The sequence below is a fragment of the Pholcus phalangioides genome, unplaced genomic scaffold (assembly GCF_987345545.1).
Source record: "Pholcus phalangioides strain wild (caught in Gottingen) unplaced genomic scaffold, Ppha-v1.0 ptg000007l_1, whole genome shotgun sequence".
Classification (NCBI taxonomy): domain Eukaryota; kingdom Metazoa; phylum Arthropoda; class Arachnida; order Araneae; family Pholcidae; genus Pholcus; species Pholcus phalangioides.
Genome location: NW_028301600.1, coordinates 22,747,530 through 23,035,710, shown reverse-complemented (window position 1 = coordinate 23,035,710; position 288,181 = coordinate 22,747,530). Strand labels below are relative to the sequence as shown.

Here is a 288,181-nt window from a genome sequence, read left to right as displayed (position 1 = left end):
TGGTCATCCATATTAATCGATTCCTCCACATGCTTTCTTTCCTTAATACAATAATGTTAAGCATTAATTACTGAGTAGGCTTATGCATTATAGTAGGGGAACCATTATATATAAATCATCGAACACTAGTACCAACTCTCAGCTTTGAGTAGAGATTTTATATATAGGCCCTATATAAACAGCATAAATTTGTATTCAGCTCTATTTGCGGGAGTCCAAAGTTGAAAAATTACTTTGATGTAAGCCATTGTTTCCACTCACCTACTAACAGAAGAGTCGACCATTAATTATCGTATTCATAAGGAAGTGGAGGCACTCCAAGAACAGCTTTCAAGGTTCATTGTTTAGCGGAAGCAAGTAATAGTGCGCGTGTTAAATTAATTTTTATGGGCAACGGCGTCCTTGCTAATTTGGTACGTGATAGTCAAGAAGAAACATATTGTATACTTATAAATATATATGAGCGGTAAATCTGAACATCGTTAACGTGACAAATACATAATATCCTTAGAAGACTTGTCTTGAAGAAAGCTACAGCAATTTTCAATACGTTACAAATCATATCTATATCAACCATTTTTGTTCGACTTAAGCCTTGCCTGTGTGTGAACACAGTACTTGAAGGCAAGTACTGTGTTCACACACAAACACAACCAATCCATTCCTCTCTTATAGAGATGGAATTTTGCTATCGATTTAGTTCATCAGTTTCTGTATCAAGTACAATCAATTACTGAACCAGATTGTGGAACGGCAATAATAACGAACATCAATGACAGTTTCAGAAGTCAGTCAGTGCCGTCTTAACGCCCGGGGGGCCTCGAGAGAAGAGGGGCCTCGGAAAAACTAGAGGTAGTTGAATTTTTTTCAAGAATTGGCCAGGTAGGGCCTCAGAAAAATCACTTGGCCCGGGGGGGGGGGCATGATGCTCTTAAGACGGCCCTGAAGTCAGTGCAGTATAAAATTCTAGTATTCGAAATATTAATATAACAAACTGATTAAAAAAATATTTTTATATCTTAATTTGTAAGGTATTTTGTTGCCTTCGGTAAGACAAAGTTGATTAATCCATCAAAATTCGAGTGGGCAAGTGGAATTTTGCCATAGTGGAAAAAACCACGGTGAAAATCATGGAAAAAAAACCACCCCGTCAAAAATGGTTTTTCCATATTTTTACCAGTGAGGCAAAAATTAAAATAACTTCTACTTTCATGAAACAAGTTCTGAGAATCTTAAAGTGAGAATCAAGAAGGTGAAATATTTAAAACTATTTTTTTTACCTCTAGAATCCGCTATTTTCCTTTCAATTAGACGAATAGAAATAAACATGAATAAAAACCATTTGGCATTTTTGCCCCAAGCAAGTTGCTTGTAAATAAGTTCTTAATATAGCACGTCTTTTCTTAGTGAAACGCAACAACATCAATTGATATGAGTAGTATCGCAGAAGTGGGAGTGTAGAGAAAATCCCTTCTCATTTCATTAGTTTTGATAAGGGTCAGTAAAGTTAGTGCCACAAAAAGTTGCATTCCAAAGTATTAGATTGGTAATATGTAAATAGATCACCATAACTGACTACGCTCACGGTGTTTTCATTTTCAACCTTATATGTTAAAATTTTTGCCAATTTTTTGTTGTTGTTGTTGTTTGGCATCTCTTAAATGAATAGCAAACATTACAATAGCTTGCCATTTTAACATTAGATGTGATATAAGGACTATTTCCTTAAATGGCAAAATGGGAAAAATTTGGTCATATGCAAGGTAACAAAGCTATTACAGCCAGGATGAAAGCACGTAAAAGAGTAACACAATTATAAACCTTGTATCCCGATTTTTTTTTTTTTTTGTAGTATTATAATCTTTTCCTTACTGCTCAAGTTGATAATCGCAACAACTAAAATTTAAATTCGTCACTTCATATAACGATGAATTTCAATTTAATTTGTAACTGTTCAACAAACTTTGAATATGTTTACGCACTAAAAGACAACTGAGAATGAAAAGCAAAGTTTTTTTTTTTTTTTTGGCATGTAGTATTTTTTCGTTATTGTTGTTGAGCGAAATGAGCTTGTTAAAAACCATGCTTAAACAGTTTTGCTCGAAATACACACCACTTACACGAAAAGCTCCAGCAATTGATAATAGTCATATTATTGATTGACTTCAATAATATATTAATAGAAATATGGAAGCAAATAAATAATGGGAAAACTGTATCTCGATCAAAATTGTAGGATAGTTGGTTGATATTAATAGTTCTACTGATTGATAGTGACGTAACATCCATGATGTAACGCTGTTTCAATTCTTCTTTCATTTTTACCAATCTTTGCCTGATTTTTCCCCACTTTTTGCCACTGTTCAGGCAAAAATTCATTTTTGCAAAACAGTTAACTCAACGTTCATTTTTGCCGGCAAAAACTCAACCCTGATAAAAATTTATCAAGAATGCCTTAAAGTTACACTTTAAACTGGGGAACTAAATTAAAATTTAATCCAACTTTAATAAAGGGAACACCACTTTAACACAATTACTCTCAAATTGTTCTTTTTAGTTTTAGATTAGTTTTTTTCCTATTTTCATAAATATTATATTTGTTATTAATTCTAATGATGAACTTATCTCTTGTATGAAAATTGCATTAAAATATTGTTAATTAATCCGTTCCGTGCTAGTCAAATTCAAATTTCATTTAAAAAAATACCCGTTTAAATAAGTCATTATTACCGATTCGAATCGCAAATTAAAATTACGTTATTTACATTAATACTTTTTATACGTATCATTCTTATACGAAAAAAATTATATTTTCCCAAACGAAGAATATCATCAGAACTTTTCGTGGCGCGCAGAACGAAACTAAGAATTGCTCTGAAATGAACGGCCACACCTTTGCTGCTTGTCTCTCGACTGTCCTGCAACTTCTTGTGTGGTCCACATCCATTACAGTGAATGACACTGAAAATATTCCCATGTCATTGAATGATTGAATGAAATACCAGACGCATTTTAGAAATGTTCTCGATTTGACGTTAGTCAAAAAACCTGAAGTGAATATCACCATTTGAGAAGAGATGCGCGATTGAGATTAAGCAATCAATACGAGTAATTTTAGTCTTTCACTTGGTATATATCAATTGAATATAATTGCCTCCCTAATTCTTCAGAAAGACAAATAAAATTGAAGGGAGCAGATTTTTTCAGGCAATAGCTTATGTCAGTGATATCATAAACTCGAGCGGGGTGATTCGAATCGGTAATATAATGACTTCATTAAATGGGTATTAAAATGAAAGCTGAATTTGACTAACAGAAATTTATGTAATTACATTAATACAGTTTATTATCAGCTGAAAACACACACACGCAAAACTTTATTAAAACGGCATTCAGCGATTAGTTTATTAGAAACTAGCTTTTCTTGATAATTTTATAGACACAATGTTAATATGACCATCGTGTGGAGTCAAACACACAAGTCGATGCATCAACTACTATTACGTGAAGGCCTTGCACATCAAGACGAAATTCTACCTGCCCGTCCCAAACCATAAATCATATACCATCAATTTAGCATCTGTCATCAAGATGCTTATTCCAGAATTATTCGGCCTAATATTCAACAACGATGTATCGTTTCTGAATATTAAAGAATGCCATAATGCATCATTTCGGTAGGCGTTGATGAAGTCGACATTTTTCCACATCCCCACCTCAAAAACTTGCTCAAGTTCATACGATAACATTTGAACGGCATTGGTGGTGGTAGTGTAGTAGCTTTCTATCGTAACTGGTTCGAAACGGTGCGTCATCTTAACGCCAGAAGCAATCCGTTCCGTGTTAACAGGGTCCTAATTACAGATACGTAATTACAACTTGTCGCAAGATGGCCTGAATGTCGCCTCATACGTTGAAAGGTTTAAGGTTTCCCTTCACGAGTTTCTCTTTTCTCCATTGCCCGTTATTATTATCAGCGTAACACAGATTGAGGGGGATGTTAGAACACAGTAATCATCCCTCAGTCATTCTCAGAATATAGTGATATTTATTATTATTATTATTATTAAAAAAAAACGAATTAAAATAAAAGTGGTCACGGTGGGGTAAATTTCTAAGTCATTATTATTATCTCCTTTGTTATTTTCTTTTGATTCAGACGCATCACAGTACTTGCTACTACTGAAATTGTATTCTCAACTAGAAAAGTATACAGGGTTATTCCATAGATTGATTGCTCTTGCCGCATTTTACTGGCGAACCGTTGATCCTAGAGACATACTTCCAATTAGAAAAAGTATCCAAATAACGTGTAGATTTCAGATACGTCATTCGTGTTGCAAGGTACAGTTATAAAAAAAATAAAAATGTGAACTTTTACGGACACCATGTGCTCAAAAACCCAATTAGAAAATTGTTTCGTTGTCTCTCCTGAGGCAAACAAAAAAAAAAATTCCCACGTTTCTAAGTGCGATATTCGCTGAAATATTGGAATTCAAAAATTAGAGAAAAATTGAAAAAGAACAGCATAAATAAGGGAAAAGGAGCGTTGTGTCCGTTAGTTTTTGCTGTTCTTTCCCAATTTTTTTGCAATTTTTGGATTCAAATATTTCAGTGAACATTGCACTTATAAACGTGGATATTTTTTTTTAGTTGGCATCAGGACAGACCGGGCAACAATATTCTAATTGGGTTTTTGAGCACACGGGGACTGTATAAAAAGTTAACATTTCTATTTTGATAACTACACAACCCCTTGAATGCATGGATGACGTGTATCTGAGTTTTGCAACTTATATGGATACTTTTTCTAATTGGAAGTATGCCTCTAGAATCAACGATTCACCAGTAAAATGCGGCAAGCGGAATTAAGTAATCACTCTGTGTATCCAATACATCGAGAATGTGCTGCTGAAGATAAAAAAAAAAAAACAAAAAAAAAACCAGAATTTAGTTTTTGTGTGTGTGCGCGCATTCTTTTGTTTCATTTTTTAAACTTGCAGCGGAAATCTTCATAGCTATGATCATGGCACGCCCTTGAGAACGTTTATACCAAACAGCGGCTTTTTTTAAGTTTTGTTCAAACGGATGTCGGCGTGCACAATCCAAATTTTTACGTTAAATGTTCCTTTATTTTACTCTTTTTTTCTTTCCTTTACTTAGTAAGTTGGTCTTTTCTTAATTACGCAGACGCATTTCTTTCGTTTGACTCTACGGAAAATAAAAATCTTGATAAAATATCTCTCAGAGAAGATCTTCAACATTTCCCCCTTAACTATATCGTATTAATCCTTTATCATTTCGAACTATTATCTTCTAACATTTTTCGTGAATTGCGTGCTTCGTAATATTTATTTATGTAAAATATCGAATTATACAGATGATGCAGGCAGCTCTAAGCAACATAGATACGCATTACGCAGCCAAAAATGTACTGTGAATCCCATTGCGCAGAATTTACAAGCTTCAGGAGGTAATCTGGAGTTGTTTCTGTTCCAAATCGGAGGGGGGGAGGGGGGTTGTGGCAACATACTGCATAGCAGAAAAAAGGGAAATCAGCTGAGTATACTTAATGAATCTTTTTATCCATCGATGGACATTCATTTCTCTGATTGATTGTGTTATAGGGTGTCAATGTCAAGATACATTTAGGGGCCATTCAAGTATTACGTAAGCAAATTTTTAGCCATTTTTGACCCCCTCCCCCCCCCCCCCCCGTCAGCAAAATTTCGTCGGAAGCTTAGAATATTTCATACCTTCAAAAACGGGTGGTTGATGACGCAAGAAACTTTCAAATCCCCCTCCCCCCTTGTCAGCAAATCCGAAACCCCCTTCCCCTCCCCCTCGATGCTGACGTAATACTTGAATGACCCCTTATCTCAAACTATGAAAAATTGGTTAAGAGGACACAGGAGTGTTTATTACTTTCCTACAAGGCATACACAGTGACTTTTTGCAGACCAGGTGAAAATTTATCATGTGTATATACGCGGATGATGTCACTCTCCGCTATCCATGCGAAGGTTTTTAACAGCTGACTGATTTGTAGTCTAGTGGTCTAGGGCGATCACCGGGAAAGCGAGAGGACGTGGGTTCGATTCCCCGCAAAAGTACTTGAATTTTCTCTTTCCTAAACACATCTTCGCATCAGCCAACTGTTGGAAACCTTCGCATGTGTGTATAGTTTGTGATTTTCTTGCATGAATTTTTTTTTTAATTTCCAACACAGTTCCGTGCATATATTTTGTAAACAATTCATGTGCGCCACATTTTTCTCCTTAAAAAACATGGGTGTCTTGCACATGATTAAATTTTTAATTGCTTTTGTTGAATTATATAAATATGAAATATGCATAAACTTCAGAAGATGATGTACATGAAATATTCATAAACTTCAGATAGGACAACAGATAGATTACAAACATTCTGAATGAACCACGGTGTGGAACATCAGACAAAGAACCCCAAACAAGATCAGAAAAGCATCAGAGAGAGGAAAATGTGGTGGAAAATGACAGAGGAGAGACCTACATCCAGCAGTGAATTGAAAATGGTTGATGTTGCTGCTGAGAACGATGATTAAAATATTACGAGATCGTTGATTTTGTGAAACTTATACCACCAGTAGCTGAAATAAGAGAGCTAAATGCAAACACAGATAAAAACTATATCGCAGTTCCCGTTCTTCGAATTTACATGAAATATGCAAACGATGTCCAAACTCAATTAGTTGGTTCTAAAAGTCCATCTGATGAAGAAGAACGTCAGAATAAGAATGATGAATATTTGCAAAAAGAAATGGATACTCTAACGTAGACACTTTACGTTCTGTCTTGAAGAAGAATAAAAACAATGAATGCCATGCCTTGGTTAGACACGCATGATAGCCAGCCAGCACCCTGTCTAGTATCTCGTGCTATCCGCGTTCCTTAGAGTCCACTGGCTCAGGAAGTGCATTCTTAATGTGACAATCAAAAAAAAACCACAAAAAATAAAAACAAACAAGAAAGGAAAAGTGAAGGAAACTTGTAAGTTGATACACAGTAACTTTACCACCATGTTCACTAGCACTAGCATAACTCCAAGTTATTAATAAGGGATCTCTCACATTCTAGCAAACCTTTGAGAAAATTTCTCTCTAGAATGACTACGTAATCCCTAGTTTGGCTGTGACTCGGAACTCGCTGATTGACATCATGCGCTACTTATACGTGAATTAAGACCATCGAGAATTTCGCTATCTCGCGTTAGATCTCTATGACGCTTCCTTTTTTTTCTGATGGCAGTCACTTGATGGATGCGCTCAATTTTCGAATAGGAAAATACACCCCCCCCCCAGCCTATGTTATATAAAGTCATGTGTAAGGTTTTTTTTTATTAATTTTTCATTCTTTTTTCATCATGTTCTCCTAAAGTCATTCTTCCTCTTAGTTCGTCCTGGACTGGAGTATGCCGTAAGGTTTTTGAAGACCATACTTATAGAGGTACATAGCCTTGGTTGAGGAGGTGCAAAGAAGAGTGGCGCGTGCTCTTGTTGGCACACAAAACCTGAGCTATGAAGAGAGACTTTGTTTCTTGCATATGTTTCATTAGATAAACGCAGGTGTCGGGGACATATGATTGAAGTGTTTAAAATTTTCAACGGGATGGATAGGATGGTTCATGATTATTAATAGCACTGTTAATCCACTGCTTCGACAGGGGGACAGTAGTATCGTTTAGCAAGGGGCAACTCTAGGTTGTGGTGTCGCAGGGAGTTTTTCTGTATTAGGGTTGTTAATAAATGGAATATCTTACCTCCGGTAGGTCGTGAATTTTAACACAATTGACACGTTTTAAAAAGAGTACGATAAACATATTGGTTAAACTGGGAAGCTATCCACACTTAGATAAGGCAACCATGATTTTTTTATGGGCATTGCAGTATATATTAATAATTACAGTATTCGGGGTTTTTTTTTCGTTATATATGCTCTTATATTGGGGATTGATGTATATTAGTTATATTTGACATCAATATTTTTTACGGACATCTTTTTTCAGTGACCTTGCTGGGCAATTTGCCTTCTGTGACCTCTGTGTTTGTATTTGCATTTAGTCACTCTGGAGAGCCAAAAAACTCTCATTGCAAAGGAAACAGACATCCATGCTCCACTCCGATTATAACTTAATGTCAGTGCCGTCTTAAAGGGGCCTCAGTTGTAGAAGGAGCCTCGTAAAATGAAATCTGATTAAAATTTTCGAAAGTACTGCATTTCTAGCCAGGTAGAGGCCCTCAGAAAAATCACTTTGCCCGAGGAAGCCTATGACGCTCTTAAGACGGTCCTGCTTGACAGATGTGCTCTACAAAATTATATAAAGGGTGGGAAATCATATCTTTTTACACACTTTATCTTTTGTATCGTTGGTAGTGAAACATACTTTCAATTAGAAAAAGTATTAAAATAACGAGCCCATATTAGATGTCATTTCTTCTACTAGCAGCCGTATATGAACTGAAATACAAAATTTGAACTTTTATACGGTCTTTCTGTCCTGCAATTGCCGCTTACAAAGTTGTTGCTCTGTCTGTACAGAGCCCAACAAAAAAAAAAATAAAATCTGAGTGCCATATTTGCTGAGATATTATTGAAAGTGGACATCTCAGGATGTGGAAAAGTTTTAATAAACTGCAACTACTCCTAACCAGATCATGACCCGCCTCTCTGTCTCAATCAATAAATTGCAGCAGGTGGTCGTAGAAGACTTGGTCATGCTGGAAACTATGCATGTATGTGTTGTGAACCTAAGGCGAAATTTGTGTCTGTATAATGCTTGCTACGTGTAGTGCTGCCATCTACCGTCAATTTTTTTAAATATGAGTGAAGTGTAATGATTGAATAATTTTATCGTTGTTGAGGACTGTCTCTCTCTGTGGTGAGACTTATTAGCAAGGAGAGCGGTTTGCATTTGTTCCTCGAAGTTGGGAACCACAGAAAACCAAATTCAGCCGACCACCACTATGGCAACGGTGGGGTTTGAACCCTGCTCCCTTGCGAGTCAGTCACTATGACAGCTCGATCACCACATATGTTGCGAATTCTTTCTTGAATTTTTCCATTTAAAACATATATTGCTCTTTTCCTTATTTTCAGTGATTTCGAACTCATATATCTCAGTGAATATAGTACTTAAGAACGTGTATTTTTTTTAAGAAAGGTTTTTAAAAAAAGTAACCGTATAAAACTAAATGTCATTTATTAAAATTAAATTTTGTATCTCAGTACATATACAGCACCTAGTAAAATGAATGACATATTTAAAATGGGCACGTTATTTGGATACTTTTTCTAATTGAAAGCATGTTTCTATCACCCACGGTTTTAATAGATAATGGGTGTACAGTACAAGGATATATAACTTTACATTCGGTAGATATCTGGTATACCACACACACGGGTTAATCAGTTGGCAGATATGTGGGAGTTCGAATATAAACTATGTAAATTACACGCATTATCTCATAATTGATGCTGTTTTCTTGTAATATCTTCCTTTTCACGTATGGATTTAATCTAGTGCTTTATAATTTATTTGTCAAGTAATTTGCCTACCTATGTGACGTGATGATTCATACGTTTTTTTGAACCCGAAACTATGAACGAATGTGCATAATGACGTGGTAAGGTTCTGATTCTTCGAGCTATGTTATACACCTGTATCTCTGAGAGTTTATTTACGAAATAATTGTAAATGAAAGGTACTCGCCTTTATTTTCGAGAAGGTTAGTATTAACGGCCATTGAATATGAGATGATGGCAAAAACCCTTCTTTCCCCACCCATCTTGTTTGTTGCGGTTCAGTGATGGATCATGTGAAAGACCTGACCACGACCTCTAAAGGTTACTAAAAAAAGCAGTCGATATTCATAACACAAGCTCTTTTAGACTTTCTTTCAACCTTTGGTAGACATATTATATGAGATTTACGAGCTAGTTTCAGAGTTTTCTTTTCGCTTAAGTGACCGATGTGAAAACGTTGGCAGTACCCAAAACTATCTCAGTTTTTGCTTTCTTTGTTGAGTAGATTGTGGTCATTAGAATAATTTTGGTTTCAAAGGGGTCAACACAGCCGATAGTCAGCTTATCAGTCGCTCTTATCAACGATCACTTTAACGATATGAATCTTATCAACTTCAATCACGGCTATGAAAGAATCAGCTGTTGCTTTTCTTTTGCATCACAAAATCGATTCTTCTTCCTTAGATAGTAATTTGAATGTATTTAAACCTCCTACGCAATACATTGAAGAATTTGGTGTGGACGCGTGTATTCATTCACGTTGAATACGGTTTCAATGAAAGCGTGTATTTAAGAACTTGATAGACATTCTAAGTTATGATCAATCCTGTATGAATCTTATATAACCTATAATCTTCTTTTCATGCTAGAATGTCTTGATGTTTGTCCTTCATATAACATACTCAACACACATACACTCACTCGTGTCCTCATGCACCAGGAATCATGTTGAACGTGTTACGCTTCGATCGATTAGTAATGTTTTTTTCTTTGACATTTGGGTCAGTTACAAGGTGAAAGCGCGTCTTCAGAGCTTTTGTATGTAGATCACCTAATTATGTATTCATCGTGTTTACTTTTTTTTTTTCATTAAGATTTTCGGCGTTTATGTCATTAACAAAACATGTTCAATGTTAATTGAGATGTGTAAATGCTATAAATTTCACCGAAGGTCACCGGTGAAAACTATTTCAATTATTTAGACCACGGAAATTATAATTATTATTTTTAATTTTCCTTTCAGTCTCGCCCCCAGGAAATAAAAGTAATTTGTATACCAGTTTTTCTTTTAATTACCTCTGTATTTGGATAATTATTTTAAGCCTTTCTTTGAAGAGTTCCGTAATGTCTGACATTCCGCATTGCTCGAGGAATCAAGTCTGAATAAACAGAATTGTCAAACATTCATCAACTGAATCGTTAAGTCAATGGTGTCTTAACGGGTGTGCCATCAGAGCATGAGAACCTAGAGGCCCGAGTAAAACGGGAAGCCATAATAATGGAAGATTTTTATTCTAAATTTTTATTGTTTTTTTATCGTCAATATTTCATTTTATTTTGGAAATCGGCAATTCAATTCAGCGTTTTACCACCAAAAAAGCATTTCTTTACAGAAATAAGAACTTGAAAAAGGCCCAAAAATGTTTATGCCCTGAGCCAACAAGCTCGTTAAGAAGACCCTGCGTGAATCATAAATACCACAGGAAACCTTGACGAACACTAACCCTAAAAAGTGTTAACTGTTTTTTAAACCGTTTCTTATCTAAGAGGAAAGAGATCGCACCAAAAATCTTTCACTAAATTTATGGGGTTGGAGAAAAATCAAGGGCTGTTTAGCTATTTTGGCGTCGAAATTTTCAATTCACGAAAGCGACATTGTAAATTTACTGTACTTCATTTAAGGTGCTCGTAAAGGCTATTTTTAAGAGCTCTAATTCGAGTCAGTTTAGTTCTCTCCTGGACGTCATATAAATTTGTTTAGCTTCTTATTCAAGCGATTAGTTTTTTTATTTCTCCTTGTGATGCCTATCATACATTTTTCTCACGCTTCTTTGTGCTGCCTGCAGCCTTTGTATTGAATGAGTGTCCGTGTTTCGGCTCCGTAAGTCAGTACTACTATCAAACATTGCTTGAATGAATACCTTTCTTTCCAGGAATAATGACATAATGCTCTTCAGAATCACACGGTCTTTTACCAAAAGTGATTCATCCGATCTCGATCCTTCTATTTATCTCATCGGTGATGTTGTTGTCCACGATTATTTCTTATCCCAGATACACATAGCATTGTGCTTCTTCCATCTCAGAGTTTTTGAAAAAAATCTTTCCCGAAGAAAATGAGTAAAACATAATTCTAGTTTTTTGCAAATTCATTTTCAAACTCACTTGAAAACATGTCTTCACCACTTCTTATATTATTTCGTCTAGTTCATATGTATTATTTTAATAATAATGTCATCGGCAACATTGAGAATGGATGAAAAGTTCTCCATCTATTTTTTAAGCCTTCCTCATCCCAATATGATTTTTTGAAAGCAGTAAATTGCTTTGGTAAAATAGTATCACCCTGTAAGACTTTTTTCTAGGTCTAATCTTTGCTTTTCTTTTATCCAAACGAATGATTGCAGTTGCTTTCTAATAGATTTTCTTGATGATATCAATGTAAATCTCCCCTGTTAGTTCTAAAGCTTTACAACAGCAGGTGTGAAGAAAGTGTCAAAAGCTTTCTCAAAGTCGATAAAGGCCAAAAACACGATGGTAATTTGTATCCTTTGTGTCTCTCTATGAGTTTCTTCATTGTTTTTATGTGATCCATTATACCAAATCCACCTCGAAAAACTGTTTGTTCTTTTGATTGAGCTGCGTCCTATTTGGATTCACGTCTACATGTCAACAATTTGATGAAGATCTTATAAATTACCGATAGCAGACTGATTGGTCGATAATTCTTAATAAACATATTCTTTCCCGCCCTTTTGAAAACAAGAACCATCATTGCGTTATTCTAGACTTCTGGCACATTAGTGACAAAATTAGTATACAAATCAGCTAACACACTGGCAAATTCTTCTCCTACTTTGTTAACGATGTCAATTGTAGCCCCATCTTCACCTTGACATTTCCTTTTTTTCATATGTTTTATAGCCTTGAGAGCTTCTTCCAGCACAAATTCCGTTCTTTTCTTCCTGCTTTTCTTTCCTTTGTTCAGACCCTTTTTTCTTCATGTTTGTACAGAGAATTATAAAAATTCTCAAGCCGGATCAACACCAGCGGAATTGCGCAGAATGCTGCAGCGCAAAACCTTTTTTTGAGGTGTGGTTAGCACAGCGCGGAGATTTTAATGGACGGTTTTGCGTAGCCACACCCCAAAATCAGTTTTTGCGCTACTGAGTTTTGCGCAACTCCGCTCGTGAGGAACTGGCTTTTCTTAACTATACCAATAACTATATATTTCCATCATTTCTGATGGTTCCGTCTTCTCTCTCTAGTTCAAAAATGGTTTTTTTTTTCTTCCAGCATATAGCGTTCGTTTTGCTGTATCATCTCTTATCATCAAACTCTTAGCATCGTCCAGTGCTTTCTTTGCTATATCGTAATCGAACAATATGTATTGTGTAGGTCTATTTCCAAAAAAAAAAAACCCGGCCTTCTATTAATTTTGGCCAAAAAACGCTGGATTTGAAAATTTGCACTGGTTTGCTCTGAAACAATTTCTGTGGTGTTACAGATATACTACGTGATTGATGAAGATATTCAAAGAGGAAGAGGAAGAAAAAAATACTGGCAAAAAAAATACACATCTATATTCATAATAAATTTTCAGCTTTATAAGTTTCCGTGACTGATGGATGGAAACATGAAACAATTATCGCTTCCGAGATTGCTTCGTTGCGATTTTTAAGGTTTCTTCTTCTGTAGGACACGCATAAGATATATTAGTCTGGATCATGAATGGTCGTGAGTCGGATGCCACACGCGAAGTGATGTATAGAATGTCTTGATGTTGCAACACATTAAATAACCTCACGCTCAGAAAGAAGTCGTTTGTTTCCTGTCAGCTGTCGTGTCAGGTCTCGAAAGCAGTTTGTTACACGATAGGAAAAGAAAAATACATACACTGACGCATTTATACATTTGTTTTTTTGTTTCTTTTATTTTTTTGCTCGTCTTTTTGTACACACTTCATTTCTCGAATACACGAAACGAAATGGTCGAATCGGATTTAAAAATTCAACGAGATGTAGAAAAATGTTTAATAAAATAAATATTACATATACGTTAAGTATGTACTGTTGATTCCCAATCCATAAATTGATATAACAATTAGTAGGATGTGACCCTATCCTACTTTTGACGTCAACAGCGTGTAGCCGAAGAATTTCATTGAATGAAATGAAGCACTTAGTACTTACTAGCTAGGTATGCATATACAGGGTGATTATAAAAAAACTATCCCGACATATGGGCCCCTAACTATCATACCATTCACAGAAACTGAATGAAATTTTGGCATAAGGTATTTTGATGTATGCGCTCAAGAATGATATGGAAAACAACAGTGTCACTCTAACAGTTACGGTTACAGTGAGAAAACTTCGAAAATATCAAATGGCAACACCAAGTTTTTTGCATTGGAATGTGATCTCCATTGTGAAAAACCCTAAATAGCGTTCGAACGGCAACTGTAGCATGAAAATCACCGGCGGTAGATAGGCTAAAAGTGAGGACAACCAATAAGGACAGAGAAGCAGCATAAAATAAAGCATTTTATTGTGTTTCACAAATTTTCCACATGACCTTGTGGAGGACTAATCAGGCTGGGATCTCAGCCGAAGAAACGGTGTGACGAATGAAACGAACATTAATGCTCTGGTGCACGGCAAAGTCCTTTTTACTTTTCCCTTGCCTAGCTCCGGGGATTTTCGTGCCACAGGTGCCATCCCAACGCTATTTAGTGTTTTTCAGTATGGAGATCGCATTCCAATACAAAAAACTTGGTGTTGCCGTTTGATATTTTCGAAATTTTCTCACTGTAACCGTGTAACTGTTAGAGTGACACTGTTGTTTTCCATATCATTCTTGAGCGCATACCTCAAAATACCTTATGCCAAAATTTCATTCAGTTTCTGTGAATGGTATGATAGTTAGGGGCCCATATGTCGGGATAGTTTTTTTATAATCACCCCGTATGTAAGATAACATTAAAATGTATGAGCTATTACTGTAAATTAAGTTATTTATCCGATTTTAAAGAAAGGGAACGGTTGTGGACTCTCTTCAACCAAGGATCGCAATGCATCTGAAACTGGAGAGTTAGCGAAATTTTCACGTGCTGCTCTCCTTAAAGTGCACCGTAACTAGACAAATGACACCACTGAGAATGCCAGAAGTAAACGCAGCGAGCAACAAGTCGGCTGTGGAACATACTGAGAGCTGACCAACACAAATTAGGTTAGTTTTCTTGCATTAAAATTTTGTTGTCATTCTCAATGTTTTACCAAAAGATGTTCATTAATGAGATCTGGTCAGATAGATTTCAGTGTTTCTTCCACATTTGCCTCATCTGCATCAACAAATATAACGGATTTTGTCATTTTAACTATTTCTCACGTCTAATTCGTAAGCCCATTTTCAGGATTGAAATCAAGCTACAGACAAAATTTTACAGATTGCAATTTCTAAAATTAACTTTTCAAAATCGTGTTACAGCGGAATCGCGTAAAGTAAAACCACGTAACGTGAGGGATACCTGTATTAACTTATCGGCATATCAGGATGACCAGACTTAAGTGAAGAGAATCCGTAAGCTGAAACAAAACTGTTTGTTGTCGGTTAATACTCATCTTTCGAGATAGATGCGCTTATGTCAGAAATCGCTTGGAAAACACTTTGGATTTGGTTCAGCTGTTTTAACCATATTACATGGTAGACAGCACGTCATTGTGTAAGTAATATGCCAACTTTTTCACCAACTTATTTCTTTTCTTGATCATTGCTTCCGTTCGGTTTTTGACACTACCATGTGAGATGCGAAAAAAAAAAAACCTCTTGAATGATGAGTGGGGTGGGGTCAAGAATAGTTCGATTGCTTTATGTCATAATTCCGCGGTGCTCCAAATGTCATGCTTCAAGTAATTTTGTGCCTAAAATCTTTCCTCCCAACTCTTACAATCGAGGCTCTTGTCAAAGATCTCTTGGAACTCGGAAAAAAAAACTTCGAGCAAAAAAGAAACTATGAGTAGCATTAACAAGAACCGGAATGCCATCTGATTCTTTTCAATAAAGAAAGGAGTAGAATAATATGTATGTTTTCTCAATTTAATGTATTATTTCAAAGTTAAGGACTCGCGTGAAATTACTTCGTTGCACTTCCTCTTTCTTTTACTTATATATAGGCCTATATATTTTTTTTTTCGATTCTGTGCAGCTGATAAGTGCCTTCCCCCCGAACACCAAGAATAATAATAATAAGAAATCAAGGAAGAGAAATACTCTGTCTTTTTCTACTATTTATACTGAACTGAACGAACCGAGCATAACCAGGCTCCGGAGGGCGTAATCGGGCCGGAGAAAGTTCCAAACTTTCGCCGCCACGCAACGTCCTTCAAGGGATGGGCACCATTTTCCCACAGATATGTGAAATTATTATTTATACTATATGCATATTCCTATACTATATCATATATAAGGGAAAGAAAAATATCAGTTGTCTCCTTCTCTTATCAAACTTTGAACAAAATCTGACCTCCCTCCCTCCCCCCCCCTTCCCACTGGCAACTGATCTGACAGGTTGGGAGGTTGGAAAGGGAATGAAAAATGAAAAATATCTTATCAGGAGGAGAAAACTTACAAGGATATCCGTGCTAGGCATTGCTGAAATTTGAGATTTCATAAATTATTACTAACGATACATTCATACGAATGTTTATAAATGCTACATTGTTAGAAATCGATAATGAGTCTGTTTTCCTTAACTCTCACTCACTGAAAAGCAGTTCAAAATATTTCTTACTTCAATCTATTCCATCCAAATTTTCTCCCACAGTATGGCATCAAGTACAGGATGTACACAATTAAAGTTTCCCTGTTCTGAGCGGTCCATGGCCATAACTGTACCCCAGAAAGCTACGAGAAACTTAAAGAACATCTTAATGAAGGGATGGGAAACAAATTGAGAGCGAAAGGTTCACCACATTCACCACTAGAAGGTGTTTTCTGTTCGGATTATAGTGCAAATGCTAATGTTTTGCCAACACGTCATCAAACTGATCAAGTTTCATGGCAGGGCAGTGTTCGTCATTACGCGTCAACTTTCAATTTTACTCCTCCAAATTTCAAGAATAATTTTTGTAATATTTATTTCTCACTGACAAAAAAAAATACCCCTCTTATTATAAAAATACCCCTTAAATACAAATACAAATACAACGCCACAACAGGCAAAATGCCCACCGAAATGGCTGAGAAAAAGATGCCCATAACAAATATGGATATCATATGTTTCAAAAATACAGCAACCCAATTAAAAATGCAATTACAAACAATATATATAAATACATGATAAAATATTACACAATACCCATAAAGAATACTTATGGTTGCTTATTCTAAGTATGAATAGCTTCTCGATTTACCCCAGTAATCGAGTACTTAAATTTTTGGAGAGGAGTGAAATTATTTCTGAAAATTATATTTGCGGATAACACTGTGGGAGGGTATGCAAACATTTCCAGCTGAACCCTTTTCATTCTCTTAAGGGGTCAGGGGTCATTCAAGTATTACGTCAGCATCGGACGGGGGGGGGGAGTTCGGATTTGCTGACTTTTGATGACAAGATGGGGGGGGGGGGTATGAAGGTTGCTTACGTCATCAACCACCCTTTTTGAAGATATGAAATATTCTAAGCTGCTGACGAAATTTTGCTGACAAGGGGGGAAGGAGGTCAAAAATGGCTAAAAATTTGCTTACGTAATACTTGAATGGCCCCTAACTAAAAAGTATGGCGTAGAGTTAACAAGAACATACTTTCTGGTAAAATCTCTTACGAACACGGTGATTTTGCACCAAAAGCTATGCAGAGATTTTTGCTCTTTTAAAGAGGTTTCGTTGCTTTAATTAGACACACTGTATAGTGATAGACTTTCGATACTTTTTACCTAACACGAAGCAACAGCGTTTCTCCGATGCAAAAAAGAAGGTCAGATCTTGCAAGCTATACAATTAATAAATAGCCATATTATAGTATGAATTCATTTCTCCTGTGTCAGCCGAACAAGTTGTGAAAATGAAACTCACCAAAATTTGTTCCATGAGGGAAGGAAGATAAGAGTGGCCCTTTTTTTCCAACGGAGGGAAAATTCATGCTAAATCCATGGAGAAAAATTTCACGCCAAAAAAATGCGGCCCTAAAAGAGTCGGCTTCTTTACAGAAATGGCCCTTCTGAGAGATTTAACCGTATATGTAAGAATATAAAAATGATAATGCATTGTCTGATAGTATGTCTACCGAAACGGCAAACCACATTTATCAGTTTGTTACCACTTCATTTCTTCGAAACACCGTCAGAAATTCAAGCTGAACAAATAGCACAGAAGCAGTCAAAACTAACAGGTTATTGGCTTCATAAATAACTAAGGAGTGTGAAAATGACAGGTACAAGGAGTAAAGTTACTGTTGAACCGAATGAAATATCACCTATCCCATAGCGGTCTCGATCATATATCATAGTATGTGGGGGGGATACCATTCCGTAGCAGCACAGTTGACTTATCATTGAAATCTAAATGAATGAGACAGCCGTCTTTAGTGAAATAATAGGAATTGTTGAATACAGACAGAAAAACCGCTCTGACAATTATGGGCGTTTACTCGCATCTCTTCCTTTCTGTATTTATAAATCATCGCCAGTAATAACCCTTGAAAAATATACACTATAACAAGCTTTTCAACTTTTTTTTGGTTTCATGAGAGATTAATGTTCGTTCACAGATAAAGAGAGATTTCACGCTGTGAGATACATTTTTCTTTCTCGGATGGGAAACTACCTGTTAACGCGCATTATTAAGTGGATAAGGCCGGAATCACAGTATAAAAGTTTTAAAAAAGTTCTTTACAAAACTTGAAAAAATCAACCAATGAGCCTATTGGTTACATTAGAAAAAATGCAGATCGATCGGCTTGTTGGTTTCATTTTTCAAGTTTTATCAATGAGCTTTTACAAAACATTTGTAGTATAATGCCGCCCTAATATGAAAATATGTTCCGCGCGTGTTACGTAGCATTTTCTGTTACATTTCAAAAGATGCAAATTTGAAAAATTGATCTTTATATTATAAAAAATAATCTTTTTTATTCTTTTTATTAAAAATTCATCTTTTATATAATTAAATTCAATAGTAATATCGGAAATAATCGATAATGATGTTTATCGACGTTGATACGGCGTTAACTTCAGGATCGTATGTGGGAGATAGGAAACCGCAGGACGTAAAACTAGGTTAGTTTTGTCACGCTAAATATCTCTCTTTTACTAATTTCCGCACGTAAAAATCCTAGGCAATAACGTAGCTTGAGGTCAAGCGTACCTTACATAATTTATTGGGAGGAAGCGGGGCTTTGCGTTCCTTACACAACCCACACTAGAAGGTTTTAAAAAAGGTACTTTCAGCCTATTCTGTCAGTTTTGTATATATGTTACGGTAAATGTGATAAATTCGGTTATTATACATATAATAAAAGGTTATTGCGCATACTTATCAAGCATTTTTGTAAATTTCACAAATTTCCTTAAATTAATCACTTTAACCTGTGATTATGCATAATACCCAAGAGTCGCGTCGTTGGTAAACATGATAAATTTTTTTACTATACATGATAATTCATGCATGCATTTTATCATTATATCGTGTAGGACAATTTGTTATCCTTATATCGGGGTCCGACTATATTCGTCACATATACTAGACCCATTTGCAAGTTTTTTCATATTTATCAAATTCGCCAATTACACTTGGGTTATTATGCATAACAGATAAAGGTGATAAATTTCAAGTATTTATCGAATTTATCAACGACGCTTGTGTATATGCATTATGTCTGGTAAAAGTGATAATTTTTTTAGTATCTATCAGAATTACCAACGACGCTTGGGTATTATGCATATTTACTAGTAAAAGTAATAAATTTATCAAACTCACCAAGACGATTGGTTAGTATGCATGATAACCGTAACATTTATTAACCGTATCACATTTACCGTAACATACGTATAGCTAGTGAACTGTGAATTTGATCAAAACGAAACAAGTTTTAAAAAATAGCTAATTACGCACTAAAAAATAATATCTATAAGCAATCCTAAATAATTTAATTTTTCAGTAAAAATCAACGTTTTGCACCAACAATCACGAATGAAAATAGTATGAATAACCTATTGTTATATATAAAATAAATTCAACGATACCTCAATCAGTATGATAGCAAAAGCAAAGAACGCCCGCTGCATTCTTGTTCATATAACTGAAATGGAATGTCTATATACAGACTGATTAAATGGCGGAAAAATTATCTTCGAAACGTAAAATTTGAGGGTGTGTCTCCAAATACAGCGTATCTGTAACTTTTTTATTTTTATTTTATGTTTAAAGTTATAAATTCCGAACGTGAGAGATTGACGCGTTCAAACACTCCATGAATTGCATTTTTTTAAAACAAAAAAATTCTTTTAAACCATTAATGAAAAAAATGTACCACCAGTGCATTTTAATCATTATCTTGGCATCCATTCGATCATAGATACGAAAATTGATTCGTTGAGCTTGAGAAGTCAATCCTATACTCTCTTTCGTGTATCGATTTACCCTGGAAGTGATGTTGCTTGTAGCATAATAAGCTAAAAGCAGGTGATTGATCCCTCTAATTGTCGGGTCACGAGATTCACTGCCTTAAAAAAAAAAAAAAAAAACTTTATTTCTGGTTTTTTTATTTTTGTATTTTTCTTCCCTTGATCCACTGAATCCATCTTAATACTATATGCAAGGCCACCCTTTCAATCCACCCACTCGGTTCACTCTTTCACTCCATAACACATAATGTATCTGAAGACTAGTACCTTGGCCTTGGTGTGAAACCACACGGCCTATAGAATTTTCGAACCCTTTAACTGGGTGAAACTGCAAATGCCACCAAACACATGCATGCTCAATAAGGCAACCGTCTCAAATTCAAGGGCCGCCACAGTTTCGCTTTTTTTTTTTTTTTGTTCTTTCAGCGGCGTCTTAACCCGTTTGAAGATACGCTTTGCAGCCTATTAAAAAAAAGGCGGTAATGGCCCGAGCGGTGTTGGACTTAATTACAGAAAAGTCCCATCATGCTCTTCGTGATAGTGAGAGACATATATATTACGGTTTGTTTCTTTCTTTTTGTCAGTTCCGTTCTTTCAAGAGAGCGTGAAGGACGTTGTCTACCAAAGACACGGGTTCTCTGACCAACAGAAAACAGTGAGCATTGTTTGTCACAAAAGAAGCGATGACAAGTTTATCTATATCGTTATTGTCACGTACATCGGAATCCACCCATAAGCAGTCAGAAGCTCTACTTCTTCATTATTTTGTCACTATTCTCCAACTGAGAACATTCTCTCACTTGCAACAATTTCAAGCAGCACACGAATGCCCAATTAAAGTGAATATTCGGCAGCTATTTCCGTTAGGATCTCATTAAATGTGCTGAAGAAAAGTTGAAGGACATCCTTTAACAGCTGTTAATGAAGGCAAAAGTCAACTGTAAATAGGTTTAGTCTTAAACCATCGTTCCGCGTAAGTAAAAAGGAGTGGTGGGGTTAAAGAACCTTCATTTTGCACGAATGGGACACTTTATAATTTGCTAAAAAAATTCATTAAATGACTCGTGGAAGCAAGAATTCTCCAACAAATAGGACACCATAAGTACCTCCGTCATCTTATGATCTGTCCATAGAAATAGTAAAAGAAAGAGCACTTTTCTTTTCAATGGCAGGAAACATTGCAGCTGGAAACCAAGCAGATGAACGATATCACTCAGACGGGCAGAAAATCTGAGAAATTACTGGACATTATATCAACGAATATCGTATTTTTTATGATATTCTTTTTTTGTTCATGGGGCAGTTATCATTTTTCTAGGAATCAAATTTGTACTTATTGTCCATATTATTAGGTTATCGCATTAGTAATACAGTTCTGTTGCATGGCCAGAAAAAAAACCGCTATCTGATCTGCGAATAACGAACTTATAAGTCGCGAAATCAATACTTTGTAGTAAAGTTACTTATGTGAACGCAGCTATAGTAATCTTGTGTATACAAGTACTACAAGTTGTGTAGCTACCTTATTACGTTTTATGAGTTTCATTAGGGACATTGAGATACCTTATTCGCAGAAAACATCAGTGCCGAATACGTGTATTCCCTTGACGTTCCTAGATATAAAGCATAGTTTCCCAAACTTTTTGTTCCATCGCCCCGCCCCTTCTTTAAAAAAAATTCGTTTTCATCGCCCCAACTCAAGCTCACCTATAGGCTCCTATATTAAACCCATAGTTTCTACCGCCCCTCTCAACCATTTAGAGGAGGCCATATTGCCCATTTTGGGAAACACGGATGTAAAGCATGCTTCGTAAAATTCCTGTCTGAGAACACCAGCTTGTTGAACAACGGTGACTCGTTGAGCTTTCTTTCTTTCAAACCAAGTAAAACTCTTGTCTATTCACAGTGTTGTCATCTATTCTTCAAACTATGAGAGAAGTGCAATCATTGGACATATGTACCGTTGTAGGTCTGTTGCTCTCTGTTCACTCAGTTTTTAACGTGACTCGTTCAGCTGGACAATGACGTTCTGAGAGCAATACACGTCAGGCATTTGAAGAATTTACCACAACAATCTTTGTGATACATTCAACCGTTCAGGATCATGGATACGTGTCAAAACTGGGTAAATGGATACCCAACGAATTAACAACACTGTAGAAACAGAGCGTGAACATTTGCAGTGTCATAATTACCCGTTAGAGAAAAGAGCCATTTTGGAAGAAGGATAATTCCCACACCCACCTAATTAGCTCCCATAGATATATTCTACCGTATTTCGCAAATTGTAAACCATCTTGACATAAAACATAATTTCGAAAAATGGAGGACTTGTGGCGAACAGGACAAGTTTTCCCGTCAAAAACTACGGCTATTCAAAAACTTTTCTCTCTCTCTCTGACAGGTTTATCCATTTATTCCCATTTCAACATGCAAGCATAGTGACAGAAAGGCGTCCTCCAATCGGTAGACAATCATCATGATGGCCGAAAATTGCGTTTCAAACATGTTCTCGTCCGTTTCTTTCTCGCGAGAAAAAAATGACATTAATTATGGGATGACTCGATAAAAGCTCAATTCCTAATACATAGTGTCCAACAATCGACTGACGGTTTTCAAAATGGGATAGCAAATGACAGATATTAAAGTCATTCTTGTGGAATATAAATGAGCGAAGTAAGGAATTTCAGCTACGTCATTCATGTTGCTAGGGGTTGAATATATAGTTATTAAAATAAAAAAATTAAATTTTTATGCAGACAGCCTGTGCCCAAAAACCCAATTAGAATGTAGTTGCCCTATCTCTCCTGATGCCAACAAAAAAAAAAACTTTTCAAGCTTTTAAGTGCAATATTCGCAGAGATATTTGAATTCAAAGATCGGAGGAAAGTTGTGAAAGAAGCTTTTTCCGTTAGTTTTTGCTGTGTTCTTTCCCAACTTTCTTTCGATTTTCGAATTCAAATATCTCTACGAATATTGCACTTAGAAACGTGAAATTTTCTTGCTATCGTTATCTTACTGCCGTTTTCTTGCTATCCCATTTTGAAAACCGTCAGTCGATTGTGGGTCACTGTATGTGATACAGTAAAACCTCTCTTTTGTGGTCACCGGTGGAGCAAAAAAAATTCGTCCGTAAAAGAGGGGTGATCGTTAATCAGGGGTTTGAAATTCATACTTTTATTATAGAAGGGTAAATTATTATTTGGCCGTAAAAGAAGCGTGACGGCATCTGAGGGGGTGTTCGTTAAGAGGGAATTTACTGTATTAGTTTCTTGTATCACTAGAGTTTTCTAAAAAAACGTAGGAGAATAATAATGAACTGAATAATAATTCCCGTTTCAAGCAACGGTTTTGTAAGATTCGAAGAATATTTGGTAACACTATAAATACAGTAGTCTCTCACTAATGCGTCGGTGCAAAGGAACGAAGGAAAAAAAACGTATAAGTGAGACGAGCGTATAAATGAATATCATTATTCACTGACACCAGCGTTTCTCCACCTTTCTGAATCCAAGGACCAGTAAAATGCCTGAGATAATTCGAAGGGGATTTCTAACTTATAACATGAGTAGCATGACCGTGCGTCCCGTATTTTACGGGATATTTCTGTGCTTTTATCCGTTCCAATTTCATGCTCTTGTCCCGTTTTTTTCAAAGAAGCTTATTCGAATTTGTAATCTTTACTTAAAATGGTGAATGAAGATAACTTTCATAACGTATAAATTATACTATGATAATTATGCTAAAATTATAAATACTCATCTCTTAAGATCTTACTTATTTTGTCATGTTCTGCGTTTTTCCGTGAACTACATTTCAATTCACTTAGAATCCCAGTAGTCCTTCACTTTTTTTACTGATTCATAATTTTCAGCGATTTCAGCTACAGCTGATGATTATACCGACTTATGACACTGTTTTTGATGATAATTGACCCGTATTTTGCAGTATTTCAGATCACAGTTTCCCGTAATGAAAGTGGTCCCCAGTAATGATGAATGTTGTTGTTTCCATGAAATACATTTTAGTTTACTGCGATTTTTTGCAGTCCTTTCCCGACTCTTCAGCAATTTTAGCATATTTGTCATAAATTGCATTTTTTGGTTATAATTTACTTCATATTTAATATTGCTCTTTCCAGTATTTTCTTCGATTAAATATGGTTACCTGAAGTACGAAGGTCTAATTGTTTTACGGACACCGGTGGGACAAAAAAATTCGTCTGTAAAAGAAGGGTGACTGTTAATTAGGGGCTGGAAAAGCATACTTTTATTACACGCGGGGAAATTATTATTTGGCCGTGATAGAAGGGTAACAGCATCTGAGGAGTGTCCGTTAAGTGGGGTTTTACTGTATTACTAATATCATTTTGATTTTTTTTGTCACACCACGGTCATTTTTCTGCACACGAGGGCTAATTAGACCGGGACCTACAATTTATTGCCGATTCCGAAAGGCAGGCTTGTTTTTATACTCATCGAGAGGTTGGTGCGCTAACCCCTCAATGGAGGACTCCCTGCGGTAGCAATTTTTTCTGCGGTCACGTCGCCGTTTTTGTTGTACCCCTATGTCAGGAAAGTTTTCTGACAAGGACGAACCGGGTATGGAACTCGCGACACCTCTAAACATCCTTTGGTACTTTAGACGAGTATCTTATCTACCGCACCCCTTACTAATATCAAATATCAATAAAACATTTTTCATTTTGTTAGAATTAAAATTTTACAGTTGGCCCTCACAGGCAGACTTAATTATATTAATTCTGATAAAACATTTTTCATTTTGTTAGAACAAAAATAATTAAGTCTGCCTGCGGGACAACTGTACCATCGGCGCGGAGCACCTCTGGTCTGTTGACCATAGGTTGAGAAACGCTGACATACACTGTATTTTTGACTGGGAGTGCAGAAAATCGTCTTATAACTGAGAGAAACGTGCAAGTGAGAGAGTAACCACACTGTACCACAATTTGGAAAGATGCGTGTTTTCAAACTACCTAGGATACACATTTAGAAATTTATGACCAATAATTTATATGCGAATGTGATATTGATATAATTCATTTCATCAGAGATTCTCATCACGTAATGTTTTAAATAATTTACAATTCGAACAGTTTTCAATTCGTGCATTGAGTTATGGGTTAAACATGGAAACAAGTATCGATGTCATTGAAAGGGAAATAAATTCGTGCAGAGGCAATAATTTCTCGCTATCCTTAAGATGAATTATATACCCTCAAGTATTGATTCCTTTATTATACGTACAAGGAAGGAAAATGCATCTCTTAATGACCAGATAACGGAAAGAAAACCTATGAAAAAATTCTAAAAAAATTAATAATAATGAAAGTAATATCGAAGAAAATAATTTATGTAAATCGTGCAAAAAACACATTTTTTTCTCTCTCTCTCTCTTTGTAGTTCTTTGTTATCAATTCCATTAGAAAGCAAAGTGTTGGAAGAAGGCCAGTAAGGTGTTCTAATCCTTTTTTTTTTTATATTTTTCATTCTTATTTTTCTTTCAAGATTTTTCAATTTGTTGTGGATGATAGCCTCGAACTTGGAAATAGCCATGTTGGCGCCTCGATTTGATGGGCTGAGTTTCTCGTCTATACTACGTCCCTGTCACTATATATTTTTTTTTTCTCTCTCTCTCTCTCTCTCAAACAATTCTTAATATCTGTTTTCAGATTATTCGTGTAATGAAATGCCGTAACGTGTTTATATACAGTGGAGAAAGAAACAAAATAAGAATTAAAGACCTTCAAACTGAAGGTGAAAGAAACTCGACTACGAGTGCAGTATATTGTAAGCGCAATAAAAAGAACTTGCACCGTAAGCACTCGTAAAAAATTTTGCTATGCATTTTTATTGATGAAAGTAATGTTATTAATTATTATTGTTCTATAAAAAGAAATTTTAAGATTATTAAGGAGAACATTTATTTTCAGATTATTGCTTTTGGGTATCGATACAACAAAGCGTAATTTTTTTATGTGACAACGTGGTTTTCTGACGTGTTTATTATTATTATTATTATCATCTCATCTGCAGATATCGTTAACTAACTTTTCAGCAATCCAGCTGGTGTCGTGTGGATGAAATAAAAAGTCAAGATAAATAACTAAGCTTTACGCCTTAATGTTTGAGTTAGGTCGCTTTTCACTCGAGATAAGAACGAAAACAATATAAACAAAGATGAAGTGCAACACCGAGTGTTATCTCTCTTATCTCTACCTTACGTTATCGTAAGTAAGCGATCTAGCTGAAGCATCAAGCCCGTGAAACTTAGTCGGTCACTTTATCTTAACTATAATAGTTCTCTTCATATTTCCGAAGAGATATTATTTCATTTCTCAAAGTATGATATTTTAATTATTTTTTTTTAAATGATATCAAATCATTCAGATTAAATTATCAGTAGTATCTTCTTAGTTTCTTTCTTTCGTGATAAATGTTTTTATATTGGGTTGCTGTATTTTGGTTGTATTTGACATCCATATTTTTATGGATATCTTTTTCAGTCACTTCGTTGGGCAATTTGCCTGTTGCGGTCTTTGTGTTTGTATTTGTAAATGATAATAGTCTGGATGATGTCGGTTCATTCCTAATCAAGCCAAAAAAATTAGTTCTTTTGTAGTCATTTTTAGTTCACTATAAAATAAAATGTCTTTGATGACTAATTTTGAGAAGCATTAATGTCGTTACGCAACTACGGAAATTTTATTGCAGTGCAATCTTGCAAACCTCTCTCAAACTTATGAGGTGCTGAGATGAGAAAAAAGGTATTCAAACCAAAAAAAATCGTCAAATAATTCTAAAAAGTTTATCAAAAGGAAATGATGCCGCTTTTTTCATCATTAGCTATGGAATCCAATGCCTGGATCAGATTTCTGAAGGGAAATTAACTAACGGTCTTGCTAATGAGATTCATCTTATGTAAATTTTTCTCAAATGAATTCGCATACTTTTTGCAAAGAAGTCTATTACATCTGAGAATCACAATGATGTTGAAGTGAACATGTTAGAAAAGTAAAATTACGTACTTTTCCTGAAACTTAAGTCCGAAGCAGAAAAAAATATCAACAATGTTAATAATTTTCGTAAGAAAACATTCACCGTGGTACTAACAGTAAATTCTGACACATATAGAGAAAATGCACAACATTTTTATGTACAGGATGAAAAATATGACCACTAAGTCAACCAACGAATTATAGCAAAAACACGAAAAACAGGCAGTACACCCAAAAGAGAAAAGTCTCAATATGGAATATAAGGATGGACTCGTAAAATTATGGAAGACTAGCAACGGTTAGGCATGTTTTGAATGAAGGAGCTCCGAACGTGGATTGCCTTGCAATTACCCTCAAAGAGTTTTGGCTAGTCAATATATATAGTTCGAATTTGGAGGCCCTAGAATGTGCCTTACTTACACGCAAAAAAATCAGGTTCTGCACCAATGATAAAAAATCATTCTGCCAGGAATTTCATTCTTCAATGAGTATTTTCAGCAAGTCCTACGAAGTTATGGTGCTGGACGGCAAGCGTAGGTCTTTCTAAAGAACATTTGCATAACATTTTTCTATTTTTTCACCATTTTGTGAATTCAGTGTATTTATCCAGCACGAAATCATTAATTTTGGACATGTATCTAGATTTAAAAAAAATCATTATTCGCCAATATGAACATTATTGCCATTAACCTTGATGAAACATGAGAGAAAACGTCAAGATGATTTGAATGTGAATAGTAATATTTATAAAAACCATGAAAATGGCAGTGAAAAGATACCCTTTTCGCACAACTTGAAATGGAGAAAAAATGAAATTTCAGAGAAAAGAAAGCGTATCATAGTGTTTCTACCCACGAAGTTTCATAATTTGCGGAGAATAAAAAACTTATTAAATGTAGTTCATTTTCACGGATTAAAAGAAAAAGAATATGAGAAAAACGTTGTTTACGACTTTGCAGAGAAGATATCCGAGAATGTAAGGTTCCAAACTCGTGGGAAGATGAAATTACAGCCATTAGAGACGCATCAACAGACGGCAAAGTGCTATAATTATTCAAAGCTTTGTGCGTGACGACACGCGCTACACCCGCGCAGCGGAAGGAACTTATAGTGCGATATAATACTTACATACACACTCTATTATGCGCTACTTTTTCAAGTTCTTTTCCTATCTTCATTCTTAACCCTGTCGTGTCGAGGTGCTTTCATGTGGTCAAAGACACACCTGTTCACTCGTTTTATACTTTGCCCCTCTATTGACTTAAATGCTAGCACATACCACAGACTATACTAGTGGCGGTGTGAGTTCCATCACCTGCTGGAAGATGATGAGTGCAAAAAAAAGCACAAAAAAAATGAAATTCCCTTACACTTTTTTTTCTCCTACTAGATGTTGTGTAATGGATCAAAGTTGGTGAAAGAAAAGATTTCTCAATAGTGGTGCCTCGACTTATACTAGTTTGATTCGCTCCTGAAATTTGTAACTTTTGTTATGAAAAATCAGCATCTCGAAGCAAAATTATAATTTTAAAATAATGCAGATCACTGTATACGATAATGGTATTCGATATACGGGTGTTGCATGGGGTAATAAAACCCTCAACGATATTCAAGTAGAAGACGTGGAGGTCCTAAATCTTCTAAGAAATGTATGTGCAAGCAAAGCACCAGGACCAGATGATACTATCCCAGGGTCCTCAGGGAATGTGCTAATGAATTGTTGGGGGCTAGTCGCACAGATATACAGGAGTAGTGTTGCTGAGGGTATCGTTCCAAGAGATTGGAAACTTGCTTACGTTGTTCCGATATTTAAGAAGGGTAGTAGAGAAGCGGTATCAAATTATCGTCCAGTGAGTTTGACGAGCTCCCTCTCGAAAATTTTTGAAATTATCATCAAAAGGCAGTTTGTGAAGTGGATAGACGAGAATAATGTATTGTTGGATAATCAGCATGGGTTCAGGAAGGGGAAGTCATGTGTAACTAACCTCCTTTGCTTCTATGATCACGTGACTAAGGCTTTGGGTAAGAGCAAAAATGTCGACGTTGTTCACCTTGATTTCCAGAAGGCATTCGATCGGGTCCAACATGGCAAACTCTTGAAGCGTTTACACGAGATTGGAATTGGGGGCAACTTGCTGAATTGGATAGAATCGTGGTTAAGAGATAGGTCGCAACGAGTTAGGTGAACGGGGAATTCTCTGGTTGGACAGACGTCACAAGTGGAGTTCCTCGGGGAAGTGTCCTTGATCCCATACTTTTTTCACTTTTTATCGATAAACTCGATCAGGATATCGATGGGATTACTAGCAAATTCGCAGATGATGTGGAGCTAATGGGGGTAATCGGGAATGAAAGCGATAGGGAGTTGCTCCAGACCAACTTAAACAGGATTGCAGCATGAGCAAATGAATGGAGCATGACGTTTAGCGTTGATAAGTGCATGGTCGCTCATTTTGGTTCGAACAACCCACGGTTCTCTTACGAGTTGAATGGTGTCACTATCCCGGATGCAACTAGGGTCACCGATTTGGGAATTCTCATTGACGAGCGACTTAGGTTTTCTGAACATTGTTCAGCGGTGTTCAAAAAAGCGAATAGAATGCTTGTGTGGTCTCATTTTCAAGAAGGTCTCTTCGCGTTCTCCTAAAGTCATTCTTCCGCTTTTTCGAGGCTTAGTTCGTCCTGGACTGCAGTATGCTGTAAGGTTTTGGAGACCATACCTACAGAGGGACATAGACGTGGTTGAAGGGGTGCAGTTAAGAGCTACGCGTGTCCTTATTGGCACACAGGGCTTGAGTTATGAAGAGAGACTTCATTTTTTGAATATGTTTACATTAGATGAACGCAGGTGTCGAGGAGATATGATCGAAGTGTTCAAAATTTTCAATGGGATGGATAGGAGGGACCATGAACTTTTAGTACGCCGCCAATCGACTGCTTTTACAAGGGGACACCAGTATCGATTGGTGAGGGACAATGCAAGGTTATGGTGTCGCAGGGAATTTTTCTCTAATAGGGTTGTTAATAAATGGAATAGCTTACCCCCGGAGGTAGTAAATTGTAACACAATTGACACGTTTAAAAAGAAATACGATAAACATGCTGGGGTAAATCGAGAAGCTATCCATTCTTATAATAAGACAACTATAAGTATTCTTTATGGGCATTGTATAGTATTTTATCATGTGTATATATTGTTTATAATTTGTGTTAATTGCATTTTTAATTGGGTTGCTGTATTTTTGAAATACATGACATCCATATTTTTATGGGCATCTTTTTATCAGCCACCTCGTTGGGCATTTTGCCTGTTGTGGCGTTGTATTTGTATTTGTAATTCCCCCCCCCCCACACCCCCACAGAATTAATAATCATATAAAATATAAAAATACAGGGGGATTTATAAAGTACAGTTTCCAGATTTTGTAATACTGGGGTGTGAGTGTCGCAGTGGCGTGTTCGTCTACCGGCTTCTATCACGAAGAAAAACATAGATGATAAGTTTTTTCTTTACCGAATCTGAGGATAACCGAGATATGATGCCTCAATATCCTCTTGCCAGAAGTCCCCTCTATCTAGAAGTATGAGACAGATGTATATCATGACTTCCTTTAGAGCACCGGTTCTCAAACAGGGGCCCACAGAGTGGACGTTGGGGGAAAAAACCAATAAATTTAAAAAAAAAAAAAATTATTGAATAAGTATTTTTAAGTAATATAAATATAAATCATAAACTTAGATGAATAAATAAAAAATAACTCTTATGGGGCTCCGCCATAGAAATTATCTACCAAAAAAAAAGGGCTCCACGAGTCAGAAAAAGGTTGAGAGCCGCTGCTCTAGAGAGAAAGATTTTCCCCAACTCGAACGGTAGTAAATTAATGTATGGCGATATGACCAGAATTGGTGTGTGGTGAAGTAGTAGTAGTGGATTCTGTAAAACCAATAAGGCCGGTCGCCCACTGGAAGCTACCACGAGCGAAAACAAGTCGCGTGTATACGCAAGACCGCTATAGTAGTCCTGCGCATATACGCGACTTGTTTTCGCTCGTGGTAGCTTGCAGTAGACGATCGGCCTAACAGTGGAAGACGCAGACCAAAACTGCAATCTGTGAAGTAGATGCAATCATGGTGTCACTTTTGAGGGAAGTGACCTAGGTGATAGGGCGTGTCACGTGACTAGTTTGTTGCATGCCATGTCCATAAACAAAGTGACAATGTTTCCTGGAGTCTCCGACAGATTCCGCAGTTGCAGGGATGACGACTTTATTCTTCAATCTGATTGAAAATGCTGCACAATCGTTACGGTTTCCGTTTTTCTCAATTGAAGAACGCAAAATGCCTTTTCCACTGCGGATGCACCCATTTTGTGACATAAACATAATCACCTACACTTCCCTCAATAGCGGAACACAGAGTTTATTATCACATCTACCTCACAGGTTGCCGGTTTTGTCCGCGTCTTCAATGGTTACTGTTTTACAACCAGGGAACATCATGGGTCCCCGGACCAAGTGATTTTTCTGAAGCCTTATCTGGTAAATTCCAGAAAATTTCAACCAGATCGAATATTTGTAGGAGGGCCCTCTTCTCTTGCCATGCGTTAAGACAGCACTGTTTACAACATCTGGAAAAGGTGTACTTCTTTATGAACACCTTGCTTATTAAAATGATATAGTATAGTGGTTTTGCTTACGAGAAAATTACGGTGGATATGATTAAGAAACAGTTTTTGACATTCTTGAAGTTCTTGAGTTAACGTGGGTCAAATAGGCCGTTTCACGTGCATAAATTGAGTGTTTGCTCACCAGTTGAGACATTTTCTGCTATATCAATGTTTATTTTCACCCTCTCTCAACGTGGTTTGCGACACCATGCTCCATTGCAATTTTTGTTCCTCTTGATGCCTACTAACAACCCTCTGAGTTTGTCGGTCCATTAATAGAACACCCTGTACAATACCGTTATTTCAAAAATATAAGAAACTTGTGTTGCTTTTGAGAGCAATACTGCCAAACAAAAGGTTAAAAGATAAAGTATGTAAGAACGTGATTTAACACTGTGTATATAGACCATCGAATTCACACAGTCTTTACGACATAAGACCCACTGAATAGATGATGATGCAAGATCCACAAAATGCAACGCTGTTTTAATTACTTTGTTAAACAGTAAACACGTGCATCTCTGAACTTCACAAGAGTTATTCACCGAAAAAAAGCAAGATTTTGATTGATGCTTTTTCTGCTTCGAAGCAATACCATGTGCGATTGCAGAAGCATCGCTTCATATTTCAGAATAAATAAATCTTGACACTGTGAAGAAAAAGAATATCTCTCTCGCTCTCAACACCCGACACACACATCTGAAGCCATAAATTTTGGAGCGTATTCACGACCACTTATATCAAGATTGTTGCCATGTAAAAACCATATAATTCCTTCATAATACCAAGTGGGATGACTTGGGTACAGATTTTGAACATTTTTTGTATTATCTTCCTTATGAATTGTTTACTAAAAGTTGGACCACTATAGAAAGAAGTTTTTCAAATGTTCTGTACAAGGATAATTGTTTTGCAACTTATAATAACGAAGAAAAATGAATGCAAAGTCGTACCCGTCATCCCTTCAGGTGGGATGACTTGGGTACACCACTCTATTATTTTGATATTTTGCCTATCAAAGCGTATTTCCCCATCTCACACTGAAAATAATTCGGGGCAAATAAAAAAAATAGTATAAATACATAAATTTTGTTTTTATTACAAATATTTAGATTACTGGAAACTATTTTTTTTATGTGTGCAATGTAAATCTGCTTAGTCAAATATGCCCGTTTTTTGGAGGGTTTATCTTTCTCAATACAGAGAGAGAGTCGGATGAATATCAAATCTCATCTTTCAGCTCAGACTCCAATATTTACCATTTTTTCATGATATTTACACGATATTCATCATTAAAAATTTCAGTAATCTGACCTGGATATTTTTTCCCCTCATATTTGACTAAAAGAAAATTCCCAACTCTGATGACGGGTCTAGTTTGTCCTTCATCAAACAGTTCTGTAGTGAGCAACATGTCTCTATCTTTCATCTCTTGTGGTGTAGGAGCATCGATTTCAGAATCTTCTGGCATGAAAAAGCTGTCTTGAATTTCCGGTCTCTTATGGGATTTATTTAATATTTTTTTTAAAATTCTAATATGATTATATATAGTACAGTAGACTACTACTGGTTGAGATTCCTCCTATTCAAGTCATCAACTTTTTCCTGGAGGAACTAATATAAACTACTGTCCCCAAGTCAACCTGCAATTCTTAAACGTTTCAGTAATCATACAACCATTAGTTAACGAATTGATTAAGTTAGATAATTTATTATCCACAATTGAAAAATAAGTATACTTACCAAGGCAAACTTCAATCAAGGCTGTAACATGTAACCATAAGCTCTGTAAACAAAGATTTGCAATGGTTTCATGAAATCTTAAAATATAGGTTATGATAAAAGTAGGCGGGGAAAAAAGACAGGATAATTATGAGATTTGGGGACAATTTTTAATCATAAACGCTCACTCTTGCGGCTGAACCTGTAATCACCTCTCTATTTCATAGTGACTATGGCGTCATCTAAAATAAAAAAATTAGAGCATATACCCAAGTCACCCCGCTAGTCACCGAGTAATCCCACTTTACGGTAGTACTGTTAATAATGAGAACTTGATATCGTTGAATGTAACTAAAAATGTATACAGATCAATGATTCCGCATGCACCTTCAAGATAGTTATAGATATCGAAATCTTCATTATTAACGGAACGCTTGCTTATTTCTAAAAAAAAATCGATATAATTAATTTCAGAGTTCTCCCTTCCCTACCGTGGAAATTTAACACTGTCTAGTAATCAAATTACTAAAAACAATGGTGGTGCTTCGGACGTAATTAATCAAAGTTCATCATTACTCTCGCTTTTGATCATCTACACTCCATCCATCTCATATGTCGTACCGTAAGCCTCCGGGGTAAACAATTTTTTCACCTTGTGTGTATGCTTTTACTTCCTATTTTTCATCTTCTAGCATTACATTTGGCCTCTTTGAGCTCGTTGGTGTTGTCGTTCCAGAGAATATAGCCAAGTATAAAAGTTAGAAAGACTTTCCCATGGTTTGATGTTAAAAAATTCTCACTAGCCATTTGATAGCAAAATGAATAAGTAATCAATGCCAAAAAAACCACGGTCTTGTTCAGCTTTCTGCAGACAGATCAAAGGCACCAGAGATTCTCGACTTTGATAAAGGAACTAGCAAGCTGATGCGATCATGAACGTGATAATAAGCAGCTGACGCCACCTGAGTCAGGGGATCCTTGAGTAAAAAGCAAAAAAGCGCGAATGTTACACCTTTCTTAAGTTGGTTTAACAAAATAAAAAGTTTAAAATTTCCGAAGGTTTAATCCTTTCGTTGTCTTTTAGTACACGCTTCTGAAAATTTACTCAAAGAGCACGCCAAATAATATACGAGTATATACGCGTATATATGTACAGCAAGCAACACGATCCACGCATGAAGGTGATAAGGTGATAAGGTCGGCCTTTACCCTTTTCAGGAGGCTACAAGATCAATGATTTCATTGCTCTACACGCGTGACACTAATCAGCAGATTTTTATTATTTTTTTTTTGAAAAATACTTGCGTCACGTGCACAAAACTTTCCCCTCTTATATAATTAGTATGTATTCTCATTTTCTCTGTAAAAAAAATATTTTCCTGTTTTCGTTGAAATATTTTCGTGCAAACAGAGAGAAAAATGTCATAGCAGCTGAAGTGACACCATTCGTGTGGTTAAATGCGAGTACAGTATTTGAGTTTCCTTTAATGAAAAACGCATTTTATATGTGCAGGGTGGTTCAAATCTCATGGGCAAAACTTTTAGCAGTGATAGAACACATTTAAACAAGCAATTTTCATCATCTATTTATTTATTTATCACACAACCCAGTAGGCAAGATTGCACTTACACTGGTATGATTCAAATCCATAAACATAAAAGAATATAAATCAAAACACTTCATATAACGTGTAAAGTTAAAATCGTCCAAGGAAGAAACGAATCCATCATAAGGGGCAGAAACGAGGTCACGTGAAAGACTGTTCCACAGTCTGACTGAACGGCATCTAAAGCCATAAGAATAGCGCTCGCCTCTGGCCACTGGAATTTTCAGTTGAAGGCTGTGTCTGCGGATGTTAGGTCGTCTATCCAAGATTTCGAAAAAAGAGTTATCAGAAGGTAAATATACCATATTGTGAACCAGTTTATAGCATATTATTAGGTCAGCTGGAGCCCAAGTATCTCGAGTCTCTCTGGGTATGACCTTTCACCAACACCTGGAAGTCATTTAGTAAAAGCCCTTTGAGGACTCTCGATGAGTGATGTCTTTAATTTTGTATAGACATCACACCTGTGAGCAGTATTCAAGAACCGATCGGACATATGTGCAAAAAGCGAAAGTCAGGGTATGCATATCGCATTTACTGTACGCCGTGCGTATCATATATGCGATTCTATTGGCCCTCAGTTGCAAGAGAGGTATTCCCGTAACTATCGGACCACTTATTCTATTGGCCCTGCAGACCATATTACGATAATAATCAGTGAAGTCAAGAGAACCGGATATCGAAATACCCAGATCGGAGCATATGGTCAAGTGTTTCAAAACTTCATACACGTAACCCAAGTGGTTAACCACTAGACGGCACTGTTCTTAAACTCAGAAAGCCGGGTTTTGTCACTTATCGTCATTTCTATCGTGGAATGCAGAAAGAATGTCTAATTTCACGAATCAAAAAGAGGAGGACATGAATTTCACGTATGGTGGTATGAGAATGTACCCAGAGTGTTTCCCGGCAAGACGTGTGAGTGAAAAATCGAAAAAACTTTGTGGGGTTGAACAGGTGTCTCTATGAAACATGTCTCTTGTGGTGTCCTCACACTCCTGGCACGCCCTGTATATAACATACCGTTGACAAAGAAACCTTTTCCGCGCAGATACCGGGTAAACACCAGCACAATCGCTCAAAAGTTTTTCGATCTAGCACGCGTCTTGCCATAAAACCCTGTCGATACAGTATTTGCGCCGTCCACAGCACCATACATGAAATGTATATTCCTTCCCTGATTCGTAAAGTCAGCTATTCCTTCTGAAATTCACAATAGAAATGACAATTAAGGCTAAAAGCAGTGCTTTCTGTGTTCAAAGACAGTGCCGTCTAGTGGTTCACCACTTGCGTTACGACCAGGCGTTGTACGACAAAAATTGCTTGTTTGGATGTGTTCTATCACCCCTTAAAGTTTTGCCCACGAGTTCTTAATAGCCTTGTGTGTAGTGTAATTTAGATAACATGACACTGCTTAGCAAGTTGATGCCGAGGTTCGAAATAACAATATTTGTACGAGGTAAAGTTTAACTGGTCTGAAAAGAAAAAGTTATCCACATGGCTTTTGACAGTACCTGCAATAGCAAAAGATTTTCCACATAACAGAATTTTCGTGAGAACGAAACTCATGAAAATGGTTCAGTGTGTGTGTGTGTGTGTGTGTTTAATATGGGGATGCGATGAAACATCCCAATCTATCTGATGAAATTAGTTCGAAGTGACTAAAATAAATGGGCCTTCAAATTTGGTTCTTTTCATTGCGTTAGAAAGCATGATATACACCGGATATCGATCCATACAGTATTTTTCCGACTAGTTTGATAAAAGTTTTGTGAATCATATGCATTTTCTCTCTCAGGAATGTTTAGAATCTGATAAATTTCAAGTGATCAATTTTGGTTATTCTTCAATTTCCCCCTTTCAGAAGTTGGTTATTGGTCATCGTCATCATGAAACAGGTCATCCACTCCCATCCTCATATAGGCTGAAATTTCCGGATTCAAACTTCCCGAATCTGTCGAACTGTTGTTTCGCGTAAAGCATCATCACATAGACTTCTTAAATACCTCTGCAAATTTATAAACAGCATCCAAACACTTGACTTCTTAAAATATTTCTGCAAGTTTGAACAGCATTCATTATGGTTTTTGTAAACCGACTGCCTTGAATGCAAATTTTCACACCCTCTAAAAACATTCAAAATACAATAACTACGATGGGACTTTTCAAAAGAATCTCAATATACTTTCAACTTCGGCGTGTTACTACGAAGTGTTTATTTTAATATCTTAAAGACACAAAATAGTTAAAACTACACAAGTCTTCAAAAAACGCTCAGAAAACCAAATACAGTCAACCATTTCACTTAATACTGATCACTTGCACGGCGTTTACATAAAAAAAATTCCATTTTACTCTGAACAAAAATATCTTATATAATATAATGATATATATATGAAATATTCCATTGGCAGCAATCCAATAACCAACTACCACTGAATTATGAAACTGTCTTAATCCATCATTATTCTGGCATATTAGGTGGGGCAGTTTAAGCATTTACTATCTATATTCTTATACTATTTTCAAACCATTTTTTTCAAGAAAATTCGACAAATCATGAACCGGAACTAAAACGCAATTTAGTCATTGTACATTGTACTATACATGGAAACCTTTTTTCTCAAGTTTTATGCAGAGTTAAAACTCTGATGAATTTGAATCGTGCTTTTTATCAGCACCAAGTGATCGGAAATAATGTATTCTAACAACACATAGTAAACGTTTAAGTAGATTCCTGTCTGGAGAGATTCCTTGCCGTGTTTCTTGAAGACGCGATGTTAGTTAGAATGCAACTCGAGTCCTGTGGAAGTTTAGATGTATCTGTATATAACCATGATTGATTTAAAGCTAACTTCACCTCTTTTATTATTATTCCTCTTGCGGTTTTTTATTTTTATTTTTTGGTCTAAGCGCAATTTCGCATTATGATGCAAAAGCCGTCACTTGTCGCGAGCGAAGCAGTAAATTGGGTTTTACTCCTTGGAGTTGTTTCATTTTTTTGCTTCAGATATCATAAGATTGGAGGGGTGTGAGATGGCAACTAACTCAACACAACAAGAGTCAAGGCCAGCGGCTCTTACGCTCTTTTTCAAATAATATGTTTCTTCGTGTGTATCTTATGCCACACCTCTCGCGATATCATCATTAGAAATATCTAAACTATGTTCAACTGCTTGTAAGTGTATTTTACTTCGAATGCTTAATGACATCCAATCGATCAATTTTGTCTCTCTGCGAATAATATGTATATGATTTTTTTAAAATTTTCTATCAACACTGGAAAACATTGTACGGGAGGATGGGAATTCAACAAACGATAATCATGCCTCGTTGAAAAATATTCTTAGAGGTGACGTCCGTTTTCCGATTAGGCGTTTCTCTCGGAATGTCCACCGCATCTAGCATTAATGACGTAATCTCCAGTTTGCCGAAATATCACCTTTGATAGCATCAAACTATCTATTAGGCGTTGCCGAAATGCTCATTGTCGATCTCAAAATTATTTGAACATTCCGTCTATTCTCGTATCGTGATATTCATACAATACCGTAGTAGATATCTTTCAAATACTTAACTTATACATATTCTCAAATGAATGTATAATTAACATTTCAAATACTGCTAAAGCGGATTATTGCACAGGTCAACATGGTTGTGGTGTTTTCAAAGTGTCAGGGGATTTATAGTAACCTACAAACACTAAGTTAGAACTGATTTATTATTATAACTAATTTTTTATCTGTAACAGAAAAATCCCCCTTCGTGAGAATAACGTTTTCGCAAACCATATTCCAATATACTGATTATTTCAATTTTTAGGAATTTATAAACTATTTACGAATTTATGGAACACCCTATACATAGTTTCTACTATTATTCAGATTTATAATTAATTACCAAACGAAATGACAATGTAATACAAATAGCAAAATGTGTGGTATACCAGCAACTCCACATCATTAAATTTGTCATCAAGTTCTGAATTCGATTTGAGCAGCCGTTGATACTGATACAGAAGTGCTGAAATTATTAAGGGAATCGCTAACTGTTCATTCAACTGATTATTCCATCATCACTAACTGTTAACAGTTGTTACCACATACTGAGAAATTGAATTTTCTGGATGTTATGCTGAAACTGATATTTGGAAAGAAAAGTGATTTGTCTCCTCCGGGAATCGAACCCGGGTCCCCTTACAATACACCAGAGACACACTTTTCAATTTCTTATAACACGCATTAGTAGCGTGAAGCGGTGAGTGGAGTCGTAGCAGCATCCCTTAACTATGTGTTAGTTAAGAGAAGTTGTTACCATATTTAAATATTATGAAGAAAATTTGTTTTTTAGGGCCATTACTAAAAAATGGCAATTTACTTCATACGAATGTAAAAACAAAACAATAATTTTTCAGTTAATTTCAATTTATCACCAAAAACATTCAAACAAGTATTTTTCTCAAATTATCTCGTATACTTCACGTACATTTTCGAGCTTTTATCTATGACCACACACTTTCGTTGAAAGTTCAATGCTAAAGTAATTCGATTACTCGCGGTACATCCGTATACACACAATGCCCATAAAAAATATTTATGGTTGTCTTATTCTCTCTAAGTATGGATAGCTTCTCGATTTACCCCAATACGATCGTATTTATTTTTAAACGTGTTAATAGTGTTAGAATTCATGACCCCCGGAGGTAAGCAATTCCATTTATTCACAACCCTTTAGAGGAAAAACTCCCTGCGATAACACAACCTAAAATTGTCCTTTACCAATCGATACTGGTGTCCCCTTGTCGAAGCAGTTGATTGACGATGTATTAATAACTCGAGGTCCCCTTTTATCCATCCCGTTGAAAATTTTAAACAGTTCGATCACATATCCCCACCTGCGCTCTTCCAATGTAAACATATTCATTTATGTGTTAAGTTATATTTTTTTAAAACCTGGTAATTATTTTTTAATCACACTGTACATACTGTAATCATTTCGAATTTCAAAGACCAGTTTTAGCTCAGAAATCATCCGAAACACCACTTGGGATGTTTCACTACTTCATTAAACACCAACTCTGACCATATCGCTCTATTGAAATTCACTGCCATTAATGAGATGGGTTGGAAATGCAGGCGCTGTCTACCGGTGGTCACCTCAAGCTCGTTAGGGAAGATGTGTTTTCTATATCCTCCGTTGGGTTAGAACCTGAAACCGTGACAGCAACCTTCAGGCGGTTAACCAGCATCTTACCACCACGCCACTCGAGCACTGAGATGTTTCACTAGCCACACATCCGAAAATTTACTTCGTCTCTCGTACGTTGCCTCGTACACTTCGTCTCTATGCTTGAACATACACAGGGTGTCTCAGCACCAGGTTTACAAACTTCAGGGGGGAGGGGTAGAGTGCACCGAGACGACTCGGAATCACATGTAATGCGGGGTCGGAAATGCTTAGATGGCGTTATACGGGAGTGGTGGTTTTCTTACATTGGCCTGTTCGATTGCCGGATCGGATCTATCATGCCTTGCGGAGTGCCCAGACGGGAGGCACATCAAAACATTGGTGTATGACACCCCGGTTGACAGCACTGAGAAACTTGTCGACTGCATTGCAGGGAAGTTTTAGGCATGCCCGGAATCTTCCAGAATGTTCGAAATCCAATGCGTCTGTGATACCTGCATTACAGCTCGTGGATGACACTTTGAACATTTATTACTAAAACGCGTGTTCACTTACGTGGTGTCCTTTCACTTCTGGTGTACCCTACCTCATCAGGGAAGCATTTCCGTCCATGCATTGCTATGCGATTCCGAGTCGTGTAGGCGTACCCTACCCTAGAAGTTTGTAAACCTGGTGTTGAGACACCCTGTATAATGAATCTAACCCCAACACTTGATTTGTTTCAGTTTGATGTAATTCAATCGACATTCATTATACAGAGTGATTACTTAATTCCCTTGCCGTATTTTACTGACGAACCGTTGATCTTAGAGGCATACTTTCGATTTAAAAAGTATCCAAATCACGCCTAGTACTCGGATATGTCATTTATGTTGCAAGGGGTGTATAGTTATCAAAAAAATTAACTTTTTATACCGTCCCCGTCTGCCCAAAAACCCGATTAGAAAGTTGTTGCTCTGTTTTTTGTAAGGCCAACAAAAAAAAATATCCACGTTTCTAAGTTCAAAATTCGCAGAGATATTTGAATTTAAGAATTAGAGGAAAGCTGGGAAAGAATAACATAAATCAAGACAAAAAGCGTTGTCCGTTAGTTTTTTATGCTGTTTTTCTCAACTTTCCCCTCCGATTTTGAATTCAAATACCTCTGCAAATATTGCGCTTAGAAACGTGGACGTTTTTTTTTTTATTGGCCTCAGGAGAGACAGGGCAACAAGTTTCTAATTGGGTTTTTGAGGACAGGATGCCAGTGTAAAAAGTAAATTTTTTTTTATAACTATACAACCCCTTACAACATGAATGACGTATGTGTGAGTTCGACACGTTATTTGGATAATTTTTTCTAATTGGAAGTAGCCTCTAGGATCAACGGTCCACCAGTAAAATGCGGCACAAGGGGAATTAAGTAATCACCCTTTATAATGAATCTAATCCCAACACTTGATTCGATTCAGTTTGATGTAATTCAATCGCCATTCATTACTTACAATTTAAAGACTAATACTATGTAATATTTTTTAAGCTTGTTCTTGGAAACAACTAAATCCTTATGTAATTATGGGATTAGAGTAAGAGAAAACCCATGGCGTTTTCTTCAAAATCAAAGGCAAAATTGGCGGCTGATTTCGATACCCAAGTAGTAGCTCAATCACGTCGAAAAATAAAATATGACTTGGAATAGAAGAAAATGTTAATAACTTCTTTATACATGGCAGAATTATATCAATTCGAATTTGGTGAAGCAAAATCTAAGGGAATGATGTTCTGTAATCAAAGTTCAACTAATAGCGGAGATTTTTGGCTTTCAAATTGGGTGAACATTCTTTCATCTGAGTAATCTTATATATAAGATCAAAGTGGTATTTGTGGTAATGTCGGAATTTTCTCATTATTTTACCACTAGCGGAACTTTCTCTCTTGAATTTCTATACTAAAGCAGGAAATTACGTTATAAAATTTTGATAAAATATATCTTTTAGAAAACTTGAAAAAAAACAACAACTAATAAGCCCTACAAATACAAATACAAATACAAATACAACGCCACAACAGGCAAATTGCCCAACCAGGTGCTAACTTAAGAACATCATCGATCCCCGAACCATTTTTTGGAGGCCCTACCTACTGCTGCTACACCACACATGCACCCCGTCCACACACACCCCCACGCGGAACCCCCAACGAATCGGTACATGCGGGAATGTGCGTGTACGTGTAGTGAAACCTGACGTGAAGTTTTTTTTGTTTCTCTGTAATGCTTGTTATGTGTAGTGCTGCCATCTGCCACCAGTTTTTCAAACTGTGAGTGAAGTGTTATGATTGAATGATTTATCGTTGTGGGACTGTTGCTCTCTGTGGCGAGAGTTTTTAACGGGGAGATCGGCTCGCATTTGCGCCTTGAAGTTGGGAACCACAGAAAACCAACTTCAGCCGACCACAGATACGCTTATTGGTTGCATTTAATCAAGTTTTATAAAATGAATTTTTTTTTTTATGAAACAAGTATATAGTGTAATCGCGGCCTAAGAAACATTAAAAAAATTAGCACCATTGTGAAAGAACAAACATATTTAAGCATACCTCTGGAGCCACGGTAACCAAATATACATTTTTAAAAGTCACTATTCACTGTTGAAGCCAAGAAACAATTTTTGGTGTCCATTTTTTTATGACTGCGGACATTCGAAAAGTTCGGACAAAGTTCTAAATTAGCATATTATACTAATCGAGACCAGAGTCGCCCTTTGGGGTGTGTGACAGGTGCGGTCGCAAACGGCCCCGTGCTTTTTGAGGCTCCCCTCCCCTTTTTCACGGTAAATTATTGGAGGCTTTCACCAATTCTGAAATTATTTCTTGCATCAAAATTCAGAATTTTTCATAAATTCTGAAATAATCTCTTGCATTAATTCTTAATTTTCATCAATTATGGAATTATTTCATCCGTTCATTCTGAATTCTCATCAATTCTGTAATTCCCCCCCCCTTTTTTTCATTTTTCATTTTTATCAATTCTGAAATTATTTCTTTCATTAATTCTGAATTTTCATCAGTTCAGAATTTTCATTGGTGCTGGAATTATTTCTTTCAATTGTTTTTAATTCATCAAATCTGAAATTTTCATTAGTTTCCATATAATTTTTTCTCTCATTAGTTTAAAATTACCTTTTCGGTGCTGAAATTTCACTAATTTTTGTGTTAGTTTACATTCAATTATGCGTTTAAAACTTTTTGTATGGATATTTCGTAGAATTCCTGCGTGTTCTGTAATAACAGATGGCGATGCCCTTCCCCCCATAAAATATATTAAATTGGGGGCATGAGAGAGGAAGTGGTCCTAAATAATTTTGGTGCCCCGACATTGTTGAGACGCACCTGGCCTCACTATTATTTTCACAATGGACCCCACCCCGCGTCTGGTAATGGTGGTCCTGATCAAGACTTATTTCACGATATATGAAATTTTATGCAGTGGTAGTTCAAAATGCCATGTAAAAAACTTTGAGCAGAGCAAAAACGCGCGTCAAAATTTACCACATTTAACATAGGAAAGCATGACCGAAAGCGTGATTCGAGAAAGATATAAAGTAAGGATTATTACACAGTTTCAGTTATACATATATAGAAAAAATAAGCAGTTTTATTTTATTTTCATTTCTTCTTCAAAGCTATTGCATAAGAAATACAGCGATACATCGGCTAACGAAGATAATTACAGTGAAACTTCGGTTAACGAGCAATTCGCATAACGAGCAAAAATTTTGAACAAATTTTGACACGGTTAACGAGCGATGATTCGCATTACGAGCAAACATTTTGCGCTTTGTTCATTTATTTTCACGTTATCACAACTGCGCTGATGATTTTTTGCTTTCCCCACACGTTATGTAATTGCGGATACTATTCTTCCATAAAATCTCCGGTAAGCGTGCCTCACTCGGAAAATTAACACACGTGTGAGTGTGAATATTTTCGATACGAAACTAGATGTAGCCATGCGTACGTACGCTTGAAGTTTTTTTTTTTTTTTTTTTTTTTAAAGTCTGCTTTTGGAGAAAACTGTGGGCTGATTTGCATAATTGAACGTGACTTTGAAAGGCTAGCTCATGAACAGGAGCCACTACTTGTCGAAGAGATTGTGTCCTTGGAGAAGACCATGGACTGGAGGTGCATGAGGATGACATTCAAAAACTAGTGGTGGAAAAATGTCTAGGAGTTAACGGTAGATGAAGAGATGGATCTCTTTCACACGCACCAGCAAAAGTTTATGGACGGTATCTCATCTGAGGATGAGAGAAGTCCCTCACTTAAAATGAAATTAGAAAGATATGTAGAATGTGGGAATCTGCGCATAACTCTGCAGAAAAGAGCCACCCAAATAAAGCTGTAGCAGCTTGCGAGCAATGAATCTGTCCATCAAACGCTGCAATTCACCATTTCCCAGAAATCCTAAAAAAGGAGGCAAAAGCAAGTGCCATTGGATAAGGCTCTTTTTTGAAAGTCACGCAGAAAGAATAAGTTTGCAAACAACAGTGAGTATGTAAATTGTCCTAAACGATAGTCCTCCTCTCTGTCATCGTTTAGAGTAAGTTAATAGTCAATCATGTTATACACACATTAACACATTATCGTACTGTGTATGTTTATTTATGACGTATTATTATTATGTATATTTTATTGTATTACATATTATTTATTATCGTGTTTAATTATTGATTGAATGCCGTTTTTATTAGTCGTTTTTATGTGAATGAATAAATTGTGGAGCGAATTATCCGAGTTTCTATTATTTCCTATCGGGCAGTTTGATTCGAATAACGAGCTATTCGGATAACGAGCACGTTGGTGGAACGAATTGAGCTCGTTAACTGAAGTTACACTGTAGTTCCGAAATCACGTTCGTTAGCCGAAAATTTCGTATGCCGAAACGTGATTTCCCATGGGTTTCTATGGAAACTCGTTTGATTCATTCCAGGTCAGGTAATGACGAAAATTTGAAGATAAGTTTTTAAAACAGCAAAGAGCATTAAAAAAAGGACAAAAACTTACTGAAGGCTAAAATGAAAACCTTCGAAATTGCGTGAGTGAGAATTTACAGTAAAATGAGATCCTTGAGGATCTTTTTATCTTAGATTATGTACACACAACCAACACCAGCTTTAGTCTGCTAAAGCTGGTGTTGACACAACCCAGTCGAGTTCGTAGGTATCTCCATCCATTTGTAGAGCTCAGTTCTGTGAATGATACATACAGATGGGAAAGATAAGCTCCTAGAATGTCCAGACTGTTCAGTTTGATGCTAAGAGTCTTGCACTGAAAGAACGCGTGCTCTAAAAACAATCGTCTTTTTGAATGCATTTCCTATTGGCTGAATCTTTCATCAATCGAGTGTGTGACCAGAGGCGTACGCGGGGGCATAGGAGGCTCGTGCCCCTAAGCGGACTAAAAATTAAGGAAAAAAGTAACATTTCTCCGAAAAAATTCAAATATCGGAAGAAAATACCTTTCATATAGTATTTTAACCAATTTCTGTTAATGTAAATGCTTTTTGAAGGGTGGTAACTAAAAGTTTCTCGCAAAGAAAATTTTTGTGTCCTTTCCTAAGGTTGATCCTGCGTACGCCCCTGGGTGTGGCGGCACTACCCCAGTACCAGGGTCATGAAGCCACTGTGTGAATGTTTTGAAAATTCTTTTTTAAATAACATTAAAAACCCATTTAAGCTTTGTTAACGTATTTGTGCAATGCGTAAGAAACTGTAAAACTAAATACAGTCGACGCTCGATTTTACGAACTAATACGTCGTATTCTGGTTCCAAAAATATACTATTCCTTTAAATGTCTTTCCCATTTACAAAATTTCGATTTTACAAACTATTTTTCACGTCCGTACGGGTTCGTAAAAACAAGCGCCGTTTGTAGTCTCCTATTTAAGGGGAGTTGATACCTTTAACATGGTGTAAAACTATTTTCTAATAGAAATATCATTACAAATACTATTAACCATCGATTTATTTCAAAAATTTTTATGCACGTTTTCGATTGTATGTGCTATACTATGCTGGTATAAAGTTTGAAAATCTTGGATACTTGATTTTTTGTAAATTTTCAAAAAAATGCATTAAAAACAGCTTGTGCGCATGATAAAATACCATGACATCAATGTAATTGAATAAAAATTGATTCAAACTGTTCTGTTCATGAAATGAAGCAAAATGTTGAGATTTAACTGACTCAATCTTATTTAAAATAAAATTTTAATTTTCAAAATTTTTTTAATTCAAAATTTAATTTTAATAAGTCAATGAAATCTCAACTTTTTGCTTCATTTCATGAACTGAACAGTTTCCTTTATTTTGAATCAATTTTTATTCAATTACATTGATATCATTGTATTTTATCATGCGCACAAGCTGTTTTTAATGCATTCTTTGGAAATTTTACAAAAAAATAAATATCCGAAAGATATGTAAACTTTATACCAGAGCATAAGATATCACATACAATCAAAAACATGTATGAAAAATTTGAAATAAATCAATGGTTAAATAGTATTTTTAATGATATTTCTATTAGAGCAAAGTGTTTCACCATGTTAAAAGTGCAAACTCCCCTTGAAGTGTTATTTCACTTTACAGTAGAGCAAAAACATCATTTTTTCTTAAAGGGGCGTGATTCGCTCATCCCAGTTTCCCCTACGTGGAAAATTTCATCGAAGTTTTAAACCACATGTATAAAATAAACTTTTAACGAAAAGCATTAATCATACTGCATGTTTCCTTACGGTAAAGTTGATCGATTCTGACTGGCCATCCCATACTAAATGAGAGAACAGGGAGTCATTTCCGAATCAACTTAATACATTCAACATTTTTTAATCACTCCGGGTCTTTGTTCAGGAGGGTGTTTCTCTCTTTGATATCAACGACACATTGACGGAGATTAGTTAACGTTTATTTTCTCTCGAAGGCAAAACCTTGACCCAATTTCCAATCGTTTATCTCTTATATCGTTAATCTAAATCCTATTATATTCCAACATTAAATGGATTGAACTTATGAGAAGCTTTTATAAAAAAAAAATCTATTATTAAAAATAGTAATAAAACGCCGAATATTTAATTTGCAACCATTTATATAGCGGTTTGGCGACAGATACGAACAACGTTATTCCCCGACAAGTGTAATTTGGGGACATTTACGCAAAACCAAGCCCCTACTTAAATTTCTTCTTTCTTTATACCCCTACTTTCTTTTATTCCCTTTCTTACGTGGGTAGGAGTTGTATAGGAGCTGTACTCGCATCGCATTGTTAAAGTTGAAATATTTTTTTTATCAATCAAATGTCGAACATTTTGGGAATATTTCAGTCCAACTATTTTTTACCCGTAAATGTAATGGGGAAAAGTGGTAAATTAGTGATAGGGGCCATTCAAGTATCACGTAAGCAAATTTTTAGCCATTTTTGACCCCCTCCCCCCCCCCCCCTTGTCAGCAAAATTGCGTCATCAGCTCTGCCCCCCTGAATCCTAACTCATATTTTCATAAAGGGTGGTTGATGACGTAAGCATTATCCAAACCCCCCCCCCTTGTCATCAAAAGTCAGCAAATCGGAAACCCCCTTTTTCCCCCATCGATGATGATGATAATACTTGAACGGCCCCTTATGCGTGATCACCGATCACCTCGGTAAATTTGATGAGCTTCAATGTGTTTATCACTTTCATCCATAATTCCTAATTGAAGTCGGTCAATTTGATAAATATAAAAAAAATAATCACCTCCATTCTCTTCATTTAACCAGTTTATTAGTTCGTGATATGTCCACGAAACGTATTTTGCCACAAAAATTAAAATAAGTGTTGAAATATTTTCTTCACATACTTAATTATGTACAAACAAAACCATAATTACCGATCGAATTCATGACTTTTGGTAAATTCAAGTAATTCATCGACGATTTATCATGTTTGCCAATACGACCTTACGACCTGGGGATTATACAGAATCACCGATAAAAGTGATAAATTTTTGGTATGTGAACAAAATCTATCAAACTTACCAAATGCAATCGAGAGCCCATCGATCTTATTACCGAGGTATCTAAACATCATTTCTGAATCCACCAAGGATGCTGGTGAAATATTGCAAATCTGACTAAAAAATAAAGTTGAAATAATTGTATTGTGTTTTTTTTGTGAAAAGATTGAAATCGAGCTATTTTCTTTTCAGAAAGTTTAGATTTTTTACTTTTGCCCCTACTTTCTTTATTTTTCAATTCTTCATACTTCATGGAATGGAGAACATGACAAAAACCATGATTTTAATCACATACGTAAGTCATTTCATAAATAATGCACACAAATTTTTTTGTTTACTCTCTCTTACATGTTTATTTTTTTCATACTGTTTATTTACTGTCTTCAATACACAGTCTCCCTGCTTCGAAATGACAAAGTCCCAACGTCCAAAAATGGTGGACTCGTGTCCGGACTGTAGGGTGCATGAGGTAATACTTTCCAACCGTATTTCCGCATTTTTTCATTTACGGCATTGTCAATGTGCGGGCGAGCGTTGTCATGTAGAACTGAGTTCGGATTGTGTGAATTTTTCTCTTGTTCAAATCATGTGTCAGAATTCGAAATACTGACGCTGGTGAAATCCCTGTGGCTTACAATATTTTCTCGCATGTCGAATGACGATGTTCTTCTAGTACAGCTGTCACAAGTTTCGCACTTCGTTCATCTGTTGATGTTTCCGGCCGTCCTTGTCTTTGGGTTATCGTTTATGGTTACGTGACCTTCACGAAAACGATTAGCCCGACGAGAAATTGTACAACGGTCGACTGTTAATTCACCGTAAACTTCACTTGAAGCACTGTGGATATCTGTCGGGTTTTTGCCACGCAATGTTTCAATCTTATTGTACGATCTTTATTCATCAACAGTCACAGTACCTGAGACTGGTGCAGGCTCCATTTCTAACTCGCGTTACTAAAAATAAATTATGCTATCGATTAAACAAAAACACGTGCTTCTTTCTCAAGCCTTGAACTACAACTGATCTAATTTTCATGATCATTGCGTCATTCATTTCGCAGTGTTGCCAACCTGTACATTACCTATGAAATGATCTTCGTATGTTCATGAAAGACGATGTCGGACGATGGCACAATTTCATGTAGATACAGCATCACTGTAACTTTAAGCCATTTATGGTAGAGAAGAAAAGAATGAAGAGACAAGAAGAAAAACAGAAAAAGAAAGGCAAGAAGTGTCTATGTGTAGTGCAAGTGTCCCCAAATTCTCCGGTGTATAGACAGATCCGCACGGTGCACTTCCGCACATGAGGTTTGGGTATACTTGCGAATAACATAGACCCTTCTTGTCTTTCTTTTTCTGTTTTTCTTCCTGTCGACCCGAAGTCATAAGGGCGTCGTTCGTATACGCATGAAATTGTGCCACCGAAATCGTCTTTAATGCATATTTGTAATAGATATTATGGTTTTTATCATTTTTTTTTATTTCATGAAATATGAAGGATTGAATTTATTAGGCAAAAGCAAATTTATTTTATTTTTTTCTGAAAAAAAAAGTAGTTCGCTTTGAAACTTTTAGCAAAAATCAACACACATGTAATGTTATCCCAACTTTATATTTTGGTCAGATTTGCAATATTTCACCAGTACCCTCTATGAATTCATTACCTTACCAAAAATTATGCACTCGATCGGTAATGTTGGTTTTATTTGTACACAATTATGTGTATGAAGAAAATTTTTCACAGCACTTATTTTAATTCAGTTTTTATGGCGAAAAAAGATTCGTGGACGCACCACAAACTAATAAACTTGTTAAATGAAAGGAGCAAAGGTGAGGTAATTTTTTTCACATATTTACTGACTTCAATTATGAATTATAGATAATCACCGGTGAAAGTGAAAAATACATTAAAGTTCATCGAATTTACCGAGGCTATCGGTGATTATGAATATAATCACTGATTTATCATTTTTCCCGTAACGTTTATGGATAAAAAATAGTTTGGAGGGAAATATTCCAAAAAAATTCTAGTGATAAAAAAAATAGTTCAACTTTAAGAATATTATGTGAATACAGCCTCTGTCTCCCATACAACTCCTATCCACTTAAGCAGGCATCTTAAGCCTGTTGCTCACGAGCACCACGAAGCTCCCTGAAGCACCCACAGTGCTCGATACCCGTGTCCGATTTCGTTCTCGCAAGCACTTGATCAACGTCCCGATTAAACACTTAGTACAAATTGCACATACATTGACGGATTAAAATCCTCTTGATTTTATCCATTTAGTATGTCAAACTTGCCGAAAAGGTGCTCTTCTTTCGCTGATGGGCCTAGGCAGTGCTCGCGACTAGAAAAAGGTTGAAGATCTCTGCACTTAAGGAAGGGAATGAAAGAAAGTACGGGCAGAAAGAAAATAAAAAGAAGAAATTCAGGAGCTTGGTTGTGCGTAAATGTCCCCAAATTACACTTGCGCGGAAATGACGGTAGAATCTGTCTGTCACAAAAACACATTTCCCCATGTGCAGAATTTCACCGCGCGGATCTGTCCGTACACCTATATAGCCGACAAATTCAACAACTAGAATCCTTGGGCTGTTTTCTGATAATCGAGGAATAATTAAAATTATCGATAATTCGATAATTTTCTGTGATATCGAGGATCAATAATAATTACAGTGCTATAATAACAACAAATATGGGTTTTTTTTTTTGTAACTCAGTTTTTAGTAGAAAACACACATTGTAGTTATTTAAGGTCTCTATAAATAATTATTTTTTTCCCCTCTAACAACATGTAATTTAGGGGATTCAGAAGAAAAAAAAATGATCCAGTGATGTGAGCATGTTCTCTCGAAAATGATCATCAACATGTATATCCATCCACTTGGTGGGTGTTCTGTGGTTCGTCTTACATTAATAAATGAAGAGTAAACTCTTTATAAACTCCCCGATTTCCTGAAATATGAATAGCGTTATAAAAAGTCTCGCCTGTTTCTTTTTTTCCAAGATGGATGACTCAGGTTTATGCGGCATAAATATATTTACTTCATGCCTGAGGTATGTATTAATCCGCCCACTTGCTACTTGAAGATGATGAATACAGTCATATATAGCTCTACATTTCTCTCTTATAGTTGCCTTGTTTTTTTTTTATCGTCGGACGTGTTGCAACTTTTTATAACATTGATTTTTTTTTTATGTGTTATTCTTACATTAAATAACCTCATTGTTGTTTATACTGATCTTTTTTTTCATTTTTGGTGATTTCGAATTCCACACAAGACTTCATTTTTCATGCTTATGCTCTATCACAGTGCTTCCCAAAGTGTGGATCGAGACCACCCTCACAGGCGCATTTATGGTTTTTCCGCCTGTGGGCTACACGAATTCCGCTGCCCTTCTCCCATTCTCTGGTCTAATTTTCTTCACTATTCTTTCCTCGGATTCACCACCCTGTGCTATAACAATATAACTCGCTTGGCCGCCTCCCCACTCCTGCAAGTACACCTGTGTCTCTAAGTCACTCTTTTGGCCACTCCCACGATTACACACTCTCTAAGTCACTCTTTTAGTCATTCACGTGCTTGCAAACTCTTTTGGTCACTCCCGTGCTCACACACTCTATAAGTCACTCACATGCTTGCACACTGTTTTGGTCACTCACATGCTTGCACACTGTTTTGGTCACTCACATGCTTGCACACTGTTTTGGTCACTCACATGCTTGCACACGCTCTAGGTCACTCACATGCTTGCACACGCTCTAGGTCACTCTTTTGCTTGCTCAGTGACATGGTTCCTTACTTTATGGGTCACTCTTTGGATCATTTACACGTTTACACATGATCTAGGTCATTCTTTTGGTCATTCACATGTTTGCACACGCTCTAGGCCACTAACTGATCTGGTCCTTCGCTCTTAGGTCACTCTTTTGGTCATTCACATGCTTGCTCACACTCTCTAAGTCACTCCCTATTCTGCTCACTTACGTACTTGCAAACGCTCTAGGTCACTTTTTTTTGTCACTCACTGATCCAGTCCCTAGCTACCTGGATAGATACAGATTTATTGAGGGTTATACAAATTTTGCTGCCCACTCTACTAATTTTCTTAGCCATTCATTCCTCACAAATTTGCTGCCCCTCTGAACTTGCCACCCTGGGCTATAGCCCGCTAAGAAGCCCCCCCCCCTATAAATACGCCACTGGATCCCCCGGGGGGTCAGCGTAAATGAACTAGAGAGGTCGCAAGAGATTATCCTAAAGTAAAAACGCCCACAAATAAGAAATTTATTTCCATTTTTTTTGCAACGTAAATGAAAATATGTCAAAACAAAAAATGTTTACTCAACCGAGCAAAGAATCATTTGGAAATCAGACGATTCTTTCTGAATCACAATATACAGGCTATCGTGTAATTGCTAATACGGCCTTCATCTCATCAACTATCCGTCGTGCTGGTATGATTCCAATTTAAAAAATGCTCAAAAAGGTGTTTAAAAATTACCCTGTACCAGTTTTGAGAGTGAAAATACAGTGTGCCACAAAATAAAAAAAAATCTGAATTTTTATACGGTCCCCTTATCCTCTCACTTCCAATTACACTAGAACCTCTCGATAACGGACATCCATGGGACCAAAACTTTTGTCCGATAACGGGGCGTGTCCGCTATTAGGGACTTACGATATACAGTAGAACCTCGTTTATACGACTTTCACATTTATACGACGTTTGGCTTCGGTAGCAATTGGTTCCTATATGTTACTGTTTTATGCGCTGGTGCCCATACTGTGTATAAAAATGAGACACCGGTGGTTATGCATAATCATGAATCGTCTCGATAAATAAAGTTTCATTAAATTTCACTACATTTATCACTTTTAACGGCGATTATGCATAATTCCCAAATGAAGTTCGAAAGTCTAATGAATATAGAAAATTTATAACCTTTCTTCTCTCTATTAAAGCAATTAATTATTTTTTACCGTACATGATACGTGCGTGCACTACTCATATTTTGAAATGAAAATTAAATTCAATTAAAATAAGTGTGAAGAAGAAATAAACGTTTATAACAACATTATCAGTTAATATATTGACATTCGTCACGCGCATCAACATGGGCAAACAAAACCAATATTACCATTCGGAATCACCATCCTGGACCATAGTTATGTTCAGTTAATCAAGTAATTAATTGACAGATTTATCATATTTACCAATTCTAGATTGAGACTATACATAATCACCGTTGAATATGATAAATTCCTGATTTATGAAAGAAATTAGAGTTTTTGCCTGATTTTACTGTCCGCTATCGAGAGTGTCCGCAAACGGAGAGTGAAATACATTAAAGCACTATTCCACGAGACCGAGGATCAGAAAAGTGTCCGTTAAGCGAGGTTCCACTGGAAAAAGTTGTCGCCCTGTATCTCCTGAGGCCAACAGAAACAATTCCATGTTTCCAAGTGCAATATTAGCTAAGATATTTGAATTCAAAAAATCTGAGAAAAATTACGAAACAACAGCAAAAACTAATGGACAACGATCCTTTCCTTCATTTATGCTGTCTTTTCCCCAATTTTACTTCGATTTTCGAATTCGAATATCTCAACGAATATTGCACTTAAAAACCTGGAATTTTTTTCTGTTTTCCTCGGGAAAGACAGGGCAACAACCTTCTAATTTGAAGTTAAAGGGCGGGGGACGATATAAAAATTTAGATTTTTTTTTATTTTGTTACACTCTCAAAACTGGTACAGGGTAATATTTGAACGTTTTTTGAGCATTTTTCAAAGTGAAACTATACCTCTACGACGGACGGTTGATGAGATAAAAGCCGCATTAGCACTTACAGGACACCCTGTACATCGAAATCAAGGAACATACACCTCCTTACACTTCCAATTTCATAATAAAAAAGCTAAATATTAAAAAATAATTTCATTTCATTCATCACTAATTACGCCAATCGGAATCGAGTTAAAAAGGCGTTATAAAAAGTGCTTTTGAGACAGCGCATTTACTAACAAAAAATCGGGAATGTCCCGGAAAACCGGGACAGATGATCACCTCGAATAACATTGTTCTCAGATATTCACTGTCGTTACAATTTTAATTACACTTTTCCCAGAGAGAACTTGGCACATTCTTTATCTGGGATGGACGAGGTCAAATCCTTGAATTACGCCCAGAATCGTCCATAAACGTGGCGCATAGTATCCATAAGTGTAAGAATCCTGTTAAACGATGAATTTATAACGTGGCAAACCCAATTTTCTGTTAATATCCTTACAAGGTCGATGCTTTCATAAGTCGAAATGATTCTCTTTTAGCTAGCAATAATAAGGTCGAGTGTTGTTTCTAGTGTAATTGTCGAGAATAATCACCAAATATTGTTTTTTTTAAATGTTTGAATTTGAATATAATCTTATAGTTCCAATCGGAGTTTCTGCTGACGATCGCCGTTGCACAAAATCGTGATAATTATTTCATTTGATGAATGTCTATTAATCAATGTTACTAATGTATATGTTCCGGTGAATGTGAATAATTGGTTATTATGCATAATCGCTGATCATTTAAGTAAAAGTTTCATTAAGTAAAAGATCATTTAGGTAAGTTTGATCAATTTCCCTAAATTAATCCCTTTTACCGGAGATGGTGCATAGTACTCAAGCGTCATTGGTAAATTTAATAAGTACTAAAAAAATTATCACTTTCACCGACGATTATGCATAGTAACCCAAGCGTCTCGTCGTTGGTAAACATGATAAATCGTAGTATATGGCAATACATGTAATGCATACATGTATTGTATCGGGGTCCGACTATATTCATCATACATACTAGACTCATTTGGAATTTTTTTTCATATTATCAAACTCACCAATTGCATTAGGGTATTATACATAATCACAGATAAAGGCGATAAATTTCAATTATTTATCAAATTTACCAACGACACTTGGTTTCTATGCATAATCGCCAGTAAAAGTGATAAATTTGTCAAACTTAAAAAGGCGATTGATAAGTATGCATAATGACTGGTTATTATGTATAATAACCGTCCGGAGTATATCCAGCTTTTTTATGGTCAGATTCGTGTTCATTCAGCACACCGAATTACGTAGGAATTGATTGTTTTTATTCAAGACGCAGAAAAATGAAAAAGTTTCAAAATATGTTGTCTAGTGAAATTAAGGAACAGGAGACCATATACGGCCTTAAGTAAAATAAATGACATCTAAAATGGACACGTAATTTTAAGACTTTTTCTAACTGAAAGTGCTTCGCTCTAAAATCATTGGTTCAAAGTTAAAGAGGTCCCCATAAGAGCTTTACCTTCGTATAAGAGCACCTTGTATACTGGATTTATAGCTGTTTAGTGTGAGGCTAGATCCTTCGGAGAGTCGAAAAGAAAAGTGATTGCTTTTGATTAATAGTGAAATAGCTAAGGAGCACCATAGATTTTTATCAGTAACTACATGATTTGGCTGACTGCAACTGGAAAAAATGCTATTAATCTGGGGGCTTCTAGTCATTTACAAGGACTAATTGAAAATTAGTAGAAAAAAAAATTGAGTGTCTGTTCCGTGTTCGGAATCTTTTATTTGGGACCAAACTGTGGCTCGCGCTTGTCGATATTCTTTTTTTTTTTAAGTCTACATTCCTTCAATACTACATAAATAAAGAGCTACGTATATCAGAACAATTTTTCGACGGATAATTATCTTGAAATGATGAAAAATAGTGATAAATTCGTGAAGAAATCCCTGTTTTAGTAGGAACGCTCACCGGAACTCTAATAATATGAGGATTTTACCATCTATACTAAAAGGTATTATCGGATTAGAAAAAGGTAAAGTATGAAATAGGAACAGATGTACAGATTCCATAAAAACACCGATTGTTTGAAACATCCAGCACGCAACACTTATTTCTTGCTGTATATCCCTGAAGCAACTGTCATCACTTGAAGAACTAAAAATAAATAAATAGTCTCAACACTATTTATCTTAAAAAACAAGATTAAAAAATCTTTCATTATCCATTTATACATTTAAAATGAACCAAGAGAGTTCTATTTTACAGAATCAGAGGTCATTTTTGACAGCGCGTATAAGAGATCATCCATTATTACCTTCATAATGGCCAGTTAATGACGCCTTTCAACTTGGTTAGTTTAGAAATAGAATAATTAATAGGTTTCTCAAACCTCCTACCCTCTGTTTATAACGCAGTATGGATTCGATTTGAGCTAACAATGCAACTAACTAATCCAAGTGATGGGAGGAGTTCAAAATAAAGAGGAAATGGCCAAAATAAATAATACAACAAAAAATCGTTGATCGTTAGTCATTCTGACAAATCAGCCGCTACTATTTTTATCGGGTCTGTTGATTTTGATCGAAGCGGTAAACAGAACTGAGTATCTTATACGGCATTTCATATTTCTAATACAAATACAAGGCCACAACAGGCAAAATGCCCAACTAGATGGCTGAGAAAAAGATGCCCATAACAAATGTGGATGTCATATTTCTAAAACACAGCAACCCAATTAATAATGCAATTATAAAAACTAAGAACTATATATACATGATAAAATATTGTACAGTCGGACCTGCTTATAACGAAGTCAGAAAAAACAGCGAAACTATTCGTTATATGCGAACTTATATCCGTACCAGTTTTGAAAATGATGCGTTCAAGCGAAATGAAGCATAATTTACGCACACGATAAGCATTTTCCAATGTTCTAAGTATTCTTAAAATAAAGACCAAACTAATATATTTAGAATAAAATTTTTAAATTTAATTTAAATGTTACATAATTCACAATGAAAATATTTGTCAATCGCTTTTTGTGGTTGCTGTTGTTGTTTTCTTCAATTGATATGATTGTGTAAGATGAATGTTTTGCACAAAAACAATTTTTGCCTATTTATCATGGAAAATGTGATGTCTCTTCTTTTTAGCAAGGACCGGGTCACTGTTGCATATTTTCGCCTGACTTTTTCGGATCATTCACAAAGAAGTGCTTCCACATCAATATGAGCTATTTTTCTGAATCTCTTCTTGAACCATCCAAGAACTTTCTCTTCAATTCCTCTTTGTTCTAAATCGTTGATAACAAACCGTATTGAGGCATGAATTTTTTTCGATACTTCACTTTTTTTTTTTTTCAACTTTTGTCTATCAACTAGCTATATAGCTTGAATTTTCGAAGCAATGGTTAGTGTTTTGGACTTGGGCATCCTCAAAATTAACTCGTACACGATAACTCCATCACAACCAGAGTTCGAATCTAGCCAAAGATGCACAAAAGGTTTTTGTCCACTAACCCCCTCAAGCCGAAATTACAGTGTTATTTTACAGGAAAAAACGTAACCCCCTCCCCCTTGAAAGGGAAAAAAATTGAAAACCCCCCCTTGAGAAAATTCTGCGTACGCCTATGTCCTGAACCCATGCTGATTATCCCACAATACATTATTCTCGTCTATCTACTTCACCAATTGCTTTTGATAATAATTTCCAAAATTAACGAGAGGGAGCTCGTTAAACTCACTGGACGATAATCGGACAGTTTCTCTACTACCCTTCTTAAATATTGGAACAACATTCGCAAGCTTCCAATCCCTTGGGACGATACCCTCAGCAACACTACTCCTATAAATCTGGCCCCAACAATTCATTGACACATTCCCTGACGACCCTGGGATAGATATCATCCGGTCCTGGTGATTTGCTTGCACATACATTTTTGTAGAAGATTCAGGACCTCCACATCTTCCACTTGAATTTCGTTGAGGATTTTATAACTCCTGCAATACCCGTACATAGAATATCATTTTCTCTATTTAAATCCTACGTGAAAAAGTCATTGAAAACACTACACATGCTTACGTTGCTCTCTATCCTAGACCCTCCTATCTAGGGGGGGGGGGTCAACTGTCCCCTTACATCCATTATTGACGTATCTAAAAAATGATTTCTTTCAACTATCCCTTATCCCTTTCTTCAACGCCCTTCTTTTATCAGTAAACAATGACAGGTCACCTGTTTTTATACTCTCCAGTTTTATACTCTCCGAATGCTTTTTTCTTTTCAAGATAAACGTTATGCATGCTATCCGTAAGCCACAGGGGGCGCGATGTAGAAACATGCTTTTTTCGAACAAAGGGCAAAACAGAGGACAGGTTCGTACTAAATTCTCCCCATTGCCTTACCACCCCGACTAATTCCCCCCAACCGATCTTTGAAAACTTCCACTAAACGTTCTCACAAAACATCAAAGCCAGTTCTCCGAAAACAAGAAACCAGTCTTTTGTTATCAACCTTGCTCGAAGAAAATCTACAGAAAAAACTAACGACACGATGATAACTACACTGCTCAAAACAAGTAGGGGAGCAAGCAAAAAAGTGAAGAAAACCATGCGAGACAGCCACGTATTGGCATACAATAGATAGTACACCCGTATCAATGCGCAATACAGAAAAAAGACAAAAAAATTTGGAATTAAGCTTTAATTCTTTGAAAATATGGAAAAAACATGAAAAGATGATTTAAGGAAACAATTTGGTTACATGTAAACGATAAAAAAAAGTACTGTTTAGACATGATGCTTGAGTTTTAATAGGGCGTGTGGTCTCCTCGAACAGCTAAGACTGCTGCACACCTGTTTGCCATGGATGCGATGAGGTTATCGATCAGACTTTGGGGAATACTGTTCCACTCCTCAAGAAGTGCAATCTACAGGTCTCGGACAGTAACAGGCGGCCTTGGTCGCGCAGCAATGCGTCGTCCGAGAGCAGGATCAGGTCAAGATTCAGGTCAGGAGAGCACGCTGGCCATTCCATACGCTGTATTGTTTCAGCTTCAAGCATGTTCTCCACCAGACGAGCTCTATGCGATCGGGCATTATCATCCTGGAAAAAAAAGGCATCTCCAATGGCTCCAGCGTAAGGGATGACATGAGGTCGCAGTATCTCGTCTGCATACCTTCGGGCCGTCAAAGTGCCATTCCGAATGATATGCAGGTCCGTACGTCCGGCTATGCTGATTCCACCCAATACCATCCAACCAGCTCGTCTGTATTGTGACCTTTCACGAACGAATGCGGGGTTATTTCGAGTGCCCCTGTCCCTCCGTACCAGAACACGTCGGGTGTCACACTCCAGACTGAATAGGGACTCGTCTGTAAACAGCACTTGGCTCCATGTTCAGCAGCCCATCTTCTTCCGGCCGCCCGATGGCGTGGGGTCAACGGAATGCAGACCATTGGCCTACGTGCATAGAGCCCTCCCTCATGAAGCCGATTACGTACTGTTTGGCTAGACACCCTTCGTCCTGTTGCCAAGAGCAACCGTCTTTGCAGCTGCGTAGCATTCTCTGTTCTGTTTCGACGGGCTGTTAACCGTATATACCGGTCATCAGTTGCTGTAGTAGCGCGTGGCCGACCTTGCCCTGGTCGACGTCTAACATTTCCTGTTTCTTGGAATCGATTCCACAGCCTTGCAACAACACTTCTGGCGACTCCAACAGCGTCCGCGACACTACGTTGTGTTTGCCCGGATTCCAGTCTGCCTATAACACGCCATGCCATGGATTCCGGTAAATCACGTTGTTGAGACATCCTCAAGTCACCTTGTCTCAAAAAAAAATACTGCGCAATCGAATTTCACAGTTACGGCAGTAAAACAGACGTTTCTGCAACATCCCGATTTCTGCCCTTATCTCCTTTTTCTGGTTTTTGACGTCATGCACTTTGATTTGCATATGAAGTTTTCTTCTTCCGTTTCTTGCTAGGCTTTAAATTATGGATGATTCGACTTGCAAACTGTTTCCGGGTTATTAGGCCATGGTCTAGGAGATTTTCTTCCTGACGTTTCGCCCACATCTGTGGCAGGCATCATCTGAGGTTAATTCGACGTAAGTCTCCGCGGCAAGCGAGAAAGGCTTCGTACATCTACTGTCATCGACTTGTTCTCTATATGCATTTCTGAGACTTGATCGGCCGCAGAAGAACCGCATTGGTTGGCTTGTGTGGATGTGTTTTGCGCCGATTGGCTGCAAGTGGTGTCTGGCGACGATTGGCTGTCGAGGTCATTTTCTCTCTGGCATTCATCGGGGGCACATCTCAACTCTCTGCGGCGCTGAAGTACCGTGTGAAAAAGTATACATAGGAACAACAAAAAGAAGTACTGCTACAAGAATAAAGGAACACCAGAGGAGCTGCCGCCTGGGTAAAACGGAAAGTTCAGCCGTTGCAGAACATATGTGGGAAACCGGCCACAAAATTAAATTTGAAAAGACCGAGGTAATATCGTCGGAGGTGCACTACTATGCTCGTCTTCATAGAGAAGCCATTGAAATATTCAAGCACCACAACATGAATCGAAAGGAGGAGACGATGAAGGTGCATCCCACTTGGGTCCCGGTACTTCAGCGCCGCAGAGAGTTGAGATGTGCCCCCGATGAATGCCAGAGAGAAAATGACCTCGACAGCCAATCGTCGCCAGACACCACTTGCAGCCAATCGGCGCAAAACACATCCACACAAGCCAACCAATGCGGTTCTTCTGCGGCCGATCAAGTCTCAGAAATGCATATAGAGAACAAGTCGATGACAGTAGATGTACGAAGCCTTTCTCGCTTGCCGCGGAGACTTACGTCGAATTAACCTCAGATGATGCCTGCCACAGATGTGGGCGAAACGTCAGGAAGAAAATCTCCTAGACCATGGCCTAATAACCCGGAAACAGTTTGCAAGTCGTTTAACGCCGGCCATGAAAGCCTCAGACAATATGGATGATTCACTTATCGTTATACATCTTTGCGTAATTTTGTTAAAACCATGTGCTCCCCTAATTGTTTTGAGCAGTGTAGAAAAACTCACACTTAACTGCACATGTTTTTTTTTCTCTTAGGTTAGGCAGTTACTTGAATAACACAAGGATGACGTCAACGTCATCCTTGTGTAAGTCGCCATCTGGTGGCAGCGTCAGCAGTTGTGAGCTTGGCATGAGTCTTGTCCGGCCGTCCATGTACGGTCCCTTTCAGTGTACACGAGCTCCAAGGAAAGATTGAGAGATTCGGTGCTTCTGTAGTCTAGTGGTCTAGGGCCTTCACCCGGAAAGTGAAAGGAATTTTCTCTCTTTCCAAAATATATCTTCGCAACATCCAGTTGTTAAAACCTTCGTAGTTACTTGAATGCTTTCAATTTGTGCATTTTTCATTTTTGTGCATATTTTTCTTTTTTATGCATTTTTCTTACTGTATATGTTTTTCGTTTTTAGAGAACATTTCAGCAATTTTAGTGCATATTTCAGCGTTTTTTTAGATCATATTTTTTCCACTCATTGGAGCATATAATCAGCACCTGCTAGAGATAGAAGGACTCTGCATTGTTTGCCGTAAACGTCATTCAGACTACTTAGCAAGTTTTCCACATTTTGAAACACAAAATCCTATTTCGTTTCTTCTTATTTTGGCGTAGAATCTTCCTGATTGGCTCACAAATACCGCACAGTGATTGGGTGTGGGGCATAGAAATCGCCAATTCTGAGCCCGATCATTTATTTTCCTCACAACGATAATACTGGCAGGAGAAGGGAATTTTTTTCCCTGAATATTCTGAGGGAAAATGGACTACTTACTGACGTCACAAGCAGAGTGCAGAGATCTTCTATCTCTAGGAGGTACTGATATAATCCGGGTTTTGTAATAAGTCAATCCTTCGTAAAAAGTTCCGTCTTCTGGGGCGTAGGTTTTCAACTAGTGTTCCCTGAAAAATTTACGAGGTTCTGGAATAAACAAAAACTATGGAAATTTCATTTTTGCTGCAATAAAAATATCTACATTAGAGAAATATTCATTTGTGCTCGAGTTCCGTGGACCTTTCTCCAAGCTATACTTTTTTATTGAATTCGAGATGATTCAAGAAAGCTGCCACGAAGAGTCTCAACATGTCGTGTGGAATAGCACTAAGTTCACTGCTGATGGGAGTCTTCGTCAATCACCTGCAAACTATGTATACAGATTTTCGCCTTCAGGTAATACCAAGAAGTGGTCCAGAGATCAGAGATGTTAAATCTCAGGAGCGTAATGGTAAAAAAGATAAATCAAATCTTTAAATCATTCGTCGGAAAATAAGACGATTTAGAAATAGTCATGTTGGAATCAAACGATACAATCATCATATGACTTACACATACAGTCTTATAAAAAATTACGGGATGGAAACATTATACACCATTCCATATCAGCGGTTAGCATGCAGGGATAGCACTCGGGCGGCGATCTAAAGGTTCGTTGAAAAGGCAAAAAAACTGCGAAAAAACGTGGTCCCTGGGTATAAAAATAATTCGTGTGAGGATAGAGATTTTCTCTCAAGCTGCTTCTGTCACCATAGGTGTTTTCTTACAGTCAGACGGATACATTTAAGAATTCAAAAAACAACGAGTATTTTTCTTCTAATTTTGGCATAAGGGGCCGTTCAAGTATTACGTCATCATCGATGGGGGGGGGGGGCGGGGGTTTGCGATTTGCTGACTTTTGATGACAAGGGGGGAGGGGGGTTTGGATAATGCTTACGTCATCAACCACCCTTTATGAAAATATGAAATATTTTTAATAGCATCTTACTCGGTGCGCCAAAAACGAGAAAAACCTTTCGATAGTTTGTGGGCACTTCAAGTAACATAACCCCCCCCCCCATTGATAAGTGCCCTACAGAACCACTTTAGTGATCTCTAAATGTTTCGCGGATCCAAGTGATCTGGAAATGTGTCCGGGCAGCTCAAGTGCTCTGGAACTGTGCCACGCATCACTCAAGTGATCCGTAATTATATGCCGCGGATCATTTAAATAATCTGAGAATGTGCCGCGGGTAACTTGAGTAATGTAGAACCGCACTCGGGGCCACTTAAGTGCTCTAAAACTACGTCACATGTCACTCAAGGGATCTCTAAATGTGTCACGGATCGCTTAAGTGTTCTGGAACTGTGTCCTGGGTCATTTAAGTGATCTGAAAATGTGCCAAGGGCCGCTTAAATATTGTATCACGGGACACTTAAGCGATCTGTAGATGTGCTGCTTAGTTCATTTTTTACAAAATTAGGTTTGAGGAAGGCAAGCCGCATTAGATAACTCCCCTGGGGCCATATTTGTTCCGCGGGCCAAGGGCTTTTATGTGATTTATCATTGTATGGCTGAGAGAGTAGGTCGCAATGAATTTATTAAAGATAAATTTTTGAGTTCATAGCCTTCAAATAACATTGAAATTAATAGAAATCGATTATAATAATATATAGAGGTATTTTCTTCCGAAATTTCAATTAAAAAAAAATATTTTTTTTTTGCATTAAAAAAATAAATTTTTGATCGTGGGAGGGGGCACGAGCCCCCCACCCCCCGTGAACGTCTTTGATCCCACCAATGTGCGTTAGGATTCAGAGGGGCAGAGCTGATGACAAAATTTTGCTGACAAGGGGAGGGGGTCAGAGTTTTGCTGACTTTTGCTGACAAGGGGGGAGGGGGGTCAAAAATGGTTACAAATTTGTTTACGTAATACTTGAACGGCCCCTAACTTCGATTACACTACTTACTATGAAAAGTGAAACTCAATATTTTTCAAATAAAGACTTTCACAATGAAACAAACAGAAAAAAAATTCAAACAGTCCTACTTTTTTTGGGGGGGGCTGCCGTGTCATGATCATGAGAACGATAGTCAAATTTTCCCTGTAGAACCACCTGTGATAGACGCGAACAATGATCGCAGTAGCTCCAGCTCGATAAGACATTGTTTCGTTTTTTTACACAAAATTTACTATAGAGCGGCTCGCCGAAGATCACAGCCTAGGGACTCTGCCCCACGGTGTAGGCACAATGGAGGCCGTAGGTGCTAAGGAATTGATTCAGGAAACAAGATCTACTCCATGAAGCTCAAGCCAATCACCCCAGGTCTAAAAAACAGGGTGTTTCAAAAAGAATCGTTCGATTTAAAAAAATCATAACTATTCAGCTTTTAATTCATTTTGATCGAATAATGTATAGGTAGAAAGAGGGAAATCTCGAGTTTCACGCAGTTGCCGACAGGTAGCGCTAACGCTCTTCCTTCGGCCACCACTTCAGTGTCTGTCAAGATTGACTTTTCACACAGTTAGAAACCGATTCGGTTGACTTTATTTTCCACAGGACGGGGCACCACCACACTGGAGCTTGGACGTTCGAGAACTTTTTGAGCAATCGCATTCCTAAACGATGGATCTGCCGTACGGGACCTGACGATTCAAACATCACTGGCCTCCAAAGATTGTCGGACCTCCCAGTGTGCGATTTCTTCTTGTGGGGGTTTATAAAAGACTACATTTATTTGCCTCCCCTTCAAACTACATTAGCCGAACTGAAGATACACATAACTGCAAACATGCACGCCACTGAAGGCTGTATATTGTTCATTCGATCATATTTGTCTCACCACGGTCATTTTCTGCACACGAGGGCTAATTAGACCGGGACCTACAATTTATTGCCGATTCCGAATGGCAGGCTTGTTTTTCATACTCATCGAGGGTTTTTGGTGCGTTAACCCCTCGATGGGGGACTCTCTGCGGTAGCAATTTTTGCTGCAGTCAAGTCGCCGTTTTTTGTTGTACCCCTGTGACAAGAAAGTTTTCTGACAAGGACGAACCGGGTATCGAACTCGCGACACCTCTAAACATCCTTTGGTACTTTAGGCGAGTATCTTATTGACCGGGCTACCGCACCCCTGTATAGTGTTCATCAAGAAGACTTAATTTTCTGTAAGAAAAAAAGAACTTTTGTGTTAATGTTTTATTTTTCAGCCTAATGAATCGGCAGATTCATTCACAGGTTTTTTCCCAAAGCAGACAATATCTAAGCTGTTAGTGAAGCTTTACTTAGCTGCAAAATATTTTTGAAAATGCTGCATCTTCGAAGTTGCATCTGTGTTTTTGAAAATAAAGCAGTCTTTGACCTTTTTTTTGACTAGCGCACATATTTCTTTTTAGGGACCTCACTTACAAAATCCCTTCAACTTGGGAATTTAAAGTTCATCATATGCTCAGTGACTTATCTATGTAGATAAAGCTGGGTGAAGATACTTCCACTCGTCTTCGTATCCAGCAGGGTTAATGATATGGTCATCTAATCCAATTAAATGCAAATGATTCAGAAGTTAACAGTATTATTATGTAATATTTTTTTTAACTTGAGATCAGTGGTGTATATTGTAACAGTTTGAGTTTGTACATGTGGAGAGCAATTTCCAATACATGCCTCATAATTGCACGACTGTTTTACAACCATTTGTCCGATGCATAATTAAGGTGGTGAAAGGAAAGTACTGTACGCAACTGCCGAGATGTATTCACCAATTTCATAGTGACGCCTGATGTCAAGCAAGCTATGGATATGATAGTTGGAGCTTGGACGGATATCGCTCAAAAAGTCATTTGTAATGGGTAGAAAAAAGCACATTTAATCGCAGCAGAATTCTGTGAAACACAGAATAAAGCTGATGAAAGTGCAACCACCGATTTGCAGGCTTTGTGGGAACACATCGCAATAGGAACGTCTGTTCCGAAAGGACGCTGGACGATTTCTTTTCTGTGACGATGACGACTTCACTTCGGAACCGTTAACAGACAGCGATATCGTTCGTATGATACAAGAAAACAATGAACAATCGCTTGCGGACAGTAGTGACTAAGAAAAGCTTAAACTAGAGTATGCTTTGGTACCTACAGCATCTGAAGCCTTAGCTAGTTTGGAACTCTAATACGATATTTATCAGATCATTCCTGACCATTTGTTTGAGCATGCGTATACTTTAGAGGAATTTGTTTTTCTCGGCTTCCGATACTTGTGTAAAAAAAATATATAATAATTACAGATTACTTGTCTCTAAAATGTTAATTAAGTAATACTTATTCAAAAATCTTCAATACTTAATTGATTTGAGTTGCTTTATGTTATTTTTAAAATTCGACTTCATTCTTTTTATTATCTAGAACGTAAAGAAGAATTTGTTCCTTAGAATCAAATTCTGCTACAACGAATATTTTTCTGCGCAGAACAAAAAAATATTCTTCGGACTGTTTTCTTACATCAGTTGTTCCCAAACTGTGAATAGCGACCACCTGGGGGGTTTGGGTTAACAAAATAGAGAGTCTTAATGAAAGGGGGAACGTGCGCGCAAGTAAATTAAAGAAAAAGACCTGAATTTTTTTTCAAATTTTTAAAACTTTTGAAAACGCGTATTGCGAATGCAGAACTACTGAACACACTACTGATCGATATTAAGCCGTGTGCACAACAGCAGCGTTGCGCTGCGATACATAGCAATAGTGGGCTCAAAACAGAGCAACAGACCTGAATGGAGCAAGTTTGTTCAGTCGCCGACTGTCGAAATCGGAAGTTTGCCGTCGGAATCGACGCGCACAGGTATGTGCATCAGAAGAAAACGCCGTCTTAATAGAAGAATATCCATGCACGAATGAGCAAATTTCTTTATTGATTGCATTAACGCGCGTATGCAAAACGTATTGGCACAGGTAAAATAAGAAAAATTAGAAGAAAAGTTTCTTATATACGAGAGCCGAAACCATCGTTTAAGGGTACATAGTCCAGCCGATTTTCCAATTTGGAGGGAAGCACAGTAGAGGGCTGATCCAGCCCGGGGTACTCTAAATGAGATAATTAAAATTTCTGTTTTTTCACACTATACGGGGCACGTGAAAAATATTTGGCCTGAGCCCGCCAAAGATCTCAGCTTAGGGGGCCCTACTGCAAGATGCAGGGTTCATACAAAATTTTCAAAATGAAAAGTAAGGAGTTTTTAAGGACTTTCAAGCAGTTTTTAAGGAGTCATGGCAAACTTCATAACTTACAAGTTTTACAGCAAAAAAAGGGGCGGGGGCACATATGCAAATTTATTTTTAATTAGCAAACAAACTTTCCCTCTTCTCAAAAATATAGATGTAGAAGTGGTTCAAAAGTTACAAGTTTTGATTTGTTACCCAGCATCATAAGAATTCATAAAATAATCAATCCACATACATGCTTTCTGCCGTCACCAAAGTATTCTAAAACCTTCAAGTATTAGTCAAAAATATAACTCATAACCGCATCACATAAATTATAAAAATTCTAAGTGATATTCATTCCCCCTCCAATTATTCAAAATAAAAACCACAGCCGACAAAGATTTTTCTTACAAAATTATTTGTATTTGCAGCAACTCTAGGCTCACACACACACTTCCAGCACAACTTCCTAGATAGTAAATTGCCCATAGATGGTAATAGACCTGAGTTGTGCTTGGTTTGAAAGAAAGAAAGCCCCCCCTCCACCACTCCCCCCGGAAATCACTCACTCAAACAATATGGGAATGTGCCGCGGGCCGCTCAATTGAAGTAAGAATTTGCCACGAGCCACATTTAGGCCATGTGTTGAGCACATGTACGCTTTAAAATAAGGGGCTGTTCAAGTATTACGTCAGCAAATTTTCAGCAATTTTTGAGAGAATTTTTGTCAGAAAAAGTCAGGAAAACTCTCACCCTCCCCCTGTCAGCGCTCTGCCCCCTTCCTCCTAACGCTTATTGGTGGAATCTGAATCTGAATTGGGGGCTCCCCCCCCCCAGATGATCAAAAATTTATTTTTTTAATCAAAAAAAAAATTTTAAAAGAATTGTAAAAATATTTTTTACAATTTCGAAACAAAATATCTTTAAATGTTATTATAATCGATTTTTGTTAATTTCAATGCTATTTGAAGGCTAAGAACCCAAAATTGCTCAAGAAATTCATTGCGACCCTACCTCTCTAAGCCCTTGGTAACCCTTGACCCGCGGTAAACATTCGGTCTGTGCGGACCAAATGTGGCCCTGGCGTTATGATGTGGCCTGTCCCTAAATCTATTTTTGTAACAATGAACCAAGTGACACATTTACAGATCGCTTAAGTGACTCGTGGTGCAATTCCAGACCATTTAAGTGATCTGCGGCACATTAAGCGATCCCTTGAGTGACATGTGACAAAGTTTTAGAGCATTGGTCCTGCCACCAGTGCGGTTCTACATCACTCAAGTTATCCGCGGCACATTTCCAGATTACTTAAGTGATCTGCGGCATAATCACGGATCACTTATATGACGCGCGGCACAGCTCTAGAGCATTTGGATCCTCTAAGTATTTGAAGATCACTAGAGTGGCTCTGTAGGGGACTCAATAGGGAGAATGTTAGTTCAGGTGCCCACAAACTAGTGAAAAGTTTTACTCGTTTTTCGCGCACCGAGTAAGACACCATTAAGAATATTTCATATTTTTTATAAAGGGTGGTTGATGACGTAAGAATCATCCAACCCCCCCCCCCCGTCATCAAGTCAGCAAATCGAAAATCCCCCATCTATGCTGACGTAATACTTGAATGACCCCTAACATAAAGATACCCGAAAGTTATTTTCTGAAGGTTAAAAAAAGTGGGTTCAGCTATAGCGGCTGATCGGCTCGTCCCCCCCCCCCACTCCTGTAAAACGAGACGTGGCTCGGGCTGTCACTTTTAAAAGCCGGGTTTTACTAGCAGGTTTTCTATGCCGCGCGCAACGTGAATCACCCAGCGCGACACGCCGTCTATTCATCAATATGAAAAGCAGTACGACTGTTTTCCTACAGAGCGCAATACGGCTCACGACAGCGCTTTACGTCGGGCGTGATTGGCAGACTGCTTCTGGAGGAGTTAAGCGTCGTGTGCCGCGCGTTTCAGCGATCTTCCCTTCATTTTCGTGTTGTGTCTCTTCCCTTTAAACCGGAGCATGCAACCGATAGAGTGTATGACGCCAGGGTCATATACTATATAGCCGTCCTGAGCCGATGCGCCACGATTGGAAAACGCAAATGCGTAACGTCATTATGTAACTCATTTCTGCCGACACGAAATGATCCAGTTAGGTTCACGCGGCGCAAAAAGCCTACTCCTAGGAAAACCTAGCTTCAGGGATGAACGCTCGTTACGGGATTCCAGGAGAGATAACCCCATTGTCTCTCATAGAATCTCTTGTGTGTGGATAGAGCCTGTTCCTCTTTTTTTTTTGCCTTTTTATTTACGGCAACCAATCTGCGAAACAGATTCGCTTTCCCACTGGACTTCAGTTTTTAGCACTTTAAGGCGCGGCAGCGAAAAGCAGTGACATTTTGCGGTTTCTCGGAATTTTCGTAGTGAGATATTGGCTGTAAGCAAATGGGAAGGAGGGATAAAATAGGAATAGTAGGACAGAATTGCACTAAAAAAAAAAGACGATTGCGGCGAAAGTAGGAAAATAGTAGGAAAAATAGGAAAGCTGCGAGGTCTGCACTCAGTATACTGCGTAATATAGGAGGTTCGAAACATCGTTTCGCCGCATAAGTAAAAACTCGAAAAAACTTTCTCACCACTGGGCATGGGGGAATTTTCGGCTACTGGTTCAGCGGAGTGATGTCGTTCTACGGACCATCGATTTCCAACGCTGACCAGTTTGCGACATAGGCAGGAAAACACGTCAAAACTAGCGATTCGGTAAAAAAATCGTATTTTTAGAAGCAAAAGCGTATAATCGTATTAATTTACTAAATACGACAAAATCGTAACGGTTGGCAGTTATGCACAACCTTTGGATGTTGCTACTTTCCCAACTTTTCTCCGATTTTTGAATTCAGATAGCTTTGTGAATATTGCACTTAAAAATGTGGAAGTTTCTTTGTTGGCACCAAAAGATACAGGGCAACTTTCTTATTGGGTTTATGGACACAGGGTATCCGTATAAAAAAGAAAACTTTATTTCATTAACTATACAACCCCTTGAAGCATGAAGGACGTAGCTGAAACTCCTGACTTCGCACATTTACATTCGGCAAGAATGACTTTAATATCTGTCACCGTTTTCTTGCTATTCCCATTTTGAAAACCATCAGCCGATTGTTGGGGACACTGTATATTCAAGTAATGCAAGCATTTAAATCACACGAGTGCACAAACCACTGGCTGGCCCCATCGAGAATTTTAATCAGTCCACAAAATGATTTTGAAAAAGGTATTTCATTATTTCAAAATACACTTTAGGATGTGCGGTTAAAAATATAGAAATTATGTAATGCATTATTGATTTTGTTTTGATAGACTATAGCCAAGTAGCTGCACTCCCCAGGGGCTCTGCGGCCGCTTGAGGAAAATAAAAAACAGTAAATGTGAAAAAAATTATTAATATTTTTAAATAATAAAAAGAAATCAGTAACTTTGATGAATAAATAAAAAATGTTCCTACGGGGCTCTCCCATAGAAATATAAACCAGAAAGGGCTCCACGAGTAAAAAAAAGTTGAGAATCGCTGCTCTAGGGTATTATGAGAGTGGATGGTGACAAATATTATTGGGGACTTATGACCCATGGCCCTATAAAAGTTTTTGCCAATGGTAATTCATAGTATAAATACAGTGAGTCCTATTGGCTCTATAAAACACTTGATAATTTTCTGTCTCATCTTAATCTTGAAAAAATATTTTTTGAATGAATCGGGACTAAGCCAGAAATGTCTATAGGAAGCAAAGGGCTCTAAACTAGTGTTTCAGAAGGTACCAAACTGATACAGTAGTACAGTAAACTTAATCATGTTATTCCATGTACAAGTACATCAGTATTTTATAAACATGAGGGAGAGAGACTACACAGTTTCCCAAACGTTTTTTTGTATCGCCCCCTTCATCAGAAATTGTTTTCTCTCTCATCGCCCCTCAACTCAAGTGAACCCATAGGATCCTATGTTAAGTCCGTAGCATCTATCGCCCCCTTGGACCATTTAATCGCCCTCTGGGAGGGCGATATTGCCCACTTTGGGAAACACTGAATTACATGTTCCTCTCCCTTGGCTACTTGATTTTTACATATATATATATACATTTATATTTTAATATCGATACATTCTGAGAGAATGCACTTGAGATTAATGACAAAAGAATAGTAAAAAAATTATTTATGAGATAATTTTCTTCAGAGAGCTACTGACAATGTATAAATATAAAACTTCTATTATTTATTCTAATATTTTTCCATTTAATGGCCTCAAAACCCTATATGTTAGCGCTTTTAGGGCTCTACGGAGGTCATGGTCTTCATTGTTATATAGCAGGGGTGTACACAAACCTTTTCAGTCAATGGGCCAGATAGGCGGCAATACAGTACAGTGATATGGTTTTCTGCTCGCAGGCAAGAAACTGGTGTAGCTATTGGTTTGTGTGTATTGATAACTTTCTTCAGGAAAACCGTCAACGTGCCAGATGAAACCCCTTGGCGGGCCGGAGGTTGAGCACTAGGGTGGAACGAGAAATTTTTTTTTGCGAAATTGCCATTGTAATAGAATTTAAAATATGCCTTTATGTGAAGAAATTACATTCCTAATTTTTTTCCCCAAAATTCAAACTTCTTGAGGTTCCTCATCGCCCCTGAAGTTTTACTCACGTGTGGAATTCTGTAACATGTCACCGCAGAGGAGACCACTCCCCTGAACACACGATTCATTCAGTGACCTCAATGTTTTTCCCTTGTTTTCAGTATTCATTTAAAATCTTACCCCTTAACTGAGAGGGTGTATAGCAGTCAGAATGATGACCAGAAGCTTTTATTGCTGTGAAATTTTAGGAAATCCTAAAGAGTGGGATTCTCGGGTCTCGTCCACCTATGGTGATGTTAAGCTTAGTTATTTGCTGACTCAACGCAATATGAAGGCACAACAATCAAGGAACGATCCAGCTATTGCAGACATTCTTGAAATTATCGTGCCAAAGATAGAAAATATTTGGAAAACTACTTCGATTCCTACGGTTTCTCACCAATGGATACGCAAAATTTTCAAAGACTTTTACTGTAAATACAAGAATCTCCAGACAAATATGAAAGCGAGGAGAGATTCTCAAACTTTCAAGTTGAACTTGAAATCTTTTCAGTGCAGCTTGCAAATGTGATTTTGTGTGTGACAAGTTGTGTGACAAGTTGTAAATAATCTTGTCACAATCTAAGTGTGACAAGTTGAGAAAGGTCCCAAATTTAGAGCGAGATTTCTTGCAAGATCAAAGAAGTACACGCAAGATGGCCATTGGTCGAGTAGATGTCCTAACAGCAAAGAAATTTAAAAACAATGAACAAAGGAAAATGGTACCCCATTTGAAGTCATCTTAAGAAGAAGAAATGGCGGAAACTAATTCATCAACCACTGAAAACTCATCTATATCCAACGATTCTGAGGAGAGTGATCTATACGAGCCAAAACCACAGTTTACCAGTGAAGTTAACATTTCCATCTACCTGTACCTGAAGCTGGTCCATCAATTGGTGCCGAAGTTTGGTAGTGCCGAAATAGTACTTCATTTGCTTTTGAAGTTCTACCATCATCCTCTCAGATGAAAACTGAATTACCAAATGTTGCTCTTGCTTGTGATAGAACTGGTGTGTCTGATCGATTAGCTGCAATTATTGCGAATGCTGTGCTGGAAAATGTTGAGTTATTGACGAAAGAGAAGCCGAATATGACAATGGCCCAGATGAAAATAAGGCGTGAAAGAGCATCACAGAGAGTTCTTTTGCAAGATAAAATTCCTAGAACAAAATGTGCGAGGAATATATTTTGATCGTCAAAAAGACAAAGCCTTAGCTAATGTTAAAGAAGGTGATTCTTTCCATAGAAGAACCATATCTGAAGAACATAAATGTATATTGCAGGAACCCGAGTCAATTTATCTCAGTCACAAAACTCCAAGAGAGTAGTAGAGCAAGGGATATAAAGTCATCAATCCTAGACTTTTTGAAACAAAGGAATTCATGGCGATCGTATGCGACTGTTACCAATACTGTTTATAAAAATGGTGTTATCAAATTAATAGAGAAAGAAATAGGCCATCCCTTGCAATGTCTTATTTGTCTTTTTCACTTTAATGAGTAACCTCTAAGGCATCTTGTGAAGCATCTAGATCAATGATTCCCAATGTGGGCGATGGAATGTTCCAGGGGGGCAGTAGAAGCTACGGGTATAACATGGGATCCTATGGGTTAGATTGTGTTAGGGGGCGATGGGAGAAAAAACTTCTACGCCCACCCAGAGAATTTATTTCTCTCATTACTCTTAAATGAGAATCTCATTTACAAAAAACTGGGAATCAAGAGAATTCTGAAAATTAGAAATAAAGGATTATCAGAAGCAGAAAATCTGTACATATTCCATGTTCCGAAAATAAACTTTTCTGCTGAGCACTATTCGGAACTATGTGCATGGGATCAAGTGTGAGTGACTGAAGCACCTATTATAAAAAATCCAGAAATGGACCCACAAAAATGATCCAAACCTGCTTTTCCATCTATACTGAATTTTCCGTGTCACACACAAGCAGTTTAACGTTGGATACAACTCGTAACTGAAGCATCTCTTGCTGTATCAGCAACTATGACATCAGCAGTCGTGAAGGCTTCATTCAAGCCATAATACAATCAAGGAGTACTCTTCCATCATTTGAAAAAAAGCGGACTATTTTGCAAAAAGTGAAATGTAATAACACAGTGATAACAGGAAGCAATAGAGGCATTCTCCTGACACACCTATATCGTCAAACTGTCTTTTTTTTATTTTGGAACATGGTTATAGTTTTGTCTCACCCCCCCCCCCCTCAAAAAAAGGATATATTTTCATCTCTCTATCAATCACTATATTCGGAGAGCTTGAAAAATTCTCCTTTCAACTGCCATGACAGCTGCAAATAAGTAAATATGCTTGTCAGTTATAACTTATATATGAAACTCTTAACTTGTGAGTAGTTCTCTGGGTTTATATATATATACACTGCTCAAAACAATTAGGGGAGCAAGCAAAAAGTGAAGAAAACCGTGCGAGACAGCCACGTATTGGCATACAATGGATAGTACACGCGTATCAATGCGCAATACAGAAAAAAGACGTAAAAAAATTTGGAATTAAGCTTTAATTCTTTGAAAATATGGAAAAAAACATGAAAAGATGATTTAGGGCAACAATTTGGTTACATGTAAACGATAAAAAAAAGGACTGTTTAGACATGAAGTATGAGTTTTAATAGGGCGTGTGGCTCCTCGAACAGCTAAGACTGCTGCACACCTGTTTGCCATGGATGCGATGAGGTTATCGATCAGACTTTGGGGAATACTGTTCCAGTCCTCAAGAAGTGCAATCTGCAAGTCTCGGACAGTGTCGCGCAGCAATGCGTCGTCCGAGAGCAAGATCAGGTCAAGATTCAGGTCAGGAGAGCACGCTGGCCATTCCATACGCTGTATTGTTTCAGCTTCAAGCATGTTCTCCACCAGACGATCTCTATGCGGTCAGGCATTATCATCCTGGAAAACAAAGGAATCTCCAATGGCTCCAGCGTAAGGGATGACATGAGGACGCAGTATCTCATCTGCATACCTTCGGGCCGTCAAAGTGCCATTCCGAATGATATGCAGGTCCATACGTCCGCCTATGCTGATTCCACCCCATACCATCCAACCAGCTCGTCTGTATTGTGACCTTTCACGAACGAATGCGAGATTATTTCGAGTGCCCCTGTCCCTCCATACCAGAACACGTCGGGTGTCACACTCCAGACTGAATCGGGACTCGTCTGTAAACAGCACTTGGCTGTAATCATGTTGCTCCCAATCTCGATGTTCAGCAGCCCATCTTCTTCAGGCCGCACGGTGGTGTGGGGTCAACGGAATGCAGACCATTGGCCTACGTGCATAGAGCCCTCCCTCATGAAGCCGATTACGTGCTGTTTGGCTAGACACCCTTCGTCCTGTTGCCAAGAGCAACCGTCTTTGCAGCTGCGTAGCATTCTCTGTTCTGTTTCGACGGGCTGTTAACCATATATACCGGTCATCAGTTGCTGTAGTGGCGCGTGGCCGACCTTGCCCTGTTCGACGTCTAACATTTCCTGTTTCTTGGAATCGATTCCACAGCCTTGCAACAACACTTCTGGCGACTCCAACAGCGTCCGCGACACCACGTTGTGTTTGCCCGGATTCCAGTCTGCCTATAACACGCCATGCCATGGATTCCGGTAAATCACGTTGTTGAGACATCAAGTCACCTTGTCTCAAAAAAAAAATACTGCGCAATCGAATTTCACAGTTACGGCAGTAAAACAGACGTTTCTGCAACATCCCGATTTCTGCCCTTATCCCTTTTTTCTGGTTTTTGACGTCATGAACTTTGATTTGCATATGAAGTTTTCTTCTTCCGTTTCCTGCTAGGCTTTAAATTATGGATGATTCATTTTATGTTACTTATCGGTATACATCTTTGCGTAATTTTGTTAAAACCATGTGCTCCCCTAATTGTTTTGAGCAGTGTATATACACTGCTGGCCACCGTAAATGCAACACCCTGAAGGAAGCATGCAAATAATATGAAATTTACAACATGCATTAGCGGAGGTGAGATATGCAAATGATTAGAATTTCAGCGCAGACGCACATCACGCGCGCCTGTGGCGCCACTTCAAAGTGCTATTTAAGGCTTGGAGATTTCGACGATTTGAAGTACGGCAATTGTGTTTTTCTTGTGGTTTTTTCAAAAAAACGATCAATTATGCCTCGTAGAAAACAGTGATCATCTTTTGATCAAGTATCCGAGTTCGACAGAGGAAGGATAGTGGCCTACCGAGATTGTGGATTATCTTTCAGGGAAATCGGTAGTCGTGTTGGACGAAACCAAACAACTGTAATGCGGATATGTGATCGTTGGATGCAGGAGGGTACGACGGACCGACGTGTTCGATCGCATCCACCTCAGTGCACCACTTCACGTGATGACAGGCGTATTGTGCGTATGGCAGTGACGGATTGCTCAGCCACATCACGAACCATAGCACAGCACATTCAGTCTATACTGCATCATCCAGTGTCTGCGCGTACCATTCGACGCCGTTTACAGCAGAGTGGTCGGTCCGCAAGACGTCCATTGCTTCGTCTACCCTTGACGCAGAACCACAGACGTCTCCGCCGCCAATGGTGCGATGAAAGAAGGATGTGGACGGCACAATGGAATGAAATTGTCTTTACTGACGAGTCACGCTTCTGTCTGCAACACCACGATGGTCGGATTCGAGTCTGGAGACACCGTGGAGAGAGGATGCTGAACAGCTGCGTTATGCACCGCCACACTGGTCCTGCACCGGGTATTATGGTATGGGGCGGTATTGGATATCACTCTCGCACTCCTCCAGTACGCATTGCCGGTACTTTAAAAAGCCAGCGCTACATCTCCGAGGTGTTGGAGCCAGTCGTCCTTCCTTACCATCAGGGCTTGCCCATAGCCATATTTCAACAGGATAATGCGCGACCACACGTGGCACGCATTGTCCAAAGGTTCTTCGTCAATCGCCAGATTGAATTGCTTCCCTGGCCAGCTCGCTCTCCGGATCTTTCGCCGATAGAAAACATGTGGTCCATGGTTGCTCAACGATTGACCCAGATTACATCCCCAGCTGCCACACCAGATCAACTTTGGCAACGCGTGGAAGCTGCTTGGTCTGCTGTACCCCAAGAACACATCCAAAGTCTCTTTGAATCAATGCCGAGGCGTGTGGCAGCGGTGATCTCCAACAATGGCGGCTACTCTGGCTACTGATTTTGGCAGGAACCACACTTCACAGAGGTCTATAAATTTAATCATTTGATGCTTGGTCAACATGTTATCTACAAAATAAATATTGTTGCGATATCTCTTGTCTTTCTTGGTGTTGCAATTTGGGTGGCCAGCAGTGTATATATATTCAGTTTTGCCTCATGTACTGAATAACTTTTAAATTAAGTGTTTTTCTTTTTTAGCATCATACATTAGCTTTTTAAAAATCATCAATTTCGTTTATATTTAAAAAGATTTTTATAATGTGTACTTAGAAAAGTCTTTTTGTTCGACCTTTAGGGTCTGTGAGGAACCTCAAGATATCAAAATATTTTCCTAGATTTTGGTATAACTTCTTAAAACCTTGAAAGGCATCTTTTGGATACTAAGGCAACATCAATTTCCAAAAAAAGTGAAAAAACACCCTTTTTCGTTCCACCCTATTGAGCACCCCCTCCTATATGGCAATTATTATGGATCAGAATAGGATATGAATACAGGACAGAAAAGTAAAATTTAGGTGCAACTATATACAGTACCACTTTTTGTCTTTTGTTTGCTTATGATTTTTTAATAATGGCATGGGAGGGGTGAGTAAAAGAAGATGGACTGTAGAGGGAGGCAAAAACATAAATATGGCCCTGTAAACTATGTAGATGTTTTTGCCATTTCCCAAAGCCTTAGTCACAAATACAACGACACAACAGGCACAATGCCCAACGAGGTGGCTGAGAAAAAGATGCCCATAACAAATAGGTATGTCATATATTTCAAAAATACAGCAACCCAATTAAAAACAAAAGGTTTGGTCTCCAAAACCTTACAGCATACTCCAGTCCAGGATGAACTAAGAGTCGGAAAAGCGGAAGAATGACTTTAGGAGAACGAGAAGAGACCTTTTTGAAAATGAAACCAAGCATTCTATTCGCTTTTTTGTCCACTGCTGAACAATGTTCAGAAAACCGAAGCCGCTCGTCAATGAGAATTCCAAAATCGGTGACCCTAGTTGCATCTGGGATAGTGATACCATTCAACTCCTAAGAGAACCGTGGGTTTTTCGAACCAAAATGTGCGACCATGCATTTGTCAACGCTAAACGTCATGTTCCATTCATTTGCCCATGCTGCAATCCTGTTTAAGTTGGTCTGGTGCAACTCCCTATCACTTTGATTCCTGCTTACCCCCATTAGCTTCACATTATCTGCGAATTTGCTAGCAATCCCATCTATACCCTGATCTTACAATACCCATGCAATAGTCACATGATCTTACAATACCCATGCATTTCATGTCCACAATACACATGCCTATTCATGTTGTACAATGCTCACATCAAAATGAAGGGGCTAAGCAAGATTGTGCAGCTGGTTCCTAATTGTATATATTCTCACACACAAAATACTTATATTTCTTCATTTCCATTTGATTCACCAGAGTGAACTCAACCCAATAAAACTGTTGTTCGCTTCTAGAACAGAAATTGAATGGGTCAATCAACCTCATTTGCTTACCTACAAGGTGTTAAGTAAAACAACAGCGAACATTTTTTATTATACAAATGAGAACTTTTATGTATTCTATATATATAATATAGTGTGTGTAAGATGGCATGGGCTCTTTAATTACTTCTAATTATAATACTGCATTCATTCTTCTAAACAAAACCTGAGAACTTTTTCCTACTCCCAACCCCATCTCATCTGCTATCAACACAAAATTTGTTAATCATGATAGTACCCAATTGTCTAGAGAAATATATTGTCATAACTGTGTGTGAATATGTTTGTAATTTTTTTATTTTTGACTTATTAATAAAGTGTTCCAGGCTCGACTTGCCATAAAACTGGACTGGAAGAGATCTCAGCAACAGTACAAGTCCAGCAGCAGAGTTTTGCCATTAATTCATTCAGTACATAAAACAGTTTCCTCATCAATGCGCAGTGATATGAGACAGGAAATGAAGGAAGATGCTAAAATTTGTCATACTTCATTTAAAATTTCCAGACCATTTTTATATATTTCAGAACCTAAAAAAATAAAATTAGTAACTAAAAAATCCAATTTATTTTTTTTTAATGAACAGAAGTAGAGTTGAGAATTCTGAGGTGTTTGGTCAGAACATGACAACTCCAAAATCACATTTTTGAGATATAGCACTTTCATTGTCATTTAAAAATCAGAAATAAATCATACACGCAAATGAAAATATCATAAGTCAGAATGTTGTTTAGCCGTATGCACGTATTTGTGCATTTATCTCACTTCTAATTAGTTATAATTAGCAAGACCTACTACTACGTCAAAAGGACATTTTGACACATAAGGAGATATCATGTTCTGACCAAACGCCACAGAATTAGGGTTGAAAAAATAGTTGAATGTGCCCAATAGGGGCACCTTACAGAGAGTTTTTGAATTGTAATTGATAAAAAAAAATTAAGAATTGAAATACATTAGAACAAAATTACAAAAAAGCCAACAGCTTTATTCTTGACTTAGGAAAACCATGTTGTGTAACAAAACAAAAAGTATATACAGGTACATAACAGTTAGCAGCATAAACGTGATATCTAAAATTCAAGAGTTTTGAGTATATGTTGTCTCAACAGTACTGAGGCACAAAACATTACATCTAGCCATTGCATTCATACAGCAGCAAGCACTTATATAGCATTGTACAAAACATATAATACACATAAAACACACTACACAATACTAAAAAATAAAGTATAAAATATGACACTTTCAACTTCAAGATGAACGAGGGAATCATTTAGCAAATTGTATAAATTCAATATGCCAAAAAAGTTTAAACTTGAATGCCATATAATCTGAATCCATATATGTTTCCCACAGTAATGCAAGGATCATATAACGTAAGTACATTTAATGAAAAAGAACAAAAAATCTGTGTAGGAAAAACTCTTAAAAAATTCCACTGAAAAATGAAAATTGTAGAAATCAAATCTGGACAGATCAAATGTAATTAGTAATGATGAAGGTAAATTTGTACAATATTGTGCTTGATAGTTCTCAAACATATAAAATTATTTATCAAAATAGGCAAAAGAAAAAACTTATGATCAGTATTTTTTAAAAAAGACGTTCATGTCCTTCATCTGATTATGAAAAACAATATATTTTACCATTAAGAAGGGATCAGTTGAAATAGTCTTTTTCAATTCTAAAAGTCTAGAAAAGAATCTCAGCTTTGACATAGAAATTTTGATAATAAAGTGTTGTGTGATGCACATTACTACCATGCACAAATATTTGTCAATGTTCTCAGACATGTTCATGTTTGTCTAAGGAACTGGATAAATTACACATGAATTTATTGTAACAATTTTTTTTTGCAGTTATTATCAAAACTTTTTGTAGTTATTAAAATTAGTAATTTATTAGAAAATTGATATGATTTACAAACTGTTTGTTGAATGACAGGCAGTACATAGAAACTTATACTTGCATTGCTGAAGGGAATAATGCTTTCTGGCAGAAGAATTTTGATAGTTACGTAAAGAGAAAGGAGGAAAGTGTACCCAGAGAAAACTAACCAAAAACCAAACCCTGCATCAAAACAAACAAGAATTTTGTTGCTTATTGTTTTATAGTAATTGATGTATAAATACAGATTAAATATTCAGATGAACTTTTAACTAGTAAAATCATGAGTCATGTTTGAGAGAATAAATAAGGTATAAAAGGGTTATAATATGAACTCTTCTTTAGTTATATAATCAAGGTAAAAATTAAATAACAAATAACAACTATGAAATAAATACTTAAGTACTCACACAAAATATGCCTAATAAGTAATACAATTTACATTATTAAAACAAGACAAAAGATTTGAAACATAATAGAATAACTACATTAAGGAATGAAAGGTAACCATATAAAGCAAGATAGATAATATTTAAAAATGGACATAAACCTTCTTTGATGATCACCATTTATTAAAAATATTAATAATCAATAAAAAAAAAGTAAATGAATATTTGTGACAAATTATAAAACATATATACAATACATCAAGATTCGGGAACTAATAAATAAATTTAAGATTTGTTTCAGTATCTCAGAAATTAAGAAATTTGGATCAAATAATTTAAAGTGGCTGTATACCAGGTAATACAGCACCAGAAAATCCTTAAATATACATGAAAACATAGGTAGGAACACCTAGCATGTAATCAAGACATTCATCAATATAACTGGTGACTATTTATCAGCTACTAACTGTGAAAACCAAAAAAATAGCTTCTAATCATTGCCATACAAGATCATACATTTGCAAACTAGAGTTGGCAGCATTTAGGTAGTACACATTGAAATTCTATGAAGTTTGGAAATCTATTAACACAGACAAGTACAATGGTGTGTGTAAATGCCTGTCCCTGACACTAAAATCCACATATCAAAATAAAATTGGATAACAAGATGTGTGGATAATTTGATCAGATGAATGATAGTCATATTTCCACAAAAAGTAAGACAAAACATACATTTATAATGCAAAGAACCAACATGAAATAACAAGAGTTTTTCTATGGCATAAAGATAGTTCAACCCTTCATGTATCTACTCAACTTGAGGAATAATTAAACACTGTGTTTTTTTGGTCTCTTCCATGAATATTATATGCCACCATAAAAAGTTAGATGTCATATTTTGGCTAAAGGGGCATTTTGAATGACATTGTGACTTTGCCTATTAGTTCTATTAGTTCATAAGATTATTTACCAATATCCAAGGTATGTGTGATTTAACTAATCATCTATACTAACCATCCGAAACCAGAGAGTTTTAGTTTGCTAATACTTGCATGAAAATAATTTCATAGAATTCATGTTTTGCCCCTTTCCTATAGTCGAGATAAAATTTTGCAGCATCAGAATCACAACATAGTTAAACAGAAAATAAAATTTTTAAAGTTACTTTCCAGAAAAGGAAAAAAAAAATATTCTATCTTTTACACTCTATTTCTAATTAAATAGAATGTAATTATCTAAAGGCAATATATATTTAAAAAATATATATATATTTAAAAAAAATATATATATTTAAAAAATATATATATATTTTGGTGTTTCCCCCCCCCCCCAATGTGTATACACATAGGCTCATAATATGGAACTACTAAGTAAAATATTCATTTCAGTTTATTTTCACATGAATTGACAAGGACATCAATTCATTTCAGATCTCTAAAATATACATATTGCCAGTGCCGTCTTAAGGCATGGGCTCACCCGGGCATGGCCCGGGGCCTCAAGAGAAGAGGACCTCACAAAAAAGACATCTGGTGGAAATTTTCAAGAATTTGTCTGGTAGGGCCTCAGAAAAATCACTTTTTGCTGGGGGACCCATGATGCTCTTAAGACGGCCCTACATATTGCACCAGATTTTGAAAAAGTATTGATCTGTAAACAATGTTTTTGAATGCAAATGTGAAAATCAAACTATTCAATATTAATCAATACATGAAAATTTTTCATACAGCAATAAAAAAAACATGAGAAATAAATACAATGTGTGCATGCCAATTCCTTTTCTTGCCATGAAGTTCTCTCATGAAAAATATAAACTACACAAAATAATATAAAAAATTTCTGGACTTAACAACAAGTTACAAAAAAATCAAATTTTTATGTGAAAAATGCACAAAAAAAAATGAAAAATAATTTTTTCTAGTTTTTTCCCTTTTGCAAGAGAAACTTAACTCCACTATTTAGATATAATGCGAATACAGGGCAAAATAAATGATCTCTTAATAATTTAAAATCTTTCTTAATTTTTCAGGTAAGGTTTCATACTTTTCCATATTGGCCTTATCCATTACATTTTCTTTTTTTCTCCCTTGCCATAAAAAAAAAGAATTAAGGAAGTATTTCGAGTATTCATCTCTAAAAATTGCCTCAAAGGGCTCGAAAATTCCATATTAATTGATTCTAGGAAGCTTAAGGAACTTATCTAATTCATGTAGTCTTACAATGATCCTCGGGTTACTCACATCTCTGTAAAGTTAACTTTGCTTTTTGCTAATATTCTTCATCTCATGAAAATAAATTATTCATAGCAAATTATCAAAGACTGGCTTTTTTGTATTATAGAAGCAAAAAGTTGAAAGCATACAATTTTAGTTAAACATTGGGTTGCACACACACATTATTCATACTGCATACATATAATTCACTGAAATTATAAAATATCACTCTTAAATACATAATGTACAGAAGTTAACATCTGCAACCCTTACATGACATACTTGCTTAACAAATATTAGAAACTGGGATGGGGTTATAAGAAATTTTTTAAGAAAAAACAAGGATGTTTCTTTTATATTCATCGCTATATTTGTAATTTGAATAGATTAATAACTACCATACAATTTGAGACATAAAGTGGTCCCAATATACTGAAGTAAAAATTAGCTCAGAAAAAACTAAAACTATCAAGTTCCCCTGGTTTTTCTGGAAAACTTACTAACCTTTGTCATTTCATATAAACTAAAAGCACAATGGACAGCACAAATTTTCCTTTAATGTACTTATTTAGATGTATGTAAAATATTTATATCTATGATGTATATATAATAAAACATAATTTATAAGTTAAATATAGTACTCCGATAATGTACAAAGGTATAAAATATTCTAACAATATACAAATATTTCAATTTTAGGCACTTGATGAACTGGACGGTAATTTTTTTAAATTTACAGGTATATACATTGCAAATATAGTATATATATAAACTTGAATTGTACATTTCTTGAATCTTGCATGATAACATAACAAATTCCCACATAGGTCTGAATCACATTGACACATTAAGCTCCAATAGCAGAGTAAAATGAACTTGAAACAACAAATGTAATAAAACATATATTTTATGAGTAATAAATCTTAAAAATTACATAAATTTCACAGCTGTACAAACTCTTAGGTTCAAGACTCATTTCCTTGTGGCACTGGACAAAACACCTGGTGGTAATGTAGCAGATTTTTGAGACTGGAATTTTCCTGAGGAGCGCATTGATGCCCTATGAGACGATAAATGTAATTAGAGGACTAAAGTTTTCAACCTAAATATTATGTTACAAAACAGACATTATAGATAACACATTGGTTGAATCTGCAATAAATAATAACTTTATAATGTACATAACAGAATAAAGTAATCACATCTTCATTTTAAACGGAATTCAGTTCACACTCACACATCAATACCTTTTAAAGGTAAAATATATCATTGCTACGAAGTTTTTAACAGCTGGCTGATTCGAAGATATATTTTAGGAAAGAGTGAAAATTCTTTTTGCGCAGAGGAAGGGCAGTTCAATTTTCTCTTTTCTAAAATATATCTTTACATCAACCAGCTGTTAAAAACCTTTGTATGGATAGCGGAGAGCGGCATTATTAGAATGTCCAATTTACGTTTTTTTTTTTTTGGAGCTGGTTCCTTAATAGCTTTGACTGATGTTTTTCCAGAAATTGATGGACTTTCAAGTGATACTGCTTTTCCCTTTTTTCTTTTCAAAGACAAGGCAGGGTGTCTCTTGAAAAGAAGAGGGAGTCATTTCCCACCTGAACTTTTTGTTTTTTCAGGAAATGGGTGATGTGAATTATTTCTAATGGCAAGTTGAAATGCCATCCTTTGTCGTAAGTCCATAATAAGCTTTATTTATTTGTAAATAATACTCAGCAAATTGATCCTCTACATCAAGAGATAAAATAGGCCTTCATCCTAGTGGCACATCAAGTACCGTATATACTCGTGTATAAGCCAAGTTTTTTGTGGAAAAATTCATTCCTCAAGTGTGGGGGGGGGGGGGGGCGGCGGCTTATACACGGGTCAGTTTTTGACGAGAAAATATCGACCCCCGCAATCAGTAGTCATTTTTGTAACTATAGATGGCGCTAATGATTAGTAGCGATAGATGGTGTTGCAAATCATCAGAGTGATTTTTGTAGCTATACATGGCAGTTGTTTTAGTAGCGTTAGTACTTTCCAGGTTAAATCCACGTGGTAATTTTTTTCCCGGGCCGTACAAGTCGTGATCACCCACAGAAAAATCATTGATCTAGTGTTGTATGAGTAAGTATCAATGATCAAAAATGGAGAAAGCAAAAATATTTCCATATGATGCATCTTTCAAACTGAAAGTTATCAAATTCGCGGAAGAAAACAATAACTGTGCTGCAGCTCGGACATATAACGTCAAAGAGAAACAAGTGAGAGAATGGCGGAAAATGAAAGAGAAAGTTTCAACCATGCGAAAGACAAAAAAGACTCTTCGAGGAAAAGTATCGGTGTTCCCTGAACTTGAGAAGGAATTGAATGAATGGATGCTACACCTCAGACTGAAAGGTACAATCGTGGCAAGGACAGCCATTCGTCCGAAAGCATCGAAACTAGCTGAGAGTGTTAAATTCAAAGACACAAATCCAGAAAAGTTCTATGCATCCCCAGGTTGGTGCACTCGTTTCATGAACCGTTTCGACCTGTGCTTACGCCAGCGAACAAAGATCGCACAAAAACTCCCAGAAAAATTTTAAAGCAGAATTGAATCTTTCCAGAAGTTCATAACTGAACTGCGAAAAAGACATGCATTTGAACTGTCACAAATCGGTAATATGGACGAAACTCCAGTTACTTTCCATTTTTCAAGAAATAGAACTGTTGATGAACTCTGGGAAAAAAACCATCTTTGTTAGAACAACTGGGCACGAAAAAACACAATTTACGGTCGTGCTATCGTGCATGGCCGATGGAAAGAAATTGCCTCCAGTTGTGATTTTCAAAAGGAAGAAAATTCCTTCGAACATGAAGTTTCACCAAGAAAGATCGTGAAAGCCCAGGAAAAGAGCTGGATGGATGAAAAGGGCATTCTACAATGGATCCAGGAAATATGGAACAAAAGGACCGGAGCAGTGTTCGAGAAACCGGCATTATTGGTATGGGATATGTTCGAACCCCATAGAACCGATAATGTTAAAGCCGAGGCAAAGAAATCGAAAATATCATTGGCTTTTATACCAGGTGGGCTAACGTCGATTGTGAAGCCTTTAGATGTGAGCATCAACAAGCCTCTCAAAGACTGAGAAATTTCTGGATCGAATGGATGAGTCCCGATGATAAAGCAACTACAAAAAGGTGGTGCCTGGAAGAAACCTGACATTGGCCTATTGTGCCAATGGGTACACGAGGTGTGGAATTCTGTTTCCACCGAAATTATCATCCGATCATTCAAAAAGTGTTGCATCAGCAATGCGATGGACGGAACTGAAGATGATATCCTCTGAAAGTGACAATGGCGATGCCAACCCCAGAGGAAGATAAAAACAAAGATGCCGCACCCCCTATGATGATATGATCGACTACGATGAGCTTGGAGACTCAGAAGAAATGGATTAAAAAGTTTGAATCATTTTCTATTGTAAATTTCCAGAAGCTATTCATTTTGCATAAAAATATAAGAATTTTTTTCCCTAAAATGCACAGATTTTTTTGGGGTCGGCTTATACACGGGTTTTCAATTTATTGCGGTTTTGGTGGTCCTGAAGTATTGGGGAGGGGATCGGCTTATACACGAGTATATACGGTAATTTTTGGAGTTCATCTTCAGGTTTTATCACATAATCTTTTAATGTAGATCCAAGTACTTGAAAAGCTTCTGATGCTTCGATTAGTCCCCATCTCTTTATTTTTTACTGCTATTACATTGCTTTCATTTCAATCTTGTCTCACATCTTTCTATGTGACATCTGAAAAAAAAATCTACTTCAAAAATGCTCATAATATTGCCTAGGGTGATAATGGGGGCACTTAAGGGAGAGGCTATTGGGAATAACCTAACTCTCAACATGGAAACCCCAACCTTTGAAATCGAATCACAAACCAAGAAACAAACTACACTAAAATGTAGCCCATCACAGTCGCTCTCACTGCCTCAAATGATATAACATTATCACTTGAACCTTATTGATTATACTAAGTAATGAAACGTGTTTAACTCATCGTACACAAAAATCAGAAGAAATTCACAGAGAAAAGAAAAATCAACACAGATGCGTCTAGCTTCCACAAAGAACTTCTGAAGGGAAAGCTTTGTAATTTTGGTAGTGACCACCAGCTACCAGCATTAATCATAAAGCAATCGTGGTATGCAATATTGGGCCCTTTACCCTATATTATTTTATATTAATTGCAAGGTAGCAATGTGCTTCTCTAGTTACACACACAAAAAAAAATTGATCATGATACCTTGGAGAACCACCTCTTGTTTCTTGCTGAGCCGCATAACCACACTTCTCAATTTTTTTCCTTAACCTGGACACCCACATTTGTTGTTCTTCAATGCTGTTTGCCAAAAGCAAAAGTTCTTTTGCTGAATTAGGATCATAATTTACTTTGCAAGGAGCAATGAGTTCTTCTTTCTTTTCTAAGTGGTCTTTATGAACCTTTATTCGACATCCTATATTAAGAATGAAAGATAAGCATATTTTATCAAGATGATGTAATTTTACTTTCTATTCATAATTTGGGAGGTGTGGGGGGGAGGGGGAATCAATACTCACTTCGACATTCTAGAGCAGGAGGAGGACGAAACATGTGCCACATTGGTCTTGGACATACTTCACAGTTGGTTGGCATATGAAAACTGATCGAGACAAAATCATGCCCTTTATGTTCTAAAATCCCAGGCTGCATCAACTACGAAAATGGAAAAAATATATATATACACATAGTTTTACTAAGCAAATAAGAGTCAATAATTTCAAAGAACTAGCACTTATTTTAAATGAACAATAAAAAAAGAACGTGAACTGTATTTTTTCAATCAATGTAAAAGATAAAATAAAAATTGAATTTCATAAAGTGAAATAGGTATATGAATTAACGTTCCAAGAAGAAAGAATTGATACATGACATATGCATGAAATAGGTGACCATATTTTTCCAAGACAGATACGAGACACTGAAATTACTGAAACTGGAAAATACAGGACATCGCCAAAAACGCCCCAATAGGAAAAAAACTAAAGGTTATTGCATTTCATGAAAAACCATTGAACACATGACAAAAATACGCAAGATGAATATTTATGCTCATAAATGTTATAATATAATTTATAATCTATGCAAATTATCTTCATCCATGATTTCAATAAAGAGTATGAATTCAAGTAAGCCTTGTTGAATAACAAAACAGGGCATCTTTGAAAAAAGTATTAGGATCAACTTGCCAAAATATGAAAATGTCCCATGATATATAGGTGATATAGTCATCCCACGTACACACAGAGCCTATATAGACTTAATACCTCATTGAATATGCAGGTAGAAGCAAATCACAACCTCTAAAAAGTGATTCTGTGTGAAACGTATTTTAAAAAATTATCCACAGGAGAAAAACCTCTGGAGAATTTCATAATTTTTGAAAGGCCTATAATGCAGAATATTGTATAGAGAAATAAACATATTACTGAGAATTCAACAAAAATATTTAATCTACAAAAATATTGATAACTCATCACTCTTGATGAGGGGAGGGGAACAGAACTTTATGCAAGAAATTTGAGCTGACCAACGACGACTTTGGATTCAAAATTGAAATATTGTCTATACTTTTTCCCTTTGTGTTGTGTATGCATCACTGTTAATTCCAACTTAAGCAATTCAAATTTAAAAAAATTCAAGAACTTACATCCTTGGGCAATTGTAAATCTGGGTACAGAACACCTTCACCCAATTTTCTGCTTTCTCCTTCTCCTGCATAGAGGAGCTGCAGAAAAAACAAAAACACAAAAAATTAAGCAGCAAGTTAACAATTTCTATAAGTGAATTTTTTTAAGAAAGAAATTTTTTACATTAAAAAAATTATATAGTCAGATATCTAGTCAAAAATTGTCAACGAATAAGGCAAATACCTAGGAAAGAATTTTTAGTATTTCCTTATTTGTTGATGATTTTTTGAGTATTATTAGGCAAAGTCATCTACTCTTTCATATTTGCCAACATGAAAGAAGGTGACTATGCCCTGAAAAAATAAAAAAAACATTATTTTTTACCATTTTCTTTGGGTAAAAAATTTTTTGTGGCCTAAACAATTCTTCTGGTGCCTAGATTTTTTCTTTTTTTTTGTGGCTTATCTAGTCCTGATATATATGTTATCCACAGTTTCATTACCATTTACTACCATTGCATAAATGACACATTTTGTGCTGTGAAATTGTGATTTTTCAATATTTTATGATATGCAAATTTGAAAAATCATACATTTTGGATTTAATGGGGGAGGGATCAGAATTGATCTTCGGGCGCTACAGTGGGGACAATGATGACCTTCACTTCAAGGGGTCTGTGATATCAAAAAGGTTAGGAAACTATGTCCTAGACCAGTGGTTCTCAACCTGGGGCCATATGGCCCCCTTGCGGTCCTGGGATATTCTAGGGGGGGCCACGGGAGAAAATCAGAAGAAAAGTGATTCACGACAGGTGGTGAAGGGAGTCATAGAGAGCTGTGAAGAGAAAAAAGCTTTAAAAGTGAAACATGGTTGAAAAAAATATTACTACTTTCAGAATTCATCAGATCCGTTCATAGAACCAGGGTCATCTTAACCCTTGGGTCTATGTGGGCATGACCCGGGTCTTCATGTCTATAATGGAGGGAGGGGGACTGCACTATATGGGAATCTGGTACTATGATTTTCATCTGTTACTTCCAGCTAAGTATGGAGGGCCACCAGAGCAACGGTTGATGTGTTGGGAGGGTCGATTTATCGTGCATGTTCGTTGGATCATACCGTATTTTACACAGAATGTTTTTTAACATATAATTTGACTCCTGAGAGAGATGATAATCCGCCATTTTTGAGTCCGTGCCTAGCCAGGATTCCAGAGATCGATCTGATTTATTAAAATTTCATTCATAATAAAAAAATAGAAAGTATCTCAATCTTTGATGAGGGGAGAGGGAGCCCTGGATAGGACAGGGGGGCCACGAGAAAAAAATTTGATCCATAGGGGGCCATGACTTGAAAAAGGTTAAGAAACACTGTCCTAGACTGAGTCTTTAAAATACAAAGATAGATTTTCAAAAAAACAATCTATGGGTATATGTATGTTATGCACTGATTTATTTTTATTTTTATTTTTTTTCGAATTAGAGATGGTTTCCTTTTATGTCCTTTATGATAATATGCCTTACACAAAAATAGCATATTTCGAAGAGAGGTTACTTTTTGGACAAAGAAATAAACACATGATAGACAACGTTAATAAGCTCAAAGTGTAGATTAAGAAACTATTAACAGGGTTTCTGGACCTTATGACATTCTTTCTTTAGTAGAAAAGGAAGAAATAAACCTAAAATACAAAAATATAAAGAACCTCTTATATAGCAGATAACTTGCAAGGAAGAAATTTAAATGACCGATCACATGAGAACAAGGGGAGGTAGGAGGATAAAACTAGTTCTAACCAAGAACTTTACTACTCTGCAATTGCCTAATATTGCAGGACTTTCAACCATAACTGACTTCTCATCAGCAGGAAAAATCAAAAAAATTATCTTTGCCTTAGGACTAGAATTTTCATGAATCATTCCATATCTAAAATAACTCCTACCAACTTTTCAATAACTTAACAAGTACTAGTTCAACCTGGCAAGGATTTTTACAGATCCCCTTATCCCTACCACCATTAACTCCTCAACAATTTTTTAAAATCATCATTATCATGTTTAACTGCAGTCATTTGCACTTTTTTTTTCTGCTGAGCAACAGGTAGTTAAAATTTTGTAACCAACACAGTGGTTAATTTTGCCATTTTGTTTGGTTCTGTCAGTGAAAGGTCTCTTTCCATTCTCTCAGGGTCATCCTTCCACTTTTCTTAGGCTTAATTCATCCTGGCTGTGAATATGACACATGGTTTTGGAGAAACTATCTTCAGAAGGATATAGAATTGGTTGAAGGGGTGCAAAGAAGAGCCACTAGAGCACTGGTAGGTATGCAAGAGTATGAAGAGAGACTTGATTCAATGAATGTTTTTTTTTTTGGAACAATGTAGGAGTCATGAAATACATGGGGATTGAAATATTTAAGATTTTCACAGGGATTATGATGGAGCATGAAATATTGTTATGTCATCTTCCAAATGCTTCGACTCAGGTACACCAGTTTCGATTAGTTAGGAATAATTCTAGGTGGTTGTGTTGCAGGGATTTTTCTCCAACAGGGTTGCAAATACATAAAATAGCTTATCTTCCAGCTTATATCATGAATTCCCCCCCCCCCCCGATAGATACCTCCAAGAAGAAATATGGTAAGATAGGTGGAAGTTATCAAGAAGCTATCCATATATAAAGAATGACAACCACATTTCTATGGTCAGATATTTTAATTGTTTAGTTACCTTTGGCTTATTATTTTTGGGTAGCTGTATTTAGACTATGACAACCATAACATTATAAGCTTTTTTCTGATATGTACTATTTATTTTTTATGCATATTTTATTTTCTCTTTTTTTCAGTCATCTTGTTGGACAATTTGCCTGCAGTGGTTTCTAATTTTGTATTTGCATTTTACCTTTCCATCCCTCTTCTTCTAACACGATCAGTCACATCGATTTTGTTTCCTGATAAGGGAGTAACTTCTGCTGCATGAAGTTATTTATATATTTTTTTGTTTAGGTTTATTTTTTTCCTTTTCCACAGAAGAAAGAACTTTTCAAAGAAACTTTTATAGTGTTTTCCAATCTATGAGTTTGCAGGCCCCAAAAATGTAAATTGTATACTGCTTTCCAACCTAAATTTTTGGGAATGAACAATTGTCCATCCTTTATTTTGTGCGTTGCACACGTGCACTACTTAAAGTAAACACTGCACATATCTGTCACAATAATGTCTGACTACAAAATTATGCAGTATTATGTCAATTCTTCTTATAGTTTCACCAATATTGGTAAATGTTGGCATCACAATAACATGTTATGATTCATTATTAATTCTAAAAGAAAAAGGAAATTAGTCCTAATATCTTTTCATATAGTCGAAAACTATAAAAAAAATATATGAAAGTGGAAGACCATACCTGAATTTTTCACTGTGCTAAAACTTTTAAATAGTTCGAAAATTAAAAATAGAAAATGAAAATATTCTACATTTAAAAACATTAATGTCACCTGAAAAATGCGAGGAATGTCTTTGGCATCAGCACGAATAACATCTCCTTGAGTGACCGATCGTACATGGAATAATTTGCTGGAAGAAAATATGTTTACATACATTTAATAAAAGATTTGTGAAGTAAAAAAAAATTTCAAATTGCTTTCTTTTTATACTTGCCCTTAAAACACATACAATCTGAAAGAGGAACAAAAACCTCTGCTTTTTTAAAGAGAAAGTTATACTCAAAAAAATTGTCAACTTTCAATTAAAAAAAAAAAAAAACTTGGATTTTTTATAGTATCCATGATATTTTACATTATTGTTTAAGTTCTATATTCAAATGATAAATCAAGTATTACTCATGTCTGTTGATGTAACTCCATTAGCAAAACCTATTTAAGTTTGAATAAATTAAAAATACTTTGAGCAGTTATATCTAAGTTTATAATTTTCAGTTAATTACTTTTCTAAAATTTTTCCATACATGAACTTAAAAATAGAACAAGTATTCTTCTGCTCTGCATCTAGAAATAAGATTCAAATCCATATTTAAACCAGATCTTCTGTATTTCTTTTACTCAAGAAATTTATGACTTTACCACATTACATTAACATAAATGCTACTCTTAGTTATTTTTACTTAACCACTTAAGGTTAAGCGACAGCCCCAACTCATATCTTAATTTTTTGTATAATCAATTATATTATTTCATGATCTCTGCATGTTTGGTATCATTCGAAAGAGTAATAATGTGGCTTTGTATAATCATTACATTATTTATTATACAATCTATTATACTATTTTCATTTATCATATTTTATTGTCAGTGATGAACGTTTGCTGCTTAACACATGGGGATCCGAGATATTTTTGTAAAGAGCATTGAGCTGAAATGCCCTGTATAATTATTATTGTGAAGAGCGTGTTTAAGCTCCTTTGAGCTACAATACCCGTATAATTGAGTAAATAGTTCTTTGTTACAGCCAGGAAGCTGTGCTATAAATCTGATTTTTGGCAGCCGTAGAAGTTAAAAAAAAAACAATTTTACCAAAGAAAATATCATAACTTTTCAAATAATACAATTGATACTATATAATACAGTGAAACCTGCCTAAGATGGACACTATGAGACAGAAACCTGTCTTAACCGAAACAAATATATAGTCTTGTGAATAATTAATGTTTTTCAATCAGAAGAAACCTCTTTAAGATGGAAACTGCCTAACGTAGAAACGGAAGGCATATTTAGTCTATTTGTAGATACAAAACCTGCTGAAACTGAAAGAATTTTTGACCAAGTGTAAGTTTTTGTCCTTTGGATGGGGAGAAAGTTAAGTTGTTCTGATCTCCTTTTTGTTAGGCAAACTCTTTCACTTCTCAGAAAACAATGACTGCTTATTATCTATCTGAACTGGTTATGGGGGTCAAGCTTGAGAGAAAGCAGATTTACTATTCAAAATTTAGTAAAAGCTTGTTTAGCATTTCATTTATGATGGAAATAGAGTAATACGCGATGGAGACTGAATTATTGTTCATAAGTTAGTGACACTGTGTTTTGGCTACTGCAGAGATTTTCATTCAGTGTAGAGATGGTCACTAGTATAAATGCGTATTGGATTTGCACACCAAAATGGAGTTCGTAGAGGCATTAAAAAGCAAAATTTAAGTGTTACAGATATGTAGAATCTTTCGCTCACAAGCGTTATTGGTTGTTCATCTCATTGTCACGCAAGGTATACAATTTCTCAATTTTTATTTTAAATACAGTGAAACCTCGCTACAACGATACTCGATATCCTTTACTACGATAAATCCATCTATGACAATATTTTCAGGAGATTTTTGAAACCACTATATAAAACAATATTTTTTTATATTTTGCTCAAAATCAGTTTGAATTTAAAATTTTAACTCCGTCATTTGTTTTCCTTCTTCTGAAGGCATCTGATAACATAAATATTTTGAACTAAAAAATCAGAGAAAGCTAAAGTAAGTTATTGGTATTGCTATTTTCTGTGTAAGACATGAAAGTGCAATGTGGTAAACTATTTTACAGGGCAATGCATCTTAGTGAAATTTTATAATAAATTAATCCATTACAATTTTTTTTGGCAAATAAATACATAAAAGCACATCTGATGGTGTTAACAATGTCAATGTAGAAAAGATGACAACAACAGCATAAATTTGATCACACGTAAGGATAATCACTCTACGACAATATTTTTTCTTGATCTGCAGAATATCATAATATCGAGGGGTTTCACTGTTTTAAAAAAATTTCATTTTTGACAAAAGTAAGTGTTCATTCTATTGCCACTCACAGGAAAAAGTTTTATATTGAAGTTTAACCATTAGCGCATTAAATATGAAATTTCTAATGTATAGTTATTTGAAACCGCAAACATGAAAAATTCAAAATAACAAAATGCATGTCTCTGTTTAACACTCGTCAGTTTCTAGAAGTGAGGGTGAAACAATACAAACAAATCACTGCATATATTTTTATGTGCACCTCTATAAAACGGGAACCTGTCTAGAATGGAAAATAATTGTCTCTTAAATTTGTTTTATACAGGTTTCACTGTATTATAGACAGGATGTTATTTTATAAACATAAAAAATTCCAATGATTCATTTAAAACTTATAATTATTTTGCTAAACATCTGCGAAAACCAGTGATTCCATTTAAATCTCCTCCAGGCTTAAGGGGTTAAATAAAATTAAAATTAGAACAATGAAAAATTAAATTTGAATAGAGAAAAAATAGAATTTAAATCAATTATTCTTTTTAAAAAAAATCAAGTGATTTAAATTGGTGAACCCTGATTTTTAACACAATAACATTTTCTGTATCAAAAAACTGCTGGAACATCAAATTCAATAACATTAAAAAAAAAATTTTGTAAAAAAATAATAAAAATGTCAAGCTTACTTCATGTTCAAAATCATGATAGGATCAGCATTGACTTTATCTGCCTCGTTGTTATAAAATATTATTTTTCTGGAACTAACGACAACATAATTTCTCTTCCAGCCATGACGACGGATGTTAATTTTATTAGGAACTGACAACCATCCTTCTAAACGGATTTCTAAAACAGGAGAAAGGAAAAAAGCCTGATGTATTGTATCCTATCTTTTTTTATTGAAAGATGAAAAAAATCTTGTATTATGGAAAGGAATCATATTTACAATTAAAAGATCATATTACAACAATTTCTGAATAGCAATACAGGTTCAACAGCTATTTTCATGCTATTAATGATGTTGTCAATGAGTTAGCTCCATGAGTAACATAAGAGGAGATATACCCACATTTAAAAGAAATCAATTCTAAGCTTGAGTAAGGTGTCCCTAATCCCAGCTGTTGCAATGTTAAACCAAGCCTTTTGTTCCCTTGATCTGCAAAAGCCTTTTCTTTCTTTTTTCCTACATCACCTTCTCCACCAACCAGTTTCATTGCAACTCTGGAAATTCTGATTATGTAATAGCATTTCTGCATTGAGGCACTTCAGCTGTACTCTAAATACTTATGACTGGATAGGAATCACAGCCTTATTTCCATGTGCAATATTACTTTATCCCTCTAAATGTCTTGCACATAACATGACTGATCTTATGGCACCCTATGGTATTTTTTTATAAGTAAATATTATTTATATCAACTTGTACACATTTTTACACCCAGACTGGACACCACACACAAGAATAGTTTAATTTAAAATCGACAGATTGAAGGTGTTTAGAGTTGATCAGGATTGCGGTCACAGCGACAGCTATCAGTTTTCCATATGACTTCAGTTGGGGTGGGTATGCATATGACTCATCTACCTGCAGATGATGGAACCATAGACATCCATACACCCACCTAATAATACAGGGTGGGCCAGAAGTCATACTATGATTTGAAAAAAAACAATCATTTAAAAAAAGCTGTTTAAGATAAGGACAAATGGTTTAAAACATTTGGAAGAGAAAGTTTCATAGTTTTATTTACTACAAAATTTCTACATGAGCACCTTTAGTGACACAGAGGCTGTCAAACCTATATAGCATTTCTTGCCATGTTATTTGTAACATGAGTGTTACAAAGAATAGAAATAAAATAGATTGAAGTAAAAATAAAAAATAAATAGTATTAAAAAAACAGTTATCTCTGTTGGTCTGTGCGTTGTCATTAAACTTTTTGATTGAGAATTTGTGGATTTTTTTATTTTTTCATATATTCACTTGCATAAAATTCTAGATGGTCCAGAAGTCCTGACTTATTTTGAAAAAATATTTAAAAATGCTGTTATGATGGCGACAAATGACTTAAACCATTTAAAAGAGAAGGATTCAAAGTATTTTGAAAGCAATAAAAGTATTTTTAATTTAATTCATTTTGCTTTTATCTTTACTTCCATTATTTGTAATACCTCCCCCCCCCCCCCCCCCGTTACAAATAACATGGGAAGAAATGCTATGCAGGCTTAACATCCTCCGTGTCACCAAAGGTGTGCATGTAGAAATTCACAGTAAATGGTAAAAAAAGTTTGAAACTTTCTCTTTCAAATGCTTTAAACTGTTTGTCTTTATTCTTTTTAACAGTTTTTTAAATGATTTTTTTCAAATCATCTCGGGACTTCTGGACTGCCCTTTGTATAATCTCAACACAAACCATGCTACCTCCACTTCCACATATGCTTTTTTCTTGAACACAAGAAGACATCAAATGTCTGTCACTATCCAGAGATATGAACATATTGAAAATTACTGATCCATCCTAAAGTATGGACAACTCTTTTTGAGTCCACTTCATGTGACTGTGTGAGCAATTCAAATGTTCCTCCCTGTAGCTGGAAGTAAGCAGCAATCATAATAATGATTGCCCAGTATGGAAACCATGTAGCCTTCTCCATGCTGTTGTGGCCGATACTACCTGTCTTATAGCTGCAGCATGCATGGATCAGAAGTAAAATGGAGATGTAGTCTTGTTGCAAAATGCAAAAAGCCACAAGTACCTCTCATTTGAAGTCACAGCTTTTGATCTACTCTCCAGAAGCTGAACCCAGGGAATTGGATCTGCTGCCTCATTCTGCTCTGGATGGAAAGATTGACATTCAGCCTTTTTCAACACCAGCTAACTATCGATAAAATCAAGCTTCAAGTGGGTCTGCAACATGATTCTAACAACAAATTTTGTCTCAAAATCATCAAATGCATTGGATAATTTTAAATATTTTTAACCACCTCAATATACAAATTTTTAATTCACTGTTAAATTATTGGTTTTAATATACTATATTTACATAAAACCATGCCAGAGCATGTCATTCCTTGATGCTGCTAACTCTTGTGCATAACATGTAGAAACTCCATGCACAGTGTAACCTGTCATTATATCATGTTGGGAGACAAAGAAAAAGCACAATATACTAGAAGTGTGATATAATCAAAGACTAAAGGTTAGAATTTTTAACAGCTGTTCTAATAAAAAGTGCTAAATACCTGAATGCCATGATAACCAGGCATGATGGAATGAGGGACTACTGTACATTGTGTTGAATTTGGCCAAATCTTTAAAACTTTTTTTATTAGTTTCTTATATATAACTTTTGAAGTTATTTTTGTACCCCATTCAATAAGTTACTTTTACAGCAAACAAATTTTTTTGGATTCATTGTTATATTTATCTAATATGTATGAATGTCAAAATATAGGAGTAGGTTATACAAATACAAATACAAATACAAATACAACACCACAACAGGCAAAATGCCCAACGAGGTGGCTGATAAAAAGATGCCCATAAAAATATGGTTGTCATATGTTTCAAAATTACAGCAACCCAATTAAAAATGCAATTAACACAAATTACAAACAATATATACACATGATAAAATATTATACAATGCCCATAAAGAATACTTATGGTTGTCTTATTCTAAGAATGGATAGCTTTTCGATTTACCCCAACATGTTTATCGTACTTCTTTTTAAACGTGTCAATTGTGTTACAATTTACTACCTCCGGGGGTAAGCTATTCCATTTATTAACAACCCTATTAGAGAAAAATTCCCTGCGACACCATAGCCTTTCATTGTCCCTCACCAACCGATACTGGTGTCCCCTTGTAAAAGCAGTCGATTGGCGGTGTACTAAAAGTTCATGGTCCATCCTATCCATCCCATTGAAAATTTTGAACACTTCGATCATATCTCCTCGACACCTGCGTTCATCCGTAAACATATTCAAAAAATGAAGTCTTTCTTCATAACTCAAGCCCTGTGTGCCAATAAGGACACGCGTAGCTCTTCTCTGCACCCCTTCAACCAAGTCTATGTCCCTCTGTAGGTATGGTCTCCAAAACCTTACAGCATACTCCAGTCCAGGACGAACTAAGCCTCGAAAAAGCGGAAGAATGACTTTAGGAGAACGCGAAGAGACCTTTTTGAAAATGAGACCAAGCATCCTATTCGATTTTTTGACAACCGCTGAACAATGTTCAGAAAACTTAAGTCGCTCGTCAATGAGAATTCCCAAATCGGTGACTCTAGTTGCATCCGGGATAGTGACACCATTCAACTCGTAAGAGAACCGTGGGTTGTTCGAACCAAAATGAGCGACCATGCACTTATCTACGCTAAACGTCATGCTCCATTCATTTGCCCATGCTGCAATCTTGTTTAAGTTGGTCTGGAGCAACTCCCTATCGCTTTCATTCCCGATTACCCCCATTAGCTTCACATCATCTGCGAATTTGCTAGTAATTCCATCGATACCCTGATCGAGTTTATCGATAAAAAGTGAAAAAAGTATGGGGGCCAAGGACACTTCCCTGAGGAACTCCACTTGTGACGTCTGTCCAACCAGAGAATTCCCCGTTCACCATAACTCGTTGTGACCTATCTCTTAACCACGATTCTATCCAATTCAGCAAGTTGCCCCCTATTCCAATCTCGTGTAAACGCTTCAAGAGTTTGCCATGTTGGACCCGATCGAATGCCTTCTGGAAATCAAGGTAAACCACGTCGACATTTTTGCTCTTACCCAAAGCCTTAGTCACGTAATCATAGAAGCAAAGGAGGTTAGTTACACATGACTTCCCCTTCCTGAACCCATGCTGATTATCCGACAATACATTATTCTCGTCTATCCACTTCACAAATTATGATGAACATTCAGCTCAGAATAGCTATCAAGGTAACCAACATGTTATCTTAGTAAACAATAAGCAAAATCTCTCGGGCTACTACTGAACTGCACCTTGTAAAAATTCCTCTGAAAAACTCATAACAAATTGATATATGCTAATGGAACTAGCAGATGTATGACCTTTTACTCTTGTAATAATTTCTCAGTGTTGCCTGTAAGATCTGTTTAGAAACTATTTGAAAGGAGTACACAGCTTGCATTCACAACAAGTTGAAAAACCACCAAAAACTAACTTCAGTCAACTGCTGTACACTCTGCTTGGGGAGATCAAACACTACAATGACTACATCAAGACCAACAAACTTACCATACAGCAAACTGGACTCCATCAAGACTGCTTAATAGCATGGAAAACTAATATTTATGGCTACAAAAGCGAAAGTTAAATAGGAAAAAATTCTCAAAATTGAAAAACTCTGCACCTGCCATTTTATTTTCCAATTTGGAAAAAAAAAGAAAATACATAACTACAGATACATAACACACACACCTCACAGGCATTCATAAAAATGTTAGGAACATGTACATATGCATACAAAACTTTTCAGCATGCAACAATTTGCTATAAATTCCACAGAGGAACATTTATGATGTGCATGTGTGGTTTAGTAGGACAGTGAAACCCTGCATACAAATGTTTTAGCCAATAAAGATTTTCTGCAGTTGCTCAGCTTTAGTTAACAAATGTTTTAGTTGATATCGATTTACCTGCTCATATAATACAGCTAGATTTTGAATTGAATTTTTATATCAATCATCATTGGAATTACTGTCACTCAAGCCCAATGAATTTATGCCAGTCTTGGAATTGCTTTCCAGATATACTTCTATTTCTCTTTCACAAACCTTTTGAGCTTCTTCATGTAAAATGAAAGATTAAACCAAGAGGATATTCATAAAAAGACTTGAATGTTTTTAGTGCATGTGCAAGATTCTTAGCATCAAATTGAACAGTCTGGATATTCTAGGGGGCTTATCTTTTCTATCCGCGAATATGAGATGGCTGCTCTGCAAATGTTAAAACAGCATTCCTGTTGAAATTTATCAGGAGAAAAAGAACACCATATGCATGCAAATTTAACTTGGGAAAGAAGAAACTGTATGCAAATCTGTGTCACAGTGAATAAAAGGTGCAGGGGCCAGCCCTGTGAAGTTATTCTAGCCTGCAGCTGTTCTAACAGTTATAACGTACAGGACAATGTGCACTTTATTAATACTGAAACAGCTGATATGCATTTCATTTATGGAGCTGCAAACAAAAGTACCACAGAAGCAGCACGAATGTACAGTGAGCGTTTTCCCCACAGGCGGTAGCCCAATCCGAAAAAATTTGCGCTTGCATTGGCAGCTGTGCAAAACGGGATCCTTCCTTGCTTCCCAGTCTGATGTAGGTCGTACAAGGACTGCCAGAACAGCAGGTGTGGAAGACAAAATTTTGGAGATGGTTGCAGATCAGCCAACTACAAGCGCATGAGCTGTGGGTCGTAGCCTTGGTGTGCCACAATCCATGACATGGCAGATGCTGAAGGGTGAGAGGTAATACCCATACCATTTTCAACGAGTCCAAGCATTGAATGAAGAAGATTAGTCTCATCACACAGACTTTGCCCGCTGGCTCCTACAGCAGAGTGCAGCACACCCAGATTTTGTGCTGCAACTTTTCTTTTCTCCGATGAATGCACTTTTGCAAGAGATGGTGCATTTAATACCCACAATAAACATGTTTCTGCAACTGTAAATCCACGCGCACATTAGCGACCACCTAATAGGGCTGTATCTTTTGCCGGAACGCCTCGATGAGGACAAATACTGGACGTTTCTGCAAGAGGTGCTGCCAGACTTGCTGGAGGATGTTCCAACTGCCCTCTGGCAGCACTATCTGGATGCCATTTTTCCAAACCGATGGATCAGGCGAGGTGGTCCTGTAGCTTGGCCACCATGATTGACTGATCTGTCGTGTCTTGATTTCTTTTTGTGGGGACAGCGGAAGAGTCTGATGTATGAGACTCCTCTTGACTGTGAAAAGGACAAAATCGCAAGAGATTTGGCTGTTGCTGGGGAGGTTTGTGATATGCCTGGAATATTCCAGAGCATTCGCCAATCCCTCCTTTGTCCCTGTTCTTCTTGCATCACCATTGGAGGTTGCTCTTTTTAGCAATTATTGTAAATTATTAATTAAAATTGCTAAATTGCTTTTTTTAATGTACACGTTATTCTTGTGTTTTCTCCTCATATCCTCAGTTTTACTATGTTGCGCCCTGTGGTACGTTTGCATTTCCTTTTAGACCATGCATTCTTTGTAGTACACACAAAAACAATTTTCATCAACCTCTTAAAGTTTTTCCCATCTTTTCTGAATCACCCTGTATATTGAATGAGATCTTTAATCTGGTTTTTCATTCATGAATTTACAACTATTTTACAGATAAATATTTTGCTGAATAAAAATTATATATTTTATACAGATTTTAATCACAATGTTATGTACAAAAAAATTTCATTCCAGTAAAACATTGCAACTCAAATGTTCTTTGACTAGTCAGTTAATCTTACCAGGAAATCCATCATCTGTTTCATTGTCTGGACCACTATTTATGCTTGCAGTTTCAGTATTGACAAGAGCAAGCTTTTGTTGAAGTTGTTCAATTTCTGAATCTTTGGAGTCCAATTCCATTTGTAATTTTAATTTTGCTTGAGTCTCTTCATACAGTAAAGCTTGCATTTCTGAATGTTCCTTTTGCATTCTAGCAACCATCTGATTGTACTTTTCTTTTTCCTGTGTGCATATGAAAAACAAATACTTCCAATTTAAACACAAATCTTTTAATATGATTAAAATTCAAAAATATAGCCAATCAAAATAAACAATAAAATGCTTGAACTTGGAGCTTTTGGCCACATAGTCCATATTTTTATGGGCATCTTTTTTTTAACAGCCACACCGGTGGGTATTTTGCCAGTCATGACCCTTGAATTTTATATTAGAAAAAAACAGATTTTAATAAGATGGACTATGTGTATATATATATATATATGAGGAGCAATAGTGAAAAATTACAAGTGGTAAAACAACTGAACAAAAAAAAAAAAAGATGCAGCTGAATTAAAATAAATATCCTTATACTTTACAAAAAAATAGTTTTGGGAGTAGTACTTTTTTCAGGTCAGAAGACTAATTTTTTTTTAAAGATGACTAAACACATTATTCTTGTATTTATGTTATCACAAAAATTTATTTGATGCAGAACTTATTAAACCATGCTCATTTTTGATTGTTATAAGCAGCTGAAATCTAATTTCAGCCTGCATTGATAGCTTCAAAGTATTTGTTGCAAATGCTAAAATCTGAAAAATAAATTCATTTTAATGTATTTGTTGAATTTCTATATAAATAGATACAGGAACTATAATCTTACAAATAAGAACTGTAATTAAGAACAGCTGCGTTTTTTTGCATCAAATATTTTAATATAAGAACTGTAATTAAGAACAGCTGCGTTATTTTTGCATCAAATATTTTAATATAAGAACAGCTTTTTTCACAAGCAAAGTACGATAAATGACGTATTGAAGGTTCATTTTGAAGTTTTAGCCAGTAGTTTAAAAATCTAACATTCTATGCATATAATGAATGCTATGATAGTATCTAGTTGAACACACTTAATATGAGAACATAGTTAATGCAAGCATTTATAAAAAAAATTTGGTTCGCTATTTAATTACATTAGAAATTTCATGCATTCTATGAAAGATCAAATGAGGAGTTTGATAGGAGCAAATTCTTTGGGCTTAATTGAGTAAATCTTCTCTATGTCACTTTAAAATGGAGAAATGTGACAGAGCCCAATTTACCAATTATATTTCTAAAATCATGTCAAGGATGCTAATCAAATAGTTGTTCTCTGGGGAATCACCACTATGGTGTTAAAAGCACCATGTCTTAATTTTGCCTGTCCCTTCCTCCTCCTGCAATGTGAGTGGGAACACATTTCCATTGGCTATTGTTCATATATCATTGTCTGTTATGAATCTGATACGAAATGAATCAGTTTTGATGTGTATATGTTATGGTCCAACATCTAGTGCCTTCGAGAAGTGGCTAGCTCCTTCTCACCTTATCTAGACATCAGAGGCCAGCCACCTTGCAATCAGACACACATGGAATGCCACATATTCATATGTGTGTGTCCTCTACACACATACCCTCTATGTATTGTCTCTCATATTCATTTAAACTTTAAAATACAAGTTGTGTGGTAAGATTTTGTCTTTTACAGACTTTGATTATATCAAGCAAATGGCAGATTATTAATACAAGAAACAAAAATATATCTAGAGATCAACTTTATAAACATACCAAATCATCTAAAAGAAACCTATGAATTTTTTAACATTTTTTAAAATCATTAATCATGTATATAATCAAAATAAAAAAACAACTTCAACCCTCACCAAAGTCAGTTCCTGTTGAAGTTTACGACATTCTTTTTCTTTTTTTCTGAGATCTGTGTGTGTGGCACTTGATTTATTTTTTTTACCAGATAAATCTTTGCGATTCATTATTTCAGCCAATTTATTTACTGCCTGTACAAAGAGAAAAACTTTAACTGTATAAGCAAATAATAAATATTTGAAGGAATAATGAAACAAACTAACTAAAATAATAGTTATTACCTGTCTAGCAGAGCATTGGCTTGGTGCCTGAAGAAGAAAATACCAAGAGAAGGCAGAACAAGATCTAAAGCATTCTATACATGCCTTATATATGATTTAAGTGATCAGAAAAGTATGCAGGCCAATCCATATAAGTGATAAGATAGCCTTACTTTCAACATGTCATACACATTAGTTTACTATTTAGTCTATTGCTGCCGTCTTTAAATAAGAACTAGGAACACACTGCTTTTATTCATTTAGGCTCTATATATAGTCTTTCTACTAAGTCAGTTTTCATCATGCAAATAATTTAAAGCCTTTGAGTTTAATTTTGTAGATATCATCTGATAGCATGACAAGTCTTTAATTTTTGCACACCAATGTAGTATTTATCAGGAAAAAAACAAGGCAATTTTTTTAAATTAAAACTTCAGTTTTTGAGAAATTTTTTACATTATTGACATATTCATAATACTTTGGCACAATTTATTTCTTGGTTTTATCGAAAACTTTCTAGTCTGATTACACATATAGTTATATCTATTATACAATAGGGTGACTTGTTCATTGAAATTTAATTCATAACTCTCTCCATACCCATGTATATTTGAATATAAATGACAAATACATGGTAAAACAAATCATTATACCAATTTCTATTCTCAATTTTTTTGGTATTTTAGAAAGTAAATATTTTAGTGTCATTTCAATGCAAAATGCAGCTATAAAAGTACAATAATTTTTTATCTAGAAAGAGTTGATTCCTTGTTGGTGTCATTTTCTGAGAGCCGCTGAAATTTTACATGTTCGATGATTCATAAAATCACACCAAAAATTGAGGGGATTAAAAGTAAAATTCAAGGTAAAAACTATTCAAATTTTCTAAGCAAGATTTTATCGGTTTATAGGTAATATTAGAATTAAGGCAAACTGTAGATTTCAGCATTAATTAAATATTTTAGCTAATTAAAAAAATCCACTCACATTTAATTCCTGTGTTGATGTATTATATATATACACACACATATATATGTGTGTGTATACATATATGTACATACTTATATTTCAATCACAAATATTCTAACAGTACTTATTTACATCCGTATTTTTTTTAAAAATGATTTTTTTCGATACGTTTTTATGGAGCTGAACACCATGGGGGATTAAACATTTCATGATTTACATGGCATATTCACCTTATCTATCTATTTAATTTTTAATTTTGATCACCTTCATAAAAAAGTTCAACCAGTCATCTGGCTATAGCAGAATAACATGTTGAATCATGAATGTTTTCAGCTTAATTTAAAAAAACTAATTATTTTGTTTTTGTTGATGATTTCGAACAAAGGCAAAGAACATTAACTCAGTTTCACTGTATTCCCACATAAAAAATTTTAATCAAAAAATATATTTTATTAGCGTCAAACTTCTAAAAGGGGGAAAAAAATTAATTAATAGAAGAGAAGGTCAATAATTCATGTGATGAGATAGAAATGCTAGTGCTTGTTCACAAGGTATCACCTACATTATAGTATTATATAATAATCTTTATTTTCATTGGTCTCAAAAACCATTGGCAAGAGTAACAGCACGTAACACAGACATCAGTATATAGAAACAATTATCACCTAATTAGCATGTTTAAAAATAAATAGTAGCTATACTCTCTATACATGTTCTGCTATTCATGAACAGTTATATAATGAAATTTCGAAAAGAGAAAACAAATTTTGTTGAAACAGTGGAAAAAGGGTTACACCAATAAATAAATATTTTGTTTAATTGATAAAATAATCATAGACCTTATTTAAGCAATCCAAATAAAACTTAATTATTTAATCATATTCAGTAATAACAACCAGAGTTATCCCTCCCCCCCTTATATCAGAAACTTACCTGCAACTTGAGCAAACGTTCTTGCTGCAGCTGTTTGTTCAGTTGTTGAATTTGGTCATCTACATTTACATTTGCATTATGCATATTGTTGTAATCTGTAACAGAAAATTTCAACATTTAAAAAGTTCTCATACACCAGTGCTCCCAAATATAATATATAAATATTCAATTTAAAATACAATAATAAGAGAGAAAAGCATATTATTAACAGTTCTTTTTAATCGCATTGTATGAGGCTGTTGCATATGAAAGAAGCTAATTGGGAGGATCTGGAAGTGAACTTTTTCAGACACAACAGTATAATCTGAAGAAAATTACTTTTGTTAACTAAAATATAGACACCAAAAATTTTATTATCTTTCTTCCTATAAAGATATCAGAGCATTTACACCAGTTTCTTAGAAGTCCATCATTCTGGATTAGACAAATTCCTCAAAAGAATCTTTGATAACTGGTTTATTACTGAACTTTCTTAATGTCAGTGGTCTATATATTTAAAAAATGACAGTTGATTTGCAAGAGATAAGGAGAGTATTGGAGGAAATGAGAGAACCATAGTGCAATAATTCTTGAACTATTATATTTAACACATGCTGTGAAGTAGTGAAACTTCATCACTGTTGACCGGATCTCTCTCTAAACTGCTTGATTCAAAATTTTTTATGCACTGCAACTAGATGGCTTCAGTATTTCTCTGGATTGATGGTTTCACGACGTTTAAAAAATCAAAAGGAAATAAAAATCAAACAAGTACAATTACCCTCTTTCTATGAAGGGTCAGTTTACTTCTAACTTGATTCCCCATCAAAACAAACTGCTACACCAATTTTTGATATCACTCAGCATCCTCTACCTCTATTGGGTGTAATCATCCCTGACCCTTCACTCCATGTTAAAAAAATTGTCTTTCCATAACAAACTCAACTGTGATATACGAAAATTATTTTACAAGAATTTACAGAGATAAAAATATTTTCGTTGCTTTATAAATTTTGTTGAAATAAAAACATTTGATAACATTAATTAAAATAGAAAGATATTATATATATATATTTATTTATATCGAAATTGAAGTTTTTATTTATATATATATATATAAATTTTGGTAGGCATTCTGTCGTTACCATGGCATCCTTTAAGAGTTGGGATGACAGGGCCCCAGCCCAGCGGCTAGAGATTCTTGTCATTTTTTTGTTTTTTTATGCTACAAACTTACTATAGAAGGGTGGGTCTGAGGGCCCACCAAAGATACCAGCCTAGGGGGCTTTACTGCAGGATGTGGAACCATGGTCGTTACAAAAGCTTGCGAAACCCTAGATTATGGCAGATACTGAGAAATCCTCTACTCATTTTTCTTTCTCTCTAATTACAGTAGACTCACTAATCCAGCACATATCAGATCAAGGTGTGCCGAATTATCGAAATTGCCAGATTACTGGAAGTGAACTGAAAAAGCCTATTTAAATGATATAAACTTCTGTGCACAGACATACAGTGACATGTTTTCCTTTTCTATGCTCGAAGAAAACCCACCTAATAAAATATTGAAGTACTGGATGGGTTGGATTAATGTACGCCCAAATTTTCGAGAATCTACTAAACATTTAATTTTTAAAAATTCTACAATTTTGTTTGTGAGAAAATTTACGACATGATTTTTCTGGGCTGAATATGCTACCAATCATAACATGAAACAAATTATTAATAACAGTTGCGTTGCCATTTTTTTATTTTTCTTATGGGTACATTTAATTATTTTGTAATTTTCCACCTGTAGCAGCTCCAATTTGATGGAGTCATCCACTACTTTATTTTTTACTTCAACCTCTTATTGATATCCTGTTGCTTGCGAGAAAATTTCAGTTTTTTATTCATGTACATGTTGCGGTATGCACCCATGGGCTGCAACATCCAGCATCAGGGCCCTTGGGCTGGGATTTTTGGCGGGCCCCCAGACCAGACTTTCTCATGGGCCACTCCATTATGAATTTATAGTGACTGTCACAATGAGGCTAATCGGAGTAAGCAATATGTTTTCGATCTAGGTTTTCAAAACTTTGCCTTCATGTCCTCGTGATAATCCTCACACTTTTCGACTCGCCACCTTTGATGAAATCAATACCATTGCCTCCTCCCCTTCCTAATGAACTGCTAAAACAGAACTACAATTTCTTTGGAAATGGGTATATTCACCATGATAAGTGAGCACTTCCCTCCCCTGTCCAGTGCATGTCAAAGCATGTGGGTGAGGAAAAAAAATCTTGTTAACAACAACAAATCCCTGTTGCTTACAGAAGTCATGGAGCAGCTGCAATGAAATAAATTTTCAAATGGATCTGCCAAACAAGATAAACATGCAGATTTCATTTATATGCCATCAAATCATAAGGAAGAAAGCTCCTTTTGGGGCAACTCTTGAAAAAGCATTCACAAGTGTATATCTCTCTCTCTCACAAATCTGTTTGTTACCAGAAATAATAATAGAAAACCCACTGATACTTTGGTTAAAAGAGAGACAGTAAGGTCTGAGTGAGAAGGGCCATGTTTTTTCAACACCCACAATGAAAACATAGCAGCAAAAATGCTTTGACCGATCTTCAAAAAAATAATTTCCCATCTTCCAGATAACTTCAAATTAATACTGAATAAATAAAAATTAATAAAAAATTATGAGGTATTTTATGATGCTAAAGGAAAATGATCAAAGGACTATATTTTTGACAGTTTTGTACTGGAGAAGGGGTGAAATATTCTTCAACCAATCATTTTGAGTATCGCACACATGCTTTTGTTTAAATCAGGACTCAAGTTAGAATGAACAGAGATTAACTATGTGTTTTGCAGTCTCATCAGCATCTAGTCACTGTGCAGATTAGCAATGACCATCACAAAACATTTTGGTCTGATAAAGTTTCACATGACTAAATACAGCAAGGATCACACTGCAATGTGTTTTTGATCTCACACTAGGATATACCATCTTCACAAGAGTGAAGCTTTGCTGCAACGATAAATCTCTCCACAATTATATTTGTTATATCCGAAGGTAGTTCTAAACTAGATATAAATTTATATATATAGATACCTTTTGGTGATACTATCTCACCAAAACTCTTTACCACTGTTTTAGAAGTATTCAGAAAACTGGATTGGGATAAAAAGGAATTAAAATAAATAGAGAATTTCTCAACCATTTGTGTTTTGCAGACGACATTGTTGTTATCAGCAGTAATCCAGATGAACTAGAAGAAATGATACAAGAATTGGTGAAGGCAAGTATTCAGGTGGGCTTGAAAATCTGCAAAAGACTAAAGTTATGTTCAACCCCTTTGTGTTGAAGAGGACAATCTTGTTCAACAACACAGAGATAAAAGTAGGAAGCTATGTATACCTGGGACAAGAAATTACCATAGACAACGGAATCATTAATGAAATAAACAAAAGGATCAGGATTGGATGGAGCACTTTTGGCAAAAACTAATTCTGAAGAGTGACATGCCATTATACCTGAAAGGAAAAGTTTTCACCAGTGTGTGCTACCAGCACTGACTTATGGAGCTGAAACACGGACACTTACAAGCAAGATGATACAAAGGCCACAGACAACACAAAGGAGCATGGAAAGATGTATGCTAGGCATCACAAGGAGAGACAGAAAATGAATCACCTGGATAAGGAATCACACAAAGGTATATGATATCATAGAAAGAATTAAACGTTTGAAATGTAAATGGGCTGGACATATTGCAAGAAGACAGGACAACAGATGAACTACAAGTAATCTAGATTGGTACCCCAGCGTGGTGTTAAATGTCTGAGAAGGCGTCCCCACGCAAGATGGATTGATGAGATCAGGAAAGTGGCAGAAGTCAACTGGATGGATAAAGCATCAGACAGAGCAGAATGGAAAAATTTAGAGGAGACCTTCATCCAGCAGTGGATTCAAAATGGTGGTTGATGATGATATATAGATACCTTTACTACAATATTTTTCTGAAGCCTTTGAAACCATCATATAGAAATTTTTTTACACCTTGCTTGAAATCACCTTCAATCTATTTTTAAACTTCTCACTATCTGTTCTTATAAGGGCATCTAGTGACACTGGCATTTTTTGCTACCTGAACCCCTCCTCTACAAGCGTTCTTGAAGTTGCTATTGTTACTACTTTTTGAGTAAGACAAAACATTATAGCGTTATAAACTCCTCTGCAGGGTGAAACAACTTTAAGCTGCTAGGAATAGTGATAACTGAGAATGATAGAAAACAAACTTGAAAAATATCCAGCAAATTAATTATTTTTTCATATTAATCATCTATAAAATGAATCAAGCAACAAGCATTATTAGTTACAAGTTTTTAGAAGCAACTTGATTGGTTGGCACGGGGGCCCCCAGACCAGACTTTCTCACGGGCCACTCCATAGTCAATTTATAGTACCTGTCACAATGAGGCTAATTGAATCAAGAGTAAGCAATATGTTTTCGAACCAGGTTTTCAGAACTTTGCCTTCGTGTCCTCGTGATAATCCTCACACTTTATCGACTTACCACCTTTGATGAAATCAATACCACTGCCTCCTTCCCTTCCTAACAAACTGCTAAAACAGAACTGCGAGTTCTTTGGAAATGGGTATATTCACCATGATAAGTGAACCCTTCCCTGTCCAGTGCATGTCAAAGCGCATGGGTGAGAAAAATATTGTTAACAACAAATCCCTGTTGCTTACAGGAGTCGAGGAGCAGCAAACTATTAGTTGCAAGTTTTTAGAAGCAACTTGATTGGTTGGCACAAAGTTTTTCAGCAGTAAAAGTTCTTTTGTCAATAACTAAATTAACTCATATGTTTGACAGGTTTGTATGTAAATCAATAAATTATAATAACATTTTTCATGAAGCTATGAATGAGAATGGTATAAGCAAATTTCTTTTGCTTATACCATCGTTAAGCAGTGTTATGTTTTGCACCACTGCATGCTTATGTTCATTCACTATTAAAAGTAAGATAAAATTTCATCAAAAAGAAAGCGATTGACCATTGAAGAGAAAATAAAAGCTATTTATAATATTGATAATGTTATGGAAAACAATTTAATACTGCTGAAAAAGAACACCATGTATGATTACTAAAAAAGAGACAATAAATAAGAAAAAAAAGGAATCCCAATCAAATGAATTTCTATAGGAAAATAATAAAAACAACAAATGAAGACACACATTGGATGCATGGATAAATATTTATGCATTATATGATGTTATAATTTAAACTAGTTATTTTGTCTGTAATGAGTAAATGCTATTAAAAAAAACTTTCAGGGAACTGTTGCAGAGTTAAAATTCTGGTAAAAATAATGACAGCTGAGAGTAAATTACCTTCTTGAATCTTTTTCAACTTCATATTTATATCTTCTTTTTCAATTGTGAGGTTCTCTATACTTTTCTTGTATTCATTTTCCTTTTCTTTGCTCTATAAATCAAAGAAACAAAAAGGTAATTTGAGACTAAAAAAATTTTTGTGAATGATTTTTTTTCAACCATTAATGTCATAGATCAAGATCAGAAATTTTTTTTGTGACAATTGTGTCGGTGATTACCACTATAACCACACATTTTCACTATGCAACAAAAGCACTGAATGGGGCATAATGGAAAGCCTCTAAACTCAGCTGATAGCTCATGATGACAGTAGCCACCAGATGGTGATGAATAGAAAAAAAAGATGATGGAAAAGAAAATTCACAGTCCTCTGTAAAGAATTGACAGTGGTCTGGCATATTTGCTCAGAAAGAAAGGGGATAGTGGTTTGATTCCCTGCAAGGTCTGTGAATTTTCTTTTTAAAATTCATCTCTACATCATATCCAGTCTTCTGTACTAGCGCCCGAGTGGCGTGGTGGTAAGATACTCATCTACCACCATAAAGGTTTCTGTCACGGTCCCAGGTTCAAATCCGAGGGAGGATATTTATGGAGGATAAGATATTTTCCCTAATGAACTTGAGGCATTAATTACCACCAATAGACAGCGCCTTCATTTCCAACCCATCTCATTAATGGCAGCAAATTGCAATATAGAGATATGGCCAGAATTGGTGTTTGGTGAAGTAGTCTTCTATACCCGTTTGTATCAATAGCTGAGAGTGACGTTATCTCTTTCTCTGGAAGTGTTGCATTGGTAAACCTTTATAGAAGAAATCTCCAACCAAACTTGAATGGTAAAGCTACTTTGTGACATTTTTGGTTACCAAACATAGATGTACGGCATGAGCCCTTCAGGTGCAAATCTCAAATGGGGTGAATGTCCCCTCCCAAGAGTCTGGGAACAAATGCTAATATGTTGAAATAATGATTGTGTCACATAAAATATAAGATGCATGACCACTGTAAGACTTTTCTTGTCAATACAAATACCTTGAATCTGTATCTGGAGATCATGATGTTTTGTCATTTTTAATATCAAGTTCACTAAAAATTATATGTTTTCTTTTTTACTAAATAATACCAACTTTTCAAATGCTTGAATGATAAAATATTTTAACTATTTTTTTATTTCATAAATTTTTATTGTAAGCAAAAAAAAACCAAATTGATCCGCTAACAATGGAAAGAGGGATGGTGATCTACTGGCCATTCACTGACTTACAATATATAGTCAAAAAACCTTATTTTTGTTCAAATATTTTAATCAGGGCTCCCACTCAAAAAATGAGAAGTAGGAAAACGCAGGACTAAAAAGTAGGATGGGGGAGGGTAACCCCCTTAGACAACATAATCATAGCATAATGGAAAAAATTCCTAAATAAAATATTTTTTTTGCAAAAAAAAAAAATAATAATTTTGAATTAACTTTTTTTCCCCTAGCACTATTTCAGTCAAGCCAAAACAAAATGACAAATGGCTTGGTTACAAAACCAATTTTTGGCCAAAACAGTGCACTAGCAACCACAGATTATTCTTCGCTGTTTCTCCTCACATATATCACATTCTTTTTTGGAGTCTTCCAAAGTGAAGAGCTTGTCAACTCTCTTCGACAAGGCACAGCAAATTTCGAAGACGTAAGTTTTTTAAGAATGATGCACCTTCGAGACCACTTTCAAAAGCACAATGCAAAATGTGTAAATTACAAGATCCGACGTAAATAAGGCAAGGTGAACCAGATAGTTTTACTGTGTTGTTCATCATTTTTTAAATTTTACTGTTTTGCTCATATTTTACTGTTCAATGCCAGTGTAATCATTTTTGACAAATGGAGCACTTCCATTTCTAGCTCTTTGCTAAGCATTGTAAATATTGTTTATGCCTATTCATGCCTTAAAAATACAGAAGACAACTGAATGCTATTGGGTAGCATCAGAATCACCAAACCTAGAATAGGCCTATGTATCCTACTGCTTTGAAATGCAAACTGTTGTTTCACTTATTTGCACCATAATTTTGAATGATGAATGTTAGTTACTGTCCAAGACCATGAAGTAATAAATACAAAATTATTTTTCCCATCCAGACAGAAGTTTTTAATGACTACTATACTTGTTGAACCCTCAAACTAAGCAAATGAAAAATTAATCAATCAAATGGTCCACATACACCCCCCCCCCTCCAAATTACCTTAAAAATGATACAATTTCTGCTTTGGCAGAATCATTAATTACATTCTCCAACATTTGTAATATTTGGCAATATATAAATAATTTTCTGCTCAATTAAAATCAATTACACAAATTTTGTCGATAGGATTTGGTAAAAAAGTACGAAAAGTAGGACATTTTACCAAAAAGTAGGAAAAGTAGGACAAGTGGGAGCCCTGATTTTAATGCATGGGTAAAAATTAGTATATAAAGCATATACATTCCATTCTTACCTACTAATAAAATACATATCTGAGAAAATAATCTTGTAATCAAATCATATACTTTATTACAAAAACACTCAAACTTATGAGAGAAAAAAATCGGACGATTCACAAGGATTACCAAATCATCAAAAATAAACATAATAAATAATATACTTTTCAATATTTGGTAGGGTACCCCATGGCTTTAATTACTGCATTGCATCTGCAAGCCACCAAATCAGTCATAGTTTCAGTAGGTATTTTTTTACATCCTTGCTGCAAAAACTGAAATTTTGCATCCAGATTAGAAAATTTCATAGCTTTACAGTGACTTTTAAGCACCTGCCATAGATTCTCTCTATTGAGTTTAGATCGGGTGACTGTGATGGCCATTTTAGAACTCTTTTTTTGGCAATAAAACCTTCATAGACTTGGGTGTGTGCTTCTGATCATTGTCTTGTTGAAAAATCCATCCTCAAGGCATTTGAATTCTGCCTTAGGGTAACATATAGGCCTTTAGAATGCCCAAATGCTGTTTTTGGTCCATGATGCCTGTTATTCACACTAAAGGACCAGTACTGGATGATCCAGAACAGCCCTCACACCATAATGTTACCACCACCATTTTTAACTGTAGGAAGCTGATATTTCCTGTTGAATTGCTGGTTTATTGGACCCCCTAATATATCATTGTTCTCTCCATTTAAGCATTTGGAACTTAGACTCCTCGCTCCAAAGAACCTCTGCCCATTGTTTGGGAGTCGAACTTTGGTGTTTCCAAGTGAAATCAAGGTAGCCCTTTCAATTCTTAATGGAAATCAAAGGATTCTTTGTGAGTCTTGAACTAAAAAGGGCATCTTTTTCTCAACCACCTCATTAAGCATTTTGCCTGTTGTGGCCTTATATTTGTGTAAAAAGACAAGCTTCATACAGACATTGCTTGACTGTAGAGACACTGATAGAAACCAGGGCAGCCCTTACCATATACGGGGGCCCAGTGCGAAAATAATCATGCGGCCCTACGAGCACCCCAGTAATATTTTGTCAACCGAGCCTAAAGATAAAAATCAGGTGCTGTTAGTGTCCTCTCCCCCCTCCAAAGAAAAATAAGTCTTATTAAGTATTAAAGAATTTATGTAAAAATATTGATATATAAGTAAAAAGAAGTAAAGCAAAAAAATCAAATATATTTAAACTATAATGACACCCTACAGCTTATTTTCAAATGCTTTTCAACAAAACTTAATAGCTTAATTGACTCAACTTATAAAAATTTTATTTTTCTTGCTTTCACACCAGCGAAGTCCTCTACTACATCATCAAGATTTATATTTTATCCACTACACCTGTTTCTGATGATGTCTGTTTCGACTAATGTCACTAAACATGAGTCTTTCTTGACTCATTGCAGATCTTAAATAAAATATTATCAATTTTAAGCGTGAAAAGCTTCTTTCACACTTGCCACTGTTACTGGAACAGTGTAAGCAGTATCCTATATGCTATGAAAGTGTTCAGAAAAAGATTTTGGATCTTGTTCATGAACTTTAAAAAGCATACCAGCAGTATGATTATCATCTGTTAATAACTGTTGAAGCACTTTGACGTCAGAGGATTCTACACGCAATTTGGAGGATTCTACTCAAATATGCATATTATCAGTCATATTGTTGGTGGCTGAAATTCTGGGCTGAGGCTCCATTTCTTGTGAAATATCACAGACTTCTCTTTTCTCTTTACCAGAAGGCCGAATTGCAGGCTGCAGAAATTTTTCAAATGCACCACATTGTGTGTTAAGATACATTTTTGCTTTTCCTTTTTTTTAGTCTTTTCACTACTACATTTATATTTCCGAAATTTGTCATGCTCACTTGCTGACATTATTGCTACAAAGATGAAGATAGCCCCAAGTTGAAAACTTGAATCTGACGATCACACTCACAAAGAACAGAAATGTAAAATCGTGCAGAAGTTCTGCAAATATGTTAGATTGAAATGTTGCACTGTATATACGCACAAAATGCCATGCGTCTCAAAAACAGTCAAAACTGCACCACACTAGCGTTGTGTTTTGTGAAATATGACAGTTGGAAAATTTAAAAAATTGTCATTTAACCCTGATGTCAACACCGTATGTCTCCACCAGCACTAGGGAGACTCTCTTATTGATACAATCTTGAAAGATATAATACAAACGCATATATACATATATATATATATATATATATTCCCCTTAGATAGTGGAGCAGGGAATGTTTAGTGCATCCTTTCCCATTGCTTGCCACATCCGCATTCAACAAATAACAATTCTTTTTGTTTTATCATTACTGTATATAATTAATGTGCATGTGACAAATAATATTCACTTATTCATTATATTATCATTATTTAAATTTTCCTACATTTTCTTTGTCAAAATGCAGCAACCTCGTTTTATTATTGAAATTTTTGCAAAAATTACATTTTTTTTATTACCAGAAGTGTGGGGCCAGGTGTGGCTGCACCTGTCACACACCCCTAAAGACGGCCCTGATAAAAACTTCATAACTGGCTTGGAATTCTTGGTTTATCTCCACTGCACTCTTTCTCAGATTCATTATGAAATGTTTTATCAAGCGATCGATTTGGGAACAAGTTTTTCTTGGTTGACCAGAACCAGACTTTGTTTACCTCACCACTTACTTAAAACTGCTTCCAAACATCACATACTGTAAATTTTTGCGACACTTAGAAGTTTAGAAATATAGTTGTAGCTTTTTTCATCTTGGATAAACTTCACGACCTGTTCTTTTGTTTTTTATGAGGATATTTTATGGTTTATTTCCCCACTTACAAAGATGCAAGAAAAATGATTTTGAATTTAACAAAATAAAAAAAACAGCTCCATAAACAAGAAAAATTCTGACTGACTTTTTTTGAGCTTTGAATGAATTCCTTTTGGGGAGCTGCATATTATATATACCCTTTCTTTTCCCATAAAATTTACCCAGTCATAAGAGTTATGCAGATAGATGTTATACGACATGATTTTGATTTTCATAATATGATTTGCATTCCATTTCAAGAGAAAAAGCAGATCGTCTAATTTTTTTAGCACTACTGTGTGTGAAAGTCTGGATGGGGATGTCAGAATTTATGTGATTGAGCAGCACATCAATCATTTAAATCAGATACTTGCAAACTTATTTTTCCTACTGTTTCTTTCCTCAGAAATATTTTTTCCCAACACCCTCTTCATACCTCCACCTCTCTTTGGTATTTATAAGATTTTGATTAACCTGACACTTTGTATTTTGGCAAAAAATAGATAACTTGTCTCTTCAAAAGCATCTCATTTCAGCAATAATGAGTCCACAGATTTTGTGAAGCACACTTCTCAACTGCACATTATTTTCTCTCCCCCTACATAGTCACTGTAATAAATATACTCAGCCATTTAAAAGGCTAAAACCTAAAGGTGTTATTTTGCTATAGTGTAGTGACAACAGTGCTTTTGTAAACACAACACAACGGTTTTGTGTCTCCAGCGAGTAAACAGTTTGTGCATTTTCGTGCTAGTGCTTAGATTATGTATCTCCACATTTAATGTAACAAATAATCAGTTATTAATGTTAAACTAGTTCTTGAAACATTATTTATAATAGTCACCTTGACTGGTCATAGGCAGTACTCTCTGCAATATTATTTTTGTTCACATTTGATATCAGAGGAAAAGAGACAGTGAAATTAATCTCTTATTTCCTTTCCGTTATCTAATTCAAGTTAGTGAAAGAATATATGTATATAACATATAAAGAACCGGATGTGGCCCAGGCTCTATTCGCAAGGGATATAAAGCATTTACTCTGTTGAGTTGGGCCATGCTGGGGAGGTGCATATACATATATGATTTTGTGGGCACGTTGTACACCCACAGTCTACCACGACTGTAGCAAATGTTTACACCATTCAGAACATTATCACAACATGTCTGAAGAGGTCAGTCTGCAAAACTGCAGCTGCATGCTCATTGAGCAAGATGGCAAAACTTAGAATACCACGAAATTGCCTCAAAATGTTTCCATGCAAACTCCAAACACAGCATTTCTTATCTTTTGAAACACACCACTTCTGACAGTTTCAAGAGATAAGTGACTGATTTTGCCAATGAAATGCTATAATTGTTTGACAGTGAAATATTATTGACGCAAATTACATGCATTTTTCCAATGAAGTGCATTTTTATCCAAATGGTCTCTTAAATAAACAGAATTGATGAATTTCTGGAACAGAGAATCCTCGTGCGTGCATTCCACAATCTCTGTATGGATAAAAAATTACTTTATAGGCAGCTTTATGCAGCAGAGGCATCATCGGGTCCATTTCTTTACAGGCGACAGTGAATTCATGTCATTACATTAAAACCTTGAATGAATTTGTGGTCATCCTTAACTGCTATGGGCATATATATATATAGATACATATATGCCTTACAGAGAGAATTTATGCATTAACTGCAACTGGCGTATTTATACATCTTTACAGCACATGAACGAAAAATGGTGGCACTGAGAAACCAATCGTGTAAGATTTTGTCACCAGTTAAGCGGTTAATGCCTTAGACGAATTCCCTGAAAAAACTTGATTCATGTAAGATCTCATCGGATTACTACTTTACAACACAACAACTCTGGTCATATAGTCATACAGTAATTTCTAACCGATGGAGTTGGATGGGAAATGAAGGTTGCATCAATCAATGGTTGCCTCGGTATAACCTCATCAGGCTGGTGATGTTTTTACTTTCCTGGAGGAATATTTTGATGCCCACATCATTGCATTAGACCACCTCAATGAAACGGGCAAGGGTATGGATTGGCCACCATATTCACAGGATCTCAATCCATTTAATTTCTCCCTGTGTGGCCACTTGAAGGATGCAGTGTACCGACGATACCATATCATAATTGTGGACCTGGTGCAGATTGCCCGTGATGAATATGAAACCATTCTAATACACACTTTGGAAAATGCCTCCACTAATTTTGTGCTTCAATTGAGACATGTGAGTACAGTGGAAAAAGTGAACACACAAAATTACTAACAAATTTATATTCTGCAAGAATGATTTTAATATCTGTCACCATTTTCTTGCTATCCAATTTTGTAAACCATCAGTCCATTTTGGGACACCCTGCATTATACAAGGAGTACTTATCATCTTGGTTTATTGGTCTCTAAGTTGGAGGGAAGGCAAAAGACACTTGCACAAAAATCATAAAAAAAGATTTGTTCTTGACGAAAAAGATATGGCATTTTACTGAAGGTATAGTAGTTTCATTGCCATTAGTGTCATTTTTAATGCAGGGCAAAGTAATGAATTATGCCAAGAAAAGGGTCCATGAAAAGGGAAGATAATCCATAGTATCATATATTATAGCTACAGCTTATATCTTCTCCCAAACTGTTCTAGTGCCCCCAGATTAAATTCAAATACAAAGCCACAACAGGCAAAATGCCCAACGAGGAGGGTGAGAAAAAGATGCCCATAACAAGTGCCATAGTAACAAGTATACTATTAATTCTTTTCTATTTGTTTTGTTTCTTAAAAATAACAGTGAGCACCACCGCCAACGAAACCTGCTTACTTTGATGTACAACTGCAGTTTCATCATAAAGATTTTACTAAATGAAATCAGACAATCTAGTTATTGAAAAAAAATACTTGACCAATACATGTTACACATTACTACTATATGAATGTTACAGATCAATATTAAACAACAACTATTAAGATGGCAAAAAATGTATATTTTCTCACATTAGCAATGACAGATTCTTTGTTTGCTATTTCAGCTCGATAATGAGAAACAACTTCTTTTAGCTCCAATTCCTTTATTGTCTTCTCTTTTTCTAAATCAGCAATAGTTTCAGCTGCAATTGATCTAGCAAGAGATTCTGAATCAATTGCTAACTGAAGCTTCTGTGACAAATTATGTCTAGAAAACAAGAGAAATTAAAATAGAATATTAATTGGCTCATAAATAGCATTTGTCAATACTATATCTGTATGCCAGAGGTAAAGGACGCTATGTCCATTTTTCTCAATATTGGAATATTATTATTAATTTGCTGTACTTTCATTACACACATGGGTGACACTTTGGGTTCAAACAACCCACATTTCACTTACAGTTGAATGGTATTACTATCCCAGATGCAACTAGGGTCACCAATTTGGGAATTTCATTGACGAGTGGTCAGGTTTCCTGAACGTTGTTCAGCAGTGGTCAGAAAATTGAATAGAATGCTTGGTTTCATTTTCAAAACAGTCTCTTCACATTCTCTTAAAGTCATTCTTTTGCTTTTCTGAGGTCTAGTTCATCCTGCATTGGTTGTCAATAAATGGAATAGTTTACCTCCGGGGGTTGTGAATTTCAACACAATTGATACGTTTAAAAAGACGTATGATATAGTGGGATGAATTGAGAAGCTATCCATACTCAGATAAGACAACCATAATATTTTCTATGGGTAGTGTATTATATTTTTTTTTGGTGCTTTTATATTGGGTAGTGTATTATATTTTCTTTTGGTGCTTTTATATTGGGTATTGTGGTTATATTTGACAACCATATTATTTATGGGCAAATTTTTTCAGCCACCTTGTTGGGAAATTTGCCTGTTGTTGCCCTTGTATTTCTTTACTGCACACCAACTTTGGTCATATATAGCCATACAGCAATTTCCAACCAGTAGAGTTAAGTGGAAAATTAAGGTGCCATCTATCAGTGGTCACCCCAGGTTTGGTAGGTAAAGAACTTGTTTCTGATATTCTTGCTAGAATTCAAACCTGTGCACCTTAACGGTGACCTTTATAATCCTAGATTAAAAAATTAAAAATAACTTTTGCAATAGTAGTAATACAACCATGGTATTGCATGTTGAACAAAATTTGGAACACAAAGGATTATGTGTGAAAACATTTTGAATTTTAATTGCACAAGAACCTATCAGGACATGATGCACCAAACAAGTGACTGAATAAAATCAAGTCCATACATGCCAACCTTGGAACCAAGTCTCTCCGTAGTGACAATGTTTTGGCGAGGGGGGTAAAAATTTTATCCTCAAGACTTTTTTTTAAATTCAAATCAATTTTCTTTAACTTCAGAAAAAAATTGTGAATCTGACATTCTATATCAAACCAGCAGTAATACCTGGCACTGCTCTGGTTTTCTTCATATACTGACAGCATTAAAAAAAAGTGACAAACCATTGTTTGGGAACTAAGGAAACCAAAGTAGACATTTCAGAAGTCACTGCTGCTTATATACATATCATACGTATATATACATATTAGCCTATTGGGCATTTGACAAACTCTGACAAACTTTCAAAGTAACCTATCATTTCAGTTGAGGCCTGTTTGGTAAACATACAAAATTTGGCAAAGATTGGTATGAAATTATACATTTGTATAGAACATACACACAGAAATGTCAATTTTTTCATTTTACAGCACCATCTGTGAGTGAAATGTAAACTTTTTTTTATTTATCTAAAAGAACTCCAGACCATGATAAATACAAATACAACAATAAGTTACCTTAGTGTAAACAGCACCTTTTTTATGTCAATTGGTTGATTTGTTATTAATTTGATATTTATTCTTGGCTTGAGTGATATTTATTCTTTTGCAGATGCAGTCTTTCCATGGCTTCATTTTGTACTCAATAAGATAATGGAATTATGGAAAGGAATAATAAATGGAATATTTCAAAAAAATCCTTGAACATAAGAAATTTCAAAAGAAAAGCAGACTACCATAATTTTTCACAAATCACTGTAGTTCCGTAGTAGTTGGCAAGTATGCAAGTCATATGATAAAAATATAACAACTAATGCAACACAATATCTTATATATAAATGTGAAAGTATATGTATGTTTGGTCTCTATACAAATCTATAATTTTAGGCCGATTGTCACCAAATTTTGCAAATATACCAAACAGGACCGGGATTGTGAATGATAGGCAACTTTAAAAGTTCGTCAGAGCAGGGCAAATTCTCGAAATAGGCAAAAAAACCGTCAGGCAAACAATGGTTTCTCAGCCTTAACAATGACTTTCAGAATGTTTACTCTGGTTACAGTGGTTCCCTAACAATGCGTTTCAGACATATATATGCCTTTACAATGGTTTGTCACTTTTTTAATCCTGCCAGTATTATGTATGATAGTTCACTCCTTCATAATGTATCATAATTTTTTCAATCCTCCCAGTAATTGGCAGCCCCGGGTATTGTGACTAATAAATTATAAATATAAAACATGTATGCAACATTAAAAAATATATATGAAATTTAAAAACTTGGGACGGAAAACAATGGCTATGATGTTTCTAGAAATGTTAGGAATATTACTATAATTATTTAAAATATAATGTGGCAAAGAATGACTGTGACCAAAAGTGGTCATAAAGGCGCATGACCTAAATTAAAAATATGAGTGAAGGTCAACCAACAATAAAATAAACATTCAGGTTGATTCTCTCTCAAAAAAAGATATGACTGCGTAAGTCTATTGTGTTCTTTGCATAATTGGCAAGCAGAATGATTGGGTGTGGTTAGGATGATTGTAATATATGATTTTTGTATGATTGAATATAATCAAAATACAGTTGATGCTCCTTATAATGACCCCAGGTTATAGCGACCATTCCATTACAATGACCGATAGGATAAGTCCCAAATGTTTTCACAGAACGACTACCACATGTTTTACTTTTGATTTTACGACTCTCCCAATATAACATCCGTTTTTGACGGGACGAAGGGGGTCATTGTATTGAGCGTCGACTGTATTTATGTTATCAATAATCAAAGGTAAACTATTTTCTAATGAGCAGCTGACATATCCTTTGTTGGAATTCACTGAAATGGATAACTTGGTCTGCTTCCTTCTTTCTAAGAAAAATAACCTAATCAGATATTTTGAATATGCTAATAACTATATAATCAAAACCAAAGTAAACTTTTTTCTAATGAGCAACTGATATGGTCAAACTTGGTTGATTTTAAGTCCAAAGTTACTAGGGGAAAAGTTTGAATTTTCCACAAAGGGCAATAATCATCAATTATTAAAAAATTTGATATAAATTATTAACAAATTTGAGATATCAATTATTAAAAAATTTGATATAAATTATTAACAAATTTGAGATATCAATTATTAAAAAATTTGATATAAATTATTAACAAATTTGAGATATCAATTATTAAAAAATTTGATATAAATTATTAACAAATTTGAGATATAAATTATTAACAAATTTGATATAAATTATTAACAAATTTGATATAAATTATTAAAAAATTTGAGATATAAATTATTAAAAAATTTGAGATATAAATTATTAAAAAATTTGAGATATAAATTATTAAAAAATTTGAGATATCAATTATTAAAAAATTTATATCAATTATTAAAAAATTTATATCAATTATTAAAAAATTTATATCAATTATGAATTATTTCAAAATTTTTAATAATTGATAACTATAATAATTGATCTTAGTTGCTACATTATTCTACAGTTCTGGAATCGGCGTCACAGCAAAATTTCTTGACCATGCTCAAAACCAAATGTTATAATATCGTATTTTCCTATACTAACAATTCAAATTCGAAATAGCTCACTTGTGATTCAAATGCTTCTGTTGGATTCATTCAGCAGGAATGGCCTTTTTACGAAATTAGATCATGGAGTTTTGCCAGATTCCGATCAAACAAAAGCAATTTTTTTTAATTGAATTATAATAAATCAAAAATGAAAAGCAAATTAAATTCTGACATGCAATGGGCACCACCATTTAAAAAAAAATAAGTACTCTCAATTTTCATCAAAAAACTATCATAAAACATGGGTTTATCTTCTGGAATGGCTCCACATTTTTTTACATGTTGCTCAACAGATGTTTTCATGGCAGTTTGAACCAGAAATTAAGATTTTAAAAAATGACATCCATAGTGTGCTGAAACTACGTCAGAATTTTTAAACTTTTATTTGTATGTAAAGATTGATTGTTTATAAATTTGGTTGAGTCTGACTTGTAGAATTTTTCCAAACTAAATTTGTTCATACAAAAAAATGATTTTCCCCCCAAAAATCATCAAAAAATCTGAAAAAGTTTGAATAAAACAAGAAATTTTAACATCAAATTAGAAAACCCAAGGGGAATTCATAAAAGTTTGAATAATCCAAAATCTGAATAAAACATGTTTGAATAAACCACGTTCCACTGTACATCCTTTGTTTAAATTCACTGAAATTTACCTTCCCTAACAAAAATGAGACTGCCAAATTTTTTTTCACCATTTTCTTCTCAAAATGCAATTTCAAACTAAAATATTTCCAAAAAGGGAGTATGAAACAAATCTATGGAGCAAGAAGTTTTATCTAACATGCTTTATGTAATTGCATGTCCAAGAAAATTCAAAATCCTGGTTCAAGCTTTTTTGTTCAAAATGATGGCTGACTTTTGATAAAATAAGAAAATCCAAAAATTCCAATTGAAATGCAATATGGTTCTCAAATTTTCTGCTCAGATGTTATTAAAAAAAATTTCATGAACATTCAGAAAGTAGTTTTCATAGATACCTGATACTCCTATATTGCATCAATATAGCAGGTGTGCAAAAAAAAAATTAGGTACGCTGTGTTATAGACATGGCCGTGAATTTTGGCATGAATATATTCTTTGAATCATGTGTGAAAAGTACAAACATAATGAAATGGGTATCATTGGATTTGTGTCTTTGGAATAGCTAACAGACAATGTCAATGTCGTCTTGTATACGCATTACAAACTTCCCGGGATACAGCACAAAGTAATTTTGTTACGAGTGCAAGCCACAGGTCTGATGCCAATCAGATGATACCAACGGCTTCTATTTACGTTGCGAATTTCTCGAGATGTCAAGTAAAACAATTTCATTACAAAAGCGGGCCACAGGTCTGGTGCCTAGTCCACACAGAAAAGGTATTAATACTAGAGTGATAGTATTGGATTCATTACAATGAGATCTATCCGCTGACATCAACAACATTAGGACATATATATTGGAGCCTTAAAACTTTGACCGCAAGAAAAAATAATTAATTAGTCAAATTTTTAATGCATTTACTAATTTCATTTTCTATACCCTGTTCAAAGTTAAGAATTTAGAAAAAAAATTGAGATATCTCGCTAACACATAGAATAAAGTTTGCACATAACTATGGCATAGGGCAGTGTTTCTCAATTGCCGGGCCACGGCCCAGTACTGGGTCCTGACAATAGTCACACCGGGCCGCGAGAGTGATTTGCAGTTTAATATTCTCCTTTAGTTTCTCGTTAGTTGTGTGTACGGCCGAGCCTTTCACTTGAACAAAAGAGATTTACCGGGCCGCGGGCTTACAAAGGTTGAGAACCACTGGCATAGAGAACATATGAAACATCTATCTATCTGTCCATGCTCAAGCCACGATTTGAATCTAGGTCATTCCCGCTTGTGGGGCAACAAAAGTTATACTTGAAAATAGTGATTGTGAAATTGTCTTTATTTTGTGACTTTCAGGCAGCATGTACCAAAGGGCAAAAGGAAAACATATCAATATTGCTAAATTCACAATGTAAAGAAATTTTTTTACTACCTCTCATTTTCAACATCAACCAAGATCTGCTGCTTTTCTTCAAGTTCTTCTTTGAGTTCTTTCACTTGTGTTTTGTACAATGTCTATAAAGAATTAAGAAAAAATTAAATGCTAACTTAAAAATATCATTAATCAAGAATCTTTTTTCTGAGGTCAAAAGATATTAAAACTTGATGCAGTGGACACAACTTATTAGACTCATAGATAATATTATTATTCGGGTATTGTTATCACTTTTTTGAAAAGTACAGGTCAGACATATATCATAGCATAGAAAACATTTTTTAATAGTTATCAAGATTTGGGAAGGGTATCAATTATTTTATCCTCTGTGCATTTTGAAGCTAAGACTGAACCAGACTTATTTTGTTTCTATACTATACATTATTGTTCAGTCTGCAGACTATGTAGCAGGTGACAATAAGCAAACCCATCCTGCACTCTGCTCATGTTCTTATCAGGCCATAGTGGCCACTATGATGCATGTGCGAGTGGTGCTTTGTTCCCAATGGACTTCCTATAGTTGAGGTGTATGAAAGATTTAACAAAAACCCTCCTTCAATTCTTGGTTTCTTTCGGTTGACTAGATTTGCAGTTATTTGGCCTAAAGTGTAAATATTACTAACTGAAAAAGTGACTGACAGATGGCAGCACAGGCTTCATCTCGAAGAAGACTATGTGTGTATTACAAGAGTGAGAGTCGATGTCGGGATAGCAATGGCACTCGTTGTGTTGTATAACTGTCCATGTTTTGTGTTCATTAAATGTTATAATTAACAGTTCCAAGTGATTATTCTACATTGGCGATGAGTCAGGATGTTTTTCTCCATGTTGTAAATTTTTTTTACTCTCTCTCATCCAGTGACTTGCTGAACTGCTTAGGTTTCTCTCCTGATTATGAGTTTCGGAAATGTGACTAGTTTCGATCCAGCGCTGGAGTCATGGCCTCAATATACAGAATGTTTACAACAATTTTTTATTGCAAAAAAATGTCAAAAACGATGATCAGAAGCGCACAATATTCCTGACAGTCATCTGTGCGTCGACGTACGACTGTTGCGGAACTTAATTTCTCCGGATTCGCAGCCATAGAAGACGTTGAATGAACTGATTCAAGCATTGAATCAGCAGTTCGATCCAGTACCGTCCGAGATCATCGAAAGATTCAAGTTCAACAGTCGCGTGAGATGAGCAGGTAAGAGTCTGTTTCCATTTACATTGCCGAATTACAATGTTGAGCAGAATTTTACAATTTTGGCACAACCTTAGACGTCATGTATCGTTTGCTACATACGTGATGAGTCTATACAGCGGACATTGCTGTCCGAGGTTAATTTAATGCTCACTCGAGCAACAGAAATAGCAGTTTCGATGGAAGCTGTGGAGAGAGATCCGGTGGACTTGCGTAAACCAACAATGGAAAATGTTCACAAAATTCAGGCGCGAAGGTCTCCCAGGAAGAAACCAGACAATGGATCAGAGGTTTCGTCATTGACTCGTGTAAAGAAACCAATGAGCGAAGCATCCAGAGTTTTGGCATCGACGCTTGTTTCACCGGAGAGCAAAAGCTGCTATTGTTGTGGGGATCCACATTTGTCTAATGTCTGTTGGTTCAAAAGTTCAACTTGCCTCAGTTGCAAGAAAATTGGGCATCTCATACAGGTATGTCAATCAAAATCGAAAAATAATACAGTGGAAGTTAACAAGTTGCAAAGTGAGTCATCGAGAGAGGGACTTTGTTCTCTTACTGAGGTCATCAGAAATTATTTTGCTTCATCTCGATCCTGTGGGACAGGCTCCACCGCCATTACGGGTGTGTTGCTATATCGAAGGGAAAAAAATCACCATGGACATCGACTCGGGAGCACCGTTTTCATTAATTCCTGCGGCAGGAATTAAAAACTGAAATTTGACTGCAGTCATTTACAAAACATACAATCAAAATGTTGGGGGTGATGCAAGTGAAGGTCTCCATGGATCAATTGAACATTGTGAAGCTACCTCTACTAGTGGTACAGGACGGTTCAGTACGCCTTGCAGGTCGAAATTGGATTGGGCCTTTAGGTCTATCGTCTTTTCTTGCACAGTCAGCTGGAAGTGTAAACCAAGTTAAGTCAGTACCTAGCACATTGGAAATGTTGCAGAGGAAACACAGTGACATGTTTTCTCCTGGACTGGGTCATATCAAGGATAATGAACCACCTGTGCCAACGGATGTGGTATTGCTATTGAGACAATTTGATGACAGTCCATTAACTTCTCACTGAATTGCTGCTGCTATAGATGAAAATTCTACTATTTTGGAAGTCAAGGAATACATCCAGCATGGCGGGCCAAAGGGTCTCAGAGAAGAGTTACATCAATTTTGGCTCAACTGACATGAACTCTCCGTAGAACGAGGTGTGATATTACGTGGAACTAGAATTTTATACCTCTGCGCTTCAGGCGATTCATCTTGGATGAACTTCATGGAAGGGACCACGGAATGTCAGCAGTTAAAGCTATGTCACGTTCAAGTCTGTGGTGGCAGAGAATTGATAGACATAGAGGCTCTTGTTCGCTTGTGTGTGTCATGTCAAGAAAATGCATCCATGCCTCCTGCCAAGCATGTTCCTTGGCCAGTGACCACAGTTCCATGGGACAGAATATATATTGATCATGCTAGTCCAGTAGAAGGCCATACACTTCTCATTGTCATAGATGCAGCTTCAAAGTGGATAGAAGTGATTACTGTGCCCTCAACTTTTTCAGCTGCTACTGTTTCTGTATTGCATAACTTGTTTTCTCGTTTTGGGCTTTCAAAAAGTATAGTGTCTGACAATGGACCATCATTCACTAGTGAAGAATTTTCTTCGTTTTTACATTGTCATGGTTATTGTACATATTCGAACAGCCCCCACCATACAAACTCAAATTGATTGGCTGAAAGAGCAGTGAGAACTGTCAAGGCTGGGTTAGCAAAGCATAAGTTTGGTTCTTTCAAAGAGAGGTTGGAAAAAGTACTCTTCGACTTACGCAGAACACCTCTTGCTTCTTCAGGTGTTGCTCCAGCTATGACCATGTATGGAAGGCAATTGAGATCTTGTTTGGACTTGATTCAACCAGAGAAAAACTATATTCCAGTTCTCCAGACGATCCTAGTCCTGCAAAAAGTTTTCATCCTGGAGATGAGGTGTGAGCCAGGAACTTCGGCAGAGGACCGCGTTGGATTAAAGGAACTGTTGATATGCTACGGGTAGATCCATGGTGCGTCTTGAGACATCTTCAGGTTCTCTCTTCAGGCACACAGAACAGCTACAACATGGTGAAGCCATACCATCACCAGATGTCACAAAACAAGAAGGCACTAAAGAGAGTGAGACGACTTCTACGGTGTTCCTTCAGCTACAGAGCATGCAAATGCAGAGAGTGGATTGAAGAACGAAAACAACCAATGTGCAAAGGTGAAACCGTCAGCACCAGAGCCGTACCTGGTCTATTGGGGTCCCAACTGTGCTGCAGTAGCACTTCATACCCCCTTAATCAGCACCAGTTCGAAGATCTTCAAGGATCAGACATCCTCCAAAAAGGTTGGTTAACTGACTGTTTACTTTAGGGAGGAAGGAATGTTGTAACTATTACTAACTGAAAAAGTGACTGACAGATCACAGCATGGGCTTCCTCTCCAAGAAGAATATGTGTTTATTACAAGAGTGAGAGGGGATAGCAGGGATAGCAATGGCACCCATTGTGTTGTATAACTGTCCATGTTTTGTGTTCATTAAATGTTGTAATTAACAGTTCCAAAAAAGTGATTATTCTACAAAAAAGATTTCTCAATCAAGGCATCTATGGTATGTATACATGAAAAAAGTGTTGCAATCCAGACTAAACAGGTACGGCTGATTTAAAAATTACAAACAGCTGAATTAAAAAACAAAACAAAATGTGATCTTAGTTAGATCATAGATGATGAAGTTGTCAAAAACAGTGGAATGCAATGTCACAATTGAACCAGTTTTGTTAAAAAAACAACTTTCATGTTTTCCACACAAAACAGGATGTATGGTCATTATATATGCGTCTCAATTTTTTTCCAGAGTCTAGTTATTACTCAGTTAATGTGATCACAAAACTGAAGTCCTGATTGTGATCACATAAAGTGCCGTGCATTGTATATTGATTCGTTTGACAGAACAATTACTCACAGAAAAATACTGCTCAGTTTCCAGCTGATCTTGCAATTCCTTCATTTGAAGATCATCAAGTGATTTTAACCTAAATAGAAAAACATAGATAATAGAAAAACAATCTATTTCAGAAACATAGGAGGATGCTTGAAATGACTTAAAAAAAAAGAGGGCATGTCCTCTTAAAGGAGGATGTTGGGTAACCCTATTCAAGATGAAAAAAAATTGCTAACAAATTTTCACTTGATAAACAAGCAATGCCTTACAACAAAAACAGAAACTGTAAAAGTTTTAATAGATTTTGACTTAATAAATTAGAGCTTTCTTGCAATGCAAGTAGTGGGTATACCAAAGCCTCCAAGGTGAGGACTAGTCTATAAGATGCTTTGTGTAATAGTAATTGACCTTTCTCTTGTCTGTCATGCATCACATGATCACCACTGTCTTAATGTCTTTGCACGCTGTGTGTGGGTCCAATTTTATTGAATAAATGAAAAACTAAATTATGTATTAAGGGTGCATAGGTTTTACGAGAGGGCATGACATTTTACTGGTGAATCATTGTTCCTAGAGGCAGTACAAAAACACAGTGCAAAAAGTGTAAATTACAAGGTCTAATGTAAATAAATCAAGGTGAATCAAATGGTTTCAATGTGCTATCCATCCTTTTTTAAAGGGATTTGTTTACATTTTACTGTTCAATGCCAGTGTCATTGTTTTTGACAAAAGAAGCACTTTAATTTTTACCTCTTTTCAAAGCTTCTTAAACATTGTTTATGCCTCTACTACTACTTAACTGAACATACACCCTGTACACATTCCTCTTCAGAATTTCTAACAAATCTGCACATGCCAGAGCGAGAGAATGTGTGTTCAAAGTGTATGCTTGGCCCTAACATATTCATGTTGCTGAGTTGCGCTTGTTTCATGTTCATGCTGCCATCTGGCTTCCATTTTTTGAAGTAAAGATGGAAATGCTTGAATTTTTATGTTTTGCCAGTATTGTGTTGTAGGCCTGTCTGCTCTCCGTGGAGAGACTTTTTCAAGTTGTTTTATGCCTCTGCATGTCCTAAAAATACAGAAGACAACTGCATGCTATTGGGTAGCATCAAAGTCACAAAACCTGGAATAGGCCTATGTATCCAACTACTTTGACATGCAAACTGTTTTTTCACCTATACACAAAATGTGCACCATAATTTTGAATGATGAATGTTAATTACTGTACAACGAAAAAGTAAAACGAAGTAGTACATACAAAGTCTTTTTTTTTTTTATACAGATAGAAATTTTGAATGATTACTTAAATATTGACACAAAATTAGTTTTTGAACTCAAACTAAGCAAAAGAAAATTTAATGAACCACATGGCCCACATACACCCCCCCCCCAAATAACCTGAAAAAAAATACAAATTTTACTTTGACAAAATCATTAATTGCAATCTACTACATTTGTATTATTTGGCAACATTTCAATGATTCCTGTTTCATTTAAAAAAAGTTACACAAATTTTGTTGACAAGATTTCATAAAAAAATAGGAACCCTGTGATATGCCATCCTGACCATATGCAGATAAAGGCTCCTTGTAAGCAGGAGGGAAGGATAATTTCCATCCTGCCCATGCTAATAATTCAACTTTTTAATGAATAGCGGGGGAGAATATTATATATATATTTTGTTTTAGTTCATTGGGGTGGGGGGGGGGGGAGAGATCGCCCCTTTGCCTCTTTAACCCATCAATATGCTGGGGCAGACTTTTTTCTCGGGAAGGGTAGCCCTTTTGAAAGGGTTATTATTATATGCAAAATAAGTGTAGATTTTTGTGAGCCCTCCATTCGTGTGGCTTGGCTCCAGTTGCCTTAGCCCAGTTACGGGACTGATCTGGGATGTGAGAGCCATGCAACAAGTAATATAGTGCTGAGTTATGAAGAAAAGCATGAAATCATAACTTTTTCCAATTAATTCATACCTGATGAACATTAAATATCAAAAGGTTTATTCTATAATTACCTTACTCATAAAGGGAAATTTCTAATAATTCTGTTTACGTAGATTTTTTAAGCGTAGAGCTACTTCTCACTGACTTAACATTGCATACATAAGTTGGAGAAAAATTCTTCAAAATCAAATAAATTTCAGAAAAATAAAAAATATCTTTATAATAAGTGAATCTGTGGCATCGAATAGATCCTTCTTTCCTCCTTGTTTGCTGACAGAAAGTAATGTTGGCATTCACGCATGCGTAGACATTTGCGAAATTGGTTTTGCCATGCATGCTGATGTCTACATCAGATAAGAAAAATTACTCACATATGTTTGCTAAATCAACATCGCCAGTTTCAACTTGATGTAAGGATACCAGATTTCACTGATACATTGCTAATTCGGCATCACAAATTTCAACTTGATGTAAAGTTGAGGTAAAAAGTTAGTTAGGCTATACAAGTTGTTTAAATTGCAAACTGCTTATTATAACAATATGATTGTATTCAACTAAGCTGGATGAAATACAAACGTAACTAATGAAAAATTACTTACATTTTAATTTTACCAAGTTCATCTTCAATAATTTTTTTTGATTCCCTTAAATCTGATACATCTCTTGTTAGTTGCTTCTCTCGATTTTTCAATTTGTTCAGCTCAGCTATATTTTGAGAGCATTCATTTTGCAACATACTGCGTTTCTGAGTCTCTTCCTTCATTTCACCTGTCAATGCTTTCACCTACAAGTGTAACCAGAACAAAATTCATTCAATACAAAGAGATATGAAAATATAGTCACACTGAACATTCTGTAAGTTTTTCCCAAATGTCAAAGGTTAATTATGACTTTGATATTATTCAGAAAATATGAGTCCTGAATTTAAGATACGAAATACCAGTAACATATTCTAAAATCATTAACCTTGCAAGCAAAGTATATAGATCCTTACTTGATACATCATTTTTGGGACCATATAAAGTAGATCCCAGTTATAAGGGTTTTCAAGAAATTGTCATCAAAAACATTGTAAGTGGGAAAATGCTTTAAACAGAAAATTTTTATAAGTATTAGTAAGACTTCTCCCCCACTTGTTTCCTAAATGAAATGTTGAATTTCTAATAAATTAAATGCAATGGAAGCATGGGTTGTTCAAGTTCAAAATGAATACAGAAAAATATTGCTCAGTAACTTCATGTTAAAAATGATACATTGTGAAACTTATAAAATGACATGAAAATCTTATATTTTTCCTTGTATGTTACTAATTATTAGATAGAAAGCGGATCTCTTCACGTTCTCTAAAAGTAATCCTTCCACTTTTCTGGGAGACTATACTCACAGAAAGACATTGACTTGGTGAAGGGGATGTGAGGATACCAAGAGCCACCCATGCTCTTGGTAGCACACAGGCTTTCTCCGGGGGTTTTCAAAGGTTATATGGTGCAATCATTGCTGAGTCTAAACAGAAGCAGCTATAAATATGAAATTTGGTGAGTATTATATTTTATAATACAGAGCATCACTACAATGGGATTTCTGAAAATTTAACCCTCACCCAGGGGGGTCCAAATGTTATATGTGGGAAATCATTGTGGAAGAATTTTCTGATTACCAAATCCATGCGAGCGAAGCCGTGAGTTACAGCTAGTAATTTTATATTTGTAAAAAATAGTTATACCATTTATTTGTTATATCCATGGCTGTGTCAAGAGTGTCATGGGCCCCAGACCAGGTGATTTTTCTGATGATCTGTCAAATTTACTCACTTACCACCAAAGATTTCAATCAAATCTCATTTTTGTGAGCCCCCTTCTTCACTTGAGGCCCGTTGGGCCCATATGTTAAAAAAGCACTGCTTATAGCCCATTTGATTGCCAAACTGTCATTTTATGCACTTGAGAGCAAAATAAACAAGAACCCATTGCTTGTAGCATTAATGTCTATGCCAGATGGAGCCCCAAACCCTTCGAATTAGAGGTTGGTAAGATAAAAGCTTTCCCTGACAGTTTTGTGGTTATTACAAAATTAGTAACAAGAAATAGTGGGGGTCATGAAGTAATCATGCAATATACTGTATATGCAATGAAATATAACGAATCGTGGATACTTTAACTTATGTGAACAAAAATTCATGCCAAAAATGAACTTGTATCATGATAATTATGTATCCTAAATCAAACTTTCCCATAAAAAATAAAGGATATATAGGTATGCTACTATTAAATGATAGAGGCTCTATACACTTCATAAACATTGCTCTGAGGAATTTATAATGAATTTATGCTTACCGGAATGTGTAATTGAAATAACCGTCTACTATGACTATCAAATATTTTTTCTCTTTGCTTGGTATGGATTCGCATTATTGTAAAATTTATAATAATTAGGCACACAAATAAATTTTATTTTGAAATCCTGAGTCTCTTTTTTTACTAACAAGCTGAATTTTATTAAAAATATTGTTCTTTTAATACTGATGGAAATTACTTATCTTATTTCATGCCAATATCTAAAAGTTCAAAACTAAGACCAGAAATTTTTTTCTCCACATAGCTAAGAGACTCAGCTAATTCTGAACAATGAAATAGTATATAAAGTCTCTAAGTGAAATATCTTACTTTTTCAACCTCTTGTCTGTATTCACTATCCAGCTTTTGTAGCTGTTGCTGAGATTGTTTATAATTTAATGATAACATAGACACTTGTCTTTCTTTTTCTTGACTTATTCCATCTGCTTTATGCCTTAATGCCTTTTCTTCGTCTAATTTTGCTTGAAGTGCTGATTTAAAATAAAACATATTATTAAAAAATAAATCAAGAAAATTATGTTTCCTTCACATAACAGCTTTCAATTCAGCAATTTCAGAACAGATCTTGATATATTCTAACTCCAAATATTTTTTTCAAATCAAAAATAAGAAAAGTCCAATCATCATGAAATATAGGAAAACGGAAAATGTATACAAAGAGGTTCCTTCCAGTTTTCAATAAAAGCAGCCATAATTTCTGGTAAAGAAATGGAATGTATGAGCTGCACCAAGAAAAATAAGCTGAGAAAAAGTTTTTGTGGAAACAATAGCTGTTTACATAACCACAGCTTCATATGAGCTGTCCATTCAAAACCTAACAGAAACTCCAATCAACTAGCATTTAATGAAATGTTAACATCAAGAATTCTGTTTTTGTCACATCAGTTAAAAACCTGACACAACTTTTGCATTTAATTTTTTCCCCCTGATTTAAACAATCATCAAGCTATGACGGCAAATGCAGCTGCAGCCACACTTAATGGTGGTGCCTATGACGGCATATGCTGTCATGCAAATTTTCAGTCTTTATAACAAGGATGTAGCAAAATAATTTGTCACACAGCTGGTGCCACCTGCACAGGCATCCTTCTACTTTATTATCCTGCCACTAGATGGAGTTGAAAAATTATATTTCAAGGTCTGGGGTTATTACAGTCGACACTCATTATAATGACCCCCACCCAATTGTCATGTCAAAAACGGACATTATATCAAAAAGAAAAACATATAGGTTATTCATCATATGAAAAAATTTGGGACTTGTCCTGCTGGTCGTTGTAATAGAATGGTCGTTATAACATGGAAAAAAAAACAGGAAGAGAAGAGCGTGCAGATCTTTATAAAAAGGGGCGCAGCCGGTTATTAATTAGCCAGATGACTGGTTACAAACATTCACAAAATACTGACCAGCTGACTTGCCAAAATACTGACTTGCTGTTTTGCTCTTGCTCATCTCCTTAGATAAGCGAAAAAGCAAAATCATACAGCCATTTATAGGAGGAGATGGGCAGTATGCTTGATCATAAAAGCTTGATGGTTTTAAACCAATAGCAATTTTATTGTTAGACTCACCTTTTTTGTGAAAGACCGTTTTGTTTATTAAAGTCATACCCCACAGCTTCTCCCTGTCCCCAATACCCCCCTCCCTGCTCCTGTCCATATATGTGCATGTCTGTATTCGAATACACCTGATGAGAAAATGGAACGCAATCAATAAATACAAGATTTCCCTTTTCTGCAGTCTCACTGTCTGAAAACATTATCTTAAAAATATTTCCAACATCCTTGAATTATTATAGGATGAGTGGGGGGCATTAGTAATTTCAAATACAAATACACTTTCAATGCTTACAATATTTAAACCTTTATTGTTGTTTCCTTTATGACATCAGGGGTGGCTTAAGGTAGGGTGCAAGGGGTGCACAGTTCACCCAGGTGGCAGCATAGACCTTAGTTAGACTTAAATTATTTTAATATTTTCCAACTGTAAAAATTCACATGATATCAGAGGCGGATCTAATGGCAGGTGCAAAGGGCCTCGACTTCTGAAGGGCCCAGAAAAACCCAAACTTTACACTTTTTTCTAATTTAAGGGGCCAAATGTTTTCTCTTGGGCCTCAACCAACTAAAATCCGCTTCAGCACGATATCACACTTTTGAGCCATACACTGACAACAAAGATGTTGAGGAAAAATTGAGGGAACAAAATAGACCGTAATACCAGAAACAAGAATGTATTCTATCAGGGGCGGCTCGAGACAAAATTTCTACCCATGTGGGACCAATTTTGTCACCTCTTGCCTACCCCTTCCTTTCCAATTATACCAACAATTCCTGACGACATATATATATATATATTCACCTTCGCAGCTCGGATTTAGCACCTCTCCAGAGTGGACAGAAATAATTTTCAATTAGTTTAAGTCAATGAAACTTCTGTTACTCTCTCACTTCTATCAAATTTATTTTACAAACTTTGTTTTCCTTCTTCCACTTTTTTTTTTTTGATAATTTTACTCTTCCAACCCAATCAGAGTTCCTCTTGCAATCAAAATAAATTTCAATTCAGACGTTTTATGTACCTTAAGAGTCAATCACCAACATACAGATGGTTTGTGAACATGTGCCAGGAAAGAGGGTTGAATTGTTGGCACAGGTGACCATGAATAGAAGATGCTTTGACAATGTATAATTCAATCATTGTGCATTATGATTAGATAAACTGGTAGTTTTAGAAATGTTATTATACGTTAGGTTATTGATAGGCCATTTCTAAGTTGAGAGTCGATCGAACTCCATTTCAGAGAACTGCTGTTTCTCTACTTTCCTCTTTGCAATGTCAACAAAATGGAAAAGATTGTGCTTGAAAAGTGGATGAAAATTTTTTTTTAAAGAAATAGATGTGCAAAATCGCTCTAAGGCTGGGATTACACTGTAGAAGTTTCATAAAACTTGAAAAATTTAACTAATAAGGTCACAAGTCCCCTTTCCTAGAATGTAACCAATAATTTTATTGGTTGGATTTTTAAAGTTTTATAAAAGGACTTTTATCAAACTTTTATAGTGTAATCCTGGCCTAACAAAAACATTAATTCCCAAAAATATGAGCCTCAAAAAACTACATTCAGTTCTGTAATCAAAGGTCAGCAAATGATCGCTTCTACGCCAAGTAGTTCCAGCAGCGTTCCACCATCCTGAAAATATTTCAGCGAAGCAAGATTCGCATGGAATGTTATCCTACATCAATCCCATGGAATCTTATATTTACCAAAATGTTGCAATGAAGCAAACAAAAATAAGTGATTTTTATGGGAAATCATCAGTAAAAGTGAATGACAAACTCATTTTCTATTTCCCACATTGTTTTCAGTGTCTCTCCCATTCACACTCTCTCTTTCGATTTTACAAACTAATTATCAAATCTGTACGGGCTCGTAAAAACGAGCATTGACTATGTAAATAAAACATAAATTTGTAAATGAAATCCGAGCATATACGCTTTAAAAAGGTATGAAATCACACTCTCTTCCATTATTTAAAATCATCAACATTCAAGTAAAGGTTTTATTATCTTCCTTATGATTTTTTTGGAAAATTTGATTGAACTGCCAAATTGAATTCCAGGTATTCTTTATATTCTTATCATTTTTAATCAGATTTTGAAAACGAAATAAAAACATGAAATTTTTGAGAATTTTGAGATGTTTACTCTTATTCGAAACCAAGTTTCAGTTGCACCACTTTCACAATCATATAACATTTTAATGTGGCCTTTTGAACATTGTATAAATGGGGTGCCATAGTACAATTATTAAGATTTTTTTTTTTTTTTCAAATGTTTAATTGCTGAAAGAACGTTAGAGGAATGTTAAATATATGTTGATCGCAAATTTATTCTATGGCTGATAAGTTTTAATATGTTTCATTTCATAGTTTTAGTTTCATATAAATAAGAATGATATGTGTTTATAGTGAAACATTATTTATTGTCATTTTTCTGGGTGCAACATATATGCAAGTGTAACTCTTTTCAGAAATTAGGGCATTCTTATTTGTGCGTATTAGAAAAGGAAAATTAATTGTGTAAAAATTAAGTTGTATAAAAATGACATTAAATTTTTATTGGTTCATTTTAATAAAATTAAAGACAAATAACTAAAATGTGTGAAAATCTTACCTTGAAGTGCTTCAATATTTGCTTCTTCTGTACATAACAAAATTCGTGTTTTATCAGCTGTTAATGCAGCGATTTCATCCTTAAGCGTTGCTGTTTCCTCCTCCTTTAAACTTTTCATATTTTTCAACTCTAACTGAAGCATCGCATGATCCTCAAAAAAAAAGAAAAAATTATACCAACTAATAGCATACACTTTTACAAAAAATTTCAATTAAAAATTAAAAACCTTGATTTACACAGCCTCTATCTACAGAGGCACATGGTTAGACCAAGATAGATTAAAATCACAACCTCAAGCTGCGGAAATGCTAGGCGTGACATGGATGAAATTTTGCACCCGATTTATCGTGTTGCATCTCTTTCACTCCAACTTTGTGAAAGAGCCTGGAACACTTCTAGTTGGGGCAGTAAACAGAAGCTGCTGCTTATCACAAAATCAGCAATGCCAAAGGCTTTGGAGCATATGTCACTGTTCGAGTCAATGTTAGCAATTCCATCGATTTTTAACTTTAAAGGATTTACCGTTTCAAATGGATGAACTAACAGGATCAAACAGGTTACATATCAATGAATTTTTGGTCAATCTACAAGTATTGAAATTGATGAGGGGAAACATACACTACCATCTCATCACAAATTGTGTCCAAAAAACATACTGAATGCTAATAAGATGAGCCACTTTCTGAATGTTCCATTGCGTACACAGTGGTAGGAAGAAAAATCATGGAGTAAAAATGCCAAAAATGTGATTGCAAAAGTGAAAGGTAATATTATACACCATATCAGTAAATTTATGGTTCGCATGGGTCTTAAATTGCAAAACTTTATTTAACAAAGCTGAAAACTCAAGATTTAGATATCATCCATTGGATTGTAGTATTTTTAGGAGTAGCCATAAAGAGAAAATAATCAAAATTATGATGGTATCAATGACGCTGGCCTGAAAAGCACTAAAATAATTAGTTCCTCGAAGTTGCACATGAGCATGCATGGTGAAAATGTTTACGTGCTTGCAGAATCATGAAATACATCATAAGTGGATATCGCATACTACCACAAGAAACAGCTTCGCAAATGTAAAATAAAAATGAAAGAGAACGCCAACAAGCAGCTATCAAACTGAACACATTATAGAACGACAACTTAAAAAACTTGATTGATTCCAAAATTATGGGAAACCTCTAAGTAAATTCTTTTCCTACTTAATATAGTAGTTATGATTTCAAACTTATATATATTTGCCATTTACAAAATACTTCAGACATAATGACATAAGAGCAGGATGAGCTGATGCAAGAATTTTGAAAACATCTCTCATGTTAGAATGACATCAAGAACATCATCAAGCTTCCAGTGACATTTCATGCGTTCTCTTTGGGGTTGTCATAAATAAATGAGACAAACTGTCAGCAAAAAACAGGATGGTGTCATGTGGGCCAACTATAAATACGATAAAATATACATTGGTGAATAGTGCATGTAACAAATTGTAACCCAACAATGACATATACACTGAAGAGCCAAAAAAACTGGTACACCTGCCTAATATCGTGTAGGGCCCCCGCGAGCCAGCATCCTGCCGCAACACGACGTGGCATGGGCTCGACTAATGCCTGAAGTAGTGCTGGAGATAATTGACACCATGAATCCTGCAGGGCTGTCCATAAATCCGTAGGAGTAAGAAGGGGTGGAGATCTCTTCTGAACAGCAAGTTGCAAGGCATCCCAGATATGTTCAATAATGTTCATGTCTGGTGATTTAGGTGGCCAGCGGAAGTGTCTAAAGTCAGAAGAGTGTTTCTGGAGCCACTTTGTAGCAATTCTGGACGTGTGGAGTGTCGCATTGTCCTGCTAAAATTGTCCAAGTCCGTTGGAATGCACAATGGACATGAATGGGTACAGGTGATCAGACAGGATGCTTACGTACCTGTCACCTGTCAGAGTCATATCTAGACATATCAGGGGTCCCATATCATGCCAACTGCACACGCCCCATACCATCACAGAGCCTCCACCAGCTTGAACAGTCCCCTGTTGACATGTAGGGTCCATGGATTCATGAGGTTGTCTCCATACCCGTACACGTCCATCAGCTCGAAGCAATTGGAACCGAGACTCGTCAGACCAGGCAACGTGTTTTCAGTCCTCAACAGTCCAATGTCGGTGGCCCAGGCGAGGCGTAAAGCTTTGTGTCGTGCAGTCATCAAGGGTACACGAGTGGGCCTTCAGCTCCGAAAGCCCATATCGATGATGTTTCGTTGAAAGGTTCGCACGCTGACACTTGTTGACGGCCCAGCATTGAAATCGACAGCAATTTGCGGAAGGGTTGCACGTCTGTCACGTTTAATGATTCTCGTCAGTCGTCGTTGGTCCCGTTCTTGCATGATCTTTTTCCGGCCACAGCGATGTCATAGATTTAATTTTTTACCGGATTCCCGATATTCACGGTACACTCGTGAAATGGTCGTACGCGAAAATCCAAATTTCATCGCTACCTCGGAGATGCTATATCCTATCTCTTGTGCGCCGACTATAACACCACGCTCAAACTCACTTAAATCTCGATAACCTGCCATTGTAGCAGCAGTAACCGATCTAACAACTATGCCAGACACTTGTTGTGTTATATAGGGTTTGCCGACCGCAGCGCCGTACTCTGATTGGTTCCATATCTCTTTATTTGCATACGCATGCCTGTACCAGTTTTTTTGGCTCTTCAGTTTAACTACAACACAATAATTATTTTTAGCAGTACAACACTCATTTGCATATGCACAGTATAGACTGAATTCAGTGACTATGCCCATAGGCAGACATCAAAATCATTTTTTTAAAAGGCCAGCAAAGTCATAGAAATGACGAAGGTTGATCAGAAATGAGTAATCATGCTTTCCAGTTTCTTCATGAAGATAAATGGATATGAAATATTATTGGTTATACACACTTGATCAATGGTGTAACACAGGGGTGGGGAGTTCGAATCACACTCCCTGTGTAGGTCAATGACAAAAAGGGAGGTTTTAACTCCCCTCCTTGAGCCGAGATTATAGCATTATTTTACAGGAAAAATATAAAAACCCTTTCAGAAGAAAAAATTATGAACCCACCCCCTCCCCTCAGAAAATCCTGTGTACACCTATGCACTTGGTGCATATAAGATTGCTCCAAGTTTCCTACATACATATTTGAAGTTGAAAAAGCTGGTGGTGTCATTAAGGAGTGTTTTTTTCCAAGCACAGTCTGGAACCATTGATGTTATTCCTAAGAAGTTATAGTTGACTGCTACAGAAACCTTTTTAGTTAAGGGCCTGGTTAGAATTTCATAGTTAAATTAATGATTTACAATGCCAAAAAATATATTTATGATACCATACTCTGGGTACAAACTCCCAACTGGCTTACAAAAAAAACACCCCCCCCCCCTCCCAATTTCTACAGCAGATACATGCATAATAAAACTGCCATCTGTAAACTAAAATATGAACCCTGTCATCGTGCCACGGTTAATGAAGAATAATTCAATATCAATAAAAGAATGACTTTTTGTCAAAGTTATAACCACTCTACTCACAAGATTGTCATTCGATAGAAAATAAATGGGGTATGTTTGAATATTAAGTCAGCAGTGTAACCTCAGCTCATAACACACAAAAACTAGCTATGCAATTCCAAGTAATATGGCTTACCTAGGCTATATTTGTGGATTCAATTTTGTGGCAACTACTAGCTACAATTCACAAAAAAAAATGGAATCACCAAGATCATTCAGTAAAACATACCTTTTCCAGATCATCCAATTCACTGCTGAGTTTCTTATTTTCAGATAACATTCGCTCTAATTCACATTGTAGAGCATGTTTACGATCTACAAAAGAGGTATCATCATGAATGTATGTCAGAATTTTTACTTCATAATGTTGTACAAACATCACAAAAATGGTTCCTTTTATTACTCATTTTATCATAATACATTCATTTTTAGAAGTATAAAAAAATAATCTAAACTTGAGAAAGAATAAAAAAAATATGCATAAAGTCATACTTTCAAGCTCTTGAGACCTGTCTGAAGCTTGTGTCCATGAGTTTCTACCTTGCTCTAATTGTGTTTGAAGATTCATCAAGTCATGTTCCTGAGATGTATTCACAGTTTGAAGTGAAGATATCTTTTCTGTCAATTCTTGTATTGTTTGATCCTTGGTATCACTTCCCTGAAGAAATATACATACATATACATAATGGAATAACAGTAACAGTCTGTTATAATGAGAGCTCACAATTGCAAAAAAATGTTGTTCTAATGCAGCGGTTCTCAACCTTTTTTGACTCGCGGAGCCCTTTTAGTAAAAATATTCTATGGCAGCCTATTTTTTAATAATTTATTAAAGTTACTGATTTATTTTTACTATTTAAAAATATTTGTAACTATTTTTTAAATTTCACTGTTTTTTTTTAATTTCCTTGAGCTCTGTGAAGCACTGGTTGAGAACTGCTATTTTAATGGATTTCTTTTTTTTAATACGCAAATCCCAAAAACACATAAATACAAACACTTTATGACCCCAAGGGACTTAACAAGTCCTTCCAGCAGGTCCAAAGGGAGTTATAATCACATATGGTTCAGATAACAGCTTTTACAAAGATTAGGCATGTTACATTGTATTTTTATTTATATATTTATGATTATGGCTATACATTAAAATGTTAGTTTACTCACATTATGAGAGTCATTAAATTACACACACACACATATATATATATATCACAACTATATACACCCATTCATCATTCTACAATTTATTTCTCTTTTTGTACTTAGTGTAAAACTATTTTTATATCTGATTATAAAGTATTCATTAAAATCATTTCATAATCAAAAATTTTAAAGTCAAATACTATGATTTATGTTTTTTCTATTGTTAGTTTGATTTTCAGTATGACATAAGTTTAAAACTTTAGGGGCTATGTAGGACAAGCTCTTTTTATACAGCATTCAATTAGGCTTTTTCTATTGTATCTACCTGTGGTTCTATTTTGATTTTTTGTTAAATATTTTTCATGTCATTGTGAAAATTTTATCATTCTATATAAGTAGTTTTTGCCTTAGACATATAGTCTGGCGCTGTATTTGGGAACTGTCTTATTATTTGAGATCTTATTCTATCATGCATGATATCTAATTTCTGGATATTGTCATAGTATGCTCCACCCAGACACAAATTACACAATTAATGATTGAATAAATCAATGCATAAAATAAATCTTTCAAAAATTTTTCATTTTATAAATGATTATTGCATATTTTGATTTTTTTGATTAAAATATCACAGTGTGAGTTCCATTTAAGGTCATGTATTGTTATATGCAGATAATTATAGTTATTAACTTTTTCTATTTCTTGGCAATAGCAATCACCATTATCTTGGCAGCAACAGCGATTATGCATTTTTAGCTGTATGTTTTCATTATAAGTGAATTTCTAGTTTTTGCTATGTCAGGTAATAAATTGTAGAAAATTTGCACTTTATCTACATTATAATTGTTTTTTAGATAATTTTGTTTAAATATTAGTGAATGAACAGAACTCCAGTCATGAAATTAATTTTTGGGCTTACAGCTGTTGATTCTTTGAAAAAATTTTGCATAGAGTTACATATTCTCAAAACCATTCAGCCAACTAACTGAATATTAAGAATTCTTACTGCTTCATTCCATAGCTTTATGGTAAAATATTTCCACTAATTGGAAGGCTTTTCTTAGCATGGTTGAGTCATTCTGAAATGAGCCAGCTCAAAACTATTTAGCCAAGTGACTGAATAGAGCTGGCGCCAGGGATGAGGTGACATGATGACAGATTTATTATGACTGTGAATTTGACTCACAAATTTTTACACATCAAAATAATTTTGAAGGGAAAGCACGAGTGGATAAATAAGCATAATAAGCAAATAAGATTTTTCATCAAACTATTTTTAGTAAATTTTATGTTGAATTTTAATGTGTTATATTATATATATGTGCTAAATAGCTCAATTAATCCTTTGAAGGGCAGACATTTTTCCAAAACCCATAGGAAAAAAGGTAAACAGGTGCACCCACTAAGGGAACCCCCTTTTATAAAAATGATTTTATATATTTACTCTTATCAGAACATTTTTATTCAAGAAATACTCTTGTGACATCTTAAATCATTGTTACCCCCAAGGGGTTCATGACTGACACTTCGGGAACCAATGTAATAGAGGTAATCTGAAAGAAAATTCTTTTCAGACAGCCGTATCTTAATGGCAGCAAAATATTATTCACCTCAGGTGGCCGAATTTCTAGGACTGGCCCTGTGATTGAAAATTTAGAATTTTTACTGTTTCATTACATGCCTTTATGGTAAAATATTTCCATTAATCGGAAGGCTTTTCTTAACATGATTTGTCCAGCCATTCTGAAACGTCTAGTTAATAAGTTCCAGTCACATGTACCTTGGCAATGAAACATTACCATAGTATAGCAGTCACTGGAAATGACAAATGTTGGTGTCTACCACATACCCTAAGGAAAATTCTGTGACTTTTCCATGACTTTTTCTTGACTATTCCTCGACCTTTGCTAGACCATTATAGCAGTGATACCAATGAAGTAGAGGTATTGAGCAATAAAATTTGGTACTTGGTGTGTGTGTGACCACCATCCCTGCAAAACATTACGCATGCATTTCTAGGCACATGAAGTTGTCAAAATCTTTTTTTGACAAAGAGAGCCGATTTTGAATCAAAAATTTCTAAATACTCTTTGGTACATCACTGTTATGTGCTCAGGAAATTCTGTCTTTTATGTAGCAAATTGGAAAAGAGAAATGGATGCTAGATGAATACACTGCTCAAAACAATTAGGGAAAGTATAGTTTTTGTGATTTTTATTGTGACATTTTAATTGATAAAATATTGACAAAGAACATTGTTAGGTATTCACAGAATTGTGTCACGGGAATTAATCAACAACTAAATTTTAATACATTTAAATGAATTAATTTAAGAAATTTAATCATTTTTGTCACACCACGGTCATTTTCTGCACACGAGGGCTAATTAGACCGGGACCTACTATTTTTTATTGCCGTTCCAAACAGCATCCCTTTTTTATACTCTTTAATAAATTTAAGTAAATAATAAATTTCCCATAATTGTTTTGAACAGTGTATTTACAATAAATGCCCCCCCCCCCCAAATTTTGTGGGTGTGTGATTCCTGCTAAATTCTTGTTTGTTTTTTGCAATTTGGCCACTCAGAAAGAAATTTTTACCAAATTGGGATAAAAATTGATAAAATTTTTGGTGATTTAGCACTTTTTATTTGACAGAATTGATATTTAACACTTTTTATTTAGTGACATTGGCTAATTAATCTTAGCTGACCACCACTGCACGATCACAGGACTGTATTGGGCTTTCACGATAGGTAGCCTGATAGAAATCCATGATTTTCAAGGATAAAATTCAGTGAGGAAAAATCTGAAAATCAATTCATAAACAAATCTGTGATCATCTCTCTCGTGATTTGTTCTAGACTTCAGTGACCTTTTCATCATTTCATGACTTCCAGGACTTTGAGACTTTTCTCATGATTGTAGATATCCTGCATAAGTGAAATGCAAAATATTTCATGGCATGGAGAAATGTATTTTTCATATAAAATCAACTTATATGATAGGAAATTGAAACAGAATCTTTAACCCTTTTACATACAGGCCATTGGCAAACAAATATAGATGACATGCAGTTGAACTAGCAGAGATAAATCTCAAAAATTTATATCATTCATTGATTCATGAGAAATTTTGTTCAATTTTATGGGCATGATTCAAATAAGCAATTAGATCTTGTATTGTGGCACTTAATATTGATATAGATTTCATTAAGAATGGGTATGCAATCAATTTGGTTAGTCAAGTTTCTTGAAAAAAATAATGAGCAAGTAATCTCTACGTTTTTGTAAACTAATGACATTGAAACTGTTTTGTAGATAAGTGGCAGATAAAATATTGTTATAAGGACCACATTTTTTGAAATATAAATACCTTAGAAAATAGTTTTGAATAATTTCAAGGCTCATAATATGGCAAGGGTGAAATGGGTTCCAGATAATTGAAGCATATTCCAGTTTAGATCTTATAAGCATATTAAAAAGGGATATTAAAGTATTACTTTGTTTTTGCGATTCCTTTGTTGTGTGATTGTTTCATGATTCTTCCTCAAGTCTTGTTTTCTCTCAAGAATTGATACAATGGTTGGGTCATCCAAACCAAATCCTCTCCAAATAATCAGTATAATTTGCCACCTTTTTATTGGGCGAAGAAAGTCCTTGGCTCTTACAAAAAGTCATGGCAGTAAGTGTTCCAGTCTTCGTGGCTATCTAAATTTCACTCTTTTCTCAATGAATATTACTTTCAGCCATTTGTCTTACGAAACATACACTTTCCAGTCCCACTCTATTCTCATCTTTTGTGATGTTGTTTTAGACATAGTATACATGCTTTTTCCTTTTCAGTTTGATGTAGTTACAGTCCCTTATACATGTACTGTATCCTTTGACCTATTCAGCCACAGATCATATTTCACATTTTTAACTTTGCACAAAGACAAGTTTTCAGTTGACACCATTCTGTGGACCAGTTTGTCTGTACAAATACATGTTACACATGACCTTCTAGATCTCGGTTTTTCATTGAAAACATTATCTTTGGCAAGAATTTGCTATAAAGTCAATTTGATCTGTCAAGACTATTAGAAATTTGTCAAGCATTCTTATCTTCAATTTGTACTCAAAGATTCTAGAAGAAAGAAATTCTGATTTATTCTGATTATTCAGAAATTCTGAAGATTCTCTTCAGATTCATTCCCTGGTGAACTGCGATGACTTCAGCATTTCGATTTATTAGCAGAATTTAGCCAATACAACAAGTCTTCTTTAAAAATTATATAAAGTGCTTAAACTTATGAGACAGTGATTTCCCACCCAAAATAAAAATATATGTTATTCTAAATAACCATCAGTGTTGTATTTAATAAAATATACTTATTATAATGGATTTCGATTGAACTTCAACTGTATACCTCTGAATATCATTTCAAATTAGTGTTTTTGATTTCATCAGAATTTTGTGCTTAAATTTTTGCAACAGACCATAATATTAATTTCATGAAATAATATTTTGCAAATATTGTAAATAATTACAAATTTTGTAAATATTACTTCATAAAAAGTGAGATCATACACAATAAAATTGAACTTACTAGTCTAAGTTCTGCATTAGCTTTCTTCAATTTCATATTGCTATCTGTAGTTGCTTTGATTTTCTCATTCAGCTCTCGTAACTGCTTCTCAAGATTTGATGCTTTCTCACCAACTTGAAGGTTTGATGCTGAAACTTGAGCTCGAAGGTTTTGCTCATGTTCAATGCGACTACACAACTCTTGCACTTTAGCTTCTGATTTCCTTCTGTTTTCTATCTCATTTTCCAGCTTGCGCTGAGCCTGATAAAAAAGACAATTATATATTAGGGATAGCCAAATTTCTAGACCAGTTGTAGGCCATGATGTCAACTGCATAATCTGCATTGTGAATGTTTTTTATATTTAACACACATCTCATGAAATTAACCCTTCATGTGGCTGAAGAATATAAATGTTTACAAATTACGTGATTAAAAATTATACACATTTTTATTCACTTTTTAATGCTTCTCAAATCAACACTAGTACAACACATTTTTTACATTTCATGCTTTCTATATCTTCTTTATTGTGAATATAATCTAATTATTTTAAATAAAATTAATAATATTTAATTTTAATTAGGTATTTGTTTTCAAAAGTCAGCATCAAAGCAGTTGTCTTTGATTTTCAGATTTCTCATAATGTATAAAGGCTAACCTGCAAAATAAGCATAAACTCGTATCTGGCCTACAGGCCCCCCCCCCCCATATATTTGCAACCATCTCCATAACACTTATAGAAATATTTGGTTTGAACCAGAGTTGTCGACCAGCCCAGGTGGGTGTTATAGAAAAATCCAGGATATTTGAAACATATCGGACATAAGTACGTATGTGTTTACATTCTCTTTTAATTAAGTGTCTGAATATAAATAATATAGCATATATACAAATAAATTCTTTACAGCTGTTTCAGAAGTATTCAGAAAACTGGATTGGGAAAAGAAAGGAATTAAAATAAATGGAGAATTTCTCAACCATTTGCATTTTGCAGATGACATTGTTGTTATCAGCAGTAATCCAGACGAACTAGAAGAAATGATACAAGAATTGGTGAAGGCAAGTATTCAGGTGGGCTTGAAAATCTGCAAAAGACTAAAGTCATGTTCAACCGCTTTGCGTTGAAGAGGACAATCTTGCTCAACAACACAGAGATAGAAGTAGAAAGCTATGTATACCTGGGACAAGAAATTACCATGGACAACGGAATCATTAATGAAATAAACAGAAGGATCAGGATTGGATGGAGCACTTTTGGCAAAAACTAATTCTGAAGAGTGACATGCCATTATACCTGAAAGGAAAAGTTTTAACCAGTGTGTGCTACCAGCACTGACTTATGGAGCTGAAACATGGACACTCACAAGCAAGACAATACAAAGGCTACAGACAACACAAAGGAGCATGGAAAGATGTATGCTAGGCATCACAAGGAGAGAAAACGAATCACTTGGATAAAGAACCACACAAAGGTGTATGATATCGTGAAAAGAATTAAATGTTTGAAATGAAAATGGGCTGGACATATTGCAAGAAGACAGAACAACAGACGGACCACAAGTATTCTAGAATGGTACCCTGTGGTGTTAAACGTCCGAGAAAGCGTCCCCACATAAGATGGAGATCAGGAAAGTGGCAGGATTCAACTGGATGGCTAAAGCATCAGACAGAGCAGAATGGAAAAATTTAGAGGAGTCCTTCATCCAGCAGTGGATTGAAAATGGTTGCTGCTGATAATATAAAAATTATATTTCATTGATAAAATTAAGTATGTTGTTTGGTATATAAAGTGTTTTCATATGGGTAAGAGCAAAAATATAGGTAAGGGTAAGAGCAAAAATGTCGACGTTGTTTACCTTGATTTCTAGAAGGCATTCGATCGGGTCCAACGTGGCAAGCTCTTGAAGCATTTACACGAGATTGGAATTAGGGGAAAATTGCTGAATTGGATAGAATCGTGGTTAAGAGATAGGTCGCAACGAGTTATGGTGAACGGGGAATTCTCTGGTTGGACAGACATCACAAGTGGAGTTCCTCCAGGAAGTGTCCTTGGCCCCATACTTTTTTCACTTTTTATCGATAAACTCGATCAGGGTATCGATGGGATTACTAGCAAATTCGCAGATGATGTGAAGCTAATGGGGGTAGTCGGGAATGAAAGCGATAGGGAGTTGCTCCAGACCAACTTAAACAGGATTGCAGCATGGGCAAATGAATGGAGCATGACGTTTAGCGTTGATAAGTGCATGGTCGCTCATTTTGGTTCGAACAACCCACGGTTCTCTTACGACTTGAATGGTGTCACTATCCCGGATGCAACTAGGGTCACCGATTTGGGAATTCTCATTGACGAGCGACTTAGGTTTTCTGAACATTGTACAGCGGTGGTCAAAAAAGCAAATAGAATGCTTGGTCTCATTTTCAAAAAGGTCTCTTCGCGTTCTCCTAAAGTCATTCTTCCGCTTTTTCGAGGATTAGTTCGTCCTTGACTTGAGTATGCTGTAAGGTTTTGGAGACCATACCTACACAGGGAACATAGAATTTTTGAAGGGGTGCAGAGAAGAGCTACGTGCGTCCTTGTTGGCACACAGGGCTTGAGTTATAAAGAGAGACTTCATTTTTTGAATATGTTTACATTGGATGAACATAGGTGTCGAGGAGATATGATCGAAGTGTTCAAAATTTTCAATGAGATGGATAGGATGGACCATGAACTTTTAGTACACCGCCAATTGACTGCTTTTACAAGGGGACACCAGTATCGATTGGTGAGGGACAATGCAAGGTTATGGTGTCGCAGCGAATTTTTCTCTAATAGGGTTGTTAATAAATGGAATAGCTTACCCCCGGAGGTAGTAAATTGTAACACAATTGACACGTTTAAAAAGAAATACGATAAACATGTTGGGGTAAATCGAGAAGCTATCCACTCTTAGAATAAGACAACCATAGGTATTCTTTGGGCATTGTATAATATTTTTTGTATAATATTCTATGGGCATTGTATAATATTTTTTGTATAATATTCTATGGGCATTGCATAATATTTTATCATGTGTATATATTGTTTATAATTTGTGTTAATTACATTTTTAATTGGGTTGCTGTTTTTTTTTTAAATATATGACACCCATATTTTTATGGGCATCTTTTTATCAGCCACCTCGTTGGGCATTTTGCCTGTTGTGGTGTTGTATTTGTATATGTTTACGTATTTGCCCATAACTGAGTATTTCTATTTGAATTCTCATGTGTATAAAATGGAAAATCAAGCAATTTGAATCAATACTAAGTGATTTGATTAACATGTATATAAGCTTTGCTTTATTATAAACTCATTAATCAAAATTATTAACTTATATGATTAGAATAGCATGCTTGGAACAAAGACAAGTTTAGGGAAGGTTACCCTTGTTAGAGAACAAAAACAATACTTTTATACTTATAATTTTTCTTGATAAAAAATAATAATTTTAATTAAATTAAGAATCAATTAAGAATTTTAATTGCACTTCAACATTTAATTGTAATTACAATAACTTTTATAGCATAATTTTTAGTTTCATTATAAAAAAAAGGATGAAACAGACAGAAATTAAATATTATCTACTCTTAGAATGCTAACTGAAATAGTCGCTCTTGAATATAATACTAAATGGCTATAAATGGCCATTTATTTTACTTTAAATTTATGAAAACTTCACAACAAAAATTAAGTAATTTTTCATAGTAAAATAAATAGTCATAATTTTTTTTTTAAATAAATTAAGTTTTCAATTTATTATTTTTCCCTCTATTTATTGCAATTAACAATAATTTGTTACGCCAAATCTTGAAAATATCACTTTATGAGGATAAATACAGAAGAAATTTTCTTGAAATCTAACTCCCAAATTATTTTTGCATTCAAAAACATTCTTTTTTAAGATAAGATGGTGTCTACACGACACCATCTTATCACTGACACTCCCTTTTTTCCCAAAAACGGACGATAAAACACTGCATGTAAATGGGCCTTAAAAGTGAATGTCTTTTATAGACCTCATTACAGTGCAATGCAACATATTTAGTTTGGTGACTAAACTTGAAAAAGAAAGGAGTCTTTGTATGCATGAGGTCTTGTGTCTCAATGACATTGGCGTATGCAAAGGGGGTTTTGGGGTTCTAACCCCTCAAAGCTAAGATTAGACTGTTATTTGCAAGAAAAAATTAAAAAAAAACCCCTGAGAAGAAAAGAAATTGAACCACCCCCCCCCCCCCGAGAAAATTCTGCGTAACCCTATGCTGAATAAGATCTATGTTAATCTAATACGACAACTGGCTGGCGTGGTGCCTAGACCAGGAGGTATTTAATACAAATTTATTCATCCCAAAATTGTTCAGAGTGAAGAAAATTGAATAGGATCTCTAAATATGAACTTCTATACCAGTGTTCAACATTTTTACACCTGCAAACTGGTAAAAATAGTTGAAAAATTTCACATATCAGCAAAAATTAAGATATAATTCGCAGACCTGCTGATAGGACTAAAGCAAATAGAATTCAATATAGAAACGATATTTCATTTATTTAATCTAAAACTATGCAACAGCTACATGAATTGCAAAAAATATTTTGCAGACCAGTAGTTGAAGAACACAGTTCTCATACAACAAAGTTTTACTGAAATATTTCATTAATTAATTTTTTCCACATTGAAAATTATCTCATCATCATTCATGTTTGATATAAAAAAATTTCAAACAGCAGCTTATTTTCTAATTGAATGACGGTGATTTTGTAATGTACAAACTGAAAAGTATAAAACTTTATTTACTATCTGTACTTATATATAACATAATTAGGAAAAACACTGATTTTAGTACAGATTGAAACCACAAAAAATATAATAATTACTTCTTTTAGTTCATGCCTAAGTTTAACAATACTGGTCTCTAAATCTCTGCTTTCACTTTGAAGAACGAATAACTTTTCTTGTTGATTAGCAAAATTTTCAAGTTGGTTTACAGCATGCCTGAAAAAAAAATTCATATTTATTTATATAGATACAGGATGGGCCTATTACTATTAAACTAAATTTAGAAAGGGTGGCAGAATACACACACAAAAAAAATCTTTTCATACAAAATGAGTGGTTAAAAATGAAATGTGGAGGTGCTATAGAGGGTCAATAGATTGGGTGAGGTGGTGGCATATTTCTCCTTCTACTGATTGCCCAATCGGTCATCTCAATTTCTCTGTGGGTCATCTCAAGAATCTAATTTATGAAATTTCTCTTGAACAGAATGAAGAAGTCATCACCAAAATTTTTGTTGTGCTCGTTATTACTGCTAGTGTTTCTCAGATTGTGTGTGTGTGTCTATCTATCCCTCTGTCACCATTTGAGGCATGTGTAATAGTTGATGATAATTCCTACGAACAATGGCTAATTTGTGATCAAAATTGTTCTTTTCATCTCTTATCACTCTTGTCCTTGCTCTTCACTTTGTTGGCTTCATACTCAAGTACCCTTTGGCATCTTCACATATCACTTTGGTCTCCATGATGAAAAATATTGTTCAGGTGTGTGCTATCCCCCCTTAAACTTTGAACCAATAATTTTGAATCATTATGTATATACCCTATAACAGTGGGTCCCAAACTATGGGTCGTCACTTCCAGGGGGGGGGGCAGCATAAATGAGCTACGAGGGATTGCAAAAGATTTTATAAAAGCATCTTAAAATCATTTTATTTTATTCTTTCGTAATGTAAATATATGTCAAACCTAAAACACATCTTAGTAATAACTGAACTATTAATATTTATTATCCATGTATGGATTCATTAGTCAAAAGTAAAGCACACAACTGATAAATTAGAAACTGCAAGGTGTCTGGAAAAGGAAACTCCACCATTAACAATTTTACAGTGGCAATCTCAAGATATCTTGTCTAACTTGATCTTTATTTCGGTTGCCCCAAAGTATCTCGGGTTTTTAACACACTTTTCTTTCCAATGTGGCAGTTATAATGTGGATCAGGAAAATTTTAAAAACTGCTTTAAAGATTAAAATTGAAAATCTTAATGATAAAAGTATTTAAAAATATAGTATATATAGTATTTATATAAAATATCAGTAACAAATCATATAATAAAGATTTCCCTTTCCTAACACATTAATTGGTTGCACAAAATAATTCTGTACAACAAAATTCTCAAAAGTAAGTTGAATTTACCATGGGAAAAATTAGGATAGACAGGTTTCTCTTCTGAGCAATAAAATAAAAATTTAAACAAAATAAATAAATTTGTGTGTGAGAATGAATTACACAACCCAACATGAATCTGGGGTTTGCAAAATGGCAGATGTTTTTTCAGTAAATCAGGCATGCTAATCACAAAAATGACATTTGTTTTTCCCCCATCACTCACAGATTTTTCACATAATCAATAACATTATTGTGAAATATGATAGAATAAAATACATTGTTATTAGAATTTAAAATAAATTGCTGAGTAAAATTATAATATAATTAAAATTAATTTCTGAGTAAAATTATAATATAATTAAAATTAATTTCTGAGTAAAATTATAATATTAAATATAAAATGCAATGCTATAGGTGGGGCCACTTGGTCAGTGACTCGTTCTTTATTTCACTGCGCTCTATTTTATCCACGCATGTACAGTGATTACACCAGGGGCATAACTAGGATTTTTGCTGCCCGGTGCAAACATTTTGCTGCCCCCACAACTTTAAAATTTGATAATTTTATAACAATGTTCTTTGTTCCCATCCAAAATTGCCGCCTCCTAAATTTTGCCACCCGGGGCAATTGCCCCCCTCTAGTTCCAACCCTGGATAACACATTTATTTTGTTCATTTTTTTACAGCAATATGGCATCAAGAGGTTGTATAAATAACCCAGACTGGTTTTGTTACATTTGTGGCAAATATTTTGTGAAGAAAAGACAGCACAACATATAATGCTTATGCAACTTGGTGACTAGGACGATAAATGGGCCCCACATAAAGTCTGTCACACTCACGTTGAGCATTTATGGAAATGGATTCAAGATAACATAAACTCTTTTCCATTTGCTATTCCAATGGTATGGCAAGAGCTAGCAAGTGATGATGATTGCTAAAGAAATGTTGTCTACCCAGAAATCATTTCAACTATTAGACCGGTACCGCATGGTCCTGATTAAGGGCAGATTCACATCTACAGACATGCACCGTATCGTTTAAGACATAACCATTCTAATACACAGGCCCGTCATTTAGGGGGGGAAGGGGGGCCGTTGCCCCCCACCCTGGTTTTTGAAAATACACTAAAAATGGTGTATACCTACATTATATATACAACATTGAGTAAATATACATACATTGAGTACATGTGTTTTGCCCCCCCCCCCCCGGAAAAAGTTAAAATGACAGCCCCGCTAATACACATAAAAATGTGTCGTGTCTGTACAGCCAGACATACGATAGATATGTATACTTTCATTGCTTTTATGCTAAAGAATCTTTGCATGTCTGTAGATATGAATCCATTCTTACCTGTGCCTCCTACATCCTTTCATTTATTATCTGATTCTGAAGAATTAAGCATTAACGAAACCGAAATCTTATACACAAGCCAAGAAACAAATAAGAAAGCACAAAAACTTACACAAAGTGCATTAAATGATTTAGTACAGGATTTAAATCTTTCAAAAAAAAGTGCTCAGGTTTTAAGATCGTAACTTAAAAATAAAAATTTGCTTGCTACAGGAACAACATTTTCTTGGTACAGAAATTGAGAAAAAGAATTTACCAGGTATTTTCCACAAAGAATCACTTGTATACTGTATAGATATTCCTCGGCTAATATATAGCTCATTCATTTCCCACCAGTGATCATGATCCATCTATTTATTGATTCCAGTAAGAGAAGCTTAAAAGGTATCTTACTACATAATGGTAAAGATCTTGCTTTAATTCCTGCAGCTCATTCAGTAATATTAAAAGAATCATATGAAAACCTTGATTTAAATCCAGGATCAAAGAATGTGATTTGGCCGAACTTATTGGATCCAAAATAAGCCCTTTTACCACTGTTGCACATAAAATTAGGTTTAGTGAAACAATTCATGAAAGCTTTGGACAAAAACTGTGATTGCTTTAGCTATTTATTTGATGTTTTTCCATATTTATTGGAGAGCAAAATCAAAGAAGGTGTGCTCATTGGCCCAGATGTAAGAAATGAAGGACCAAAAATTTGGGGAAAAAATGAAATAGATTGAGAAGAAAGCATGGGTTAGTTTCAAAGACATCACTGAGAAATTTTTAGGAAATAATAAGAATTCTAACTATACAATGATAGTGGAAAAATGCTACAAAACTGTAAAGAACTGGGTTGTAACAAGAGCCTAAAAATACAATTTTTGCACTTCCATCTTGAATATTTTCCTGAAAATCTTGGTGTGTTGGATGAGGAACAAGGTGGGAGATCTCACCAGGACATAAAATGCATGGAAAAACTATATCAAGGACACTGGGATGTCAACATGATGGCAGATTACCGTTGGAGGTCAAAAAGGGATATTGCGCCAATTCCAAATAAATTTGATCATTTTTTTCGCACCATGGTCATATTCTGCACATGAGGGCTAAATAGGCCAGGATCTACAGCTTATTGCCAATTCCGAACGGCAGCCTTTTCTTTATACTCACCGAGAGGTTGGTGCGCTTACCCCTCGATGTGGGACTCCCTGCAGTAGCAGTCTTTTTCTGTGGTCATGTTGCCATTTCTGTCGAACCCATGTCAGGAAAGTTTCTGACAAGGACAAACCGAGTATCAAACTCATGACACTGCTAAACAACCTTTGGTACTTTAGGTGAGTATCTTATTGACCTGGGCTACCATACCCATTCCAAATAAAGGAGACTAGCATTCCTTTGAACGAAAAAAAAAAAATTTATTGTGTACAATATTTAATTTCTTTTTAGATATATATCTGATTTCATTGCTCATTTGTCTTTTTTCAAGTAATTTTCTAAGTAAAAAATCCATGTATTGTAAGTTATATATATGAGTATTTATAAAAATGTCTCAAATTCGAATTTTTTAGTTTAACAATTGTAAAAAAATCCTTATGCGATACAGAAAAATTTATATTATATTTGAAAAATCATCATACTACATTTCATATAAATTACCTAAATTTATGAGAGCCCCAGACAAAAAATTGAATTTTATAGGCCTGCATTATTTAAAGTTATATATATAAATCTCAAGAATTATATTGCAAAAATAATTTAATTATACAGTGAAACCTGTATGAAAAGGAATGTCAAGAGACCCAAATAACTCTGTTTTAGAATGGTTTCCATTTAACAAAGGTGCACATCAAAGAAATAATTATCGACCGTTCTATCTTTTGATTCTCTTCAAGACAGGTTTTGTTTTACTCATACTGCTGACAGTCTTCAATCACATAATGGAATTTATTAGCTCCAGGACTGGATCTTTGCTATCCTGGAGTTTCTGAGATGGCAGGCTGATAATTTTTTTAATGAAACAGTTGAAATTTAACTAAAATCATTTACTTTGATTACAATTATTATAACTGAACTGAACCTTTAATGATTTGCACAATCGTGCCTATCAGTACACCAGTGGATGGCAAGTACAAATATTAGTGATTAAATTATTGGAGATACACACACAAGACAGAAACAAATGCATACGGTTTAAACACAAAAAATATACATGCATAATATAGTCTCGAATCCAGATAAATAGATTGAAAAATAAAATAAATAAATAAAAAGTTACCTGGGCGCATGGGCAGAGATGGGGAGCAAAGGAAAACAGAAAGGGGGAGGGTGTCAAAACTACTGCCCCAAGAAAAATACAATTTTTGATACATCCTCGATAAATCGAAAAAAATGTAGACACATAGATGAAGAGGGGTTGCTAAAAATTAGATAAAAGTTTGATCGGGAGTAGATATGGCAAAGGTATTTAGAGACATTAGTATGTCTTTGAAGGGCAAACAATGTGCATTCCTTAAGCAGGTGAAAAAGATCACTGTAGCTATTTAGTTTATTGCAATACTGACAAGGTTCATCAGGGTTAAATTTGTGCAATATACCTTTCTTAGTATAAAGTATAAAAGGATAAAGGCGAAACCTGGCCATATTCTTACGGACCACCAAGGGGAGATTGAAGAGAAGGTAAGACTGTAGGGACACGAAAAATCAAAATTATTGGCAAAATGAAATAATGTTGAATCAGACAGTCGAGATCTGTCTTCTTGGAAAGAGATATCAGTATAATTATTAGTAAGGGATATTAGAGCTACTGGAGTGAGGTAAGGGGTGGGTGTGCACCAGATATCAGGTCAACCGCAGTTATTCAGAAGGGTCTTGACTGAATTTGCCCAGTTTTCCAAATCTGTGTGCCGGCAGAGTTCAAGAAAGCATATTTTTGATAAGTGAGGCATATTTTGATATAACAGTAAGGTGGTTAGATTTAAAGTATGAGTCAAGAAGATTTTTTTTGCAACTGTATTTTTGAATCACCCAGCATCACAATATCATCTGCGTACAGGAGGATGTTGAGTTCAGTGGAGTTATCAATTGAAATGCCATGGACATAAGGCTGACAAAAAGATTTTTCAATGTCAGCTAAAAAAAGGGAAAAAAGAAGGGGGAAAGCAGGTTCGCCCTGCAAAATTTCCTTGGCTACAGGGAAAGAATTTGTTAACCCATTAGTGCTTCTTACTCTTGCACGGGCATCACTGAAAAGCAGATCGTAAATTTTAATCATTTTATGGCTTACTCCTAGGCAGCGTTGTTTGGTTTAAACCATGCGGTTTTTTTCAAGAAGTCAAATAAAAGTGGCCTAAATATCCTTTTTTTCCTTGCAAAATATCATATTGGTTCATTATTAGCCAAAATTTTTAATTTTTACCACATTTTATATTCTTGGGGTATATTTTGATGGTATATCTTTAAATGGCATAAAATGGTGTAAGTGGTTTTTTTTCAAAAGTCTAATAAAAGTGCCCTGAATATATATATTTTTTTCATATAAAGTATCTTAGGTATTTAAAGTTCTATACAGAAGCCAAAATTTCCCATTCTTACCACATTTCTAACCTTTGGCTACATTCTGATGCTCTATCTTTACCAAATTCATGAATAAGGATTGTATCATACATCTAAATGTAATGGTGTATTATCTCACAGGGTTTCTTTTCCCCTTCACAAAGCAGCAGCAACAGTAGTGACACCATCATGCTAGGGGCAGGTGGTCCGATAATCCAATAAAGACACCAGCTGTCCGTAAAGGACAAAGACTAGTGTACTAGTAGTTACATTACCTCACAAACATTTTCATTTTCTTTCCCATAAGAAGTAGCACATCTCCTACTGTATATCTCTCAGTTTTAATATTTAATAGTTATTTTTTTATACTTTCACTGTTAGGCCCAGTGAATCAGGGGTCTACTGTATAGTAGTAGTAACAGATTTATGAAAAATAATCAGCTATATACAGGGTGATTATAATTAAAGTTTTGATTCAAAAACTATACAATAAGTATTGGTCAGAATGACTTGGAAATTTGCATGGATACTCTTGAAGCAATTGAATTTTCTTTGGCAAAAGAAAAAAGTGCAAGCAGTGCAAAATGTGCAGGTAGATGAGGCTGTACTTGGCCAGCAGAATAATCTATTGTGTGCAGCCACATCATTTCGGCACTTCCACAGCATCAGCGTGTGGATAGAACAACTTTTATCAAGATGCACATTGCAATACCAGCAAAGCAGCTGCTGAAGACCCATTTTGACAATAACAGGATTACACGACACTTGGCCGGCCATCAGTTCACTTGACCTTAACCCTTGCAACTTCTGACTGTGGGGGGGGGGGGGGTATCTCAAAATGTTATGAAAAGTGGTCGGATTGCAAACTTTGGTGAATTTCCTCAGGAATATTAAAACGTGGGGACGCGTTTGATTTAATAAAGGTGAATTGCAAGCGCATTCACATCATGACCATGGCATATTCTGATCTGTTGTTAAACAAGAATTTTTGTGCTTTCACCTCATAGGCAGAACACAGACAACATATTTAACATTTCTTAAGTTGTAGTTATTTGTTCAATTACTTCACTTTTTGTGATGTTTCCATGAATTATGAAATCGTGTAATGTTATAATTATTTTGCCATGACTGGCTATTGTTTCCATTCTGCAAGCAAATTTCCCATGTGTTGGATGATGTCATTAAATTTATATTTTAGTCTTTTTTCCCCCCTTTACTTAATAAAATTATATTTCTTCAGGAATATATTCATGTCAATATTCAAGTCATTCTGACAATTTTTTTTCTTTTTTTTAGTGTTTTGAAATCAGAACCTTAGTTATAATCACCCTGTATATTGTAAATCATCGTTAATTAATCTGCATTATTTATGCTTCATTAAATACATTATATTCACCTAATTTTTATTATAGTTTTTGCAAAATAGCTTCCTAATTAAGCATACTGAAAGTAACTGGAGAAAACATTTTTATATCATATGAGTAATAATAACATTAAAAGAATTTTCAAGGACGAAGTAATCCATTGAGTTAAGCAAAAAATAATTAAATTGCAAAAGTTGGTTTTTGTTAAAATATAAGAAATATTTATTGATTAATTAAATATGGGAATAGTGTTAATTATATTAATAACATTTTATTTTAATTAATTATTAGAAGTTTGAATGATTTTTCAGAAATTTTATTGTTTTTAATGTTAATACTATTTAAAACAAAAAAAACCCAGTTTAAACCAAAAAAAACCCGGTTTTTTGGTTTTTTTCAAACAAACCAGTTGTTTTACCAACCCTGCTCTTAGGTGAGAGACCTTCCACCACAAAATGCTTTGATTAACAGAATCGAAGGCTTGACTTAGGTCAACGAAACACGCAAAAACTTTGCGAGCAGGTCTTTGAAGATGGATTTGAACAATAGAGCTAAGTGTGAAAATATGGTCAGTGCAACCCCTGTTCTTACGGAATGCGCTACTGAGATTCAGGGAGGATCCAGTTCTGTTCTGACCAATGATATAACCTTTTCATTAGTATAAGGGAGAAAAATTATGAGGTGCAATTCAAGAGAGATATAGCTCTGTAATTGCTCGGGTCCAACGGAGAGCCTTTTTTCATAATTGGTGAGATTATTATTTCGGACCAAGATCGAAAAATGCACAGCTTTCCAAAATGAAATTAAACAAGTTAATGAAGAATGTATGTCCGTCAGGAGGCAAATTCGTCAAGAATTCATTGGAGATGTTATCGCTCCCTGGGGCTTTATTAGACAATTATTATAACATTGTCAATGCACAGTAAGAGAAATCTGCCATTTTTGAAAGCTGTTTCATATGGGCTCAACAATAATTCATTTAGTTTTCCATTTTCCGGAGATGTTAATTAGTGAGCTCTGATAAGTGGAATTTGAGTATATTATTCATATTTTGTCTCATCTAACTTCAAATCACACACATCTTGTCATTCAACTGTGTCATGTCAATTTGCAAGCTCATTGTCATGTTAAGAAATCAAACTCCAGGCTAAATTTCATAGGTTGCAATTTTCGAAATTAACATTTCAAAACCATGTTATAGTGAAGACATGTAAAGTGAAAGATACCTGTATCAAAATTACTACAAAATATTCTTAACTTTTTGCTTTGACTAAATAACTAAATAAAACAACAGGCAAATGGACATCTGAAAGCTCTGAAATATGTTTTGGTGGTTCTATATATCAGTGGTTCCCAACCTGTAACATATTTCTGGGGTAACTGACAAGCTATTCAGTGAGTGGGGGGAAAATAATCAGCAATAGCAGAAAAAAATGAGTAAAACAATAAATATAAAAGTGCACAACATCAAGCTATGGTGCAAAATAAAATGGAATACATAAGCTTATGTATTTTAACGGATACGAAGGCCTTCTATATTTCTTGGAGTAAGCAACCCTCCTTCACATCACAAAGAGGTAAACATGTCTTCTACAGACTATGCAAGCCTGTACATCCACTAACATCTTACATTATTCCTTACAGACTTGCCAACATTTGGACGGAGGCTGTCGGTAGCAGCGTTAGCCAATACATATCTAGATCAGCATTTCTTAACTTTTTTTTACCCGCAGCCCCCTTTGGAGCATTTTTTTTTTCTCGTGGCTCCCCTGTCTTACCCAGAGTCTTCGACCCTCATCTAGAGGCAAGATCCTTTATACGTATTGAATGGATTTTTTCAGTGAATTTATGCTGAACGAAGATTTTGCAAATAAGATTGGCCTCCAGACCACTGGACTAGAATTTGTTGAGCTCCCCCCAAATCCAAGTTCTGTTCAGGACCGTCTCAACATCTAGGCAAAGTGATGCTATTGTAGTCCCATACTTAGCCGGAAATAAACAGCCTACATATTTCCTACTTATTTACAAAATTTATTTTACTATACAAAATATCATAAAGTGGGGGTCACTTATGGACATGACACCCCCCCCCCCGGCATGACCCCTCACAAGAGTGGGACTGACAGAGCTGCAGCCCGGGGCCTGATATGGTTTCATAATTTTGTTTTTCACACTATAAATTTAATATAGAGGAGGGGTCTGTAAAAAATCTAGCCGCGGACCTGCGAAAAACCCCATAGGTGGTGAGGCCCGGGTGGGTCCATGCCCTAACACGGCCCTGGTTTTGTGGGTGGTTTTGTTGGATTCTGTAAGTGTATAGTCACTAATATAAAAGCATTATTTCTTCACACCTTCATTTTCCTTCTCAGCTCTCTGCATCCCTCCAAACCACCTGTCATGGCCCCTTTCTAAATTTTCTTCTGTGGTCCCGTTGAAGTATCCCAGTACCACTGGGGGGCCATATGGCCTCCAGTTGAGAACCGCTGATCTAGATGCATATTTCAGCCCCTGAAATTCATTTTCACCCCCCCCCCCCCAAAATTTTCTTAGGGGGTGGAATACTCAAAATTTAATTTGATTTCTTTTTAAATATAGGCTCTGTACAAGACAATAAGCATAAAGTGAGCCAAGGGTTCAGAGGTTAGCTGTGTAGAAGCTCCAACTTGATTATACAGACTTTTATTTGTAACTTAGTTCTGATCCCTGTATAATGTTTTTGTTACCTACCTATATTTTTAAAAAAGAGGGTTGGCATCAAATCCTCCAGCCTTTTAGACGCAGTATCTGAGTTCAACTTTGTTGCAAGCATTTGTCTCTTAAAAGATATTTTGGACTTGGTCGACAAACTATCTGTTGCTTTTCAAGCAGACAACCTTAGTTTTACAACTCTTACTGAGAGATTGAAATTAACGAAATTCTGTATAGAAAAATTTCATAACAACCCTGGAATATGTTTGCAAGATTTCACTTCAAAATTCAAAAAAAAGAAATGAGTATTACAGACAAATAAAAATTAAAAACCCTCAAGTTAGATGAAAATTCAATGAAAGCAAAAACAGTTGTTAAACCATCTGGTTGAAAACTTGTACAAAAAGTTTGAAGAAAGTACAATGAACATTTTCATTGACTGACAATTCTGTACGAGTTCAGGCTTCTTCAATGTCAACTTTGGATGCCATCGAATGAATCCCACTGTACCAGTGATCTCCCGGTAGCTCGTCATGGAACTTAGTTCCTAAATTGTTTACGAAATTCGAATTATTATTTTCTTTTTTTTTTTTGATTCACTCTACCTTAACATTCAATCAGACTACACTTTGTATTATATGTGTTTCATTTTTGTGTATAATTTGTAACTTTTTTGGTTATTTGTTTTTTTTTTTTAAATATTGACATGTCACAATGAATAACTTTTTGTAAGCGCCAACATGGTCCATGTGATCCTTGGTGTTTCAAACACTTGATGATGTGTAATTATGTCATAAATTAATTAATTAAAAAAAATTATTTTCAGTTACATATGTCTGAACAAGTGTTTTCACCTCCACTTTATCACATGGGAATCCCATCTTGGATTAAGCAATGAGGCATTTAGCCAAACTCCATTTCTGCTGAAAGTTTGGTCGGGCGCCTTGCTCCAATTTTATCAATGTTTATCTCCCCCCCCCCCCTGCCCCTGATTCTGTTGTATATATTTGTGATGAACACACCGTAATGTTCCGTGCAAATATATGAGAATCTCAAATACAGGACCTGAAATCTTCCTTTATGGTTATATATATCAATTATTCCTTCTTTTTCTTTATCTTCCATTTCATTATACATAACTCAGCCATTTACATGCAGTGAAAATATTTGGTAATTTTTTTGTCTGATTTTTCAACAAAAACCCTACAGAAAATGTTAACAGCTAAACAGTTCATCCCAAGTATGCTGAAGTGATGTGATCATGCCCTTTTCTCTCTCTCTGAATTATCTTTTCTTCCCCTACAACAAGGATATACAAGGGTAGATTTAACCTATTCTTCCAAATGAAAGGGGGTGTAGACTAGCCCAAGTGAATCATGAAACACCCCGCCTATCTCAAACCATTTACAAGTTATAATGGATAATCGATTATGGAAAAAAATATGTGAAGTCTGAAAAAACAACAATTTGCAGAGTTTTTGAAAGACCACTAAGCAAACTAAGCACACATTTGAAAAAAGAAGAAAAAATGTTATAAGGTGACATCAATTTCATCAAAATATTTGGTTTTAACCCATTGACACTGGTTGGTAATAAAATTTGCCATTCAACATTTTAATTTTTTTCTTTCCCAATAAATGGCAGGAATGGTTCCACTCAGTATTTTTTCTTTCAAAAAATCAAAGTCGTCTTTAATGGGTTACTGGTGATCGACAAGCACTGAGAGATCGATGAAGTGAAAATCAAAGTGTCGCTAAAACTACTAAAATTACTTTGATGAACGCAGATTTCAGTGATGTATTGCAAACAAACAACTAAATATCTCATGAACTACACTCATGTCCATAAATTGAGGATAATGCCAGCTCTGGCAAATAAAGGTTCAGAAACAAAACAAACGTTACTTATTCATAAAGCCCATTTATTAAACAAAAGATAAAGAACAAAAACGATGGTGTATGTATGATACCATTCATAAAAACCATGATTTTTGCTCCCTGGAGCAATTGTAAAAAATATCTCCTTTACAAAAACTTACTATTACATGGTTGGTATGATGGTTAATGCATTGTATGTCTCCCATGCGATGAAATACAGTCCGTACAACGCCTAGGCATGCTGAGTATCAAATTATCGATCTGATCTTGGGGGAGATCACTCCACTCAGCAAGCAATGCTCTCCGAAGTTCCGGTACACATGTAGGAGGTGGTTGACGGGCTGCAACTCGTCGGCCAAGCATGTCCCACACATGCTCTATCGGATTCAAGTCAGGTGAGAATGCTGGCCATTCCATATGGGTTATATCGTCAGATTCAAGGCATTCGTTTACGATGTTTGCTCGGTGAGGACTGGCGTTGTCATCCATAAACACAAATTCTGCACCCATGGCACCCCTAAACAAACGTACATGTTGTTCCAGAATGATGTCCCGATAAATTTGGGCTTTCATGGTTCCGGTTTGAACATGCAGATCTGTTCTGGAAACCAGTATAATTCCACCCCAAACGAGCAATGCTGCACCACCGTAATGGTGTCGTTCAATGATGTTGTCTTGGTGGTAACGGGTACCTGGTGTTCTCCATATGAAAGTCAGACTTGAATCAGACTGCAAGCTAAACCTGGACTCGTCGGAAAACATCCCACAAGCCCACTGTGACGATGTCCACATTGCATGTTCTCTACTCCAGGCTAATCGCTGCCGACAGTGAGTTGCCGTGAGCGGAACACATCTGATAGGCCTGCGAGCATATAGACCAATATCTCCCAAACGTCTGTACACGGTTTGCCTTGAAACTGTGGTACCCGTGGCTGCAGATAACTGACGAGACAGGTCGGATGCTGTGCTCCATCTGCTTCTTTTGGCAGTTACTGCCAAATACCAGTCTTCATTTGGCGTTGTAACTTGGGGGCGACCTGTACTGTAACGTCTACTGACATTTCTGTTATCTTGGAATCGTTGCCAAAGCCTAGAGATGACACTTTGGGCAATTCCAAGTTCCTCAGATACTTCCATCTCTGTACGCCCACATTCCAGGCGGCCGATAATTCTACCACGTAAAAAATCATCCACATGCGTCCTCTGTGTCATAACTATTCGCTTATGGCACTGAGCGCCTTACAGAACTCTTGTGAACAATTTTACTTCTTTGCCACCATTCCTTATATACCCCCCTCTTACACTCTCGTCATTGTGACATACTATCGGCATCATCTGGTGGCTTCCTGAAACTTGCATATCATTCTTGCAGATGTGTGTGATAATTCTACAGGTGAAATTTTTACTTTAGATTTCACTTTCCGTGTGATTCTGAATTATCCTTAATTTATGGACATGAGTGTAGATGACCAATTTTTCTAGGCTCTTTTGAAAGCTGGTGGAATGGACAAGTTTTTGGCAAATTTGACTGATTGTAGCTAGAAGGGTGTTTGCAGAATTGGCAATTAAAAATTTTGGCACACAATTTGATTTTGAACCAAGCCAATCTTTCAGTGACTGTAGCTTGCCATTAAATCCAGATATTTCAATGAAATTAGTGTGACCTTATAGGATTTTTCTGTGCTTTCCAAATATGCTTGGTTTGTGTTTAGGTCTCTCAGAAACTTCACAAATACGGGCTTTTTCAGACTTCACATTTTTTTCCATAGTTGATTATTATCCACCATAACTCGTAAACGGTTCAAGATAGGACAAGGTTGGTAGGTTGTTTCATGATCCACTTCGGCTTGTTTATCACCCTCTTTCATTTGGCAGAATGGGTCGGATTATTAACCATGTATATTTCAATCAATAATAAATACCTGTACTTGTTCTCCAAGTTATCATTTATTTCTTTCAGTCTTCTAATGTCATCGTCCAATTTTTCAATTTTACTCCTTAGATCCTCAGACTAAAAAAAGTTGTAATGATAAAATTGCAAAATAAAATGAATAAAAATTATAAATGATATAACTTGAATATAATTATTGTAAATAATATTAGATAATAACAATACTAGAGCAAGTTTGTTGTTTTAGATAGAATGCTATTTCAGGTTGTTATATTAGATGACACAATAACATAGATTGAATAAGGAAACATTTGGGACTTATACCAGTCATTATAATAGAACAGTCATAATAAAGCATGGTTAATATAGCGAGAACTAACTAGTTTAGAACAGTACTTAATGATATTAATTTTAATAGTTTCAATTTTTGATTGCCTTGGAAAGCATATGCCTCTGGTTGCGCATGAAGTGTTGGATTTGGTATTGAAACTTCAAACAGTATTTAAACTTGTGGAATATAATTTTTGATATAAATTAAATTTTTTAGTGTGTTAAAACCCCTCCATCCCGGAGAAGATTTAAATAGAATCACCGGTTTTCACAGATGTTTAGTAAAAAAATCATAACTTTTAAACTAATCACTGAATTTTAATTTGTAATTTTTTATATTTATAAAATGAGGTCTTGTCTATAATATTATATAGTATCACTTAAAAATGTATATGATATTTTCTTTTGTAAATTGTTTTTTGTTTTTTCACTTCGCCGGCCGCCAAAAATCTGATTTATAACAGCCTCCTGGCTGTAACAAAAAACTACTAACTCGATTATACAGGGCATTTCAGCTCAAAGGGGCTTAAACACGCTCTTTGTAATCATAATTATACATGGCACTTTAGCTCAATGGGCTAACACATGCAAAAATATCTTGGATCCCCACATGTTGAACAGCAAACGATCATCACTCACAATAAAATATGATAAATGAAAATAATATAATAGTTGTGATTGTACAAAGCCACATTATTTCACTTTCAAATGATACCAAACACGCAGAGATCATGAAATAATATAATTAATTAAAAAATTAAGATATGAAGTTGGTCGCTGCTCGACATTGAGAGGTTAAAGATATGTGACCTCTAATGTCTGATGGCTCAAATAAAATTTAAAATTCTAAACAGCTATTTCATGGACTAATGTAATCCCTTCTTCAATGGAACAAAAAAATAGAAAATGTCTTATATACGACAGACTATTTACTTAAGCGAGCTCTCTGTCGGAGTTCCTTACAGCTGTGTGCAGTTTTTAATTTAATTTTTGAGCAATCAAACATCGAAACCTATCTTCAAATTTTATTATTCAAAATAGATTTTAGAATAAAGTAAATTGCAGTGCCTAACATCTTATGTGCAACAACCTAATAAATGTTCATGATAAAAATTATACAGACATAAAAAAAACAAGAAAGGTTATGACACAATAAGTCAATGCATGCTAACAGTGCATGAAAGCACATACCTTATCAATCTGAAAATGAAATTTTCCACCAGAATGCAGCATGAAAAAAAAAAAGACAAATGAAATGAATAATATAATTGATTATTAATTATAATAATATAATGAATAAAATAATGTCATAACACAAATGAATGTGTTATGACACTTATCAACAAAAGTTATACACAGAATATAGGCCTAAATTACTTTCAACAGGCTGTTAGCAAATAAGGAATAGCAAAATGAATAAAATAAAAGGAATTCACAAAACCACACATATAACAAGATTGTTTAATTTCATTAAAATAGCCAAATTACTTAGAAAAAAAATGAAATACATTAAAAGGAAAACTATAAACATAAATGCAGTTATTTTACTGTTGAAATGTAACTCCAAAGTTTCAACAGAATGCCCCAAAAATGACTGGTCTAATTGAAAATGAATCTAAAAGAACTGGAAATGATAGAAATGCATCGTTTGCTGCACTGCACTTGTGGTAAACAGTAAATTTTCAGTCACACACAGAATTTAAAAATTAGTAACAAAGTTTGTAACAGATGACACAGCAGTCTGGGAAAAACCCAGATAAGGTACTTTCAAAATACAGTCGGACCCGCTTATAACAAAGTCGACAGAAACCAGAAATTTGTTCGTTATATGCAAACTTTATTATATCCATACTGGCTTGTAAAATAGTACAATTAAGCAAAATGAAAAATAATTTAGCACACCAGTCTCGTGTGTGTGTGATCTTCCTCAATGACACAATCTTTTCTGAAATGGTGGCTCTTGTTCATGAGCAAGCCCCTGAAGTCATGTTCAATATAATGCAATCAATCCAGTTTTCTCCAAGCAGAATTTAACAAAAAAATTCAAGCACACATACGAGTGGTTAAAATGCTGCATTTAGTTTTGTATCGTAAACAGTCACGTTCGGAAGGGTGTTTATTTTTCAAGTTAGGCACGCTGACCGAAGACTGTAGGGTGGAATATTATTCACAATTTCACAGCACGTGTTAGGTGAAAGAGATGGTAAAAAACCCATCAGCTCAGTTGTGATAATGTGAAAATAAATTAAGCTCAAAGTTTTGCTCGCAATATGAATCATCACTAGTTAATCGAATCAAAATTTTTTCTCGTTAACCGAAGTTCCACTGTATATGCCTAATAAGCATGACAAATATGAAGTCTTTTCTTTATGTAGGGGTCCTGTTCAGTGGAACATACGTACAGTATTTCCTTCTCACTTTTTTTCAAAGTAATATAGACTTTGCAATATCAAAGTAATATTGCACCGAAAGCACTTTGAGATATTTATTTTGAATTGCACATTTATACAAATTAATATATCTGTAAAAACTGACATAATGCTCAGCATAAATCATAGTTGTTTGATGAAACTAAATTCAGGCATGCTAAAGTAGGAGTTCCTACATCAATAGACTCAAAATGTCTTATAAATGCAGTTAGAGAAACATTTTATAGCCGTGATGATATTACGGAAGAGTAGATGACTTTGCCCAATAATAATAAGGCAAATACCAGGATTTGCCTTATTCGTTGACGATTTTTAGTGCTGATATTACTCTCAAACACCAAAATCTGTACTGAATAGAAACAGATATCTGACATACCTCATCATTGTTGTTAATTCCAAAATTTCGGGACATCAACCTGAAAAGAAATTTTAAAAATGTTTGCATGAAACTATAGTACATGGCAAATACTTTACTAGAATTACTTTTGCAAGGCATATAAGGGACATTATATTACATATTTTTACATGCAAAGAAAAGTGAAGTCTAAAATTAGACCATTATAAATACTATGAACAAAAAAAAATTGCATTTTTCAAATAATACTGTACATACTGGTAATCACCAGAATATGTGAACCCTATGAATGGCAAATGATTTGGAGCAAAAGCTTTAGATGATGGGAATGTTTCTTCTGTGCTATCTTTTTCGATTTCATCAAAATTACTTGTATCGTCATCCGACATCAAGTCTGGTACCACAGGAGGGACACCTAGTCAATTGACATAATAATGGAAATTTTAAGGAATAATGAACTTACAATATCTCATCCACAAATATAAAAACGATTCGAAAATGTTATAGATAACTTACACTCCCTGATATTATCAAAACTCCATTGATCATTTTTAAAAAATGGGTGTCTTTTAATTTCATCTACACCATTTCTCCCGAGGCGCACTGTCCTGTAAAAATATAAATTATAAAAAGTTGATGGAATCTTATACTGTAGAAAGTATCTAAGGCAAAAGCAATTTCATATAGTTTAATATTTGTCATGCATGAATTAACTAACCTGTCAGTAAGAAATGAGCTTATCAAATTTTTTGCTTCTACTGATATTGAAACATCTTCTGCGAAATTTAAAGAATTTTTGAAATCCATAATTTTTCCATATGTTCCAACTAATGATTCTGCATAAAAAGGGGTGTCACCTGCCAAGAAAATATTTGAATTACATTTAAAATAAAAAGTATTTTTCCTATATGATCAAACATTAAAAAAGACACATTGCGAAATTAAGCAATTTGAATAGTTACGCATATATTAGAATATCTATCTATCTATCTATCTATCTCTCTCTCTCTCTCTCTCTCTCTCTCTCTCTCTCTCTCTCTATATATATATATATATATATATATATATATATATATATGAGGCTGTTGGATATTCTTTACTTGTTAACTAGAAGACCCTAGAAGACTTGTTAACTAGAATTGCTTCATTATGAGGACTTGAATGAACTGACTAGAGGCTTAAAGTCCAATCCGCACCTTCTCGTGGTGCAGCATGTAAGTAGTCATGTTTAACACATGGTGAATGGATGCGGATGGGCTTCCTCCAACCTGCACTGGCCAGTGATAATCATTAATAAATAAGAAATTAACTAAATAAAATTAATTTTTATTTTTAAATTATTTAAAAATATTTTATTTATTATTTAAAATTAATAAAAACTAATAAAAAATAATAAAATTAATTAAATAAAACTATTTTGAATAGAAATTATTGGTTGAAGATTAGTAAGGTAGTCGCTTCCCCAAGCAAGAAGACTGTGCATTAGATGGGAATGGAAAAACGCATAGTAAAGTGTTAATATTAAAAGGTGTTAGTTGAACATTGTTTTATGTAATAGAATTTGTAAAGCATAAATCTAAGTTTATTTAATAAATATTTGACATGCGATTTCCATTTCATATCTTGGTCAATATGCAAACCTAAATATTTTATTGCACTGACTTGCTCTAGATGTAATTGGGGTAGAGAAGACTTACATGAGAATATCATCAAGAAAATATATGACAAAGCAACTGCAACGATTCATTTGGATAAAGAAAAAGCAAAGATTAAACTTGGAAAAGGAGTCAGACAGGGTGATAATATCTCACCAAAACTCTTTACCGCTGTTTTAGATGAAGTATTCAGAAAACTGGATAGGGATAAAAGAGAAATTAAAAATTAAATGGAGAATTTCTCAACCATTTGCATTTTGCAGATGACATTGTTGTTATCAGCAGTAATCCAAATGAAATAGAAGAATTGATACACGAGCTGGTGAAAGTAAGTATTCAGGTGTGCTTGAAAATTAATCTGCAAAATACTGAAGTCATGTTCAACCTGTTTGCATTGAAGAGGACAATCTTGCTCAACAACACAGAGATAGAAGTAGAAAGCTATGTATACCTGGGACAAGAAATTACCATGGACAACGGAATCATTAATGAAATAAACAGAAGGATCAGGATTGGATGGAGCACTTTTGGCAAAAACTAATTCTGAAGAGTGACATGCCATTATACCTGAAAGGAAAAGTTTTTAACCAGTGTGTGCTATCCCAGCAGTGAGTTATGGAGCTGAAACATGGGCACTTACAAGCAAGACAATACAAAGGCCACAGACAACACAAAAGAGCATGGAAAGATGCATGTTAGGCCTCACAAGAAGAGACAGAAAACGAATCACTTGGATAAGGAATCACACAAAGGTATATGATACAGAAAGAATTAAACGTTTTAAATAGAAATTTAAATAGAAATTGAGAGAAGACAGGACAACAGATGGACCACAAGTATTCTAGATCGGTACCCCAGCGTGGTGTTAAACATCCGAGATGATGTCCCCACGCACGATGGATTGACTAGATGAGGAAAGTGGCTGGAGTCAACTGGATGGCTAAAGCATCAGATATCTGCAAACTTCTGCTGTTTTTATTTTTTTAACTAAGATGAATATTTTTACCCAAATTCTGTTTCTGCTTTTTCCAACACACGCACATCGGCCATTTTCTTTCTTCGACCACTTTATTTTCCCCCCAATGTGTTGTTGATGTCCACTGTGCTTTTATTTATCTCTATTATTTTCTGTAATTATCTAAGTGAATTTCCAAACATGCCAAAAATGTCAAGTGATGTGACAGGTGCAAATGAAAACATAACGCTTTAAGTAGGCTATATGTGAGAAAATTTGAACTTTTGAAAAAGCTAGAGCATGAACACTGGTACAAATGCTATGTGAAGAATATGGAATCTATCATTTACCATCTTCAAAAAATTTGTATATAATTTTCTGTGGTTTTCTGATCCAAGCAATGTCTACAAAATATTTAAAGAGTAAGTATGGGGGGGATCTTTTTACTACCAACCATATGTAAATTAGAAATTATGGTTTAAAATACAATTATCAGTTGTTATATGCATGTATATTGCTTTATTAATTTTCTTTTAAAGGAAAATATGAATCAAAGAGGCATATAACTGTTTAAATATGAAAACTTAGCAAATAAACAACTAGATCTATGATCCTGAATCACCTAGGTCCCTCGGAAGTCTGGATTAGAGAGGTTCTACTGTATTATTTTTCTTATTTTTCAATCTGACTATCCTCATCATATTTTAAAACCATACAGTGCAATTTATCTAAACAAAAATTCTATTTACCTGAAAAAAAAATTTATGAATTTATTTTAGTAAGAAAAATCAATAATTTTTTGCACATTTTATTGTTTAAACATATCCCTCAAAGCAGAATATGCCAAAACTTGTGATGTACGTTGCAGAGCAATCAGTGCCACTGGAGAACAACCTGGAAGAATTTTAAGAAAAAGTGAAGAAAACACAATTATGGGAGTTTTCACTGAAGAACATTTCCAGTCAGCCGAGAGCTCGTTGCAGAACAATGCAAAACATTCTGCTTTGTGGAACATATCAGCCACCATTATTAATTTATTATCATACAAACACAACGCTCAATGAATAAAAAATCTTACGACCAATGTTTATAAGAAAGCTTTTTGCATAGATAACAGCATTTAGGCATAGAATTTATAAGCTCATCAGAATCAAGAGGCTTTTACTCCCAGACCAGGTAGATGGGAATGTGGGTTAGTTAAGGATGATTACAACAGTATTGATGGGGAATTATACCCACCACTGAACCTCTGACTTGGATGGCTTCTTGATTGACCCTAAACAACAGGGCAAATTAAAATGTGTGCAAATAAATACCAAGAGCTTGGGTAATAAGAAAGATTTTTTAGAAACTGATAGCTGTGGAGGGCCTAGATATTATAACCATAACAGAATATTGAGCAAAGTATAGGGATCAATCATTCTTACACATCTCAGGATGTGATACTTTAAGAAGTAGATTTGATAAGAAAGGAGGTGGAGTCTTGATTTACATGAAACATTACATGTTAGCACACTCGAGAATGTAACATACAAAGTAGTGATATTGAAACTACATTGGTTGAGCTTGAAAACAAAAATGTTCATAAGCTTATTGTAGGAGTTCGTTATATTCCAAAGAATAGTGATCTGAACTACATCTCCAAACTTCATGAGAAAAATCCCTACATGTGTAAGCATAAGAGGGTTGTCATATTAGGGGATTTCAATTACCCAGGTATCAATTGGGAGAACCTATTGGCTAGAAATCAATATGAGAAAAGCTTTCTTAACTTGGTATCGATAATTTTTTTATATCAAAAGGTATCAGAAGACACTAGGGGTACTTCGCAATTAAAAGATGGGGCCCATATAAAAAATTAAATTTTGTATATTGGTACATATACAAACCCTGGTAAACAAAATGATATATCTAAATAGGCTTATTATTTGAATACAGAATATGGAAACACACGTGATGAAGCTTTTAGTGGCATAAAAAATAGAGAATTTTGACAAATGACCTTTTGCATGTACGACAACAAAATACTCAAAAAAACATTTGTTAAAAAGTGTTGTATGGAAGTTTCTATATAAAAAAGCTTCTATGCATACATCTAACTATACAGAATCAAAATTATTACCATGTAACATTTCGTACAGAACAACACCAACTGACCACCAGTCACATTCTCTTCCATAGCATCCCTCACCACCTTGTGATTTCAAAACCTCAGGAGAAATGTAATCAGGAGTACCTACAGCAGTATCGGATCTAATCAAACCATCCTGATTTGAATTTTTTAAAAAAGGAAAAGGTCAGTGGAAAATAAATACCAGATTAACAAGCACAACATCTCATGTTGCAAAGCCAAAAAAATTATAAATAACTACTGCGTATAAAATAATTAAGCACTACAAATACAAAGAAAAATCTGAAAGAATAGTCATAAAAGAAAAGTTATCATAATGTGAAGCAGGACAATGGAAAACATGTGCATTTGATGTAACTTACAGGACCCATTTTCATGCATGTTCCAAAGTCTGCCAGCTTCAGATGCCCATGTTGATCTAACAGCATATTGTCAGGTTTCACATCTCTTTAATAATGAAAAATATAAAATAACAAATTCATAAGTTTTTAATAGGCAAAACACCCTGCAAAAAAACTGGCTTAAATTCAAAATTAAGGGGTAAATCTAAAGGCTTAAATACACTGATGTGGAATGTTAGATTTTATTTCGAAAAATTGACTATGCAAATTACAATATAATATTCTAGTATCAACCAATTAAATAGCATTTCCACTGTTTAAAATCAGTTCTAAACAATAGCAAGCATTTTCTAACAAATATTTGTCGAATGAATGAAGGTTCAATTCCATCTTGGAAAGTGCAGCAAATATGCAGATGCAGTGCTTGTATTGAACTTCACTGAGTTTTTTCATTATTTTTTTGCAGTTATTATAACTTTATTTTGTAATCGAATGAAATAATTCACATTCAGTCTTTCACACATAACCTTTATCAGGTATACAATAATTGCAGATTTTAGCATAAGGTAATATTTAGAAACAAACATTAACTTATCATTTTGTATGCTAATGCATATGTTACCAGCAAAGTATGAAATTCTGCATTCTTTAGAATGGCTGGTTTCAGGCACAGTGAAATACTGGTTTTTAACATTATTTATAACAGAAAAATATTTGGTATCCAGCCAAATCAGCTCTTCTACTAAATATTGCGTTAGGCCAAATATTTGTTAGGTATTCAGCCAAATATCTGTGCTTTAACCCTTTGTCGGGTGCAATACAAATCCAAACACATTTGAGTGCAACCCATCTTTGAGATTAAAAATTAAATATTTATTTAGGCTTGAGAGAAAGCTTATCAAACCAAACTCTTTACTCAAACAAGGTTATATTTGCATTTTTAAGTAACTTTTTTTAAATTTTTTATTTAAAAAAGGTTAAATTTTAAGGGAAATTTTTAAAATTTGGAAATCGAAAATACCTAGGCAATCAGGCACAACTCATTTACCAGATTATGTGATTCTCACAGAAACCAGCAGTGCACTGGACAAGAAACAACGATACCTTTGTGTGAGTGGTGGGGAGTCACATGAAGCTAATTAAAGGCCCACCCTTTTCTTGGTACACCCCACTCTTCGGCGCAGGAAAAAATGGGTGCTTCATCTCACAGATTAAATGTGTGAGATGGAGGGTCAAACAAATCCCTTAAATCATGACAACATTTTTATCTGAGCCTAAAATTTTCTATGTAATGCTTCGTAAATTGGAGAACCTGAGATGTAAACAAAATTTTCTGAATTTCAGCATGTCTACCAAAACCAAAAGTGTCAATAAATTCTGGAAAAAATAGGGGCAAAAAAATTATTTTGTACCTTTATTTCCCAGGAATTAAAAAAACTTCTTGGCATTTTTTCTGGTTTGTTAAGCCCTAGTATAAGAATACCAATTGTCTTTGAAAAATACTTATATTAGATGACTGGTTATAAATACTGATTAGTTTTATAACCAGTCATCTGGCCAATTAATTTTCTTTTGTGCTACCTGCGATACCCCTTTTTATGAAGAGGCATACATTTTTTCTCCTTTTTTTCTTGTTCGAAGTTTGAAGCAATTAAAATATATTTTTCGATTGATTTTTTTGAAAACATCAAAACTGCTGTTTTTGATGTATATTTGAAATCATAAGAATAATAATAAAAGCTAATTAGTAAAACTAATTTGTCTTCTAAATAGAAGTGTTGAATTCTTAATAAACTAAATGCAATGATAACATGGGTTGTTCAAGTTCAAAATGAATGCAGGAGAATATTTCTCCGTAATGAATGTTAAAAATGATGAATTGAAATTTATAAAATGACATGTAAATCTTATATTTGTCTTTATATGTTTAATTATGAGATAGAATATATAAAGGCTATATATAATGCTTGAGGATGAAGTCTTAAAAAAAGAAGTGAAGATAATAGTAATAATCCCCAGACTTTGAAATATAATTGTTCATCTCTATTTAGTAGCAAGATAATAAAATAGAAGAATGCAGCAGCTGTATGACAAATAATTCTGTCATATCCATGTTGTCTAGGAGCACAACAGGGTTTAAGCTAGATAAAAAATTCATTCAGCAAAAAAGCAAAAATGGGGGAAAAGCTTTAGCAAAATTATAAAATGCTAATGATTGATGGTTAGATGTCTACTCGTTTTGTACCTCCTGTACGCATTTTTGCGAAAAATGCGACCGTAGCTTAAACCCTGGAGCATAATGTATTCCATGGTTTTTTTGGGAAGGGAAGGTGCAACTATGTGAATCTCTTTATTGTACGCTACATAATGATGTAGTACCAGGTGTATTTATCTTCAAATTGCATTGGTCTTTATGATGTCAACTTCAAACTGAGAGAATTGAGTCTGATCAAACCTATTTCTGGGCGAAAAAAAAAATTATAATTGTGTAAAAAGAAAGTACCGACAAAAGTGGGAGATATGATTGTAAAACTAAAGGCAAATCAATCACTGTTTACATGTTTGCTGGCTGTGTCAAGAAGTTGACCTGATATCAATCTGAAGGAGACACTGGGTACTTGTGAATTTTCTGCTTTTGCATGTTCAATGTTTGCCTTGAATGGTACACAGTTATTGTGTGCCAATAAATCTAAATTGATGAAACTACTGAAGTAGAAGTCCTCAACCTTTTTCCAGTCGCGAGCACTGCCTGTATCTATCATCAAAAGAGCACCCTTACTGCAAGTTTAACATACAAATGTATGAAATGATGATTTCAATCCTTGAATGCAATTCCTCCAAGGTGTTTAATTTGCATGTTGATCAAGTGCTCGTGAGCATGAAATCAGTCACGAGCATTTTGGGTACATCACAGAGTGTCCTGGTACTCGCTAGCAACGGGTTGAAGTTGCCTGTACTAGAGGATCAAGCCGCTGCTACTGGTGAAGTGGCACAAGACGTAACTGATACCTCACAACTACCAACAAATCAGATACCTATCACCTCAAGTAGTTTTTCTGTGGTACATGCACCTATGCAACTCACTACAGCAGTACTTGATAGTATGGCAGAAGTGCAAGACATGAAAAATTCACCTGCAGTGATCTTGCTAATAAATTTAACAGGAAACTGAAATGTAAATATCACAGTACAATGAAATGCACTTGGTCTTTGGCCCATACAGAGAACATTCACTGAAATCTTCCATGCATCAGAAAAGAACTGGCAACACACAACCCATCCAGTACAAGAACAGTGATATAACGTACATTGAAAATTCTTCTATGAAGTTATCAATATCTCATACCAAGACTAAAGATGAATTAACAGCTTACTTATCCAAGAAAATAATGCAGCATGCAACTGAAAGAAACAAGTGTTCATTTGTATCTTGGAAGGAAACAGCCACATCTTCAATGGGTGTTGTAACAGATGAATTCAAAAACAATCATGAGGAGGCAGATACGAAAATAATTTTGTAGACCATATCTGCTAGTCGTTGTGGTGCCACACAGCTTCATATTTACTCACCCGATACAGATGTTTTTGTTTTTGCTTTGTGGCAGTCCAAGCTCTTTCCACTGGAACCTGTTTATGACTGGAGTTGGTCAAAATCGAGGAATGGTCAATCTCAGCAAAGTAACCAATTTTCTGGGCCCAAAGAAAACCTCAGCATTACCAAGACTACAAGCATTTTCTGAAAGTGACACCACAGGAACATTTATTTATTTATTCAATATTGCTTGGCCGAGGCCTATACAAGGGAATACGGTGGTGAAGTTTGACAGAGATGATGTTACAAAGGAAATCAGAAACTGTTGTACAATCAATAATGTAACATTGCCAAAGAAAGCAAAATCCTTTTTTTTGGAAAGTCTTCAGTAAAGCAGATGACATTATTAAAGGTCTTAGTAAACTTGGAAAAAATTTCCTTGATTATGATAGACTTTTAATAGAAAAGTTCATATGCGTCAACTCTATGTCCTTGGCATAGATATATCAGACATCGGAGAACTAAGGTGGTGGATGTTCACAAAGAAAGAGACTCAAGGAGAAAACTTGCCACCTACAAGAGCATCACTGACACCATGTTAATAGAGTTTGTTATCAAACCATATAATGGTGCCATGCTGACCACCCTCTACGTAGATCTACCTTCACCATTAAACTTTGGTTGGGAATTGAAAGAGAAAAACAACGATTATGCTCCTGTTATGTGTATGCTACCATGCACTTCTGAGACAGTTCTTCAAGTTATTAGGTGCTCTTATAATTTGCTTTAAACTTAATTTATTACCATTAAATGTTTTTAATATCAATACATGATAAATTTTAAGGACTTATAATTATATGATGCATATGAACACTCTGTAAGGAGTTTTTTGTAATTTGATAAATCAATATCGCATATGATGGCCATCTTGGATTTATGACATAAAAACCAAACCGCACAATTTTAAGGTAAACACTCGGTACTACATCATTATGTAGCACACAATAAAGAGATTCAACATAGTCACACCTTCCTTTCCCCAAAAAAACCATCAGAATAGGTAATTGTGTATATTATGCTCCTATACTAATGTGATAAAGACAGAAAAACCTGCATGACAGCAAATGCTGTTGTACGCAGATGACTGATTAAAACATAATTATCTAATTGATGCCGAGGTACTTTCTGCATAACTTATAGGCATCATTACACTAAAATCACAATGTATTATATAATTTTAATTTGTCCATGGGCCAGAATTTTTGTTCATCTATGGTTTGAAAGGATGAAAGAACATTGATATTCTAATTAATGCTGTGTTTCAGGAAAAGATAAAATGGATAAAATAAATGTACTTAACTTTTTTTATATGCTTATCACAAAAAAAGCAATAGACAAATATAAGTTTAATACATTTAGCTTGAAATGGTGCTCTTATAATTTGTTCTCAAATTATAAGAAGTATTTAAAGAAAAATTAATGCTTTCAGTAATATTAAGGTATGATATACTGCACCATTTGTTAAATTTGATTATACGCATCATGACATTAAAAAAAATTTAATATTAATTTTAAAAAATAATTGCTTAATAAAAGATAAATTTCAATTGTTTAAAATTATTTTCAGTGCAACTTTGAATATAAAATCAAAAATTTTCATTTTATTTACAACTGTAATGAATTTTAAGAATAGCTGATATTTGGCCACTGAATATTTGGTAGATCAATATTCTAAAACTCAATATGCCAATTTTTATGTTAGATCAATGTTAACCATTTAAAATTATCCTTAATTTTATTTTGAATCTAAAACCCAAAACACTAGTTTCATTCATTAACCATGATGATTATTAAGAAAAACTGCTATTTGGCAGCCGAATATTAGATTATTCAGCCAAATCACTTTTTGTTCCATCTCTAATTATCGTACATATAATTAAAACACACATTCCCGTAAATACTATTCTACTATAAAAACATTTTTCACAAACATGCATATGTATTTCTTAATGTGTATTGTTTACTGAATGTAAATCACATATCGTGTTGATCCTTTCCATACACATATAAATTCATCACCATTCTATAGAATGCCAGATTTCATATTTTGGTGATAGCATACCCCCAAAGCAGAATGTTTTGCATTGTTCTGCAATGAGGCCTCAGCTGACTGGAAATGTTCTGTGAGAAAAATTCCCATCATAGTGTTTTCTAAACTTTTCTTAAAATTCCTCCAGATTGTTCTGCAGTAGCACTGATTGCTCTGCAACATACGTTGCAGATTTAGGCATATTCTGCTTTGGGGGTACACTGTATACAATTTGCAAACAGGAAAGTTTCCATGTTTCACAATTTCATTAGAAATTAAACATATCTTTTTTGAAGAGTTCTTGGTTTCTCACCTATGAACAAATCCCATCGAATGTATAGCATCAACTGCCATCACAACCGATGCGCAATAGAAACGAGCCCATTTTTCTGGTAAATTGTACTGCGACATTAGCCATACTAAATCACCCCCAGGACAAAAATCCATACACATATAAAGATACCTGCTATCTTGAAAGGCAAAATGAAGCTGGGGGAAAAAAATTAGAAAAACAGTCAAAATAAAATGATGTGAAAGCATTGGCTATAACATAATTAAACATACTTGAAAATTTTATGTGTGAGATGACTGGATGATAAAAATACATATATATATCACAACAGGAAATACCCATTCTGAATAAATTTTGATACATGATATTGAATATCATGTTTTTTATCTACCCTGAATTAGTAAATTAATTTGATGATTTTGGGGTAAAACAACAATTTGCTGCATTTTTAGACAACAGCTCCAACCTTATATAGCTTCAAAGTTCCTGAGAGTTCCTTATATATAAATATAATATTTTCACAGCGAAGAAGCATTATACTTTGACTAGCTTTGAAAATGATTTGGCTAATAAGAAGAATATTTGGGGAGCATGTTAACACAAGTTCTATTTAAAATTGGCTATAATCAATTTCTGTTACATTGAGAATGCACTCTCACCTTTTACACCTAGCCTTTTAACTGAGGTATTTGCAGATTGAAAGCACGCATGAAAAATATGCTTTTTTAATGCATGAAAAAGATCTCTAAGGCCAGGATTACACTATAAAAGTTTTTTTATAGAACTTGAAAAATGCAACCAATAATCGTACCATTACATTCTCACAAATGCAACTGATAGTGTTAACATTTTTTTAAGTATTACAAAAGATCTTTTATCAAACTCTTTTAGTGTAATCCCAGGCTTGGATAGGTTTATTTGTAATGCTCACAGTAAACTAATCAAATTTTAATTTTAAAAAACAAAAATACAGATGAGCAGAAAAAATAGAACTTTTAACAGTTGTGTCAATAACAAAGAAACAAATGTTACATTCATCTAATTTTGTATGCATAAGTAATTGATCATAGGCGAGACTGAATGTAGAAATGTCTTCAAATTCAAACAACCTAGTGTTTTTCTTTTTTTCTGAGGAAAAAAAGCCAGTACTTCCTATCATAGTGTTTTCTACACACTTTTCTTAAAATTCCTCCAGATTGTTCTGCAGTAGCATTGATTGTTCTGCAATGTATGTCACAGATTTAGACATATTCTGCTTTGGGGGGGTGGTAGCATGTATACAACTTGCAAACAGAAAAGTTTCTATGTTTCACTATTTCATTAGAAATTAAACTTATCAATTGTTTTTTTTTTTGAAAAGTTCTCGGTTTCTCACCTATGAACAAATCCCATTGAATGCATAGCATCCACCACCATCACTACCGATGAGCAATAGAAACGTGCCCATTTTTCTGGCACATCATACTGAGATACACATGAGAGATACTAAATCACCCCAGGACAGTAGTCCATACACATATAAAGATAACTGCTTTTTGAAAGCTGGCTATGAAGTTTGTTATTACAGAAACTTTGCCAATTTAACTTAAGAATAAAAGTGCTAGTAATACAAGGGGAAAAAACACTGGACCACATCATAGTTTTGTGTGTGTGAGTTCTTCTGAAAACTTTCTCTAGTGATTGGCACCTTGAGGAATTTTTTTATTTTTTGAGGTAATAGATGATTTTTTTTTGGCAATTTAATCACACTGTAGAACAGTGTTTCCCATGAGGATGATGGAAAGGTCTGGGGCATGATAGAAGCTATAGGTATAACATAGGATGGGTTTGCTGGAGTTGGGGGGGAGGGGCGATGAGAGAGAAAAAATTTGAGACGGGGGTGATGAAACAAAAAGTTTGGGAAACTACGATGCAGACAATCATTTGATTACATAAACACCTTATCAGCCTTTTCAAACACACACACACACACTCTCTGGACCCTATTTTCATAAAATTTGACTAATTGAGAAGAAAATTTACAAGGGTTTCAAAGCAGTCTGCTCAATTCACTCTGCCACTGACAACGAAACAGAGAAATTAATGAGCCTTTTACATGCTTAGTCTTTAACTTTAAAATTTTTTAATTAACCATTTAAAGGCCAAACTATTAACAAAATTACTTGTTTTGAAATTTGAGGTCCTTTTGCATGCCTATACATAGACCAACATTGAAATTTGAAGGAAAAAATTTTTGTTTTTCACTTCCATAAATGGAACATTGCTGCTTGGGGAGAGGTGAACACAGAAACTTGTATCACTTTTACTCTAACGATTATTTATTTCTTGAGTACTGTTATCACAAAAAATTTTCTATTTCCTACTATAAATTCAAATTCACAACACATACCAGTTTTTAACACAAAAATGTGTGCAAAAAATTCAAATTTTTTTTCGAATGTCCATGATAAAAGAAGGAAAACATCTTTGATGGACCCGTTTGTCACATTGGTACCATTTACACATAGTGTTTTATTGGCAAACCACACACAGTCCTTGCATCGCAGACACAATATAATGACCATCAGGTGACCTGGCTTCTTTTTCCAGTTGACATTGTGGACATGGGTAAATGGTTAACTTCTCCTTCATTCATAGAAGGCTCATTGTCACTTCTCTTTGGAATTCCAAATGTGAAATTCACTTCTCGCAACTTTCAGTGAATTATGTAACATGCTAAAATGGTCATATGGTCTATAACGGTCATATGGCAAATCTTTTCCAATAGAATCCACAGCAGTGATTTTGATTGGGTTCTTGAGAGAGAGTTTCATTTTTTTATCCTATGCAATAGTTTTTTTTTTATTACTGAAAACCCTCTTGCCTTTTCTTGAAATTTTCACAAATGTTGCACTTATGTTTTGCTCCTGTTTTCTGCCCTACATCCTTTCAAGAACATGCTTTGGGAGTTTCTAACACCTCATCCTCATTGTTGCAAAATATATCTACCATTCTACATACATGTGCCAGAATTGCTGACACTAGGTCATTTTCAACAGTATCCTCTTCATTCGCAATGTTCCCAGGTTCATTAGCAGGAAATTGGCATATATCTACATCATCTAATTCAGAATATAAAAGACTTTCTAAATATCCTACATCTTCTTCTAATGTGAAATATCTTGTTGACATGGTTGCCAACACAGCTGAACATGACAAGGTTATTACTACTAAACCAGACATGAACCTCAACCTTTTTCCTCTGTGGAACTTCTAACGAATTGGTACATGTTGTAATGTGTGTGTATAGTGAACCTTCCGTGAAGTTTGTTTCTGTGTAATGCTTGTTATGTGTAGTGCTGCCATCTGCAATGAATTTTTTAAACTACAAGTTTTTTTCAACTCGTAGTGAGTGAAGTGTAATGAATGAATAATTGTCCCGTTGTAGGACTGCTGCTCTCTGCAGCGAGGCTTTTTAATGGAGAGATCGGCTCGCATTTCCACCTCAAAGTTGGAGGACCACAGAAAACCAACTTCAGCTGACCACCACTGTGGCGATGGTGGGGTTTGAACCTGGATCCTCGTGATGCGAGTCTGTCACTATGACCACTCGACCACCACAGCGGCAACATAACAAGACTATCTATGATTGCCGATCTCGCTTTGACTAGTCTGCAGCTCACAAAAAAATGTATTTCTAAGAATGCAGGAATAAAAATAGCTCCCAATATAAACAATCTACCCCATAGAGCACAGTCCTCTGTGGCGTATTGCCAAAAATTCGCCATTATACATATGTGAAATGATGACAAAACACACAGTGGTTTGAACGGGAAAAATCGAAGCAGCACACTGCACATTAGATATTACTAGAATCCTGCTCTCTTGAAAGGTAAATGTTCCATAAACGTAACATGCATTTTTGAATGCATATAGTTTGTTCATGTGTAACAACACAATTATACTAATTGATTCACTTTAACTGATATATTAAATGGTAGAAACACACAAAAAAAAATAACTTTCAATTTACTTCAAAATAGAAATTTTGGCAAATTTTAATCAAAATGGGAAAAAATACCTAAAAAATATCAAATTTCAAAATTCTGTCAAAAAGTTTATACTAACCTACAGTTTCCAAATTTATTTCAAAAAATACTTTGAACTCTTTTCTATGTACAATAAAAATTAGAAAATGTTTGGATTAATTTTTGTTGGATATTTTTGCAAATAAAAACTATTTTCTATTTATGGAGCATTGGCCTTTAAATGGTTAAATAATCTGCTTTCAGGCTTTAAAATTAGCAAAAATTTTATAATTATAAGAACCAATGCTCAGATATCAATTTAAAAAAAAATAGAGTGTGGTGAATATCACTATTTTTATGGATAACAACGGTTTATATTCAACTCATATTGTGGTCACCCTTTTCCCTATATCTTTTTCCGCCACTTACGCACTAGCATTTTCCAAAAAATCTATTATATCTTCTATTAAATTTGTGTTAGAAATCAACATAAATACCAAATTTATCGATGAGCCACCCTGTCTAAAGAGCATTATGAGCCCTGGGGCAGTTGATGTTCAGCGGTCCCATCTGGCTGAAATTAAGTCTACACATTCACCATTGAAAAAATCATAGTAACAGATCTCATAAGTATGAGGCTCCAGGCCATGCCTGGGTATGCCAATGTATCAGGATGGCACTGTCCAGTTCAGAGCCCTGTCAGCCTGCTTATTTTGTGTGTAGAGAAAATACTTTTTTTTGTATTAATATTTTTGTTGATTTTATTTTCTTTACACAACTAAGAAACATAATTATTGACACACACAAAAACCAGCATGACAAACATTCAGTACGACACAATTTGGAAATATTGACAGCACACAAAATTAATAAACAAATAAAGGTTGCTGATTTTTCCACAGAAACACACATACAAGATGTTTTTTAATTCAAACTATTCACAAACACATTTTTACACACATGGTGTATGATAATTAGCATAAAACTCAAAATATAAATCATTTTTGGTTTGGTTAAGCATGTGCAAATGAAAAACATTCCGCTGGAAATTTATACAAATTATTTATTACTTTGTTTCCATTTGATCAACTACTGCATTTTGAAGTATGTTGAGAACTAAACATGAATGTATCTATAGTATGCCAAATGCAAAGGGAAAAAGTATACTATATAAGTAAAATCACGAAAAAATTTGGGCTACAAACATCAGCTTCAAATTTTTTTGTTAGCTAAAGAAATTAACTCCAGATGCATATTTCAACAAAAGTATTTTAAACTGAAAAGAAAAAGAAAGGTAAATTAATCTATTTTTCTACCCATTTATAGCTGCTACAGTGACAATCTTCCCTCTGATTGTGAACTGTCATTATAACTGATGTTTACTGTAAATATAATAAATAATGAATAATATATTAATAACATTGGGACTTAAAAAATGTGAATTTAGCCTCAAAACATTTTATGCAATTGTTTTCACAAAACTGGAGAGTACGAATTATTATTATTTTTTTCATGTGAAACTGGAAGTTTAACTGCAATTAAAAAAAAAACGAACACTTCTCAGTTTCATCATCAAAATTTACGCATTAAAAAAAGCATGGACAAAACTTTTACGCATTCCCATCCACAAATATCCCAAAAATATTTTTATGCTATTTTGCTTACCGATGGATCTACACTGAAGATGTAATTTTTTCCCGTATTTTATAACAAAATAACAAAAAATGTCTAACATATATATTTTTTTAAGATTCAACTACTGTCAACCCTCAGTTTATGAACTTAATTTGTTTATGAAGTCAGTTTGTGAGCCGTATTGTTTGTAAACTGACACAATTTTTCCCATAAGAATAAATGTAAATGTAATGTATGAATTAATCTGTTCTGGGCAGCCCGAAGATTTCTAGTGTCAATTTTTTCTGCAGCTACTGTGCAAAACATGAAACTAACAAAAATCATTAAAATAATAAGTTACTGAAAAAATACCCACAGTGCAAAATAGACAAAATGAAACGATGCTAGGGCCATGTCTGGTTTCATTAATATCATCTATAACCCCAGTGTCAAAGCCCTCAAAATCTCTGGCAGCAATATCCTCCAAGCCAAATTCATAGTTCTGTAAAATATTTGCTGCTGAGCTTTGTCACCAATAGCAAATGCAATACACAATTTCCCATATGCAATATAGAATATTAAAACAATGTTTTGAGAAGTCATTGAGAATGTTAGTTTTATGCCAAAAATTATTGTAAAACATTTTTGAATAGTTCACTGATTTACACAGCTTCTTGAAGTTTGAAATTACCTGCTGATCCATGGATCATAGAGTGTATAAAGGGAGTCGTATTTGGTGGGGGAGCCTGAACATTACTCAGATGAAATAAACTTTTTCAACTAACTTTGCTCTCAAATAAAAGTAAAAAACAGCTACTTGATCGCAGATTTTTGAAGCATCCTTCCCTCGAGATTCAATCCTTTTCGTATGTTTGTAAACCAAGATTAGTTCATAAATCAAATCATTTTTCATTGTTCATAAACTGAATTGTTTGCAAACCGAGCCATTCGTAAACCAAGGGTTGACTGTATTTCTTTCTTCCTGGAATCATTTCCAATGTTCAGCTTTGCATATAATTGTAAAATTTTTGAGGAAAAAAATTAACATTACTTTTGTGATTAAGAGATCAAAAACCCTGCATAGAGAAGAAAAAATTTTCAGCTATAAGTGTGAAATAGTAATGTGTTCAAATGTGTTCATCACTTACCTTGACTACCCATTCACTAAGAGCATGCGCCATAATATGTCGTTCTTCCCAGTAAAATGCTGAATCAGATCGTTTAATCTGGAATTATTTCATAATCTTTAGGTTTTCTTAACCCTTTTAGTACCACATTATGAAAAATTTTGGTAGTCATTTTAGTTCTAATTAAGGCAAAGAAACAAAAAATAATAATTTTTTCCAAAAATTGTACACAAAGATTTAATTAACATGGCATTTGAAAGTTTTGTCAGCACTATAAAGCACTACAATAAAAATACTAATTCAAATATGTTGAATACAAAATAATGAATATTTATTAATTTTATGACAAAGAAAGCCATAATTTCAAGGAAAAATTTATTTTCTGGATATTATTCTGAGGTGAACTCGGAAAGAAAAGTCATCTGTCTCTGCCGGGACACGAACCCAGGCCTTCTTGTATACCAGGCAAGCATGCTACCATCTACACCACTGGAGACATGACCCTGCCTTCCTTATTTCATGCACTGTGGTGTGAGGCACTGAAGTAGAGACATTAGTAGCCTCTCTTAACGGCGGAGACAGATGACTTTTCTTTCCGAGTTCACCGCAGCATAATATCCAGAAAATAAATTTTTCCTCGATATCTTGGGCTGAGTACCTCTCTCTCTAAAAGCCATAATTTGTTTTGTACATTGATTAGGGAACATTTTGTAAAAGCAGTGTTTTACTGAATTACACAAAAGTATATACCGTAAACACTTTTACAGAGGGTGAAACATCCAACTCAAGTTATCCAAGTGAATTATCAAACCAAGTCATCTGGCTGGTTAACTTCTCCTTTTCTCTTTTAAAAGTTTGAAGCTAATAAAATGTATTAGCTTCAAACTTTTGAAAGATTGTGTCTGTCCTTGAGGAAGGCTATGGGACTGGAGGTGCATGAATGACATTCAAGAACTAGTGGTAAAACATGACCAGGAAATGACTGTAAATGAATTGATGGATCTACTTTACATGCACCAGCAAGAGCTTATGGATGGTATTTTGTCCAAGGAAGAGAGAAGTGAGAAGAACTGCCTCACTTCAAATGAAATTAGAAACATGTATAAAATGTGAGAATCTGTGCAGAATTTTGTAGAAAAGAACTGATCAAATAAAGCTATAGCAAAGCGAGCAATAAATCTTTCCAACGACAATGTCATTTTCTATTTCTGAGAAATCCTAAAAATGAGGCAAAAGCAAGTGTCATTGGATAGGTTCTTTTTCAAAGTCACACAAAAATAATGAGTTTGCAAACAACAGAGAGTCCGCAAATTGTTCTAAACTCTCATTTAGAGTGAGATTGCAAACCTTACCATGTTGTATGCTTATTTAAATGCCATTATTGCATTACTTTATTATAACATTACTGTGATATTATGTATTATTTATATATCCATTTATTCAATATTGCTTGGCCGAGACGTATACAAGGGAATGCAGTGGTGTGAAGTTTGACAGAGATGATTGATGTTACAAAGGAAATCAGAAACTGTTTTACAATCAATAATGTTTGACAAGAGGTTGTTCCAGTCGGTTATTGTTCGAGGAAAGAAACTAAATTTGAAACAATCTGTGGATGCAAAGATAAAATTCAATTTTCGTGAATGGTTAATTCTTTTTGAAAAGTATGAAACTGGAGTTAGAAAATTCGAAGTGTTTGATATGAAAATGGTTGTGAAGGATTTTGAAAAGGAAAGATATTCAGACATTGTGACGATCTCCGATCTGAGATCACACAACGATCCTAGATTGTACGTCTCGTGAGAAGTGATGTTATCTTCCTCACGTAGACATGCATGTTTTTCAGCTATGTCACTACACTAGTGTGGAGAGGGAAATTCTTCCTAGTATGCAAATAAGCCTAGATGGCACTTGGAGCACTTCAACTCGTATAAAAAGGCGTAGTTCCTTCTTACTTGGCTGCATTTGTGATTTGTTTGTGGGTGAGTACTGCTGATGTACTAAGAGTTCTCCATCTTTAGAAGTGATCTGCCAAGTTATTTCTGAGGTCTCTGAAAAATAATGGATTGAACTTCCCCCTTCTCTGAGGATCACCTCCACCAGAAGTTGCCTATGCTGAGTTGTCAGATAGACTTCTCGATTTGCTACGCTGGACTAACCTACCGTTCTTGAACGCTCTTGCTTTGTCATCATCAGATGGACAAAATCCAATATCTAGCCTACGCATCCATCACCACCGACTGGAACCTACAGACTCGTCATCGCCGATCATTCATTGCCACAGACTGGAACCTACGAACTCATCATCGTTGATCGTTCATTGCCACCAACTGGAACCCATGGACTCGTTGCCAACGAGAACGACCGGAACCCTATGGAGTCGTCCCTGATCGTTCTTCTATGCCGACCGGATTCTATGATTTTGATACCAATCGTTCATTGCCGCCCATCAGACTCTGTGACCTCGCCGCCACTGACCAGACCTACAGACTCGTCATCGTCAATCACTCATCGCCATTGACTGCTCGTTGCTGCTAATTGGGGGGATTCTAAGGTTTCATCATTATCGACCGGACCCTACAGACTCGTTGTCAACTACCCATCTCCACCAAGTGGACCCCACTAACTCATCGTTGCTGATCGCTCATCTCTGTTGACTGGAGCCTACAGACTCATTACTATTTGTCACCAAGAGTGATTGTTTGTGGACTCACCTCGACCCCTTCAAATTCCCTGACTCGTGAAAAAGGTGATTAACTTTTCAGTTCAGAATTCTTTGTTGTTAGGACACCTAATAAATTATTTGTTCATTGTCAATGTGTCTTTGCCTGGTCACTTGTAGAGATGCATATAAAAACCCTTAATGCAATGAAAACGTTGCAACATACATCTATGGGCAAAAGGGGGTTGCATATTGAGTTGGTGCTTCAGTTCAGTGACGGAGGCAGAGGATGACCAACAGTTAAGAATGAAGTGGGTGGATTTATTTTGAATAGATTCTAATTTGTCTATGTTTGAGAGAGTATGGGGGTCCCAGATTTCACAGGCATATGTAGGTTTGGAAGCAGAGATGTCTGATGTGACGGGTGGAGTTTTTGAAGTTCCGATGAAGAAAAAGGTTTTGGAGACAATTATGAAAGGCGTAATCAACATGGAGATTCCAATGGAGGTCAGCAGAAATAATTACACCCAGATGTTTATAATAAGAAACTTCTGTGAGTTATTGACAGTGTAAGAAAACCAAAGGGAAGTTTTTGAGAGTAATTTTTATAAACACTGTTTTTAAAGAATTGAGGGGTAATTGCCAGGATGAGCACCATTCACAGACAATGTGGAAGTTATTTTGGAGAGATGCTTGGTTGGATTCGTTGTGCACTGTTTGGTAGATGACGCAATCATCTGCAAAGAGTCTGATATGGCAATTGATGGAATCAGAGTGATCATTAATATAAATCAAAAACAATAATGGTGAGAGAGCCAAACCCTGGGTCGTGCCAGACTTAAAACTTGGAGAAATGGGGAGTTTTGGCCCTTGAAGGAAGGAGACAAACTGACTGCGGTTGGTAAGGAAGGCTTCCACCCATTAAAGCAGTTGAACACATAGGCCAAGGTTTTGGAGTTTAAGTAGAAGTTTATTGTGGTGCACCCTGTCAAAAGCTTTAGAAAAATCAAAGATTATATAAGTTTGGATGTTTCTGTTGATATTGCTTGATAAATCCTGTATGAAAAGAGATAACAGGGTAATGTGCTCGAAAATCTTGCAGCACGTAGAGGTGATAGCAACGGGTCTGAAATTAAGAGGATTTGAAAGAGAACCTGATTTATGAATTGGGATAATCCTATTAATTTTCCAGTCAGATGATAAGGTGGATGTGTTTAATGATACGTTGAAGATAATCAAAAGATAATTAGAAATTTCATCAGCGCAAAATTTAAGAATATGATTTGGGATCCCATCGGGGCCAGTGGAGTGGGGTTTCAGATTTTTTTAAAAGGTTCAGAAGGCCTGCTTTGGAGAAAAAGACTGGACTAGTGTTGAATAATGAATCGGAAAAGGAGTACTGAGAAGGAGTGGGGTCAGAGGAACGAACTGACGAAAAAGCCCTATTAAATTCTGTGGCGGTATCAAGGTGAGTGGTAAAGCCAATGTTATCAATTTTACAGGAAGATGGGACAGCTGATTTAGGGCGAAGAAAATTCCAAAATTTTGAGGGGTTAGTTTTAAGGTATTGAGGTAAAGAGTTGTTCAGGTGTATTATTACTGTGTTCTGTTATTGATTGAATGCTGTTTTTATTAGTCATTTTTATGTGAAGGAAAGGTATGGAAAGAGTTATCTTGTCTCCATTATTTTATTTAAGTTTAATTCAATATACGAGCGATTCGAATAATAAGCATGTTGGCAGAACAAATTAAGCTCGTAAATCGAAGTTCTGCTGTATTTATTTTATGAGAATCACACATAGCAAACCATATATTTTGTAATCATTACTATCAAATGTTATTCTTAATACTGTATCAAGTAGTATAATATAGTAAAAGAAGTCCTTTCTATCTCAGATACTGGAGGTTCTACTGCATAAAAAAGTTATTAACGCAATCAAATCTCAACCATAATCTCTAGTGAGTCACAGCTTCCTGTTCACTAAGTCTTGTTGAAGCAAGTGACAGACCCACATTACAAAATTACAATTACTTTAATGTTCTGTTCCTTCAATGTCAATTAGAAAACTAGATGGCCATAACTGCTGAAAACTTTTTGACCTTAAAAATTGAACAAGGACATTTTTTCCCTCTTTTTTTAATACAAAAATAGGCTTACCATTTCAAATTTGCTCAAAAGTTTCATAGCATAAACTTTCTTTGTAGACTTGTGGCGTACCTATATATAAGTATACATACAAAATGGTCAATATAATATGAAATAACTGGCAACTGAACAGGTTCTGCATTTCTAAAAAAATTCTTGCTTTAAAATTGGAAAAAAAACAAGTTTCAGCACAGAAAATACAGTCAGTATACACAGCAGGGGCAACACTTTAAATCAGCTGCTAAAAATCAAGCTAATGAATGAATATATGACAAAAATATGGCAAGAATCTGACTATGCAAAGTAAATATATAAGTGCTCAAAACGTTTCTTGATATTTGTATTGAAAATGATTTAAAATGTTGAAGTATTACACAAAAATATATTGTGACATGCATATGTCATATAATTTACACTCTAATTAGCAGTAGATTCCAAATATGAAGCTAATAAAAGTATTTTTTATGTTTATAATTTTATGTGTGTTATCAACTTACAAGCTGAACTTCACCAAAAGCTCCTCTCCCAATGGTTTTCAAAACATCAAAGTCATCAGGCTTCATGCGACAAGATAAAATCACATTGTTTGACTTTTCATCTGTAAGGGAAGAAAAGTCAAATTAGTTCAATACAGTGATACCCCCAATGTATGTCAGTAATTTCTTCCAAGATTGACAACGTAAGTTAAGGAAAACTTTTCTAATGGTAATGCCCTAACCTTCTCAGGAGAAGGGAGGTAAATATGCAGATTTTCTTTGTTCTTTCCTGTCTATTTGTCTTTCTTTGATGCAACTTTCTCAAGAGGCATTTCTCTCTGAGAACACGATGTGAAAAGCCTTCAAGCTTTGTTCAAAATGTGTCTAATTGAAAATAAATCATTTTTAAAACACTGCATTCATAGCCAATTCAATGGATTTTTAGAACAGAAATATTTAAGAATTTTCCAGAGTGATTTAAATTTTCCTGCATTTATTCAGACCTTGAACAGTGCCATCCCCTTAAGCAAATTCTCATCTGAAGGAAAAGGAAACTGTCGCATGGGGCGAGATTGGGGAGAAAGGGGCATAGGTACAGGAATTTCATGTTTTGAAAATGTTTCTCAAGTACTGCAATGAGCAGTGACCAGGGCACTGGAGTATGTAACAGAAAAAGGTTTGCAATCTGTGTTTATAACTTTGTATATAGACACTGGTAAAAATTCATAGCTGAACACAAGATAGCTATTTCAAAAGAAACACCACATAAACTGATTCAATTTTCACTCATTCTTTCTTAATAAAGTTCCATAACTTTTTGAACATACTGGTGTAGAGCAGGGGTGTTCAACCTTTCTCAAATTGCAAGCACTGCCTATGCCTATCATTAAACAAAGAGCACCCCTTACAGCAACTTTGACATACTAATGCCTGAAATGTGCATATATTGTAATCTTTGAATGAAATTGTTTGAGAGTGTACAATTGAAGCGTTGATCGAGTGATCATGAGTACGAAATGCAACATGAGCATTGAGCTCCAAAGATAGCTGGTGTAGAGAGATACTAGTGCATAGCTGCCAACTTTTGAAAATGAAAATTAGGGATATTTTTGCGCAGACCCATATTTTATACTAAAACCCCTCCCAAATAAATACAAAAGGGATTTTTCAAAATAAAATAGGGATTTTTCACACAAAAATGTTGACCCAAAATTGAAGTCATATAAAATAATGATTTTACACACATGGAAGTTAAACACTTGGGAATAAAACCCCTACGCAAAAAACAAGTGAAATTGGAGACCAAAACTTCAATGGTGATATAAAAAAATATATACATTGTGTTCAATCAGAACCGGTGTGAACAACATTCTGCGTGAATGACCCCAGAATAATCTGAAGAAGAAGGAAAAAAAGCGTCAATTGTTGAAAAACACTTGACTTTTAGTGACACTTGCTTGATGTTTTTTGATTTCACATAGGTGATGATGTCAGTCTTTCCACCATGACGGATGTTTATGTCCTTAAGTACAAAAAGAAAAAGTCAGCCTTTTTCTGGAACGTTTGTTGAAAGGAAATTCATCAGAATAAGTACCTTTAAAATTAATTAAATATTTTTTTGCTCATCAGTATTCATGTTTAGTTATTGCGCGTACGTAACTTCAACAAAAGAGGAAGTTTTGACCACATGCACGCAGTGCTATCTTAACTCATGGGCCCACCCGGGCATAGCCCGGGGCCTCACAAACACGATAGTATTTCGAATTTCTGACAATTTGCAAGGTAGAGCCTCATTAAAATCAATTGCTCCGGGGGCCCCATGATGCTCTTAAGATGGCCCTGCATGAGCGTCACTATAATCTTCAATTATTATCCAGGACTATTAGCTGCTAAGCCATTTCCTTGCACAATAAGACAAACAACTTTTCTTGTTACCATCAGAAGGTTTGTAAAACTCCCTTAAAAAGGAATTTCCCACTATTCTCCCATTTACGACGTGTGATGTCATTTCGAAAGGGGAAAAAAAACAAACACAAAAGACTTTTTTCCCCACAAGAAATTCCTTAGGGATTGTTTTCAGAGAAGCGGGGATTCTTTTTAAATAAAGTAGGAAATGTTTAGGGACAATTAGGGTTTTTTGTGATTTTGGTAAAAATTCGGGAGATTTAAGAACTTTTCGGGAGGTGGAGAGATGAAGTTAAAATTCGGGAGACTTGGCAGCTATGCTAGTGTATGCTTTTTTACACTACTGAATGAAAAGTTAATAAGTAAAAAATTCTCACCAGTCTCACTGAAGTTTCCAACTTAAAATCATTAATGACTACAATATATATAATACTTTTTTCATTTGCAAAAGACAAACTATGAAGCAATCATACATTACATTCGGATGCTTAGGGGGGAGGATAACAGTAACGAATAACTGATGTAATTTTACAATTTTATCACAGTATTGATGTATTACAGTTTTTAGTATGGTTATAATTATTTTGTAAATACTATATATATCACAAGAAATTGACTTTTTGGAATTTGACCATTTTAAACATGTATACATAGTATTTACAATCACTACACAGTGTTAACCTCTTTATGATCAGACGTAATATTACATCTAAACACTAGTGGAATAAATTCAAACAAGAGAGAGTTTTCTGTATTTTCTTTTTTTCTCTCTTCACCATCGTGAAGCTTTATAGCAACCCTATTATCTACAGAAGTTGCTTTATCTTTCCGTCCTTTCTTTATAATGCATATTTTTACTTCAATGTAAAGGAAAAAAGAGAAAAAGTAGGGTGAGGGTGAAAAGACTAAAAAAAACTTTTATCTACCTTATATATCCATTATACTTTTTCCTTTTATATATTTTTTTATCTCTCCCCTTCTTCCTTTTTCTAATGTGCAGTTAGGTTAGGACAAGGGTATCAAATTTATTGCCGATTCGTTAAATAGAGATAATCTAAATTTCTTGCCAAAAACATTGTACAGTGGTTAATATATTGTTTTTTTGTATGTTCTTGCATAAGTATATTTAGAGGTTTATATATTGATTTTAAAAAATGTATGTGTAATATTGATTACACTAATAAGACAGAATGTAAATGTAAACATAACTTGTTATTAAATGGCTCATTCTGTTATTTTTTATTTTATTTATTTATACATCCACATTTATACTTAAAAAAGGAAAAAGATGTTAAGTAAAATCAGTTCCATAACCCTAACGATCAACAGGGGGTGAGAAGTGACAAAGTCCATTTCGGAGAAGCAAAATATAGGATTCAGAGCAGTTTTGAAGGAGATATTTATAAATTGGGGAGCAGCGAAATTAACTTACAAGAATATTTTCGATACCACCACCCCTTTTTAAAATAAAACAACTGCACTGTCTTTTGTTATCAAACATCTTTTCATCAGCTTGTTTTTTGTTTTTGGTGTTTCAGGCTTTTAACACCTTGTTTGAAAGAGTGGCTGCCATAAAAGTTTTCACACTAGTTTATTTAAGATGATACACTTGTTGCTTACTGAGGGCACTATTTGCTGTTTGGAACATCAACAGTTTAAATAAGCTAAAAATTTTCTAGAAGTTTTCAATTTTTTTTATACTTGGAAAGAAATTGTTGCAAAATGGGAGGGAATTTCAGAAGATTTCAACACAATATTTGATGATTTGACACTCATTATTTGGCAATATTAGTAATTTAACACGTTATTTGGCAACATTGGCAATTTAACACTCGTTATTTGGCAAAGTTGCTAAATTAGCATTAGTAATTCGACTGACTTGCTCTTTTACTCACGGAATGATAATTTTTTTTCACAAAACATCAGGATTTGACGATCAACTAATAGTAATTTCTGCTGCTTGCAGTGCCAAATTTTTTTTTTTTTTTTTTTGAAAAAGAAAACTAATTCACATTTGTGCTTTAAAGCTAAAAAAACATTGCAAACCATCTTCAGCAGCACGATCATGGTTATTATCTGGGTTTCAAGATGAAAAGACTGATGAGGGGCTGATAGTTTGAATAAGGGGGACCCACAGTTATTCCAATCCGATTTTCGGTGTCAAAGTTGAGTGTGGGAACTTGCAGGGAAAATTCGGAAATTGATTTTAAAAAAAAACAACCACTACCTTCTCTCTAATTTTGCTAACTTTTCTGGATTTCTGGCAACTCTTTCAATGAGAGACGAGATGGATTATCAATAGGACATGCTTGTAGCACTTAAAAAAAATAAAAACTGTCTTGGAGTAAAGTTGCAAAGGGTGAATAAAAATTAAATATTTTTTGATTGAAAATTTTTGTTTAAATGTAAAAAATATCTCTGTAGTGCTTTATAAAGAATGAAAAGCACACATGATTAGCCTGCGAGATTTTCCCAACACTGTACTTTACAGTGTAGTCAAACTACTTTCCAACAGAGACTACTATTTTTTCAAGGTCACAAGATAGCACGACTACAAAAGATGGGAGCAGGTGGTGCTGAAGAATACAGAGGAGTAAAATACGCTCTTCTCTGAAAGAATAGTTTTAAGGCAAGCAGGAAAAATGTTTTAGCATCCTTTAAGAAATTCTGGGCATACTGAGGCAAAATTCGATATTTTGGCTATTTGGAGCAGAAAAGTTCGAAAATGCACTATTGGAGCAGGATGGCGCAAGATGTTAATTTTTGTGCAGTGCGGTGCAATTGGAGCAGAGTTCCCACCCCTACATCAATTAAGTCAGCGCTCAGATGGCAAAATGTTACAAGTCACTTTTTTAAAATTTCACGATGGCAAATTTGTAAATAATATTTTGCCAACATGCGATACTGTGGCTTTTTAACATATTACAATTTGCCTCCTCAGTTTCCTCATAAACTGGAAGAGAAAGACAAAATTTTAATGAACGAGACTCTGGAATACGAACAACTCAATTTTTTGGAAAAGTGACTAACATTTTGCCATGTGAGCGCCAAACTAATTTTTAAAAAATTTTTGATGGTTATCATTTGACTAACAGATATTAGATTATTTTTGGTAGACCTACTGGAAGGGCATCTTAGTCCCTTGTGGTCACAGAATAAATGTTCCTAATTCATGTATTTTTTGTGTTTCTGTGCTTCTTTTTTTGTACAGGTTAGTACCAGTTAATCATGTTTTTGCTGTTGTTGAATTAAAAAGATATACATGTATTACTGGAACCAAGATTCAAAATTCAACTTGTTGCATCAGAGAATAGTGCACTAACGATATGCCTCCCAAAGTATTAATTTCTTTTTAATGTGGGCTATGAAACTGAAAAGTGACCAACACAAATTGAAAATGCTTACATCTTTGAAGAAAGCTCTCAATATTTTTTATTCGCCGCAAAGCAGGATGATCACAATCATGATAGAAATTTGTTACAGCATCCTGAAAAATAAACAAAAAAAATTTCTGTCATTAAAAAAAAGACATCAAATTAATAATGTGTTATGCATAAAAAAAAAACCCCATTCTATGCTTCAGTATTCATTCAATGTTTTGCTAGCCCAAGTTATGGGCATCTTGTCACTCATGCAGTCAAACAGTTTTCATTCAATGAAATTGTTCGGCTATATACAAATACAAAGACTACAATAGGCAAATTGCCCAACGAGGTGGTTGAAAAAATTACGCCCATAAAAAAGATTATAGTTGTCTTATTCTAAGTATGGATAGCTTCTTGATGTTAGAATTCGGATTCCCAGTGATAAGCTATTCTATTTATTGACAACTCTCAAAGAAAAGGCATTACACATTTCACATGCTTGTTTGGCAAAAATTATTTAATTACAAAACGTTCAAAGTCTACAAAAAAATAAAGAAAAATAACCAATGATTGACACATATTTTTGTTGACGTATTCAATTATGAGAGTATTGGTGGATACAAATACATACACAAAGGCCACAACAGGCAAATTGCTAAACAAGGGGGCCTGAAAAAAGATGCCTGATAAAAAATATGAATGTCAAATATAACCAAAATACAGCAATCCTATAGATGTAAAATTCTCGGGAATAATCTTTGATGAGAATATTCTCATCTAGGAATTTCTATTATAAATAACCTAAGAATATTCTTATAAGTTCTTGATGAGAATATTCTTCTGTTATTTATATAATATAGTTATACAGGGTGATTATAAAAAAACTATCCCGACATATGGGCCCCTAACTATCATACCATTCACAGAAACTGAATGAAATTTTGGCATAAGGTATTTTGATGTATGCGCTCAAGAATGATATGGAAAACAACAGTGTCACTCTAACAGTTACGGTTACAGTGAGAAAATTTCGAAAATATCAAATGGCAACACCAAGTTTTTTGTATTGGAATGTGATCTCCATTGTGAAAAACCCTAAATAGCGTTCGAACGGCAACTGTAGCATGAAAATCACCGGCGGTAGATAGGCTAAAAGTGAGGACAACCAATAAGGACAGAGAAGCAGCATAAAATAAAGCATTTTATTGTGTTTCACAAATTTTCCACATGACCTTGTGGAGGACTAATCAGGCTGGGATCTCAGCCGAAGAAACGGTATGACGAATGAAACTAACATTAATGCTCTGGTGCACGGCAAAGCCCTTTTTACTTTTTCCTTGCCTAGCTCCAGGGATTTTCGTGCTACAGGTGCCATTCCAACGCTATTTAGTGTTTTTCAGTATGGAGATAGCATTCCAATACAAAAAACTTGGTGTTGCCATTTGATATTTTCGAAATTTTCTCATTGTAACCGTAACTGTTAGAGTGACACTGTTGTTTTCCATATCATTCTTGAGAGCATACCTCAAAATACCTTATGCCAAAATTTCATTCAGTTTCTGTGAATGGTATGATAGTTAGGGGCCCATATATCGGGATAGTTTTTTTATAATCACCCCGTATATAATACTAGCAAAAATACCCGGCGCTTCCCAGGTTTTCTTCAATTACTGAGAGGATTGAAAAGTGGCAAGCCCTTATAAGGGCATAAACTATTATACATAATACTGGCATTATTAAAGAAGTGACAAACCATTGTAAAAGCATAATGCATGTCTGAAACGCATTGTTTGAGAACCACGGCAACCAAAGTAAACATTCTAAAAGTGATTATTGGGGCCCAAGAACCATTGTTGCCAGACGAATTTGAACCACAAAAGAGTTGCTTCTTCTACGTCACTGAAGTCTGATTTTCTTATGCATTTTCTACTTGGTTCATAAGAAGATTCAAATGCTGACAAAATTTTTTTCCTTATTTTTGGCAAATGTTGAAATAGTATTCCATGCAACTCCATATTCTTTGGCGAGTTCAGTCTGAGTTTTACCCGATTCTAGTTTTTTCAAAATTTCAACTTTTGATTTTAAGCTTAAAGTGTGAAGTTTGCGTGGAGCCATTGTATTCACGGCCATCAATACTCAAGATGAAAAGCAAATGACATATTCAGCGTCTAACCAGACTTTAGCTCTTTTTCTTTTACTCCTTTTCCAAATCGTAAAACTGAGTTCCACTGAAAACATTCTTTACAACAGACGATATCAAAACTCACAATAGATAAGAGAGTTTTGATATCGTCTGTTGTAAAGAATGTTTTCAGTGAAACTCAGTTTTACAATTTGGAAAAGGAATAAAAGAAAAAAAGCTAAAGTCTGGTTAGACTGTATTATCCCTATTGGATGTTGACAATATCACACTTTTTTTTTACCATGAAAAGAATGAAAGTCCTTTTTTTGGAAATTCCACTAAAATGATAAGCCGGCCAACAGGTTTCAAACATTCACTCTTCACATACATGCCCCCCCCCCCCCGCTCCCAATGCATAAAAGGGACCCATCATAGAGAACAAAGAAACAAAGGACTGTCAAAGTACCCATGAACAATGTCAAAAAATTCTTAGAACTGGTAACAGAAGGCCAATTGCAAAAACCAGTTCTGGTGAAGGGACAAAAATCGTAGCGGAGTTAAGCCAAACATGTGTCGAGTTAGAGAGGTTTCCCTACATTGAAATTAGTATTGTGCCAACCAAGGGAATAATAGATGTTGAGTTATCCGGATAGTCGAGTTATCTACATGTCGAGTTACAGAGAGTCTACTGTATAATATTAATATATATATTAATGTTATATTAATATATATAATATATAGTTATATTAACTATTCTCTTAGGGTATAGTAAATTTTTTTTATACCAGCCGTTTAATCATAGTTTTCGGTAATGGTGGGGAACAGAATCATTTGGTACTTCATGATCCTGTTCCCCACCATTACCCTGGATAATTGAAGTTCTACTGTATAATTTTTTCCACAAAATAACTGCATGCATAATTGTTACTTTTTTATTATAGCAGCCTCTGCAAGAATCACAGATAAAAATTTTAGTTAATTGACTTGATCAATCTGATTTGAATTTGTTAAATTAAAATTTTCCATGTAGTGTTTGCAAATTAACTTGATTTAATTGACAAAACCAATCAGATCGTCTGAATTATAGCGTGCCGTTTATTATATATAGTATTTATTAAGCTCTAGGGCGGACCAAATGGGTCCCTAAGAGCTGCATAGTGTACGTTTTGTCTTTTGTTCTGTTGTCTTTATCTTATTTTGTATATTTGTATTTTGTATTCATGTATTTATGTGTGCTGCAGGGCTCCCACTCAAAAAATGAGAAAAAGTAAGAAAACGCAGGAATAAAAAGTAGGATGGGGGAGGGTAACCCCCTTAGACAACATAATCATAGCATAATGGGAAAAAATCCCTAAAAAAAATTTTTTTTTGCAAAAAAAAAAAATTTAATTTTGAATTAACTTTTTTTTTTCATAGCAATATTTCACTTTCCTATAAGATTGACTCAAGCCAAAGCAATGATGAATGACTTGGTTACAAAACCAATTTTTGGCCAAAACAGTGTACTAGCAACCACAGATAATTATTTGCTGTCTCTCTTCATATATATTACATTCTTTTTTTTGGAGTCTTCCAAAGTGAAGAGCTTGTCAACTCTCTTCGACAAGGCACAGCAAATTTTGAAGACTTACGTTTTTTAAGAATGACGCTCCTTCAAGACCACTTTCAAAAGCACAGTGCAAAATGTGTAGATTGCAAGATCCGATGTAAATAAGGCAAGGTGAACCTGTTTTACTGCATTGTTCATCATTTTTTAAAGGGATTTGTTCACATTTTACAGTTCAATGCCAGTATAATCATTTTTGACAAATGAAGCACTTTCATTTCTAGCTCTTTGCTGAGCATTGTAAATATTGTTTATGCCTCTTCATGCCTTAAAAATACAGAAGACAACTGAATGCTATTGGGTAGCACCAGAATCACCAAACCTAGAATAGGCCTATGTATCCAACTGCTTTGAAATGCAAACTGTTGTTTCACCTATTTGCACCATAATTTTGAATGATGAATGTTAGTTACTGTCCAAGACTATGAAGTAATAAATACAAAATTATTTTTCCCATCCAGACAGAAGTTTTTAATGACTACTATACTTGTTGAACCCTCAAACTAAGCAAATGAAAAATTAATCAACCAACTGGTCCACATACCCCCCCCCCCAAATAACCTTAAAAATGATAAAATTTCTGCTTTGGCAGAATCATTAATTGCATTCTTCAACATTTGTAATATTTGGCAATATATCAATGATTTTCTGCTCAATTAAAATCAATTACACAAATTTTGTCGATAGGATTTGGTAAAAAAAGTAGGACAAAACCGAGAAAGTAGGACAAATGTAGGACATTTTACCAAAAAGTAGGAAAAGTAGGACGAGCGGGAGCCCTGTGTGGAGCTGTTTTGAAAAATAATAAAAATTAAATAAATAAAAATTATGACTAGAATCAGTGGTAATTTTTTAAAAACTTTCTAAAGACATCACCTTGGAACCCTTTCCTTGTAAGTGCAATATAAGCTGAGATATTTGAATTACAAAATTGCTTGAAATGAGAGGAAAACACCATATACTGTTCCATATCCTGTATTACCCTTATACATTTTCAGCAATTTTTTAATTCAAATATCTCAGCTTATATTGCACTTACAAGGAAAGGTTGCAAAGGTGTCATCCTCAGAAAATTATGAAAAAAAAATTAAAGTACATTTATTTCACCCAGAAATACATAAAAACAAAAAAAATTAGCGGCTGAGTTCAATTCTTAAAGCCGTAAAAAACTACAACAGTTGACTGCTTATTCCCTTTTGTGCTTCTTGGCGATATATATATAAAATATTTGTTTCACTCTCTGGCTCCCTTTTTTTCTGTTGATTACTAAGAAAGAAGAAAAAGAACGGAAGAGAGAGGGGGAGAAAATAACAATAAAAGATAGTGATGCGAGACAAAATAACATAATGCATAAGCAAAAAATATATATATTTTTAATTTAGCGCTTTTGTGAACACATTTCCTTCTTCCTCTTCCAGCTTCTCTCTTCTAGAAACCAGTTATTTCTCTCTTTTCCCCTTCTTTGTGTATAAGCTGTACCTGATCATGTGTTGTTTGAATGATATCACTAACACACTATGGTTGTGAGATTTTTTGTCATTCTTGGCCTCTATTGGCATTCAAAAAATACAGTAAAACCTGTCTTCAATGGAATCGCAAGGAACCAAGATTATTTTCCATTGAACACAGGCTTCTGCTTAATAAAGGTTCAATTGATATGTATAAAACTATGTAATAATCTCATGTGTGATTGAAATAAAATAAAAATAGATAAAATAACAAAATAATCAATTTATAATTACTAAACACTGCAAATACTGTATTTAGGTTTTGATATATATACAGCATCTGTATAAAATTCAGACCTTAGCTCTTTTTTTTCTAAAATAACATTTACGTTCTTTTAACTTCCTCAAAAATGTTCAATTAGGGTGTCAGTATGTCTCATGTCAGGTTCAGTTTGTACATTATATTTGTGTAATCTTCAGCATCAGGGCCGTAACTGAGAATTTTGTGAGGGAAAGAGCAACATGATTTTGCTGCCCCTAACCACTGTGAAATTTGATGACTTTATAACAGTGTTTTTTTGTTCCCACCTAAAATTTGCCGCTCCCTAAATTTTGTTGCCAGGGCTGTTGCCCCGCCCTTGGCCTCTCTCTAATTAATTCCTGCCTGGCAATCATGGAATGCACACAGTTTGTATATAATTTTGTAAGTCTTGCATATAATTTGGAAATTCAATCTTTACTCTGATTTCTCCTGTAGAAAAGCCTGCTTTTCCAAAAAAATTTGTTACAATTTCAGAAAGAAATTGCTTTACTACATATGGCTTATCAACAAGCAGCTGATGAACAGCATCAAGCACAGAAAGTTTTTGCTAATCTAAGGGAGGATGATGTAGACTCACATTTACGAGCATAGATTGTGTAAAAAATTTCGGTGGAGCTCTTTAACATTTTGTATGATCCTTTGGTCTACTGGTCATCAAACAGTCATAGTGTTTATATGAAATTTTCCATTAAAGGGTGCAATTTTCCTTTCCGTTTCCACGTTAGACAGGTTCCATTTGTTCAATCCAGGTTTTTTTATTGTGCATTTTGGCACTGAAAAATCACAGGACCACTATTTTTTCCCATTAAAGACAAGTTTCCGCTTAATAAGGTTCGTTCTGTTAAAGACGGTTTTTACTGTATTAATATTTGCATTTTTTTTTTGAGAGACCCATTATATAATTCCGACATATATATTTTTGTGCATATTTTAATGAGTAGAATTAGTTTTAATTTTTTTGAAACTTTTGAGGATGACACCTTTGGACTTTTTCCTTATTAGAAAAATAGGATTTTTTTTTGGCGTCAGGAGAGAAATACAGGCCATCAAAAAGTTGATGCTATGTTGAAAGTGAGAGGACAAGGCTGCTCAAAAAACATAACACAGGTAAGTACCACATAATTTAACAGGAGGTTATGATGCACTATGATGTATATTTGTGATACATAATACACTTACTAATAATCCATCTATATTAATCTCAGATCTGATATCCAAAAGCCTACTTTCAAGCTGTTGTAAGCGTTGCCGCCTATCTGGGTCTTCAATTTTTTCCATCATCTGGGATCTAAAAAAAATAGTGAGGTGTCATCACAAACATGTTGAAATTAAACATGAATTATCCATTGTTTGTGATAATGGCAACATCACAAATTGAACAAAATTCATCAAATCATCAGAACTAACAAAATTTACCACACATTACTGGTAATGATATAAACAAGAAATTGAAGTTTCAGACCAATATACCATTAATAGCAAAAACAAATCAACATTTATAAAACATCCAGGAGACTCTAGTGAGAGATTCAATATGAAATCAAATGGCATTCGAACAGGGCCGCAACTAGGGGGGGCAGGCGGGTCTCGTGCCCCGGGTGCTAGACCCGAGGGGGTGCAAATTGCAACGTCCCTTATGGGAGTTGCTTGCCCGGTTCGAAATATCCAGTAATAAGGTGGCAAACAACAAGTGGAAAATGATTGCAAATAAACTTTCGCATGAAATATTATTTATTAAATTCAATATAAAGTTAGTCAATTTCAACAATAGATTAGTACAACATGGAGCCCTCTATTTAACATTAACAGAAAGATACTGGCTCACCAATTGATGATCATCAACAGTCAAACTTTTATGCTGATCGGACATCCGATGTTGTTAGTCACTTCGACGTAGCTTTTCCCCGCAAGTATCAGTGAAGGTCTCTCGGTTGAGAGCCGGATCGTTTCGATTAGCACCAGGAGGCCTCTCGGTTGAGGGCTGGAACAACCTTGATCAGCTCCAGGGGGCCTCTCGGTTGAGGGCCGGACCACCTTGATCAGCTTCAGGGGGCCTCTCAGTTGAGGGCCAGACCACTGTGATCAGCAATGAAGAATTTTGACTGTGAAGATTAATTAATGTTTTTGATTCCGGACCTGCCGGGAAACAAATTCAAACACTGTAAACTATTGCATTTTAACTAATTATCAGCTTAGTTTCCCAGCCTAAGGCCAATGGATACGTTAGCAAGACGATGAACCGTCCTACTAGAGGGCTTCAGTTGAAAAGAACAAACAAAGGATGAACGCAATGTGAGAGACAAAGAGGGAGGAATTTATTTCACAAGAAATTTGGGACCACATGTCCTCGCAAGGCCTTTTCGCCTCAACAAAAATATCGGATTTACATATTCACGCATCACTATATTATAAACATTACAATTGAATTATTACATTGGAATCTGGCAACATAACACAATCCGGAGAGCTGATCAGACTCTCCCGATTATGTAAACAATACCAACAAGACAATAAGAAATGAAATGTTCCGACGAAGGTCTGCAGCCCCCCGCCGAAAACAAGTGAGTATACTCACTTGTTTTCGGTATACTTCGGTATTTCACTTGTTGTATACAACACTATATTTTCCGTACAACGAGACTTGTAACAACTCCCCCGGGAGGTTCTTTAATAAAAATAAAAATATTTAACCGGGCAAACCCTTAAGCCTCGCCCAAACTATACATAATCTGGACCAGACCCCTCCACGAAAATAGCGACATCGTCGTCATGAGGGAAATTAATTTATGTGGGACATCAGTAGCCCAACCTCTGGCCCGTTCGACAGCCGAAAGACCCCACCCGTCGACTGCCGAACTAAACGAACATTCTGGCCCTTACCGGTTTGCCAGCGGGTCCTCGGGTGGTTTCCGGTAACTGAGAGGTGCCTGGGGTCTAAAATAAGAAGGAATTTCCCACATAACGACAAGATCACCATTAACCTAGAGGTATCGGATCCAGATACGTTACAAAATTTCATTCTGAAACCTCTCCTTCAACATTACAAGTGGGCGTCAAAATGCTCGCTTGCCCCAGGTGACCAAGCATCTAGTTGCGGCCCTGCATTCAAATCAGTTGCCTCCATAAACCAGCCAGGCACTAATCTGGCCCAACCAGTAATATGGCATTTTCGGGTGACTTCCATAGTGTCTGGAAGTGCCGCTGTGGTGGTCGAGTGGTCATAATGACGGACTCGCATCGCGGGGATCCGGGTTCGAACCCCACCGTCACCGCAGTGGTGGTCGGCTGAAGTTGGTTTCCTGTGGTTCCCAACTTCAAGGCGCAAATGCGAGCGATCTTCCCATTAAAAAGTCTCGCCACAGAGAGCAACACGCCCACAACGATAAATTATTCAATCATTACACTTCACTCACAGTTAGAAAAACTGGTGGCAGATGGCAGCACGACACATAACAAGCATTACACAGAAACAAACTTCACGTCAGGTTTCACTACATGTACACACACATTCCCGCATGTACCAATTCATTAGAGGTTCCGCAGAGGAATATGGACGAGGTGCATGCGTGGTTTAGTAGTAGTAGTGTCTGGAAGTGGAGAACCTGTTAGCCTCTCCAGGGCCCGACTTTAATATGAGGAGCCATGGAGAAAGCAGAAATCATGGGACTCTTGCAACTTAGGTCATCCATCCATCTGCCCATGCGGGTGGAAATCGCGCCTTGTTCATATCTATGCTCAGAAATTTGCAGCACATTTTTTTTTTCACCTACCTTCCGGTAATCCGGTGATTTCAGTACTTCAGCATAACCGTAGTCCTATATGCGCCGGATTAGTGAGAGTCTACTGTATACTTTTTGAGATCTTCGAAGCTATATCATGTTAATACTGTATACCAGGAACAGTGGTTTTGCAAAATCTATATATGTATGCATTAGAAAAACAGTTGAAGATATATCACTGATTATCGTACTCTGGCAAAAGACATTATTGCCATCGGGTATCTGAAAATGGTAGTTGAAATAACACCAGGAACTAGTTGCTCCAGGACTGGACAAATCTCCAAAAATTCACATGCTTGAGTCAATATTTTATGTACTACTTCACCAAACCCCAACTCTAGCCATATCACTATAGTGCAATTTACTGCCATTAGTGAGATGGGTTGGAAGTGAAGGCGCTGTCTATCGGTGGTCGCCTCGAGTTCGTTAGGGAAAATATCTTATCAATATCCTCCTCCCTTGGGTTCGAACCCGGGACCCTGACAACAACCTTCACGATGGTAGATGAGCATCTTACCACCATGCCACTCGGGCACAATATTTTATGTACTAGCATCGGATACATATGTAGGCAGAGAAAGAAGAGCAAGGAGACGATAACCCTCTCCCTATTGAGTGAAATTTTTGTTTATTATTAACATAGGTGGCAGGGTGGAGGTAGAACTTCGCCGCCTACTACCGTTCACTATACACACTATTTCGGTGATTTGCAATGCCACCCCCCCCCCCCATTTGAGGAGTCTGCATTCACTTATAGTCGGGTATTTAAAATTTTTACATACCCCGAGATTGTTGGACAATAGATTCGTTCAGCCCTGGTTTCCTCCCCAAACAGTTACCTAATGTATTAAGTCAAAACATCGCCACAGGAGACGCTGGGGTTCATGCATTTATACCTCAATCACACCTTCAACATTGAATTCATCAATTCTCATTACAATGAGTGTAAAGAATGCATTCTTAAATAAACTTATTGAGCTGGAAAAATTCTTAAACGAAGGATGTCTTGATATGGGGAAAAAACAGGATTCTGAAAATAAGACTACTTAATGGAAAAATACTTTAAGCGAGGACTTCTAAGACGTCTTAACCGGAGCACCCGGGGGTGAAACTAGGAAACTAGGGAAACCAAGTTTTGGTCAACAATGGGAGTGAATGGTCTAAAACCGGAACAACTGTTTCTCCAACTTTGTCCCCTGCAGTAACTATGACTTGTGGACATGAAATTTTCCACAATCTATTACAAGAATATAAAGAGCTGACGGAAGAAACATCAAGTCCAGTGAAAGCAACTCACGAAATGGTGCATCACACACACACACATCGAAACTACAGGAGTACCGGTTTACGCGAGAGCCCGTCGATTAGGCCCAGAGATGCTGGGAGCTGCCAAAGCTGAGTTCGATAAAATGATTACCATGGGTATATGTCGCCCTTCAAATAGTCAGTGGTCCAGTCCTCTCCACATGGTGAAAAAAATCTGATGGTTCGTTGAGATGCTGTGGCAATTATAGAGCTCTCAACACGAAGATGGTTCCTGACAGATATAGCATTCAGAATGTTATGGATTTCACTATGGATCTGCAAGGTAAGTGCATCTTCTCTACCATAGACTTGAAACGCGCTTATCATTAAATACAATTGTCTGCTTCTGATGCACCAAAAACCGCTATTGTTGCCCCTTTCAGACTCTCTGAATTTAAAGTCCTCAGTTTCGGGTTGCGAAATGCAGCGCAAACATTTCAGCGCTATATAGACGAAATATTGCGAGGACTTCCATTGTTTCCCTTATCTAGACGACGTGTTAATTCCATCTTCAAACCTTGAAGAGAATGTCTCTCATGTGCATGAGGTCTTGAAACGTCTGTGTTAACACGGATTAAAAATCAATATCGAAAAATGTGTGTTCGCATGCAGTTCAATCAAGTTTCTAGGACATTTAGTCAACTGGCAGGGCATTAAACTGCTACCAGCCAAGGTCGATACCATTGACTCTTATCCAAGACCCAAAAAACAAGGCAGAACTTTGTCAATTTGTCAGTATGGTAAATTTTTACCATCGCTTTTTACCGAAAGCAGCTGCAACACAATTGCCACTGCATCTAGTACTTTGAAATTGTACACGTCACGACAAAACACCTATAACCTGGACACCAGAGCTCGTTAAAGCTTTTGATGACACAAAACTCACTGTTAGAGAAGCAGTTCTTTTGACACATCCGAGGCCTTATTCCCCAATCGCACTTGTGACAGATGCCAGCAACATAGCTATTGGCTCAGTGGTACAACAACGCGTCAATGATAGCTGGCAGCCGCTCGGGCTTTTTTCCCGCAAACTGAATGATACTGAAAAGCGATACAGTGCTTATGACCACGAACTTTTGGATTTTTTTGCATTGATCATTCACTTCCGATATTTACTGGAGGGTAAACCTTTCACGGTTTTCACAGATCGTAGGCTGTTGGTGCTCGTTTTCAATCAGAAAGCCGACAAGCTTTCTACTAGACAAATTAATCAATTAAATCTAATTTTTCAGTTTACAACTGATATTCGTCATATCGCAGGAAAAAACAATGTGGTAGCGGATGCTCTCTCGCAAGCAGGAGTTGACCTACTTTTTCCTTCTTCCATGAATTACGACCTCATCGCCAAAGCACAGAAGAATGACCTTGAACTGAAGCAGTTGCTTGACAGAATTATACTATCTTCACTTGTTCTTCAACAGCTCTCTGCCCCATCTGGGAAAAATACAACTTTTTTTCGATACCTCAATGTCTAAACCACGGCCGTATATCCCTAAACAATATCGTTTGGAAGTGTTCAAAATTATTCAACCTGCGCATCCGGGTGGTTTTTTTTTTTTGTTTTTTTTTATTTAAAACGAACAAAACAGTAAATTACAATATACAAATATATAATACAATATACAAATACAAACATATGTTACACGACACAAAACACACACACATATAATACATACACTATGTAGCCCCAAGGGACTATGAAGTTAAATCCACTGTTAAAATGATGAGATAATGAATAAATGAAAAGATGAGAGAAATTATCTACAATAATAAATTTTTCAAAACAATATTATAAATTACTTAAATAACTAATTCACATTTCATCACCATTCCTTAAATCCTGAGTATTCTTATATTGTTCTTCTGAAGATTTGAAAAAAAAAAAAAAAACCGGAACTTTTCACTTTTTTGAAAAAGTTTGGTTTTGTTTTCCATATCTGAGCAAAGCAGATAATAGTTGGACATCGAGTCTAACTCTCTAAAAGTTGTCTAAAATAGAAGAATCAAAATACTGGATATCAGTGTTTCTCAAAGTCTCTCAGGGGCATCACGGCAAGCTGTCGACATTGCTGATTGCTTGTTCAGTGCTTTAAAGGGATGTTTCTTTTTAACTATTCTGAGTAGGGTTGTAACCAGAGAGGAACTTGGGAGTTCTGGTGACCCGGGCGCCGGACCACAGGGGGCGAAAATTTCACTCTTTAACTTCTCCCCCAACATTAAAAGGGGGGTCTCCTTAATGCGTGTTTGCCCCAGCTGACCAATCATCTGGTTGCGGCCTCTGATACCGTACCTCTGTCAACAATCAGTCAATCATCAAAGTTTAGGGCTTTTTAGGTGCCAATATGCAATGAAAAACTATTATAGTGATACATTTTTGCAATCCACAATAATTACATCAATTCAACGTATAGAAATGATCATTCTCGGAAGAAGGTCTCAAGAAAGGCATTGACATTGACCTGCGTTTTTTTCTTCGAATTATTCTTTTGTTTAATGTTGAAAGAAAAGTGTAAGGGGAATTTACCACGAGTGACCATCATTGTATGTGGGTGAGTTCACCGAAAATGTCAATTTTCCCACCCCTAGTAATAACACATAATCGCTCTCAATGTCTAATCAGTGTTGGTCATGTAACATCCCATGACAAGCAAACATTTAGCATGCTCCAGGAAAACGATCAATTGCTAAAAACTGACCGTCCTTTCACTTTCGTGGTTTTTTTTTTGCTCAAGTTGGAATTTTTCACTCCTCTGAGGCCACGATATCAGTTTGTGCACTCTTTCATCACAAGGGAAGTGAAGTTGTGTTCTTATTTGTTTGAAGCCTCAGCTCGTCTTGTTTTACTCTGTTGAAGCTTATGAATAAATAGTTTTTGTTCATATTAACTCTAACTGCTGCTGCTTTGGCACCCTGGGGGGGGGGGGGGTAATATTCACCCTTTCTCTTACTTTGACCACTCATTCCAGATTTCGGATGAGAATGGTGCATGTCAAAATTCACACTCAACCCATGACCAAGTACAGTGAATAGTAATTTTTTCTTCTTGTTCTGTATTTTGTTATCAATATTATTTATCGTTAATGACAATTTCATCCAGGGAAGTGACATTTTTTATGAGGAGGGGCAAACATGATTTTGCCACCCTCTCCACTTAAATTCTTATGAATTTATAACGGTATTTTTGTGCTTCACTGATATTTGCTGCCCCCCTAAAGTTTGGTGTCCGTGGCAGTTGCCAATAGACGGCACCCCTTCACTTCCAACCCATCTCACTAATGGCAGTAAATTGCAATATAGCGATATGGCCAGAGTTGGTGTTTGGTGAAGTAGGGGCAGTTGCCCCCTCCCCACTTCCGGCCTTTATTTCATCTATTTTTTTTACTAGTTTCTTGTTCTTTTGACAGTTTCTTGCATTTCGTGAATTTTAATGTCAATACTTAAAAGAGATATCAGTGATACTGTGTACTAGTTGTCAAGATTAAAAAACCGTGGGTATTTGTGAAATACTAATTACATAGCAGTGAAATACGGTAGCCTAGGTCGATAAGATACTCGTGAACTGTGCCACAAGATGCTCAGAGATGTCATGTGTTCAATACCCTCTTTTGCCCTTTACAGTGCTTTTTATGATGATCGCCATGATGATCAAACTGCACACTGCTATTGAAGAAAGTATGCACACTAAAAGTTTTGTCGTTCAAACCCTTCTTGTGAGAAACAAAAAAGCCCTTCGGGATCGGCTGTGAACTGTATAAGTAACGGTCTAATTAGTTTATTGAAAGAGAAAAATGAATGTGGAGGAGAAAAAAAGATTAAATGAGCATGTTTTCCGTTATCCTGAAGCTATGTGCATAACTAGGGTGACCATATGGAAAAAAAACCCAAAAAAACTGACATTTCCATCGATCCATAGCTCATGTTAAAATAACGAATTCATGCATTCAATTAAAAAATTTCAAAGTGAGTTTTTTTAGAAAGTTTGACAAAATTTACATTTTTATTAAATGTTAATTTCATGACGAAATAACAGAACATTATAAAAAAATAATTCAATAATTCTGCCCCATAAAATATGGATCATATGGTCACAGTATGTGTAACTAACAAATATATATATTTTTTGACACTTTTATCTACTGCAAGTGAGAATTCTTGTTTTGTAGAGCGAATGCAGACTCTTAGGGTAACCTGTATATTGAAGAAATATTCAAAATTTGTTAAGGGTTCCGCGGAATAGCCTCGTTACCATCAAGGTTTTCGCACAAGCTTTCACGTTGGAAAACTCTGCCCTACAGAGCCACTTTAATGATCTCTAAATATTTCATGGATCCTTCAAGTGCTCTGGAAATGTTTCCGGGATGCTTAAGTGCTCTGGAACTGTGCCACACATCACTCAAGTGATTCTTAATTATGCCACGGATCACTTAAGTAATCTGGGAATGTTCCGCGGGTAACTTGAGAGATATGTAGAACTGCACTGGGGGCCGCTTAAGTGCTCTAAAACTGTGCCACATGTCACTCAAGGGATCTCTAAATGTTCCACGGATCATTTAGGTGTTCTGTAATTGTGTGGCGGGTTACATAGGTGATCTTTAAATGTGAAAGTGATCTTTGAGGCCTACCTCTGTGATCTGAAAATGTGCCATGAACCATTTAAATGCTCTAGAATTGTGCTACTGGTCATTTAAGAGATTTGTAAATGTGCTGCTTAGTTCGTTTTTACAAAATCAGGTTTGAGAGGAGCAAGCCAGATGGTCTGCAGGTCAAGGGTTTACCATATATGGTGCTCAAAGGATGGGTTGCAATGAATTTTTTAAAGATAAATTTTTTGAGTTCATAGCCTTCAAATAGCATTGAAATTGACAGAAATCGCTTATAACAACATATAAAGGTATTCTCTTTCAAAATTTTAATTTTTTTTAAAAAATATTTTTTGCATTAAAAAATTTTTGTTTTTCATCTGGGGGGGGGGGAGGTGCACGAGCCCCTATGCCCCTTCTCCCGCACACGTTTCTGATCCCACCAATATGCGTTAATAGGTAGGGGGCAGTGATGACGAAATTTTGCTGAAGAGGGGGGAAGGGGGTTAGAGTTTTGCTTACTTTTGCTGACAAGGGGGGGGGGAGAGTGGTCAAAAATGGCTAAAAATTTGCTTACGTAATACTTGAACGGCCCCTAAGAGCAAAAATGTAGATGTTGTTTACTTTGATTTCCAGAAGACATTCCATCCAGTACAACACGGTAAACCCTTGAAGCGTTTACACGAGATTGAGATTGGGGGCAACTTGCTGAATTGGATAGAATCGTGGTTAAGAGATAGGTCGCAACAAGTTATGGTGAACAGGGAATTCTCTGGTTGGACAGGCATCACAAGCGTAGTTCCTCAAGGAAGTGTCCTTGGTCCAATGCTTTTTTCACTTTTTGTCAATGATCACTTTTGATCAGGGTAGTTCGCAGATGACGTGAATCTAATACAAATACAATAGGGCTAGTCAGGACACAAAGCGATAGGGAGTTACTACAGATCAACTTAAAAAGGTTTGCAGCATAGGCAAATGAATGGAGCATGATGTCTAGCGTTGATAAGTGCATGGTCGCTCATTTTGGTTCGAACAACCCACAGTTCTCTTACGAGTTGAATGGTGTCACTATCCCGGATGCAACTAGAGTAACCGATTTGGGAATTCTCATTGTCGAAAGGCTTAGGTTTTCTGAACATTGTTGAGCCATGGTCAAAAAAAGCAAGTAGAATGCTTGGTCTCATTTTCAAAAAGGTCTCTTCGCGTTCTCCTAAAGTCATTCTTCAGCTTTTTCGAGGCTTAGTTCGTCCGGGACTGGAGTAAGGTTTTGGAGACCATACCTACAGAGGGACATAGACTTGGTTGAAGGGGTACAGAGAAGAGCTACACGTGTCCTTATTGGCACACAGGGCTTGAGTTATGAAGAGACACTTCATTTTTTGAATATGTTTACATTGGATGAATGCAGGTGTCAAGGAGATATGATCGAAGTGTTCAAAATTTTCAACGGGATGGATAGGATGGACTATGAAGTTTTAGTACATCGCTTTTACAAGGGGACATCAGTATCGATTGGTAAGGGACAATGCAAGGTTATGGTGATGCAGGGAATTTTTCTCTAATAGGTTTGTTAATAAATGGAATAGCTTACCCCCAGAGGTAGTAAATTGTAACACAATTGACACGTTTAAAAAGAAATACGATAAACATGTTGGGGTAAATCGAGAAGCTATCCATTCTTAGAATAAGACAACCATAAGTATTCTTTATGGGCATTGTATAATATTTTATCATGTGTATATATTGTTTATAATTTTTGTAATTGTGTTTTAATTGGGTTGCTGTATTTTAGAAATATATGACATCCATATTTGTTAGGGGCATCTTTTTCTCAGCCAACTCATTGGGCATTTTGCCTGTTATGGCATTGTATTTGTATAGATACTTGGTCAGCTGGGCCAAGCATACATTTTGGCGCCCCTTTGTAATGTTCAAGGTGGTGTTAGTGTCCAGGAGTACCTGACCCGCCTGCTCCCCCATAGTTGTGGTCCTGACTGGGGGGCATAAATACCACAGTGATGTCAGAACATACTCATATTTGATCGTCGATGCTCCTAATTGACACTGGGGCATCCCCAGCCATCCGTATTGGTTGAGACGGCCTAGTAATATGACAGGGCAACAACTTTCTAATAAATTAGAAAACGGGAGAACCGTATAAAAATTGAAATTTTGTAAATTTTTTATTAACAATTTTTTTCATGTAAACACCATTTGAAACATTTTTTCTAATTGAAAGTTCTCTAAAGCCAACGGTTCAGGAAATGGCCATTGGACAATGAAGTGAGAGTGACACCCTGTATTTACGGACTATAGGATGATTTTTTTTCCGAAGTGTCGAAATTTCTATCTCCGAATTTTATGCCGCCACGGATTACACATGGAATGAACACAATTTTTCGAAATATGAAAAAATTGTACAGACTTTATCTAACTTTGCCAACCAGCAGCTCTTCTGAGATCATTTGGCAGGTTAAAAATTATAAAATCCTATTTAAGATCGACCATGAAAGAAGAAAGATTAGCGGGATTGGCTTCGTTGTGGATAGAAAGGAAATTAACCAATGAGCTTGATATTCAAAAAGTAATTGAGCACTTTTCAAAGATGAAAAAAAGGCGGAAAAAATTCTGATTATGAATTTTGCTCTTGCAAAAATTCGAGTCAAAACTCAGAAAGGAAGTGGATCATATCATAGGCGGAGATAGACTTGGAAGTCTGGGGGGGGGGGGCACGATGATGTCAATTCACATATGCATATATACATTAGATCAGTCAATTTCACCTTTGACGCGTATCTCCGCCCATGGATCATATAGGTTTTAATCAAACTTTTTCAGCTTCACTTATGAGTGCAAAACTGTTGCATAAACATCCCATGATAAAAACAATATTACATAGTTCTAGAAACCCATAAATATATATTTTTTTTCACTGTCGTGACAAGTTCAATTTTTTTAGGGTTTTTCGTTTCGCATATCTTGTAGTTTACACTAAACTATTATTTACATTTTTATTTTCAGTTAAAAAGTTGTGTGAAAAATAAACACGAACACAAAAAGTAAACAAATGAAGTTTTTATTGAAATTTTAACAAGTTTCTTTGTATACTTAATTTTTTTTAATCGCGCCTAAATGAGGAACAGAATAAGACGCCTTATTATATTTCGCTCCCCCACTGACAAAAACCTGGCTACGCGCGCGCCTCTCTCTCTCTCTCTCTCTGTGTGTGTGTTTCTAAGTTTCGCTTTTTTGATACTCGAGTGCATTGCGATCATAGGTTCTATTGTAAATATTGTTCGTTTTGATGGGTATACTATCGCCCCTTAAGTATTTTCTAAACAGTCTACGAACACCTGCGAAAAAATTTTTATACATTCGAAATTCGCTAGAAAAAATGTTAGCCAGAGCCGTCTCAAGAGTATCATGGGCCTCGGACAAATTGATTTTTCAGAGGCCCTATCTGACTAGAAATGCCTGCCTACCAATTCACATGCTAATCTCGAAAATATCGACCGAATTTCATTATATTGAGGCCCCGAACCGTATCCAGGCGGGCCCATGCGTTAAGAACGGCACTGATGTTAGCGCTAATTGACAGTCGCACCTTTTATTGACAATCATACCACACGCATGCGCATTCCGACAACATTCATTCAATATGTTCACACACAATTCATTCACAACATGTTCAATCCTGCCATGAGCCCCACTGTGACATTTTTAAAATATTTCCTTTAAACTCCATCGATTTCAAACCAGAAAAGTAAAAACAATCGTAAACGAAATCTTTTCAAGGGCGTCAACTCTAATCCAAACTACAATTTTTTTTTTTATGTCGTGATATGTGGAGGAAAAAATTAGACTTGAAAAAAAGCTCAATTCGAAAGAAACGTTTTTGCGCCTCATCGAAAGATAATGAAAGATGCGTGCGTCTAGGACACGGAAATGAGATAGCCAAAAGAAAAACATATCTTAAGATGATTTGACGGAAATATTTATGTCTGCGTATATACGCACTCACAAGAGTGGAGCGAAATGGATCTGAAATAGTTGAAGCTGAAGTGCAGCGGATATGAGCTTTTCGTAAGCACAATTCATCTCGAGTTTTGGCAAACTTCCTGGGAAGTGGGGAAAAAAAGCATGGGACAAACCATTCTCCGCCCTCTCAGTCCACTTCGAAGAACCAGATGTAAAAGGCGAAAAGATTATTCAGAAAATTATTTCGCAGTTCCGTCATCTGGTACAAAACGCAAACCGAAACAAATTCTCCTAAGCGCATATCTACAAGCAATGTTTTTAAAATAAAGTTTACCCTCGCGTTGAGAAACAAAAGAACAACTACATTTCACAGCTGTAGGTAAATACACAGTACAGAAATCGTTTAAGTGAAATGATACTTCTCCCAGACAGATGTGAAACTAAAAGTTCGAAATGCGATTGAAATTGTGAATAATTGATGCCTGCCTGTTTTAAAAAAATGCAAAAATGAATAAAATAAATTTCTAATATTTGAATCTTTAATCAATACAACGATTGATTTCCGTGGGCGATGAAAAAAATGAATCACGAGTCTAGTTCACATCAAGAGGGGAAAAGTTACTTTTTTACCTGTCTTTCAAAGCATGGTAGACGGATAGTGTTAATACATTTTTTTAAATGTCATTTTTGATTTAAAATGCACACGATGAAAGCTTCAGTATAGCTGAAATTCCAGACAGGGTGAAATTCACATAACGCCGACAGCAGAATTTAGAAGTACATACTCGAATATATAGAGCTATACATCCGTTCTTAAATTTAATCTTTTATATTAACGGCCATCAAAATTACAGGTAAAACTCGTTTCTATGAGCATTTTTCACTTTATATGTTGGAATGCAATTTGACTGAGCGATTGGCAGATTTTTGGGCGGTAAAAAATAAGCGGGAAATGGAACATAAGTATTCCGCGATCCTAATGTCACACAAAACGCTTTTAATAACGCGATATAGCTCATAAAGCATATGTATCAAATTGTTTTGTAATATCGAAATCATTCCACTAGGTGCAATTGAGAGACAGCCCACTATTTAAAAGCAACCAACCAAAGCTTCACTCCACTTTCGACAGCAACAAACTCTTAATCCGTGACTGGAATCGAGAGTCGGCACCCATCTCTAGAACCGAAAGTAATCGATCAAAGTATGATAAATACATGACGCCAAAAAAAAAGCTCGAGGAAACGGAGTTATATAAGTATTAATCTATTATACAATGTTACCGATTATACGATATCCTCGGAAAAATCAAAGAAGCCGTTAAATGACTCAATCTCATTTGTATTTACTATAACAACACTGATAACACAATCTTAAGTTCCAATAAACATTCTCGTAACACAAACAATAAAACACCGACTATATAGCAGATTAATATGATTTGTTAATATCAATCTGACCTCAACCAATAAGTATTGCACGCCATACGAAACTCAAAGTATTCCCGGGCATGTATTTATATAGCGGCGGAATAAATATTTCTTCATATAGTAGGAGGACAGCCAGGAGAAGAAAAAAGGGAGAGACCAAACACATTTTTCACTTGACAGAAATAAGAAAACAACCCTCTCATTTTGCATTCCAGAGGGAACCCAAACATTTCAAACCAACTAGCTAATGATTTCACAAAAATAACGCCACTTAGCCCTTAGTAACTAAATGGAATTACTTTCATTCAAACGGCACAGCAGAAATCACTGACCGCCTTCAAGATGCCATCTTTTTTTTTTAATAAAAAAAGCTTTCTTCTGATTTTCTGCAGCTATAGCTAACACGCTCATAGGCGCACGCAAAAGGTAACACTATAATAGTGTTAACAATGCTGTATAATAACACTAATGCAGAGAAAAAAAGAAAAAACCCCTTGAGAAGAAAAAAAAAGTTGAAACCCCCCCTCTTGAGAAAATTTTGTGTACGCCTATGAACACGCTTATAAAAGTATTTCAAGGAGCTCTGTATGTAACTGTATAGTTACATACAGAATAACAAGTATAGTTATTATATCTTTGCTATTTTACGGGGAAAACACTGATGTCGGAACCAGATATTTTTAGCGTGATTAAGCATCCCTAGAATTAATTCAGAAATCAAAATGTCCCACATAAAGCTCAAGCTGAGCTTACATAAGTGCCGACACACTTCCGACACTCATGCGAGGAAATATTTGCAACATTTACTGTGGAAATGCCAAACATATTCATGGGCGTTAATCCATAAGCGGAGATAGACTTGGAAGTCTGGGGTGGGGGGGCACGATGATGTCAATTCTATATACATTAGATCAGTCGACTCCACCTTTGACGTTGGGGGGCAATGTCCCCCCCCCCCGTATCTCCGCCCATGCGTTATAGTCCCACTTTTAAACAAATTGAACGAATATTGCTTCGATTTCTCGAGTAATCGTGCACTTGACTATTTGTCGAGCCCCTCTCAGCCAGGAATATTACCGACATCCTTACATCGTTTTTCTGGTGAAAAAAATACAAAATATCGATCGATCCCCGGATAAAAACATTCCCGTCAGCCTCCCCCATGTGTAGGGCATGCACACAGATATTATAAAAAGCCACAAAATTACTTTCTGCAAAGCCCAGCCGTTACTATGTACTTGTTAATCAGGCTAAAATAAGTTTTTTTTCTTATAAATTGATAGAATTTGAAGCTAAGACTTTGTTGAGCAATGGAGGTAAAAATTAAATACACGTAATCAATTTATTTTAATCCTGTGTTCCATTCCATGAGACCCCCTCCCTAATATTTTGCAAGTTTCGCACTTGCAAAAGTCTGACCCTGCCTGTGTGTGTACCCCTATTGCGAAAAGTTAAAGATTCCGTCACGGAAGCCATCACCACCTTGTTTCTCAACCTCCCTATCGATCATTGACCACGTCGGGAATTTCCAGCACCAAATCTTATCAAGAACATTAACGAGAAGCAGAAAACAAGGGATAACTGTCATTCCTAACGCCAACCATTAACTACAAGATAATAAATAATGTTTTATCGCAATAGTCTATGAACTCTGGTGATTTTAGCATGATGTGACTGTTAGCAAGGCTGATCACATGGAAACCTACTGTTCAGAGCCGATTTCAAATGGCTTAACAAGAGCATCCCATCCGTGACTTGGTTGAGATTCGAATACAGACATGTATATACGGAAGTCTATGCCAATGGTTCTGAAAGTACGTGTGCCTGTTGATGTCTGCCACATTGATGTGTGCCTGTTTAATGTTACTTGCCCTAGTGGCACGGGAGTCACAGGTGACAAAAGTATAAGAATCACAAGTCTATGCACTAATTATACGAATATCATTCTGTGGTCATTTTCCTCAAACGACCGTATATTACACAGAAACACGAAACTCCAATTCAGCAACAAGCCAGACGCTCTAATGCCGAGATTTGTTCGTGGATTTATTATACTCGAGAGATCCCTCGGTGCAAAGCATTTGATACCGATTCCTCTGATTGTTAGGGTTGCCATAGCATAATTATCACAAAAAAATACGGCAACTTAGCGATGACTCCGAATCATGCCTTTTCTTTGGCCAAGGATCTCCAGCCACTTCACAAACTGGCAGGCCAAAGCCCGAATTTCGGACATTGGCTGGGTAAACTGGCCAATTTTGCAGGCTTTGGCCATAACAAATATATATATGATGAAAGGTAATACAGAGGCGTATTTACAAAGGATGTGGCGGCAAATTTGGGGAGTGGGTGACAGAAGAATTGGACTAGAACGGAAGAAAGGCGGCATAACCGTAAATTTGTATCAGACATTGGTTATCTGAATCATTCCACTCGACACGGGGCATGCCTTCCTTTATTGCAATTATTATTCCTCTATTGTAGTCGCAACGTATAAAATTCAGTACAAACATTGTTTTTTTCAGCACCTTTACTTTTAGAGAGCACCAATACAAAATATCGTAATTATACAGTGCAGTACTTGTACTTATAGTAATCCTGATAATTATCGCAATTAATTCATATTTTGATAATAGGGGGAGAAAACGTTTTGAAAGCCCAAACCATGGTCTCGATCAGCGATCCCAGTGCAGGGAAACAAACATTTTCTTGGAAACATTAATCTGTATAGTTAATCTCTTCTACGTCATCATATCTAGTGTTAGGTATAATCATATACAAATACCGTAAATCTTCGTCAAACAGCAGAAGGATAAGTGTAAGCTAAAGTCATCAAAAAATTGATCTGAAGAAAGAAAGAAACTGGTAACATCAAGCTCAATACTGTACAGTATTATAAAAATCGGGCGAAGACGCATGTCGCACAGGACATACGATGAGGGGTCCCCTCTTCCAGCAGCTAGACAGTGTCTAGTCTGGGTGTTACTCACTAAATGTTGGAAAGTTCTGCCACAAGCATCTGGAGCTAGACAGACTTGTGCATCCGACAGATGCTGCGTGATGAAGGATGCAGAGGCGAACATAATTGAGTTGGTTTCAAATGCGCCCAATCATAGGTAGAGATAGACTTGAAGCTCTGGGACTACGATGTCGTCAACATATAACTATGTATATATAACACACTTCTATGTCACCTATACACATTTTTTATACTTGGGGATGGGAACATGTGCCCCGTATCTCCACCTAATTCGGTTCAAATCTGGAAAATTTGGGGAAGGCAAGGTGAGTACTTAGTCTGACTCTTAGTTATGCTCTTCAAACTCTCAGCCGTATGACACGTAGGCCAATGCCACACGAGCGAAAATATCCACGGACGGGGAGAATTCTCGCTAAGCACAATAAGTTTTGGTCGAAGAACGGTGGATAAGAACGGTCACACGAGCGAGGTTTTTCGAGCAGGAAGCAGTTTCCACTAGATCGTAACACATTGTTGACCGGTCACGAGTAAACTCGTGTCGTCATGCCAAAACGTTGCTGACCGGCCACGAGTAAACTCGTGAACGGTGCGCCTGTTTCGCGTCAGCTTCGTTCGGTCAGTGCATTTTTGGAGAGCATAGAGTGTAATTGTTGTTCAGGATACCTCTAGTATTTCTGCAACGGCTCCTTACTATGATCCACCCAACAGACTTTCCGGACAGCTGAGACCACGTTTTAGAAAAATAGTCACTGGTAGTAAAAAAAAAAAATCCAACTAGAACGTGTAGAGCAGCGGTTCTCAACCTTTTTTGACTCGCGGAGCCCTTTTCAGTATATAATTTCTATGGCGGAGCCCTGCTTGCCTCGAGGAGCCCTTGTTTGTACATAATTTTTATGGCAGAACCTTGTGTAGGGCTCTCTTATTTACTTATCTATCAGATTTACTGATTCATTTTATTTTCCTCGAGTCGCCGCGGAGCACCGGTTGAGAACCGCTGGTGTAGAGTATGCTCTTCAAAAGGAAAACGCAGCGAAACAAGATATATTTGCAAAACCTGTTGTGTACCATTACACGTAGGTGATGGCTACACCGCTTATCATACCAAAAAGGGAGATTAAAAATGAAATATTAAATAAAATTCATTTATATATTAAACCATTTCTAAAAAAGTTTATTTACATTGCTTCACTTCCACATCCAATTCCGAAATAATAGCCGGTGACATGAGATTAAACTCTGAGAAAAAATGCCGGTAAACCTCCTAAAAGAGAAGTGTTGGCTACCATCGCTATATCTGAATCTTATAGCGATTTTTCGAATTCTGTACCACTGTCAGGACATGGCTTTACATCATAGGCCTTACGGGGTAAAATAATTTTTCTGAGGCTCTCCTACCTGAATATAAATGCGTGTCTTTCGTTTGACATTCTCATTTTTTTTAATTTAAAAACTTTTTTTTTACCAATTTCAACCAGATCTAATTTTCATGTGGTCCCTCTGTACTTAAAACCCAGGGTTGTGCCCGTGTGAGCCTATGCGTGAAGACTCAAGACGCAACTGTCTTTTAAACACTGTTGTAACTCGGAAGAAATACGAACAGTTTTCGGAAAGAATATTTCAAGCTGAAAGGCTCAGGATGCATATTTTTAAAACGCAAGAAATTTACTATGGGGGAGACCATGAAATTCATGACCTGAGGGGAGAGAGCTGTAATATATGTATTTTTTAAATTTTATGACTAGCGTTTAGTAAATTTCGAGTGGTTTTGAAATCATAGCAGCAATAATCTATTGTCTGTTGGCACATGGCAACCGTCATTCATTGTTCAAGGATTTTTTTAATTTATGTTATTAAAATAATCGTTTACCTTTTTCTATAAAAGTATATATTAGCCATTTTAGCAATAATTAGCTGATGTGTCGTAAATTGCATTTTTTGGGTACAATTAGCTATACCGCATACTCTTTATCGGAATTTACCGTATTCCTCTCGATGAAATATAATTGCCCTAAGTATGAAAGTCAAATTTTTATTTGAATTCTAATAGTATTACTAATATCAATTGAATAATTTTTCATTTAATTAGTTATCAAATGTGTCGTGGACCATACGTTGAGAAACGCTGGTCTACAGCAGTGATTTCAAAAAAAATTTTAAGCGCGATTTCTCCTATCGATTTCGACACCCCACCCCCCCCCCCCACCTCTCTCCTTTTAAAAATAAGTTTTTCGATGTTCCTCCATAATAAAGTTGATTCAAAATAAAATAATGACCGTACGGCCATCTCTGTCAAATAGCTTTTTGTATTTGTTTCATATTTTTTCTATGTAATTAAATTAATTGTATATACACTGCTCAAAACAAGTAGGGGGGAGCAAGCAAAAAAAGTGAAGAAAACCGTGCGAGACAGCCACGTATTGGCATACAATGGATAGTACACGCGTATCAATGCGCAATACAGAAAAAAGAAGTAAACAAATTAGGAATTAAGCTTTAATTCTTTGAAAATATGGGAAAAAACATGAAAAGATGATTTAGGGCAACAATTGGGTTACATGTAAACGATAAAAAAAAGTACTGTTTAGACATGATGCATGAGTTTTAATAGGGCGTGTGGTCTCCTCGAACAGCTAAGACTGCTGCACACCTGTTTGCCATGGATGCGATGAGGTTATCGATCAGACTTTGGGGAATACTGTTCCACTCCTCAAGAAGTGCAATCTGCAAGTCTTGGACAGTAACAGGCGGCCTTGGTCGCGCAGCAATGCGTCATCCAGACATGCTCGATTGGATTCAGGTCAGGAGAGCACGCTGGCCATTCTATACGCTGTATTGTTTCAGCTTCAAGCATGTTCTCCACCAGACGAGCTCTATGCGGTCGGGCATTATCATCCAGGAAAACAAAGGAATCTCCAATGGCTCCAGCGTAAGGGATGACATGAGGTCGCAGTATCTCGTCTGCATACCTTCGGGCCGTCAAAGTGCCATTCCGAATGATATGCAGGTCCGTACGTCCGTCTATGCTGATTCCACCCCATACCATCCAACCAGCTCGTCTGTATTGTGACCTTTCACGAACGAATGCGGGGTTATTTCGAGTGCCCCTGTCCCTCCATACCAGAACACGTCGAGTGTCACACTCCAGACTGAATCAGGACTCGTCTGTAAACAGCACTTGGCTCCAATCATGTTGCTCCCAATCTCGATGTTCAGCAGCCCATCTTCTTCGGGCCGCACGGTGGCGTGGGGTCAACGGAATGCAGACCATTGGCCTACGTGCATAGAGCCCTCCCTCATGAAGCCGATTACGTACTGTTTGGCTGGACACCCTTCGTCCTGTTGCCAAGAGCAACCGTCTTTGCAGCTGCGTAGCATTCTCTGTTCTGTTTCGACGGGCTGTTAACCGTATATACCGGTCATCAGTTGCTGTAGTAGCGCGTGGCCGACCTTGCCCTGGTCGACGTCTAACATTTCCTGTTTCTTGGAATCGATTCCACAGCCTTGCAACAACACTTCTGGCGACTCCAACAGCGTCCGCGACACCACGTTGTGTTTGCCCGGATTCCAGTCTGCCTATAACACGCCATGCCATGGATTCCGGTAAATCACGTTGTTGAGACATCCTCAAGTCAAAAAAAAAAAAAAAAAAAAAAAAAAATTGTCTCAAAAAAAAATACTGCGCAATCGAATTTCACAGTTACGGCAGTAAAACAGACGTTTCTGCAACATCCCGATTTCTGCCCTTATCTCCTTTTTCTGGTTTTTGACGTCATGAACATTGATTTGCATATGAAGTTTTCTTCTTCCGTTTCCTGCTAGGCTTTAAATTATGGATGATTCATTTTATGTTACTTATCGGTATACATCTTTGCGTAATTGCATTAAAACCATGTGCTCCCCTAATTGTTTTGAGCAGTGTATATAAATTAGTTCCAAAGATACATTAATTATTGTTAGATGTAGAATTTTATACATCATACGCATACGTTAAATTGCTTGGATAAGACTTGAATGGTAATATATTGGTTTTATTAATATTTATGTTGCGAACGATGAAAATATAAATTAGATATCTAAAATATAAAAAACCTTATTAGATATGATTTAACAATTTTTTTTTTTTTTCCTTGATTCACTCTACCTTAATATTCAATCAAACTACACTTCTGTATTATACGTGTTTCATGTTTGTGTATTTTTTTTGTAATATCTTGGTTTATTTGTTTTTATTTATTTGAATATTGACATGCTTCACATTGAATAATTTTTTGTAATCACCAACATGGTCCATGGTGTTACGAACACTTATTTTTTTTTATTTATGGCATAATTACATATCAATATTTTAATTTTTTTTAATTCTATAGTACAGCGAAATTTTCTAAACTTTTATATTCGCGGTGCCTTTGAAATGAAAGCGAGCGGTATTTTCGAATTTGTCTCCGATCTCTGTGGCACACTTCAAGTACGCGGCATCATTTTTGTCCCCGAGATTTCTGGCTGCAAACCCGTACGATCTCAAGATACTCCACGGTGCTACGACACACTAGCCGAAACTATCAGAAAGTAAAAAAATGTGTGTGGGAAAGGGGATGGGGTACTCCTCACATACACTCGGTTATGAATAAAAAAGATGAGAAAACAACAGCCCTCATCTGCCGGTGCAGGTGGTGTCAAATTCTGATAAGACCTCAGCTCGAAGGGACTAACTGCTCCTTCCGCACAATAACATACGAAACAGCTTATCCCATACTGTGTGTGTACATTGAATCTTGTAACCCACAATTCGCCCCTCTACACATGGTGAATAGTGACAAAAAAAAAATCATTCGAGGTGTTTAATGCCTTTTTTAAGCTGATGTGAAAAAGCTATGGAACTCAATATTAAAAAACCTCATCAGTATTCGATAATTACTTATTATAAGTCCCAGTCTCACCAATGTCGGATATAGCACGGCATGTTGCGTGTTCTGATGTAAAAGTACAAACTTTAAAATGTCTCCCATATGCGCGATAAAAAAGGCCAAAGATATTTGAACCATTTTCTATGTAATGCATGTTCAAACGAAAATAGTGTCATTTATAGAGCACTAGGAGGTTAAATACACCCAGTTTATAAAGTTTACCCATTATTATTTTAACAAAAATCTCCCTGGCGCAATTTTGTTACATGCTATGAAATATAATTTAATGAAACAATTTTAAATTTTAGTCTTCAACACATTTTTGTGGAAATGTTTTTCCCATCTTTTTTCTTAAAAATCCGCATTCCGGTATTTTTCATGTGAAGTGTAAAATCTCCGATCCTCCGTGTTCTGAGCGGTCGTGTGACCACCTCATTGCATTAACAATATCCCTCATCACGCAAAAAAACCTGTTCCGTGATGGAGGAGCACGGAACGAAAAAACATCCCGTCCGGGGCATCGCTCAGCACCTACTAGAGATAGAAGGCTTCCGCACTCTGCTTGTGACGTTAGTAAGTAGTTTATTTTCCCTAAGAATATTCAGGGGAAAAAATTCCCTGCTCGTGCCAGTATCATAGTTGCGAGGAAAAGAAATGATCGGGATTAGAATTGGCGATTTCTATGCCCCACATCCAATCACGATGCGGTATTTGTGAGCCAATCAGGAAGATTCTACGCCAAAATAAGAAGAAACGAAATAGGATGCTCTGCTTCAAAATGTGGCAAACTTTCTAGGTAGTCTGAATGACGTTTATGGCAAACAGTGCAGAGGCCTTCTATCTCTAGGAGGTGCTGCATCGCTGCGCACTTTTTCCCGTCCCCATCGTGTGACTGCACCCCCCCCCCCAAGACGTGCGAAAAAATCGCCGTCCGGAAAGACGCTCGTGTGGTATTAGCCTTAGCATCGCTGAAGCAATGTACTATATGAGTGGGTATACGTAATCCGTAAGGATGGATTCAAAACCAAAACCGTTGAGAGTGCTGCTCAGAATGTTTATTCTGACTTTGAATGTTTACGCCTGACGACACGACCTCTTGCCGACCATTTACTCGATGGAACATTAAACCTGACGGTCCGGGAGTAGCAACCTCCTGCTGATCAAAGATTTGCTGCAGAAAGCACCACAAACGAAGACGCATTCAAGAACGCATACGGTTTCAGCATGATGAACCCGGCCCGTTTTCACCGAGAAATACGAAAATATTCAGACATTACAATTCTGCTCCAACGGATTGGACGTAAGGGCCTATCGCATAATACCCTCCGGCCCCTTTCCGATGATCTCCCGATCTATGCCATCTCGAATAATTTCCATTTGATAGTATGAAACGCAATCCGCACGCGCAACTGCCATCGAAACCTCGACACCAAAGCATCTTTAAATGACGTTAATGTGTCATCACTTGAGCCCGGATTATTTTGGCCTTTTTTAGAGTTAATGCATAAAATCAAAGAATTTTCAGAATAAGTGCATATTTTTGAAGGTTTATTTAAGCCGAATCACACCTTTTTTTCCATAATTTTTTTAAAATAAATATTGCACGTGATATTTTCATAACATCGTTTTTTCTTGTTTTTTTTCCCGCAGGTGAGATTTAGTGAATTAATAGAGATTTTTGTGGTGCTGTTTTTTTTTAATTTTTCAAATATCAGCCGTTTTAGTGTAAGGCCGGGATTACAATATAAAAGTTTGATAATAGCTCTTTTATAAAACTTAAAAAATCCAACCAATAAGCATATCGGTTACATTCGACCAAATGCAACCGATGATCTTATTGGTTGCATTTTTCAAGTTTTATAAAAGAACTTTTCTAAAACTTTTATAGTGTAATGCCGGCCTAAGGCTATTTCTAGAGATACGTCAAAAGTGTTCAATTTTTTTAGAAATAGTTTCGAAATTCTTTTGTTACAGAGCGCAGCTACAACAAAACAGAAATTACAAATATCTAAATAAAAAATATGTAGAAGTTATTTGCATATATGCAGTATACACATATGTGGGGCTAATTTTTGTCAATGAATATGCACTAAGGAGGGGTTTATATTACACTATAAAAGTTTTTTGAAAGTCCTTTTATAAAATTTGAAAAATTCAATAAGATTATCAGTTGCGTTAAACAGATTGGTTGCATTTGCTCGAATGTAATCGATCAGCTTACTGGTTGTATTTTTCAAGTTTTATAAAAGTACTTTTACAAACAGTATAAGCTCGAAAAATACACTCTCCAAAAGTTTTTTTTTTCACTTTCTGTAAAATAAATCTGCTTGGCACTTAACGAGTTTAGCAATTGGCCGACTTGTTTGGAAGTACGTCTCTAAGACCAACGATTCGGTAGTAAAATGAGGCAAGACGAATTATGGAACCACCTGTGTGTGTGTGATGTGTATACAGGGTGATTGAAATTAAAGATTTCAAAATGCTATGAAATAAGAACCACTGGGCAGAATGACTTAAAAAATTTGCATTAACACTCCTGAAGCAATGTAATTTTGCCAAAGTAAAAGAAATGCAGTACCTAAAAATTTACTAAGAGATGGTGCTGTACTCATCAAACATAGGAAATACGCTCGTAGAATGGAAGCACTGGTCAGACAGGGCAAAATTAGCATTATATGGACAGACTAAGCCCACTTCTGCAAGATGGTGTCAATACTTAAAATTGTATATGGGCAAATGAGAATCTGTTCCTCCAACCATTATGGAAGAGTAGATAAACTTTGCCCAAAGAATATTAAGAAATCACAAACGAATAAGGCAAATATACGAAAAATATAAAATTCCTAATGCATTTCGACATACAGTGGGTTTCGTCTTGAGGGGAAAAATATCTAACCACTAGGGCTGGAAATCAATTAAAATTTTTAATTGGTTAATCAAAAATTTTTAATCAATTGGTCGACTAATCGAATTTTAATCGAATATTTTCAAATGCTATTCATTCATAGCAAACGTAGTGTTGGTAACTATATAACAGTAAAACCTCTCTTTTGCGAACACCGGAAGAACAAAAAAATTCGTCTGCAAAACAGGGGTGACTTGATCAGGAGTTTGATGCATATTTTTATTAAACAAGGGGGGAAATTATTATTTGGCCCTAAAAGCGGGATGACCGCATCTGAGGGGTGTCCGTTAAGAGGGGTTTTACTGTATAATTGATGCTATAAAAATATATTCTATTCATTTCACGCATCTATCCACTGAATGGATGTAAACAAATACAGAAATGGATTAAGAAATAAAGGCCGCCGCTTGAGGCTATTTTAATATCGGCCCCCTTTCCCAGAAACATGAATGTGCAAATTTCTAGAACTTGGAAAACGATTTTTGAATGTTACTCTTATGAAAGTTTTTGTAAAATGTATTCCAATAGGGGATACGCATTTGCGTTTCTGGAAAAACTCAGCAAAAATAAGTGATCCAACCAGCTGATAAACCCAAAAGTGAAAATTTGCATATTCATGTCTCTGTCATAAGGGGAACGATATGCTGTACATGGTTGTCATATCCTAGAATTTCTTAACTGGATACTGTCGCTTTTTTTTTATAAATCGGTAATTTTTAAAATCATCACTATTTTTTCGTTGAATCCACTTGTTTCCTAATGTCGAAAAATTTTATCAAAATATTGATTCAAATATTTTTAAATACGGTCACTTATCTGAAACGTTAGGTATAGGAACATGATTTAAGATATTTAATCAATTTAGTCAAATAAATCAAGTTAAATTATAAACTTTTAATAAAAATTTTAATCGAGCCAATTTCTAAAATTTTTAACTGCGATTAACAAGTGATCGATTAGCCGACTCGATTAATCAGACCAGCCCTACTGACCACTAATCACGCTGACCGAGGATTCACTTGGGTTAGATCAGCGTGATTAGTGATTAATGTGCGTGTACATTAGTCTGCCGATCTTGCAACATACGACCCCCTGCAGCGATTCTAATCCGTTCGTAGGAACACGAACTTCCTTTGTGTTCCCTTTTTTCCTTTGTATGTGTTGAAAAAACCGATTCCAGGGCCCTATCTTCCCCCCCCCCATGCTTATAAAAGGGTATCCGAGAGAAACTGACGTCTGGCGCTCGTGATTACCATAGGTGTCCATTCTGAGAGCGCATACGCATTAGAGACAAATAAATGTTCAATAATTGATATGCTTAATTACGAATGGCTAGCAGCAACTGTTGAGCAGTTGGTAAGGCGGTGACGACACAGAATCGAAGGCAACCGAAATGTTTACGCTCCATTCACACGCTGCGGATTCGTTCGTAAGGAGGATCGGACGTACGGAGGCATTCCATTAGTGGCGTGAGATATAGGATGGTAGCATTCACATGATACGGACGAGTCGCCGTCCGCTGCCACAACACACGGCTGCCGTGCCATTTCTAAGAACACAGTCATAGGCGGAGATAGACTTGAAAGTCTGGGGGGGGGGGTGCACGATGATGTCACAATTCATATATACATATCAGTCGACTCCACCTTTGACGCTGGGGGGGGGGGCAATGTCCCCACGCCCCCCCCGTATCTCCGCCCATGAACACAGTGGCCTACGTGACTAAATGCATGCTTTCACACGCAGGACCACCCTCACTAGACAAGAGACCCAGTGCGAAAATAATAGCGAGGCCAGTTGGGTCTCAACAATTTCTGGGCACCCAAAAATGTTTGGTATACCTTTTGTCCCGATTTTATACATATATTTTGGAGGGGAATCAACATCTATTATTTCCGAACATACAGGAAATATCCATAAAAAAATTTTAAACAGGCAATCAAATGTAAATTAACACAAAAACTGATTATTTCAGACTGAAGGTAATTTTAAAAAATGAGAGAAACAAATCCCCCGAAACTAATGAAAATATTAGAATTGATGAATTAAAACTAATATTGTAAGAAATAATTCCAGCACTAATGAAAATTCAGAATTAACGGAGGGGAACTCCAGAATTGATAAAAATTCAGAATCAATGTAAGAAATAATTTTAAATTGTTGAAAGCCTCTAACTATTTACCGTGAGTGCCGGGCCTCACAATGCGTGGGGCCTTGTGCGACCACACCTGTTCACAAGCTACTTTGCATAGAGCAGAAAGCAATTATCTACGTGCGGAGGATTTTCCGTACGTCCGATACTCCGCACAGAGGTAATTGCTCCTCGTTCGTTTCATACGCTACGGATTCGTCCGTACGGAGGATCGGACGTACGGAAGATCCTCCGCACGGAGATAATTGCTTTCTACTTTATTACAGAGTAGCTCCGTACGACTGAATGTCAGGAGCGTGTGAAAGGATGCATTTAGTCACGTAGGCCACTGTTCTTGGGAACGGCACGGCAGCCGTGTATTGTAGTGGCGACTCGTCCGTATCATGTAGAAGCTACCATCCAATCTCACGCCACTAATAGAATGTCTCCGTACGTCCGATCCTCCTTACGGACGAATCCGCAGCGTGTGAAAGGAGCGTAAACATTTCGGTTCCCTTCGATTCTGTTTCATCGTCGCCGTACCAACTGCTCAACAGTTCTGCTAGCCGTTCGTAATTATAAGCATATCAATTATTGAACATCTATTTGTCTCTAATGCGCATGCGCTCTCAGAATGGACACCTATAGTAAACGAGGGTTTCTCTCGGATATCCTTTTATAAGCATGGAGGGGGGGGGGAATGATAGGACCCCCTGGAATCGGTTTTTTCATCGAATACAAAGGAAAAAAGGGAACACAAAGGAAGTTCGTATTCCTACGAACGGATTAGAATCGCTGCAAGATCGGCAGGCTAATGTACACGCGCATTAACCACTAATCACGCTGATCTAACCCAAGTGGATCCTAGCGTGTGAAAGGAGCGTTATGGTTCCAATCCCGCCAGAAACTCGATTTTTTCCCCCTCTCTTACTTTACTTCTTCGGATGATTCTTTGGGTTTTCCTCCGAATACACGGAGAGAAAACGATGCTTGTTCAAGTGGAGGGAGCCACTGACTGATATTCGGATAGTGAAAAATTCATTTTTTCATTTTTGAGAAAAATTATTTTAGAATACAATCACAAAACCTCAAATACTTTAATTTTACTATGCGAAAAGTTAATAAAAAGTGTGTGGGGCGGCTGGCTGATACACCATCCCCCGCAGCAAGCGCATCGTGACCCCACATACTTCCGGGAATGTCGGGACGTTCACTCACAGCTTTGTGAGCAAGTGAAAAATAAATATAATCATTTAAGAAATTGAAGATGTAAATTAAAAAAGGGAAAAAAAGTAGCGTCACGGGCGGGATTCGAACCATGAATCTTTCGGATGCCTTCAATTTTGCGTCGACGAACTAACTGTTCCACAATTGCTGCTAGCCGTTCGTAATTAAATATATTAATTCTCGAACATCTTTTTGTTTCTAATGCGCATGCGCTCTCAGAATGGACACCTATAGTAATCACGAGAGCTAGACGTGTTTCTATCGGATATCCTTTTATAAGCATGGGGAGATGGTAGGGCGGTCCCATGTGAGTCCAATTCGAACAACTCAAGAATCATTCACAACACCGTACAAATTACTGAACAACCAATTGCAAATGCTTTCAATTGCATGATCCTCGCGCTAATGTATATATAAGCGCCTTTAGATATTTTCCCTCCGAAGACGCCACCCACTGTGTGTCTAAAATGCATTAGGAATTTTGTATTTTTCGTATATTTGCCTTATTCGTTGGTGATTTAATAACTACAACCCCCCATTACCCCTGTTCATTCACTGTAAGCAGTGCGGTCTTACCACATGGGCCCATCCGAGCACGACCCGGGCCTCAAGAATACGAGATCTGCTCTGATTTTCGATGGTAAATACGGCCATTTTATGCACACCGGCAAATTAGAAAAGGATTTAGAGTTTAACCCTTTCATGGGCCAAAAGAATCTACAATTCCGAGATATACCTACTTCTTATTAAATACCGCTTTGGGAAGTGCATTCTACAATGTAATAGTTTTGCCTTGCCATTTACTGTATGACTGTGATCACTGGTTGCCACCTCGTGATAATGAATTTTTAGGAGACGAATACTTTTCACCTAAAAATTTATTGAAGACCAATGTATTGAATAAAATTAAAATTATTTCTTTCAATGATATTTCCACACTAATAATAAACCATAAAAAGAAAGAAATTTGAAAGAGAAAAAACGCTGATTTCGAAATTTTTTTCTTTCATGTCGTTTCCCGAGTGGGGTTGATGTGTCAACCGCTTTGGTGTTGGAAATTGCTATGGTAGCAATATCGTCTTAGCGCCATCTCTTTTCTAGAAGAGAAAGTTGTTTCAGAAAAAAGATTGACAAAAATTGAGAAGAGCATACATGCTAACATTGGCATGAAGCTTCTCAGTAGTGATGAATGTTGAGCTTCGCCATGGGGAAAGAGGTCAACATAATCATAGTTTAAGAAAAAAAATCATTAAAAAAATTATTTTTAATTGAAATTTCATTTAAACACACCTCATAGGCACCGGAACTAGGGGCTCAGGCACACACAATGGTCATATCCCCTTCCCCAAATAGTTTAACGATGTCGCGGAGTCCCTTAGTAATGTGATTATTCAATGCAATCTCACCCAGCATGCGCTCTTGTGGGTCGTACCTTCCGCCTCCCCGTTTTTTTCGTATCAGAGCTCCTACGGCACTAACGACAAAACATTCTTTCCAAAACAAGTTCTGCCAGCTCGATCGTGCGCTATCGGTGCAAATTAAGTCGGGCGCCGAACTGCACAAAAACCTGTTTTTAGCCCAGAGCGATTCTGACGAAAAACAGGTTTTTGTGCGTTTGGGCATCGAGGAGAGCGGCGTGTCTGGACCCGGCTTTGCAGATTGCCTTTCGCGCACAGACAAAACAGATCGGCGCAAGTAAAACACAGTGGAACCTCATAGCGGACACCTCCCGTTAATGGACACTTTTTCGAATTCCGTCAACGGGATTCAATGTTATAAAACCTATTAACGGCCACTCCCGGTTAGTGGACGAAATTTTCGGTCTCGCAGGTGTCCGTCACCGAGAGGTTCTACTGTGAAAAAAAATAGAGGGAACGTTGCTTACGAGTGTCGAAATCATCGTGAAGTTGCCATTCCGAGTGATAACTTTCCGATCTTTTGTGACACCATATACAGCAGTAAAGCACGGTAAAGACGTGGAACTCGCAATTTTTCTTCAATCATCTATATAAATTCTTAGTTGTTCCTTAAACCACTCGTTGTGGATTTCGTGAATCCAAAACCGCCTTTGCCAGACGTGGGAACCAGTGTATTATTCCTGACCACCATATTCCTTATACTTTTCAAATATCTCGATTCAGATGTTCCGATATTAGACGCTTATTTGTTCATTGTCATGCTCTGGCGTCGCCCTTATCGTGAGCTTGTCACAGCATTACTTTCAATTCGGCTCAAATATTCCGTCGCAACATTTTTATTAATGACGAATGATACGTCAATTCGATCACCGACCCTTTTATAGTCCAATTTGCCTCCTCTCGAACTATCTCACATGCGTGTACCAATTTATCGATACGGTAAATATCGGTAAAGAAGGACGCGATTAAAAAAATAATAAAAATTAGAGAAATACCGCAAGAAACTCAGACTCGAATTTTTTTTCGAAAAAAAAAGACACACACATAATTTAAAACGATTTCCGTAGTATTGAGTGTCCCCTCGTTGCTCCGTAGTTGAGTGGGGCCATCCGTAGTAGTTGGCAACTATGGAACTATCAAACTCACGAAACCTCTAAACATTCTTTGGTAAGAAGGAAAATGCTTTTTGCGTAGACTACTTGATTATCAACGACTATAGATTAGATTATGACCTAAATCTCTTCAATAAATTAGCGAAGAGATATTTAACAAATATTAAAATTATATATAATGTTGAATAAATTTCATAGCAATTAAATCAAACAAATAAAAACTTTAATATAACTAAATTCATCCCCAGGCAAAAAATAGACATTTTGCTATTCAATTATGATGCAATAAAATAAGCATAAAATATGTGTATTTTAACATGTTAGAAAAACTTAACAGATTCGTCGGTTATTGAAATTTTGTATGTGTGCCTTAATAAGTTATAAAACGACAATGTGTATATAAACATGTTTCACACACATACAAAGAGAATTAATCATATTCCTTCTCAAATTTATGGTTCCTATGAGAGGAAAAATTACAAAAAACACTTCACAGATTTACAGCTTGGTTATGAATATCTGGATAAAAGTGTTCAACTTAAGATTTATACTTCACTTTGAGTCGAAAAACTTCATTTCACTTTTTTCATCAATTTGGAATTAAAGGAAAAACAGTCAAGCAAATCACAAGACGGTTTAAAAAGCTCCTGTCACTAATTTCATGGATAGGAAAAAAAATATGTTGTCAATCAAGATTATTAGAAATAATTTGGGATAATAAAAATAAGTATCTCATTCAATACAGGGAGCTTCTCAAGCACAAACACTATCTTAAATTTGAAATCTTTTGTGAATTGTAATGCAATGAACAGCTCAAAACATCTTGATATGACCATCTCCTACTGCTGCCCAGAAATGTCAAAGTTATGCTAAGACAGAAATTCTTTAATTATCGCCCAATACTCATGCAAAATAGTGGAAATCTCTCTATAACTTGGCAAATACAAATATTTTTATGTAATAAAATTTTTACCCAGAACGTTAACCCTTTATGGTTCATCACCACTATAAAATTACTGATTTTTTTTAGAAAATAGGGAGGATGTAAATGGGTGGGGTGCTGTTTTTATTTTAATTGAATCAATACGTCAGCACAGAAATTTAATCAATTAGAGCAGATTTTTTAATTAACTAAAATGGTTAATTAAGAGAAAAAAAACAGATTGCTTGATTCTAATGTTATTTTTTAATAAAATCTCGCTAGCAAATGTGAATAATTTTTACCTTGAATTTTATTTTCAATTCCTTTGAGCAATTTTATAAATCCCTGAACACATGAAATTTCAGCAACTCTCAAAAGATGACACCAACAAAGAATTAACTCTTTCTAGATAAAGTATCGTACTTACACAGCTGTATTTAGCACTAAAATGAAACTAAAAGATGTATTTTCTAAAACACCAAAAATTCAGAAAAGAAATAGGTATAGTAAGTTTTTTTGGCCATGTATGGAATAAGGCAACTTTAGTACATGGAGACTTGAATATACTTGAAAACAAATGATACTAACATTGATGGTTAAATTGTTTGAATTAAGTAGAAACACATTATTGATTTAATAGTAATAGTCATCATTTAAATTAATCAATTTTCTTCTGAAGAATACACAGCCCCTGTACATTAACATTGTTTACAGTATTATTGTATGTTTGGTAACATAAAAATTTGACAATGCTATTTGAACTTTTAAATACAAAGTAATAATTTTTTTCTTGTCAGAAGCATTTATGAGTAAACTACAAAACACTTCATAAAGATACAATTTCTGCAAAGTATGCAAACTCTATCAATCCTTTATAACTTGCAACTATTTTTGATATTATTATTTTGTCTACTAGTCATCAAACTGTATTACTTGATTTTATTGACTTCAGTTTTGCTACATAAAATAAAATTCACTCCTAAGAAAAAGTAGAATTAAAAATTACAAATATAAGATTCATTTTCTCTCACACACACATTTTCTTTCTTTCAATATTCACATCCTTTCTTCCCACATGGAAGTAGGAATTAAAATTTTTTTATAAGTAGTGAATTGCAAGAAACTTAAACTTTTTTGATCTGAAGTTGATATTCTAGGGTGAGTATTTGTTCTAGGTATGACCATGTCAATCTAGGACTTGACAAATTGCAAAAAAATCAAGGTGCCAACCGAATATTTTAAGGCCCAAGTTTTTTTTCCAGAGCTGAAAATTGCACATGGAAAATTGTAGGCACAACTACCAATTTTTTTTTTTCGCCATGGACGCCCAGCATTAGGGATTTGTCAACTCCTGGTTTAATCATGTAGGTAGCGTTCCTAAAAACGGTTATGGAATGCATTATACATTATTATTAATAATATTGATTCTTTACTAAAATTTTTAAATCTTTTACTTTTCAAGATGCATCTTCACACAGAAATTTCAAAAACCAGTCATCACAGAAACTTTATTTAAATATAGTATAATTCAAATGAAATTTTTTAAATCGAAAATTTTATATTGAAACAGTGTAAGCATTAGTTTACCTTTGTACTGTAGAGATGGAAAATTTATGTCAAAAATGATGCTTTAAACTGTTCATTCTGAAGCACGGGTATATAGCGTGCATCTCTTCACATGACAATAAAAACCATTGTCTAGAGAATTCCATTGTATTTCTTCTCTAAAAACACAGAAAAAATTACATGTAATCCTATTTATTGGCCACAAATAAGAAATGTTAACAAATGTATTTCGTTCAAATTACACGGGAAATGAAACATTCTTGGCTGAAGGCAGAGGAAAGAAAAAAATTCAGTTGACCCATGAATAACATTAGGGTTGGCTTGTTTGAATCCATTGCATTCTTTCTATCCTGAATTACGTCACAGGGCTAAACTAAACCTGTTGCAATCTTCAATAGCAAGGTTAGGGGGTTGACATGCTTCAATAGCAGACAACAGGTGAACGATTCAGCATTCAAAAGCATGAGCATGAAAAGTCTAAATACAGCAAAACCAAGTTTGTTCATATAATCATATAAAATATGCATATTCCAAGTTGATTTTGATTAAGAGTTAAACCACACAGCCCTTACAGTTGCAATTAGTTCCCACTAGTTTTTAAAGCTGGTGATATAAACAGTGCTGTCTCAAGGCATGGGTGGGCAAGGCACGGGGACCTCAAGCAAAAAAGGGCCTCACAAAAATGAGATACGGTTGAAATTTTCAAGAATTTGTTTGGTAGGGCCTCAGAAAAAACAATTGGCCCGGGGGCCCATGATACTCTTAAGACGGCCCTGGATATAAATGTGTGAGTTGGATTTATTAATTATTCACTAAGACCTACCAGAATAAATCTTTCAAGCATGGTACAAATAATTACCCACTTATTAATAAATAATAGACTTATAGAAAGAATTGTGAAATTTATGTCACCTTTGAATGCAACACATGTAAACTGTATACGACAGAAAATATTTGCTATTACCTAAGTGATAGACAAATCCCAGGTTTAGATCACCATTGCAACTAAAAAGATTGGAATCTGAGAACACAAATTTTTGGAAATTATGTCAATGTGTCTACTAACAAAATATCATTAAATCCTGCAAAATTTAAAAAAAACAATTCAGAGTTTTTCCTGGGGAAAAAAGTATGCTTGATCCTAGGAAATTTTTCTGGTGTCTAAATTGTTTTCTTGATTACCAAAACCAAAGATTATGTTCTAGCCCCCATACACGGACCTCACACATTGAGCCACAAGTAGGTAAGTTGATACTAGACACCAGAGGTACAGACATGAAGAAAACATAAAAGTTGTTTTCTTCATGTCGGGGGGACCTGAAAGTTGCTGGTCATCCTGTATATATACGGGACTAAAGCAGCGTTGGCGAGGGAAGGTACATTGCATTGTTTTTTCAGAAATTATTGGGGGTCTCAGACTCCTTACAAAATTTATTGGGGGGGGGAGGTCAAACAGCCTCAGCACCTAGATTTCAGCGTTTATGCTAAGACACAAATGCATGAAAAATGGAATTTAATCTCTCAATGGTGATAGATCAGAGGGCGCGGTAGCCCGGTCAATAAGATGCTCGCCTAAAGTACCAAAGGATGTTTAGAGGTGTCGCGAGTTCGATACCCGGTTCGTCCTTGTCAGAAAACTTTCCTGACACAGGGGTACAACAAAAAACGGCGACTTGACCGCAGCAAAAATTGCTACCGCAGGGAGTCCACCATCGAGGGGTTAGCGCACCAACCTCTCGATGAGTATGAAAAACAAGACTGCCGTTCGGAATCGGCAATAAATTGTAGGTCCCGCTCTAATTAGCCCTCGTGTGCAGAAAATGACCGTGGTGCGACAAAAATGATCAATGATAGATCAGAGTTCAAGATGTAAAAGAAAAAAAATACAACCACAGACCTGTGGGTGTGGGTACTAAGCTAAAAATGCATGTAATAGATTTTGCTTTCTAAATTAATTCTAGGGACTCTCAGACCAATGCTTAAAGTACTGTTGGGTGCTCAATCAGCAACCATGGCTCCAACATCACTGTTCCAATGGCTAGTTTTAAATATTTCTCACTGAAATTGGAACTCAAACTTACAAAGCCAGAGATAGGTGCCCTAACCACTTGGTTTCAAGCCCCAAAGCAGAATATGCTGAAAAACTGTGACGTACCTCGCAAAACAATCTCTGAACAAATTCTGAAAAAAGAACTTTTCTATATAGAAAATACTGTACAGTATTCTTGACTATCTGGCTCGCAATTATCCGACCTAGTTTAAAAATTATGATTCTCCATAATAAAATTATGAATAATTTATTTTGCAAGTTCATTACATAGCAAGTGTAATAATTTGTAAAATTATTTATCAATGAAATAAGTTTAATTTTTGTAAGAATTAAGCCTACATTTCCCATTAGTATTTTATTTATTTTGAAACTTTCCACAGCATAGTAAAAGTCACTAGATCCCTTGTAAAATAAAGCATCCTTTTTAATGAAGCAGGCTTTTTTCAGATTTTCAGCAGGTGCAGAGTAAAGGGCGTAGGGAAAAGTGGTCCATTGAGCAGGGCTGGATCTTAATGCCTGCGAAATATGCGATATCATTGGCTTACACTTGAAAAATTTCCGGAACCAACCCAACCATTGAGAAATCACCTGTGTGTGCATAGGCGTACGCAGAATTTTCTCAAGGGGGGGGGGGTTCACATTTTTTCCTGCAAAATAAAACTACAATCTTGGCTGGCTTGAGGGGAGGTTAGAACCCCAAACCCCCCTTTGCATATGCCAATGTGTGTGTGTGTGCATATACAAAATAACTTGGTTTGTCAATACTAAAATAAAAGGCTTTTAAAAAGGTGAGATATCTCTCATCAATGCCGCTGAGAGGGATATAAGTGTATATGCAGTCATATCATACTTCACAGCATCATAATAAAATTTATCATAAAATGTGGAATATTTTTATTCTTTGACTTCCTTTTCTGTAATAACTTTTAAAATAAGTACAGTACATATCAAAAATTTATAAAGCAGACCTACTCTCCTATACTTGGAGGTTAGAAAGTAAAAATAAGACCAGGTTTTGGTATAAAAAGGGTGCTTTTGATATTATGGGTGGAGATAGGCAAGAGTTTTATTACTCATTTCCTATCTGGCCCACCTAACGCCACATTAGGCAGGATAGTTCAGAGAGTATACTGTAATGGTAATTTTTACTGCAGAACACTTTCAATCAGCTGAGAGCTCGTTGCAGAACAATGCAAAACATTGTTTTGGAATTTCAAGACTGCAATTTATCATTTCACAGCTACAAGAGTCACGAACTATATTCGCAAATATGAACACAAGTTTTAAAAAAATTACTCTGACGCCCAGGCCAACTATCTTCAACTATCCCCAATGAAATTTCGATTGACAGCCACGATATAAAACTAGGAAAAACCCACATATACACAAATGGCTCCAAAACCTATAAAGGCGTGGGGCAGCCTATTGTGTATACACAAAACACTAACAATACAGAAAAGCAAACATGGCAAGCAGTGCTGGATAAAAACAATATTAACTTTCAAGCAGAATTGTTAGCGATGGAAGCTGCTACACAATATGCAACGGGAACAGAGAAGAAAGAGTTTTAATAATAACTGATAGTCGCTCCTCCCTTCAAGCACTTCTAGATCCAACAAATAGAAACACAATAGTATGTGTATTGAGGCGTTTATTAGATAGCCCAAAACTACTAATACATAACCATTACGTGTATAAGATATAGCATGTACTAACAGGACCCGAACAAGAATTTTTATGACATTCCCATAACAATGATGTAAATGTGATAATCACAACTGTCCTCCATTCAGCTCTTCTAGCAGGGGTGCTAGGTGGGAGGACACGAATGGTTTCATAATAACCATTACATGTAGTTTTTTTACATATATTCATTTTTTTTCTTTAATAAATATTACCAGACAGAGCGAGTCAACAAAAACAACAAGACAGAAGCTGATCCTTAGCTAAGGCTCTCTCTAGACAATCCCCCATTTAAACTAATCTCACATTGCTCACCCACCAAAATAGGTTTAGAGCGAGACGACTCTGCCTGGCAGTTATATATATATGAATGCATGTGTATTTCTCTTTCCTTTATTCAAGTTCTTCATGCATTTCATGTCCAAAACACACGTGCGTACTCATATTGTTGTATTCATGTTGCTCACCGAATAAGGTGCTAAGCGAGATGGCACTGGTGATCCCTAATTGTATGTATTCCCCCACACAATATTTCTGTTTTGTATATTTTCATCAAATCCACCGGAGCGAGTGAACTCAACCCAATAAAACTGATGCTGGCTTCTAGTCCACAAGTTATCAAACCCATTCACTCACCAATAAGGTGTTAAGCGAGATGACTCACTCCGATGGATATTTTATATTTCACAATAAAATTCTCATTTCATTTTTTTTAATCCTGTGTATATAATATGACAAGTGCAAGATAACAGAGGAGATGGCATGGGGCCCCTCCAATTGCTTTTAAAATTTTCCTCCATCCCAATATGTGTAAATTCATCCATTTTAACGAAACCCCGAAACTTTTCTCCAGCTCCCAATCCCATCTCGTCTGTAATCACCACAAAATTTTTTAATCCTGACAGTACCCAATTGTTCGAAGAAAAGGTTGTAAATATTTTATATCATATTTTTTTACACAAAATAAAGCGTTCCGGACTCTGCCATGAAGCTGGGCTGGAAGAGATCTCAGCAACGAGAGAAGTCCAATGGCAAAGTTCTGCCGTTCGTCACCCAGGCCAGTGTACATATTTTGACACACCCCTTCTTGTAATTTTGAACAGAAAAACAGTAAACTAAACTGTACGCCCTTATTGATCCGCATTGGGGCACCAGGCCCCTCCTGCCCTCCCCTAGTTGTGACTCTGTTAGCAGAATACTACTTAATTTAACTTCAATTACTAAACATGTGAGAAATTAAACTTTTGATGTACAAACAGATTTGATTTGCCCAATAGCATTGTATAACATGGTAACCTCATAATGACAACAGCTCATAATTGCATTATATTAAAGTATAACAAGAGCCAAGAGAAAATGGATAGTTTGATTTAAATCATTAAAAATTAATATTTATATACTGTAGGTAAATGAATAGTTTCTGAGTTTGAACAAAAATCAATTCATAAGATTGGAAAAAGATCAATATTCACCAGACTGGAAAAGATCTACTCATGAGACTAGAAAAAAAAAGATCAATTTATGAGACTAGAAAAAAAAAGATGAATTCACTAGACTGGAAAAGATTCTCAGAAACTAAGAAAAGATAACTCATAAAACTAGGGAAAAGGATCAATTCATGAGACTGGAAAAGGATCAATTCATGAGACTGGAAAAGGATCATTTCATGAGATTAACAAAAGGATCATTTCATGAGATTAACAAAAGGATCATTTCATGAGATTAACAAAAGGATCATTTCATGAGATTAACAAAAGGATCATTTCATGAGATTAACAAAAGGATCATTTCATGAGATTAACAAAAGGATCAATTCATGAAACTGGATAAAAATCAATTCGTGCGGTTAAGAAACAGTTAATATTTATTAAACTAGGAAAAAAAAGATCAATTCATGAGATTGGAAGGGGATCAGCTCTCGAGACTAAAAAAGATCAGTTCACAAGACTAGAAAAAGATCAATTCATGAGACTGCACAATGTATTCTTATATATGCCAAAAGAAATATTTTTCACATCAGTTTGTACAATAATTATTTTTTCACACATTTAAAACACACAAGAAGCTTTTGACATATGATCAAAATTACCCTTCATGTTCAAGAAACAATAAATTCCATATCTACAGACAGCCTATAAGTATGGCTGTATTTAGGCATGTGCACCTGCACAACATGGCAAAATTTGAAGGATGCCAATTAAAAAAGAATGTTTTTGAGGTTGTCAGGTCATCAAGCATAAAATATGACTGCACAGAAACGTAAGACTCTTAATATGGACTCTCCTATGAGTGTGATAACACATAATGCATTCGAAAGAACAGGTTTACAAGTTGTTTAGACATAAAATGTTTCATTTGAAGACAGTAGCATCAGAGCCGGAGGGTTTGTGGGTGTTCCACAGAATTTTGTATAATAGGTTTGAGCAACTCCAGACTTCAGAATTAAATCACAAATGACAATTTTCTGCATAAAGCTCAGTCTGCACACCAACAAGTCTGAAAACACTTCCGACACCTATGTTTCAAGACTTTATAACTATGCGTCAACAAGAAAAAGTGAGTAAATTCATAAAATCTACCATTAAAATCCATGTGCAGATCAAGACAATTAAAAAAAAAACATTATTCAGTTCAATTTTGGAATTAGGTATGTTGGGAATGAAATATCAAAAACCAATTATCAGCTATATATATCTCCTCTTGACAAAATACTTAATGTAAACAAGTCTCTAAATACAGATCAAACAAGTGTAATGATCTCACACATTTTTGTAAACAATTAGCTACAGTATTTACACAGAGAACGTGTTAATTTTTTAATACATATCTTCCAATGAATTCAACTGGAGAAACTTACCCTACCCATGTAGGAATAAAATTTATTCATAAATATAAACAATGTTATGGACGAACTTTATTAAGGATCCATGAAAGTATTTCCAATTCAATGATCGTTGGTTCCGTAGATGAGCAATAATCATTTTAAGATATGTTGAGATCCTATATTCAAAACTAGGAAATATAAATTTTCTTATAGGACTGATAATAACATAAAATATTATTTTGACTTATAGATTTTCTAAAATGTATTTGACAAACCGGTATAAGAATATGCCTGTTTATGATAAAAAAAATCATGCTCATAAACAAGTATACACTTACAGAAACTTTCATTAAGGCACTTGATTAGTTGAGTGATTAATCACGATCATAACAGCACATGCAATGCATGATATTCAGTTGTCGAGTTTAGCTTCAAAACAACTCGTATCCGCCTATCGTGACTGGCACACGAAAATTAAATATCAATCTAAACATATATCACCATCACCTCTCCCCATGCCTCTCACTTAAATCACAACCTCGTACTTTTATTATCTTTGTAATGGCTTGTTATTTAAGTGTGTAATATTTATTGTTACAATTGATTTAAGAATTTCTATGAAATAACATAACTTTGTCTTACATAACTTTTTTTGAAAAAAAAACGTTTTCTCGAAATAAAAATTCACACATATCGGAAACAAGAGGATTGCGATTTTATATTCCTTGAAAAGTGATGACGTCATAAATGTAACATTCGTAAGGCGTCTGGAATGAGTCGATATACACTTTTTTTTTTTTATTAATTTAACAATACACAAATATATATATGAAATTGAGCGCGCACACAAACAATAAAGACATCTGTGTGGCCCCATTAGAGCAGTATAGTTCTCAAAATTTTTCTACCCACGACCAGGGCTGACTCAACACATGAATTGAGTCGGCCGAATCCAGGGCTGTAACTAGGCTGGGGCAACCAGGGGCACTGCCCCGTGCAAAATGGGGGCCTCACAAATAATGTAAATTTTTTACATAATTTTTTCCTTTATAATGGCCCCTTAAAAAAATGTCTGCTCCGGGGCCCCAAGAAAACACGCTGCTACCCTTCACGAATCCCTTGACCTTGTCATCGTGTAAACGCGGCTCCCCAGAATAGGCTACAAAAGAATCATCTCAAAGTACTGAGCGGGCACACGTCAATACACCAACTCTCCGCATCGCCCTTGACAGAGATTGGTGACGCCGTGATGCTTAAGAGCCGTGATGCATACTTTGAGAACCCCTGTCCTAGTGGGCCCGTTCTTCGAGAGTGGAAAAACTAGTTTTTTTGCTCAAAGTGACCTCTTATCAGGGCCGTAACTAGGCTGAGGCAACCGGGGCACTTCCCCGGGGGCCCCGAGCCGAATGAGAGCCTCACAAATGATGTACGTTTATTTCGTATATTTTTTGCCCTTTCAAGGGGCAAGAGGCACCCCAAGAAGGCACGCTACGGCCCTGCCTCTAATCGGGAAAAGATAACGACATCGAGAAAAGTTACTGGCTGTTGCGATAACACTCACGTCACACTTCGCATTAATGGCAGATGATGAGTCGGCCTGGATTTTTCCATAATATGAATAGACTCATCGTCGTCAAGAGATATTTTCCTAACGCCGGGTCTTCCTAGGAGCAGGTTATCTGCTGTGTGTAAACGTAACCAATACCCCCCCCCCCTTCACGTTGCACACGGCGCAGAAATGATATTCCTAGAAAGCCTTTCCTTTCGAGAACAAGTTTATTGCAGCGCAGGCAGCAATGCATGTTTTCTCAACACACTCGTCGGCACCGAGTGCTGCCGCGAATTCAATAGCATGTAAAGGTAGACTGACCATATTTTCTCCAGAGAAATAAGGGAAATTGCGATTACAAATACGGGAAAATACAGGACATCTCCAATTATCGCCAAAAATTACGCGCCAAAAAAACCGAACAAAGTTGCCAAATATTGTTAAATTTACGGAAAAATCACAATAATGGGAAATGAAGCACTACTGCAAATTGCAGAGGATTAAAATGAATTTCACGAAAAAAAAACGTTCACCAAGTCAAGTGTGGGAGATTAATATTCTCATTTATAGTTGTAATTATCATAATATAATTTATGAGTTGAAAAAAATGTTAATCTTTGACTTCAATAAAGAATAAAAATTCAAGTAGGCTTCGTGGAAAATACGGGAAAAACCGGGACACTTTTGCCAAAAAGTCTGGACGGCCAAAAAAAACGGAAAATACCGGGACTATATCGGGAAATACGGGACGTATGGTCACCCTATGTAAAGGTCCCTTTCAGTGAACAACGTCAAACGCCCCTCGTCGTCTGACTCAATGTCGTGTGTTGTCGGTCGCGTAGCTTGCTGCGTGTTGTAGCTTCCAGTAGACGACCGGTGTTAGGGTGAGCGCATAGTACACGGGTGTTTCCGATCCAGGTAGTGGACGTGGTTTACTCGAGCTGGGAGGGTGCACGTAGTGCGAGTTGGTTTCGGTCGGTATACTTTCTACTGTGTATATATTTTTTTTATTCGTCAAACCGGTGGGAGGGAAAAAAGCAAAAAAAAAAATTCTGACATAAAGAAGAAAAAGCAGTTTGATTCCAGTGTTGTGCCATTTTAAAGTACCTCGGTTGTCGCTTATCGTCGGGCAATTTAGTCACTAAACTTTTACACTGTGTGGGCATTATATTCCTTTTCATCTTCAAAAACATATTCATGTGTTTCCAGCCACATGTAATGCATCAAAAATTAGTTTCCTCTGTAAATTATTTCATCAAATCCATAGGCGGAGATAGACTTGGAAGTCTGGGGGGCACGGTGATGATGATGTGAATTCATATATATATATATACATTAGATCAGTGAACTCCACCTTTGACGTTGTCCCCCCCCCCCCCCGTATCTCCGTCCACGAATCAAAGCTATTCATAGTTTGAATTTCTCTCACAAATGAACGAAAATAGCTCGATCACAAATTCGATTCAACACCCTGTAAATTATTAATTTTAATTTGATAATTTAGTTGTACCTTATCGGGGGCCCGCGGGCTAGATCCTGGCCACCCCGGCTATAAAGTATGAAGGAGAGAGATCTCTCGAAAATTCATTATTTTTCCCATCTACTCTGGGCCCAGTAAACTAGCCTCGGGAAGAGGTTTAGTTAAATAAATAATAATAATAAAGTTAATGTGTAATCACTTTTTTATTTGTTAATTAACAATATTTGTAATTAATAATCAATCTGTTGGATGGATTTGGAGGATGAAAATCCCTTCAGATCACAAAATGGATGCATGTTATTTGTAGGGTTGGTATGGTATTTACATTTGATGTGCTTTTACCGAATTTGGAAAAACCAAATATAGAATATGAAAGAGTAGAGATAAACTTCACTCAAAAATATTGAAGAAGTCACCAACGAATCGATCGCACCGACATGGCTTAAATTCATTGCGAGAGAGAATTCTAAGAAAATTCGAATAGACCAATCGTGTAGCTCCATTCTGCAAGGGTCCAATCAGGACGCAGCATTACTATCACACGAAGACTCTCCGGTTCATTCTGACCACGACGTTTGAAATGAACAGACGTACTTTTTTTTCCGCTGAGTTAAGATTTTGTATTCAACCCAAGTGGGATACTCGGACAGCGTGATTAGTGGTTATATATCTTTTCCTCTGAAGATGACACCCATTGTGTGTCGAAATGCATTAGTTTTTGTATGTTTTTGTATTTTTCGTATATTTGTCTTATTCGTTGATGAATTCTTAATAATCAAATAATTATTTCATAACTATAAAAAATATTTTGATTAAGTTCTCCTTAACCAAAAAAACAGGTGATGGAAATCGTCATCTAACTACTAACTGATGTGGTACGATTCTCTCGATATTTTCAAATTCACCAAGTTACCAATTTCAAACTTACCATAGTACCAAGTTTGAGTTTTCAAAAGAAAATTGACAAACCATTTTATGTTAATCAATAAATCAGTATCTTATATTACTCACAATCTAGTTCGAATACTAGTTCGACAGGCGTGGAATCTATAACCGGAAAGAACAATTCTTTCACTGCCTTTTGCGTAAAGCAGCGACACGCTATGCAAATGAACGGAGCGTTCCTCCATTCCCATTAGACCGATAGCTACCGATTGCGGAATCGAAAACACCAAGAAATTTTTCCCGTTAGTCGTTCGAAACCTGAAAAACTAAAAAGTTCAAATTCAGGTTTTTAACCAATCGGAGACGACGCGGGTTTCCAGAATCGGAAACACGCATGCACTATGTTCACACCCTTAAGGGCCGTATTCACCAACGTGGTTTAAACTGTAGTCACAATTTTTGGATAAGAGATCAACATAGATTGGTTAAAAACCTGAATTTAACCAATCCGTGTCGATTTCTTATCAAACAATTGTGACTATAGTTCAAGCAATGTCGGTGAATACCGCCCAATGGCGGGTTTTCCCATGTACAGGCTTTCTGCTGCGCGTCCAGCGTGAAAACTCTGATTGGTCAAAATCCTGAACTTCAGGTTTTTTGAAAAAAATTTGTTATTAAGGATTTCGGCAATCGGTAGTGATCAGGCCAATGGGAATGGAGAAATGCTCCGCTCATTTGCATAGCGTGTCTCCGCTTTACGCGAACCGGCTATGAGAAGCAGAAAATTCTCCGCGCGAAAAGATTCCGTGTGTCGGACTTGGTATTTGAACTACACTCGTGTCCATAAATTAAGGATAATGCCAGCTCCGGCAAATAAAGGTTCAGAAACAAAACAAACGTTATCACAAAAATGAGAAACTTTGCCTGGTTTTAATTTATACAAAAATTGCCACGTTTTCAAGACAAATAAATTCAATTGGGCGAATGGTCGACGCGTTTCGGCTCTTCAATGGATAGCTGAAACGCGTCGACCATTCGACTTTTCAGGGGCGCAGTTGGCCCTGTTCCTGTTCATGGACGACAACGCTCGTCCACATAAGGGTTCACCTGGTCAACGATTATCTTTAAAGTGGGGATATTCGGCGTATGAATTGGCCAGCCAGATCTCCTGACCTAAACCCTGTAGAACATGTCTGGGACGCTCTTGGGAAGGGCAATTGCATCTCGCCATCCCCCCTCTGAGAACCATCCCGGAACTGAAAATTGCGTTGTTGCAGCAGTGGAACCGATTGCCACAAGAACTCAAAGACAACAAATGTTCAAATTTTATCTTTCCATCAATATATTGGATTAACAGGTCTGCAGACTTTTTAAAAGGCAAGCTAAACCCACTATTAGCGCGAATAACGTCACACAACTCTAGACTAGTCACACATAAGGTCATTTCAAAAATTTCTTACGTAAAAAGGGGCGGCTACGCATAATGCAGAACGTTCACCAACAATGTGTGGAACAAACATCCAAAAAAACATTTCACGATTGAACAAAGTTAAACTTTTTTTTATAACTCACTTTTTGTACTCAAAAATACTCAAAAATAAGCCAAACTTTAAGGACGAATTACAAAAACTATTTCCTCTACTCGGAGATTTGAAAATAATGAACCGAAAAGGACAGAGAACTAAAAATGAATAGTAAAAAGAATTTCATGGTTCCACTCAAATGCAACCGAGTGACAACCTAGGAAAGTTAAGATTTCCATCACATTTTGGGCGAGAGCCCCATCTGAGTGAGTCATTACCCTCCTTTGAGCCCCCGGGACCCTCCTGATGTAAACAAATATAACCCAAGATGCGCACCAGACATTTGTCTATACACCCATATGGTTTTTTCTCCAAAGCAAGAACTTCATTTTTTATTTTTTTCCAGCTAATTTCCCGATTTGGACCACTGTGTGGCGTGAATAAACCCCACCCATTCCCTATATCGGAAACACGCGTGCACCATGTTCATATCCATAATTATAACATATTTATTATACAATTAAAGGTGCAGAACGTACAAGCAGGGCCGGTCCTAATAATCTTTCCGCCTGAGGAGAATATTTTTTTGCTGCGCTTTGGATACGAGTCTGAGAAGATTTCTCTTTCTTCACGTCTATTACTCTAATATAATGGCTCCCAAAGTGTGGATCGCGACCCTCTGGGGAAGGGCGAATTACACTGATGATTTAGAGCAGTGGTTCTCAAACTTTTCCCACCCATGATTCCCATACCATGACAACGTTTATCTGCGGCTCCCCAGAATAATCTAAAGAAAAAACCACTTTTAAACACTAAATAGGCAACCTTAATGTCAACAGTTCACCGCGATGTCCTTGACAAAGGTTGGCGACGCCCCTTAGAGCCGCGTCGCACACTTTGATAAACACTGGTCTAATCCCATAGAAAAAACACAGCACCCGACAATTTAAGGTGTTCTTTGTCGGAGACAAACTTGGCACCAATATAGTGTCGACGTTTCCGCGATATTTTTGGCTGTCAAATTACAATACGGCAAAAAGTCGAATCAAAACAAGCAAAATATAACAATATGTTTTTTTTGAAGCTTTGTGAAGACCATCAGAAAAATAGCATAAAGCTAGCGGCTTTTCATATCACCTTGCTTGCAAGAAAAAGAGTCCATTAGACGATCCCGATAACAGACTGAAGGAGAACAGGTATAGGCATACAACAGTGGCTCTCAAACTTTCTTCGTCCACTGCTTCCTTGCCGTAGTCAACGTTCACCCACGGATCCCCAGAGCAGCCTAAAAATAACTACTTCGAAGCAACAAACTAGGCACATATGAATATCGCAAACTCACCGCAACGCCCCTTGGATCCACGATGCTCACTTTCAGAACCACTGATATACAAAAACAAGCAGTCAGAACATCCCTCAGCCGAAACAACACCACGCTAGAGATAAGCTTATCTCTAGTATGATGTTGTCCAAAAGGGGCATTTGTGTGAAGATGAAAAAGGAATCTAAACTTGCTGAGGTATTCGGCCAAAAAGATAAATCAATTGGGAAGTGTTGATAAAGAGTGTGAACCAATTTTCAACGGGTTGGATGAAACGGACGATGAGTAATTAATACATCGTCAATCAATTGCTTCGACAACGGGACACCACTGTTCGATTCGTAAAGGACAATTCTAGGTTGTGGTATCGCAAGGAATTTTTCTCCAATAGGGTTGTGAATAAATGGAATAGCTTACCTCCGAGGGTCGTGAAGTCTAACACAATTGATACGTTTAAAAAGAAATATGACAAACATATTGGGATAAATCGAGAAGCTATCCATACTTAGATGAGACAACCATAATTTTTTATGGGCAGTATATTTATATTTTATCATAATTTTTTTCATTGCTCTTATTGGGTTGCTGTATTTTTCATACAGTAGTTAAATATGTATTCGACATTCATATTTTTATGGGCATCTTTTTTTAGCCACCTCGTTGGGCAGTCTGTTGTGACTTTTATATTTGAAAAGATCCTTTACAAAGAAGAGAAGGAAACTAATTTTTCAGAAACCAGAGAGATACCTGAAGAATCAGATGCACCTAAGTTTCCATCACATGCGATTTCGAACCTTCCCAAAGAATCCATGCAACTAGAAAAGATATAGTCCGGCCTATGCGCAGAGACAGGCGGCACTTTCTGGAAGTACAGGAAAGGAGGTGCATTGACATAAATTAGGCATTGAATAGCATTTCAAAAGTATTCTTTTTGCCTGTGCTTATTATTCTTCCCCCCAAAACGATTTTGATGTAGAATAAAAATATGCGAGAATGAAAACACAGTCATGAAGGGGTTGCCGCTGTCGTGGTCGAGTAGTCATAGTGACGGGCGAGGATCCGGGTTCGAACCCCACCGACGCCACAGTGGTGGTCGGCTGAAGTTGGTTTTCTGTGGATCCCAACTTCAAGGCGCGAATGCGAGCCGATCTCCCCGTTAAAAAGTCTCGCCACAGAGAGCAACAGGCCTACAACGTTACAAATATTCAATCATTACACTTCACTCACAATTTGAAGTATAGATGGCAGCACTGAAATATCATACACAACACTAGCTACACATTCAGACTGTTAGGTGCACTCAGTTTGTTCCAGACTCTGCCACGAAGCTGGGCTGGAAGAGATCTCGGCAACGGGATAAGTCCGGTGGCAGAGACCCTGGCGTTCATTCAGTCATGAAGGGGCCCATACACGTTACGTAAATCCTCTGAGGAAAAATTGATCAGGCCGTACTGTCGAGATTTCTGGATTCGACCTGAATACCCGCTCCGAAATACCTTTCAGTTCGCTGATGAGCGATGCACGCGAGAAATTCTCGGCTCATGTTGATTGGACCGCAGCCTCAACCAAACTGAACTGAAGCAGCACTACATACACTGCAGTCGGCCTGTACAGTTCAAGAATGAAGACTGCGCAGTGTTATTCAGAATCGTTTTTTGAACAGTCCACCAAATCTGCAGTTTTCCACCACCAACTTTCCGGAAACACCCACGCTTTATCATAGGGTGATTTAAGCACATTGATCCATGAGAACTAGTGTGCCTCCGAGATTTATTGAATATTAAAATTACTTCGCGAGCCATCACAAATTTCCGGAAATACTGAAGGCCAGGACTGCAGTTTTTCCTCAAAGGATTTCCGGAACGTGTATGGGCCCCTTTAACAAATCCGTCATAAATGCCGTTTTAGGCTGCTGCCTCGTCGCCGGCCCTGCCTACCAGAACGGGACGATACGAGCGGCGAAACGTTAGGGCTCTTTTTTCATCGCGCTCCTCTTTGGCCCGGACAGCACCATCCAGTGGTGAACGCTGTCGCCACAAATGCGCAACAACGTGGTGATTAGTCGAGTTAGACCAGTGCCATCTTAATGCATGGGCCCACCTGGGCACCTAAAGTGCAGGGCAGGAGAGCCTTGTGGAAATGAGTTCTGGTTAAAATTTTCGAAAGCAGATGTGTCTCGCTAGAGCCCTCAGAAAAATCACTTTTTGCCCACGGATATTCTAGCCACTGTTTCTGCAATGAGAGCGTCACGGGCGAATATATTACGGTTGGCGCAAGGTAGCCACGTGTAAACAATTCTTAGAGCATCAGAGCCATACCTCACCCCAAGGGTAGGACTGACGGGGCCCCTGAGATGATTATCATTTTCTTATTTTTCACACTATAAATACACTATATGTGGAACTGAACCTCCACAATCTTTATAAAAAGAAAGATGGTGAAAAAATATGACGTGACATAACGAAATGAAGCACGCTGGTGCGGAAATGATAGGGTTCAGAATTGGCGATTTCTATACCCCACATCCAATCACTATGCGGTATTTGTGAGCCAATCAAGAAGATTCTCGCCAAAATAAGAAACGAAATAGGATGCTGCGTTTCAAAATCTGGCAAACTTGCTAGGTACTCTGAATGACTTATTTTACTCATTCTCCACTATTGAACAGATCTTGAGAACCCAGACTAAAGATTGCGGGTTTTTCTTTCGTGTTATGCTTTGTTATTTTTATTTCATAGTTTTCAGATACGTAAATCCTTCGGGAACGCTTTGCAATCCGAGATGTGAAGCGGGTGGTGTCCAATGTAAATCAAAGTTGGTTAGAGCACTCTTTAACCAGCTTTGATGTAAATACACTATAATGGGGGCCTGCCAAAGATCCTAGCGTATGGGCCATGATCAGAGCCACTGGTAAATGAACACTAGCAGGGGTGGCTCTAGGGTCCGACGGGATGCCAGATCCGGAAGATGGGAAAAAAAAATTTACATTTAAAGTTAAGTCCTTGTTTTCATTTTTTTAAGCTAAAAGCTCTCTGAAAAACAATAAATTCGGTACCAAATTTTTGCGCATAACCTAGGGTAACTCATAATTTACAGGACATTCCCATACTCTTCTCATAAAAATATCACGTTTTTCTAACGAAGCTTACTTGAATTTCTGTTCTTTACTGAAATCAATAAGAATACAAAAACTGATCAAAGGCAGAATAGAACACGAACACTGAGTTGTTTTATTTCACTTCATCATGAAATCTATATTCACAACTGAAATTTGCCTCAACGACAAGTTTCTTCCTTTGCATTTATCACAAGACAAAAGCAGTGTAAAAATAATGTGTAACATGAAAATATCGAAAAGGGAAAATATTTTGAGGTTAGGAGCAAGTCATTCTAGATAACAGGAGACCATATTTCCTAAGTGAATCTAGTTCTTTTATCTGCTGATAATTTTAAGTATAAATAAATATATAATTAGGAAAAATTTCCAAAAACATTTTACAGAAAAATATAAAAAAAATATTCAAAATGTTGATTACAAAGATGCTTAAGTAAGCATTTAATAAAATGCTATGAATTCATTCACAAAAGTTGGTCCATACAAAAAACACCAGCTAGTAAACTCAACAGCATATAACAAAAGTGGTTGAAATGTAACAAGAAATTTTAAAAACATTGTTACTGAAAAAAAAACCTCAGATGTTATAATCATTGAATTAAAAAAAATATCAAAAGAAAATACAAAAGTACAAAAGCAGCTTTCAAAAAAAAACAAAAAAAAACACCTTGGAAAAAAACTATATGATGGACCTCTCACATAAAAGCAAAAGCTGTGCTTCAATATAAACATAAAAATATATATATAATTCAATATTTTTCCCCCAAAGGCATTTTGTTAGTACACTTTTACTATGTTCAGGATCAACTTCACAACTGCACTCTTCAATATTACAGGGTAGGTAAAAGTCATTTGTCATCTTTATCCTTCGCGCCATGTTTCAAAATTCTTGTGAATTCCAGATAATTGAACATGCCTTTCTGATCAATTGGGGCTTCTCTATACATCTCGTCAACCTGAAATAGAAATTATTATAAACTTGTTTGATGTGCAACTGAAAGTTAAATGGCCATGAAAAGATCTAGAAATAACTGACGTGTGTGAATACAGAAATTGACTATAATTTCTTGCATATAATCTGCAGATGAAAATTTTGCTACTTTTTTTCCTCAATGTCCACCAAAGACACCAGGTCTTAGGAAATGATTGGTGATAAAAAAAAGCTCTGTGTATTTTTGTGTAAGTATTTAAAATTTGAAGTTTTTGAAGTTACGAGTTTTGCCGATAAATGAAACTAGTTGCAAAACCTTGCTCCTTTATAGGCTTTCAACATGCTAGATTTTTGTAAAGTGCTTTTAATCCTGGTATATGCAAGAAAATACATAGAAAATGCTTTGGATATGACTGAACCTGGACATCTTCATGTAAAATTAATGCAAGATCTCCTGTCTTCAGCAACGTTTGATTTTTTTTGAAGACGCCAAGGTTTGAGGTCTTGCTTTCAGTTACTTCAGATAAACAGGAAAATAAATGGATTAAAGTCTATACAGCAAAAATTCCAGAACTTGAGAAACTACTTTACTGCACATAACTCTGGTCATATATATATATATATATATGTAACAATTTCCAATCAGTGGAGTTGGGTGGGAAATGAAGATGCCATCTATCACTAGTCACCCCAGTCTCAATAAGTAAAGAACTTGTTTCTTATGTTCTTCCCCAGATTTGAACCAGTGGACCTTGACAGTAACCTTAATGGAAGACAAGCATCTTACCACTGCACGACTTGAGTGCTAACTTAAGAAACTGGAACAATTAACAACCGATGCACATGTAGCCATTTTTTTCAATTTGAACATTTCATAGGAAAACATTGAAACATGCACACCAGGCTTATCTGCATATGTGAACCAAACTACATCTTTCTAGCTTCAGTGATTTACACACAAAAAATTATAGTTGGATACTTTTTAAACAAACCTCACATATACACAGTAAAATGCCTATATGATGGCACTCAAGGGACAGGAAAAACTTATCACAAAGGAGTTGTTATAGAGTATATTAACACTATGAAAAATGCATCGTGACTAGAGAGTAATATTGTTACAGAAGATTATCATTATACAGGATTTTAATTTTATATATCTGATTCCGGTTCAATATTATGCTCAAGCCTAAAGTAATTAAAAAATACATCAAATCGAATTTTTATGTACACATCAGTAATCTCATACACACACTTTAACATCCAGACATTTAAGACACACAAGAAGATTCATGTGAATCCTCTGTATAATTCATTCAATAACGACTCTGGTTATTGAGAACCTGGGTTGCATCACAGATAGAATAGTGACATTACTGAAATAGTGGCGGCTCATGGTCGGATATTCTGGAGGTGCAGATTTCAAAATATGTACTGCCATTTATCGGTGAAAATATGCAGTCAAGTATTCACAATTATATAGTAAAGTATTGCACTGAATTCAAAAATGTTATTTTTGTTTATCAAATTATCTGTATATCAATGCAGTACAAAAATAATAATGCTCTACCAATGCAACATCTCGCTATGGAAAGCTCCACCGAACCTTGACCATATGACCTGTACTTTACAGGACACTTTTTTTTGATCAGTGCTTTCTGAAAATATTTCTTTTCCAATTTAACAAATTCATTTGAAGAAAAAAATTCAATGGTATTAAGTTGGTATCAAATCCATTTGAGTTATTAAATTAATGACTTGGAATTTTTAAGGGGGGTGCATGCCGCTGCACCTCCTTCACAAGCTGCCCCTGTTGAAACATTTATATTGCGTAGATAGGAAAAGCATCAAATGGAGGGAAATGAAAAATTTGGGAAAAAAACAAGCCTGCATAAAGCAGTCGATTCAAAACTTACGATATGCACATTTTGATAATGAATAAAATTCTCATACATGGGTTGTAGCAATGTTCCCTCTAAGCTACATGATGTGTATGGCTGCACACTGTTAAAGAGCTTGCAAAATCCCTATGATGATATGACAAACTGCCTTGAAGGCATACAGAAAAAATTGGTCTGCATGCATAAAAAGAAGGAACACATTGGGTTGTAGTATTTGAAGGCACAATAATATAAGAAAGAATTATAATGAAAACAGAAACAAGTCACTAAATTCTATAAGTCTTTGCCTAATCAACACTCCTTAACAATACTTCATTACTAGCCTTAAAAACAAAAAAAATTAAAATGCTAATAAATAATCTTAATTTTTCTCCTTTAAGCCGGGTTTTCCTAGGAGTATAATTACTGTGCAGTGTGAAAACACTGATTGGTTAAAAACCTGAAATTCAGATTTTTTGACCAATCACAGTTTTCATGCTGGACGCGCAGCAGAAAGCCTGCTCCTAGGAAAACCTGGCTTTACTACATTTGGACCTACTGAACATTAAAAGGGAATTTTAACATATTTTAACATATATAAGGGAATTAACATAAAAGGGAATTAACATAAAAGGGAAATCGCAGGGAATTTTTCTCCAATAGGGTTGTTAATAAATGGAATAGCTTACCCCCGGAGGTAGTAAATTGTAACACAATTGACACGTTTAAAAAGAAATACGATAAACATGTTGGGGTAAATCGAGAAGCTATCCATTCTTAGAATGAGACAACCATAAGTATTCTTTATGGGCATTGTATAATATTTTATCATGTGTATATATTGTTTGTAATTTGTGTTAATTGCATTTTTAATTGGGTTGCTGTATTTTTGAAACATATGACAACCATATTTTTATGGGCATCTTTTTATCAGCCACCTCGTTGGGCATTTTGCCTGTTGTGGCGTTGTATTTGTATTTGTATAAAAATAAACATTCCCTTTCTTTTTCTACAATCGGAATATCATCACCACATGCCTGTGACCACCATGACCTATCAATTCATACTGTGTTTAGTTTTGTTTTTTCTTTTCTGTACACACATATTTTTTTAATTTTTCATCTTTTTATTTATTTGCCTACATGATTCATACCAAATTGTAATTTGTGATTGCCAGTAAGGGCCGTTGGGCTTCTTGGTAATTTCCCCCTTCTCCGTATATATTCCACACTTCTAACTAATAAAGCATTGTTATAATTCTATAAAAACAAATTTATATCAAACAAATGTAATGAAATAATATAACAATTCAAGTAAATGGACACAAAGGAACAAACTTACATCTTCATCAGTGAAACGATCGCCCATTGTAGTCAAAAGTTCCCGCAAACGTTCTTCATTTATGACACCGCTGTTTTCTTCGTCAAAACAAGCAAAAGCATTTTTAATCACTTCTTCAGGATCTGTTCCCTGCAATCGTTCACCAAACAGAGTCAAGAACATAGTGAAATTTATAGGTCCGGGAGCTTCATTCATCATTCCATCCAAAGCATTGTCATCTGGATTTTTACCTTAAAAATGTCAGATAAAAATATGAAGGCAAACATTTCTGCAATATATCGTAGAAAAATATGACAACCTATACAGGATATTTGTAAACTGCTTAGAAGAAATTGGAAGGGGATAGCACCCATCAAGACAAACAATATGTATAATAGAACTTATTGTTGCAATCTATTCAGAGTATCATAAAGGAGTAAAGTATATTTTCTGCAATGAAGTTTCAACAGTAAAATAAAAGTAAAAACAGACCAAAAAATAAAAACAGTACAAAAAAGAGCCATAAAAAAATAATGTTGCACAAACCTGTGCGGATCAGTGAAAGATTCAAAGGAAATGTTCAAAGTACGTCCAAGGATGTCTTTGCACCATCTTTTCAGTAGGATATAAAGTGACAGATCTTATGATTTTTGGTCAATAGTAAATTATTTTAGGTTCAAAAGGTATACTCTAATATAAGTAACAAGTCAATTTCATTTTGAAAACTTAAAAATTACCATTTTGTTATTTTATTATTCTTTCTGAACAAGAATTTTTAACCTACAACAAATGAGATTTAAAAATGCTTTAAAAGAAGCAAATTTCGTGAAGTTGAGAATAAATTTCACAAATTTGTTGAAATGAAGGAAATAAAAATATATATATCACCTAGCTACAGTGATGGCAGAAAATGGGAATAAATGACGCCAGAATTAATTGCCCCCCCCCCCCATCACCTTTTTCATATTCTAAAGATTCAGTCAATATAAAAACTAAAACATGCTGAAGTAATCCAAGAATCACATTTTTTTTAGCTTCAGATGTTCCTGCCTAATTCAAAATGACCATAGGCCTATCCATACATAAACAGGATTCAAAACACCAAATGAGCCAGTATTTTGGCTGTTTTCTTCCACTATCTGCAGATGCCAGTTTTTATTTCGCACGAATATGGGAAAAAAAAATTGAAGGTTTGATGCCTATTTGGAGTTTGAGGTACAATAAACAAGAGTCAGTCCTTTGTTAATGTCAAAGAAAATTATTCTGTTTAACATTTTCTTATTATTTGGCATTATTATTCCTAACCCAAATTTGTTTATAGTCAACCCTCTGTGGTTTACAAATGTCTGTTTGCATACAATTTGGTTTACAAACAACAAAAATTGATTCGGTTTACAAACATGCAAGTCCGAAAAAATTAGACCAAATCTCGAAGCAACAGTAAAATTGGGATGTGGATGGCCACATGACAATTTTGTTTTAAAGTTATTTTGTTCAAATACGACTCCTATGCAGACCATGGATAAGCATCAGAGATGCCACTGATGCACAATAGTGTATCAAATAACCAGAATTTTAGAAAAGGATGCATAAAAATTTAGTTCACGGGTCTCCCAAGGATGCGTTGTCCTAGTTCCAAGAAGAAAAAGTAGAGAAAAAACGTCCCAAACCTTTTCTTTTTTCTTCTTCTACTGTCTATCATGATCATATGACCTTGAAAAAGTAGTTTAACTACTTCAAAGTACAAATGAAGCATTTTACAGTATTATATTATATTGATATACACGCGAGTTGTTGAAGAATAAGATAACGGATACATGGTTGCATCTCTGAATGAGAGGCCATATACAAAATTTTCAAATTTCGTAGTTTCTATCCCCCACGGGTTTCCTCCCCTTCGATTACATACAGAAAATTACTGTACTTTTGTGACCTATCTACCAGCATTCAAAGACGGCATCAATATGCCATAAATTCACCTTTTTCTTACAAGATTGTGAATGTGAGCATTTTTTTTTTAAATAAAGGATTGGAACGCCTATTTAAATTTTAAAATTTTTTCCAAAATCATTGAGGAAAAAAACGAATCCAAAAACTATCTTGAATATCCAATTTTTTCATCTAGCTGCTATGCGGTAGTCACCGTTTCGTATCATGAAAATCATGAGTGTATGCAGAATCAGCTTTTGGAGGGACACGAGGATTTCTTCCACAGAAATTGTGGGTCACTAACACTCAAAAAAATGTTTAATTAACAGGATAGTATAAGAATGTATTTTTTCCCAATATTTTAATTTTCGACAAAAATGTTTTTAATTTTTGATCTTGGGGGGGAGGGGGAGACACGAGTCACCGTACTCCTCTCAGATTTCGCCTTTGGTGAAAATTCAGATTTGGAACCCTTAATTATGCTGTGGTAATCGGCTAAAAATATGATTTTTTAAGGTTTCCAATTTTTAGTTGGCTTTTGAAAAAGCTTTCCAGAGCTTTTGAAAAAAGCTCTGGTTGCCACGACGATCACACAGACCTACAACACAAATATGTATACATTAAATTTTAAATCCATGGATTTCACCAATTTAGGGGATAGATTCAGGGCCGCAACTGGGGAGAGAGGGGGAATGCTGAATTCACCATTTATAACTGCTTCTTTGACATTACACTGGGGGCACCAAAATACGTGTTTGCCCCGTTTGAGAAAGTAACTAGTTGCTGCCCTGGAGAGATATGCACCCCCCCCCACAAACTGAACATAAAACATGCCAAATGCTGGGGGCACACACACACAAGTACTCTGAAGTTTAATCAGTACAAATCTGACATAGCTCCCATATGCAGGTGTGAAAATACGTGTCAGTTAAGGTGATAGATCAGAGTGGTGGACCATCAGGGAGGGAAAAGAAAATCATTCCACCAGGGAATTGCTTCGCAAAGATTTACATGAATAGAGGGAATCAGAATATCTCATACTTTTTCAAATTTCATACTTTTGAAATTTTTCTGGAAGTTGGTTAATGGTAATGTCGATTGTTCTTTTCTGTTATCAAAAATTGGATTCTTGGTCACACGGTACAACACAAGGTCAAATAAATTATTCTATGTAGCTCACTTTAGGACATTGATTGGTATGTCTTGTGCTATTAACAGATTTTGTATAATAGCTTACCTGATGAATTTGATATATTTGCGACTCCTATTGGTAAATTCAAAGAGCTTCTTCTTTCCGATTGATCAGCGATTTTTTTTTTTTTTTTAATATATATTTAAATAGTGATTTCTTGTATTTGACTGTTAAATATTTACTTTTTTTTGTTTATTCATTTTTCATTTTTTTTTAATCGTCTCGTGTGTTTTTATTTATTTTCATTTTTAATTGATCCGGTGATTTTATCCAGACCTTTATTTTAATTATTTGGTATTGACTAGTGTTTGTGTTTTTTTTTATATGTTTCATATCTGTGTATTGCATTCTATTCTGTTTGATTTTATTATATTTACAATGTTTCGGTCATACCTTGCTGTAATTGGATTGTTTTCTGTAGCGTGGTATTAAATAAATAAATAAGTGTGAAGACGATAAGTGTCATAATATCATTTGCTTTAAGTTTAATCACAAGATATTGCTGAAGGAACTAAGGTTTTTATAACGTAATGGGAAAATCAATTAGAAGAGAATTTATATATTGATTTATTAGTAAATATATAAATGTGTGCTTAACTTTTAATTACAGTGGACCCCGTTTATGATTTAAAAAAACCCATCACAAAAACATTGTAAGTGGGAAAACGCTTTAAACGGGAAATCTTGATGAGAATTACTCAGAGTTGGGACCATGAAAATAAAGAGTTCTAAAGAGGATTTTGAATCAAAGCAGAGCTGTGGGACTTGATACCTAAAGCATTGTTTTACATGTTTAGCTTCAATTGGAAAACCATTGCATTATAAATGCTAGTAAATATACCATATCATAATCAAACTTAGTTATTTTTACTTTTGCATTAAGAATAAGTGGAGTTTAATAACAGGAGTTTCTAAGCATCGTATACAAGCCAGCACTGCCAAATTAAAGGGCATTTTAGTCCTACAATTTAGTATTTTGATTGCTAGATATATTTCAATGTTACGCACAATAAGGATATTGCTTTAAGTATCAGTGGCCCCAAAGCAGAATGTTTTGCGATGTTCTGCAATGAACCCTCAGCTGACTGAAAATGTTCTGCGGTAAAAATTCGCATATACATAATAGCGTTTTTCTACACTATTCTTAAAATTCTTCCAAATTGTTCTGCAACAGCACTGGTTGTTCTGTGACGTACGTCACACATTTTGGCACATTCTGCTTTGGGGATCAGTGGTTATCTAGATAATTTAATAACAGAAATCAGCATTACATATATGGTGTAAAAGAACTTTTTAAAATTTTGTATAAAAAGAGTACAGCAGATGTTTATATCTATACACATATATAAGCAGTCAAATAAATTTTAGAAGGTAAAGAATTATCTTGAATTGAAGAATATCAAATAGTTTATAGTTTTTCCTTTAGCTTTTATGCTATGCTCTATTCAAAATGCATGTTATAAGAAAAAAAAACATTGTCCAAAATAATTCTGTGGAGTGTAAACATTTATTTTACAATATTAAGCTTTTACCTACCAGATTGATATTGATTTTTATAGTTTTTCCTTCCATTTTCCCATTCTGATCCCTCAATTTAGACATATCAATCTAAAACTTTTCCTGTATGTTTTCTGGACACTCCCATGTTCACAGAAACATTAAAATTAAAAAGCAAAAAAATTTTATTCTTCCTTAACTGATAAAGGCCAATGTTCCATAAATGGAACAGTTTTCATTTACAAAAATATCAGATAAAAATTTATTCAAACATTTCCAGTTTCTGAACGTATATAGTAAGTATTTTTTGAAATAAATTCAGAAACACCAGGTTGATATATTTTTGACAGAATTTCCAAATTTGATTTTTTGGGGTATTTTTTTCTTATTTCGATAAAAATTTGTCAAAATTTCAATTTTTAAATAAATTGAAAATTTTGTGTGTTTGTACCACTTAATATATCAAAGTAAATCAGATAGGCCTAGTTTCTTTGTACTGTTAAACATTTAATGACTCCATGCATTCAAATATGCATGTTTCATTTATGGAACACTGGCCTTTCAAGAGAGCGGGATTCTAGGGATATCTAATGTGCAGTGTGCTGCTTCAATTTTCCTGTTCAAACCCCAGGGTGTTATCATTTGACATGTGTATAGGGATTGATTCTGGGTAATATGACACAGAGTGCTTTCTGGGGTGGATTGTTTATATTGGGTGAGTACGTTTTTATTCTTGCATTCTTAGAAATGTATGTTTTAGCGAACTGCAGACTAATCAAACCGAGTTCGACAATCATAGATAGTCTTGTTGTGTTCAGCTGAGTGTAACCATGTCAAAAAGATATCTCGCATTAGAAGAAGCTGTAAGATATTTAGAAACTCTTTCAGATTCCGAATTAGAGGACGTAGATATATGCCAATTACATGCTAAGGAAAATGGGAACATCACGGATGAAGCTGATATTGTTGAAAATGATCTAGTATCAACAGTTCCAACTGATGTATGTGAAATGCTAGATAATTTCGCAACAACAAGGATGATGTGTTAGAAAACTCCTGAAACCTGTTCTTCAAAAGATGTAGGATAGAAAAAAGGAGCAAAAAGTAAGTGCAACACTCAAGTTTAAAAAAAAAGCAAGACAGTTTTGAGCAATCCAAAAAAAACTATTGCATGGGATAAAAAAAATTCTTTCTAGAATCCAATCAAAACCTGGGCTCTGGATTCCATTGGAAAAGATTTGGCATATGACCATTATAGCACGTTGGATAATTGATTCAGAGTTGGGAGAAACAGATCTTATTTCGCATTTGGAATTCCAAAGAGAAGTGACAATGTATATTCTACGAACGAAGGAGATGTTAATTATTTATCCAGGTGGATGTTGCCAACTGAAAAAAAGATATCAGATCATTTGATGGCCATTATATTGTGTCTGCGATACAAGGACAGTGTGTGGTTTGCCAAAAAAACACTATGTATAAATGCTACCAATGTGACAAACGGGGTCATCAAATATATATGTTTTGCTTCTTTTATCAAGGGCATTAGAAAAAATTCCGAATTTTCTGCATTCATTTTTATGTTAAAAAAACCAGTGTGTTACGAATTTGAATTTGTAGTAGAAAATAGAAATGTTCATGTGATAACTGTACTTCAGAAACAAATAACCATGATAATATAGGCGATACCAGTTTCTGCTTTCACCTCTCCATAATATGGAACATGGCATAATGTTCCATTTATGGAACATCATTAAAAAGTAAAACTTTTTTTTTTCTTCAAATTTCAAAGTTGATCTATATATAGGCATGCAAAAGAACCCTGAATTCCAAATTTCAAAACAAGTGACTTTGTTCATAATTTGCCCTTTAAACGGTTAAAAATAGGCGATTAAAAAAATTAAATTGATAGCATCCAAGTTGAAATGATTATTTTTATTTAACAAATCAAGTTTGGAATCTCAGACCTTCAGGGGAAAAAAATCAAGTGCTTTCATAAACAATTTTTTTTTTCTGATTAATAAAACATGTTTCCAATCAGGAATATTGGCAGTTAAAAGGTTAAGTATTTATTCTTTGCATAACAGTCACTTAAACATTACATGCAATTAACGTGTGTATTTCTAATAGGAATTTTCATATTAAAAAGCAATATTTGAGGTTTTTGACGTGATAGTTTAAACCATAGTTTCCCAACCTTTTTTGTCCCATCGCCCCCAAACGCAATCTAACCCATAGGATCCTATGTTATACCCGTAGTTTCTACTGCCTACCAGGAACATTCCATAGCCCACATTGGAAATCACTGGTTTAAATCGTCAAAACTGCCATGCGTCAAAAACTTGCAAACCCTGCTACAGACTGCTCATGACATCAAGTATGGAAATATTTTTTCAACGGAGGGTGGGGAGATAACACTTTCTTGCATCCTGCAGCCTAATATCCATAACTTACAGGGAAAGTAAAGTTTGGATATGTTATATCTAAAGTTTGGTTAAACTTTAGCTTCAGAATGAGCAAAAAAAATTTTGGAAGAAAAAAAATTTATAACATTATCCGAAGTTTTGATAACTAGTTTAAACAATTTGTTTTTGATACGATATTGGTTCCTTCGCAAAAGTGATAACACCTGAATGATATCATTATTTGTGATTCAGATAAAGGAGTGGACTGTAATAATAATAAACATATAAATTAAGTAGAAAATTCAAATACCTAACGAGGCTAGCATATCGTGCAAATCATCTTTATCAATGAATCCATCCCGATTTTGATCAATCATGTTGAATGCTTCTTTGAACTCCTGAATTTGGGCTTGGTCAAACATCGCAAAGACATTTGAAGTAGCTCGTTGAGCACGTTTCTTGGTGGTTGCACGACCTTTAGCTTTGCGACTCGACATGTTGATTGCTTCTTATTTGACTGAAATGTATTATAAAAAATTAATTTCATTGAGAACGCTCAAATAAACAAACTTGACCAACACGAACATTTTCCAACACAGCGAACACAAAATATGAAAGCCACACCTATGTGACCATATATATAGATAACTAATAAGATTTTCAACAAAAATCGATGCCGTGACGGAAATTGATTGCATTAGAAATTATACTCACGAACAGTGGATTTGAAAAACTGAGAGAAATTGTAGGAGTTTTAAAAAAATAGCCTGATTTGGGTGACAGAGAAAAGTGACAGTCCGCACACACCCTTGCTAAGATGCTGAAGAATGCAACATTATGATGACGGCATTGACAAGAACGAGAGCAAGGGAAGGACTCTATCCATAAACGGACAACAACTATATGGTGAGTACGTCATATATCCAAATATGGGAAATCAAATGAGAGGAGATCTTTTGAGCTTCTTTTAATGCTCCATTGATTGCCGATATTTGAAGGTGACTTCTTCATATGCAAAATTATTATTACCAACGTTTGGAATCGGCTCCAAACTGTGTCCCGATCTAATAGACTCCAGCAGCGAAAGGTGACCAGTGTGTAACAGTCACAAACGGACGAATATTGGTCAATTGTGTAAGATTGAGACAAGATAAACTAATAAAAAGTAAAGTTTGCAACTAGCATTTTCCATGATGACCATATGACCTATATTTTATGGAATATTCCTATATTTTCAAGCATTTCGGCCATCCTGACCTTTTCATGAAAATGTCTCCTTTCCACCAAATCTCTCTTGAACATTTATTCTTTGTTGAAATCAAGAATAAAAGTGATTTTCATAACTTGCAAATCAAATTATGGTAATTATTCCTGTGAATATAATATATTCATCTCAAATATTTGTCATGTTCAATGCTTTATTTTTGCAAAATGTATTTTCAACTGTGATTTAGAGCACACCCTTTTTTCCCGCCCTTTACCAATTTTTTCATAATTGGGAATTTTTGTGACGTTTGCCAACAATGTAGGCCCAGTGCCGTCTTAAGGCATGGGCCCACACGGGCACGGCCCTGGGGCTTCATGAGAGAAAAAGCTTCACAAAAATGAGACTTTGTTGAAATTTTCAAGAATTTGCCTGATAGGGCCTCAGAAATATCACTCGGCCCGGGGGCCCATGATACTCTTGAGACGGCCCTGTGTAGGAATACTGAATTTGCAAGAATTGGAATGCTCCCGTATTTTTCCTTGATGAAATATGGCCAACCTGAAGTTATGTTTCACAATTAAACAAATTACTTCTAAGGTTTAAAAAAATGTTTCAAAAATGTTGTTTCACAACTTCTAGAGAAGTGGTTCCAAAACTTTTTACATCGCGGAGCACTTTTCAGAAGAAAACTTTATCACGAAGAACTAATTTCGACAGCACTTATACATTGGTGACACGTATATGCAGTGCATGTGCCCACCCGGGCACGGCCCGGGGACTCAAGAGAAGAGGGGCCTCAGAAAAATAAGAAAAGGTTGAATTTTTCGAGAATTTTTCCAGGTAGGGTCTCAGAAAAATCACATGGCCCGTGGTCGCCGAACGTACATTCGTACGTGCGTTTGAATAGTGCGTTTGTGTTTCACGTTAGACCATGCATTCTTTGATGACAATTGTTTGTATTGGTGTGTACTATCACCTCTTAAAGTTTTTCCTATCTTTCCTGAATCACCCTGTATATACTATACCATTATACAAGTCATCAATATACTTTATGATGACTTTTGGAGACCATACCTACAGAGGGACATAGACTTGATTGAAGGGGGTGCAGAGAAGAGCTACGCGTGTCCTTATTGGCACACAGGGCTTGAGTTATGAAGAGAGACTTCATTGTTTGAATATGTTTACATTGGATAAACGCAGGTGTCGAGGAGATATGATCGAAGTGTTCAAAATTTTCAATGGGATGGATAGGTTGGACCATGAACTTTTAGTACACCGCCAATCAACTGCTTTTACAAGGGGACACCAGTATCGATTGGTGAGGGACAATGCAAGGTTATGGTGTCGCAGGGAATTTTTCTCTAATAGGGTTGTTAATAAATGGAATAGCTTACCCCCGGAGGTAGTAAATTGTAACACAATTGACACGTTTAAAAAGAAATACGATAAACATGTTGGGGTAAATCGAGAAGCTATCCATTCTTAGAATAAGACAACCATAAGTATTCTTTATGGGCATTGTATAATATTTTATCATGTGTATATATTGTTTGTAATTTGTGTTAATTGCATTTTTAATGGGGTTGCTGTATTTTTGAAACATATGACATCCATATTTTTATGGGCATCTTTTTATCAGCCACCTCGTTGGGCATTTTGCCTGTTGTGGCGTTGTATTTGTATATTTGTATTTACTTCCTTGATGTTGAGGGTGTGGGCATGTCTCGCCCATGACTTGGCTCAGCAATACTATCGGCACCTAGAACTCCTTAATACACACTTTATAAACTTAATAAACTCCTTAATAAACTTAATTTCTTGTATATGAAGGCGTCTTATCTGCACTAAACTGAAGTCAGCTGGTATCTAAACATACTTACTGACCCTCTTCATTCATCAATGGACATTTTCTTTTTTCAAGGTGTTGGCATGTTCCAAAGAGTGGCAATGCCAAGATGCATTGATCTCAATTATTTAAAAATTGGTTGAAAAAGTAAGACGAATCGTTTCGGCACTTTTTGATAGGTCATTATAGGGCCGTAGCCATGAACCTCTTTCACAGGGGGGAACGACCTTAGAGAAGGTACAAAGAAATGTATACCTCCTCGAAAGCCCCGTTTACATGTGCAATAAAATACCCCGGGAAGTTACCCGTAACAGGGATTTTCGCTACAACTCGTTTATATGGCGTTTAGTTTATGCCGGTATTCCCCCTCTTCTTTCCGGAAGTCGTCACTGGTTACGTGGGTTGAACTATAGCCACTAGAATAAGGGCTATCCTTATCTAGTTGCCTTAGGTTGAACGGAAATGGTTGTTCAAGATGGCTGACGAAGGAGCTTGCAGTAGTGTTCGTGGCATAAAGGATTATGGGAGAGCAGGCCAGAGTTACCCACCATTATTCCGCAACAAAGATGGGACTCTTTTGACGGACAAAGCTGCATTAAGAGTAACTTAATGCATAAGAGTTAACTTACAAGCGGCTTTGTTGACGGATCTCCGATCTTCGTCCCTCCTTTTTTTCTCCCATGAGGAAAAAAAAGTTGCCATGCAGCAGGTAATAATCACCAAAGTGACCCCCCAATCTTACACATGTAAACGGGGCTTAAAGAAGTGACAACTGATATTTCGGAAGCGGGTTTGGCGTAGCGGACTACCTCCCCATTCCCAACTATGGCCTTGCGGGCAAAACCCAAGTGTCCGGATCGAGAGAATATGGAATTTGTTAGCGAGAATTCTCTAAGACAGCGGTTGTCAAGCGGTACTCCGCGAAGAGGGCTTCGCGTGCACTCCCTAGGAGTTCCCCGCCCAGTCGAGGGAAATAAAAAATAATTATAAATACTCTTCTAAATAATAAAAATAAATCAGCAGCTCGATGAATAAATAAAAAATAGGATTGGGATCCGCCATAGAAATTATACACCAAAAAGGGCTCGGCCAGTCATCAAAGGTTGAAAACGGCTGCTCTAAGGAGTGATTCGACTCCTGTTAGTCTCTTCGGATCTTGGCAAAACAGTTATTAAACAAATATATTGTATATACTGTATGTGCTGTAAATTGCGCCGAAGGTGGTCTAGCAGTCTCAGAATGTCCTACTATTTTCTATGATCACGTGACGAAGGCTTTGGGTAAGGGCAAAAATTATTCGATCGGGTCCAACATGGTAAACTCTTGAAGCGTTTACACGAGATTGGGATTGGGGGCAATTTGCTGAATTGGATAGAATCATGGTTAAGAGATAGATCTAGGTCACAACGAGTTATGGTGAACGGGGAATTCTCTGGTTGGACAGGCATCACAAGTGGAGTTCCTCAAGGAAGGGTCCTTGGCCTACTTCTTTCACTATATTTTTTTATATATAAACTTGATCAGGGTATCGATGGGATTGATAGCAAATTCGCAGATGACGTGAAGCTAATGGGGGTAATCGGGAATCAAAGCGATGGGGAGTTGCTTCAGATCAACTTGAACAGGATTGCAGCATGGGCAAATGAATGGAGCATGACGTTTAGCGTTGACAAGTGCATGGTCACTCATTTTGGTTCGAACAACCCATGGTTCTCTTACGAGTAGAATGGTGTCACTATCCCGGATGCAACTAGGGTCACCGATTTGGGAATTCTCATTGACGAGCGGCTTAGGTTATCTGAACATTGTTGATCGGTGGTCAAAAAAACCAAATAGAATGCTTGGTCTCATTTTCAAAAAGGTCTCTTCGCGTTCTCCTGAAGTCATTCTTCTGCTTTTTCGAGGCTTAGTTCGTCCTGGACTGGAGTATGCTCTAAGATTTTGGAGACCATACCTACAGAGGGACATAGATTTGGTTGAAGGGGGTGCAGAGAAGAGTTATGCGTGTCCTTGTTGGCACACGGGGCTTGAGTTATGAAGAGAGAATTTATTTTTTGAATACGTTTACATATTGGATAAACGCAGGTGTCGGGGAGATATGATGGAAGTTTTCAAAATTTTCGGCGGGATGGATAGGATGGACCATGAATTATTAGTACCCCATGAATTATTAGTACCCCATGAATCGACTGCTTTTACAAGGTTATGGTGTCGCAGGGAATTTTTCTCTAATAGGGTTGCTAATAAATGGAATAGCTTACCCCCGGAAGTAGTAAATTGTAACACAATTGACACGTTTAAAAAGAAATACGGTAAACATGTTGGGGTAAATCGAGAAGCTACCCATACTTAGAATAAGACAATATTCTTTATGGACAATGTAAGACTTTATAAGACAATATTTTTTATGGACAATGTAAGACTTTATAAGACAATATTCTTTATGGACAATGTAAGACTTTATAAGACAATATTCTTTATGGACAATGTAAGACTTTATACGACAATATTCAATATTCATTATATAATATTTTATCATGTGTATATATTGTTTATAATTTTTGTGATTGTGTTTTAAATGTGTTGCTGTATTTTTGAAATATATGATATCCATATTTATTATGGGCATCTTTTTCTCAGCCACCTCGTTGAGCAATTTGCCTGTTGTGGCGTTGCATTTGTATTTGTATATTTTTTTGTTGGCCAGGATTAGAAAAAGTATCAAAATAACTTTTACATCTTAGATATTCCTGATGCAATTTGAATTGGCAGTTTCTGTATTAAAAATCCAAAATTAATTTTTTTTTCACGATCTCTTGTACCTACAACTAGGGTAACCATGATTTCCGTATTTCCCAGGACTGTCTCGGTTTTCTCTGTCCATCATGGGCGGAGATACAGGGGGGGGGGGGAAGCAATGGCTCCCCAGGCCCCCCCCCCCCAGCGTCAAAGGTGGAGTCAACTGATCTAATTTATATATGTATATATGAATTGACATCATGATCATCGTGCCCCCGGAGTTCTAAGTCTATCTCCGCCTATTCTGCCCATCCCGAATTTTTTTGCAAAAAAAATATTCCGGTTTGTCCCATTTCTTTTAACAGAGTTTACTTGAATATCTGAATTTGTTATTTTCATCAAAAATGTTGACACATGTAATTTTCATAACTATGAGTTGGACGAGTTGACATCACACTTCCAGTGTTTCTCTGAATATCACAAGTATTGGCAACACTTGAGTTGTCAAAAGTGAGTTGAAGTATTTTGAAATATTTAATGATTAGAAGTGTTTCTCAACATTCACATAACCCCCCCCCCCCCCCCCCATACAGAGTAGTATGATTATTAACATTTTTTTTGTCAGAAGGGCCTTCTGCTTTTCACATTTTACAGGCAGCTGTGAACAAATTAATTAATTTAATAGATTTTATTCAACATCTTATGCAATGAAAATAATATTGATTTTTTAAATAAAACGTTAACATAGCCTGTGAATTTCATCGAAAAGTTTTTTTTGTTTTATATTTTGCAGAGTAAGCACATTCAGAGTACAAAGTGAAACTGGAAAGAAACATGTTAAAATGTTCTGGAAGCAGTCCAAGGGCGTAGCGGGAGCGGGGGGGGGGGGGGGTTTCACTTGGGGGTCTGGGCTCCCCCTCCCCCCCGAAATGTGAGAAAATGACCAAAAAAAGGGAAAAAGATGGCCAAATCTATTATTCTATCACTTTGGTCCCCCCGAAAGAAACTTCTGGCTACGCCCCTGAAGCAGTCTTTTTCAATTCACTCGAGGGAAAAGGTTTTGTGGAGGGAATATGGAAAAAATAAATTTGAATCGATTAATGAAAAGCAAAATATTCAGAATTCTCGAATCACCCCAAACGAACTCATTCTGAAAATATTTTCAGACTTGGGGATCGGAAATATTAATTTATGATATTTTGGACAATTTTGGTTAGTTTTGTGCCATAATTAGCCATTTCGCCGTAATGTGGCGACAATTGGCAATGTCCCGTATTTTCCCGTATTTGCGAACCAAATTTCTCGTATTTTTCTCGAGGAAATATGTTCACCCTACCTACAACTTACATCTAGATAGAGTGATACCTCGGCAAACGAAGGTGATTCGTTCTAGCATCACATTCGTTAGCTGAAACGCGATTTCCCATAGGTTTCTATGAAGAATCATTTTATTCGTTCCAAAGTAGTGTCCGAAATTTAAAAAGATGAGTTTTATAAAACACCATGAAGTATTATAAAAAAGACAAAAACTGATTGAAGGCTGAAATGAACATAGCTTCACAATTGGATGAAGCATAGACACATCAGGATCTGGGGGACTCAGGCTATTTGAGCTTCCTCATAATAATTTCGTGAAGGGGCAGAGCTCTTCCAATAATTAATGAATATGCAATAGAACGCACCTCTCTTCCTCCTGCGTAAGCATTCGAGTTCCGTATATACGGATGACAAACTACTTTCAGTTCCCCCTTATGTATTCTTCACATCGGCACTTCTGGGATGAAAGGTAATTTAAAAAAGATGAGATATACACACTAAAAAAACTTGTTATTTCACGAAATGTACACCACGTATACCCAGTCGAGTTCTAGGTTTCGTAGGTTCCCCCCCCCCCCTCCCGTGATGTAGTCAACTCATTTTTCTGTCTCATGTTTGCAGATGGAAAACATGGGCTCTTAGAATAATGTTCAGGCTATAATTCAGTTTGATGCTAAGAGTCTCACACTGAAAGTGCGTGTGCACGAGAAACACTGAAGAGTGTCTAGGCTTTTTTTTTCCATGCATTTACTGAGATTGATCTTAAACAGGTCTCTTCTCGTTCTCCTAAAGCCATTCTATCTCTTTTCGGATGCGTAATTCGTTCTGCACTGGAGTAGACCACACCTACAGAGGGACATAGACTTGGTTGAGGGGGTGCAGAGAAGAGCAACATGCATGAAGAGCATGCTCTTGTTGGCACACAATACCTGAGCTATGAAGAAAGACTTGATTTCTTGAGTATGTTTACATTGCAGGAACGCAAGTGTCGGGGGATATGTGATTGATGAATTTAAAATTTTCAACGGGATGGACCATGAGTTATTAATGCACCGTCAATTAACTGCTTCAACAAGGGGACACTAGTATCGTTTAGTAAGGGACAATTCCTGGTTGTGGGGTTGCAGAGAGTTTTTCCCTAAAGGGTTGTTAATGAAACGGAATAGCTTACCCCCGGGGGTAATAAATTCTAACACAATTGACACGTTTAAAAAGAAGTACGATAGACATAGCGAGATAAATCGAGAGGCTATCCACCATACTTAGATAAGACAGCCATAATCTTTTTATGGGCAGTGTATTATAAATTATTTTACAAGATATACGGAAGACTGGATGTTGTGAAGATATTTATTATTTGAGATGTTAATTTTTTAAGGAAGGAAAAAACTCATCTCTCCCTCTACCGGGAGTCGAACCCAGTCTTCCGTATATCTTGTATTAACAAGTGGAGAGCGACATTCATGTCATATATTATTTTGTTGATATATGCTTTTATACTGGGTTGCTGTATTTTGATCATATTTGCCATCAATATTTTTTTATGGGCTTGATTTTTTCATTCACTTCGTTGGGCGATTTGCCTGTTGTGGCCTTTGTATTTGTATTTGTTTTTCATTTTAAATAAAACCTTCCAAAAATTTCTGAAAGAGAAATGTATACAGGGTGGTAACTATCGACCACCCAATAATTTCACACGTAATTCCTTGTGAAAAACTAATACAGAAAAGTGTTTTCCGTTTTAACTCCGACGAATATTTAATGAGTTATGATGCCTTGAATTTTTGTGACGTGTCATTTTTCTAACGGCCAGTTACGTGCCAAACTTCCAACGAAAGTAAATTTTTCCACCAGCAGCGGGTTGCCACATCTTGAAAATGAAATATTCAAACCCATTAGAAGCGAAGTTCGACTTTCTTCTTTCACGATTGGCGCTTTTTCTCTCAGTGTAGTGTGATAGTATAACCTTGTTGTTACATGTAGCTTACGTGTTAGTTTCACCCACAAAGCCGGCCACCACTGTGGCGCCGGTGTGGTTCGAACACCCAATAAGAGCAATAAAAAACCAATAATTATTTTAAAATATAAATATACTGTCCATAAAAAATTATGATTGTCTTCTCGAATCCAAATATGTTTATCGTATTTCTTTTTAAACTTGTCAATTGTGTTATAATTCACGACCCCCGGAGGTAAGCTATTCCATTTATTCACAATCCTGTTGGAGAAAAAATTCCCTGCGATACCACAACCTAGAATTGTCCCTTACCAATTCATACTGGTGTCCCCTTGTCGAAGAAATTGATTGACGATGCATTAATAACTCATGGCCAATTTTATCTATCCCGTTCAAAATTTTAAACACTTCAATCATGTCCCCCCGACATCTGTGCTCTTCTAGTGAAACATGTAAAAAAAAAATCAAATCTCTCTTCATAGCTCAAATCTCGTGTGCCATCAAGAGCACGCGTGGCTTTTTTCTGTACCCCCTCAATCAAGTCCCTCTGTAAGTAGGGTCTCCAAAACCTGGTGGCATACTCCAATCCAGGACGAACTAAGACCCGGAAAAGTGGAGGGATCACTTTGGGAGAATGCGAAGAGACTTTTGAGAATGTGAAACCGAGTATCCTATTCAATTTTTCTTACACTCGCTGAACAATGTTCATAAAACCTAAGCCGGTCATCCATTGGCGTAAGCAAGGGGGAGGGGTTCTAACCCCCCGCAAGCCGAGATTATAGTGTTATTTTGCAGGAAAAAACGTAAACCCCCCCCCCTTGCGAAGAAAAAATTGACCCCCCCATCCCCTGGGAAAATCCTGCGTACGCCTATGCGGCCATCTATAAGAATATCCAGATCGGTGATCCTAGTTGCATCCGGAACACCATTCAACTCGTAAGTGAAACGTGGGTTGTTTGAACCAAAATGAGCGACCATGCATTTGCCCATGCTGCAAACTTGTTAGGTTTTTTTTTTCTTATTTAATTTTTTGTGAGTCATCTAAATGCACTCGTGACTAAATTTTCACTGGAAATCGTGAGTACAAGCATAGGGGTCACGTGATCGAAATTTTTGAACGATTTGCCAAATATTTTTCTACAAATTCGAGAAAATGTCTAAACTCCAAAAAAAGACAATTAATTCTGGAAACATAGTGTATCTGAGATCTACGCGTAATTTAAATACTTTTTCTAGTTGAAAAGATGTTCTACACTGAAGAGCAAAAAAACTGGTACACCTGCCTAATATCGTGTAGGGCCCCCGCGAGCCCGCAGAAGTGCCGCAACACGACGTGGCATGGACTCGACTAATGTCTGAAGTAGTGCTGGAGGTAATTGACACCATGAATCCTGCAGGGCTGTCCATAAATCCGTAGGAGTAAGAGGGGGTGGAGATCTCTTCTAAACAGCACGTTGCAAGGCATCCCAGATATGTTCAATAATGTTCATGTCTGGGGATTTTGGTGGCCAGCGGAAGTGTCTAAAGTCAGAAGAGTGTTCCTGGAGCCACTTTGTAGCAATTCTGAACGTGTGGGGTGTCGCATTGTCCTGCTGAAATTGTCCAAGTCCGTCGAAATGTACAATGGACATGAATGGGTGCAGGTGATCAGACAGGATGCTTACGTACCTGTCACCTGTCAGAGTCATATCTAGACGTATCAGGAGTCCCATATCACGCCAACTGCACACGCCCCATACCATCACAGAGCCTCCACCAGCTTGAACAGTCCCCTGTTGACATGTAGGGTCCATGGATTCATGAGGTTGTCTCCATACCCGTACACGTCCATCAGCTCGAAGCAATTGGAACCGAGACTCGTCAGACCAGGCAACGTGTTTCCAGTCCTCAACAGTCCAGTGTCGGTGTTGTCGGGCCCAGGCGAGGCGTAAAGCTTTGTGTCGTGGAGTCATCAAGGGTACACGAGTGGGCCTTCGGCTCCGAAAGCCCATATCGATGATGTTTCATTGAATGGTTCGCACGCTGACACTTGTTGATGGCCCAGCATTGAAATCTGCAGCAATTTGCGGAAGGGTTGCACGTCTGTCACGTTTAATGATTCTCGTCAGTCGTCGTTGGTCCCGTTCTTGCATGATCTTTTTCCGGCCGCAGCGATGTCGTAGATTTAATTTTTTACCGGATATTCACGGTACACTCGTGAAATGGTCGTACGTGAAAATCCAAATTTCATCGCTACCTCGGAGATGCTATGTCCCATCTCTCGTGCGCCGACTATAACACCACGTTCAAACTCACTTAAATCTCGGTAACCTGACATTGTATCAGCAGTAACCGATCTAACAACTAAGCCAGACACTTGTTGTGTTATATAGGCGTTGCCGACCGCAGCGCCGTGCTCTGATTGGTTCTATATCTCTTTATTTGCATAGGCATGCCTTTACCAGTTTTTTTGGCTCTTCAGTTTATATGACCAACGGTTCAAAAATTAAAGTGACTATAAGACTTCACTTTGCACCCTGAATAAGTTTAACATATTCCTGAGTTTAAAATATTCTGAAAATTATAATTACTGTACTTTTGTTAGAAAATATATAATCACGTCTCTATAATCAACTTCGGTATCCAAGCGAAATAGCAGAACGGTATATAAAAGCATTCTGTAAATACTTAAGAACGTATCACTTTGGTATTACAATGGTTTCTTTGACTGGAAGGAGCTTGCATCCGTCACGGAAGTTACGAGCGAAAAACAAAACAAGTTGAACCCATTTCAGCGAACTCTTTCAGCACAATGCTATTTCAATGAAATGCACGAAAGGGGGAAGGATTTGGGATAAAAGGAAATGCATCAGCCCATCAACTTCCTAATGCCCTTCAATTAGGTAGCTACTTTTAAGCCTGAAAACACGGTCCCGTGACTATCTAAAATATCATCAATATGTAGATAAGAGTAGAGAATGATAAAGTATATGTATGGATGGATAGACAATCTCCCTAGAGGACCAAATGATGGTATATATAGAAAAAAAATCGTTCACATGTAAAAAAATACCCATTTGTCTCATTTTCTGATAACTTCCGTTCATATGAAGCAATGATATCACTTCCTTCCACAGCCTCCATTGCAGATCCGGACCTGCTTTTATACTGTTCCTTAATTTTTGTTGGAACGTTCAGCGTTTTGTCTACAAGTAACTTATATCTTCTAAACAAAATGTTATGCTGAGTATCTCAAAAGCAATGTAACAAAATTCAAGAGGTTGTAGAACGCACCTGAATAAGTATTTCTCGTCGTGGAAATGCGTGGTCTAATAGCAATAGCAAATGCGGCAGAGGGTGCTTTTGGTGAGCACTTCACCGGAAGTAAATATTGTATTTCCATACTATAATACGTCCACCATTCGAAGGCCGAGATTATACTGTAAAATTTTCATTAATGTTCTGTTATAAAACTTCAAAAATGCAAACAACAATTGTAACACTTACATTCGAGTGAATGTAACCAATAGGCTCATTAGTTTTGCATTTTTCAAGTTTTATAAAAGAACTTTTGTCAAACTTTTATAGTGTAATCCCGGCCGAAGACACACGTGGCTCTAGAATGATGGAGGACGGAATTGCTTGGACACTGCACTTACAGGGTGATTATAAAAAAACTATCCCGACATATGGGCCCCTAACTATCATACCATTCACAGAAACTGAATGAAATTTTGGCATAAGGTATTTTGATGTATGCGCTCAAGAATGATATGGAAAACAACAGTGTCACCCTAACAGTTACGGTTACAGTGAGAAAATTTCGAAAATATCAAATGGCAACACCAAGTTTTTTGTATTGGAATGTGATCTCCATTGTGAAAAACCCTAAATAGCGTTCGAACGGCAACTGTAGCATGAAAATCACCGGCGGTAGATAGGCTAAAAGTGAGGACAACCAATAAGGACAGAGAAGCAGCATAAAATAAAGCATTTTATTGTGTTTCACAAATTTTCCACATGACCTTGTGGAGGACTAATCAGGCTGGGATCTCAGCCGAAGAAACGGTGTGACGAATGAAACGAACATTAATGCTCTGGTGCACGGCAAAGTCCTTTTTACTTTTTCCTTGCCTAGCTCCGGGGATTTTCGTGCTACAGGTGCCATTCCAGCGCTATTTAGTGTTTTTCAGTATGGAGATCGCATTCCAATACAAAAAACTTGATGTTGCTATTTGATATTTTCGAAATTTTCTCACTGTAACCGTAACTGTTAGAGTGACACTGTTGTTTTCCATATCACTCTTGAGCGCATACCTCAAAATACCTTATGCCAAAATTTCATTCAGTTTCTGTGAATGGTATGATAGTGAGGGGCCCATATGTCGGGATAGTTTTTTTATAATCACCTCGTATATTCTATGAATTGGACACGACGGGCGAATCACATGCCCTCTCCCCCAGTCACCTAAAATACTGTCGCTAATGAGTCATTACCGTAAATATACGGGTTACTTTGTCCCACTTTTGTAGAACTTTTTGTTTAATCTTATGCTAAAAATAACAAATAATAGATACTGAGCTCTTTTAAACCAATTTTTAGATAGTTCCAACCCTTTCTCTTAAAGACTGTGATATAAAACGTCCACTCTTTTATGAAATTTATTTTATTTTTCATTTTGACCTAAAGTAGACCATAAGTAAAGATAACTTTGTCCCACATCAAATATTATCTTAAAACACTGTAAAACATGCTTGGGGCAATGGAACCCAGTGGTTTTGAGGAAAAAGTACTCTAACATATATCAATACAAAAACACACTTATCATTGATATTTCTTTGTCAAAAAAAAGTTTACAAATCAGTAAAGAAAATAGATAAGCAACACCAGTCTTATATATATTAGAAGTCTTACATATAGGTACGGTACCTAAGTATAATCTTTGTACTGTATATCAGTCTTTTATAGGTTCAAAAACGACTTTCAAACTTTCAATTCTTAGCTATAAGAGAGACTTATATCTTGGCACCGGAGTTTTGTCTTCGGTGTGACCCGTGACGCTGCAGCTGACCGTTATGTTGGCCCTTGAACAGTGAGAATTTGACAACCCCTGATATATATAAACAAAAAACTAACAATAATGGAAATAGGTACATATTTAGATAGATGAAATACCTAGTTGTTCTTTAAATACAAATACAAGCCCACAACAGACAAAATGCCCAACGAGGTGGCATAACAAATATGGATGTCATATATTTCTAAGATACAGCAACCCAATTAAAAATGCAATTATAAAACCTAAAAATAATATATATATCTATATGATAAAATATTATATATATCTACATGATAAAATATTATATATATCTACATGATAAAATATTATATATATCTACATGATAAAATATTATATATATCTACATGATAAAATATTATATATATCTACATGATAAAATATTATATATATCTACATGATAAAATATTATATATATCTACATGATAAAATATTATACAATGCACATAAAATATATTTATAGTTGTCTTATTCTAAGTATGGATAGCTTTTCGATTTACCTCAACATGTTTACCGTATTTCTTTTTAAAAGTGTCAATTGTGTTAGAATTTATTACCCCCGGGGGTAAGCTATTCCATTTATTAACAACCCTATTAGAGAAAAATTCCCTGCTACAACATAACCTAGAATTGTCCCTTACTAATCGATACTGGTGTCCCATTGTAAACGCAGTTGATTGACGGTGTATTAATAATTCATAGTCCATAATATTCACCCCGTTGAAAATTTTGAACACTTCGAACATTATCACCCCGACATCTACGCGTTCATCCAATGCAAATATATACAAAAAGTGAAATGAAGCCTCTCTTCATAACTCAAGCCCCGTGTGCCAATAAGGACACGCGTAGCTCTTCTCTGCACTCCATCAACTAAGTCTATGTCCCTGTGTAGGTATGGTCTCCAGAATCTTAGAGCATACTCCAGTCCAGGATGAACTAAGCCTCGAAAAAGCGGAAAAATGACTTCAGGAGAACGCGAAGAGACCTTTTTGAAAATGAGACCAAGCATTCTATTTGGTTTTTTCACCACCGGAGAACAATGCTCAGAAAACCTAAGCCGCTCGTCAATGAGAATTCCCAAATCGGTGACCCTAGTTGCATCCGGTATAGTAATACCATTCAACTCTTAAGAGAACTGTGGGTTGTTCGAACCAAAATGAGCGACCATGCATTTGTCAACGCTAAACATCATGCTCTATTAATTTGTCCATGCTCCAAACCTGTTTAAGTTGGTCTAGAGTAACTCCCTATCACTTTGATTCCCGACTACCCCCATTAGCTTCACGTCATCTGCGAATTTGCTAGTAATCCCATCGATACCTTGATCGACTTTATCGATAAAATGTGAAAAAAGAATGGGGCCATGGACACTTCCTTGAGGAACTCACTTGTGACGCCTGTCCAATCAAAGAATTCCCTGTTCACCATGACTCGTTGCGACCTATGTCTTAACTACGATTATATCCAATTCAGCAATTTACCCCCCAATCTCGTGTAACGGCTTCAAGAGTTTACCATGTTGGACCCAATCGAATGTCATCTGGAAATCAAGGTAAACAACATCTACATTTTTTCTCTTACCCAAAGCCTTAGTCACGTGATCATAGAAGCAAAGGAGGTTAGTCACACATGACTTTCCCTTCCTGAACCCATGCTGATTATCCGACAATAAACTATTCTTGTCTAGCCACTTCACCAATTGCCTTTTTATAATAATTTCCAAAATTTTCGAGAGGGAGCTCGTCAGACTCACTGGGCGATAATTGGACACAGCTTCTCTACTATCCTTTTTAAATATCGGAACAACATTAGCAAGCTTCCAATCCCTGGGGACGAAACCCTCAGCAACACTACTCCTGTAAATGTGTGCGACTGGTCCCAACAATTAATTAGCACATTCCCTGAGGACCCTACGATAGATATCATCTGCTCCTGGTGCTTTGCTTACACATACATTTTTAGAATCTTTACGACCTCCACATCTTCCACTTGAATATCGTTGAGGATTTTATTAAGTGTAGTTGTCATAAACACTATGATTAATACTGTTGATTAACATAGGCGTAAACTTATTGAAAATGTTGGGGGGGCTCAGGCTCTAATGGAACCTCGTTTATACGACGCGTCGTATAAATGCGAAAGCAGTACTGAAAAACGAACTTTTCCGAAAATTACCCCCCCCCCCACTTTTTTTTTACAGACGTTTCCGAAAAAAAAATTTGTGAAAATCTGTCGTTTTGATTCAAAATCTTATGCTTGAGAAGAAATATACTTATAATACTATCATAACATTATTGTTGCTAAAGTCTCAAGCAATTTTACGGTATTCATTTGAAGATTTAACAGAAAAAAAAGTGTTATTTAAACGTTGTGTAAAACGTCCTTTACAGAACACCGTTACAAAATTATCGAATGTGGGGGCGACAAAAATCCCAGTTACAGCCCTGGCTATCAGCATACCGTAGCCCGTTCAATAATTATTTCAGTACCTGCCAAAAGACATTGAACACAGGGCCACAACTAGGGAGGAGCAGGCGGGTCTCGTGCCCCGGGCGCTAGACCGGATGGGGTGCAAATTTCATTCTAAAACCTCTCCTTCAACATTACAAGGGGGGGCGTCAAAATGCGCGCTTGCCCCGGGTAACCAAGCATCTAGTTGCAGCCCTGATTGAACCAGTCAATCATCTTAAATTTTATTACTTTTTCAGTAAAAAATATGCATGAGAAACTACAGTCGATCCCGCTTAGTTTTTCCGCTTAAAACGTTTCTTCATGATGGGTTTTTGAAAACCGTAAAACACTGTATTTCAGTGACACGTTTTCACCAATTGAAAAATTATGTGATTCGATTGATAGAAAAGGTGTTTTCCAAAGACTTGGGAGTTCGAATCGAAGTGAAAACGTTGATTAATTGAAGTGTATACAGGCAGGGCCCTGGATAAAGCAGGAATTAGGAGGCTCTTGCGACAAGAGTCAAAGATGTTAATTGGTCAGTGAATGTATGTTGTTTGAATTTCGGGGGCTCAAAGTTATAAAGGCTTCATTTGCCCATGAAGAAATTAGGCCCTGTATACAGGGATAATGTATAGAAATGTATAGCAACTGAAGCAAAACCTCGTACAAATAAGTAAGGTCAGAAACGTAATAGGGAGATATATACAAAGGGTTCCATTACATTTTCCTAAATACAGTAAAATCTCCACAAATGATCACCTGTACTCAAACACAAATATGCATCAGTGGCCGCCTCTATTCGGCGTAAAATTTCTATGGTGGAGCCCCGTACGCTCTCCTCTTATATTCATTTATCGAATTTACTGATTTATTTTCTTCGAGTGGGTGCGGAGCCCCCGGGAAGTGTACACGGAGCACCGGTTGAGAACCGCTGCTTCAGTGAAAAGTTTCCCAAAATTTTTGTGTTCCATAGCTCTTCTTTAAAAAAAATTTCTTTCTCATTTCTCCCAACTCAAGACCACCCATAGGATCCTATACTAAACCCATAGCTTCTATCGACCCTTTGGACAATTGCATCGACCCCTTCCCCCAGGGGTCGATATTTCACACTTTGGAAAGCACAGCTTCAGTGGCCATTCTTGGTTATTATACAACTTAATTTAATGAAAGGTCACGGGAAATTGACCTTTTTAATTTTGATTTATTCATTTTTTTTTTGCACTATTTATAAATTTGTTATGATTAGTCCTGTTTGTTGCATTTATATAAATTAACCTCTTTTTAGCATTAATGTGTGTATAAATGTATGTAATTGAATAATTTTCAGAATAAGTGCAAATTTTCAAGTTGTGCGGAAGATTAATTAAATTTTTTTAATTTTTCAAATTAATATTGCTCATAAATACAATAAAAGTTCGTTATAACAACAGCTCACAACCACAAGAAAAGTTTTCGCTGTAACGTAGTTCTCATTATAAACGAATTTTCACGTTTCGCTCTGTAAGGACATAAAATTATTGAAAATTGCTGCTTTATCTGCATTGGGACGTCTTTGAGATCATTTCGTTCTAATACGTCGTATTAACGATTGACGGAACTCTAGTCATGTGAAATTGATTTTTGATCTCAAATCAGTTGATTCTCTAAGAGTATAAGATGTTTTCCATAGAATTTCGTATTATCAAAGCGGTTTAGATGACCAACTGAACAATTAAAAGTCTGAACTTATTACATTCATGCTCACTTCCATGGATTTATGGATCAGGCAACATCGTTTATCGAATCGGAAATTCGATATTTTCAAATAGTTTGGTTGCTCAACTCCAAGGACCTTCTAGCTACATGGACCATACCCGAAGCCCGGGTGCTTTATTTGCTTGTCATTTCTTTTTTTTCAAGTAAAAAGAAGTAAAATCTCAGGAGAAAAATCCGCCCATTTTTGACATTATTCATGTTTTGTTACTTGTGTGCACGTGTAGTTTGCTTCTTTTTCGAGCAACTTTTTCTTTCTATTAGTGAGCAGCTACAGTACTAATAACTAGAAATTCCTAAATAAAATACATGTAGAAATCATTTGCATGAGAATGTTTTTGCAAATGAATATGCATCGAGATAAATAGAAAAGATGCATTTAAAAATGCGTTTGCGTTTTTTGCTTGGTTATTTGTTCTTTAGCACATATTTTCTCAGTTTTAGTTCATATTTAGCCATTTTTTTTAAGTGGAAAATTCGGGCTCTAATTACAGGCGAATCCCGTTTTAACGAATACCGTTACAGCGAAAATATCGTTTTAACGAATGGTTTTCTAATCCCTCTAATAAGTATACATAGGAACAATGCAAACAATCTGAAATTTCTTTATAACGAAGTGTTTTCTCCGGTTTCTTGGAGTTCGTTATAACAGGATATTCGACTGTATAACAATCATTTAATGTATTGTTACCAAAGTGAATGGGACAAGGGCGTAGCCAGAAATTTCGTTCGGCAGGGGGGACCAAAGTGACAGAACAATAGATTTGGTCATCTTTTTCCCTTTTTTCGGTCATTTTCTCACATTTCGGACGAGGGGACCAGACCCCCAAGTCTTCCTCTTCGCTACGCCCTTGGAATGGGACTACCCCTGAGCATGAGCGTACCCAAGAAAACCAATCTATTTGGGGGGGGGGGGACACGGAATTTCTTCCAGAGAATTTTTGAGTTGGTGCCAATTTCCCAAAAGCATTTAATTAACAAAAATTTATTTGATTGTTGGGGGCGTAGCCTTTGCCCTTGAGCCCCATTCTAGTTTGATCACGGTCCAAGTAAAAATATACTTTCATTCTCTCTCTCTCATTGAAACGAGCACAACTCCGGTCTATCGCCATAGGCAATTTATTCAGATCTAGTCATGCCGTAAATCTGCGTATATCCTCCCAAGATCCCCCAGATCTCATGAATCCCGAAATCCCCTGGGCGGGGTCATGAAAATGACTATATACAAAAAATATATTCAGAACAGTATATGCATCTTTATTTATTCCAGGGTTGGACAAACCCCAAGTGCCAGGTCACCATGGTGACTGGAAAATCTGTATTCGCGCCTAAAATTTTGTATATGTGATTGCTAAATCAGAATCTAGTGATGGCTCAAAATTTTCCGATTTCATAATTGTCTTCCAACATGGAAAGGAGCAGAGCCACAACTAGAGAAAGCAGGTGGGTCTGGTGCTCCGGACGCTGGACCAGAATGTGAGTCGAATTCACCCTTTAACTGCTTCTTCTACATGCAAGGGGCGCCAAAATTCCGAATTGCCCCAGATGACAAAGTATCCAGTTGCGGCCCTGGGAAGGGGTCATCAATTCCCAGAAAGGTTGAAAAAAGATTATTTAAGATACTTTTCTCGTGAAAAAACCATGCTTGGCTCTTACAAAATTTGGCTGGTGCCTAAATTTTTTAATGATTTTTGTCGAGCCCTGTATTTATTTATATTTTATGATACAGTGTATATTTCCCCCAAAATCAAATTACATGTCACTTATTTAAGATTTATTTTACTCTCATATATTGAGTCATATATCAGGTTTTAAATTAGAAAAATAATAATTTTTTTAGTTGAATAAATTTCTTATTAAAAACTCGATTCAAATATTGTCACTTTTACAAGTATGCAAGCCAAATGGAGTTTAAATTTTTCTTAAATAAATTTTAAATATGATTGAAAAAAATAAAACATGGTAAGTTTTATTAATTTATTGATATGTCTAACAGAAAAAAAAGTATTTTATACTACGCTTTATTGATTATAAGTATTAGAGGGCTGCAAAATCTAGATTGTTTTTGAAGATTCTGAATAAATTATCATTAAAGAAAATTTTTAAAATGCATGAATTTATCAAAAATGTGTAGCTATATTTAATATTGTTTACTTTTTCTGTCAGGAAACTGTGCGGAATCACGAGGAACTTTTCCGTTTTCTTGTAATATAACATGTTTTACTAACAGAAGGTTATACTGTACGTGCACAACCGAATGTGGTCCACACAAACCATAAAATACTGTGGAACTGTCCATCTCAACATTTGTGGTGGGGGGGGGGGGGTTCAGTGGAAAAACAAGGAGTTTACTTCAAGTGGCTCCAAACACAGCTATTCTTATTTTGCAGAATCACAAACCTCGTCTAGATTTTTCTTCACCACCGTAATTTCTTTATATTCCAATTAGGATCATCTATGTCGGCGTCCTTCACGGATGGCCATCCGTTAAGCACAAAAGCTTTTAAAGCCTTGACCAGCGGCGTCAAGAAGAATGTAGTTTTCACTATCAGAAGGGGGGTCCCCATATGGACGGATGCCTCCAGGTGACATATTCCCCACATAAGCGACACGCTATACACTCCCCGTCCTTCTAATTAGGAAATGGTGATTGTATTCAGTAAACTTGCATTGAAGCAGCCGAAACTGAACCCTATTGAAATGCTCTTCGACAGCTGCAGAAGGTGCGGCCCCTTTATCATGAAAAAAAAAAAATACATGGAATAAAAAGTCCGCCAAAGATCCCAGGCTAGAAGCCCTTCTCCAGTATGTGGGAGTCCATGGCCGTGCTTATAGCTCGCTGAATGCCCCCCCCCCCGGGAAACACGCCACTAGATGCCACAGACGGGCTGTAACTAGGAGTGAAGATCATTTTATTGTCGGGAAAGGGGGGGGGGGGAAAGCATCGAAATGCCTCCTTGAGATCGACTGTGATGCCGCAAGATATTTAAAATTTCTAACAGTGCTGCGAACGTAAACAGGGTATGTAAAACCCCCTCTTTGCGGTCACCGGACCCAGCACTTCCCTGTGAAAAATCGGGGTCCTCGCGAAAGATCTGTCCAAAAGCCCGGTCCAACGGAGACAGGATCATTTTAGTCGTGGAGGGAGGGAAGAGTATGTAATTTTTTCACCCTCTTTCCACTAAAAAAAACGATCGAAACGATATTTTTCGTCTTCCACCCCCCCCCCCCAGAATTAGCAGTCCCCACAAGAATTCCGCCTGTGAAAACTGCCTTCTTCCCTAGTTCCGGCCCTGGCTACCTAAGTGTTGGAGTACTGGAAACAGGGCTGGGGGGAGGGGTCAAATGTCTAGGGTGCCGGACCAGGGGGGGGGGACGCAAATTTCACCTTTTAACCTCTCTTCAACATTTATTGAAATACCGTATTTAAAATTTCTATATAAGAGTGCTGCTAACGTAGATAGTTTGAGAATCCCTGATTTATAAGGAGGAAATTTCATATTCCTAGTATTAGAATGCAATGGTACCCGGCTCAGGGGGCTTTGAAATTTTCCATTCATTTCTTATTTTCTTTTTTTTTTTGTGTTAATTTTATTTTACTATTATTTATTTGATTCCCCTCAAAGGCACCGGAACCTAGGAGTGGAGGATATTTGAGCCCAAAAAATTTTGTAAGGTGGTTGAGCCCCCCCCCCCCCAATAGTTTTCAGAAGAACAATGCAGTGCGTCCTCTGTTTCCTGCGTATGTGCTTCATTTCATCCCCGTATATAGGGGACGGCCAGCAACTTTCAGCGCTCTCTCCCCACCCAATGTTAATTTCTTCATGTCAGCGCCTCTGTTGTGAAGAACTTGTTAATAAGCTTAATCATTGTTCACTTTACCTCCTCCCACTTTTTTTCTTTTTTTGTGTTGTATCATGCCCCCATCCCCAAGGGTCACACTCAACAAAAGAAGGAAGAGATGCTCTTGAGTTTACCGACAGTGCAAGCAAGAGAAAGGATCCCTCCCCCCCACAAGTTATCTACACTGGTGCCTTCAGGCACCACTCTGGGAGGACGCAATTTAGGATGAATGGATGCTGGATTGATTGGGAGATAAGACTACTATTGTCACAGAACAAGTGCGTTGAGATTCTGAAAAAAAGTAAAAAAATAAAATTTCGAGCAGATGGATTTCTACTATTTAAAGACATTTTTTGTCAAAAAGTTTTTTCTGAGCCAAGTGTGAGAAACATATCCACTCGAATTTTTGGGGGGGCCGAGCCGGCTCTTCTAAAATGTTGGGGGGGGGGGGCTCAGGCCCATGGGCCGGATACAAGTTTACGCCTATGTTCTACCCCCACCCCCAGTCAAATTTTGTTATAAAGGGGCTTGAAAAATGTTTCGGCATCGGTCCTCAAGATCTGTTATGAATGGGCAATTAGAATGTGCTTTTTTCCCCAATATTTTTCAAAAAAACATTGGGGGGGGGGCCTAAAAGTTATTGGTCCTCCCGCATATACGGGATTCAAGCGTGTACAAAGGAGAGGGAGAATGCA

At 36.0% G+C, this 288,181-nt stretch overlaps 2 protein-coding genes across 2 annotated transcripts; both read right to left on the bottom strand.

Annotated features, from left to right (window-relative positions):
- Positions 1–79,789: 79,789 nt before the first annotated feature.
- On the bottom strand, positions 79,790–244,807 carry Rok (Rho associated coiled-coil containing protein kinase). Its single transcript, XM_089233880.1, has 36 exons — positions 244,620–244,807; positions 237,746–237,882; positions 204,667–204,775; positions 198,030–198,111; positions 192,741–192,841; positions 192,256–192,315; positions 187,457–187,534; positions 180,709–180,884; positions 174,796–174,880; positions 174,425–174,569; positions 170,411–170,549; positions 170,209–170,300; positions 169,951–170,107; positions 169,645–169,753; positions 168,100–168,159; positions 166,610–166,698; positions 152,572–152,689; positions 147,694–147,933; positions 142,453–142,618; positions 142,190–142,275; positions 138,412–138,562; positions 134,544–134,704; positions 132,480–132,664; positions 129,956–130,025; positions 125,769–125,851; positions 119,894–120,071; positions 111,636–111,729; positions 106,264–106,358; positions 104,161–104,292; positions 102,262–102,484; positions 95,443–95,602; positions 92,520–92,598; positions 89,043–89,120; positions 87,913–88,048; positions 87,599–87,809; positions 79,790–84,374 (listed from the first exon to the last, which is right to left on the bottom strand). The coding sequence occupies exons 3-36, from the start codon at positions 204,766–204,768 to the stop codon at positions 84,287–84,289; spliced, it is 4,209 nt and encodes a 1,402-aa protein (XP_089090006.1). The 5' UTR covers positions 204,769–204,775; positions 237,746–237,882; positions 244,620–244,807; the 3' UTR covers positions 79,790–84,286.
- Positions 244,808–254,246: 9,439 nt separating this feature from the next.
- Positions 254,247–266,421, bottom strand: LOC149085073 (myosin regulatory light chain sqh). The gene is made up of 4 exons (XM_089232856.1): positions 266,023–266,421; positions 265,619–265,825; positions 258,307–258,536; positions 254,247–255,110 (listed from the first exon to the last, which is right to left on the bottom strand). The coding sequence occupies exons 2-4, from the start codon at positions 265,803–265,805 to the stop codon at positions 255,003–255,005; spliced, it is 525 nt and encodes a 174-aa protein (XP_089088982.1). The 5' UTR covers positions 265,806–265,825; positions 266,023–266,421; the 3' UTR covers positions 254,247–255,002.
- Positions 266,422–288,181: the final 21,760 nt, after the last annotated feature.

What these genes read in the sequence shown, in the direction of transcription:
- Rok (XM_089233880.1), bottom strand. Translation starts at nt 204,768, where the DNA reads ATGATGGAAAAAATTGAAGACCCAGATAGGCGGCAACGCTTACAACAG. An exon ending in AAACTGAGCAGTATTTTTCT is followed by an intron (nt 125,852 to 129,955) that starts GTGAGTAATTGT and finishes AATTCTTTATAG; the next exon opens with ACATTGTACAAAACACAAGT. An exon ending in ATTTACAATTGCCCAAGGAT is followed by an intron (nt 88,049 to 89,042) that starts GTAAGTTCTTGA and finishes CCATTTTCGTAG; the next exon opens with TTGATGCAGCCTGGGATTTT.
- LOC149085073 (XM_089232856.1), bottom strand. Translation starts at nt 265,805, where the DNA reads ATGTCGAGTCGCAAAGCTAAAGGTCGTGCAACCACCAAGAAACGTGCT. An exon ending in CGATATGCTAGCCTCGTTAG is followed by an intron (nt 258,537 to 265,618) that starts GTATTTGAATTT and finishes GACATTTTTAAG; the next exon opens with GTAAAAATCCAGATGACAAT. An exon ending in ATCGTTTCACTGATGAAGAT is followed by an intron (nt 255,111 to 258,306) that starts GTAAGTTTGTTC and finishes TTTCTATTTCAG; the next exon opens with GTTGACGAGATGTATAGAGA.